Source organism: Clytia hemisphaerica, unplaced genomic scaffold, assembly GCF_902728285.1.
Source record: "Clytia hemisphaerica strain Z4C2 unplaced genomic scaffold, Clytia hemisphaerica genome assembly, whole genome shotgun sequence".
NCBI classification, from domain to species: Eukaryota; Metazoa; Cnidaria; class Hydrozoa; order Leptothecata; family Clytiidae; genus Clytia; species Clytia hemisphaerica.
In genome coordinates, this window is record NW_027104020.1 from 1190634 (window position 1) to 1477036 (window position 286403).

Here is a 286403-nt window from a genome sequence, read left to right on the forward strand (position 1 = left end):
TTCTGAAATGTCTGGCTTGGATTCACTCATTTTTAAGTTTTATCAAATGAAATCTATTGAAAAATTAAATGTATTTCAAAATGAAAGTAACCCAACACAAGCCTTTCCTCTCTGCAAAAGCACTCCGTAATGTTGATACTTTGGAGGCTGCTCCCCTTCGATTTTAGGAGGGAGACTCGAAATGTATGCAATATTAAATCTGAATCCGGGGGTCAAAATGGTCTTTCTAACAATAGAATATGTAAATATAATCATATTTTTAGCTCAAAATTACAAGATTGACATTAAAATGTAATTCATATTTACTGGCTGGTTCTCAAATGATTTTAAAAACTGAAAAGAAAATCTTAAGTAGTTCTACGGTATTCTACTTGACCCCCGGAATCATCTCAAATTTCAAGAAGCCATCTTGAAATAAATTAACGCGATAAAATTATGATACAACAAATGACGTCATAGAAAATTCTTCTGCCGTAAATAGAAGAAAATCATTGGGTCTCGTCATCATCATCGCCTTTTTTGACAGTGTGTACTTCTCATGCCGGAATATCCCTTTCATCAAATTGGACAAATAGCGGAAGTCAAATACACTGAGCTATGAAAGTCTAAATCCTCTTCTTATCTCAAAAGACTGAAATATGTTTTGATATCATTAGTCGAATCGAATAGAAGTCTTTGTGTGCGACAGCTTTTTTGTCAAATTTTCGTACATTTTTATCTCTCGACTTTGTCTAAAGTCAATTTGCGAGCTTATGGGGAGCTTACTTCACATTCAGCGCAAAGAAAATCATTGATGAGATTTCAGATAAGGCAATTTCCTTCACAGAGAAGGGCGTCAATTCTAATAAGATTTCGATTTTCGTAGAAAAAGGAATTCACCGCTAACTCTCTTCTAACCCGAAATCAACCTCGAAATCAACAGCGAGTAATAAAAACAAATAAAAAGGATATGAAAAAGTCAACATATCACGATATCTTGTCATAAAGTGACAGTCATCCATAAGACACGCCATAGAAAGCAAACGTGTCACTAAAATTTTCTGCTGTCGTGTTGAATATAGAGGATGACTCGATGGACTAACGACGGAATAAAATAATATACAATCATGGACGAAAATTGTGAGACAACCCTCCTTCCCCCCTTCCCCCAGTGGCAATGTTGAATAGGGCATTGGAAAAGTCGGTGGGAAGGTCGTTCGCACTAAACATTGCCACTGGGGGGGGGGAGGGGGACCATTCCATGGTTTTTCCAGTGTTTTTCTCAAACATTAAAGTCCATGATTGTAGAGGATGACGCGATGGACTAACGACGGAATAAAATCACCCTATGTAATACACCTAATATAACCTGCACGTCATTTTCCAATTAGAATTACACTAGAACACCAAAGTAACTAAAGTCGAATACCCGAGGTTTTATTTCGACCAGCCAAACGGGAATTTCACCGACCATCCTTGTCTCATCGAAAAATTTGGTAGTTCGGATGTATAATTCTTTATCAAAGATTTGGATAGACTATATGCTACAGTTTAAGACAAATCACTATCTAAGAAATAAGCCCTAAGCCGAAGAAAATTCGCAAACGGGCTTTTTGCTAGTCTGAATCGCAGACCTCTACAAAACCCCAGGTAGTATAAGGAGCACGAATCCGTTAGTGGATGCCAGCAGCCTAGCTTTTTTGCCGAAAAGAATTTACAGTCGATAGATTTTGTCAGTCTTCTTCGAAACTCTCCCGCCGATTTTTTTTCCGTATACACCGCCATAACGCCATACCACCATATTTTCCCGCCTTTACTATCACTGTTTAACGGACGATAACATATCGTCTAAGATTTGGATGTATGGCGCCAAATAAATGTTACCGACAATTTTTAAAGTTAAATATTTCAAACAAATCAAACATCCACTGTTTCTAAAACCAAACTATCAAATGATGCTGAAGCCGCGATTTGACTCAACCAGCTTGATATTGTCATACTAAACGACGGTTTACTACTGTCATTTATACTCGAAACTACTGCTCGTCAATTCATCACGTTTCTCTCAGTCACAAAGCATCAAATACTCCCTGCCAATCTTTTGTACGAAGTCCGTCTCATGTCATATAAAAAACCCTCCTACCTGCTATGCAAGTGATAGAAATTGGACATTTGACAAAGTTTTAAGAAATTAATTACTTATTTTTATATATTTTTTTTTGCTGACGTGTTATAAATCGATGACGTAGGAACCTAGTTTTCTTTTTGATGTCAGCTTAAAATAAACTCATGACTTCGTGATGACTGACTATTAAAAAGATATGTTTTTGATAAATATAAAACCTAAGAAAAAGATTAAAATTACTTCGATAAAAGTCATATATACAGGTACGAGCCGGGAAGTATCTTATCCATTTGGTGGACTAACTTTCTTGGGGTTTTTCTTGTTCCTTATGGTAATAAGAATATTTTAAGCTTCTGGGCCACCTGGATTTCTCACCTGGGTATCCATAATGGCGGATTTTTGGTCATGTGACGCCCGTAGGCAAAACCGAAAATTCTTCCAACCCAAATATAGGCATATCATATATCTATCGATCGGAAATTTGATACTGATTAATTTTGAGATACAAAGTTGGGTCTGAAAACTTTCCTATCTCGAGATATAAATCACTTTCGTTTTCTCAGGTTTGGCTGCAGTTGTAGGCGGGCTTTCATGGAGTGAGGCAATTCTTTTAGTCATATCTCAAGAAATATGCTTTTAAACATATCAAAACTTTATGTGTTCCTAGAAAAGGCATTAAAAATTGTTTGTGCAAATTTTCAATAAGTTTGCAGTAAAAATGTGTATTTTACAGACCAGAGTATAATTTCCTTACCGTCGAAAAAAGATTCTTCTTCTCTCAAAAAATTGGCCTTTTTGTCTGAATGATGAATGAGCGAAATGTTTCCCAATAGGGTTTAGAACCAATCACTTCTTCGTAATCTCACTCAGAGGGGTACTTAGCAACAAGTAAGGGCTAAATGTATCCGGTCAGCACTTTATAAGTATGATTTACGGTAAGACATGATCCCAAAAAACGGTGAAATTTCCAAATAATTAATGAAAAATTCTGTCTTTGCATCTCAACATTAAACGCGAACCTTCTGTTCTTTAGATTGACTAATGCAAAGAATTATGAATAATATAATGTAAATCGTTAAAGTGTGTATTTTACAGACCAGATTCAAGTGCTTCTAGGAGCTTTTCTTGTTCTAAAACGCTTTAGATTACTACAGAAATACCCGAACTTGAGAATTTACTGAGTTAATCCGTCAAAATTCGCCAATTCCTTTATCTTTATTGTTCATGCATGAAACGAGATTTAGAGGGCTTAGAATCTGCGTTGTCTGCAGGGCCAAAAAACGTCGGCATAATATGGCTTCGAGAGGCGATAATACTATGCCATTGTAGAAAGCCTAGTGATGGAGCCATATTTGTGAACCTATTCTGGTTACTGTTACAATTATAAGAGGCGTATAATGGTCCAATGCATCATTGTATATCCGCTTTAACTACATGAATGCAACACAACGCCTTCAGCTAGTTGAAGAAGTCAGACTGTAGGAATTTTAACTTAAAGCGCTTTAAGGAAGTTATTGCCATATAAAATAATGCTTTAAGCTACACGTCCAAAATGTCCCCGTTTTCTTACAAAAATCTAAGTATAATATTAAGAAATCTTGATTTTAAAATTCTTATTTGTTCGGACATGGCTTGCTGATGATGATCCCATTTTCCTTTCCCACTATGAGGTTTTAAAGTTTTAGAATCATCTGGTCTCTGTGGCTTTGTCAGAACATGAACAAACGACTGGACATCCTTCTCCTTCGTAAGCACTGCGAGCTTCGTTGCCGCCTCGTTAAAACATAAAATGAAACAATAGGTTTTGATGATCTACCTTGGGAATACCTTGCTAACAACGTCAAAACTTACACAAAGTCTCTGTTGTTCTACTCTTCTCCAGTCTTTTATCTATATCATAACAAAGATAACAGATGCGAAATCATCGTCATTTTTCAAAACTCCGATGAAATAATATCGAGTATATAGGATTGAGAGTATAGGATTCAAATTATGATATTCTTATGACACAGGCTCACAACTTTGGCATACTTTTGAGATGAGAGTTTTGCTAGACACTAGCACAGATTTGTAGCACAGTCACCGAACGGCCTGTAGAGTTTCTGTCCACCCTACGACCATCACATGGTATGGGTTGGTCCTAGCAAAGTAGTATTTACTTTTCATTAAGTGAAACACAGCACCGAGTTGGAGTTAGTCCTGATCTCCTAGACGACGGTCAATACTTGGTACACTACTGCGCCTTCACATGGGATAAATCATAACAGGACGTCTATCTTCCATTGTGTCTTTGAAGCGAGCTTCGTTGTCGCCTTGTATTTTAAAATTGGTATAAAAAATCCGTTGATATTCCGTTACAATGCTATTTCTTTGAATTACTTAGGTAAAATGATTGATAGATAGCTTGATAGTTTGAAAATCTATATATTAATGCTAAAACGTGTGTGTTTACAACGTTTTATAAAAAGTTTTCGAAAATCTGACAAAGCTCTACAAAGCCTCCTCTTCATGGCGTTGAACTTTTTTCTCCTTTCTTTCATAAAATCAAAATCTTATCATCAATCACCAGCTATCTTTCTTCCGTTGGGTTTTTTTTAGATGTATAGTGATTTGCTGGATTGGGACACGCAGCGTGCGACGCTACGCATACGGCTAGTTACTCTCAAGTCACAAAATAATTATTTTCAATTTTTTTTATACGCTGAAATGGAGAATTTCAACTGCGTGTATACTTTTGAATCACTTTTGTCATTCCAATAGCATACCATAGCGAATCTAAAAATAGACATTGATTTTTCTTGACCGAAATTCAATCCCGTCAACCTTTGCGTCAATTATGCTTGCACGTAAATTACACTCAATTACAAAGAAAAAGTAATAAATTTCACGACTTTTGAATTAAAACAAAAAAGGATTGTGGGATTGAATTTCGGTCAAATGAGAGGGACAAGCTGGAGTTTTTACAAGCTCTCATTTGATTTGGTTGGTCGTTAAGATGTAATAAAAGAATCTTATTACTTTTTCTAAAGAAAGCGTCATCTCTATCACTTTAAATGACCAATTAGTGAAGTATCTTGTAAAAACTCCAAGGCATCTCAAATGAGAGAAGTAATAATCGTGACGTTTGCATGACGAAGCGCTATTAGTTTTTTTATTGACTTGAAAAAAAAAGTATGCCATAATTTGAATCCTATACTCTCAATCCTATATAATCGATATTATTTCATCGGAGTTTTGAAAAATGACGATGATTTCGCATCTGTTATCTTTGTTATGATATAGATAAAAGACTGGAGAAGAGTAGAACAACAGAGACTTTGTGTAAGTTTTGACGTTGTTAGCAAGGTATTCCCAAGGTAGATCATCAAAATCTATTGTTTCATTTTATGTTTTAACGAGGCGGCAACGAAGCTCGCAGTGCTTACGAAGGAGAAGGATGTCCAGTCGTTTGTTCATGTTCTGACAAAGCCATAGAGACCAGATGATTCTAAAACTTTAAAACCTCATGATGGGAAAGGAAAATGGGATCATCATCAGCAAGCCATGTCCGAAACAAATAAGAATTTTAAAATCAAGATTTCTTAATATTATACTTAGATTTTTGTAAGAAAACGGGGACATTTTGGACATGTAGCTTAAAGCATTATTTTATATGGCAATAACTTCCTTAAAGCGCTTTAAGTTAAAATTCCTAAAGTCTGACTTCTTCAACTAGCTGAAGGCGTTGTGTTGCATTCATGTAATTAAAGCGGATATACAATGATGCATTGGACCATTATACGCCTCTTATAATTGTAACAGTAACCAGAATAGGTTCACAAATATGGCTCCATCACTAGGCTTTCTACAATGGCATAGTATTATCGCCTCTCGAAGCCATATTATGCCGACGTTTTTTGGCCCTGCAGACAACGCAAATTCTAAGCCCTCTAAATCTCGTTTCATGCATGAACAATAAAGATAAAGGAATTGGCGAATTTTGACGGATTAACTCAGTAAATTCTCAAGTTCGGGTATTTCTGTAGTAATCTAAAGCGTTTTAGAACAAGAAAAGCTCCTAGAAGCACTTGAATCTGGTCTGTAAAATACACACTTTAACGATTTACATTATATTATTCATAATTCTTTGCATTAGTCAATCTAAAGAACAGAAGGTTCGCGTTTAATGTTGAGATGCAAAGAGAGAATTTTTCATTAATTATTTGGAAATTTCACCGTTTTTCGGGATCATGTCTTACCGTAAATCATACTTATAAAGTGCTGACCGGATACATTTAGCCCTTACTTGTTGCTAAGTACCCCTCTGAGTGAGATTACGAAGAAGTGATTGGTTCTAAACCCTATTGGGAAACATTTCGCTCATTCATTTCAGACAAAAAGGCCAATTTTGAGAGAAGAAGAATCTTTTTTCGACGGTAAGGAAATTATACTCTGGTCTGTAAAATACACATTTTTACTGCAAACTTATTGAAAATTTGCACAAACAATTTTTAATGCCTTTTCTAGGAACACATAAAGTTTTGATATGTTTAAAAGCATATTTCTTGAGATATGACTAAAAGAATTGCCTCACTCCATGAAAGCCCGCCTACAACTGCAGCCAAACCTGAGAAAACGAAAGTGATTTATATCTCGAGATAGGAAAGTTTTCAGACCCAACTTTGTATCTCAAAATTAATCAGTATCAAATTTCCGATCGATTGATATATGATATGCCTATATTTGGGTTGGAAGAATTTTCGGTTTTGCCTACGGGCGTCACATGACCAAAAATCCGCCATTATGGATACCCAGGTGAGAAATCCAGGTGGCCCAGAAGCTTAAAATATTCTTATTACCATAAGGAACAAGAAAAACCCCAAGAAAGTTAGTCCACCAAATGGATAAGATACTTCCCGGCTCGTACCTGTATAATAGCAAGTCACATAATTAAAGAAAATTGACGTTTAATTATGCTGACGTAATGATAATTATAATTACTAGTTTCGCTAAACTAAAGTAAGAATTCCTTGCCAATTCCCCTCTGTTCAAGAAATTACCTTCTCCTTCCTAATCGGGATCCTCACATATCTAAATTACGGGCAGCCTTATCGAAAGTAGAGCAAAACTATTCATCAACATCATCATTAAAAAACTGCATTTGAAAATTATTAATACTCCTTTAAACTTCAAAGTAAACTTCAGTTACCATTGTAAACGAAGAAGAGATTTAAAGAAATATGAAAATAAATATAGTTACTAGTACTCAACACATCACACCACAGCCGACGACGAGTAAATTTACTTTGAATAAGATTCCAATCAAACACAAATCTAAAAGCGAGAGAGTCATTTAAACAGCTAGAAATATAACATAAATGATGTTGAAAAACAGCTTGGAGGCTTCCGCGAAAATCAGCAGGGGAGGAATGAGTTCAATCAATTTAATTCAAGAGCGTGTATCAATACTTTATAGAAAAATGTGCCACGAGAGAAAATTTCTTTTCCTCCTTACTTCCAGCTGATATTTTCTTCAGCTGTTTTTTTTCTATCAGGAAATAAAACCTACATGTAGCCTTTTCATAAAAATTTCCATTTAATAAAATCTTATTTTATACGCTTCCCATATTTTAGCATTAGTAAACGAATATCAATACTTGTTCAATTCAAACATAACCTTATATCGCGCATTCATATATTTCACGTAAAAAGTTTTGCGAGCAGAAAGCTTTGCGAGGTCGAAAAATCGCGAAATCTACGACATTATTGACAAAAGTATTCATATATTTCGCTTACAAATTCAATGCTTTCTATCTAATGAAAAAATGACAAGGAATCTTGCTTTATGAAACTGAGATCTTCCATTTAGAAAAGTTTCCACAAAATCCATAAATATTGTGAAAAAAGAATAATCTAAAAAAGTTACTAAGTTAAAATGAGTTTCTCAAAAAAATATGTTATCATATTGATGAAAGAAATATCGTAATTCAATTTCACGCGAAGGGAAGAAAAGTTATCAATTAAAATTCTTTGAGGACTAGTTTTTTTTAGTTTCTTATCCCCAATCATCGATTGGACTTCAAAGGGATTAAAAATCGATCAAAAATAGAGAGGAGGGATTGGGACACGTCTCTCGAACACGAAGGACGAATGACGCGACAACACGTTATCTATCCTCCCCTGTTTTCAAACAAAATACGGAAATTCGAGAAGCTTCATGCTTAGAGTCATCAAAACAAACAACAGAAAATTCTTTCTATCCTTAAATTCAGTTCTAACACAACTGCATAACCCTCGTGTAACAAGAATAAACTGAAAACAAGCGCCTGTATCAAATTTTCGTAAACGTTTCGCAAGAAGCTAAAAAAGGAATTGTCTTCAGGTCATTCATACTAAGTTCTAAAATTCCAATATTTTATCCATTCATAGTCAGTTAAATGAGAAAAGGAATCGTGGAATGTTTGATTTATATTCTCTACCTCTGCATAGTGCAAGAGTAGATGTCAAGAGAGCAAAGCTTCAAAATCTAACCAAATAAAGCAATGGAAATGCATACATGTAGCTTGTATGATAATTAGCGGAAATTGCACCTTGTTAACGAAAGTAATTTGATACAAATTATGCTTGTAATATTATTCTCTAAATAAGGTATATAATTTAACACAAGACACACACTTCATCCGGAAAGAGAAGGCGTGTTTGGCAAATACATGGAGCGAACAATCACAAGAGCAAACATCCTCAATATTTCAGCTTAGAAGAAATATTATAAAGCCGTGTCGCTGTTATGTCTAAAGTATAGAAATGTGGACAAATGCTGTGAAATATAAAAACGAGGTCAACACCAACATTCTTTCAAAAAGATTATCTGTGAGGTATTGAAAGTAAGGGAGCTGCTAGCGCTCAATTGCGACCTAGAAAAAACCGAGTCGACAGGACTGAGGAGGTTTAACAGAATGTATAAAAAAGAGGGTTGTAAACTTAGGAGGGTCAAGATCACAAATAAATCCTTAGACTATGTTATAGTCTAAGACGAATCACTATCAAAGAAAAAAGCCCAAAGCCGAAGAAAATTCGCAAACGGGTTTTTTTTTTGCCGAAAAGAGTTTATAGTCGGTAGAGTTGCTAGTTCTTCGAAACTCCCGCCGATTTTTTCCCGTATACCGCCATAACGCCATACCGCCATTTTTCCCGCCTTTACTATCCGTGTGACGGACGATAACATCGTCTAATAAATCCTATGCTCATAAATCTATCTAAAATATTAAGATTTCGAAGTAAATTTTTACAATAAAGATTTTAGGTATAATAAAATAATGCATTATTCCTATAAAATATAATTTACTTTCTGTTTAGGTCCAATAAAATCTCTATATGACAAAATAAATATTATCCTGCAAAAACATCACACCACCACAACCATGACACAGAGAACAAAACATACCAATAAACTCCAATCCAATTCAATAAATTACCCATAAACCTCTGCTGGTAAATCATTCAAGTTTTCCAGCTCATTGGGAACGTTAAATATCCAGAATTCCTTCTGGTTTTAAGAGTGCTTGGTTGAGAGTTATAGTTATCCAAAAGTAATACAAAAGAACTCATATGCTAGTCTGTCAAGCCTAATATTAGGTTTGCTTCATGGTAAATTCTTGGGTCATGTTAAGTTACGTATCCATCAACACATTAGGTAAATCTCTTGTCAAACTGTTCGCTCCATCACGAAACGGTAAATCAAGAGGTGAGTGAGTATACGAGTTCCTGCTCAATGATTCACTATTCAAATCAGTCCTTGTTAGACTAGCGCCGTGACTTCTGCCGACAGACCGTGATGATGTTTCAACACGCGACAGACTATAATAAGCGTTGGCAATGGTAGAAGCGATCGTTGAAGCTTTGGTCGATCGGAGAGATGCCGTCTTACGATTGTGAGAACGAATGGATGAATTCTCATCCTCTTGTAATATGCGGCCAACCTGTGATAAATATTGATAAAATGTGTGCAATCTTTATGGCTATCCTAATGAAAAGAATGATCAAAACTTGACATTCACAGGGACGCAGAAATGTCTCACGTCGAATATCCAAAAATATTAACAGGACTAGAAATTTTATTACATCCTGCAAGTATATCTTCTACAAATACAGCCAATATCCTCCTCCTCTGATTTTGAAGGTCTATCCGCCCCCAATCATTTCATTAAATCTTAATAATGAATTATTTTGGAAAATTTTATTTTGACCTAGCTTAGGTTTTCAAGTGCTAAAAGAAGGTAAATTGATTGACAACTCACCCTCGATAGAGTATTCTGTTTTGAGGAATAAGAACTGCTTCCAGAATCGACCAGATCCGGCCCTTGTCCGAAAACTTCTACAGCCATTTCATCCGGTAAACCAAATTGCCGGACAACACGTAATTGAATTTCTTCACTTAGGCCTTTACAATCTAGCAAAAGAAGAGAGGTAATTAAAATGTTGAAAACTCGATTGAACATGAAGAAATTAAATGAAAGATCCACCATGTCAATCTAAAGTCAACTTAACCCTTGCTTCTTCGATACTTTCTTGAAGCTGAATGGACTGTCATACATGGATAAGGTCGGGAATGTTTTGAAAGAGGATTACAATCTTACAGTTCGGCCACTACAATAAAGTGTAGATAGCTTTTATAGCCCAAGCTAAAAATATACCAAACTTCCATATATCACTTTGAAAAACAGTTAGCTCACCCTTATATGAATCGAGTGGGGAATCTCATTTGCTCAAATTAAAGAGGGATTCAAATAATAGAAAGTATTTTACCAGTGTTTCTTTTAGAAGGAAACTGAAATTTTGTTCGAATTATAGAAAGATTCGGATTATAGAAAGATTCGAAGAATAGAGGTTCAAAATAGCTAGAGTCCATTATAATTTTTTCAATATTTGAAAGATAAGGTTTTAACATTTTTTGCTTATTTCAAAGGCTTTGTTTTTAAACAAGAGTGATATCGTTTGCTTACTCATCAATTTTAAGGTAAAAACAACATCTTTAAAGACATTCAGGGTACAGCAAATTATACTCAATAGATGGAATTACCTGGTACAAGCGACATAACATGAAGCGCTTCTGGAGATCTCTTCAACTCCTTCTCCAGCAACACCATATCTCTAATCAACGTTTCATCAAGTTGACAATGTGATACATATGACCCCCGTCTTTCGAATGTGCCTTCTTCTGTGGAATCTCTCGGTACCAGTCTCTTTCTCCTGTAAGAGTGGTCACGTGGTAACATATCTGGAAGGTTATTGGATAGGTCAAGGGCGTTGTCCACGTCAACATGGTCAGTCAATAACCTCTCGTGTAAAATCATCTGTAGTAAATAAAAAGAGAAAATAAAATCATACTAGACATTTTCATTAGTGAGTTGGTGCGGAAGTTTTTTTGATGCCAGTACACAGGTGAGGTAAAAAGAACAGAAACAAGTGATACTTTTATGGAGCTACCTGGTTATGCATTTAACACATATATAATTGATATCTACATAAGCGTGACCATTAAACAATCATTCAGAACACAAATAGTGACGATCTATTAAAATTAGTCGTTTGCTTCTTATAAAAAAACACGTTTAGAAACCAAAATTTCATGCTCTTGAAATATTCTTTCATATTCAAGACTTCGAGAGCAAAAAAACATCTCCAAAAAATTGAGTAATTTTAAGAACATTGAACATTGTATGCTTATTAATAGTGATTCTTATAGATAAATATGCGTTTTTGAGCTGAAAAATTCTTTTATTACAAAAATCTGCTTGAGCCATCTTTTACCTACTTTCATGCAAAAAGTCAGAAAATAACAAGTCCAAAAAACCCTTTTTTTACCCTTTTTTGGCCCAAATTTGCCCAAAAATTTTTTTTTTTGAAAATCGGGCTCCGTCGCATTCGAGGGTTTATAGTTATGCATCTTTGTTCAAAAAATCGTAAAGAATGAAAGAGCCAATCTCGAGAAAAGCTAATACCTAAGTAATTGATAATGTGCTTATAAAAAAATATCGAATTTGGCCAGTTTTTCTATAACAACACGCCAAGCAACCAAAATTTCATGTCGAAGCACACATATTCTTTAAAAGTAAGCCCTCCTGAGCAAAAAAAACATCTATCTCATAAAAAAATTGAGTAATTGGACTATTAAGAGTAATTTTTTTGCAAAAATCTGCTTAAGCCATCTTTTACCTACGATGGTACCCTACTTTCATGCAAAAAATCAGAAAACAATTAACGACCTAATTTTTCACAAAGTCCAAAAAACCCGTTTTTTAGCCGTTTTTTGGCCCAAATTTGCCCAAACAATTTTTTTTTGAAAATCGGGCTCAGTCACATTCGAGGGTTTATAGTTATGCATCTTTATGCAAAAAATCAGAAAAAACTAACGAGCCAATCATGAGGAAAGCTAATGACAAACGAACGAACGAACGAACGGACAAAGGTTAATTTATAGGACCTCCACCGGGGTAGGTCCAAAAAATGTACGCTTATTTTAGAGAGTAATCCTCAAAGAGGTTCAAAACAACTCAGTAAAGCAAAAAAACATGTTAAAAAGAATTCGTGCTACTTATAAACTACGAGAGTTTTGTTTTAAATGTTTTATTTTTTCCCGACACACAAAACTGAATACACTCCTCTCTCCGTTTCGTTAATGATTACAGTAATGTCTGAAAAACAATATTCATGCGCACAATAAAACGCTGAGATTATGAATCGCAAGAAAAGTGTATTCAAAAGAGCGTGTTTTTAACTGCTGACTGTACCTTCTTCATCCGAAGACTTTGTTTGAAGAAAATAAAAACAACCAAATTTAGTAGAAATTTTTGAACAAAAATACTATTATACGGACCAATAACTATGTGCTATATACCAGTGTTTTTAATACGACAAACCTTAATTTCGGTGACATAATTATTAAACAGTCGTGGACTTTGATACTCTGGATGATTGGCAGCTGGCTAACCAATACATAAAACTTGTGGCAGAGTTTTCTCCTGTTAAGATATCAAGTGGAAGGTGTCTATCGATTAAGCCTCTTTGAAACGCCATACTAAGCACTGAGGAGCTGTAAGGGAGAATATGTTTCAGTCGGACGCACTGAAGTAAAGGACTGATAATCTCTCGAAGTTGTCCGTTACTGCATTCACGACGTTTCGGACTTCGCCTCGGTAAAGAACTGCCGGGGCTACCATTACCTAAGAGAAGAAGTTGTAAAGTTAAAAGTGCAACAAATTTAGAAAGTAAGAAAATAGGTGAACATCAGCGAAAGTCGAATCGTTCATACAAAGTCTTTGCACCTTATATAATCTAAACATGTCACTTACCAGATTTTCCATAAGCTTTAGCGATTTGCCATTCTCCCCATTTGATGATTGAATGTAAAACGAATTCTTCATTTGCCTAAGAGATGAGAACGTTACATTATCAGCCAGAAATGTTTAATTCAGGTATTTTCTGACTCTTATTAGTATCAACACACTAAAATATCAAGAACTTGGCGTACTTACCACTCTTTAAAGCCAAAGAAGTTTAAAGATGTATAAATTCAGGTTAGAATCGCCATTAAAAATATCCTGAGTTTGCTAGAACATTATAGTTGTTAAAACGACTCATCAAAACAAAACAGCGTGCTACTAAAATTTATCATGAGTACATTTTCAGAGCTATCTCTAAAAAACCCACGATGTTAAAAATTTCTTAGATCAAGAAACATTCTAGTACCTGCAAATAGTCACTTTTGATGGCAGCTAACAAAAAACGTTTTGGTACGTTACACAAGAAAGTTGATATTTTGCAAAGGTGGATGAATTCTTCACGGAAGTATTGCATGGCTTGCCGAAGGATGAAGGGCGAACCATGTGGTTGTGAGCTCCATTCCAAGATGCCAAGTAATGAGGACGAATTGATGTTCTCAAGGATAATCAACTCGCATCCTGAGATGAAAAAGAGGAATTCAGTAGACGCAGAGAAGAGGTTGTGCGTCGAATGTTAGCTTCGGGAATGCAGTACAACATTCGTTTTTAATTCAGGAGGTCAACGACGAAATATAATTCGTTGGGCGAATAACTAAGAATTTTGGCGGGAATTCAATTTTGGCAATCTGGGGCATTCTCAAGAAAGCATAGGCGTAGCGGGATACCCTGCAAAATTTATGAGGGAGTGCAGATGTTTATGGCATATTCATTATCTTTTGATAAAACAGAGACAATAATTACAGTGTCGTAAAAACCGCTCTCGTCCATAAATTTTTCAGGGTATCTCGCTACGCCTATGAGAAAGTTTGACAAAAACAACGGCTGAAACAGAGCACAGAGCACAAAGTTCAGTTCGTTCGTCATTGATTAGAGAAAAATGTCTTTCATACCTCTACTCAAAACACCAATTTCAAGAAACTGTCCGATTTCATATAATTCCATAGCTAGTTCCGCAGTTGTCAATAACCGGTCTGCTTCACCTGTTCCATCTTCCGCTATCCTCCATTTGACTACGGAAGTCAAGTCCACTTCATTTGTGTAAATACAAGTTAAAACAACTCGTGCAAAACACCGCGGTAGGATTTTCTCGTTTATTGTTATACGACAGTCTTCTTTCATGTTTCGACGTTCTCCCGAGTTTCCGCTTGATGAGTGATCGAAAAAATACGGACCGGGCACATAATAATGCGGAATGACATCTGACCTCTAGTTTAGTATCAAGAGATGATTGACCAGCGAAGGCTGATACGAAACTTGGAGCGTTGTGCGTTTTCCGTGGTTCCTGTAAATATACTAATACGACGTCTGTATGATTTTCCGAATCTAGCAACGTCTTCAAATCATGCGTTAACTCATTCAGCGTCCCGAACTTATCAGCAAGCTCACTTAAAACACCGTCCAGCTGATAATCGTAAATCTGCCCCGTGTAAATGTACCTTAATAAAGAGCTAAAGGTCTGTTCATCTAAAACCAATCCTGGTATTTCAAATTTGATGACGTCATTATCCTGTTTAAAAGCTGATAGATATTTTGCGAAAAATTTGCAGCGACAGGAAACGATGCCTTTGTGTAAAGAGTATAAATGTCCGTTATAATCAATCACGAGGTCTGTGCATACATTATTATCTAGAACACTCAGAATATCACTTTCCAGGCTACTTATTTCTGGTTGTGCTGCGTCACTTAGAATGGACAATTTCTTGATAGCCTCCAGACCTTCGTATTGTCTTAACAAATCTTGTATTTCTTTAACAGGCCATTTTTGTAAAAGTTCTCGCATGTGCTTCCGATAATCTGAATGTTTCCCAGTTTTTAAAGATTTAGCCAATTTTCGACGAATTGTTCCGAATCGGATGAACCTTTTGTGTCGATTATGTATTTCCATTTTCTAATTCTTTATCCTTTTTTGGGAGAGGAAGTGTTTTGGAAGATAATCGAGAGTATTTATGAGAGGACGCAAGGTCTGTGGAATGCGCATGTCCCATGATCTATGAACGAAAAATAAAAAAATAAATTATGTGAAAAATCAAATGAGTGAATCAAGACATACTAAGATATTGAAGCTTTATCGTGGCTTGGACCACGAGATTTACGTTTGGCTGCTAAGATACTTATATAGGAATAAAGTCTCGCAGAAGAAACTTTCACGAGTTCGCGATTTTTCGGTCAAATCGCGAATATTAAGGTCGCGAAAAATGCCGAAGGTCGCCATTCACGAAAGTTAGTTCTATCAAGAAATCACATTTTATCAAGGTTTTATGCATTATTATTGAAGCAATATATAATTAATCGAAGCTGGACATCATTTCAGAATAGAGCCGTGGATATACGGCGTGTATTCTAAGGCTTCACTTTTTCTTGCCTTAGAAAGGTTAAAGATTCGCTTCTAGCTCTTCGGGCTTATACATTGTGTCAACTGGTAAGAAGCTAAATTGATAGGAAATAAAAATGTGAGATGCACAAAGTATTATTTATTTTCATATATTTACTGTTTCTCATTAATGTAGTGTTTTCATATATTTAGATATAAGATTTATATTTACGACAAATGATTTCTTTAATGAAAAAAAAGCTCAACTTCTGATAAGGTTTGATGAAGACATTTGAGATTGGACGGTCATTTGTTTCATTCGTTGTTGATTGAAGTAATCCCGTGTGTTATTGTGTGGCTTGAACATTATGATAAAGCATTTCTTACCATACAGAAAAACTACATAAACGATACAGTTAAAAACAACCAGCAAACAATGCAAAAATTCTCGATCAGTTTTTTTACGAAAAATTCCAATTGGAAAACTGACTGCAAGGGTCATCGTAGTCAACATGGTAGCATAAACAAGAGACATTGCATCATTCATAGGTCCTGGTAAATGTCGTCCACGAAACGCTTGAACCAAACAAATCAATTGGAAAATAATTAGAAATCCAATAATGAGATTCATATACATGTAAGTGTTGCTGAAGTTGTGTCGTATCAAGTTGATTTTGTCCAATTCGAACGATATGTGAGGCTCCTCCATATCAATGAGAACATATAAGCCACCATTACTGAACAATATAAACATTATGATTGTGAAGACTTGTACAGCAACCGTCTTTTTGGCTTCACCTCCTGTCAACTTCACGGTAGAACTGAAAGCGTCGATCAGTTTTTGTGATTTCGTATACACAAACCCCATGTTCAGGGTATAAAAGAAAGTTAAATTGACACATTTTGCTAAAGAGATGGAAACGAGGAGTTCATCTTGAATGTAGAGAAGGTTGTTCACCAACATGGTAATGGCGATAGTCACCAGGTGGGAATATGAGAAATGAACATCCGATACTTTGACAGTGGGGGTGTCACGATATTTCACAAAAATCAACAAAGTGGAAAATGTTACAAAGACACCAAACACTGTTAAGGAAATAATGATCATTTTTTCTGCTGCGTTTAATTTGGAGTATCGATTTGTGTATGGATCGATACATTCTGTTCTCAAGCCATTATCAATGCTCTTGATCCCATAACATGTTTTGCAATGGCCATCACCATACCCAACTTTGATATGGTCTTCTGGACATAGTTGACACTTCCAATCATGTTTTGTGTCAAAGATTTTCTCTCGTTGGAAAATTTCACCATAGCTTTTGTAATAACCTGGTGTACAATTCAGTTTTGGACATCCTAATGATGCATGATTAAAGTCTCCTAAAAGCTTTTCAGATGTTGTATAAGCTGAGGTTATCGACCATTTTGAATTCATATTAACATCGTTTAATAACTCATTTAAAGGAATAGTGTAGTCAGGGTTTCGCATAAATCTATTTAACCAAAACCCAAACAGTTGCTCTAATTTGGATAAATTTTGAAGTGACATTTCGCCTTTAAAGAGTTCAAATACATCATCCAGAAATTGGATTAATATTTCACTGTACCCGATTGAAAGTAAAACATCCAAGGAAACTTTTGCAACTTGTGTTGAATACATAAAAGTGAATTCTTTACGTTGTAGATTCTCCATACTAAACCAATAGCCTGGATTCTGAAGATTGTATGTTCTTGAGCTACGACGAAGATCATGGGCTAAGATGAAAGTGTTATTGTATTTGCCACCGAAATTGTCCAAGAAATGAATAACATCTTGTTGGTGTGTTTGATATGAGCCAAACAGGATTAAAGCTGATTCTCTTCGCCGCCAAGAATCCAAGTGAGGAAAAATATCTTCTGCAAAAGACACATTATTGACATCAACGGATTTTCTTTGCAGACAATACTCCTTGGTAGCAGCAAATAAATTATAACTGTTGATAAAATATTCTTCAGATGGTGTCGGGTGATCTTCATAAAAAGAGAGCATTGTTAGATTTTTCCAATTTAGTTTTCGAGTGACATGAAGTAAGTATTTAGAGTAATCATCAACTGTTTCAAACCTGTATTTATCATCGCAGCTGGTTGGTAGACACATCTTTGGATACCACGTAAAGCTTAGCAATCTACTGACTAGGTTCAACATAAAGTCATTTTGCATGTACGAAGACAAAATTACAATGTCTGGTTGAGAACAGTTTCTTCCTGCCTCACATGGCACGTGATATCTCTCGCTTAAGAGAATTTCGATTAATGTTTCAACTAAATGATCCGTGTTGTTGCACTCGATATGATAAGAATGACGTTCGAAATCAGAATGCTTGAATATTTTAGTTTTCTTCACCACGTCCTCGATGGCTTGTTTAATCATGGTATCTGTCGCCAAAGGTAGATTGTCAATATCTGTAGATGTAGAACAATTGGAATATATACCAATTGAACGAAAAGATAATTGCTGCTTCTCCGAGAAGACGAAGCTAGCCAGCATTACGAGGTAGATTAAAATGGTAATTTCCATGTGGAGTTTTTTTGTTTTTGATTGCTCACGAAAGCAATAATTTATCTTCTTTATTTATGTTCTGTTCGCCTCAAATCCATTACCTCATCCCTTTGATCCTTTGCGTAAGCATAAATTGGATACTTCCAAATTGGGCTTTACACTATAGTCAGTTTCCTCTTACATTAGAATTTTACCTTTTGCTAACTTTCTTCCAAGAATTTTGGGAAGTAGAAATAGTTTATTCAATTCACCTGTCTTTTATCTAATAGGCAAACTGGGGTTTCATTGATTCTTTTTCGGAAAATCCTATATTAATTTATAATAAAACAAATCTATTAATTTCAATATTTCGATTTTTGTTTTTATTGCTTTGTGAATAATCAAAAATACTAATTCAATAATAAATAAAAAGTTTTTATGTTGAAGATTCAATTAAAAAAATGATGTGTAATTATATATAATTGTTTTTTGTAAGCTGAATTTTCTTATAACAAAAAAATAATAACCTTTCTATATCTATAAATTCAGTGGATTGCTAAAGTTTCAAAAATGAAGAAAAAATTCCGTGACCAACTGTTTGATATGTTTCCTAGTCAAGTTGAGGGTGCTTATTCCGAATTTAAATGTTACCAAGCTTGAAAACCTGCAGTTTTTGAGTAATTTGCGATTTTTGGGTTTTCAGGCAAAATTGTAAGCCCTAAAAATTTATCATTGTTAACCTCACAATTAGGATGTTTTTGTGAAATAACCTCAAACTTTACACCCTACTTGAAATATTAAACTCATTTTTCTAGCCTACCTTGTTGTCCAATCATTAAATAGTAAAACCCAATCATTTATTTTTGCTTTAACCTCACATTCAATACCAATTTTGGTCCATCTTTAATGACCACTAGGTTAACCTCAGTGCAAGTTAACCTCATATTCTTAACCCTACTTTGATCAAGATTATCTCTTTAAATTCAACACTTAATCTCTATAATGTATATATCATTGTGAACCTGAATAAATTTTGAGTCAGCATATGTTAAGTAGCAAATAAAAATAAGTTAACCTCATTTTTTTATCCCTTGTTGAAGTCGAAAAAATTCTTTTGAAAGAGTTAGGCGATTTTTGGGGGTTTTGACTTGAGATTGTCCAAAAAAGGTTGCTGGGCATATTAAAATTAAAGAACATTTAAACTGGTATAAATGTAACAAAAGTGCCATTGTTAAGGTTTTGTGTCATTATCATTGGAGTAATATATAATTAATCAAAACTGGTCAAAATTTCAGAATAGGGCCGCGAGTAAACAGCGGCGTATATTCTAAGACTTCACTTTTTCTTGCCTTAGAAAGGTTAAACATTTGCTGCTAGCCCTTCGGGTTTATACTTTATTGTTTCAACAGGTACGAATCTAAATTGATAGGAAATAAAAATGTGACATGCACAAAGTATTATTTATTTTAATATAATTTACATATAAGATTTATATTTACGACAAATTATTTCGTAAATGAAAAAAAAAAACTCAACCTATAATAAGGTTTGATGAAGACATTTGAGATTGGATGGTCATTTGTTTCATTCGTTGTTGATTAAAGTAATTCCGTGTGTTATTGTGTGGCTTGAACATTATGATAAAGCATTTCTTACCATAAAGAAAAACTACATAAACGATACAGTTGAAAACAACCAGCAAACAATGCAAAAATTCTCGATCAGTTTTTTCACGAAAAATTCCAATTGGAAAACTGACTGCAAGGGTCATCGTAGTCAACATGGTAGCATAAACAAGAGACATTGCATCATTCATAGGTCCTGGTAAATGACGTCCACGAAAAGCTTGAACCAAACAAATCAATTGGAAAATAATTAGAAATCCAATAATGAGATTCATATACATGTAAGTGTTGCTGAAGTTGTGTCGTATCATGTTGATTTTGTCCAATTCAAACGATATGTGAGGTTCCTCCATGTCAATGAGAACATATAAGCCACCATTACTGAACAATATAAACATTATGATTGTGAAGACTTGTACTGCAACCGTCTTTTTGGCTTCACCTCCTGTCAACTTCACGGTAGAACTGAAAGCGTCGATCAGTTTTTGTGATTTTGTATACACAAACCCCATGTTCAGGGTATAAAAGAATGTTAAATTGACACATTTTGCTAAAGAGATGGAAACGAGGAGCTCATCTTGAATGTAGAGAAGATTGTTCACCAACATGGTAATGGCGATAGTCACCAAGTGGGAATATGAGAAATGAACATCCGATACTTTGACAGTGGGGGTGTCACGATATTTTACAAAAATTAATAAAGTGGAGAATGTTACAAAGACACCAAACGCTGTTAACAGGATAATGATCATTTTTTCTGCTGCGTTTAATTTGGAGTATCGATTTGTGTATGGATCGATACATTCTGTTCTCAAGCCATTATCGATGCTCTTGATCCCATGACATGGTCTGCAACGCCCATCACCATAGCCAACTTTGATATGGTCTTCTGGACATAGTTGACACTTCCAACCATGTTTTGTGTCATAAATTTTCTCTCGTTGGAAAATTTCACCATAGCTTTTGTAATAACCTGGTGTACAATTCAGTTTTGGACATCCTAATGATGCATGATTAAAGTCTCCTAAAAGCTTTTCAGATGTTGTATAAGCTGAGGTTATTGACCATTTTGAATTAATATTAACATCGTCTAATAACTCATTTAAAGGAATAGTGTAGTCAGGGTTTCGCATAAATCTATTTAACCAAAACCCAAACAGTTGCTCTAATTTGGATAAATTTTGAAGTGACATTTCGCCTTTAAAGAGTTCAAATATATCATCCAGAAATTGGATTAATATTTCACTATACCCAATTGAAAGTAAAACATCCAAGGAAACTTTTGCAACTTGTGTTGAATACATAAAAGTGAATTCTTTACGCTGTAAATTCTCCATACTAAACCAATAGCCTGGATTCTGAAGATTGTATGTTCTTGAGCTACGACGAAGATCATGGGCTAAGATGAAAGTGTTATTGTATTTGCCACCGAAATTGTCCAAGAAATGAATAACATCTTGTTGGTGTGTTTGATATGAACCAAACAGGATTAAAGCTGATTCTCTTCGCCGCCAAGAATCCAAATGAGGAAAAATATCTTCTGCAAAAGACACATTATTGACATCAACGGATTTTCTTTGCAGACAATACTCCTTGGTAGCAGCAAATAAATTATAACTGTTGATAAAATATTCTTCAGATGGTGTCGGGTGATCTTCATAAAAAGAGAGCATTGTTAGATTCTTCCAATTTAGTTTTCGAGTGACATGAAGTAAGTATTTAGAGTAATCATCAACTGTTTCAAACCTGTATTTATCATCACAGCTGGTTGGTAGACACATCTTTGGATACCACGTTAAACTTAACAATCTACTGACTAAGTTCACCATAAAGTCATTTTGCATGTACGAAAACAAAGTTACAATGTCTGGTTGTGAACAGTTTCTTCCTTCCTCACATGGCACATGATATCTCTCACTTAAGAGAATTTCGATTAAAGTTTCAACTAAATGATCCGTGTTGTTGCACTCGATATAGTAAGAATGATATTCGAAATCAGAATGCTTGAATATTTTAGTTTTCTTCACCACGGCCTCGATGGTTTGTTTAATCATGGTATCTGTCGCCAAAGGTAGATTGTCAATATCTGTAGATGTGGAACAATTGGAATATATACCAATTGAACGAAAAGATAATTGCTGCTTCTCCGAGAAGACGAAGCTAGCCAGCATTATGAGGTAGATTAAAATGGTCATTTCCATGTGGATTTTTTTTTTTGATTGCTCACGAAAGCAATAATTTATCTTCTTTATTTATGTTCTGTTCGCCTCAAATCCATTAGCTCATCCCTTCGATCCTTTGCGTAAGCATAAATTGGATACTTTCAAAGTGAACTTTACACTATAGTCAGTTTCCTCTTACATTAGAATTTTACCTTTTTCTAACTTTCTTCCAAGATTTTTGGGAAGTAGAAATAGTTTATTCAATTCACCTGTCTTTTATTTAATAGGCAAACAGGACTGAACAGAGGTTTCATTGATTCTGTTTTGGAAAATCCTATATTAATTTAGAATAAAACAAATCTATGGATTTCAATATTTCCATTTGTTGTTATTGCTTTGTGAATATTCAAATATAGTAATTTAATAATAAATAAAAAGTTTATATTTTGAAAAGATTCAATCGTGAATGTTATTAAAATTATGTCTTTTGTAAGCTGGATTCTCTTACAACAACAAAATAAAACCTTTCTATATCCATAAGTTGAGTATTCTTTCTTTTTCTAAGCAACGGAAATCCCCCACAACCTACGATGAGAGGAAGAACAATGTTGCAATCACCCATATCAGATCGTTTGAACCTTTTGGCCCCTCTTTTGAAAAACACTCTAAAGTTTGCTGGTGATTTTCTCTTATTAAATATTAAAATAATCAATAAACTACATTTTCAGTCTACACAATTGAAAATTAAAATCAGCTCTTTTCTTTTATTTCATGGCTGTTTATTTTCATATATTCGATTTTTTGTAATCTGTACAATGGTTTGAATGACATTTATTACTTATGATTCACTTTTCAACAAATCTTGGTACACCTCCTACAAAGACCCAAAGAAAAGTTAGCATCCTCTCATTGAAAAAGGGCAGGCTGCAAACTATGGAGATACTCATGGAAGTTACGAAAAAGATGAGGTTTCTTAAAAAATCTGTTATAAGTACTCGCAAATGACTCTGTCCTTAAACGATTTTTGTTTACAAACACCCAGCTGTCTCACAGCCCCGGTGGAACTCTTTTCCTCACTGGGGATAAAAAATCCTATTGAAATCCAAGTAGGGAAGTTTCATTCGATAAAAAATTCGATGTGATAAATTATGCAAAAAAAAAATTTGATAAACAATTCGATAAACTATTCAATAAACAAAACCGTTATAAAGATAAGTATAAAATCAAGACCAGTGTTATAAAGGAGATAATGGAAAAATCTGACGCTTGATATTTGGTCCGGACATACCCAGGGTTTCTGACATTTCGGACCTGTTTCCAAGCAAACTTGAGCTACTTTGAGGCTTTCTTTAGGCAATGGCTGAACTATCTAAGGCCAAATAAGAAACATCCAAAAATGGAAAAGTGGTAAATCAAAAAATAAACCCTAAGAAACTGATCTATTATCAGGTCATTCTGCTGCTAAGATTATGTAATGTATTTGGAGTCATTACACAATGTTTTCACTGCTAATTTATAGAGTTGAAATGGTATCATAGTTAGTAAAAGGTCCATATAACTTTTCTATTTTTTTTTTGCAAATGTTCAAGAAATGAAAATAAAGTTAATGATAATTGAATATATAATAATAAATATATATAAGATAAAGTTATATGATAATACTAACCACTGATGTTCCATGGTTTTATTGTGAAGCTATACTTACTCTGCATTCTCTTCCTTTGAGAAAATGATTGACAGATTAAAAGCAGCTGAGTCCTGAGGAGACACAAAGATTGCGCGCAGGACACATATAGCCTATATAGAGTGCCTGGGCTAGCGTAGACGCAGGTGCATCCCTAGGGGTTAAGAGTTTGTTCTACAATCAGTGCCATAACATATTGCCAATTTTGGGTATTTAAAATGTTTTTCAGAATTTAACAGTCTGGCGATGAATTGCAGTTTCAGTACTCGCACTTCGCTTCATTGAATTTTTCGATTTGGGAGGGGTTAAGTGGCTTCCAGACTATATTCTCAGCCTTATTGGAACATTTTTGAGCTTTTAGATCCTAAGATCCTAAGATCCTAAGTCCTCAGTTAAAACTCAGAGTTAAAACTCTACTTCCCAACTGTACTTCAAAGCACTTAAAAATCACTTGCGGTTTTAGTTTTGAGGGAATTTCCCTTTTATGTCAAATATTTCGGCGCTGATTCTCCGAGAAACTAAAAAATGCCAAATGCTGCTCTGCGGAGGGTCTAAAATTACGAGAAATGCCAAAAAATTGAGAAATAACCCTTTTTGGACCTTTTTTGAAGCATTTTCACTGAGTCAAAATCATTTTTTTGAGAAATATTTCATTTTTTGAAATTTTCTTATTTACGTAATTATTTAAGTGAAAGTGAAATTGCGCAATCTGATTGGATGAAAAAAAGACCGTGGGAACTGAAAATAATTCTTATTCTAAAAACAAGATAGCGTCGAGAAAAGCACCCCTTTTGCTTTGGATGAAAGGTTGTAAATTCTGGTCGATTTTAAGGTTTTATCTTATTTTATCTCATTTACTTTAATTAGTAGGATTCAATGTTTGGGGAAGGTAAGTCTATAAAAGTTATTTGTTTTTCGGTGGAAAAAAGTGTTTAAAAAAGCATTTTTTGTGCTTTATTTTTATAATAAGGTTTATTTTTCTTCGCAATTGTTTGTCTTCAATCTTAAATAGATGATCTTCTCTCTTTTCTCTTTACTTTCCTTTCTATTACAGACCCTCACGTGCGTTTGGTGAACGAAAACACGAACGCAAACTACCCATGTCTAAACTTTTCAATATATCTCCAGAACTAACAGATTTTTTGAAATTTGAGAGTTCCTGAATAGTTTTACTATGTTCTATGAAAAATCATAAGCATCAGTCAAATACTCGTTCATTTATTTAAGATTGAAGACAAAAATTTGCGAAGAAAAATAAACCTTGAGCACAAAAAATGCTTTTTTAAACACTTTTTTCCACCGAAAAACAAATAACTTTTACAGACTTAACCTCCCCAAACATTGAAGAAGCCTCTACTAATTAAAGTAAATGAGATAAGATAAGATAAAACCTTAAAATCAACCAGAATTTACAACCTTTCGTCCAAAGCAAAAGACATGCTTTTCTCGCCGCCATTTTGTTTTCGAATGAGAATTCTAGAGAATTCCATTCGTTTCCAGCTCCCGCGGTCTTTTTTTATCCAATCAGATCGCGTGATTTCACTTTCGCTTTCTCTAGTCTAATAAGACTGCGGGATTTGAGTCATGTGACATCTCTATTAAAAAACCCGCGCGAAATACAGGGGGTCACAAATAGAAATACAGGGGGTCACACTACTGGCTACAGGAACTGAAAGCAAGCAATTAAGGCCAATATTTTTGGTTTTTCTGAAGGACAAAAGGTATAGGAAACTTTACTGAAAGAAGGATAAGGCTGGGACAATCTATTTAAAAGTTATGGACATAAAAAAGGCACTTTTTTGGGTGATAATTAAGATTTTACTTAGAAACTTTAATTCTCCATGATGGCCACCCCTACTGAAAATTTCATTTGAAAATAATCTCTTCATGGAATAAAAAGATATAGTCAAAGGCTTTTTTGTCCACAGGTAGCCATTTTTTATTTTCTTCGAAAAAAACCGGGTTCTTTGTGTGCTTCCGTGCAAAGTTGAATCTTTCGGATTCTACTCCCTCTTTTCTAGAACTTTTTTTACACAGTACGGGAAATAGGTCAAGGCAGATAACTACCAAAAGAAATTCTCCAGAGGTTTATTTTTGTATGACTATTCTGGGTTCAAAGACGTTCGGTCGCCAACTAGACCGGTCGCCAACCAACTGGCGGGCAGAGGGGACTCTAGTTCTAGAGTAGAGCAGACCCACTCGAAATAAAAATGTGAGTCAAAATAAAAAGGTATAACGGGTATACCTTTATTTGATGGTAGATAAACCTTGATTTGTTGTTATTAACGTAAACTCATTCGATTGAATGTTATCTTCATAAGTACCTATTATTCATGTAGATAGATCCTTGCCACTTCACTTATGCTGCTTGCTGCTGGTTTTCTTCAAAAGTTCATTGATTGTTTCTTGATTTTGTACCCAGAAAAAATTGTAAACAAATTTCAAACCTGTTAGGGTAGCAAATTTTCGTTACCTTAATAAGCGTTTTGTTTTATATGAGAAAGGGTTGAAGTAATGTTTTCGTGCTGTGTAAAATTCAAGATAAGATCTAACTGGGCGGAACGGTAATAAACGGAAACGGGAACCTGGATCCGCAGAAACGGCGGGGACCACAAATGCGGGGACACGGGAGGTCAGTGGTCGTAAGACTAAAAATTAGCGGGTTCACTTATAACCTAGGGGGTTTAAAAGTTCATTGCGCTGACTCTTCCGATGCTTTTTTGAAGAAGAATGTATTTTTGAAAATTACTAGATCTTTAACTAAGTTGTTAAAGTGAATAAATTACAATTTTAGATAATACCTTTTTTGTTTTTGAAATCATTGTGAGCTAGGTTTATATTTTAAACCCCCTGAAAATTTGAATTTCGGCGCATGCGCTTTGATTGGAGGAGAGCACGACATCAAAATTTTCCACTACACGTGCAGGCAAATCTTGGAAACGATGGCTGTAGAGTCAAATACTAGATCTTCTTTCTCATTTGATGGCAATTATTTTGCACTTTTATCCATTGATAATCGTCTACGAATTTGGGATGTTGCATCTGGAAAATTACTTCGTGAATATTCATCAACAGATGATGTAGAATCTACTTGTACCTGTCTGTGTTGGACACGAAACCTCGACCCAAAATCTAAGGTATAAAATTTACTGCTGCAAGCCTAGGCTGGCCATTGTTTACTAGTCCAGGAGCTGGAGCTCAACTACTTTTTGCCTTTACTAATTCTGATGGGGCATTCAGGCTATCGCAGCGCCATCATTCAAATCAGAAAGCGAAGATAGTATTAGACAGGCAGCTGAGGTCACAAAAAAATTGGACGGGGTGCGAACAATCCCAAACCACTTTTAATTGAAAATATACTTTGTTTGTTTTTTTCGATACCAACTTTTTTTCTTAAAAAAAAAAGAGAAATGTTCCAGGTCTTCAAAACTTGAGGGGGGTCCGTGTTTTTGCAAGAATTTAAGGGGGTCCGTGTTTTCGCAAGAATTTAAGGGGGTCCGTGTTTTCGCAAGAATTTGAGGGTTTGTGTTTTGTAAAGGCAGGGATCCCACTCCTCCTAGAATTCCTAAAATTCCTAAAATAAGTCAAAACTCCTAAAATCCTCCTAAAATTCAACAAATTCTCCTAAATTCCTAAAATCTGAAAAATTTATCAAGCACGGTAGCTGATTGTATTTGTATAATCAGACAAGAAACTAAGATTTTTTCCTCAGTGAAGTCAAAACAAACTGCGAGCAAGCTACCTGACCTTGAAACAACATGTTTAAAATGTATATTTGCACTGAAATATTTGAAACAAAAGCCTATGTTTATTGATGGAGTGCAGACTTTATTCAACTAAGAGGGCTCAAATGTTTTAAGAGCAAGGTTTGGTGGTTTGCGCCCTCATCTTTGATTTTTTTTACTTGAGCATAAGCTTTATTACAATACAATGCCTTTCCCTCTTAATCTACTATTCTTTTGCTTCGTTTAAGCAAAAATGAAAAGAAATTATGAACACTGACAACATTTTTCTAACTTCTCATTACAAAATGTTCTAAATAATCTGTCTTGCCGTTCTCTTTCATCTTCTATCATCGTCTATTTTTCATCTATTCAATTTTTTGAAGATCTCAAGATCAGTTATTTGCAGTTCCGTAGGAAGCAATTTCATATTGGGGGGCTGAAGTTTAGTGAAACTGCAAGGGCCAACCATGGTTTGGCCCGAGGGGAAAATTTTGAAAATTTGAGCTCTAGATTGCTTGAAAATGCACTCAGAACAAAATGCTTTCGAGAACAAATTAAAAATTAAAAAATAAAAACTTGGCATTTTGCAAAATAACCATTTTTGAACAAATTAGCGCTCAATAGTTGAGGCACAACTATTATGACTAGTTTTATTTTGTTTGTGTATTAGGACACATTGGTCTCCAAACCTGTCGTCTATTTTTTATCTTTTCAATTTTTGGAAGATCTAAAGATGAGTTTTTGGTAACTAGCCTTCTGTTGAAATATCTTTTGTTACTTTGAATAAAATCAGTCTATGTTGCTCAGATTACATTTCAAATTTGTCCCCAGTTTTTCTAATTCAAGATGCCTTTTGTTAATATTTTTTTGATCTTCTAAGTTAGCAGTAAGTATGACTGGTGATTTAGCCATAATGAGAGAATTTCTTTTAGAACGAATAATAGTTTACCAATACATATGGTAATTTTATTTCTGTTACATTATTTCAGTCTTCCTGTGGGTGATTTTTTTTTTCGATAGAACATTTTTCTGATTGCTGACTTCAGGTCGATTTTAGAAATTTATTTCTTAAATTTTCCTTAAATCCTCCTAAAAAGTTGAAAATTCTCCTAAAATTTGACCAAAATCCTCCTAAAATTTGTCCTAAAATTAAGATATTCAGGCGTGGAAGCCCTGTAAAGGTCTAGGGTCCGGGCCGGGTCCTGGTTGTACAGTACGTTGGGACAATTGGGCAATTTTTGTATGGAAATACAGAATTAGCAAAAAATATTAGATTCCCAGACACTTTATCGAAAACCTTAAAAATTTTAACGGATTTTTCAATGACAGCAATATGACGACATTGGGTACCACTTAACCCCCTCCCCCCTCAGTATAGACCTAACTCTTCATACAAAAATTACAGGAAACGCATGTTTTGGACTTTGTACCCTATGCTGCACGCAAGCACTTAGGCCAAAGTCAAAAATCAGTTTTTTGAAGTTTACAAAAAAACGCCACATAGAAGATCTTTCAAATTCAGACCTTTTCAAATTCAGTATGTGAATAGAGCAGTTAAAAATACAACTTTTCTATTTTTCCTTTTTTTTGCAAAAGCTCTAGGAATGAAAATAAAGGGATAATGATAATTGGATAATATTCATTGATGTTCCGCGGCACTATCATAAAGATAGAATCGCTTTGCGTACTCTTTGCTTGAGAAAATGATTGACAGATTGAAGTTTTTCACCTGCGCGAGAACTTGCGGGCATTCTTGGCTCAATCCTCAGACTGCGCTAAAAATGGTAGACTGAGCTGTGATATATCATTTCGATGGAAGTTGTTTGAATGTTTACAAGGGTCTTGACAGAAAATCATTTGTTTTATTGTCAATGATGACAGTGCGGTTATTAATTTTGTTAGATCTGACAAATTGATGTTTGTAAGTGCACTTTATAGTTTTGATTCCCATTGAAGAATCATATTCTGGTTTTCATGTTATTATATGCTTTTTTAGAACTTTAGAGCTAGCTTGCCCCTGGAGAAAGCAATGTTTTATCTTTTAAGGGACTTTTTCTCCATATAGTCAAGTTCATTTGCCTGCTTAATGCTATTAAACATCACATTCAGACATTATCAAATTTAATCAAATCTACTCTCGACAATTTGGTTTTCATAAGGCTCACTCTCCTGAGCATTCACTCATTAATATTGCCGAACGTATCCAAAACTATCTTGGCAATGGTGGGTTTGCCTGTGGTGTATTTGTCGATCTACAAAAGGCTTTCGACACAGTTGATCACGAAATTTTACTTGAAAAACTTGATCACCACGGAGTCAGAGGCATTGTTAACGACTGGTTCCGATCTTACCTCACTAACCGCTCCCAGTATGTTTCTCTTGCAGGCTCAAATTCCCTTTTAAAATCTATTAATCATGGAGTTCCTCAGGGTTCAGTCTTGGGTCCTCTGTTGTTCTTGCTGGTTCTTGTTGTATATAAACAATCTTCACCGCTGTATAAGAACCTCTGAAACATCTCTTTGCTGATGATACTAATTTACTAAATTTTTCAAAAACTGTAATGGAGTCTTTGGGGGAGGGTTAATGCTGATCTCAGAGTTTTAGTCAGCTGGCTTAATACCAACAAAATTTCTATGAATGCTAGCAAAACTGAGTTTGTTATTTTTCGTTCCCCTTGGAGACAGATGGACTGTATTCCAAGAATTAAGCTTTGCGGGAAAATTCTATCACCAAGTAAGAGTGTGAAGTATTTGGGTGTTTACCTTGACAATCATCTAAACTGGAAGGTTCATACTTCTTTCGTTGCTGCTACATTGAAAAGGGCAAATGGGGCAATATCCAAACTTCGTCACTATGTTTCAATTCACATCCTTCTAAACATTTATCATGCAATTTTTGCTTCTCATGTTTGCTATGCTAGTCAACTCTGGGGACTGTGTGACAATACTGTCACACATAGAATTCTTACTCTTCAAAACACTGCACGAAGACTCGTGACCTTTAGTGAGCCAAGAACTTCTGCCACTCCCCTGTTTAATGAGCTTAAATTACTCAAATTCTATGATCAGGTGAAAGTAATGAATTTCTTATTTATTCAAAAATACCTCCAGGATAATCTTCCATCTGATGTTCTATCAACACTTAATTTTGATTAAATTGATCACAAAACTGGCACCAGGGGCAAAGCTATTAAACTACCAAAACTTTCAACGGTCAAAACCACAAATTTTGGACTTAACTCTTTCTCTTGTCTTTCGTCAAAACAATGGAATGAGTTACTAATAAATCATCCTGACACTGATTTTACAATCTTGATACTGATGAACTAAAATCTTAAGCTACAAAATTCTATTTAGACAAATACAAAGCTGAAGACGAATAATCTTTGTGTGTGTGCGTGTATTGTGTGTGCGTGAACTTAGTGTGTTTCCCCAGGGTGGGAGGGGGTGGGTAGTGTAACAGGAAGAACTTTATAAATAAAACTACTCAAAGAAATTGTCATAAAATAAAAGTAAAAATATTTCTTATATTCATTATTTTGTGTCACTGTTAATATGTGTCCTGCCAAGCGATTTCCATAACACCTGATTTAAACCGGTTATCGAAAAACCGATCTTTGCACCAGTGCCGATCGTTCGTGCAACTGGTTCAAACCGACTGCTACCGGTTTGGAAGAGAAGAACACCGGTTTTGCAATAGATTTCAGCTGCCAGCAGTTCCAAAATAATATACTGCGCATGCCTTTATTAAAAAAAAAGTAAACAAAGCCCCTCCATACAAATCTATCTTTCGTAAATAAATTTTTTATGCAAGTTTAACAGGATGGGAGTGTTTATTTTTGACACCATTCATGTATTAGTGCAGTTCGATTAGTTATAATTTTTCATTATGTCAGATTATGTTACTCAGGCTTCAGCATATGAGGCCTGCGATTCATCGCACTAGTAAAATATGTAAAATCAATTCAGGCGTGCGATGCATCGCACGTGCAGAAAAAACTTCTTTAAAAAAGAAAGTTTCTTTCTCAATCTTTCCACGCTTTTCTCTCTGGCATCATAAAAGAAGAAACTCCCTTATTTGCTTGCCTTTTTGCTGAAGAGAAAATCTCTTCGTTAATTGTTGCTGAGTAATTTTTCTTTCTCTCTGGTTATTACGTCATAACAAATGCTCGGTTCATATCTTAGTAAAAGATGAAGAAAAAGAAGCACATGCGAAAAAATTCCTTTTACATTTTACAAGTCTAGACATTTATCTTCTCTTTTGAATTTCAAAGAGAGAGGAATGTAGTTGTTTAATAAAGCGTGTTGATAAACAACTTTTGCATATTTAATTAATATTGTTCAATGTGCACTCACTCTCCCCTGTATCACTATCGATCTTTTTAAAGACACCCCATTCTCACAGACCCGGTGGGATTTTTTCGGCCAGTGGGGGTAAAAATAACGGACTAAAACTCAACGGGGATTAATAATCCCATACTCTTTATTGCTGGGGATTTCAATTCTTTTGTTTTCAAGTCAGAAGATTCAGTGGGGATGGGCCAAAATAAGTTTTTTAACCAAAATTAAAAAAAATCTTTGATTTGCTGAAATTTAAAAAAATTCCTGTTTGACCAAAATTAGTTCTCGCCAAAATTTAAAAATCTTAGATTCGTCCGTTCGTCAAAATTAGTGCTCACCAAAAAAGGTTCCCTTAAGGTATTATTTTAGGCGGAACTGCTTTTGAAGAAGCTTTTTCATCTTAAATTTAACGATTGTAAATTGTAAAAAATCTTGTTCAAAATTTTATAATCTTCAAGATAGACCATCAGACCCACCTCCCTAAATTTAGGATTGGGTGACAGCAACCAAACACCGGCTGTTTCTCAGGATTTAAGTCAGTAATTTGAAACAAATTACAGTTTTTGCTAGTGATTAAATCTTAAATTTATTTTGTCGGCTCCGTAAACCAGGTTGACACGGTTCCAAAACCGGTAGAGATCGCTTTTCAAACTGGTTTGTACCGGTTTGTATGTAAAAATCAACAAGCTCGAGATACTCAATTTTAGAAACTTTGACATCGATTTCTCACCCGTTTTAAACCGGTTTAAGTCGGGAAAAACCAATCTCAACCGGTGTTGCGAGTCAAAACCGGTGTGTTTTTGCTGTATGGAAATCGCTTGGTAGGACACATATTATGATAATCGTTTATTCATTTTTTCTTTAGTTCTGTAATAATTTTTCAGTTTCTTCTAGGTTCCCCATTGTATTAGAGAAATCTATTATTTTTTTGTAAGGGGTTATCCTGCTGTGTTGCAGCGAAAATATATTCAATTAAAAAAAAATACATTCAATTATCAAGGAGAGTAGCGTGGGAAATGTGGTATGTTAGCAATATCACTAAAATTTGACATTTTATAATTCAGCAGAATAAATCTTAAAGTTTTTCTGAGATCTGTCCAGGGCATTGGTTAATAACTTGGTTGCATATCTTCAAGAAAAAACATTTGACTGCTTGGTCATTTCAAATTCTTGGAAATTGTGTAAAGGCCTAAATCAAAAACTTGTGTATAAGTAAAAAAGAGCAAATCTCAATGACAAAGTGGTCTTTTTCAATGAAATTTTCACTCAGCCTATCAGAAAAACTTCCACTCAAAAGACAAAGACAGGGGTATCTCTCAGACAGGAACTTTATACACGAAATGCATTCAATTTTGGGGATACATGCAGCCTACCACAGCCTAATCTCAAATAACTTTTACGTAAGAAAAAGATTGAGACCATTCAAGTGTTATCAAATGTTTGAAAAACAATTATTGAATGATGTAACTTTAACTTATTTCACAAAAGGTCGAAAAAAAGAGGGGGGTCGAACTTAAACCTGGGAAAAAGAGGGGGTTGGAGAATTTTCATTTTTAAGAGAGGGTTGAGCTAAAAGAGGCGGTGCCATTTTAAGGGGGGGGGCTTGATACCCCTCTGCCCACTATGTGCACCTAATCCAAACTGAGTGATATGCTTTATATCAAATTTCAATTGTCAATATACCTTATTACATGAAAATAAATATGGAAGTATTTAACACAAATTGAAAATAGACGATATCGACTTTACCGAATTCTCCCCGAATGATTACCCATGATGCATTGCGAAAAAAAATTCACGGACGATAACCCAAACCCTAACAATGCATCATGGGTAATCATTCGGGGAGAATTCAGAAAGCCGATATCGTCTATTGTCATTGAAAAAGCAAATAAAATTTGTGTTAAATACTTCCATATTTATTTTCATGTAATAAGGTATTTCAATATCAATGGAGGGTCTGCTTCAAAAATTTAATGTCGTCAAGCTTTTATTAAACCAGTATTTGTGTAATTTGGACTTTTTTGTGTTGCCATGCTAAATTCCAAGGCAAAAAAACCTGATTTATAGGGGGTCTTCAAAATCAAAAATGACCTATATTACATCAATTTCTAGAGTTATGGGCTTATGGCTGCTTTTGTTGTGAAAAATGCCTTTAATCTCGCAAAAACTATGAATTTTTTGAGTTTTCCTTAGGGAAATTAGTTTTTGGCTAATCTTTTCATGCACTTCTTTAAAAGAAATTTGGAAAGTAATATTGCTTCAGTAAGAACTAAATAGTATGAACATACCCAAGTTTGAAAGAAAAAAAATGTCAGAAGTTGAAAAGTTCAGAAAACCAATCTTTTCTAAGGAGGAAACACAAGTTGTCTGTTCCCTTATTAAAAACAGGAGAGCAGAAAACATCTGTGCTCAAATATTTCATTTTCTAACATCTATAAAATATTTTGCTTTTAAGGATGGTCGTAAAAGGAAGAAAGAAAAAGGGAAAAGAGAACAACTTTCCAGCTTACTGATTGGATACAGGAATGGTGGCTTGGTTGCCTACAATAGCAATTCTGACCAACTTGAGCAAAACTATGTAAGTATTTCTGTTCAGCACTTTTATCTTGAAAGTCTCCTGGGGTTTAAGGTCATACACAAATAGTAAAAGAAGTGAAAGACCTTTTGCTGCTGGCCAGAGAAGTTAAATGAAAAACAAGAAAACTGTTTTTCTGATAGCCTTATTGTCTTGATAGAAAATTCCTTTAATAATTTGAGTCAAGCCTAAGAAGTTATATACTGTATGTCCCAATTTAACACAAATCTGAAATCCAGTGGAATTTCTTTTTTTAATTTGAACAAGTTCAAAATAATTGAAACTTTTTTTTCATTTAGAGAGATGGGCATTCTAAAAAGGTCAATTGTATTGACTATAACTATTCAAATAATAATTTCTACAGTTGCTCTGATGACAAGCATATAGTAGAATGGAATATACATACCAAAGAACTGATAAGGTAATGTGATTTTTCACAATTCTAACTCTTTCAGGCCTTGATATTTATTTATTAAATTGATCTTTTTAAAAAAGAACTCAGCCAAGTTGAACCAATTGCAATTGGTTATAGTAATATCGCAAAGTTAAGTGTATGGTTCTGCGTGGTTATGAAAAATTTTGTTTTGCTTGCATGATTCTGGATTTGACTAGGACAATCTGAAGAGTGTTTAAAAATAAACTTTTATCTGTTGGACATTATTGAAAGTAGCCATCATAAGTAGGGCTGCTTTACCTACAAAATTTTTGGACCTACCCCGGTGGAGGTCCTATAAATTAACCTGTGTTTGTTCGTTCGTTCGTCTGATACCAACTTTTCTCAGTATTGAATCATAGGAATCTTTTGATTTTTGGTACAAAGGTGCAAAATGTGACGGAGCCCAATTTTTGGGCAAATTTGGGCCAAAAAACGGCTAAAAAACGGGGTTTTTGGACTTTGGATCATTAATTTTTTTTGATTTTTTGCATGAAAGTAGGGTATCATAGGTAAAAGATGGCTCAGGCAGAATTTTGCAAAAACATTTTGTTGGCTCAAAAAACGAATGTTTATCTATAAGAATCAATATTAATAAGCATACATCAATGTTCTTAGTCAAATTACTTAATTTTTTATGAGATAGATGTTTCTTTTTGCTTACATTAAGAATATGCATGTGTGTTTAAGACAGGAAATTTTAATTGCTTGGCGTTTTCTTGTAGAAAAGCTGTTATTATTATATTATATATATATTATTATATAAATTATCAATTACTTAGGTATTAGCTTTTCTCGAGATTGGTTTTTTCATTCTTTATGATATTTTGCACAAAGATGCATAACTATAAACCTTCGAATGTGAAGGAGTCTGATTTTCAAATAAAAATGTTATTGGGCAATGTTTCAAATGTTTTTGGACTTCGTGAAATATTGGATCGTTTTTTTCTGATTTTTAGCATGAAAGTAGGTAAAAGATGGCTCGAGCAGATTTTTGTAAAAAAAAAAAATTCGGCTTAAAAACACATCTTTATCTATAAGAATCACTATTAATAAGTATACATCAATGTTCTTAGTTGAATTACTCAATTTTTTGATGAGATAGATGTTTTTTTTTTGCTCACAAAGTCTTGAATATGAAAGAATATTTCAAGAGCATGAAATTTTGGTTTCTAAACGTTTTTTTATTAGAAACAGACGACTAATTTAAATAGATCATCACTATATGTGTTCTAAATGATTGTTTAATGGTCACGTCACGTAGATATCAATTATAAATGTGTTAAATGCATGACCAGGTAGGTCCATAAAAGTATCACTTGTTTTTCATTGAATTATTTTGCTTCATATTCCTTTAGTAAGTGGAAAGCAGGAAAGAGTGCAATCAACAGAGTTGCAGTTACTCCTAGTGGAAAGAATCTATTGTCAGCTGGGATGGTAATAAAGTTATGGGATCTAGAGACAAAGAAAGAAATTATGGTAAATATTTCCTTATGTATTTACAGGGGGGTCAGGGTCCAGGATACCAACCCAGGGCCCAAAAACCTGACTTTTCGAGATTTGAAAGTAGGAGACACCACCACCACCCCCTAAATTGGTATCAATACCAACTTGAAAACCCTAATTTTCTAAAAAAAAAGGGGACCCACCCACCTAAATTGGTGTCGATACAAACTTGAAAATCTCAATTTTTCTGTAAAAGAGGTTAATTAGGTTTTCTTGGGTACCTAATAAGCGTCCCCCCCCTTGACTTAAGACTCAGTGAGTCGCTTAATTTTTGCCTGGGATCGTAACCTAGGCCGAAGCTATGAATCTTCTTTCCATTTTAGAAATTCGATGGACATGCTTCACCTGTATCCATATTACAGTTCTCTGGATATCGCTCTCCAAACAAGACATCTGATGATGATGATGATGATGGATGCTACTTCTTATCAGGCTCTCTTGAAGATAGACAAATAAGCTCTTGGTATTAAGATTTGTTTTCCAACTTTGTGTTATACAAGACCAAAAATTTGTCACTTCATTTTCCTTGCATGAATACCTTGTCTTTTTCAATTTCCGAAAACAAATTGTTTTCTTGTTATTGCTAAAAAAATTGCATTCAAACCATGGAAAAAAACTTAACCCGTTGTGATGTTTATGTTTGACTATTTTATTTTCTCATAATACAGCCTCTTGGGGCATCAAATCAGACACTGACAAGGCTGGGAAAAATTTTTAATGAAGCTTTAAAAGGGGTAGGATTTGAAAGGTGTAAACATCTCAAAATCTTGACGCAGAAACCCATTCTATAATACCACTAATCAAAATTACTCCTGAAAGTAATATTTTATTACCTTTGATTATTGTAAGGGTCAACCAAGACCTTTTTAAACTATTTTCAAATATCTGTTTATAGGCAAATTAATCATTCACAACCTGATAAATCAACAGTGGCTTCCTTTGTCACCAATGAAATTCCTTTGTATCTCAGTGTTGCTCTGGAAAAGGATTCAAAGGTAATGTGGTTCCCTTAGCTGTCTCTTCTGATCTGATTCAAATCTGTATCATTTTTGGTGTGTAAGAGCTTCTCCACACAAAACCAAAGATTATTTAAGTTGCAATCAATCACACCAAGATTCAAACTGACAACTTGTGGGAAGATTGTCACACATTAAGTTTTGAATTTTGTATTGGTATAGCTTTCATGACTGAGACCCCTCTCTGAAAAATTATTACAAAGGCAGGATCCTTTATTAATACTGTTCTACAAAACAACACCTAATAAATTTGTAAGAAGATCTTTCCTAATAAAGATTGCTTTTTGTTTCAGCCTGTCAAAATGGTTGTTGGTTGCCAAAATGGAACAGTTCATTTCTATGAATTCCAAATGAATGGGTAATTATCATTAACTTCCTCTGTTATTTTTGAACCAATAGCTCTTTTAGGTATACCTCAAAGAATAAATAACACTCACTTTGTTATTTCAGAAAAGTTCAAAGACCATTAGAACCAAGCAAATCATTGTCACTTTCTCTTAAAGACGGAAATGTAAGTTGACATTTTGATTAAATTGTCTAAATATTTTTAGTCTGTTAAAAGTGTTTTCCTATGATATAGAAAGGTTGAAAACATTTTATGCTTTGGGAAATTTTTGTTAGTGCAGTGAAGAAAATTGTTCTTTGTTGTGGCAAATGGTAAATGATCTCCTTTTCAAAAAGTTTGAACAAATTATTGAAAATCTGATTTCATACCTTTTTTTCATTCATAGAAAAATATACCAGCAAATCTATATGGAGGTTATGTAGAAAATCTTCAGGGAGATTTGACCACTAAGATAGCTAATGGCTCTTCTGTTCAAATGGACTTCAACTCCTTTGTAAGTTAGGTTTATCAATGTTTTCCTCGTCCTATTCTAATATTAATATCAAGAAATGATGTTGTAATGCTGTTATTGAGTTCTACTGGATCAGAGTATATATCATCTTTTAATATTAGTCTCCATTCTGACGTCATGGTGTATTTTGAACTTTATAATTTTAGAATTTCACTGAAGCAGGAAAGGAGGAGAGCATAACAAAAGACTTATCATCAAACTTGTTTATGAAAGAGCATTCCAAAATATCAAAGAAACCTGTAGAATTAGCTCAAATACGAGGAAAACAACATGTAATTGGAAGTACATTCACGGCACCTGCAAAAATACCTAAACTAGACATCAATGATAATTTGCAAGATCTTCAAAAAACAGATGTAAGTCAGACCATTTTACCAGGTTTGTCCCTGTTGTTCCCTAAGTCTCACCTACTGTCTTCACAAGAAGAAAAGGTGCAATGTTTCAATTAGGAGAGAACTATTCCATGTGATTGAGGTCTTAAATTTGGAAAAACATTTAAATGAGCAATAATTTCTCTACTGAAACAGCATCTGCTTATGGTGTGTTTAACCCAAAATTTTGAGATGGTTCTGTGAGCTGGTACTAAATGGGTTAACACTTTCCAGATACAATACAGGGATCGAATTAGCGTATCGCATTTCGCAATTCGCGATGCGTTTTTGGATTACTTGCAAGCTAAAAATTGAAAATTGATCCATTTTAGGATGCAAAATCATGCTTATCAAAAAATTGCGATGCACTTTCTATCCCTTATTTCGATGCCTGCAATACCATAATTGAGGAAGGCATTGCTATTATTTCTTTCTTTTTTTCTTCCAGATGTCAATGGTTGAAAGGCTGAAGAATTTAAAAGATAACGAATTCGGGTAATTCTTTTTTATATTTGGCAAAATCTTGATGTCTTTAAGTTGAAATTCTCCTTCAGACAAGACCAAGAGGTTACTAGGTCAGTTTGGATTTAGGTGCATTAGTTTTGACCTCTGAAATCAAATTCATGGCTAGTCGTACTGACTGACCAACTATAGATAATTGGCTCATAAAACAAAAATAGATCAATTTTAAATATTTTATGGTGTTCCATCTTAATTGAGCTGGTGAATTTTCATGAATTATACCTTATCTTCACAGTCAAATGACAAATGCTGGTTCAATTTCCGTGCTACTCACACAAGGACTTCACACAAAAGATACTAAACTATTAGATGAAGTCATATCAAAACAATACCATGTCAATGTTATTAAAAATACTTTGAAGAGAATGTCTGCTTCTGATGCTGTAAAACTACTGATCCTTGTAAGTTGCTCGCTCATGTTTTTATTGTTTGTTTTTTGTTGCTGTTTTTCTTTTAGTATATCAGGCAAACTGAATTCCCCTCAGTTGTAGAGCTTTCTGCCTGCAATTAATTATGCAACCTGTCTCTCATTGCATGCAACCATATGTTTAAAATTGCAGCAACCATATGTTTAAAATTTTGCAGAAGGATTTCCATCTATGCTTACTACAGCTTATATTCAACTCTTTTTATTCTAGATTGTTGATCAGATTCATCACCAACCTAAGCTTATGGTGTAAGTTTATTCGTGTTTTGTTTTGTTTTGTTGACTTCTTTGATAGACAACTAAGAAAAATTGCAAGATCAGCAACTGTAGTGCAAAGGTAGATTACCTTATTACACAAATATCACTAGGCAAGTATTCAACGGCCTTGAAATTTGCACGATCTGAAATTAACACAAATTTTGCTTTTTCAAGGAAACAGCGGCTGGTTTTAATTAAGGGTTTTTTAAATGACTAGTGATATTTGTCATGGTATGCAACACGTATGCCAGATCATGGCAACATTGTCAGGAATAGTGTGTGGTATCTCTCTGCTTTAATGACCGACAATTAATGAGAAGGTTAGCTATTGCAATCCATTGAGAAAAAGTGGCACTCTGCCATACATTCATTTCTAATATTCAGAACCTGAGTGAAATCTTTTTTACTGTTTTAGATTCAACAACATGATGGCTTGGACAAAGAATATATTAGCAATTCATCTCTCGTCCATTTTGTTGGTAAGAAAGGTCTTGAAAATGTATTTATTTATTTATATGAAACGCATGTCTATGATGAGTTGTGCAGGGGTATTGAATTTGCATGCATGTATGCAAAAATGGTGAACAAGACTGACTAAACTTCAAGTGGAAGGTTGGTTGGTCCCTGTTTGCATTAAAATTGCACAATCTGAGCAGCATGACATCCTCATAAGCTGTTTTCTAGTTTGGTTATTGTCACACACTCTTCATAACATAGCTATCTTTTTACAATTTAGATGTCTGATGTTGGTGATGCGACTGGCAAACTATTTAATCTCTTGAAAGCTCAACAGGAAACATATCCTGCTCTCTTCAGCTTTCAGGGAAAAGTCGACCTGTTGATTTCTCAGGTAAGTTTTTTTTAGTCCAAAATTTCAGCTGAATGTCTTTGGCAATTTTGTTGTTATATGAAGTCTGTATTTATGATGAGTGAGAACTAACTGATGTTCCTAAATTCTCTGAAATAGGACATATAAAACAAATAAACATTAAATTTCCAAAGTGACTGCCAGATGATGACTTATGATAGGAATTGCCGTCTGAACGACAATTGAAGCTAATTTTTTTTATCTGATGGCGTTTTGTTATTTTCTTTTTGATTATATATAAAGTACATTTTGCTAGTTCCTTTGTTGTTTTTATCCACAGTAATCAAATGATGACTCTTGATGGGAATTGCCGTTTGAACGATAATTGAAGCCAAATCTTAAGTCTGATGATTACTCTCTGATTTTTGTGTCTGTATTCTGGTTGTTTTGACTATGACTTGATGATGATTTCCATATAATTGATAGGAAGAGTCTGATTTTAATTGATGTTTCCTTTATATTCTGAGAGTGCAAGTCAAACTACCATTTATTAAAAATTGACCATCAGGTTCAAATTTCTAGAAATACTTGATATTATCTTGATGATGCTTGATGACTCAGAAGTGGTCCTGGAAACTTCAAGATAAGCTGATCATCCTGAAACCCTTCGTCAGTCCACTATGAATTACTATCTTGCTTTATTAGGTTTCAAAAACTCCAGATGAAACCAAGACTGAGAAGGCTCAAGAAGAAGACCTCCTCAACCCATGTGTCGTTTTTCATGATGGTAAGTGTTTCTCCTACTTTAGTATTGTGAATACTGTAATTCATAATTAATTCAAATCATTAAGTACTTATCGATGATGAGTGAGAATTTTTGATAGGAAGAGTCTGATTACTGATGCTCCTAAATTCTCTGAGATAACAAATATCGCAAATACATTTTGGACTTTTCTCAAAAGAATTGATTGCCAGATGATGACTTTTGATAGGAATTGCCGTCTGAACGACAATTGAAGCTAATTTTATGATCTGATGGCAACTTGACAAAAAAATAGTATACATTTACTAAAATACTGAAAAGGGATGGTGGTATGCCAAAAATTCTCGAAATTCCCTTTTGTATGTCTAGGATCTTCGACCCTGCTCTCAGATGAGTTAAAAATCTGAATGTCCAATACCAAATGACGACGTAAGATAGGAATTCTGTGATTTCCTTGAAATTTAAACATTCAAGAAGTCAGGTTCAATATCAAATGATGACTTTTGATAGGAATTGCCGTCCGAACGATAATTGAAGCCAAATATTCAGTCTGATGATATTACGAGCTTTCCAGAATCGTTATTTCTGCCTTCATTTGTTAATTTAACTCTTTTAAATCCACACCGAATCCAATTTTATTGCCTCAACCATTTCAATTCTTTTGTAATAATTCAAATCATTACAAAATTAAATTTTGGAGCCAGATCGATGCAAGTCTTTTCGCATTCATAGACTCTGTAATGTTTATGCGTGTAGTAAAACCTTGCGACACAAATTATTGAGTTTGAAAACTTGGCTTGCTAGTTGTATTTGGCCATTCCATTTCATATCCATACATGGGGTGGACCAGGGGGGGTACATGTTCAGTGTAGTGACCCATGGCCGGTGGGGTGGTGGTTTTTCGAAGTTATTTCCATTTAGTACATGGTAGAAAAAAGGGTGGTCTCCTAAAAAAAATCCCAGAAAAAATTACTACCATGTACTAAATTGGGTGGTACCAAAGTAAACTTTAATTTTAAAGGATAGTATGATGTAGTATATTCAGCTAGATTTGATCAAACCAAATCGAAAAACTGCCAGTTCTATTATCGTACTGCACTGCACTGCGTGCCTTAACTAAAATCTTTCTTTCTTTCTTTTTGTTATGTTTAGAAATTTCAATTTCGAATGTTTGAAATATTCGAATTTCGAATATTTACATAAATCAGTGCTGATTTCGCCGTGACGTTTAATGTTATTGAAGGACTTACTTATTCAAAATGTAAAATGCAGTCATTAACTCAAGAAATGATTTTCAATAGGTTTACTGTATTACTTTCAAATAAACGCCCCCTCAAATAAACGCCCCTCCTAAAAGAAAAATTATTTAATAAACGCCCCCTTGGAATGAACGCCCTCTCTCGCGGAGGGGCGTTTATTAGAAACTTGTTACTTTCAATACAGATTTTAGTCATTTCTTGTAACCAGAGCAGTTTTTCGATGCAATCCCGGGGGGTACTAGGTTTGCGAGGTGACGGGTATGTCCGAGCCGAAAATCGAAAATTGACCCTTTGAGAGACAAAATTTTGGTGATTTTGGGACCCTTTGAGAGACTTTTTCCTAAATTTTGGTCCATTTTTTCCAAATTTTGGTTTGATTTTCACCAAATTTTGGTCAAAATTTTTGGAAATCATGACCCTTTGAGAGAGAAATTTTTGATTTTTGTGATTTTGGGACCCTTTCAGAGACTAACTTTTGAATTTGTACCCCTTTGAGAGACTTTTGAGGAATGAGAAAAGGTACCCTTATGGCTCGCACATACCCGGCACCCATTTTGCCTAAGTACCCCCCCCCCCCCCCCCGGGGATGCAATTTTAATCCTTGAACCAAAGAAGTTTTGCACTAAAATCCTGATAAAGAACTAAAACAAAGAAAGGGCATAATTGCTCCAAATATTAGACTTGAGTCTAAAATAATTAAAAAAACGCCCCCTTCTTTTAAACGCCCCCCTCCCTCGAAAAAAACGCCCCTCTTAAAATAGAAAAAATTAAATATTAAATAAACGCCCCGGGCGTTTATTCGAATTAATACGGTAAGTAGGTTCAAGGAGCCAGCGAAAGCTTTTCTATCCCAAAATTTTAGAAAAAAAATCATGGTTAGTATCAATGACTGTGTTTGTTATTGCTTTCATACTTTTTCAAAAGAACCAGAAAGAATGGTTATTTGTATCAAAAATAAAGACAAAGTAAATGGTACAGGTGTGGTTAGTTTCCTGCAGCGTATTAAAAGGGTGTTGTAAAGATTCAAAATAGGTGATGGTAGACGCTACAGGGTATTAAAAGGGTGGTATGAGGATTGAAATGGGTGGTGCTAGCTTCTACAGGTTATTAAAAGGGTGGTATAGGGATTTATATGGGCGGTGATATCTACTACAAGGTACTAAAGGGTGGTATAAGGATTCGAATTGGTGGTAATAGCTACTACATGGTAGTAAAAGGGGTGGTCCCCTAAAAAAAATCCCAGAAAAAACTAGTACCATGTACTAAAAAAGGGTGGTGGTCCCAAATTTTTTAAAAATTACTGAAAATCAGGTTATTACCCCATGGGTTACTACACTGAACATGTACCCCCCCCCCCCCTGGGTGGACGAACATTCCCATGGAGTAATCCGAGAAGAATTTCCAGAGGGTCTAAAGGAGTGTTTTTCTTCATTTTTCTAAGGGGTAAAAAGTTATTCTAAAATTCGAGGGGGTTCAAGTTTGATTTTTTGCAAATTGTGTTATTTTCAGGGGGTGTTTTGACTTGAAAAGGTCTTCCACCCCTTGTGTTAATTTTTAATGGAACAGCCCATTCAGCGAAGCGTTGTTGTGAAACATGCAAGATCAAATCAAATCTCTGAGTTTCGTAGAAGAGGTCTGGAATTAAGGGGCTATAAACTTTCCTTTTCTTGGTACTCTAACAAATTATCGATGATGAGTGAGAATTTTTGATAGGAAGAGTCTGATTACTGATGCTCCTAAATTCTCTGAGATAACAAATATCGCAAATACATTTTGGACTTTTCTCAAAAAAAATAATTGCCAGATGATGACTTTTGATAGGAATTGCCGTCTAAACGACAATTGAAGCTAATTTTATGATCTGATGACAACTTGACTAGACACTATAGTGAGTCTCATTGGGAATGTGTTGCACTCTCAATGGACCAAGTTTGTATTTAGAATGTACCAATATATCTTCTGGCTGTATTTGCTTCTGCCCTTTAAATTTCTAACAATTATATTATCTAACGATAATTTTAATAACAAATTAGCAATGATGAGAGAATTTTTTATAGGTAGAGTCTGGTTAGTAATGCTCCTAAATTCTCTGAGATGACAAATATCGAAATACCTATTGGACTTTTCTCAAAAAATTTAATTGCCAGATGATGACTTTAGATAGGAATTGCCGTCTGAACGATAATTGAAGCTAATTTTATGATCTGATGGCAACTTGACTAGACACTATAGTGAAAGTCTCATTGGAAATGTCTTGCACTCTCAAGGAAATATACGGATATATCAGACTACGCATAAACTTCTGCCCTTAAAATTTCTTCTCTTTTGCTATTGATTAAATCTTAGTAATAGTTATTTTAGGGGTCAGAAAAACGCAAGTCCTTTCGCACTCATAAACCTTTTAAATGTTCATGCGTGTAGTAAACCCTTGCCACATTTCTTTCTGTGTAAGCTATAAGTTGTTACGCTTTGAGTGCTCTGTGCATGCATCTTACAAAGCAGCATTGGGAATCCTTATACGATGGAGGGGGGGAGCATTGTCGACTAAAGGGACGAGAAAACTTGTTTGAGTGACAGAGGTTAGAGTTTCACTTTTATATCCCCGACTTTTTTTTTTGTTTTCTGCGTTAGATTCGGATGATGAGGATATCCTGGACCGCGTGCGTAGGGATGACGAAGATGTGAGCGAATCATCTCCCGAACAACAAGAAGTAGACGAAGGGGACAAGATGGGAAGTGATGGAGAAGAAGAGAGCGACGCAGTGTCTTCCTCTGATGACGAAGAAGAGATGGAAGTTGCCGGCAAAGGTGACGAGAAAGATGATAGTTCAGATAGTGGAACCTTCTGATGACCATTGGTGTAATGTAGCGAGGGGGAGAGAAAAATGAAAATTTACATCGTGTTAAGTTTACCCAGCTTGGAATTGCTTTAGTTTAAGAACAACCTAACTAATTCAGGATGTGAAGATCTTCTCTCTTAGGCTGACATAATAGGAAATAAGGCTTAGATAGTACAATTTGCCTCCAAATTCAGTTTATCGTCAAAGAAAATTGATTAGGTCTTTGAGTTTTCACTCGTCCTTTTCACTGGTGTAAACTGCACTTTTTCTGAAAATTTTATATTTTTAAGAGATATTTTTATACCCTTTTCACGTACCCGATCTTTTTAACCCTACGTCGTGTTTAGGTAAAGTTTTTTTTGAAATTTTTATTATAACCTTAAAATTTGAATTTATTATTTACTTATATTATGAATATTTCGTCCATGATTTTGAAATTAAACATTTGCTCTAAGTTCAGTTGATTCTATGGAAATCGTGATCTTTGTCTGCTGGCACCCTTGAATCGCGTAGCTCAAAAACCAGGTCGACGAAATGTAATCGTTTTAAAATCCATACATTTTCTGATGCTGAAATTACATCCTGTTTAATTCTAGAATCCGCCTGCAGTGCCTAATTTCGAGGAAACTTCCCTTCTATCTACAGATTTCTGATAGTTCCACCCCCTTTTCTTTAAAAGTATTAATCAAGGAAATCAAAGAAAATCCTTTTTATTTTACAGTGCTAGGATTTTTAGGTACGGAGATTCTCGAAAGTATAATACTCTTTAAATTCGTTCGTCCTTACTGTCTTTGAGTTGGTCAGAACGACCGAGTGAATACTTTTTAGAGTGGATTAATATTGACAGACAAAATTTCGAAAGTGCCATTATATTTTTATTGGATTTATTGAAAGATTAATATGGATCTTATCAGAGTTTCGACATCTTGATTTCTTGAATTGGATTCTTTTTAAATTTGGAAATGATTATGGGCTGCTATAATTTTTTTTACATTACGTTAAATTTTGTGTAGAGATTTTTTATTATACTTAGGCTGACTTTTTAAAGTTTTTTTTTTAATTAGCTTGTCAACCAAAGTGGTAAAGATAACATGTATACATCATGGAATATCAATTTCTTAAATTCGTTGGTATTTCCTTTCGTTCTGATTCTAGAAAATGGTCCATGACTAGTATACTTTACCTTCGTACCAACCCTTGTTCCATACACCTGGCAGCCGTAGTTTTTGAAATTTGAAACTTTGTTGAATTTACAGTAGCAAATATTTAGGAATTTATTCTTCATATTATGGGATCGGAGCCGTTTATTATCCAACTGGAATGAAAAACTCAAACAACTTCGAACCATAATTAGAGAAGTGACCGAAAGGCTGATCATATTTCGAAACGTATACTTCTATGAGTTGCTGGTGAAAATTTGTTGATATTGGTGATGTATGAGAGTTTCTTTACCGACATTTCGTAGCGAAACTTGATCCCTTTTTAGTGGACTTATTTGGAATATCTCTGGTTTGTTTTCACTCGGCTTACGTAATGCCTTATCGGGGGAAAATATTCGTCACTTTTCCCCGATAAGGTACACCAGACGGCGTTTTTCTTGTCTGCAAACAGACCCGATATTTACGGCAATTTGGAAACTTGAGCCGTAAGTACTACGCGAGTTAGACTCGAGTAGTTCTTTTCTTACGCATCCCAAAAATTATTTTGTGATCGAGAGTAGTCTGAATTGAGTTACAACATTGCACTGTTGGAATGTTGCTACACCAATCGCACTCAAGTAGCCAGTCATGGACCATTCTGAAGGGTGAATACGTTCTCAGTACTCAATGTACTTCGTCGAACATTTATGTACCCTCCCTTTCAAATCCATCTAGTACAGATTACTGTAGCCTTCCAGTTAGAAGGTGGGAGCGACTTTTGTCTCAGACCTTCCCAGCAGCCCTAGGCTCCTTAGATGTACGTTCGATCACATATGAAACATAGAATGACCTTATATGCAATCAAGACAGTTTTGTGTGATTATTCACTTGTGGTTCAAGGGGAAATTCCCTATCGACCATAACAAAATTATTTAGTGTTGAATACTGGCCTCTACTTGTTGTTAGCTTTGTGCATTAAAAAGTCTGGGCTGGGGCGTGGTAGTAACTACCAGATTGAACAAAAACATTACACCCTGTCTCTTCCGAGCTTCTATAACTCGAATACAATCTCTGTCTTGTTCAACGTAAATTTATTATAAGAAAATCTCATATAATATTTTCTGCAATTCGAACTTCTGTAACCCGAAATTTTCTATATGAATAGACCTTGTACTTAAAGGGGGCCTTTAAACAATTACCATGGTGATTGAAAATAATTTCAAAATGAGGCAAGTGATGGTTCGTAATGTAATTTATGAAAAAGTCTATGCTACCAGTTTTTGTACGTCGACATACGATTCAATATTCAATAAAGTACTTATCTTTCCAAATGATCTATCTATCTAATAAGTACCAAAGTTAGCTTAAAAAATAATGATATTGAGGCAAGTGAAAGGCCTGTCTCGAGGCCTGTTATGTGCATTGATTTACCAACCACATTTCATAGGTCTTACATCGAAAATAAGTTTGTGGACTCGCAGCTCGCTTCAACAAAAAGAACACCGAATAGTTTGGAATATAGGTAAACAGATTCTATCAGTGCACACATTATGTTTTCTTAAAAAGGCTAAAACGTAGCGGGGTAGTTTCGGATATTGACCGGCAGGCATATATTTAGTTTCACTTCAGTCTCCTACAATCTCTTCCCACGCTACTTGTATAGATATCAATTGAATCGAGCAAAATTGGAAAATTAGATGGCTCTCATAATCTGTTCAAAAATGCGTGATATGCAGATTCACAGTTAGAGAAACGTGTTTTGAAAGAGAGATCTCACTATGTTTACAAAGGCGTTCCCAGCTCAATCAAAGGGACTTCTCACCGTTTTAAAATTTTGCAATATTAATTAATAACAGACATTTTCTGATTACATTTTCAGTCAAAATTTATATCACATTTCAAATCAGTTAGAAGTGTACGACAGCCATAAAAGGATTGAGATTTAATGTGTTAGGACCTTTCCACTGTCCGTAAGAGAATCGACAATCGTTGGAACTTTCATAGAAACACAACACAACCATGAAGACCACAATCTATTTGGCAATTTTAGCTTTCTTGGCAACTGTCTATTTCACAGAAGTTTCTTCAATGTCAACTGGTGGTGGTGGTATGTGGGAAACAAAGAAAAGAAGCCTATCAGCAAAAAAGGTACAAGTTTCTCTGTTTTTTTTTTTCTCTTTATAATCCTTATAATTTGTGCGATTTTCAAAAGATTTATATTATAAAAATTTATGATTCGTCGTTGAAAAATTTCTAAATGTTTGACCCGTAAGACGTGCCCAACTGTTGCTGAAAATGAAATCGTTTATTTTTCTATTTTTTCTTCTATCATAGGATGTCGCATCACTTATACCCGACATCTGCAACATTTGCTCCAAAGCTCAACAAATGTGCTCTCAACAATACAAAAGAGCCGCCTCCGCCAATCAGAAACGAGCTGCAAAATCACACTATCACAACAAACGAACTTACGCCAAAAGACATTTTCGAGAACAACACGCACAAGAGGATGCCGAAATGAATTAACTTGATGTCTGTCTAACTTAATATATAACCTAAAAACTTTCCATCGAGATATTAGATATGTTTATAAGTTCTAAAAGATAAAAGCGTCACCAAAAAAAATGCAAAAACACTGAATAACATTGCTGGATTTTTATGGTACCTTTTTTAACCTAATTTATTTCCTAAAGTCTTTTATGAATATCATATTATCGGAATGCATATTAAATTTATGATATTATTGTCGGAGTATAAATGAATTACATGATACCAACCAAACTTATTTAAAAACTAATTCATTTTCCTGAAGAAGAAACTCAGGCTGTTAAATTTATCATCAAGACGAAGCCCTCCTTTTGAGATGAAAACCCGTGGGGGGGGGCACTCGATTTCTAAACGACGGCATACGCCGCCAAAAAATGGCTTTTAAAACCGGACCCTTACACAGTACACCTCTTGAGCAGTGAAAAGGTACCCTTACAGTGCATTTTACCGAACGTTTCTGACGCTTATAAAGTAGTTTGATTTCATATCTTATTTTACTGAAGCCACCTTAAAACGAGCCAGAGATGTCAACACAATGTGCAAAACAAATCAAAATGTGTGCGAGTCAAAACTATAAAGATAAATCAGATTTTTACTGTCAGACTTTCAATTCAGTAGTCCCAAACACACCCTTGCAGTGTATCCAGTTAAAAGAAGACCCTTGTAGTGCACTTTATCAAAAGTACACCCTTACAGTGCATTTTGAAGGTCTCGAAAAACCTACCCTTAAGGTCGGCACATGCCGTGGATCGAACCATACGAGTGCCCCTCCCCAGTTGTACGCTTGGTATTTGGCTGGTCCTTTTGGCGAGAATCACTGAGCAGATCACAGACAGAAGACGCCTAATATACCCCCAATAGAAACAAGAGACCTTAGCCATTCAGTGGTGGAATAAACCAATATCTAGTTCCTTTTTTTTCTCCCTTTAGAAAACAATAGGGCAATGACAATCAATTTTGCAGCAAACTGAACTTCTCTATGAATTTGATGAAAGTACAGCCGATTTGTAACATTACTAAACAGTGTATAATTTTAAATAAGGATCAAAGTGACGCAGTAATCCTCTTAACTCGTCAATGCTACAATCGGTGACGAAATACTTGGCACAAAAGGAAAATCCACCGGGAAGTTTTGAAACCACAATCGATTTGTAAGTGCTCTAAAATAGGTTCGAAGGGTAGAGTTTTAACTCTGAGTTTTAACGCTAGACTTAAGACTTCAAAAGTTCAAAAATGGTCCAGTAGGGCTTGAAATATAGCCTAGAACCCAATAACTCTCTCCCAGATCGAAATAATCGTTGAAATCAGGTTGAAGGCCTGAAATTGACATTCTCACTCGAACTTCAATTTTCGAAAAATGGTAAATTAGCCAAAAGTGCTAATATGTTATGGCACTGATTGTAGTGTAAATGTAGCTAAGTGACTCCTTTACATCAAAATGATTCAAGGCCATTATAACGATACTTGATCCAAAGTTTTCAACACCTTTTGGTGAACATCAGCTCTTTTGTGACAGGGATGTCAATGTTTCTTCAATTAAAAGTTAATTTTTCAACAATTGAAACGCTTTTATTATCACCCCTATCTCGTTACATTGTAAAATTAGTTGTTCACTGTCAATGTCTGCCTCTGACCACTTGCATCACTTTTAATTTTACTGATGTTGATACAACCAATCGTTGAGCGCAATTTAGAATTTAGAATTTAGAATGGAAAGAAGCGAACTAAGGGACTGGGTTCGAGTTTGGGTCACAGTTGGATAAAGTTGGTGTGAGAATTAAATCGTAGAAATTAATTGAATTTTGATGGACCCGTTTTTATTGTCAACCACAAAATTTTATCCAGGCATTCATATTTCACTCTAGGAAATAATTGGACTATCTTGATTGCTGACATGGCAAATTTTTTTTCTTATATTATCCTCGAAGGAGCTAACAGCCCTAAAAACCTTCTCCCCTACCCTCAGAGAAACAAATTAAGAGGTGGGGCTACCTAAATTATTTTGACAAACAAAGGTAGGTAAAAATGGGCAACTCTCTGGTTGTTTGTCTAATTGGATGGGCGTGGCAAAATATAATGATTTATGCAAAGATTATTAATATATATTTGTAGGTAATCATTTACCATCATTCAATTAGACTTAAGTTTCAAATTATAGCAAAATTTAGTCAGAGTTCAGTTTTGATGAATTAGAATTTTGAAATCTTTTCACAAAGCTAAATTGGCCAATTAATTTGAAAAATGATCCTTAACCCTGACATATATAAGGGGAAACCTATTTTGATGATACAACACTCACTCGCAATCTTTAAAGCTCCGTGCATCTAAAGACGTCATAATGAAGACTTGGAAAACCTACTTCATGGTTTTATTTCTCGCTTTGATTGGTGGAGCATTTAGCATGAGCACAGGGGGAAATGGAATTTGGGAAGGTAGTAAAAAGAAACCCAACTTGAAACAGGTCAGTATTTTTCTTTGCGGTAAAGAATTACCGAGGTTAAGCATACCAGGATAATCACGACGACGCGGACGAAAAATAGCTAGTAAAAATACGAAATTTGATTGGTTGAAACTCACTAGCCTGTTAACTTTTCGTTCGTCGTCGTGATTTTACCGATTTACTTAACTTCACTACTATCAAAGTAAACTCATCGATTGCCACCCATGCAAAGTGATTGACAGGCGTTGCCGGGCGTTGCTCTTTCGTTTTGTGTCTGTAGTTTTTGTGGCCCTGTATAATTGCAATACGTCCATGATGTATATAATGGACAAAAAAATGTTACGAAAACGACAACATGTTTCCCCTCTCTGGTTCAAATCTTCATTATTTGATTCGTTTTGTGTCTACCATTTTCACATTTGACGAACAACACATAAAGGTGACCATTTTTCCGATTTCTTTTGCAGGACACGATCTCGTTGCTACCAGAAATTTGCAACATTTGTAGCAAAGCAAAGTCAGTATGTCCATCAAACCCATCAACGTCCTCCTCCTCATCCTCAAGCACGTGGTCAAGCATCAACCACGCCCCTGGAAGCATCGTTCGATTTCAAAGAAGGAAATAAACAAAACAGGAATTATGGAAAAAAATTGATTAGCTCTCTGTAAGCATTCCTTCATAACATTTCATCGTTTATTTTAAAATTTGTACCTTAAAAATCATTTAGAACTATTATTTACAGTGTTTTGTGGTTAATCAAAATATACATAAAACAAATTTTTAGTCCATCTATCTATCTATCAAGACTACTTTTACTAATGAAAAAGTTTTCTATGTTGTGCAAATTTATCTCAAAAACCATTGCCACTATTTCGTACTATTCAAAAACTGGTCTTTAAGCACTCTTCTCAAAAGTTTGCCGGCAGCCGATTTCGGTAATTGTTCGATAAATTCAACACCTCCTCTAAGTTTCTTATGATCTGAAAGTTTGTCGGCCACGTAATCTTCGACGTCTTTTGTCGTAAGGGTTGAATCAGGTCGCTTAACGATGTACGCGCGTGGCAGTTCGCCGGTGCGGTCACACGGTACGCCGATGACACAAGCATCCGTTATTTGAGCATGACCGAGGAGAAGGTCTTCAAGTTCAGCTGGTGCCACCTGGAAAAATAAAATTCAACTTAGGAAACGATGTTTTCTAATAACAAACAAAACTCAATGTTTTTAAAATTATTTCTTTGCTAAAAGTCGGAAGAGCAGTCGCACTAAGAAAGTCATGAGTTCGGATCTCAGCTCTAGTTTAGACGGCCCAATTTTCCCCGCGTGCCTATTCTAATTCATGATATGCACCACTACAATGTCTTCTGACAATACATCACGGACCAAACAGCTGATTGGTTGTAAGTAACGTACGGGTAACGTAAAATCAGTCAATACGTCATTCTCAACCAATCAGTTGTTGAAGAATTGCAATGTCGACAGAAAGTTGGCTGTCTAAAGTCAATGCATTGCCCTCTTTTGACGTCAATACAATGACTTCTTTCAATCTATTCCAGGGAAAGATTTTAACTTTGTGCCCACTTTTTGCCTACTCTAACAGTTTGAACAGGCAGGGCAGAAAGTCGACCGTCTAAACTAGAGCTCACTTCAGTCTTCAGTTTAGTAGTTTACTATCAAACTAAGGTCAATGCGCGTATACATGTGTTGGCACACTATTGATGAAATATTCTTACTTGCAATCCTTTATACTTGATGAGTTCTTTCAATCGATCGATGATGAAAAAGTTAAGATCATCATCATAGTATCCAAGATCACCTGAATGAACCCATCCTTCTTCATCGATCGTGTTTCTCGTCGCCTCTTCATTGTTGTAATAACCTGTAGGTAACCGAAATTATTCGACTCATTTCTAATTATTGATTTCGATTCGTACTCTCGACTTCTTAATAAGGTTAATCTGTTTAAGGAGGCCTAAAGTCCCATCGCTTTTTAAGGGGGTAGTCATATGAGAAATTTGAAATGTCATTTTTTAAACTTTTTGTTATATCTTGTGAAGTAAAAAATATTTTTCAATGAAACTTTCCACAATTGTAGCACAACTATAAAGGATATGAAAAAGTAAAAAAAAATTCTAAAAATAGTAAAGACGGGGGTAATATCGTCCAGGGGGTAAAAGCTATAAAAATATTGTGTCAACCTTTTAAGAAAAGCTAAGAAAGCTATTCAAAAATTTTTTTTTGGTGAAGGTTAGTATTATGAAAGTCTCCAGAATGAGTGGAAAAATTTTTCAAAATTTCAAGCCAGGGGGTCTGGAACCTAAAATTTGTACTTTTTCAGTTTAAAAGTCAAAAATTGATTTTTTTGAAAAACTGCTTCATTCATCCTGAGGCTTACCATAATGGAAAACTACCCTGAAAATTTCAAGTCAATAGCTTTTCTCAATCCTGAGAAAAAGGCTGACAAGGTGCGGGAAAACCCCCTAAAACGTGTTTTGAGAAAACGGCGCAGAAAGTTAAAAATAGAGGTTTTTCTCAATTTTTCTGCGATACATAGACCGTTTTACAAAATTTTTGCTGTGGTTGACCAAAATGGATTGACACATTACTTTTAATGTTGAAAAGGTACTGGAAATACTAAAATAGTCCAAGTTTTTTGAAAAAAATGGCCTTCCACGTGCTCCGGGAATCTCCAAGTATTTTGCGTCAACTCTGCGTACAACGCGTAAACATGGCTTTAAGTCAATAAAAGTGCATTTTCTCGTCAAAAAACATATTGCCAACAAAATATATCATCCTTGTGCTCCCTCAAATCTGTTTATATCATTTACAGTTGAATTTCAGTGTTGATCTTAGGGAAACGTGTCTTCAGGTTGAACGTCAATCATGCATAGTTTTACTCAATTTTCCAGGATCACTTCCTGGCGCCATGAGTGCCACGATTCATCAAAGACTAGATTTCCACTGGATTTAAGACTCATAATGGATACATCATTGAATGTGTTTAGTTCCTTGTTTCAAACTTTATTCATACCATGGTTCATAGTCTATAGTCCATCACTTTGAAAAGTTTTTTCGGTGTACAAGTTTTACTGCTCGAAAACATCAGTTCGCAGAATCAAATGGTTGCTTTCACTCAATTATAGGCTTCCAAAGCTTTCCCAGATGTGAGAAATGAAATGAAACATTCAATAATATCATAATTCAATCCAAAACAATACATAAGCTCAGTTTCCATGTCAAAAACACAGCTGACTGCCTCCAAAATGTGAATGTTTTTGAAAATACCACTTCTTCGGTTACCATCTTTAATTACGTCATATTTAGAAATCCCGGGGGAAAAAGGCGGTATTGACTTAGACGCCCAAAAAGGGCGTAAAAAGAGCTTTCATTTGGTATGTCATGATGCTATGTTTAGAGCAGCCATACGGAAATGAGGCCCTAGCAACGGATGTGATTTACCGTTGCTAAGGAGAAAATTGTATACCAGGGCTCATAAGAAACCCTATATATCGGCAGATATTTATGCTACGGCCTTGAAATTTTCAGGGTATGTTCAGGGAGGATAAAGGATACTAAAAAGCCTTAAATCCCGAAATTGATAAATTTTTCACCAATTTTCAAAATCTCATATGACTACCCCCTTAAGATACAATGTCTTATGTTACCATGTGGAAACCGCTTTTAAGGGAATTGGTCTTGACAACATTGGCATGGTTTCCACATTGCAAAAACGAGTGCTCACTTGAAATTAACGGATTTTAGGACAATTGAGAATCGAGAATGCTTCACAATGTTGACAAGGAAGGAATAGATACTGGTTTCTTGATTTGTGGGGATCGCTCCTGCTTGTAAAGAGGACATGCTGCATTTCATCAGATTCTGATCAGATTGTGACACTGTTCCATTTCTGACTTTTTTTCAAACTAAATAGCTTGTAAAGATAAAGAAACTTCTTCCATGTTAGTTACCTGTCATGAGTTGATTTCCTCCAGTACAAACTTCGCCTTGCTCGTTCGGTCCCAATGCTTCCCCGTTATCCAATGAAATCACCTGTAAAAATTGATTTTCTCTTTCAGTTTCATCTTGATTTGTTCAGAGGGTTTAAAACACCCCTGTCTCATTATTTTGGCAGAGTTCGAAAAATTACAGCGGTGAATTGAAATATAGTTAAGATCTCACCAATAAAGAAGTTTTACTTATCCAGATACCCCATGTAAGCAAGAAAGTGAGTTTATCGGCGATACAAAAAGTTTCTGCAATCTGATTGGTTAAAAAGAGTACAATCATGGTGTTTTTCTAGAATGTATCTTGTATTTTACATGTACAAAATATGAATTGACGTAAAGATGTTCTTTGCTATAAAAGTGCCCTGCACTTTTTTCCAACACAAAAAGTGCATTTTTTGGGTCACCGATAAACCAGTTATGAGACATTTGTTCGTACAATATGTAATAGTTATCGATTCTCATATTGTACTTGCAACTGTCCGATAACTATGTATTACGTATTGTTATTGTCCGATATATGGAAAAGTTAAACATACCTTGCACATAACATCAGGTAAAACAGTTCCACAGGATCCTGCTTTTTGAAGTTGTGGATAAATACATTGGGAATGTGTAATGTTCGTTTCTGTCATACCATATCCTATACAAGAGGAGTTGGAACAGGATGACAAATGCCATCTTTAACGTACCAAAATATCCCTATACAGTGGAGTCTCCTTAACTCGAACCTCTATAACTCGAACAAGTTTTTATGATCCCTTCAGTTAACAATGCCTTGTAAACCTTACTCCATAACTTGAAATTTCATTAACACGAAAAAATTTGTGTTCGAGTTATAGAGACTCCATTGTACTTTAAAATGAAACTGAAAGTTCTTCATGAACATTATATTCCAAACCACGAACAAACCTTGCTGTAGAATAACATTTGGGAATTTCGTGTTGAATTGATTGATGGCGATTTCATCGATAGGAGCGGCTCCAACGGTGATAGAACGGAGAGATGATAAATCATACTGGTCCACTAAAGGATGGTTTAACAGAAACACTGCCACTGGTGGTACAATGGATATACGCTCGATCTATGAGAGAAAAAGAATTCTTATCTATTTGTCAGTTTTAATTTGAAAGTAATTTCCAGTCTAGTTCAAAATTGACTACCAATCATGGTTTAAATATATTGAGAATTCTGGTTATTTCAACGTTTTTCAAGATTTAAAGTTCCGGCGAGAAAGTCGATTTTGGGCTATTTCTTTAATTTAATCGAATATTTCAATTTGGGAAGGGTTGGCAGATTTCCAGGCTATATTCTGAGCCTTATTGGACTATTTTTGAACTTTCGGATTCTCAGATCCTAAGGCCCTAAGTATTAAGTCTAGCGTTAAATCTCAGAGTTAAAACCCTAACCTTCGAACCTACTTTAGAGCACTTACAATAAAGCAAGAAAGGCGAAAAATGTAGCCTAGAATTTTCAATTTTTGTGTGAAAAGGTTTTACATATTCAAGTACTAACCTTTTTCTCTTGAATGAGCGATAGGAATTGAACTGGATCAAAACCTGGTACCACGTGAAGTTGACTTCGATTGTAAAGATGTAACATCATAATATAATTCAAACCATAGATGTGATATATGGGTAGAAAACATAATGTCTTCTTGGGGAGCATTCCTTCCAAAGCACCTTAAATATAATATACACAAAACTATCATTATCTTTTTTAAGACAGCTTTTTCTTTATTTTTGCTAAGTAGAATGTTAAAAAGTCCTGATATTCAAAGCGGCAAGGCAGAACCCAGAATATACTTTTTTCGCTGCAACAAGAAAAAAAGAGAACTAAGTTCGAATGATATAAAGTTTCTGAAATCATTTTTAATTGATGCTCTCACAAATACGGAGGTTTTAATGTCATTCGCCTTGGTAAACTTAGGGCTAATCAGATGAGATATTCATTTGAGATATTTTGCGGTCGCAGTAGATTTCTTCGACATCCGGAGGTGCTGCTTAGAAGGATTGATGGAATCTACAGGCAAAATATCTCAAATCATCTGACTATGCCTTTTAAACCAATCTCCAAGAAGTGTGATGTCTATCAGGTACCCAGTTGTCATTAATGATCACAAATCAGACTCATTTCTTACCAGTAAGCTGGATGATATTGGAAGAGAAAGCATGATGGCTGATCATAACACCCTTTGGTAGACCTGTTGTTCCACTCGAATATAACAGAAATGCCGTCTCCTTATTGAGATCCAACTTTGAAAGATCTTTATTGAAATTCTCATCACCGTTATTCAAGATATCCGATAAATTGAAAACTCCACTGTCATTGCAGGCTACGTCATCCACGCAAATTAAGAGATCTGTGTTTGTCCCATCGATACATCGTCTGGCTTGTTCTAGTTGTGCTGAGCTTGTGACCAACGCACGAGGCGTAGAGCTGTTCAACAAATTCTTAAGCTCAAAGTTTGTATAGGCTGAATTTACTGTGTTTAAAGTCAATCCACTGGCAAGGGCACCCATCGTTGCGAAGGAGTACTCCAAACAATTTGGCGTATGTATGGCTAGTCGGTCACCCATTTGATAACCTTTTTGCTCAAAGAAAGAGGATAACCGCTTTCCATTTGCAATGAGATCAAGATAACTTGTTGATTTGCCAGTGTTTTCATCAATCTATGGTTAGAAAGTGGCGTTGAATGAAAGGTAATGGAAAAGTAATTTTTATTAAACGAGGTAAAGAAATGCAGCCAAAAAAGGGGCAAAATGTTTGACTAGAATAGCTGACTTCAAATGTAGCCAAGAGAATTTTCTAGTAAATTCAAACCAGTATATTTTTTGCGTATTTGAATCTTTGAGAAGCAAATTTCAAATAGCATACTGGTACAGGGGTGTAAGCTGAATTTGAAGCCTTCCAGATTGACTCGAAATGAAAGGGTCTCGAGCGTTCTCGAAAACATGATGACAGAGACTTTCAAAAACTCTGTTCATATTGAATAGTTTCTTACCATGGCAACCTCATCTCCAAACTCCTGAAACTTTTTACTAAAAAACGTAAACAAATCCTCCACCGGATGATCTAACTGAATGGTCGATTTGACGATATTATCTTCCGTCAGATAAGCGTAATCGGTATGTTGTGGAGATAATGAAGAATGACATCTCGAAAGTAGTGGAGCATACTTTTGTAAACGCCTGATCGTTCTTAGTGAGATTATGGATGACATCTTGATATTCAGGTGATTGGCGAGTCCCTATTGAAGAAACTGTTTGATGGATTATATTAAACGTGGATTGCCGGCTCCGAAAAATGTCTTTCGAAAAGTCTTAGAATTACAAAATACATGTTTTTCATTAGAAACCAGCCAAAAAGAATATATATATGCTAGAACTTTTGGGGAAACATGGTAAGAACTGACCACCCTTAGATTTGTAGAGCTTAGCCAAATTTGCTTAAAATTATCTGAAACTTTCGCAATTGCATAACACTAAGTATTTTACATTCCGACTTTAAATTGAGCATATTTTGTTCGACTTGAGCACCAATTTTCATAACCCAAGGTAATTTTTTATATCTAAATAAATTAATTTGAAGAACGCCAATAAGCACATTCAGTTTCAGGCTCTCAGTAAAAGTTAAATGTTTAATGAAAAAAAAGAAGCACAAAGACTTTCTGAAAGGTTAAGCATAAGGGAGTCATCAGAAAGTATCTATTAAGGGGATTCTAGGAGGGGGGGGGGTCAAAAATTTTCATGTCATTTAAAGTGGCCTATATTAGGAGGGGGTGCCAAATTTATATTGACTGCTTAGGGGGGTATGAAGTTTTTTGGGGATATCAAGGGGGTAAACGAATTCTTTCTAGAATTTTTGAAAATATCCTCCATCCCACCCTAGTAGATACTTTCTGACCACTCCCTAAATAAGGGGTATAATATAAGTATGATTCCCGTTCAACTCAATGAAATCTACATGATGAACACAACTTACCTAAAACACAAACTGTTTCTTGTTCAACTCTCAACTCAAGCCCCGTTGAGCTTGCAAAAACATGAGATTTGTCTCTCCCTTTATAAAACGTTTCCACTTTAAAACTACGAGTTCAAAACCGCAATAAATACATTTTGTAACACGAGAACGTTAAATACTTTTGTGATCGAACTTTTTGTTTGCTTATGTTAAACAAATCAGTACTAGTACGTTCAGAAATTCATCACTTTTAACAAACTTATTGAAAAAAACATCTTTTTTCTGATCTGAGAAACATCATCGCTCTTGGGACCTTCCAGTTCCTGGCTTATTACACAGCTAATACTTAAGAATGTATTCGTAATGTATTAAGCAAGCAAAAGATAACCAATTACGTTGGTCATTACGTGAATTTGCAAAATCATTAAAAAAAAATCTCTAAAAGTGGGGATGAGCTGGAGTTTTTATAAGATACTTCACTAATTGGTCATTTAAAATAATAGAGATGACGCGTTCTTTAGAAAAAGTAATAAAATCCTTTGTCTCAAGATTCAACCATCAACCGAATCATCGAAAACCTTCTAAAAACTCCAGGTTGACCCTAAAAGTGAGCTTTTTTGTAAACGTCAAAATGAATAAAATTCAAATATTGAATATGAAAATATTTTGTGATCGAGAGTAGTCTGAATTGAGTTACAACATTGCACCAATGGAATGTTGCTACACCAATCGCACTCAAGTAGCCAGTCATGGACCATTCTGAAGGGAGGATACGTTCTCAGTACTCATTGTACTTCGTCGAACATTTATGTACCCTACCTTACAAATCCATCTACAGATTACTGTAGCCTTCCAGTTAGAAGGTGGTAGCGACCACTGTCTCAGACCTTCCCAGCAGCCCTAGGCTCCTTAGGTGTACGTTCGATCACATATGTAAAATGGTGTAAGCTTACATGCAATCAAGACAGTTTTGTATGATTATTCACTTGTGGTTCAAGGGGAAATTCCCTATCGACCATAACAAAATTAACTGTTTTCTGATCTGAAAACATCTTTTCGAAGATAGTATACAGTATGAAGTACAGTGTCAGTTAGAAAGTGATAGAGTATATCGTTAGAAAGATGGTTTAGAGTAGGAAATAATAGAAAATACAAGTAATAGCAACATGACTACCCAAATCAACGTAAAAGTGTTGATGATTATTTCTAAGCCAGTTTTATTTCGCCTTTCCACACAAACCGGTTTTTGACGAATTTCCATAAAGCTTTGTATGAGGCGCGATAAGGTTTACACATCACTGCATAAGCAATAGGGATTGCTATGGAACTTGTCAAACTCAGGTTGTATGAAAGCCATAAAATATTGTAATAGTTCTTGATGAAATATTCCAACCCACTAACCAATACAATGTTGATTGAAATCTGGAAAAGAGAAAGATATAGAAATATGTTAGAGTACCAAACATTTAATTAATTGCATTTAATTACATCCCTGTCACAGCTCAGTGACGGTCATAAATGGGGTTTTCAGTTTCAGTTCGGAAACTGGAAGTTTATCCCTATTTAGAATATGGAAAATTACTACAAAAACGAATCATACAATTTACTTACAGCTAGCGGTAACCAAGAGATATAAAACAAACACACGACCACGCCCATAATTTTCGCAAAACGTTGGCTTTCTGTCCGAAAATCTTTCAATGAAGCATTGGACGTCCGATTTCTGTTTCGTTTGCTGAGATGACGAAGTATATTAAACGAGCTGAAACGTTTTTTGGCTTTTTGACTGATTGTGTAATCGGATATGGCCCGAGTGAAGGAAGGTTGGTCTGGCTTGTCTCGATGAGGTAAAGGACTACTATGGGTTTTGGCTAACTTTGGTTTATCTGCTGCTTGGGTTATCGAGTCATTTCCACGGCTATCGCAGCTCTCGCTTTCAGCAGTATTGAGCCATGAGACTCGATTATTTTTCTTTTTAATGTTCTCTTTGAAAGGTGGTTTTGAGTAATCACTTTTAGATACTGGTCGATCGTGTGTAGTTTCACTTGTAAATGTTCTTCCCTTTGTTGGAGTTTCTCCCTCCTTTATATCAAGACTTGTTTCTTCCATAGAAACTCGCCTTTTCGTATCTGGGAAATTTTCAGTAAAATCTTTCACCAGTTTTGATTCCTCGTTATTTGGGGTGACTATAAAATCCAAACTACTGGTAGATGGACTTTGTCCCTCAAAAGCAAAATTATCTAGTCCTGATACTCGTTTTTCACTGATAGATTCAAGTATTGTTGAGCTCATTGTTATCTCATTGGCGATACCTTTCTTCCGTGTTGGGAGAGGAGAAACGTAGCTTAAAGATTGTGACTTTTTCATTGTCTTCTGACGACTAACAAGGCCTGATGTTGCTCTAAAGATACCTACATAGCACAACAAAACAATCGCGAATTGAGCATAAGCCATGGCGAGAACAATGTAAGCGATATCTGAAGTCCAGTCTGCGGTGCAAAAGCTCTGCATGTGCATACTAATGCGACCAAAACCTAAAAACGGTAGCGTGGATATGATTCCAGAAGAGAGCCACAAAATAATACAGATAATTTTCCCATGTTTGAGGTTGATTTTGACTCGATATACCAATGGTTTGTATAAAGCAAGAAAACGATCTATTGTAATAGCTGTAGTTATGGTAACATCAAGCAAACGTAACATCGTTCCAAAGAACACTTGGGTATAGCACAGTGACATCAAGCCTGTGAAATTCTCATTCCCAGTCGCACGAACATAAGCTAGGATCAAGATAACAGTCGCCATGGTTAAGATAGACGAGATGGCTAGGCTCAACATAAAGATATCAGGGATACCACGCTTTCCTTTCTTTCGCATAAGATATGATACGATGGTCATTGAGTTGATGAAGATTAAGAGTAAAGCACCTAAGCTATACAGGATAGCTTTCTGTTGGTCACCGTCGTGATTCAAAACCAACGCTGAAGTGTTTGACATCATATGCTTTGCTGAAAATCCAAAAAGTGTTAAATAATAAAAAAGTGAACTGAATATGAAACACTATTCGACGCTTTCATGTGTAAACCAGGACATTTTAGTTGCACTCATTTTCTTCAGCCTGGTTTCTATCAAAAACACTGAAAATTTTTTATGTAATTTCTTATTATGTGAGATTAGCTTGACAAGTTAAGCCTCATTTTGTTACCTTTGCTATATAAATCACTTTTGAACTATTTCAAACTTTTTTTTCCCAATAGATCTATAACCGATGTGTCTGAAATTTGACAAAACTTGTTATAAATATTTCTGATAGTAACTCAATTGATCACAAAAACAAGTTTTGAAGGTAAAAGGCTAAAGGTTTCCAGATACGAAATTACGACAATACTGTAATATCCCCTTCTCACAAACCCGGTGGAACCCCACTCCACTAATCGTCCCTAATGGAGAATCATACAATTTTTGTCCCCGCTGAAAATGATCAAATAAACAAATCCTCACTGCAAAATATGCTTTTTTTCTATCTTCACTCAATTTTCTGGCTTGAAAATAATGGAGCTCAAACCCCCAGCCTTAAAAAACAAAACATCATTCCGCATCGAGCTCAGTCCGTTATTCTTACACTGGCTAAAATCCTACCGGTACTGTGAGAGGGGGTGTATTATATATCTGTGTTGGAGGACCCCACCCAAATCATGAACAACCCTAGAGGGTGTGAAAGCTTCCTGTATAATGTCAATTAATGTCAACATAAGAAAATACAATAACAGCTTATCAGCGTAATTCTCATTGACAGATCTTTTGACTAAATTGTCGTCAAATTTTTCCAGAAACCAAAATCAGCTGTCAACAGCTGTCAATAGTACAAAGTATAGTCTGAAAATATTCATTTTTTATTCTTCCCACCAGAAATGAAAAAAATCGTAAAAATAGCTATTTTTCGTAAAAGCATTCGCTTACATCATTCAGGCAAGATTTTTGCACCTGATAACAATTTTAAACCTCAACCTTTCAAACTGAAATGAAAACTATGGATTTTCCCTAGACAGTAGTATTTTGATACTCGATCAACCCCGCTAGCCATAACATTCTTACAAACGAATTACTTATCAGGGATGTTTGTACTGAAATACATCTCAACGAAAGCTACATAACCTTCAAAATAGTCAAATAATAACACTTTGACTCATCATGCAAGAAACGATTCTTCCGTACTTTAAAAAGCCAGAAAACACATTAGTCAAAAGCCATCTTTGTCAAAAAACATGTTATGTTTGCACATTTAGGCTTGATGGCTTAAGTTACACAAGCAAACATTTAGACATTTCTAGCCTTTGATCTGAATGCTTAAAGGTATTAGCACCTTCGCTTATTTCGTTCTGTTTTCAGTGTATGTAAGGGAATCGCAACACCATAAGAAAAAGATCATAAACTTTTATGAGATACTTTAATCGTAGAAATTTTAGCGATTTCAAAAGAATTCGCGTGGATAAATTTTAGCGAATATTTGTATTAAATTATTGGCTGAATTCGTTTTCTATCATTTCTTTGGACTGAAACCCTTCTTATTGATAAAAACTTATCAAGGCAATATAACCAGAAATTTTGCGTGGATAAATTTTAGCGATCTGTCGATTCGGCGTGTTTTAGCGAGATTTATTTTGGCGAAAATAGGGTAAACCTCGCTAAAACGCTAAAATTAGTCTCGCTAAAATTTCTACGATTAAAGTATTCACCTTCACGAGAAAAAAGACAGATTGTAGCACTGAAAATACAAAACAGCACTAGCTGTCCCTGTCTTAGTGATCTGTTAGTTGATAAATCCCTAGCCAAGGAAGGTACAAAAGGCACCTTATGTTATGGGATGAAGAATATCTTGTTTTAAATGGCTTCAATTCTATTGAGTGCAGTTTTCCCAGTCAGGAGGAGAAAATTTAGAAGCATTTTTTAAAACTAGGGACAATAAGGCTTATAAGGTTATTCATGAAACTTAGGGTAACATGTTTTTTTCGAAGTTGTCTTTAAAAAACCTAGAAATATATTTTCCATAACTTGAAGACTCCCAACACAATAAATACACAACCGGTTTATCATTCGTAAGCCCTTTACCTTCCATTTTGCCTATCATAGTCTAAGACGAGCAAATGGTCGCTTCAAGATCTAGTCAAGCTTGGTTCATGATAAAAATTTCAAAATTCAACAACTTTTTGTTAGAGTGAATTCTATTGAATCTTAATTTACAAACGTTTTGATTAATAAATTAGTTACAATATTTTGATAACAATTTTCCAAAAAGCCACAGCGTAATGTAGTAAGTATGTTTAAACATTATCTCTACTTATTTACAAATATTTACAAATCCCAAAGCGCACAAAGTTTTTGTTGTATAGTATTAGTCTGAATTGCAGAACCACAGGTAAAATAGGAAGATGGGATCATTCTAAAGTTCTGTATGTCGAAAAGACCGGCAGCCGACCGCTAATTCACCGTTTCCTTGGTCGTCGACATCATGCTTGTTTCGCCTGCCAATCGACTGTTTTGTTTCCATAGCGACATCAAATCTTTTCGGAAGGATTTGCTTGACCAGCAATAGAGCAAAAAGTTGATTCCGTTATTTGTGTACCAAAGTTTATGACAAATGTGGTGTCCAAGGTTGTAATTGGCTTGTGTTTGTGGCGAAGACTGACTGATGTCGAAGCGAGCGTAATACAAGCGGAATATTAGAAGCGGACATGTTGTTATGATGAACATCGTAGAGACGAGAAGCAAAACTCGAGTTAATGCTCTCTCAGTCTTCCGCTTCTTCTTACAGGCTTCGTTTGATTCGTTCTGGTCAGCGTTTAAATCACCTGGTTTCACCTTCGATCTTTGTTTGATTTTGACGATGATCAAGATGTTACAAAGCAGGATCATGATGAAGGGTACAAAACTCGAAATGGTTACTTCGAAAACTTGATACTTTGCTACCCAGGGTGCTTTGTTTTTCAGCCCGAAAGCACAGATAGCTATCCCCGATTCCGGGTTCAAGAAGAAATCGGTTGTCCACAGGTAATGAAAGTTTTTGATGAAAGCTACGGCACCGATGATAGCGATACACATCAGACCTTTAGAGACGGTCAAAAATTGAAGGCCTTTCATTGGATAACGTATGGCGATGAAACGATCGATGGAAAAGCAGACGATGATCCAGTGAGAATAATTACCAAGGAAATTGACGACGAAGAACATTCCTTTGCAATGTGCTTCAGTTAACACACGAGGTTCGAAATTAAAGAGGATCCAATATTGAAGAAGACCAACCAACAACATTAATGAATCCAAGATGGAGAGGGCTAAGATTAGATAGGTCGACGAACGATTGCGATGTTTCTTGTCTTTGTAAACTAAGAAACTCAGGATGTTTCCGATTGTCCCAAAGAACACCAAACATGGTGGATAATACAAATTGATTTGAGCACCCACCTTAAACTCTGACAATTGGCTTGCGTTGCTTGACATGATTCTTTAAGTGGAAAAATGAATTTCTGAAAACATTTATTTATCAAGTATGTCTGAAATGAAAAATAGAAGAATTAATTAAATAGTTTCGTTGAAAAGAGTTATATTTAGACAGCTGATTACAAAATAGGGCTTCCTCTTCACGCTAAAGTCAAATGGAAAATGAATTTGATATCGTCGTCAGGATCGAATAAAAATGGTGTATATTCCTTCTCGCACCAACAATAAAAACAAAGGATGGGCTAGGAAAAGAAAAATCACTATGGCAAATTAAGGACAGTTCCAAAGTTATCTATGGCGCGCCAAAAGGCTTTTTAATACTAACTTTTTTTTATAATATCAACTTTTTTTTATAATAACAACTTTTTTATATAATACCAACTTTTTTTTTATAGTACCAACTTTTGTTTTAGTTCGAAGTTTTTTCATAACACCAATTTTTGTCTCGCTTACTATGCGTGTATAATCGATCAAGTGTAGAAAGAGTCTTATCGCGATTACACCTAGCCTGGAGGCCACTTAAGGTTTTTTGATAGACTGGATGACGCGATTCTCTAATTCATGATATGCACCACTGGAGAGTTGGTATTATAAAAAAAATTTAGTATCATAAAAGAAAGTTGGTATTATAAAAAAAAGTTAGTATTAAAAAGCCTTTTGGCGCGCCATAGTTATCAACCAATAAATGATTCATGTCAAATTTAATATTAAAAGTAGTCTTTTGAAAGCCGTTCCGGATGGAAATATGGCAAAATAATTTTCTTCATTTTTTGAAAATTTTTTAATATAGGCCTCAAAGATTTGTAAAATACATAATTGATGATTGTCGTCCATACGGGCGGCATGAAAGATAAAGTTCTGAAACAATAAATCAAAGTCTCTTTCTTTTAATTTGAACAAGGTCTGATATCATCGAGCATTCTCGGCAGATAAGAAGAAAATAGACTTGTAAATTACATTACATAATATATTATTTTGAGAGTAACTTTCCGAAAATACTTTGTTTGACTAAAAGGGCGAATGTGAATTAAAAATTGTAATAAATGCGTTGACTGCGTATTGCATCTTTCATTGAAAACCTAAAATGTACAAAAATCTTAATGTGAGAGGTATATAAAACTCTAAAATTAGGAATACATACAAATTTTGTATATAAAACTATTTACAGTAAAAATTTGAAAGTTCATCATAAAAACTGATTACTTTCGGTTCACTTATTATCTATTCGTTGAAATCATTTTGAAAAATAGATTTTGGTGATTATCCTAAAACTTACTATTATTTGAAGTAATGGAGTTGTCTTTCAAACATTTTGGAAGAATTGAAATACTAATTTAAGCCCATCTGAAGGAATAATCAATCAGCTTTCAAATTCGTTAATTCATTTCATCATTTTTCATCTGATTGTTTAAGCTTGGTGAGCCGTCCAAAGCCCCGTCCCTTTTAATCAAATTTGATAGCTAGTTCCAGTCCCTTGAACTTATGAGTGATGGATTCATCAACTTTCGTTGTAGACGGTCATCCATTTGCGAAACCAGATCTTCTTCATCTCCATATGGTGAACTTCCGGTAGACTCTTCTTCAAACGGCTGTAATCTAGCCAACTTAAAAAGACCTGAATAAAAAGTTAGAAAAAGTCCTCATTACATTATATCCACAAGGGTTGGGTTATCCAGAAGATTTATAAGAAATATGAAAGGAAGAACCACCGCCCTGAAGTCTTTTCTATCCTTCCCAACCCTTTTCGAAAATTGACTAAAGGGAAGGGGCAGTAGGCAGCCAATGTAGGAAACTGTGTAAATGTGGAAACCTATTCTTAGCAAGGAGAATCGTGTTCTTTAGGTGATTTCTCTGCAGGTCGGGTCCAAACGAAGACTTCGTACTTAGTACGAGATGGTGCTTTTTATATATACGAAATATAACCATCGATTCTTATTAAAAGCATCTAAAGAATCTAAAGATTGAATGTGCGAAAAAATATTGGGAGAGAGATGGCGTAATCTCAGGGTCTCTAAAGTTTATGAAACTTAGTTTGTGTACGGTGCTTCTTTGACTGAAGTTTGTTTATGTTTTATTTTAGTATAAAAAATACGATATTATATAGGCCAAAAAATTTTAAAATGAACCAATATTTGCGTGGAAGAGACTCTGAATAAGTTCGTTTATTTTATCTATCGCGCAAAATTTGAACTTCTCTTTGATGAATCATTTTAATTTTGCTTTTAGGTCGAAAGCCAATAAAAAGAAATCCAAAAAACTAGAAATCAAGATGAAGTTTAGTGCTCAACCTTAATACGATATGATGAAATAAAAACTTTCATAATCAACAAATTTGCCGGGTGCTCCACGAAAAAGTTTAACACTTTGAATTCAATTTTCTCGAGTTCTAATGAGTTGTAACAAAACAAATCGAAATTTTGGCGAATTTCATTATCCGATTCAGTCAAGTTGGCCAAAAGTTATGATCAAAAGGAATAAAAAACACTTTTTTTACACACGGTCAAGTTTTTTAAAGAAAATCGCCAGTTCAAACTTTAAAGGCTTATATCTCCGGATCTAGAAGGAGTTAGAAGCTCGTTTATAGTCCGTTGGATAGCTTAGAGTCCCCTCTTTCTTTAAGGCGCCTTCGGCACCATCCAATTTAGGAAGGGCGGGGTGGGCGGCAGCTAAGGGGGAGGGGTAGGTAGGGAGAATTAAAGCAGCGGACCTGCCTGAATTATAGAAAGGCGCCCAGTGGTAAAACTTCAAATTAATTTGCTTGACCATGAAGCCCAATTCAATTCCTATGAGTTAGACCAAAAATGACGATTTCTAACTCAAACTGGACATTACAGGAGGGTTTCGCCCTCCTACATAGGCCATGTCTGATATATACGACATTAGCACTTAAAGGATTAAAGTGCTCAAAATACCAAAAATCGAACGATTATCTTTTTATCAAGAAAATGATAATTGATGGGAACTTTTAAATGAATATAAGGTATTTTTGCAACAAATCGCATGAAATTTGAATCAAACATCTCAGGAGAAATATGAAAATCATTTTAGAATTCTCAGATCTTTAATAGTCAGAAAGACTAGTATTTTACCATGAAACACGTGTTTGACGATTTTTGATACGTCGCTTTTATAACGTTTTGAAGACTTTCTGGCAGTAAATATTTTATTCTTTTGTTCATAAGTTAATCTTCCCTTTTTCCGACGCGAAAGAATTCATTTCTCAGTTATTTGTAGAAAATTGAATCCAAATTTTGAGAATTGTCGTGTGATACACCCGGTATATTGGTAAACCAAAACGATAAGATTTTTTTTCAATTAGAGACATTTTGAGAGCGGAAAAGAGAAAAAGTTGGATTTTCTCAACTTTTTATTTTCCGCCGAGAAAGCTTCAAATTCCGCCTTACTATAAATCGAGCATGCGCAGATGAACCAATGTAGACGGAAAACACTTTGCGAGTAGAATTTCCGCCGAATGGAAAACGGCCTTTATAGTATATAATATTGTATAATTCTGTATATTACCTCGGATATAAGCTTCCTTCGATCTTGTTTCAGAAGATTTTCAACGACATTTCTTCGGATAAGTTCTTTTCTCCATTTGAGCCACATTTTGCTGAACAAGTTCTGTCGGTACTAAAAACATGTACCAGAAATGAAAGTCAAAGGCGTGGTCATCGTTTTTAAAGAAAGAGGGTTAAATTTCTGAACGAAGCTTTCATATGGGTTCGCTAGGCTAAAACTAGATTAGAAATATAGCATCATTTTCTTACCATTGAGTCTGCCAGTCGTAACATCGCGATTCTTTCTAACCATTTTTCGAAATATTTACGAGACAATTTCTCTTTACGCCGTTTTTCGAACAACGATCGGTCCTTCTTCTGTTTCCAATGAAGAAATAATCGATGTCTAAAAAAAAAGAGGAAGAAAAATGACGTCATCAGTACTGTATGGAAGAAATGTTGAACTTTGAGTGTTCAGTGATCCTTATTCTTATTGATACGATTCATGTACCTTCGCACAGTGCAATTCCTTGCCATGGCTAGAAAATGGCCACATTGTTTGTGTTAAATTTTTGTCTGTTATGGAGTATGTGATATGAGTGATGATCTTACTTTATGTGGTAATTGTGAAATTCTTGAGCAGCAATCAAATGCCTCTGAAATGGAAATGAAAAACAGCTACATTTGGTTGTCCTAAGCATAGGCGGTTTTAGAACAAGTTGAACTTATCAGAAGAAGAGATTTGTAATTGTAATTTTATTGTCTTTTAACGAACGTTGCACGCCTTCGCATGTTACGACGTACTTACTCTATTGTCTTAAATGCGCCATTGCTAAGGCGAGAGTGTTTTTTGCTTCAAATACCAAGCTGTTCGAAAACAAACCGGGTCAGTGGACAAAAATTTGTCGTGACAAAAATCATGCAATGCAGAAAAATGAAGAGGGCATAAAACCACATATTACAAAATGTAAAGGAGATTTTACTTTGCTTTTATCAGACTTCCAAATCTTATTTCACGGTAAAAAAATGCTATGAATAAGACCTTTTCGAGAATAAAATAAGTCACGAATAATTTAAGATGTAGCTAATAGCTGAGGAGAGGTGGATGTGATATAATGATAGGGAACATTTTTATCCGGTAAAGATACGTCACAAAGCTATATCAATGATAAAATCTGGACCAGGAAATTGCATGTTTTTTCTTCAGGTTGAAATTTCAAGGGCTCCTTTTTATTTTCAATGTAGTTGTTGTCGATAGTAAATTAATTCTACAACTTGTCCGACACTGATGTAGAAATACTCTTGCAGCAGGAGGCCTGAACCCCAGCTCTTATTTTTAGAGATTTTCGAAAATATATGTGGAATAATTCAGCAAATAGACTGGGGATGCGGCATAGCAAAGACTGATTATTCCTCTCCGTCAGGAAATTGGCCTGTTTCTTCAGAGCTTCAGCGCGGGCGGCCGCCAATCCGCCATCGGAATATCAGCAGATAATATTTTACCTTTTCAATTTCTTTACGTGCTTTCTCTTCAGTGTGAAAATCTTTCCAAACCTTCAAATATCTGTTGTTTTTTTAGAAAAGGAAAATGGATTTGCAATTTCAATATTAATTGAGAAAGAAAACAAGTTATAATATAACAATATTTCTGAATGAGCCAACCGCAGTCAGTCATAAAACTCAATACGTCAAGTTTGCCGTTTTATAATTTCAATCGGCAATATACTAGATTCGATTCCAAATAAATGTGCAGCAACTTCAAGTTTTTTTGACGAAAACAAAAGAAATCTAAATGCCGCGGTGGTTCATCTGCAAGAATGAAAAGAATTTAAGAAAATACAGCTGGAGAAATGTAATTTAAGATTTACCTTTTCGTGAGCTGTGCATTGTAAAAATCTTGCCAAGTTTTCTTCAAGTCAAGTTCGTTTCTCCATAGTATGAGCATTCGTTTCATTTGGTTTTGGCGATAATATCTTCTGAATTGATTGACTATAGAAGAAAAATACACTCACACTCATATTCGTATTTATATGATTGGGCGATTCGTAAAAAGCATGACAATCAGTAGTACCCAGATCTCTACAACAATGTAGTTTGTATGAGAAGAACATATTCTTCATACAGCATGTCGGCATCCCAAACAGCGCAAGTCATGCTTTTAAATTGACGTTCCCACAAAAAATAAATTTATTTTTTCAAAAGGTCATATTACCACAATTTTCTTTGTACAAGCTAAATAGTATCGATCAAACGAGCCACTTTACACTGATTCAGAACATTTGAGACTACGATGCTGAAGATAACTAAGGCAGTCTTATTGGTCACCTTTTGTTTGGAGTCGCCATTTATCAGCAAATTTCTTGGTGTTCCAAAACACAATTTTCTAAAAATGCAAAAAAAACAAACAGTATTGACAGGAGACATCTGTTTATTGCAGCGTATCTTGGAGGTGATTCCTCTACTACTTTTTTCATGGTTTATGGATAAAGAAATCCTATTATTTCGATTGATAGTGTGAAGGTTTCGATCACAGACTTGCACCACAATTTACTGTGTTCGAATCTCTAGCATTTCCAGGCGGGGTGTTAGGGAAATATGGTGATAGACCTTCTACCTTCACTCAGAAATATTATTCCGTGTGATTTTCTCAAAGGCATCGAGTTTGGTATCTTACTGGCCGCGTGTCTTCACAGTAATGTTTTACCTTTTGAATTTTTTGCAACGTCAGCAGTTTGGTCTTCTTCTCCTTCCACAAATTAAAAGCCGATCGAAGCTAGAAAATCAAGGGAATGATTATGAAAAACTATTTTGGGGTGGTTTTTCGATAACTTTTGAATTTCATGAAAGTCGCTTGTAAGCCCAGTTTCTTTTGCTACAAATACGAGACAACTTGAATATTACGGCCTACCTATCTCCCCTACCTCGAACGATGGATGAAGCTTCATTTTGGATCAGTACTTAAATAATAACCTTACTAATTTTTGAGAGTAGTTCGTTCCATGTTCTTGTAGAGTTTTTTCTCTTTGTTGTTTTTCGTTCTTATACTTCGACCAGTGTTTCAATATACTGAAATGAAGAAATATTTTACTTTTCAAAAAAAAGATGGCGGTCAAATTATAAACAATGTTTAGATATAATTTCTTATGACAAATATGACATACACAGCAATCAAACCCTACTCTTCTATGGTATGGCTACAATCAGTAACATATTGGCAATTTCACCATTTTTCGAATATTGAAGTTCGAGAATGTCAATTTCGGGCCTTCAACTTGGTTTCATCGAATACTTCGATCTGGGAGGGATTTATTGGCTTCTAGGCTAAAGATCAAGCCCTACTGGACCATTTTTGAACTTCTGGATCCTCAGATCCCAAAGTCTTAAATCTAGCAATAAAATTCAGAGTTAAAACTCTACCCTTCCAACCTAATTTAGAGCGCTTCCAAATTGTTTGTGGTTATAAAATTTCGTGGGAAATTTTTCTTTTGTGTTAAGTATTTTGGCACTGATTGTAGAATCAGATCGGTGTATAGACATCTGAAAAAGTTAGACTGGAAAGCCGGGTCGTTTTCGGGTCGTTTTTTAGTGTTTTTACCGGCCGATATCTTTGAAAAAAAATTGCTCTCTCTGTACGGCCGTTTGTTTTGATTGAGTTTAAAGGGACGACGGCCCAAGTAGCCAGTCAAACTCTTTCATATGTCTATGATCGGTGCAATCCACCAAAAGATACCAAACCTGTTATTAAAGGAAAACGATTGTAAACGATTTACTTGGAAAGTAGAGTCTTGTGATAATGATGTTTTGCTGTGATGGTGAGTTGAGTTTGGTGTTTCCATAAGATGAATGTTTCATTGAGAACAATCTCATTCTTCGTTTGAATAAACACCTCCATAGTGTTTTTGTTTTGTTGACAAGCTAAATAGTGATTTTTAAACCACGTTCGCACGCTACGGTTCCGTTTCGCTCCGAAAAGAAACAAAGCCATTTTATTGGTTAGAAGTGACGTAATACTTAAATCTACCCAATATAGTTGCTTTATTTTACTTCATATTGCTTCATATTTGGTTTCGGAGTGAAACGGAACCGTAGCGTGTGAACGTGGTTTTAGTTACACTTACCCAGTTTATGTCCGACGGGGTAGTATTTACATATACATAACCAAAACTTAAAATCACCCTGACTGTACCTTGTATTCGATTCTTCCATTTTCTTGAGGAGCTCTTCACCAACGATTTCTCCTGACAGAAAATAATGAATTTATTTACACTTCATCTTGTAGGTCTTGCAAATTTACTGATTATGGATTTTGGTTTTGCGCGATATGTAAGCCTGATAAAAAACTCCTCTACAACAGGGCATGAAACCTCACTATGGAATGATTGAAAGATTTATTGCCAGTGGTCAAAGCAGAGATTCTCCTGTTAGACGGAAATGTGGTTTAACAACACTCCAACCTTGGCCAGATTCTTCAAACTCGGCTGGTTTTTATACATAACTTGAGACGAAATTCGCTTTTTTAGACTTCTGTGAAACGGAAATCCGTCTGAGACGGAAGAACTTTGAACACTGTATTGTTTATGAAGATCAACTCGCATTGACTAAGTTCATACCATACCCTGTTTCTGATGACGTAATGGTTTCTCCACAGCGTGAAAGACTTGCCAAGTGATTGATGCTCGTAAAATCGAACACCTTTTTGTTGTAAGCAGCACTTCCTCCACGTCACAAAAGTGTTGGTTAAAAGTTCCCTTTGTAAACAATGATATTTGTGTTGATATTTGACTGATGCTATCGCGCATGCCCGCCACCACGTGAATTTCTTCTTCAGCTGAAATCGTGGATTGTATAATTAGTTATTTTGGTTATCATAAATCAAGTATCAACTAAAATTATCGTCATAAATCTCGACCCTATTCAGGCCCATCAAGTAGTGACTTAGTGCCTAGGCTCTTTCAACCAAGAAACTTCATGATAGTGATGGCTATCTAGAGCGTCTTTCTTTAATCAAATACCTTATCTAGCCCCAGTTATTTGAATTTGTTTTCCTCACTTTGAAAGTACTGAAATAATCGTTAGTAAAATAACTGAATTAAAAAAAGTAGAATTATTTTAGGTTAATACCGTATTTTGTTCTTTCTGTGCGACCATCTGTTGTAAATTTGTAGTTTGTTCTTTTTTCCTTGTGGTGAAGATATACCAGCTCTCGAGGATCCTAGTGAAGGTAATTTTGATAGTTGAATCTTTCAATAAAACGGTAGAACAATTTCAAGGAAATCTTAGCGTATTCATCCTTTTTAAATGTCGTCAATATATGATACCTTTTGCTTTTGCTGACAGGAATTCCACTTTATTTTACCTTGTCATTTTCTACAATCGCAAAGAAGAGGGAGGGCGATTGAAGATGTTATATTAATTAGAGTATAATACAGGAAATACTTAAAGACTAGCAGGTGATACATAGGATAGGCATTGATCCTTTCAATATATTTCAATAAAATCAAGTACTAACTTCTGACAAGTTGATGTTTTATAGTGTAATTGGGCGGCTTTCACTTGACACCAATGAACCGCCCATTCAATGAAGGCGTCTTTGACGAGTTGCGTATTTCGCCTGTTGATAGTGCACATGATCTTTTCGCTGTTGTTTCGTTTCGCTGGAAATACGAGAGGAATATATTTAACAGCGCCTCATCTATGGTTGATATTAATGCAGACAGACAACAGTCCAAAAGGGTTCAGTTCTGGGAACAGAGAGATTTGTCAAATAAATTTTACACGGCAGAATGGATTGGGGGAGTAGTAACCATTGAGTTTAAAGCCCGAAGATCTAGAGTTAAATCTCTAATCTTTCTCAGGCAAGAAAAAGTGAAGCCTTAAAAATGCGCCGCATTTTTGACGACAGATTGAATCTAGCAATTCCTTTGTTTACGATTGATATTTTTTTCGAAATTTAGCAGTAAATTTTAGTTTCAATCTGTCATTTGTGTACAAGTGATACTTTTATGGACCTACCTGGTTGTGCATTTAAAACATATATAATTGATATCTACGTGACGTGACCATTAACCAAAATTCCATGCTCTTGAAATATTCTTTCATATTCAAGACTTCGTGAGCAAACAAACACTTATCTCATAAAAAAAATGAGTAATTTGGCTAAGAACATTAATGTATGCTTATTAATAGTGATTCTTATAGATAAAGATGCGTTTTTTGAGCTGAAAAATTATTTTTTTACAAAAATCTGCTTGAGCCATCTTTTACCTACTTTCATGCAAAAAATCAGAAAAATACAATGATCCAATATTTCAAAGTCCAAAAAACACTTCTTTTGGCCGTTTTTTAGCTGAAATTTACCCCAAAAACTTTTTTTCAAAAATCGAGCTCCGTCACATTCGAGGGTTTATAGTTATGCATCTTTGTGCAAAAAATCATAAACAATGAATCTCGAGAAAAGCTAATACATAAGTAATTGATAATGTGCTTATAAAAAAATATCAAATTTGGCCAGTTTTTCTATAAAAACACGCCAAGCAACCAAAACTTTCATGTCCAAACACACATATTCTTCATAAGTAAGCCCTCATGAGCAAAAAACATCTATCTCATAAAAGAATTGAGTAATTTGACTAAGAACATTGATGTATGCTTATTAATAGTGATTTTTATAGATAAACATGCGTCTTTTGAGCCAACAAATTTTTGTTGCAAAATCCTGCTTGAGCCATCTTTAACCTATGATGGTATCCTACTTTCATGCAAAAAAATTAGAAAAAAAATAATGATCGAATTTTTCACGAAGTCCAAAAACCCCGTTTATTAGCCGTTTTTTGGCCCAAATTTGCCCAAAAACATTTTTTTTTCGAAAGTCGGGCTCCGTCACATTCGAGGGTTTATAGTTATGCATCTTTGTGAAAAAAATCATAAAGAATGAGAGAGCCAATCTCGAGAAAAGCTAATACCTAAGTAATTGATAATGTGCTTATAAAAAAATATCGAATTTGGCCAGTTTTTCCAAAAAAACACGCTAAGCAACCAAAATTTCCTGTCTAAACACACATATTCTTCAAAAGTAAGCCCTCATGAGCAAAAAAACATCTATCTCATAAAAGAATTGAGTAATTTGACTAAGAACATTGATGTATGTTTATTAATAGTGATTCACGTTTGGTCCAAGTAAATAGATATCAACATTATAACAAACAAACCTCTGATCCAAACCAACCAGTTTTGAAAGACCATTTTCTTGAGATCAATTTCTTTGGAAGTTTGTGCATCTACCACTTGCTTCAAGCAATACATTTTGCGTCTCCATAATTCGAATAGCTACGGAAAATAAAGATGATTAACTTTTCTTATTTCTGATTCTCAAGAGAAGTGGTACGGTTTGTTGAGGGGGAAATTGTGCTTTACTTTAATGTAAAAACACTACCCCTACCTCACAACCCCTGTGGAACTTCTTCTCACAGTGGGGACGCAAAATTGTAGGTTGTTTTCTCCACAGGGGACTAAATATTGACCAGATTTTCCAGGTGGGCAAGGGTCCAACTAGCCTGTTAGACGAAAACCGCTTTTTTATCGCGATTTAACGTCTGTTAATAAAATGGTGGAAAGTAAATTGACATATGATTGAAAATAAAGTGAAATTTGATTGTATTCGATTCGAAAGTTTGCCGGGAATGGAAATGAAAAACTTTCTTCACAGCTGTCTTCACCAGTGACATAGACAAGTCTTGACAATTCTGGACAATTGCCAAAACTTGACACTATTTTTATGATATTATTCTAGAATTTTTTTTACATTTTAATGTGAAGAGTTTGGTCCTGTATAATCAGAGTTAAAACTACTAATTAATTTTGAGATCTCGAGCAGATTGTAGATTTAAATTTCTCAACTTTGGAAACTAGATAGTAAGCCAGTAAAATGTGGAGGTTTTGCTTCGAATTGTGAGAGGAATCTACCTAAATTTTATTAGTTTTATCTAACTTTCCTATAAATTTATATTTTTAAGATGTTATAGTCATTGACATAGTTTTATTACAACTTTAGAACTTTGCTAAATTTTATGGTAAATACATTATTGATATATTTCTATTATTTGTACCTCTTAATCCTGAAATTGCACGAGATCGACTCATTTCCATCAAATGATAGTCTTGGAATCCTCATTATTTTTTATTTTACATCCCTGTTTCAAAAACTGGCTATGGCTAGTGTTGAGAGTTTTCTTTTATTTGATTTTGGTTGCTTTTCTCTACAACTTACGAGGAAGAAAACCTTTTGAAGAAGTGGGATTATCTCATTACCTTTCTAAATTAAGAGGCTGTTGACAATACCATTAATTGGAGCTGCTTGAAGACCTTTGGAAACTTTTTTGCTTCTATAGTTCTTTCGTTATGATAGGGGGGTATCAAAATAATTTCAAAAAAAAACATTTTCAGCTCACCAAACTCCATCCCGATCCCGAGGATTTTTTTGTTTTGATTTTAATGCACGGAACTAAAAAATTGAGACTAGATTGAACATCAACGCACATCCTCTCCTACCTATTCGATTGTCCGTTCCAGTCTTTATTTTCGAGTTCCGTGTTTTCCCGCCCTTATGCACTCCGCACGGGATCGACGTCACCCTCCACCACAGTGCGATAACTTTCGACAAACGCTTCAAAGTGTAACTGACCATAAAACAAAGAAAAAATTTGGTTTGTGGGAAGGTACTGGCTAGGGTCCAACCGGGTCTTGGACACGGGGTGTATAAAACAATGATCTCGTGATCAATATTTTTAAGATAGCCAAGAAACATATTTGACTCCTTGATGAAGAATTTTATACCTTCGCTAAAAGATGTTGTGTTTGGAATTGTTTGATTTTCTTGCGACGTGTTTCTCTGACCAAATTGTGACACCACCAAATATTCAGAGTTCTAAAACAAAGGACGAACGAATGTATGTATAATGCTGTTTAATACACTTTATGCGCTTTGAATGGATGTTAGTCCATATGGGTATTATAGTTTAACCCTATTAGTATTAGGGGGGGGCTTTCTGTTCGGGGTTGAAACTATTGTTTATAGCTCCTGAAATAATAGAGCTTTTGGCATGAAATTTTCTGTAAATTCCTAACTTTTATTTAGCTTCAAAATAATAAAAAAATTGACACCTAAAAATTTTCACACCTTTAGCATGTTGACATTTCTGACAGTAACGTGTCACAAAAATTGACACTTTTCTAATACAAATTTATTTTTTATGTCAAATATATCGTTTAAACCGTAATTTATTGAATATTTAGGATTTTAAGCATTTTAGACTCGAACACAATAGCTATTCAAAAGAACAAAGGAAATTTTCGGTTTTCGCTCACTTTGGGCATGATGGGTGACGTAATATTTTTTTTTAAAGTTACCTTATGTGACAACGAACTTGTGTACCAAATTTCATCCAAAAAGACCAACTAGATCAAAAGTTAAGGGATGGTACAGGAAAAGCCCCCCTGGTTTTGAACCGCCCCTAAAAGCCTAGTATGAATAGGGTTAATTATCAAGAAACATTCGGAATAACCCAAAGGTTTGGTCCGTGAGATCGTTCACCTCGGGATTGCAAGGATTTAAGGCAGAAAAAACTAGCAGTCTTCATAATAAAAAACAAGCAACACTTAGTTAGGAAGATGGCAAAGAGTTATGCTGAAAGAAATTAACATGATGTCATATACCTTATCGATCGTTTTTACGGCGACGTTATTTTTTCGTCGATGACGTAAAAAGGACCAGCGTAAGGGATAGGAATTAAATTACGACCAGGCTAATAATGGAAAAATTGAGCTTTGGCGTTATACGTAATAAGGGCGTTATACGTAATAAGGGCCGGCGTAAAAGGGACAGATAAGTATGTGAAAAGCGAACCTGTTCAGAAGCGTGTCTTTGTAATGCTGATCGGCGATTTCTTGTTTTTGTATTGTTAGTTTCCATTCAGCGAAGAAGGATGTTTTGACGACGACATCCCATCGTTGCCGGTGGTTACGAACTTTCTCTTCACCTTCTCCTGTTCTCAATGAAGAAGTCATCCACAGTTTGGCAAAATTACTCACTGATTGCTTCTGTGTATGCTAGAAATGTGATCAGATTGAAAAGTTCTCAATGAAAAACCACATATTAGAGGTACAAATATCTATAATTTTTTTATTAAGAAAAGTTTCATAAGAACAGCCGAGCCCACATCAAAAAATTACTGATTCTTATAGAAAAAGTCAATCTTGTTCCAGAAAGGTCAAATAATTTAAGGCGACAGCTGCATTTGAACATTTTAGTTTCCAATTTTACTTTAATTATTCGTGATTTTGGATACTGGAAGATTTCTTTGAAAAAGGTGAAGGTTTTAGCTACGCGAATTTTACAATTAAACGCCAAACCTTATCTTTCCAACATCTGAGGTGCTTCGACAAACATTGTGAACGATATTTGTTCAAGGCAAGCTGACTATTTTCCTTTTTCCATCGTTGCAAGGATGTGTAGTTTTGCCATTGTTTGAAAGAACGTCCGACTGCCAACTTCCACTTAAATTAAAAAGATTTATCAAGAAAGTGTAACAAGGATTTCTGAAGAAACCCCATTTAAAGTGTACCAAAACCTTTCGTTATCCGCAGGTCAAGATTTTGAACACCATACCACAAATTCCGATCGAAGACATGACACACTCTTGTATTGTATAAAATGGTGGTAAAATGAAACCAATTCGAACAGAGAAACAGAAACAAACGAATACACCAGAAACATACCGATAAATCAGTAGAAGCGTTTCTCCCGTACAATTCACGATTCCATTTCAAAAACATCGTATGTAGCAAGTATTCTTGTTTTCTTTCTAGCAAAGAATCCTGTGTCTGACGGAGAAATTTCTTACGCGCGGTGTATTTGAACCAAGCGTAGAACACAGTACTGACATCGAGGTTGCGCCAATATTGCAGCGTTCCGACCAATAGCATTTCTTTATCGTTTTTGTTTTCTGTCATGATGGTTGATGCCATGGAAGCGTTGTCCTGCGCAATAAATTCATCATACACATAATACACAAGAGCAAGCTAACAAATTAGGTAAACTATGATAGAGAGCAAAAGAAGCAAGGATTAGACTATGTAAAGTCAGCTGATAATTTAGCGAGACTTAATGAACCAACGGTCGAAATCGGTCCATCCGAGGTCGAAAAACAGAGGGTACTCGAGATACACCATTAAAATTGAAAGAAATATTCTCTCAGTGAAAAAGAACAAGTCAAGCTTACGTCATCCGTATTAATGGAATAAATGCCTGACGTCATCAGTTCTTCATTAGACCTCCTTCTTACGAAAGGGAACGTTCGATTCAATATCTCAGGTTGCTTTGGTCTTAAGTGGTTCGAGTTGAATGAGAATGCCGAACTACCACCAAAACTACTGTTGAAAGACTGAAAAGAAAACGCACGACAATCATTATTGAAAAGTGTACAATACCGTTCGCTTTAATTGTGCAATAGTTTTTTCTAGGCGGTACCACATGCCACCTACTGCCTGGAGTAACCGTGTAAGTCAGGAATAAGTCTAATCAAGTTAACATTGTTTCCACATGATAAAGTTGTTACACTCAAAATTGAATGGCTTTAATGCTTCTGTTAAAGTCTGTCTCGATACAATATGCAGAGGAGACAAAAAAATGAATATTGAATGTTATCACTGGGAAAACAATTTCAAAAGATATTCATTTAGTCAAAAAATGCAGCTTAAAACTACTTGTCTGGTTGAATAAACAAAGGCTCCTTTTCTATCAGAAGTTACAGCCGTTTTGTGTCCGCTGCAGATTATATTGAGATACACTTAAATAGCCGAGCTTTTTGTTTCTAATGAAAAAGAAATATAACGCCACATTTTTATCACTTATTCTTATCACTTTTATCATATATTTGTCTGTGAACGAACAGAGTTACTCTTGGTATAGATATATACACTTTAAACGCATCGTATAGAAGCCATAATTACACGAACAGAATTCGCAAAAAGTAAATACTTACAGATTTTCGTGAAGAATCGCATGTTTCACAAGTCACCATAACTCCTGCCCGCGCGGTCGAACATACGGAAGGTTGGAATTCCGCTACGTGCGATAACCGGCGTGACTTGGCCGTCTCTTTAGACAATTGATATCGGCGTTTCCAATGATCGGTCCATGAAGGTGGGTTTGATCCGAAATATTTCGAATCCGATGCACTCAAATCGGGGAAATCGGAACACGTGGTATTGTTCATGTCTAAGTTGAGAGAATGTTGAATTTCGGATTTTTCTTCCGAGCTTTCAAGAGTCATTTCGTACTCAGAATCGTAAGTGAAACTTTGCAAATTCAAGGGGTCTTCCGAGCAAATAGTGTCTTCCGGGCTTACAGACTGCCCGGTGAAAGGAGTGCCCAGTTTCTCTTCTTCTTGTATGGTTCGTGCAAAATTTTGATCCCTATAAGCTTTTCTCAGCGCACTTGCGTCCATACTCTTGTTAAATTCAGGTTGTTTTTTGATTCCAGGAATCTTCGAAACCGAATCGGGATAACTTGTCGGGAAAACGGGCATACTTCCTCGACGTGGATCGAAGTTTTTGATACTGAAACTCTTATTGATGGTTGAGTCGAAATGAAGGTTGAAACCGTTTATTTGACTTTGTACTTCTGTTTGAGTGTCTTTTAACCAAGCTTCGAATGTTTTCCTTAATAATTCCATCTTCTTGCCGTGTAAATGGTTTCTGAAAGAATCAACAAAAATTCAAGTGTTTTATTCCTTAAAAAAGATAACATAATATTCGAACATTTCAAGAACATTTTACTGTATGCGAAATTTTTGAAAATACCATGAGCCAAATGTCACTACCCCGTTTTATTTTCAGTTCCTTTTGTTGTGATTATAGCTCAGGAACAAGAAAGAACTTTAAAGGGTAGACCACACACATTTAATTTTACTATAATAAAAAGTGACTCTTAACAAAAACTGTTATCACCTTAGAAGTTGTTTCACTTGCAGCTGTCGGACCCAGACCGCTAGCGTGACATAACATCGTCTTTCGTTCAAGAAAGCATCCGCTTTTCTCTCCAGTTCGCTTCGTTTACATTGACTAGCCTCTGATTGATGTTTCCATTTGTAGAAATAGACTCGTTCCAAAAGTTTCATGTTAGCCTACAATCACAATAACATTTAAGTCGTTGAAATTAAGAATTCAGTAAGTAAGTAAGTAGTAAGTAAGTAATGAATTTATTTGTCTTAATAAGCGAGACGAGCGACCACACTCATAGACATAAAGCTAAACTAAGGAGGTGGCCGCACGCTACTGTTACAAGAAAAAATAGTTTCTAAGATCTTACTAGGATACATTGAAAATAAATTTTTTATAAAATAGCAATAAAGAAATGAAAAATTCAGAACGAAACTCGAAAATCGTAAAAATTAAGTATATGAAGAGACGAAATATAATCTTGTTAAATCTTTGAGACGATCCAATGTTAGTGTAGAGATGTCGTCATAGGCTAGGTATTTTTGTATTTCGTTCCAAATCGAAATAGATTGGTATAAAATTGAGTAATTACCATAAGTCACTGTAGTTACTTCAGGAATTTTAAAAGACCAGACTTACAACGAATTACATTATGACGGTCAGTATCATTTAGACGCCTATATTCAAGACTTTGCAGAAGAGGAAGAGGTAGCTTGTGATTTAAAAGTTTAAACAGTAAAATGATATTTAAGTATTTGACAAAGTCAAAAAAGGAAAGAAGTTTAAAGTCCAAAAGCAAGGGAAACGAATGTGCACGAAAATCAGAGAAGGACATAATTCTAAGAGCTTGCTTCTGGAGAATAAGAGCTCGTTTAGCATGAGTAGTTTGACGTTGGCCCCAAATTTGGGCTGCATAAGAAAGATGACAGTGGAAGAGAGAAAAGTATAATGATGTTAAGGTTTTTTTGTTGACATAATGTCGAAGTTTACTCAGAGCCCCATTGGCTCTTTTTAATTTGTTACATACAAAGTCAACGTGATGTTTCCAGTTCAGATGCTCGTCAATATACACGCCAAGATATTTTACAACTTTGCTTGGCCTAAGCCGATGACCATTGATTTTAATTTTTAAATCGTAGTTGATTTTCTTTCTGACTGGACGGAAGATCATAAGCTCAGTCTTGCTGGTGTTCAGAGATATTTTGTTTGCCTTCAGCCAATTCATCAAGAGTTTTAGATCAATATTGGCTTGCTTTGAAATTGGTTTTAGAGATTCGTTTGAAAAAAATAACATAGTGTCGTCAGCAAAAAGATTGACCAATGCATATCGAAGTGCAATGTGGAGATCATTCACATAAAGAAGAAAAAGTAAAGGGCCAAGGACAGAGCCTTGCGGGACACCATGTTCCATGGGTTTTGATCTTGAGTTCTTACCAGATACTGACACGAATTGTGATCTACCAGAAAGAAAAGAACGAAACCAGTCAAGAGCTTTGCCACGAATGCCATAAAAATCGAGTTTTGACAGTAGAATTGAGTGATCGACGGTATCAAAGGCCTTTTGCAAATCGATAAAGATAGAACATCCATACTCACCATCATCAAGAGCTTTAGAAATTTTATTTATGCAGTAAAGAAGGGCTGTCTCAGTTGAATGATTGGAACGAAAACCAAATTGTAAAGGATATATAGAGTTAGAATGATCAAGAAAGTTTATTAGCCGCTTGTGCATAAGTTTTTGGAAAATTTTGTCGATGTTTGAAAGAAGAGAGATGGGCCTGTAGTTTTCAGCATCAAATGGAGAGCCCTTATTTTTGAAGACGGGGATGACTTTTGCTTCTTTGAGTTGACTAGGAAAGATACCAGTAAAGAAAGAAAGATTTATGATATCTGCAAAGATTGAAGAAAGACTTTTCAGATTTGAGGAGATAATTCGAAAAGGAATGCTGTTTGGACCTGAAGCTTTATGTTCACTGAGAGATGAAATAACTTTGGAGATTTCATTTTTGGAAGTTGGAGAAAACGAAAGTGATTGACGTTTCGATTGTCATTCTTCAGCCATTCTGAGAAATGATGACGCGTGTAAGGAATTTTAGAGCGTATCTTACCTGCAATAGTAGAGAAAAAGTCGTTAAAAACTGCAGAAACTTCTTCAGGATTAGAAGATAAAGAGTCATTGATATTCAAGGAAATGCCAGTGGAAGAAGAAGAAGAAGATATAATCTCTCTGACGCCTTGCCATAGTTTGCGAAGATTACCAGAATTTTGAAAAAAGTAACGAGAATAGTAAAGTTTTTTACTTGCACGAATAAGAGACACAATTCGATTTCGATAAAATTTATACCTACCACGGAGAAATTTTTTAAGATCAGGTGAAGAATCAGGTACTCTCAGATAGTCGTTGTTAAGGTTATCTCTGATTTCCATGGAGTAACGAATGCCTTTGGTGATCCAAGGTTTTAGTAAGAGATCAGCCTGACGTCTGGTCAATTGTTTCAGGGGAACATGCTTGTCATACAAAGAATTAAATCGAGTTATAAAAGAGTTAAAAGACGAATCAACATTTCCCCTTTCAATATCAAGAAGACCTTTCCAATCCACGTTCTCGAATTCTTCTTTGAAACCTACTTCATCAAAGTTTGACCAATCTCGACGAAAAGGAAGTTCAGGTTTATAGTGAGAGCTACAATCGGTGTTTAGAATCAAGAATTGTGGAAGGTGATCGGATATCGAGACAGTGAGGTTTCCAGAAATTGAAGAGCAGTTTAGAGGAGAGATAAAAATATTATCAATGAGAGTACTTGAAGTATCAGTGATCCGCGTTGGAAGAGTAATAGATGGAAGAATTTGATAGGCACCAAGGACGTCAAGAAATTTGGAGTGAGAGATGTCAGAATCACAAGTCAAAAGATCAATGTTGAAGTCACCCAACAGGACGAGATTTTTGTTTTCTTGACAAGACTTTCGCAACAAAGGAGTTAAGATTTTTTCGTTAAAAAGGTCAATGTCGAAAACAGGGTGTTTATAAATACATCCAACAATGAAATTTTTACGGTTTTTCAAGACAATTTCAGCAAAGGTGGATTCAAGGTTGCCAGAACTAGAATATACAAGCTTTGAAAGATCTTCACGAGGCTTGCTATTGAAAGATTTAGAAATAAAAAGGGCAGTTCCCCCAACTGTTGTGACTGCCGGGGTATCGAATGACTTAAAACCAGGGATGGAGAGCTCAGTATTTTCGATCGTAGAATGAAGCCTTGTCTCAGTGATACCAAGAATGCTAAAGTGATGGTTGAGACGAGAAAGTAACGTAGTAAGATTATCGTGGTGTTTTTCTAAAGAGCAAATGTTCAGATGGAAGCAAGAAAAATTTTGTTTTTTGAGAGAAAGAGAAGAAAATTCTTGAGTACTAAAATATTTGCAATCAAAATGATTAACATGGTCATCATATGTAAATTCATCTCGTTGTTCATCGATTTGAGAATCAAAATTAGAAAAAGTATCTGAAATAGAATTTAAGTGTTTAAAATAGGTTTTCAAGTGACTTATGTCTTTACCAATGGGTAAATTTTCATCAGAATCAAGGTTAGGTAAAGCATCATACCTGCAAAGTTTACAAAGCCAGATGTTCCTTACAAATTTTGATTCGACACCAAGACACTTAGCATGAGATCGCCTTTCGCAGTTAGGACAAAAATGAAAAGTTTTAGCTGTTATTTTTTTCGAGCAAACAGAGCATTCATCGTTTGCCATTGTAAGAATTTTTGTCACTGAATGTAACAAAAGTGTTTCTCGAGCCAAACACAAAATAGAATAAAAAGAGCATAAAGCAATAATCGGTTATAAGATCTACATAAAAGAAAAATCAATTGTAATTGTATTCAAAGAGATCACTGTAGTCAGGAAAAGACTCAATTAAATCATCAAGATGTGTCACTTTAAACACTTCACCATTATCACCATTAAGTCTCACGTTAATTATACCATTCAATACCCAAAATGAACCAATCGCTTTTTCATTATAAAGGCATTTAACTTTTCCCCAGAGAAATCTGTAATAGCTGCAGAGATTGTTATTTATATAGATTTTTTCAGTTAAATTGGCTTTTTCAAAAACATCACGTCTCTTAAATTCTTTCCCTTTTTTGATAAGATTTTCAGCAAGTTTTCTGTTGACAAATCTAACTATAGTACGTTTTGGACCATGCTGATTTCGACTTTGATATAAACGGTGACACGCCTCGATTTCCTTCGGACAGATTTCAATGTTTACAGCTTTCCCAATCTCGATAACTTTTGATTCTAGATCACATTGTTTTACCGAATCTGGTATACCAACAATTTCAACATTATTCCTTCGTATATACTGCTGCATTTCATTTTTTTCTCTTTCTAGCTTTATAATGTCGTTTAAATCAGCCTTGGAATTCGCAACTCGATCTAATTTAGTCTGCAAACACTCGATGACTTCAGATTTTGTTGAAAGTTCTTGTTTGAGATTATCTACTTCTGTTTTGAGTGACAGGTTTTCGTTTTGTAGTTGAGATCAAAATATCATCTTTCATTTCTTGCATTTTCTTATTAATGTCATACCTTATAACTTTCATCTCGTAAAAAATCATTTCTAGTGTGATTTCTTTCATAGGATCTTCATCAAAACGTATCATTGAAGAAGCAGGAGGTTGAGAAATTGAGTCATGGAATATATCCCCATCAGTAGCATCTTTATGTGTTTGTTCTTGTGTTGATTGTGTTGATTGAGTAGTGTATTCAGGAATATCAGCAAGTATTTCCTCCATATCAGCTTGTTGATGCTGTTTTCTTGTTGTTACAGGCATTTTGGCTCGAGAAACAACGCCTACTTTTTACGCGCCAAAAATCTTGAAGACACGTCTTACCTCAGCGAATGCCGAATGAAAATGTTTTTCAATCTAGCTTTAGTGTAAAAACCACGCGAGTGGATTTCATGGGAGAGCTTTCTGTTATCACTTACTGCCGTTAGTAAGACGATGACCTAACGTAACACAGGGTTAGGTAGGCAAGCTGTCGACATATTATCGGATTTGTAGAAGCCTGTGATTCAGACTGAGGGTTAGGGTTTATAGGATCTTGTTGGTTCCTATATGACTTACTATACTACTGGGATGTTGTAGAAACCAAATCTATTTGCCAAAGTGCCCCTCCCCCGAATTATATAGTAAGATACATGATCTATCCATCAAAGAACAAATGTGCAAGACTGTCCAAATGAAATTTCTCGACCTTAGTGGAACACACTTAAAGTCTTGTGGTTTGTGGAACATTACTACTTGAGGCTTTGGCATATGATAAAAGATTGCCCAATGATATGTATACTGTAGTCGAAAACAAAGTAAGAAAACGCACGAAGTTTGAAGCCACTTATTTCCCTCCTAAGTAACGGGCCACGTAGTGTTCACACAAATGCTTCATTAAAGTATCATTTGTCAACAGATTTTTAAAACAATAACCAACAGAATATTGTAAGTGGTCAAAAAGAAATAATACCTGATCAGCCTTGGCTATCTCCCTGTCGAGTTTCCCTTGTTGAGTGGTATCTAACCATAATCGAGCGTAATTTTCCACACGCTGTTTTCGTTTGGACACTTTATGGAAAACAAAATCTAGAAGAGAAAAACTGTTGAATTGCTTTTTCAAAATAGATAAATTAACGTATATTTCTTATTTTTAGTTGCCTGAAGATTGTCACAAACGTGGTATGAAACTGCCAGTAGCAAAATAAAAAAGTGTCTTTTCTTTTTGACTGACATCAAAATGCTATAATTCAAGTGATACATTCTTTGAATTTGGTGTGTTGGTATGTTTAGGGTGATCTCCGGAAATAACATATAAAAACTTACCATTCCAGCGGGAGAGACATTTCTTTATGATCGTTTGTGTTTTTTCTTCTTTCACTCTCCTTTCCTCCACAAACCTCTCTGTCTTCATTCTCCATCCAGTGAACATTTTTCGGACAGTTTCAAGATCACGTGATCTCGAAAATCGGACACCTTTTGTCTTAAAGGACGTCCAGTTGTGCCATGCTTCAAAACAACTGTGAAAAACAATAAAATGCATGAGACTATTTATTATTTTAGCCAAAGTTGGAAAATAGATTTTCCTTTAACAAACTCTTTGGTATAACCAAAGGCTAGAGGCGAATTTCCTGATTAGGATTTTGAGCTTCTTGTTTCTTACAGAAGTTGACTGGCCCACGTGGTTTTCAAACAAACGCTATATTAAAAGTAACATTTACCTCCAGTTTATGTATGACAGCAATGAAAGTAATAGGTTCAACCGGTCATCCGAAAAGCGACGCAAATCTCAAGTCTTCAATTTCTCTTACCAGGAAATAGTTGAAGACCAACCTCTACCCTTTGGCTATATCTACATCCTCATTAGTTCAAACTAATCAAGTATTAAGTTATAAACAAGTGACTTTTGTCATTGTGAGACACCTACCATCTAAGCTGTTTCTGTTGGATGGACAGTGCAAGTGGTTTGACAAGAAGATCTTGTTGCGTCACGATTCTCCAATGAAAAAAAGTCACAAGCAATTTTCGCTGAGTCAGCTTTTTTTGAGCGTCCTCAACTTTTTGGTGATTTTCCAACTCAACTTGATACTGTTGTTGCCATTGGGTCAAATAACCTGCAAAAAAAACATCAAGAAGTTGTTTGAACAAGTAATGTCGACCGAGACAGGATAGATGTAATTGTGGTTGGGACAGTGAAATGTCAAATGACATATTAATCCGATAATAACATTTAAGTCGTTGAAATTAAGAATTCATGGGAGAGCTTTCTGTTATTACTTACTTCCGTTAGTAAGACGATGACCTAACGTAACACAGGGTTAGGTAGGCAAGCTGCCGACATATTATCGGATTTGTAGAAGCCTGTGATTCAGACTGAGGGCTAGGGTTTATAGGATTTTGATGGTTCCTATTTGACTTACTATACTACCGAGATTTTGTAGAAGCCAAATCTAGTTGCCAAAATACCCCTCCCCCGAATTAAATAGTAAGATACATTATCTATCCATCAAAGAACAAATGTGCAAGACTGTCCAAATGAAATTTCTCGACCTTATAGTGGAACACACTTAAAGTCTCGTGGTTTGTGACAGGATAGATGTGATTGTGGCTGGGTCAGTGAAATGTCAAATGACATATTAATCCGAGGTACGTTCGACGCAGTAAAGAAAGTATAAGTAGTATGTAAGTAGAAAATGGAGGTAGTAAAGTATGATTCCGAGAATTAGAAGTTAGAGCACTTACTTTTGATACTCAAAAACTTTCTCCTGTCTTGAAATGGTAGAGTAAGTGCTAGTAAATGTTTCTTCTTGATTTTCAATCTCCATCTTTTGTAATATTTCCTGAAAACAATTAAACAACGATGAATATAAAGCAGCTTGTTATTCCTTCTAAAGTTATGATTGAAGGAAAACCTATGGATTGGAACAAAAAAACTCCATTATACCTTGCCAAGTATTTCTTTTGCCAATCTTTATGACGTAATGCGAACTGCTTGATATTATGACCGCCTCTCCATGTTGTAAATGTAATTCTGAGCGTATTTCTCTCGCATAGTTTCTTAATAATAGTAAACTGTTCCCTGAAATGGAGAAGGAATTCATTTCCAAAATGACCGTAGTATGTAAACAAAACTTTTAAAAGGTAACTATAAACTTATCCACCTTGTACATCATAAAGGGATGGGTTTGAGTTAACTAGGTTCGAAATACGCCACATTACATCTGAATCCATGAGCAGATAAATTTTAGATTTTATATAATTGACTGGGTTGAATGCCGGGTTGAAATGTCATGTTCATACAGTTTTTAGCACAATGGTTGATAGATGTGATTGGATGTGAAATAACCTGTGTGTTTTCTGTGTCGACGCAAATTTTCGCCAATCTGCAAAATATTGTCTCAAGAACACAACATTCAGTCTTTCAATGAAGGTTGCCCTAGTTTGAAGTTTCTCTCCACATTTGCTCTTCCAAAGGTTGAAAAGATGTCTTTGTAATGTCTAAAGACAAGCAATACAAATGGTGAACGAACAACACTAAAGAATTTCTGAATGTACAGTTAACCATCTTTAATTCTATTTTCAAGGAGTTGGATATTATATTCATCGAACAAGGGAGCGTATCGAATAGTAGAGAAACTCTCACAGTGTTTATGAGTTTCTTGTTGACGGCGACTTTCAATATTTTCGAATAAGTGAGCGTATCGAATAGTAGAACGTCGAACTAGAGAGCGTTAACTGTATTCAGATCGAATGCCACTTTCCCGGTTCTTTTTGCAAAAGTGATTGATTCCCATTCGAGAAAGTGAAAGTGAAAGTGAAAGTCAAACCTTTCTTCGATGAGCTCTTGCTAAGCGTCGTTGTATTTTTCGTTTGAAATATTGAAGTTGCCATAATTTAAAGATACGTCTGAAAAGTAATCGAACAAAAAATTCTATTAATCGAAAATTTAGTAAAAGAAGGTTGTTATTACATGTTTCCATAAATGTCGAGGTCTGTTGCATTGTGGGTAGTGAAATTATGAAGCTATTGTCTACTCTTGTATATTCCATGTCGAAATGTTGACGTGTTATCTAGACCATCTGGTATCTGACACTGTTGAACGTGCCAACTGTACAAATTTGAAAAATGGCCGATCTGATTGAAAATGAAGTGAGGAGCAATAAGAAGAAGTGTGACAAATTTCATCCAAATCAAACCATTTTTGAGTCTTCAGGCTGCCACAAAACTTTTCAGTCAGACAGAGACATATTCTCAGGTTTTACACCACTTACTACAATATGTCCATTCAACAGAAACAGTATTACCTTTTTTGGTGCAGTCGGTGCAAATTTTCAGCTTTTGCAATACTTGAAAATTCTTTCCACCGTTGGAAGGATATTTTGAGAAGATTTAGAGTATAATATTCTTTAGCCAGCTGCAGCTTTCTCTGTCGTGTGACTCTGTATGGAATTGTAGAAGGAATAGATATTCAATAAAGACCAATCGTGACCGATCTTGGTCACGATCGTCAAATTTTCCCAGATCAACCGGGTGCTGCAAATCCTTCTAGCAATTTAGTTGGCAGATAAAGTCAAAATACATAGATTTAGCGTTTAAACCATAGAATAACTTTGCAATTTTATATGTCATAGGGTATGAGATTGGTCTGATAAATATATTACGGATAACGGATTTAAAAGGATCTCGGCAAAAGTTTGTTCATAACGGCTAAATCAATAACTTAGTACCAACCTTTGTAAAAGATGTATTTTTCTCCATTTCGAAAATGTGCTTTTCAATAAGTCGTACCTAAAATGTTTCAAAAGGGTTTTACATGAATCATTTATACTCTACTGAGTTTTTTCAAAAATTGACCTAATCTTTTTTTGGACTGATAATATTTTGATATGATATTGTAGATAAGATTGACACGTATTATGAATCCTTTCCTCTCTCCAGGTCAACAATGTTCAAACTTGGAGATGGTCAGACAATCGAAATCAATACAAACCTCGCTTTTTCTTTAAAGGAACAAACTTCTTTTTGTCTAATGCGCCATTTTGTGAAGAAGTTCGATAAAATTTGGTCTTCTCTGTGAACTCTATGAGTCAGAAACATGAGAATATATCTAGAGCAGATTCAAATTCGATGTCAAATTGAACAATCCAACCCCTGAGTGTAACATAAAACTGAAAGAAAACCTAATTGACTGAGTTGTACGAGACATAAATAAAAGTGTCCGAATCACGATTTTCAAAAATGCCGTCAATACAAAGCTGTTCAGCAATTCTTTTTACATTTCCAAGGCTTGCTAAAAAAATGTTAGAATTTTAAACTAATTTCCTTGAGAGTGGTTTCCACTGTAGACGAAAAAGATCAGCTATCAGCTGAGGTTAGGGTGTGCATACATTGCGACATCCTTCATGCGTTTCTTGACTCGTTGTTGAATACAAAACAATCTCCACTTGTGGAAATGGTCACTCAACAAGTTGATCCTGAAAATAAACCATAAAGAAAGTAATTATAAATTCGTACTCAGGTCTCGCAAATGGAAAAACAATCAAACGAATAAAAAACAACCTCCATAGAGACACATCCAGAGAGGAAGTTTGCAAAATTCGACCATATTCAGTCATTTTTGAAGTATCCAGTCTATCCCAAAGTGGGATGCGATAGTCTAGTAGTCTAAGGCGTCAGCGGCACAATCCAAGAGTATTTTGATCTTGCGCACCGTCGCCGAACGCTTTACCTTTACACTACGGCCGCTTTGTTCAAAAAGCCGGGCCGTGGACCCCATGAAAACAATCGAAAGACTCCATTTAACTGACAAATAAGTGAAGACTCACTGATAATGAACGAGTGCAATGTTGAGTTTCTGTTCTTCATTTTCTTCTTCTTTTACACGGAAATAATTATCCGACAAAACATGTTCATCAGGTACAATCATCTCAAATGCACTCAGTGATGTGTGATTAACGTCACTAGAATTTGAAATCGAAGATTGTACATAACTAGCTTTAATTTTGAACTTGGGCTTTGGTGAAATACCTTTTTCTATATCAATGAAACATGTTGAGTGTTTCTTAAAGCTAAAAATAAACCATGACCATGGCAAGAAGTTAAACATGGCATCAAACCACAGCTCTTATTTGCTATCCTTCTCACACTAACTAACTTCGGAATTGATAACAAGGGTCATTTATAGGCGAAAATAAAAAAAATGTGATGTTTCCGAAAACCGGCCGGGTGAAAAAAACAAATTTTCTGACCCGGCCGCAGACTATGGGTTCATCTATATGGTTTATCATAAAGAAAATCAAGTTGACCGTTAAAGCTATCAAACGTCGTTTGGTTAGATGTTCCCGCTTGTAAATCAAAATTTGTTCGTTAGTTGATGCATTTGTATTCAGGGCTTACTTCATACTGTTTGTAAATAAAAGTTATCTTTAAAGTTCTATTTCAATGATCTTAAGTTATCAAAAAATTTTCCGGCCGGTCGCATGAGAGCTTTTTTCCTTCATCCGCATTCCGGAAACACTACAATTTTTATTTTCGCCTTATAAATAAATTGATAAAATAGTGTTATTGAAAAGTTTGAAAATCTCACATCGAAAGTTGTATAATTCAAAGGTAGAAAGATTAGCAGGCAATTTTCACGACTGGCCTCTTTGTGCAAAATTTTCTGTGAATTTAGAACGATGTCATGCGGGAAAAGTGAGCATAGGAGTTAAATAAGCGTAGAGAGAAAACTTGTCGGTGGGCACTTGGGCAGGGTTGAAAACGAAAGAATGAAAAGGAGTGATTCTTACTGGAAGTTTGATTGTGATAGTTCTTTCATTCTTACCATGTCATTCATTTTCTGAAAAAACAATAAACATCGATAACCCTATGTCGTCGTCAACAAGTCAAGTCACATCGCATTTATAACCCGTCTACCAAAAGCAAACAAAAACAAACCGTGAAGTACAGTACTGCGCAATCTTTGGGACATTGAGAAACAGGAGGATTTCAGATAACGCGGTTCTCGGATCTCTGAGATCTGACCCTAGCTGGGTTTTGCTGAAATTGCTATTACCCTTTTGAAAGATCAGCTCTTTATCTGCGCATTTTGGTAATCTAATGCACGAGAAACGAGGAACAAATTTCATGGATTCCGGCAAATGGTGCTAAACGGATTTTTCTAATCTAAGATTGTTATACAGGATAATCTAGAGCCCCAAAACGAGAATTTTTACTTTGCTGGAAGGAATTGAAAATAAATTTAGCGCTTATTTCTAATCAGAGGTGAAAAATGTAGTGCCGAAAATAAAGATTCAAACCTTTCTATGCCATCATGTCTCCAAAATCAGCCTTTCTGATATAAACATATCTATATATCGTCTTTTTTTGACAACCGTGATTTAAGCAACCATGGGGTGAGCATTGAATAGATCTAAAGGTAGAAATAAATAAGACTGGCATAAATCCATTGGAATTGACCGTGGTCGTCATGTTTTTTTATCAAAAAGCGAGGCCTGTTTCAAACTTTGCCAACCAAACATAAACAATGAAGGAATATCACATGCAAAGAAGGTTTGATTAAAGTCTCTCGAAAAACATTTTTTTTCGTCTAGCCTTTCAACGTTTCACTTTACTTTTTCGAGCCTCTAAGTTATTGTAAAATATCAATATTTACGGAAAAACTTTTGAAGAAGGGGATAAACTTAGACCTTACCATCTTTAAAAATGTATGTACCAACAACATATTCTTTTGTCAAATATGAAATTTTCATACTAAACATTCATGTTTCAAAAAACTTGGATAAAGACAGGATTTCTTTATTTTAAATTTTCCGTCTAGAAAGAACCTGTCGAAGGGAGAAAACACGAGCGATGATGGTGAAAGCTAGTTTTTAGGCTTTACATTAATTCATTAGAACCCAGTTTATAAAAACATTTAGGCTGAAATTTAGGAAAAAATAAGAACATCCAGGAATGTCGCATAAAAAGAGCCAATCTGAGTGCCAGATTTCCCCCAAAAAAACAAGAAACTTTCGTAATTGCAGAAGACAAACCTGTGTACCAGACCCGGTTGGACCCCTTTCACAATGGAAAATTTTGCTAATAGTTCCTCCCCGGTGGGAAGGATGCCCTACAATTTCACCCACTTGAAAATGTTTTCATCCCAATTTGAAATTCGATGGAAAAAATTGCACTCCAAAACCATCGAAACTGGATCTTCTGACCTGGGAAGAATAGAATTTCTATCACCCACTGGGATTTCAATAGAAATTTTTATCCCGACTGTGGGAAGAAGTTCCACCGGTACACGTGAGACAGGGGTGTCAGAAGGGTCAAAATAAATTGTACAAATTGGGTATAAGCTTAAAAGAAACTCCATTTCCGCGTTAAAAATAAGATAGGAATAAGAACAATTTAACGCTCCAAGCACCAAAACCAAAAACATAAGAGCAGCTGAGCTTAATAAGAATTTCCTAGTTCTTATGAAAAAAGCACATTCTTCAAAACAAGTGGAAAAATTAGAAACGACCCAAAATTCATACAATTAAAACCAATCATCAAATATTATCTCTCGATTTAACGATTTAACAGATCCGAAAAACAGAAGAAGAACTTTATACTATGTAGTACTACACAACAACAATTTCATGTTACAAATGTTGTTTGCTTTCACGTGTAAGAAACACGAATAAACCGTAAATATTTGCTCATAAACGAACATCCAATGAAATATGATAAGGGATAATCACTAATTCTTGTAAGGAGATTTTAAAAGCTTTTTTTTCTCTAAAAGTTGTAAGAAATCAATACCCACATACCTACGGTACTTATTTATAAAGGCTCTCGTCCTCTCCACCATTCACATAGTCAAAATGTTTGATTACCCAACTACGGAAATATTTAGCCTGTGCAAAAACATGAGAAAGAACTTGTTAGAAAGTTGTATGTTTATTTTATAACATATGATAGAAAGAGTTTGTTTTCTTTTACGATGGTTAGAGTGTTAAAACACTTGTCGTGAGAAGATTTTTGTGTATTTTTCAACCCTCAAGTTTGAGTGGTGCTTTGACACATAAAGGAAAATAAACGCAAGTTTTTAACCTCAGTTCTAAGCTTTAAAATGTTCTGTTCGCATTTCTACTATTTTGTGAGTATTTTTGTGCAATTTCCTAAGAAATTAGGTGTTTTAGAGTCCATGAAGCCTTGAAATATTCTAAGTTGTCCTTAATATTTTGGTCATCGAAACCTTATGTTATTATAAAATGTATTCTTATAAAAAACGTGTATGTATTTACAGTAGGAGGATTATGGAAGGCGGTATGAAAACTAAATACAGTATTTACATTCAATATGAGGCATCGTATTACCTTTATTTGCTTATATTATAATTCATGATTTTTTTTGAAGAAACGGAAACACCTGACAATGGCAAATTTTGAGTAATTTTTGTATAGTTTAGATTTGTCATTACGGGTAAAAAACCGGGCTGTTTCCGTATGAAACATTATGTAATAATGTCACCATTGGCTTAAAAATTTGTACTGATATTCGTAAAAGAAGGGAAAGAGGGTACTTTATGTGTAATTTCGCGAAAGTGTAATTAGGGACTGAAACACTGGGATAAGGAATTAATCATTTATCACACGGTTTTATTTTAGAGAAATGGCTTAATTTAATAACACGCCAGGGTTAAATTGAACAAACACTGTGAACCTTATCACCTATAAAGAATATTCTCCATTTTTAAAACCTCTGACAACATCATGTCACTGGATCAAGATCATACGTGGAATGTCCAGTTATATAAATTTCGAAAAACAACAACAATATTCTAAAAGCCGTACCAAAAAGGGTGCAGAATGTTTCATAGTTATATACCGTTGGAAAGGTAATTCGATGTTGAACTTTATGTGTTTTACTTTCATACATTTTCCAAAAATTAAAATAAGAAACATATTTCATACCTTCAACTCAACTCTCTTCTCTTTGACGAAGTAATGTGTTCTGATTTCTCCTTACACTAATCCACACAAAACAATGTTGAAAGATTAGATGTTGTCGTTGTATTGTATTGATTACAAATTGATGACCTATGAAATGAAATTGTAGAAGTTGTCAAACGAAATAACGAGGAAAATGAGAGAAAGATTTTGTAAGCTATCACAACTCATTCGGATTCCTAAGGGAAAAGGTACGCAAAAATACGGATGAAAAAAAGAAAGAAAAACAACATTTATCTAAAGTCCACTTACCACAACCCCTACAGGAATTAACAACATAAAAAGACCTAAAACAATAAGGAAAACGCTCAGTATTGTAATCGCTAAACCAAGAAATAAATCGAAGACCATTCATAGGTCAAGTAAATAAAAATGGACACTCCTGAACACCTATTAAACATTACAAACATGTAAAAAGTTTCTTGTTAGAATAGGTAGTAAACATTGGATGAAAAGTTCATACTTTGTTTTAGCAGGAAAACGCTACAACTAATCAAACTAATTGTAGCAAGGGAATATCCAACTAATTTATAATTCTTTCTCTCTCCTTTAATAATTTGTCAAGTTTGACAAAATATCCCATTGAAATAAGTGTATTAATACAATTAATAGCAAGCATTTATGTAAGTTATTCAGTTTAGGTAATAAACATGCCATTGGAGTAAAAGTGCCCTACTATCTTCTGTTCATATGTTAGCACTATTCTGTAAAAGTAATGAAATGACTGAAATATTGTTTATGTTTTCCTGACCATAATGTTTTACACAATGCTGCGTTAGCGGCGGTGTAACCATCTTAGCAGGATTTCAACAGGAGTTTGAGCCTTAATCTTTGTATAATCAATACTAAATGCTGGTATGTAAAGTGTAAGCCAAAAAATCTCATTCAAGGAGTAGAAAAATAAAAGCAACACTTTTTAGAAGTCCTAACTTGCAATGCTGAATAAAAGGTATTAAAATATATGTGAAGAAATCAAGAATTTCTGTCCAACTATATTCACTCAGGAGATTTGGGTGGCAGAGCAGCGTATGCATTTCGTCCATTGGGACTCATACTGCGTGTTGCACCCTAGCAGATAGATTTAGCCAGCATCTCTGCACAAAATCACTGTGGTTTAAAATGAGAGAAATAGTGGACAGAAGCAAACAGCTATTATAAATACATGAGGTTTATTATGACAAATGAAATTGAAAATGAAGATGGCAGGCCTTACCATATGATGGGGGTGTGGTAATTCTACAATTCTGCAGCGTCAGCGTTTTATTATTTCTTCATTTGTGTTGTTAGTTTATTATTCTTATTCTTGCTAAACGAAGAAAGACAATTATTGTGAACAATGCATTTGAATGATCAAAGTGGCAGAAGGAAGACCTGATGAGATATCAAGGATAAATAACGAGGCGTGTCTAGGAAAGGGGGTTTGACAGGTTAATTTATCTAACGTATACTTCCTTGAGACTCGAGACATGAGGTAAAACGTAACCATTTAATATAAATCGTTTTTGATTTTTTGTTTACAAGTTATTTACATTGAAAGCTCTATAAAGATAAGTTGTGAGTAAGTAATAAAGCTAAGCTAAAAATATTAGACTACATTTTCATACCTCTAGTAAGAGTTAGTTCATGTATTGTTTCCAACTCACCCAAATAGAGACTTAGACGCATGCGTAATTTGCAGTTCTTTTAAACCACATGCAGTTAATTCCCGTGATAAACAGAGATGGAAGAATCTGTAGGGGTGGTAAAGTCACTTTCGGTCAGCGTTGTGGGCGGCGAAACGTGAAATTTGTCGTTCTTTTTGTCGCTTTCTAATAGTTATTTGTCGTTCTTTTTAGATGGTCTGGAAACGTTAGATGAACAGTCTCGTAAGTAACAAATCAAATTTAAATAAAATACTTTTAAAAAAAAGTCACGTCACGCCACATCTATATTTACGAACACACATAATGGTCTGCTTATTTTTATAATGGCTGAAAAAGTTTTTTAAGCTCGATTTTCTTTGTCGACACGTCAGGATAGGGTCATGCTTGCGAGTTTCTTTGTATATGGTTTTACTTCTTAAACGTTATTTTGAATCGGGATATTATTTTAAGGAAAACTCTAGAGCTGAAGATTTCTGAAAAATATTTTCTAAAATAGATACGTATAAATTCAGAGATTCTGCAAACAGAGTTTAAGCTGCGATAGGGGAACCCCTTGAGATTTAGTCTACTTTTTCTTAGACTTCTTTCCATTTAAAGCAGTTGCAATACTTGCTCTCTTTCTTTTGCTGTCATTCGTTGTTGATGGTTGTTGACCAGCATTCAGCCTGTATCTGGAAGATAGAAAGACCAAACCATGATCATTTTTGCCGTGTATGACTCGTATGCATGAGGTTGCTTTTACAATAAAAGTCAATTTTCTCAGTAAAGCATCACTACATCACTTTATCTGAACTTATAAAAAACGCTTAAAGGTTTTCGAAACTAGTAAAGATATCTTTTCTTTTCTAAAAGAGCCAATAATTCTTCCTTACTGTTCCACATCCAGTTGTTGCTTGAGGATGCCCGTCAGCAACAGTTCATTGGAACATATCACATTCTTGGCAAATTTCCCATGGTCCTTTGCATCTTCATCACATGAGATGACAATGACGTCATCAGCAAGCTTCGTTGACTTTGTAATGTACTATAATGAATAAAAACAGATTTCTGCTAAATTTGACTATTTCTATTCTTTATAGAAAAGAGTAAAAAAGATTCAACAATTGAAACCCTTAAAACTCAAAACCCTTGAAATATTATTAAGTGCAAGTTTGGGAACACAGCAAAAAGTGCTATTGATGAAAGCGGAGGAGACTTATTAGAAAGGGTTCGAAGGAAAGCGTTAGGATTTGCCTTTTAACTAGAAGAAAAGAAATGAAATGAAAAAATGAAAAACCTGTCCACCGCAACATTCGACCATTTCTAAAAAAATCGGAAAATGATGTCATTTAGTGTAAACAAAATGAGCATTGTCAAACATTGAAAAAATGGGAACTAGCCTAGGCGTTTCTTCATTAGGCAATAACTTTTGAGCATCGTCATGGTTCGCACCCCCCCCCCCCGCCTGAGCGGGGGGGGGGGGAGCTACACCTAAAATTTGCCATATAAGAGGTGGGAGCTGGTTGTTTTTCCCAACATGCGGCGGGGGAGCTCTATCTTGGGGGCTCTATCAACCTGCATTAGTTTATGTAACTCTGGGGGCTAAATTCCTAAATATTTTTCTTTACTGTTGGTTTTTAATTTCTCTAAACCTTTATGTTTTCATGCAAAGTGTGATCTGATCCTTAAAATGCAAAAATGAAGACATTCTATTGCATTATCTAAAAAGTGAACACATGTAAATAGAGCACCTTGTTCTCAGGACCTAAATTTGACGGGGGGACCTGGGACATAGAACCCTAGTCGGAGCCATGGTCGTGTTTATAATCTAAAAAAAAGTGTTAAACTATCATACCCTTCATATGTTTAGGTTCCGGTTTCACCGATTTGGTGATGTGTATCTTTTTGTTTTCCAACAATGGTTGACTCCGTGACTTCACAAGAGATCTAAGGATAAGAACACAGCGACATAATGTATCAACATTTGGAAAATGCCTAAATCAAAATGACCATATTAAACTATGCACGTTTTACAATACTTACGGTATTGAGAAAAAAAATGCAATCACGTTTAGTAGCTGATGATAGTCATATAGCCGTGAAACTTTGAGTACTGCAAAAAAATGCAAATGTTAATTTTTCTTGACGGCTATGTAAGGCTTCTTTATACAATCGAGTACAGTTGAAACGTTTACAAAACGATGTTATAAAATCTAAATCATATTAGAGTAATAGTTTGCTCTTGAAAAACTTGACCTTCTAATGGCAAATTTGAACAATTCAAACAGCACATAGAACTTACTCTTGTAAAGAGCGGTTCATAGAGGCCCATGTGCTCGCATGGTGGCCTGCGAACTTGTATAGCATTATTAATTATTATTATTACTTACTCTTGTAAAGAGAAACCGTATTGTTTTTCTGCTGCTTCGTCTTTCAATATGTGCTCCTGACAATCTAGAAGGGAACAATATTCATTTGCAGGTAAGCATTAGAGGTAACCACAGTACCCTTTCCCAATCGTTGGTAAATCAATTCTTCCCCAGCCCCACACTTTAAAAGCATTTAACGAGTCTTTAGCAGCCTGAATTATATCTTGACCATCCCTTTCACGGTTAATAAATCCCATCAGATCGTCTCCATTTTTCACTTATAGACACTAAACCTCCTACTCCAATATTTTGACGCAAATATTTCTTCTCGATGCAGTCCGAATAAACTAAACGTACCGACAAAAGAGTTGCTACTTTTGGAAGCTTTCAACCATTCTGGTGTCAGTATAGGAATTCCTTTCGCCAACGCACACATGAACTTCACTGTTCGACGAACCTGGTAGAAAAGAAAAATCGTATAAAAGAAGATGTCTTGAAATGATCAAAAGCAACTACAGTATAGATAAAATTCGAATCAATCCAAAGCAGAAAAATATCGACGATTCCTTCGAAAGAGCTTCAGGTTAAAACAACGTCCACAGCCTCTATAATTTGATATTTATTGGTGCTAATCGGGTTAGGGGGAATTTCAACTATTCGATACACTCCAGTATTCGATGAAAATCCTAATCCCCTTAAAGACCAAATTAGGGAGTGTCAACTTGAAATTCGCATCGTTCGGGAGAGAAGTATACCTTATCTGTAACAAGATGCGAGGCTTTGTCGACGTGCTCCACTGTGGAACCTCCAAGACTGGAAACAATCTAAAAAAGATGAGCACATAGTAATGATCAGGAAAGATGCAAGTGGAAAGCTTTTGCTGATTATACAAGGGATTTCACAATTGCAAAGTAATAGTCTGAATAATAGTTTTCTTCCAGTCATAATAATTCAGAGTAGATTTGAATGACAAAACAAGGTAACGATGTATACCTCATTACCCAAATTTTAAAATAGTTTAAAACGCTTATTTTTGCTGATTCAGCACTTTTTTTCGATTTCAAAATCGTTATATCTCGCCAACGGCTGATCTAAATATATTAAACCATATACTTTTCTGAAAGCCCATAATCAGGGTTACATGATGAGCTTGTCGATGTTCCAATTTATTGCTCTCAGTAAAAAAGCTGACGTCATCAAAATCGTCATTTTTTGGACTTTAGAGGCCATATCTCGGGACCACGTGGTCCAAATTTCAAAAGTGACCCCATTTTCTTTATCTACTCTTCGAGAGGAATCTCCCTGTCTAGTTATTTTTGACATTTGAAAACAATTCAAAATCAGTTATCAAGGGTCCCTCCTTGATTAATTGTAGAAAAAAGTACCCTACCGCCATTATGGATTTGAGGGGGTCCCCATCTTCCTGAGGGTGGGGCTTTTTTTTGGTGATTCCTGACATGTTTCTGGACATTTGTGCAAAATTTCATCTGTACACCATTTTTGTCCCGGTTTTGGCGGTTTATGACCTAATTCTACCTGACTAAAAGTTCGAACGCAAAAACAAACCTTATTTTTTGTAAAATAAACTCATTTTTTAGGCAAAATAAAAGAACTAATCTGAACTAATTAAGTTAGTTCTCCAAAATTTTGCTGCCTCGCCAAAATAAGTTGTTTACCGTGAATTTAAAATTTTTTCATCTGAATATTTCTAATTTTGTTCGAACTTTGTTTGAGACCTAGGTTTACTTAACATTATTATAGGATATTCTCAGCAGAAAATAATTCTGCAGACAATAAAAGCAACAAAAGACCATGACAAAGTCACATCATACTTCAGTCCGGGGGAGAGCACTCATATGGTCCGACCTACGGCATGTGCCGCGGTAGGTTTTTCGAGACCCTGGAAATGCACTGTGGGTGTACTTTTGATAAAATGCAGTACAAGGGTTTTCTTTTGTTTTTACACTGTAAGGGTGTGTTTGGGACTGCTGAGTTGCAAGTCTGACAGTAAAAATCTGATATATCTTTATAGCTTTGACTCGCACCCATTTTGATTTGTTTTGAACATTGTGTTGACATCTCAGGCTCATTTTCAGGTTGCTTTAACAAAATAAGATATGAAAACAAATTGCACTGTAAGGGTCACAAACGTTCGATAAAATGCAATGTAAGGGTACCTTTTCAATACTCAAGAGCTGCACTGTAAGGGTCCGATTATGAAAGCCAAATTTTTGGCGGCACATGCCGTCGTTTAGAAATCGAGTGCCCCCCCGGACTTCAGTCAAGCATATACCGAAACACACAACAAACGAATCTAACCTTTTCGACTGAATTATCACTGATGCCGGTGAAAACCACTTTGGGTTTGCTTGCAGAAAGTGTTGAGCGCCGAATGGAGGAGCTGCTTGCGGTACTCAGTTGACTTGTGTTCAATTCGTCTTGTGATGTCTCTCCCCCTGTGTCTTCTTTTGCAGGTGGGGGAGATGATTTCTCTTTTGGAGGTGGTGATTTCTCTTTTGGAGGGCGTGGTTTCTCTTTCTTTTGTTTTCCTAACACGAAGTTTAAAATAAATTAAGATTTATGCCATTACATTTGACACGTTCTACTATTTGGTACACTCCATTATTCTATAACATTGAAAGTCATCGTCAACGAGAAGCACGACGCTCTACTATTCGACACGCTCCCGTATTCGATAAACATTTCATTCCCCTTAAAAAATTCGAATGGGAGAGTGTCAACTGTACTTACTGATTGGTGAAATTGCTATCTTCTTTCCTACATTTCACAAAAAGATAGCAGAGAGGGAAAGTTTCGTCAATCATTTTTATTCATACTCACCTTTAGAAACGGAAGATGGTGTTGGAGCTGCAGTAATTTCTTCCGTTGTCTCCTGAGTACTAGCCTTACTTTTCCTTCCTCGCTTGGCTTTCGTTCCTCCTGTGGCTGCACTATCAAGGGACTTTGTGTCATCTTCTTTACTTGGTTCAATTGACGTTCTCCCGTACCATACCTTCTGTTTACGTGAGCGTTTCCCCGTAACCGGTAACGGCGTTTGAATATCAGGCGTACTTGAGTTTTGGGGCGGCTTTTCTGGTACCTCGGGTTGAGCAATCGAAACTTTCGCTTTTCGTCCACGCTTTGGTTTAGAGTGTTCTTCTACACTAGGAGAATTGTCGGCAGGTAGTTCAATGCCTTGCTTCGTTACTACTTCTTTCACGTTTTTCTGTGAATTAGAACCCCGTTTTCTGGATGGTTTAGTTTCTGTAACAGTCACCACAGGCTCGACATCATTAATTTGCTCAGTGTTATTCTCAATATCACAATTCTCTTTCCGACCCTTTTGTGTCGTCTTATCATTAGTACCCGCGTTAGATGTCTTTATCTGTATCGAACTCTCTACATCATTAGCTTTCTTACCACCCCTTTTCGCTTTTATATCAGGCTCATCATTAATGGGAGCAAGTTCTACAACAGCTTCCTGTGATCCTTTTTTAGGCCGACCCCTTTTAGTCTTCTTGGGTTCTTCTTTCCTTTCCGGTGAGTTTTCAGCCACCGGCTCCTCCGTGACGCTTTGAGAACCTTTATTCGTACGTCTCCTACCAGTTTTAGAAGCCTTTACAGGCTCATCAGCGATATTAGTTTTTGTTTCAGAAGGTACTTCTTCGATTTCTTTCGCTTGTTCTTCCTGTAAAACTTGCTCTTGTGAACTTTTCTTTGCTCTACGTCGTTTAGAATTGGTTGCATTGTTCTCAGGTGAATTATTTGTAGTTTTTGTTTCATTAGTTGTAGCAGATTGTTTATTTTTACCCCTCCCTTTTACTGTCTTTTTCGTCGTCTCGTCAGAGTTCGCTTTAAGGTCGCCCTCTTCTTTATTTACACCAGCATTGAGAAGTTCAGGAATAGTTTTCTGTGCTGGATTAGCCTTTCCAGTTTTCCGTCGACCTCGACCCCTTTTTGGAGGAACAAACTCTTCGCTATTTACAAGACCGGCATTTCCGTCCAATTCTAAATCATTTGTCTCTGGATTTTCAGTATTAGAAGGCTCGTTGGTGTGAGGTGAATTTTCTTCAGAAAGTTCAATAATACTTTGCGTAGTCGTCTTTCGTTTATTCGTCGTCACACGCCTTGACGTCGTTTTCTTGGGTTTAGTGTCATTACTGTCGGGTGAATCTTTCTTACGTGGTCGTCCTTTACGTTTTGGTCGAGTGTCCTCACTATCTTCTTTAGATTTAGTCGATGCTTGACTTTCTGACTTCTGAGAGCCTGCTGTCGATGTAGAGTTTTGACTTTCTTGCTTTTGTGGCTTGGTGTTCATCGACTCCGGTTCTACATGTTGCTCTTGTTCGTTGGGTTGTTTTGCATCTAGAGAAAATTAGAAGGGCAGATCATTTGTTGAAACCCTAGCAAATAGGCGTCGGAGCACTGGGCACTGGGTAGTAAAAAGCTCAAACAAAACAACTTCTCAAAAGGGTTTCCCAAAGGAATAAGTGTGCCAGTCCGACGAAGGTTCGAAGTCTATATGCTTACAAGCTGATCTAAATAAAGCGTTGCCTCCTTTTTGCAAAAAGGTCCAAAAACTTTGAAATATAAACAAGAACTTGAATTTCCACATGTTTCGAAACCCTAACAAATAGTCCAGCATGTTCGGTGAACTGTGCTATGTGTAGTCAATCGATTATATAGGAGCTAAATTATTGGAACAGTAGTGAAAAACTCATCCAAGGCATGAAAAGTGAAATCCTTGAAAAGTTATAAAGTATGCCAGGTTTCAGCCAAGTTCGACAATATGCGAGGTCTACACTTGCAGGCTGAACCAAAGAAAGAATTAAAGGTTTTGTTTTTAAATGAGAGTGATATCGTTTGCCTACTCATCAATTGTAATTCACAAGCTTTTTCACATTGGATTGACACGGATGTTGAGCAAGACTGGTCAGAAAGAGGAAAAGAAAAACATTTTTTTGCTTATATCAGCATAATATAACAATAGCAAGACACTGTCCTGATATAAAATATGTGTCTGATATGAAACAGAATCACTTATGTCAAAATAAAACCTTTAACCTCTTTTTTGCGGAAAACTTTTTTTTTGAAATGAGAAAAAGCACTTTCATTATTGAATTATAGTAATAACTTTCTTTGTTGAAATATCTGTCACGAGAGGAAAACATATTTTGAAAAAAGTGTCAGAATATCATTCCACTTGCGTAGAGCCCAGTGGTCGGAAATAACCCAACTATAACAGATAAAAGTTAACATATTATGAAATCAAATGGGTAAAAGTAAGCGCCCTTTACCGCCAATGAGTTGTTTTTGCTGTTCTGCTTCATCTTCGTCAACTTCAGACAAGGTAGCATCGCTGTCATCATCTTTTTGTTCCATCGCTTCATTTGTCGGTAGGTCGTCGCCAACGTATGCTTGTGTCGCATCGCCGTATGCCTGATGGAAATGGATAAAAAGTTGTGAAAAAAACGAGTCAGAAAATACAGCGTTTAGCGAAAATGCGTAACGCAATAAATTCATCATTGATTGTTGATAAGGGGTGAGGGAAGGGTTGTAGGGAAAAAATAAATAGAAAGTTCTGGTCACAAAAATCAGTTTTATTGACAAAGGAATCATGCTTGATGGTGAGCATTGTTATCAATAATGTTTTTTTGTCAAAAACATAGAAATACAAGGAAAAAAATCTAATGAAAATCTGCAGAAAACGGCGATTTCCGGCATTTTCAACCGGAAAAAAAAAATTCTCAAAAATCGAACTCAGCCATGTTTTGAGCATTGCGAATACGCATCTTTCTGCAAAAAAATCAGAAAAAACTAAAAATGAAAATTCGAGAAAATGTAAAAAACCAGTTTTTCCGGCATATTTCCGGCATTTTCGGCCGGAAAAAATGTTTTTCGAAAATCGGGCTCCGTTACATTTTAGGTATTGTCATATTGCATCAGTGTGCAAAATTTCATAAAAAAATATAAAGTACAGCTCGAGAAATTCAAGAAATACTGTCTTTCCTCCGAAAATAGATTGTTCCGGCGATCTTTAAATAGTTCCGGCTTCAAAAATCAATTTTATTGAAAATTGAAACATGCTTGATGGTGGGCATTGCTATTAATAATGTTTTTTCTCAAAAATCGGACTTGGCCATGTTTTGGGCATTGTTGATACGCATCTTTGAGCAAAAAATCAGAAAAAACTAATGATGAAATCTCGAGAAAATGCCAAAAAAACGGTTTTTCCGGCATATTTCCGTCATTTTCAGCCGGGAATGATTTTTTTTCGAAAATCGGGCTCCGTCACATTTTAGGCATTACCATTTTGTATCATTGTGCCAAAAATCAGAAAAAACTAATGAGCCAATCTCGAGAAAAGCTGGTAACAGACGGACGGACGAACGGACGGACGCAGTTAGGTCCAAAAATTGTACGTACTCTCTGTGAAGGACCGTTACTTATATACGGTTTCATGGATGAAAGTTTTTTGTACAGATTTCCGACATCCAAAAAAAATAGTGTGAATAGTTGACTGAGATTGGAAAAATAAAGATTTCTTAGACATTTCAAGTCACTCGCTAGTTAGTTTGTGCTTTAATTTGTACCTTTTTTCTGTTTTTTTTTATACAGTCTTTTGCTAATGAATCAATGATCTTCAAATACTTTTTAAGAGTTTTTTTTCACTGTTTTATCAGTGTCTTTGTATTCTTCACTATGTACAGACCTCAGAACTTTCGCCTCTCAAGCGTCATTAGCATGTCTTAAACCATTTTATTAAAGTAGGAAGCAAATATAGGAGATAAAGAGCATTACTTCTCCGATGTAGGCTTGCGTGGCTTCACCATCGTATCCGTAAGCCTGTGTCGCCTCTCCGTAAGCTTGAGTTGAAGCACCAGCGTATGCCTGCGTGTTTTCAGCCGCATAAGCTTGCGTACTTTCAGCCGCATAAGCTTGGGTACTTTCAGTAGCATAAGCCTGAGTAGCTTCTCCAGCGTAGGCTTGCGTCGATGCACCCGCGTACGTCTGCGTAGCCTCTCCAGCATATGCTTGGGTGCTTTCGGTTGCGTATGCTTGAGTTGATGCCCCTGCGTAAGCTTGGGTAGACTCTCCTGCGTAAGCTTGGGTGTTTTCGACGCCGTACGCCTGCGTTTCCTCGTCGTCAGATTCGTGAATGATTTTCTTTGTTTTCCGATTTCGTATGATTACTAGAATTGAAAAGCAATAGTATCTATTTCATTGCCAAAGTTGTTGGTTCAGATCAGCTCTTTACGCACACAAAAAAAACACTTGTCAATTGATATGAAAAGTTAACTTCTAATAAAGAGTGTAGCCTCAAGTTTACCAACGTTAAGGATAGAGCAAACCTCCTGGTCTGACATTCCGATGGCGGAATGGCTGCCACCCACGCGCCCACGCTAAAGCTCTAAAGGAGCGGAACAATTTCGGAAAATCTCCGAAAACGAGGGCCCAGGTTCAAGCCTCCCAATGCAATACCCTTGACGCGATTTAGCGAAATTTCGTAATCTAAACCGTCCAGATATTGTAGGTTTTTCCCGACGTTCAGAGCTTTAGCATATGGGAAGAAATTTTTTGCATGGGATGACACATAGCAAACCCTCCCTACCTTCATCGTCGCTGGATGAAGAGGCGGTCATTTGAGTTCCAGCATCTACTGCATCATAAACATCTTTTGGCTCAATGGTTGAAGCACCTGGTAGACTACCTCTCAAACCTAAAAGGAATGGCTGAGTAAATGTATTTCAATCAAATTTCAGAATTTAATAAACTATGCTGGTTAGTATCGAAAAGATGCTTTGAAAGCTCTTTTTAATTGGCGGTGCTAGAGCTAACAACTGTTCCCAAAAGTGAAAAGACGAAAACCTTGAAAAATACCGGCTAATACGTGTAAAATAAAAACTGGAATCGACGGTCTACATAAAATTCTTTATGGAGATGTCCAGTTTGGTCCAGCCCTTATTTTGGTTCACAGTTCGATTTTATACCTTGTGCAGGCGGCATTGAAGGAACAACGAATCCATCTTTGTCTTTGGCAGGATCTTTTTGAGGACTTGGCATGTTATAAGCTTGTGTTGGTTCCAAGTCATCCTCCCCTTCGCTGTCTGACACAACCTTTGAAAAAAGAAATAAGATTCGGCACCAAATGCAAACATGTAAAATAGCTGAGCAATGTCTTCAGTCCACGGTGTTGGGCCAGTTTTGTTAAAAAACCAAGATGAACACTTCAACCAAACAAGCGTCAAACTAAGATGTATAAATCTTACTAAAATGTAAATGTTCTCAAATACGGTGTCAAGTAATTGAACGACTTGCCCAAAAAAGTAATCTGAATGTGTTCGAAAGTTGGACCTCTCGTAGAGATACCTAAGGATTTCGCAAACACGTGATTGGGCAGCCTTCTTTATTCCAATACTACATTAATTTCACAAGCCAAAGATCTAGGCTAGGGGAACGATCTGGCAGAATGTTTACCATCAGAGTTAAAAAAAGTTCATAAAAAAGGGTGAAAGAGTGAGAAAATTTACCATTTTAGGCATGGTAGATTCAGTCTTTTGGTGCGATCCTCCCTGCGATGAAAGTGCATCAGATGAATTTATGGCACTAGCCGGTGTTCCAAAAGACTGGAAACCTTCAATGAGCCTTGATGGTGTCTTGTACTTGTAAGGTACCTCTTGCGAGTCCTGTGATTCGAAGTCTGACGCACCTGTTGGGGTCTCTTTGCTGACTGGTTCAACTAGTTGAAAAAAGAAACTTGAATTCCACACAATAAAAACGAAAATGAAAAAGTTGTTTCTTATCAACTGCTCTATAACTATTCTTCAAGTCCCATTATGTTGGTTTTCATGAGTACAGCTTTTCTTCGTTATAATATTTTGTTATAATAAAGCTGAAAGTACTTCCGGCTAAAAAAATTGAGGAGACCAAACGTTTCAGAGCCTCCTCAAAGCACCGGTTATATAATAATGTCGTACAAGTGTGCAGGCCTCTGTGCGAACACATGGTACTCTGAAATACCTTTATTATTTTGTTTTGCAAGTTTCTTTTTCTTTTCTTCGTCATCTTTTTGTTTTCCATCTTCGTCACCAGTCTCTTCATGATCACTTTCGTCCTTCCGACCATCGAAATCTGTTGTGTCGAATTGGTAAGTCCCCATAATGTCGTCGTCATAGTCGTTATCGTCTCCTGTGAAAAGAACAGAAAGTTGTTGACAATTTAAATTATTTGAATACTAGCTTTATATTGTTTTGATCGGTAAAATAAATAACAGAATCTAGATATAAATATTTTAAACGTTCAACTCAATTGATTGAAAAACACGAGAAATTGAGGCAGTAGTGCTGAGCCTACATCAAAGGAAGGAAGATGTTCATTTCAAATAATTATTAAAAATTAGTAATACATTAAAATACAGATAAAAAATGATTAAAAAGGATAGCCGTACCTTTTTGTTTGTCAACATCATCTTCCTCATCATCAGTTTCATCGTCATCTTGATATCCATTCGATTCGTTCTCTACACAAAGAAAAAGGGCACAACTCAAAACGTTTTGAACGTGGCAAACAGGACGATTCGGAAATCAATAATTTACTGCTGAAACTTTCACCTCACATTTGCTTTATAATTTTGTACCTTGCACGAAAGTCTTTATCGACAGCCTAAATTACCTAAAAACTAGATATCTTATGTTATTAAAAGGATTTAGCCATAGATTCAGTTTGCAAAAACACGGCAATAAAGTTCCAAGATATAAGGCGAAACTCACTTTTTTCGATGGGCAAGGTGTCAGCATATTCATTTGCAAGTAGTTTGGTGATGGTGCCTTCTTTAGAGCACTCCATGCTTGCACTGTCGTTGGATGATTTTTGTTGATTACTGTCGACGGGTAGTGTGTCTGCAAATCTAAAACATGAAATGTACAAAAATGAAATCTTAAAGTACTTAATAGTACTAGGTTATATTCAGGTCTCCGGAAATAAGAAAAAGATTTTGCGGCTTCAAGGCTTTCGGAACGGTGAAGTGATGAAAATATAGCTATGCCAAGCATTAGACCTCCCTTCGTATTTCTTGCATCAGCAATTACATAACAGCCGTTAGGGTTAAGCCCCCCTCTTGATGAAGCCGCGAAAAAGTCCTGTGTTACCTTGGATATTATAAGGGCGTGGTTTGTAGTTATTTACGAAGACACTTCTTCTTGAAAAGGATCTCGCAGTTAGTTGTCTAGTATCAAAGGAGGAAATCGGATACGAGTGGGTATTTAATCAGAAATTTACACATTCAGGTATTAGAATCGTTTCATTTAAAAGAGGGGTGCGAAGGACCGTAATCTTTGCATGTGTCCATCATCATTACCTCTCATCATCAGCAAGAGCAGCTGAAAGATCACATGACAATTGATCTTGAAGAGGAGGACGTCCATTTTGTACATTGCTTGGCCCTTCGTCATCGGAGGAGTCTTCAAGGAACAATTTGAATTTGTTGTCGACAGTTGGTGTCTCCTCTGAAACAAGGGAAAAGATTTAATGAAACAAATCTAACTTTTGAACAAACAGGAACAAAATGTAATGTGATGTGCTGTTTTTCTACTTTGCTTTGGGTAAACTTCACCTTCACCTGGTTTTGTAAAGCTGGTTGCTCTGTTTCAAAAAATTTAAGATAAGAATACAGATAAAAAAATTCACTCCATTTAAGAATTAGTGAATAAGGTGGTCCCTGTATGCCTTCTGGGCACGGCCACCATTGTTCTTATAGATCCAAAGAATCATCAAAAGCGGTAAACCCGTAAAAAGCGGTTTTAAACCCGTAAAAAGCGGTAAACCCGTATGGACAACTTGATGTTGGAATGATGATTATTTGTCTCGGGACGAGGTCCTAACCATACACGTTCTTAAATCCCTGGTTGATCGATTCTTGACAAATCTTCTCACTGATAAATCAATAAGTATGGTTGCAAACCATAAATGGAAAATTGGGACTATCAATGTTCGAACTGGCAGAGACGATATTAAACTTAACCACATTATTAACGAAATCAACAAAGCAAACCTCAGCATATGTGCAATTCAAGAACTGAGACGTTTATCCACAGGTTCAGCCACTATACCGAGTGTAATAAATGAAAAAACCACCAAATATGAAATATATTGGAAAGGTCACAAATCAAAAAGGATACATGGCGTAGGAATAGCCGTCAAAATTGACCCTGGTATCGACATTAAAGATATCAAATATATAAGTGCAAGAATTATCTCCATGGACGTTATCGTTTATGGATGTTCGCTGAAAATTGTTAATGCGTATGCCCCTACAGAAGGAGATAGTGAATCGATGAAAAACACTTTTTACCGTCAACTGAAAAATGAGATATCGAATTTAGCACCAAATCAAAAAATTGTTTGTGCCGGTGACTTCAACGCAACGACTTCTGCTTCTTGGTCCAACTCTTCTCTCCGTGAAAACTCGATAATCAACAATCTTGAAGTTAATAATAATGGTGAACGTTTTCATGAACTATTTGATACATGTCGCTTATCAGTCTTAAATACTTGGTTCCATCATAAACGATGTCGCCGCGTTACGTGGTACTCTGCAGATGGTGTTACCGAAAAAGTTTATGACTTCATACTTACTGACAGTTGGCTACGACAATACTGCTTGAACTGTAGAGTATACAGAAGCTTTGATTTCGATAGTGATCATAGATTAGTAATTGCAACCATGAACACTCCACTTACAAAAAAAGCCAGATACCGTAAAAGAACTGTCAAAAAGAAAGCTAAAAATCTTGATCTAGCTACTTTTAATAACGAAGAAAATCTTCAACTTAACTTTTTGCAATCTACAATAACCAACCTTAACTCCAAACCACTGGATGATGCAACAAACAGTACTACGCATCAGCATATCGTCGAATCCATAAATCAAGCAGCTGAGAATGAAATGACCAAAAATTAAAAGATTTGTTTGAGCATAAAAACTCTTTGATTGCTAAAAATGCAGACAAAGCAATACTTTCCAAAGCAAGGAAGAAAATCCGACTCAGAGCACGATATCTTAAGAATCAACACTTTAAAGCCGAAGCCGATAAAATCAACGATCTCGCAATTAATCGCAAATTACAAAAGCTGTTCCAACGTGCTAAAAAGCAATCTTCTACTCTTAAACCGATCTCCAGCGCATGCCCAACTGAGAACTTACTTAAACACTTTCAATCGCATTTTAATCCGTTAGACCCATCGAAATCATACACTCCTGAAGAATTAAACAACAACTTACCGCGATTTATCCCTGAATTACAACGTATATCCCAATCAATACAAATAAATGACGAACCACCGAATTTAGACGAAATCGATCTACAATTGAAGAAACTCAAATCAAACAAAGCCTCAAACGATGTCCAACCCGACTTATTAAATAAATTGTCGCACCCCATAATGCTCCAAGTTATTCATAGAATGTCCAATAGACTTTGGAATGATATTGATGTGCCCTCTGCATGGGGAAATTCCCGTCTACAAACCTTATGGAAAGGTAAAGGATCGAAGAAAGACCCTCAAAAATACCGTGGTTTGAGTATCGGCTCTACCGTGTGCAAATTGATGGTTAACATAGTTCTCGAAAGATTGCGTCCTTGGTACGAATCCCAAATCGCAGACGAGAAAAATGGATTTCGTAAGGATAGAGGTACGACAGATGGCATCTATACAATTAAGAGAATTCAACAAATTTCAAATCGAAAACAACAACCACTATACCTGATGTTCGTTGATCTTACAGCTGCTTTTGATCACATCCCTAGAAAGTGGTTATTTGATTCTATTCGACTAAGATTCACAGATGGAAGCTGTCCACGAATGTTCCCAATTCTTGAAAAACTCTATTCGAACACCTCATTAACCTTTGATGACGCAAATGTATCCTTCAATACTTCGTCAGGCGTTAGACAAGGAGGACCTGAAAGTCCTTTTTTATTTAACCTCTTTATCGATTATGTAATGCGTGTCTTTATGGAGAAAGCAACCGATATAGATTTCTTCGAACACAAGTATCGAATTAACCCCCGAAGTATCAAACGCAATCAGCGTTATCAATTGAGAAATCGTAACATTAAATTAAATGGAAATGCGATACTCCCATGGTGTGGTTATGCGGATGACATTGTGCTATTCTTAAAAAATCTCCGCAGTCTGGATTCAGCAGCAGATCTTTTAAATTCGACATTTAATAGATTCGGGTTGACCATAAAAACAAAGGTAAAACAGAAACAATGATCCTTAACCACAACTTTACTGATGATGAATACGCAAAATCCATTATCTCAATCGATAATACCACACTTAAAAATGTTCGTGAATTCAAGTATCTCGGAAGTATGATCAATTGTGAAGAACCTAATACAGGAAATACTGAAATCAACCACCGAATCATGCTAGCCACGTCCAAATTCTCAGAATTATCCAATCTTTTACAGAACTTTGGGATAAATCTCAAGACACGAATCAAATTCCTCAACAGCTATGTACGCAGCAGGCTCACTTATTCGTGCCAAAATTGGAACCTATCGCAAGCCCAACAAGATCGCATCGATACAACGTACAGAAAGTTTCTGCGCAGAATGGTACGTAATGGCCAGAAACATGTCGACGAGAAAAACAACGATTATCGTATGCTCATTAGCAATAATCGACTCCGTGCAATATGTCATGTGAAAGATGTTAGTGAGTTTATCAAATTGCAACAACGTAATTATATGGCCCATATCTTACGCATGGATATTGGAAGAAGCTCGAAAATGCTAACTTTTAACGATAATGCTTATAGCAAAAAAGGAAGGCAAATGAAATCTCTGCTTGAAAATGTTGCTAATGATTCCAACATGACTGTTGATGGTTTCTGCAACTATGCTCAAAAATGATTTTGTTAGCAATGATATTTTGTCAAGAATTTCTGCCCGAGGTTATCCTATCCAGATCGCTTCGGGCACTATTTTAACCTAGGAATAGGAAATAGTAAAAATTTATATATATATAAAATACATGTTGTTTTTTTATAAGCAAGTGTATGCCCCTTGGTCAGGCTCGTGTATGCTTTTCACGTCTCAAAGCATCCAGGCGGCATAGCTTATGCTTATTATATGCTTATGAATCATGGTTTGATTCACCCCGAGCCAAGTTTTTAGTGAAATTTCAGAAATTTTGTAAAAATTTGTACATATTTTGGGAGCAGTGGAATTTAGCTAGCCGTGGAATGTCTATTTTTTACTTGACCTCTACCAAACCTTTTTAAACAGATAAAAAATGACAAATTGAAAAATATTTCAGGTTGACATATATGCTTATGTTATGCTTAGGAATTCTGCAAATCTGAGCCTTCATATGCTTATAAGCGTTATGCTTGTAAAAAAAACATGTACCATCTACAAACAAAATATTAAACTTTATTCTGAAGGTTACAACGACTGATACGACAACACCTCAAACCAGATAGGTTACCTGAAGTCGCATGTGCTACAGTAAAAACAAACAGGGTGGTTTGGTTATAAAAACTTTATAACTTTTTTTAAACAAAAATGAAAAGATTTCGTTGCGAAAGAATTGTTTGACCCTTTCTCCATCCTCTACAACGCAATACCTTCATCCTTCTCTTCATTGGGTTGAGTGCTTTTTCCTTTCGGTGTTCCAATGGTCAACTCCAAATCACTCTCCGGTAACACTTCATGCCTTAGCTTGACACCTGAAGTAGTGAAGTAGAAGTAGTAGAAGTAGAAAAGATTTCTATCTGTTTCCAATGATTTATCCCGATTAAAGTGAAACGAACGGAAGAGCGTTGTGCGCTGAAAAATCTATCATTTAAAATCTCCTACCATTTTTGCTTAGACAACATTTTTAAACAAAAGAAAGAAAAAATTTACCACTTTCCCACGCTCGTGTGCTTTAAGACCTTATACTTGTTTAAGTCACACAAAACGTTGAGCGTTTTAAGTCTCAATCGAACAAAGTTGATTACCTGGTGTTTGTCCAATCACAGTGAGTCTTTTGTTTCTCGCTTCTTCGGAGTTTTCTTGTTCTCCTCCCTCGTTCTCTGACTCTTCTTCGTCTGTGTCTTTGGCGTACGCCTCTGTGATGGAGAAAAAATGTGATGTATGAACAGCTATACTTTGAAATGACTGCTTGGGCAGAGCACAAATCCCTGGGCAGTTTTAAAGATACTCAAAAACTAGCACCTTAAAAATAGCCAGAGTAATAGAAATTTTAGCAAGGCTAAAAATCATTCAAAAGCAAAAACAGAATCGGTGAACATTAATACAATAATGACCGGTTTGTAAAGGCTGTACTGAGAAATATTGCCCGAGGTCAAGTAACGACGAGCTTGCGAGCCGTGTAGCCCGTGTAGCCCACTTCGAAAAAGTAACCGGTTAACAATAAAAAATAATGTCTTTTTAGACCATACCATCTTGATTTTCCGAAGCATATTTTTGTGTAGGCAACACGATATCCGACGAGTTCAATTCATCACTTTTCGCCAAAACATTGTTGTTCACTTGACCTGCTGTATTCGTGGTGAAGATGGAAGGACTGTTCTCATCATCATCATCGTCTGCGTCATCACTGGCTTCCACTCTCCCCGGCTCTCTCTCGTGATTGTTTTGTTGTGGTGGTGGTGGTTGTTCTTCATTTTCTTCTGCTTCTAACTCGGTTTCTGAAGCAGTGATGGAGCCTGTGGCATCACTGTCATCTTGCCGCTGAAACAATGAAGGATGCTATGGTTAACCAATTCAGAGTTATTGCCATCTACATATTCTATTTTCTGGCGGCTTCACTAGAGCAATAGATTGTTTTATTTAGTTAAAAACGTTAGAATTGTAATTGTATTGTAATTGTATAGTTTTGCACTGGTAAAGATGATACTGATGATACAAAGGTTCGTCTTTAAATAAAATACAAATTGAAATTATTATGAAATTCGAAGAGCAATATCTTTGACATGTTAGATTTATACCTGTTCTTGTTCGAGATGAATGAACTTTGCGTGGAGATTTCCGAACGTCACTTGATCATTGTGTTTGAGCTCATATCGCACGTATGGTTTCAATGCAATCTAAAGACAAAATGTGCAACTCTAAGTTTTAGAGTCGAAATAAAAATACAAGGCACCAATCAAGCACATACCCATACACTCAAAAATATGGCCATTTATTCAAAGTTGAAACCATTTCTCTTTATTCTAGTTGTCGATTACCTTATGCGCGTTTCTGTTGATAAAATATCTAGCTGCGGTTTTCTTCTTCAACGTAGGCTTGGCCCACGTAATCCTGTCGTTCATTTAACAGATACAGACTTTGCTGACGACATAGCACTTATCAGCTCTACCCTAGAGGATGCACAAAATCTTCTAATTGCTCTTGAATCTGCTGCAAACTGTACAGACCTATACCTCAATGAGTCCAAAACCGAATATTTGACTCTTAATGTTAACGAATTATCAGACAATATTAAAACAATATCTGGTACAAACCTACGAAAGGTAGAAGACTACAAATATCTTGGATCTTAAATCTCTTCTTCTGAAAAAGACTTTAAAATTCGCAAATGTTTAGCTTGGAGTGCATGCAATAAGCTGCATAGTATTTGGTCATCTTCCTTCATCGACTCTAGTCTCAAAGTTAAAATTTTCAAGTCAACTATTGAGCCAATTCTTATGTATGGTTCAGAAACCTGGTCCCTTACCAAAAAGTTTGAAAAGCAACTAGACGGTACCTATACCAGACTTCTGAGAAGGGTTAAAAATCTCTCTTGGCGTGACCATCCAACAAAACGCACCATATACGGTTCCTTGAAACCAATCCCTCTCCTCCTTAAAGTCAAGCGCGTTCAATTTGCTGGTCATTGTTTCCGTGCCTCATCTGAGGTTATTTCCTCCATATTGCTTTGGAAACCTAAACGTGTGGCTCAGAGATCGAGAAAACTTACCTTTCCAGATGTGGTGAGCAGGGATACAGGCCTTGATCTTAGCGACCTGGGCACTGCTATGCGCAACCGCGACTCCTGGCGCCAGCGAGTGGAATCCATTGTCTCGACTGCGGTCGAGCAATGATGATGATGATGAAAGTTGAAAATCATATGAAAACGGCCAAGTTTTAGACGAAATTTCAAAAATCGTCAATTTTCACCTATTTTGTGGGTTAGGAGTTTCGCTTGTCATGTCAGTTTCATGCCATAAATTTTTTACCGGCTACCTCTCAAAAAAGTTTAAAAATCCCATCTACATTCGAGACATTGACACGCGGTTGCGTCCCATGAAAGATGCTAAAGATCCTACGAGTTGGCCTTCTTCTATAAAGATACTATAAAAAAATTTTATAAACTTCTTACACTAAAGTATAAAATGTCATACAAACCTTTTCTTTTCTTGTTTTATTACGGCTATCAAAATCATAAATAATGATGGAGCCATCAAGGGATGTTTCTATACACGCGTGCTTCTTCGAAAGCGACTGAAAGTAAATGAGAAAGGACTGGATATAAGGATACGAAGGAAATCCACCGTTCATAATCAAAGCCTTTCTAAATTCCAAATAGCTCAGAATCAAGCAGTAAAATCTACGTATCTTGAAATTCAATTGGATGTAATAACTGTTAAGCAACAAACAGTTGAAGGAAACTTATTCACGAAGAAAATAAAATTGCCAAGCTTCATAGCAGTGAATTGAAAAGATTTATCAAATAAAACAAAAAATGGTTGTGTACCTTGACTGTAACTCTTACTTCGGATTTTTCATCGCGACCAACGATGTTGTGTCCTATGATGGAATGAGAATGAAGCATTCATTCTTTAGTAAATAATATTGAAATTATTTGATATAGAAAAAAAAAACAGAAACACAATAAGCTAAAATAATCCTCCAATTCATACTCCAAAAAAAATGACAAGAGTGAAAAAACTTGAAAACTAAGAGAGTGATCACACCTTGATAAATTTCAAATTCGGTAGAGGGCATTTCTTTATGATGTTCCGTAATGAGCTTGCCCACCTAAAGTTGGGAGAGAAAAAGTGTCGAGTCTTGAATGATCAAATATTTTGAGCAATAAAAAACTGGGAGTAACTAATGATACTCATAGAAGGATACATCGTAGAGAGATATTTCAAAACTGAGTAAGAATAATTTGAAAAACTCGACGTGCTACGCCTGTAATTTCGACAACAGTCGAAAGAAAAATATAATAGTCCTTCTATATGAACAAAATAATCATTTTTTGACGCTCAGGTAACCTGCTTCCTTTCATTTTCCTCTTCTTCTTCCGTGCCGTTCAAATCGAGCGCTTGAGTAGCGTCTATTTCCATGGCGGTGTGTGGTTTTTCTCTCTATGTAGAAAACGTCAGTTGTTGTGTTCGTTGAGGTAGCAATGAAGTTTGTTGTCGTCTTTTTGAAATCATTGATCCAAACATTTTGCCATTTTTATATGTGTTATTATTCTTCTATTAAATTTATTCTAATGTCTGAAAATAAATAAAAATCAGTTAAAATACGATGCAAAATTATTTAGCACAGTAAATTCAAAAGAGCGAAGATTCCAAGAACTAAATTTCAACAACTTTTAAAATATGGACTGAAAAATGCTCAGATTGCTGAGCTTTTTTATTCTTGAAATTTGAGTAATTAATCTACACAAAAATAAGCCACGAGTTAAAATTTGTTAACAATAGTTAGATTGGTACATATCAGGGACTTACTAAGACAGAAGGCACGAATGGTTCAAAAATAATCTAAAATTTATTCATTCCTATTAACAATCAATTTGTATACATAGCTAGTGAATATAAAATTTTCTTATGACACGACATTTCATTATTTAACAAGTGATACTTTTATGGACCTACCTGGTTATGCATTTAACACATATTATAATTGATATCTACATAAGCGTGACCATTAAACAATCATTCAGAACACAAATAGTGACGATCTATTAAAATTAGTCGTTTGTTTCTTATAAAAAAACACGTTTAGAAACCAAAATTTCATGCTCTTGAAATATTTTTTTCATATTTAAGAGCAATTGCACCTAAGAAAATCCCTGAATCATCTAAAGTGGGATCATTGATGTCTTGGATTTTTTTCTTTTTTAGATATGTTGTGGGGGTTCATGGGTGGAACAAAATTCCAAAATTTGAGCCTCAGAGCTCATACTGTTCCCGAGATATCGCATTTTGAAGTTTCAAAAATTTTGTCTATAATACAGACCGGTAATTTACAGACCAGAATTCCAAATTGCTACAACTCCTTATTGGTAAGTCTAAATGACATGAAATTTTGCACAGATACACAAGACCATAAACATTTTCTAAATACAAAAACAAAAATTAAAATTTTTTTTCCAAAATGGCGGATATTTGAAGCCGAAGTTTTGAACTGCTTGAAAATACCGGTTGGATTTGATTCTCAGTTATTCCCGGCCCGAGATTCCAAATTGAATTTCTTTTTCAGATCCTGAAAGATCAATCCTTTAACTACCAAATATCAAAAATCTGTCGTGGAGAATTCATTTTTGGCTCAATAAATCAATTTTAAAGATGACCTATATTTTCCGAAAATTCCCTAGCAACGCCCTAGCAACAAGGCTTTAACAGGCTACACCATGTACCAGAAGGCTCAAAAATTGGTTTTAATGATTGACAGTCCATTTCTGGACAGTTGTGATCATAGACTGATCAAATCATTAGAGGATATTCCTCTATATGCAAAAGAAATTCATAATTTTCACTGCCTGCGATGATATTATATTAAATGGCATTTTTTTAAGAGTCTTCAGGGTGTGGTACCTCATCCTCTTGGATTTTGATGAAATTTTGACCAAATGATCTATCATACAAGAAAATAAGACCCTGAAAATTTCACCTTGATCTCTCACTTAGTTTCGAAGATACAGCGTCTCAAAGATAGGCTACTAAGCGAAAATTGACCCCTAAATTTCATGAACTGTGGTGAGGAGCAGATTTTGAAAGCCAATGAATTTTTATTCAAGTACATTAGAAAGCGGATTTATATACAGTGGATTTCAAGAACTTTTTGTAGGTTATCAGAAGAAATCAAATTGAGTCTCCAAAATTTTCCCCGAAAATCTTTAGCACCTCCTGTAGAGGGCTTCAGACTGCGTAATCTGGATTTGGAAGCACTTTTAGCTGGCTGCTGATAGTCCTTGCGACTTTTTAAAGCAAACTTTTGACCTGGAGTGATTTACTGGTGGGTTTTGGCCACAAAAACAACATTTTCAGGATTTCCCTATTTGCGTAACTGTCAAAAATGGCCGAAAAAATTGCTATTTTGGCAGATCTGGAGCAAAATTCAAGATGGCATATCTTTTTGCGGCAACAACAATTTTTTTTGAAACTTTCAGCAAGGCTTCCTTTAGTATGTCTAGTTTATAGCCTCAAAAAATCTAAGTGGGTTTTTGAAGTCTCTTAAAGATATGATCGATTGAAAATTTGCTTAACTTCGTTGTTTTTTCCCTCTTAAAATGCTAAATCAGGCCCACTTAAGGGCTCTAAAGGTTAATTTTTGTCAAAATATTGGTTGGTCTTCTCTAGCCAACTAATCATTGGCATTAAGGGAACAACTGTAAAAGATTTCAGGTCATTTCCATCAACAGATGGCATTTTATGACTGTTTCTTTATTTTTAAGTATAGAATATGTAAAAAAATGCGAGACTGACATCTGGCCTTTCCTACCATTCCAGGGCCTATATTTTCAGGAAAAGCCTCAATCTTTCACAGTTTGGTGAATATTACTCTTAAATATAAGCAGGTTACTTCAACTAAATGGGTTTAACAGTACTTAATTCCTATTCAAAAACTTTTTAGAATCATTCACAAATCCTACTTTTACAATAATTTGACCTTTACCGCAAAATTTCTAAGTCCAAGTGTCGTGATTAACTTTTAGACTGTCCTGGACTGTCCAATATCTCTATAGTTGTGTACACTAACAGCCTTACTTGTTGATTCTTAAATAACTAAGCAACATTACTAGGGTGATATTTATGAGAAACTGCAAAGAATGATGTTTAAATCTTCTGGACAAGAAATATTGGACAGTCTAAAGCTAATAACGACACTTGGACTTAGAAATTTTGAGGAGTCACCAGAGTTCATGAAATTTAGGGGTCAATTTTCGCTTAGTAGCCTATCTTTGAGACGCTGTATCTTCAAAACTAAGTGAGATATCAAGGTGAAATTTTCAGGGTCTTATTTTCTTGTGTGATAGATCATTTGGTCAAAATTACATCAAAATCCAAGAGGATGAGGTACCACACCCTGAAGACTCTTAAAAAAATAGCTCTTGATATCATCGCAGGCAGTGAAAATTATGAATAATCTTTTGCATATACAGAGGAATATCCTCTAATGATTTGATCAGTCTAGGATCACAAATGTCCAGAAATGGACTGTCAATCATTAAAACCAATTTTTGAGCCTTCTGGTACATGGTGTAGCCTGTTAAAGCCTTGTTGCTAGGGCGTTGCTAGGGAATTTTCGGAAAATATAGGTCATCTTTAAAATTGATTTATTGAGCCAAAAATGAATTCTCCACGACAGATTTTTGATATTTGGTAGTTAAAGGATTGATCTTTCAGGATCTGAAAAAGAAATTCAATTTGGAATCTCGGGCCGGGAAAAACTGAGAATCAAATCCAACCGGTATTTTCAAGCAGTTCAAAACTTTGGCTTCAAATATCCGCCATTTTGAAATAAGATTTTTTGTTTTGTTTTTGTTTTTAGAAAATGTTTATGGTCTTGTGTATCTGTGCAAAATTTCATGTCATTTGGACTTACCAATAAGGAGTTATAGCAATTTGGAATTCTGGTCTGTAAATTACCGGTCTGTATTTTAGACAAAATTTTTGAAACTTCAAAATGCGATATCTCGGGAACGGCTTGAGCTCTGAGGCTCAAATTTTGGAATTTTGTTCCACCCATGAACCCCCACAACATATCTAAAAAAGAAAAAAATCCAAGACATCAATGATCCCACTTACAGATTTTCTTAGGTGCAATTGCTCTTAAGACTTCGAGAGCAAAAAAACATCTCTCTTTTTCCAAGAATCGAGCTCCGTCACATTCGAGGGTTTATAGTTATGCACCTTTGTGCAAAAAAATCATAAAGAATAAAAGAGCCAATCTCGAGAAAAGCTAATACCTAAGTAATTGATAGTGTGCTTATAAAAAAATATCGAATTTGTCCAGCTTTTCTATAAAAACAAGCCAAGCAACCAAAATTTCATGTCTAAACAGATATATTCTTTAAAAGTAAGCAAAAAAAACATCTATCTCATAAAATAAATAGAGTAATTTTACTAAGAACATTGATGTATGCTTATTAATAGTGATTCTTATAGATAAACATGCGTTTTTTGAGCCAACTACAATTTTTTTGCAAAAATCTGCTTGAAACGTATTTTACCTATGATGGTACCTTACTTTCCTGCAAAAAATCAGAAAAAATTAATGATCCAATTTTTCAAAACTGAAAATCCCTTAACCCTTTGAGTGCCAGGGTCCTTTTTTCTAAGTTTTTTTTAAAAAATCGCTAGTTCAAACTTTAAGGGCTTATATCTCCTGATCTAGAAGGAATTAGAAGCTCGTATATAGCTCGTTGGATAGCTTAGAGTCTCTTCTTTCTTTTGGGCGCCTTCGGCGCCGCCCGATTTAGGAAGGGCGTGGTGGGCGGCGGCCAATGGGGGGGGTAGGTAAGGGAATTAAAGCAGTCAGGCCCGCTGCGCGGACCTGACTGAACTGATGAAAAGGTCCCAGTGGTAAAATTTCAAATCAATTCACTAGAAGACAGAATAAAGTAAAACAGGGCCAAATTTGGAGGTTCTTGGATCACTCGTTGACCAAAAATAGTCAAAAAACGGTCAGAATCTCAAAAAAGTGAATTTTTGTCAATTTTTTGCATTTTTTTGACTTTTTTGCTTAAAATTTCGCTGGAAAGACTCACTTTTGAATTTTTTTTTGCTTGACCATAAAGGACAATCTAATTCCTACGAGTTCGACCAAAAATAACGATTTCTAACTCAAACTGGGCATTACAGGAGGGCTTCGCCCTCCTATATAGCCCATGTCGTATATATACGACATCGGCACTTAAAGGGTTAAATTCCAGCCAAAAAAAGCCAAAATCAGGAAAAAACATTTTTCGTAGGCTCAAGTAATGCTTGCCATATGCTTAATTTTTCCCCATATCTGAGCCTAGATATGCTTATAAGTGCAATGCTTATAAAAAAACATAGTTGTTAGTAATTAGTCAAAATTACCTTCTGGGTTAATTACTTAAGTGTGAAAGTTCGTTACCATATTACTTCAAATAAACACCCCTAAGTCCAAAAACCCATTTTTTAGCCGTTTTTTGGCCCAAATTTGCCCAAATTTTTTTTTTGAAAATCGGGCTCCGTCACATTCGAGGGTTTATAGTTATGCATCTTTGTTCAAAAAATCGTAAAGAATGAAAGAGCCAATCTCGAGAAAAGCTAATAACAAACGAACGAACGAACGAACGAACGAACGAACGAACGAACGAACGAACGAAACGAAACGAACGAACGAACGAACGAACGAACGAACGAACGAACGAACGAACGAACGAACGAACGAACGAACGAACGAACGAACGAACGAACGAACGAACGAACGAACGAACGAACGAACGAACGAACGAACGAACGAACGAACGAACGAACGAACGAACAGACGAGCCGATAAAGGTTAATTTATAGGACCTCCACCGGGGTAGGTCCAAAAAATAATATAAACAGAGTATGGTCTTATAGTCAGATCACATCAATTTTAACCTTTTACTTGAGAATTTCTTTGCAATTCATTTTTGCTGAAAACTTGAAGAACAAATATTATTTAGATTCAAAAAAACTGAAAATGAAAAGTCCAAAAAAAAACAAACAAAAAAACAGAACAATGCAAAAAAGAGATATTCCAGCTAAAAACAGGAGTAAAAATAATTTGAAAAACAGAAATTTTGAGGGAGATAAATTACAAGAAAATTGGTATTTTTCTTTCAATAGGTCTTCTACACATGGGACATTTATCCAATTGTTCCAAACAATTTTTGCAAGCACACACATGACCACATGGAATCAAAACAATGTTCTTAGGTTTGACCAAACAGATCACACATTTATCATCTCCAATATTTGTGTTATTTTCAAGTTCCAGTCGCCTATACTCAAGCTCTTCTTGATAACTCTTGTAATAATCATACAGCCATTTTCCACACAATACACCACCAATTCCTAAAAAAACACCTGCTACTACTTTCACAATAAATCCGACAGATTCCTCCGATCTGACCAAACTTTCGATGGAATCTGACGTCAAATAATATCTCAATCCTTGGTCTGAAGGTTCTATTCGGATATGACCGTCATGCAGCACAACTTGTCCAATAGCGGTTAATTGAGCATCAGGCAAAAGCATCTTTTCAATAGACTGTACCCCAACAACATGTTTGTTACTGAACAGAAAGTCGACCACTTTGTCTGCAGCGGTTGCTTTTGATGGTCTATACTTATCATAAACTGTTGTTAAATTAAGCTCATCAGCTTCTAAAGGTTTTTGTACTGAAACACGTATTTTGGAGCCTGAGCGGCACAAACTGAAAGGAACAAACGACCACTGGTTGGAAATTGATCTTTTATCTTTATTCCTAGAAAATAAAGCAATAAAATATAATTTCAAAATGAACATTATTCAAAATCATTCCATTACAGATAAAAGAATCCTAAGAAATTTTACATACACAAAGGAGCATTATTTTTAATATTATTGTGGTCAATAAGAATAAGAGAGGTTTGAATGTGAAGAAACCTTATAACATAGTACACTGCAGTCTACTATAAAGTCCATACCATTTATTTGAAGATTCATGGAGTTCTTCTGTGTGTTCGACAACATAATTATGCGAAATCAATCCTTTCATAGAAGTTCTTCTCAAACCATACAGATGTTTATCATCAGCTTGAGCATTCCCAGTGATGGCAGCATAAGAAATAAAATTGTTGCTCCTTGACACATCGTCGTATAGTTTCTGGTCAGGCACATATCTGGGCATACTCTAGAAATGAGGTAATCATAAAAATGGGTGTACGATTTAAGATAAGGCCTTTATTTACAGTACCAAAAAATTCGTAACAATAAATATTCTGAGAAAATTCTAATTTTGACGACTTTGATTCAAAATGAAAACATTGAAATGGTGGCATTTCAGGAAAAAAGATTCTCACAGTACCTGCAGTTGATTCACGAGATTAGCCTTCTCGTGATAGTTCCAGTAGAAGAAACTACCAACAGTGAAGGATGCTGCAGCCCAATACAGCAACCCATAATCAACTTCCACTGAACTCATGTTCAAATGTTGTTACAGTTGCTGGGTTATTATTGTTTACTTTTTATTCATTACATTTTATACATTTATAACTAAATGTACCTGTAAAAAAAATAGATTACATCAAGAAAAGTGTCAAATTATAGCAAAGAAGGTATTTGTTCACACTTTTAAAAAGAAAGACAATAAGTTAAAGTTGTCGTTTGTAAAGATAATTGAAATCTAAAAATCCGTTTTAAATTATTTACAATGTCAAAAATTAAATAAGTTAAGTACTTCAATATGTTTAAGTTGCTACGTCTTCAGCTTGTTTCAAAACCTGTAAAAAAAACATGTTGAAAATCTTCTAAGCTGATCCTGCAGGATCGTGTACAAATTTTTTTGCCAAATTTAAGACCAAAGGCAAACCCTTGTATCAAATTTAATCTTTATAAAACTCGAAATCATAATAAGAATCAAATTTTCAGCCTATTGTTATCCTTATGCCTTTTTAAAGTCGAATGTATGTATGTATGTAATAGTTTATTTCATGTTGACGAAAAGGTAGCAACAAAGGCTAATAAAAGTCAACGCTACTTTTTACAATTAAAAAAACAACTAATGTTTTGTTGGCAGTTCATCGTCGCTATTACTGAGGCTATTTATTGATAGCTTTTGATTGGCAAAGTTTTTGTTTGTTTTTATCAAGCGAAGGTTATCTGTTCTGGGACTTCCTCTCACACGAAGAGCAACCGTCTTTAATTATCGGATTTAAGGAATATTTTTCACTTTTAAGGCAATTCTAATTCGAAAATTCCCATTTTTATCCAACAATTTGCGAAAGTTTATGCTTGCGAAAAACATTTTTCCTCAAATTTGCGAAAGTCAATTTTTCGACTTTGCAAAAAGTAGTCTGTATAAAAAACCGCCGCCTGGAAGCCTTGTTTCTTTCCATAGTTTCTTACTTGAACTTGCATTAAGAAGTTAGTTCGTTTTGCTCACTTTTTGATCACGTGATTAAATTATAAACCAATCCCAAGAGGAGTACTTGGTAACGTGATCAAAAACTGAGCATATCGATTTTTATCTTTTGATAATAACCAAGGAAAAAGCTAACAAAAAGTTAAAACAATAAGCTTCCAGACCAGGTTTATTTATACGGGCTATGATTGAACCTCTCAGTCTCATGCATGATAAATGTATTGGAAAGAATTGAACAAAATTCCAGCTTACTTTCATTGTTCCTCTTTGTTGTCTCTTCTGTTTCTTCTTCTCATTCAACTCATATCGTTTGGCGCGTTCTTCAAGAGCTTTTTTGAAGTACGCTTCCTCTTCACCCTCTGTGATAAGAAATGTAATGTAATTATGTTCTTGAAGTGCTTTGTTTTGTGAAAATCTGAAACCATGGAGTAGATGTCCACAGGAACTAAACTATTTCTAAGGGAAACTTAGGGGGGAATTATTTGTTATGGTTCAAAAGTAGGACTATTGTCAGCAGTTCCGAACCTTTCAAATCTTCGATTTTGAATTGCCATCCATCTTGTTTGTTTTTGGCTGTTTCTTCAACTTCCTTTCGACTCTCAGCACTCTTGAAACGAACATATCCCTAAAAATAAAATTTACATGAAAGTAATAACCTTCAAAGGCAAGGTATAACTAAATTGAATGGGGTACTTGATATTTTTTGGGGGGGATATGATTGAGAACCTGATAAAATTAGCAAAAATTTTACAATATCATACAGAAACATAAGATATAGAGGGAAAGGGAAACTGAAATACAATACATTCAACACACCTTGAGAGCACCATTTATATAATCCACATAAGCAATTTCTCCATAAGGTGATAACGTGGTCTGGAATCAAGCAAAAGTAATAGTAAGATTATTATAGTTGAAGAAGGGAATTATATTGAAGAGGGAAGGTACAATTTCTTGTGAGAAGAATGTTGAATTGTCTTGGCGGGATAAAAGAATTCAATATTTTGAGGATAAAGTACAAAAATAGATACTTTTATAACGTCTCTTGTTAGAGATTCCATTGATGTGGCTACTTTGATTACACTGCCAGGCTCAAGCTCATAAGATGAGTTCTTTGTTTTCTTCTCACTTGGCTCAGCATTGGCTTTTTGTTCTTTTGAGTTCTCCTTAATCTCAACCAATGGTTCGTCTTTATGTTTACGCTTTTGTCCAATTTTATTATCATTATTAGTTGCTATAATTTGTCCTTGTGCAGTGTTTTGTTGGCTCTTCTTCTCTCTATTTTCAGTCTTTGAACTTTGGCCTGATGAGAATTTTTCTTTCAACTCCTTTCGTCTCACCAGTTCACTTTTAAGGATTTTTGTAGTTCGTTTTAGCTTCTGAAATTCTTTTCTTTGCAAATGTTTGTATTGTCGTTTAAAAGAAAGCCACTCTGCTCTAAAAGAAAAACATAAACGCAATATTCATTTTCTAGCTATGCTAGATGAAGAGTTACCAATTAAACCGGTGTATGTATGAAGGGACTGTAAACATGCTAAAACAGGCTAAAATTATATAAAGCATCGCATCAAAATAATCTACTCTAAAACACTTGAAATACTAAAGGATCAACCAGAAGAAAAACAGAGTTTTGTTTAAACTATTGGTGAATGAATATAAAACAAAATATATACTTTGAGATGACGTAAAGGGGTGGAACAACCACTTCTTTTACTTCTTTGTCTTTCTTGGTATGTTTTCTATTTTTCTTCTTTTTCTGTGACGAATCTGCATCTGTATTATTTGTAACTTCAACATTTTCATTATCTGTATTTGCTTCAGTAGGTTCCGTGCTACTTTCAGTTGTAGCCTCTTTATCTGTTTCAAATTTATTATTTTCAATTTGACCTTTAAGGTCTGACAAAGACCTATCTTCTAGTGAAGATTTTCGCTTCTTCTTGGTTTTAGCAGGTGAAACGGCTTCATTTGAACATTCACTGACCGTTCTCCGTCTTCTCAGGGTTGCTTCTGGTAGAACCTTTTTTGCATCGCTTTCTGACTCACAAAAGCTTGTAGATCTTTTTCGTTTACGATGACCTTTCATTGGCGAGGAAGATTCTTCTTGTTTTGGGCTCTTCTTCTCAACTGAATTTAAAACCTATTTTTTAGAACATGAAAAAAGCAATTTTTATCCACTTATCATCATAGAAAAATAAATAAAATAGAGCATAAACTCGAAAACAAAAGTAAAACATACCAAATGTAAAAGATCACAATTAAAGATTTTCACTAGGGGAAATATATGATTTACCTTGCAAGCTCTTTCAGCTTCTTCTGCTGTAGCAAACTCAATAAAAGCAAAACCTTTGATTTTGTTGTCATGTTTGTATCTTGGTAAGCTGGAAAACATTTAAGTTTTTAAGTTTCATTAACCTTATAGGCCATTTCACAGTTGCAAAGCGTAATTGGTAATCAGGACCACTGCACACTAATAATGATGATTTACTATTGGTCCAAAGTTTGGAAAATTTTTGAAGATTATTGCATCTTGGTAACAGAAAGCCATTATGGAGGCGCAATTAGTCCTGATTACCCGTGATCCATTTTGACTGTGAAATGACCTATTGAAAAGACAGGTACATTTAATATTCAAATTGTTAGGGCAACTATTCAAGTTTGTAAAACACATTGTTTACGGAAAGATCTTCCGAAAACTCTTCAGTAAAATTCAAAACTTTGATCAATTACACTCCGATTCGAAATGTCCAGTAGAATGATGTCAAATTTCAGCCCCATGTTATTTAGGGTAGGGCCTCTTTTAACCTAATTCTACTGATAGAAACAATATTGAGTAAGAAACAGTAACTTAACTTACCTGATGTATTGAATTTTTCCACAAATTGAAAACACTTTTTTGAGCCAGTCATGATCTACAAACGCATAAAGCCGCTCCTAAAATCATTTTGAAACAAGTGATACTTTTATGGACCTACCTGGTTATGCATTTAACACATATATAATTGATATCTACGTGAGCATGAACGTTAAACAATCATTCAGAACACAAATAGTGACGATTTATTAAAATTAGTCGTTTGTTTCTTATAAAAAAACGTTTAGAAACCAAAATTTCATGCTCTTTCATATTCTTTCATATTCAAGACTTCGTGAGCATAAAAAGACATCTATCTCATCAAAAAATTGAGTAATTTGGTTATGAACATTGATGTATGCTTATTAATAGTGATTCGTATAGATAAATATGCGTTTTTTGAGCTGAAAAGTTTTTTTACAAAAATCTGCTTGACCCATCTTTTACCTACTTTCATGCAAATCTGAAAAAAACAATGATCCAATATTTCACAAAGTCCAAAAAACCCTTTTGCCCAAAAATTTTTTTTTCGAAAATCGAGCTCTGTTACATTTTGGCCACCACCGTTTTGCACCTTTGTATCAAAAATCAAATGATTCCTATGATTCAATCTCGAGAAAAGCTGGTAACGAACGGACGGACGAACGGACAGAGGTGAATTTATAGGACCTCCACCCCACAGGGGTAGGTCCAAAAATAATATACCAAATGGATAGCAAAGGTATTTGAGTAGAAAATAGTTAATTAAAAGTTTTAGTTTTAAATCAAAAAGCTAAAAATTGATTCCTGTGTTAAAAAGTTCTTGACTAAAAATCATGCTTACAACATAGATGATTCTAGAGTCAGCTTCTTCAGAGTTTAGCTCTGGTATTGTGGTGCATCTCTTCACTTTTGTCTTCTCTTCATTCAACTTGTTAAAAAAGAAGAAAACAATAAAAGGAGGGCTGTAAAATTATCAAAAAGGAGGAAAGTTTTGTGATGTTTATGATAAATTTGCATTTCCAAAACCACTTCCTCTGAAGGCATTAAACAACTTTTTAATGATTCCATTAACTTTATTCATGCTTTAGAATGAAGTGTATATACTTATTTAATGAAGATGTGAAATTAAAAAACTTCAAACCTCCAAAACTTTTGAATTTTCTATAGCTTTAGTCAATGTCTGTTTATCAACTTCTAAGCTCTTTACTTTGTTGCAATTGAGTAAAGTTTTGAAGTCAACATCTGAAAATTGGAGGAAATACATCATTATAGAGTATAGTAGAAAAATTATTGAAAAAGGATACTATATGCATAACTATGCAGAAGTTAAACCTTAAAAAAAAACAATTATATCTAGCCTATCACATCACAGTGAAGTTTAGAAACTTAAAACTTCAACTAGAGTTGAAATTCACCAAAAACTCATTCTTACACCCGTCTTCTGATTGGTCAATTTCTTTTCTGAAAAATCTATCACGTCGTAGATTTGCATCACTGAAATAAAACTCCACCTAAAATAAAAGCTAAGTGTTAAATTCAAAAATACATATTGCTTTGATCCATTTTAATCTCAATAAAAATACATTAATATTACAAAGTACCACAAAGTTTGAGTGAAAAAATGGAGAGATAATTAAGATAATTACCGTTTCTTTTATGTCATTCAAAACTTGCTTCATTCTTCTCCTAGGTTTTGGGTGGTGCTCTTCAACTTCCATATTTAAAAATTCACCTTCTATGTATCTTTTGTTGTTGAAATTCAAAGTTGTAACATGGTTTCAGCAAGACTTTCTTTGTAGCCTATAACAATGTCTCCAAAATGATTTCAAGAGACAGATTCTCTCTAAAATATATACTAGATTTAGTTTAGTTAACTTTAGTCATTCAAAGCCTAGTTCAGACTGATCAAAATTTGTAATAAGACGATGATCAATTTCTCTCTTATTTTAACTGTTTTTATAAAAATTTCAAGGTATTATTCTGCTAGCATTTGATAAAATAAAAGGAAGGTGAAAATCACTGATCAGGGGTGTCAAGATAAGATGAGGGGCGTCAATATTTAAGACTAACTTATGGTAGAAGTTTTAACAAAAGAAGTACATCAATAATTTCAAATAAAAGAATGTTTTAAAAACATGATAGGTTGATTGCCTCAGGTTTCAAACCATCAGTCTATGCTTAAACTCCTATATCAAGATTACGGGATTTGGAGTGCGAGCCGATTTTACTTTCATTTTCAGTGGTTTCATTTTCGATTTCGAGCCAACATCTTAGCAACGAGGTGCTCGCCCATACTTTACAGGGGTTTGTGCAAAAAAAACAAACATAGAAAGTTTTCCAAATCCCCTTTTTTGGTTGAACCAATAAAAAAATTAAACTTTCACATGTTTCACTTTTTTGCACCAATTCTTCAAAATGAAAATATTTAAGATTTAAAGTTAACGTAGTCGTCTAAGAAAACAGCTAATTTTTTTTAGAATCTTCCTTACAATCTAGTTATTCTATTTATAAAAAGTAATGAGAGAAAGCGTTAACTGATAAGAAAGAAAAAGGAAAGAAAGAATTGAGAAAAAATTAATTCCCGCTTTGATGTTATTATCAAAACAAAAGGATCAGTCATGCCGAAATTCCTTTCCACACGTCAGCAATCTACTTTTTATAAATAGAAAAACTAGATTGTAAGGAAGATTCTAAAAAAAATAGCTGTTTTCTTAGACCACTACGTTAGTTCTTCTTTTATTTAATGATTTTCTACGGCACTTTATTGACAATCTAACTGTTGCATAAAATTCCTGCTTTCTTCAGTAAATTGAAGATGACAAAAAATCTAAGCCTTAGGATCACAGATTGAAACAAATATATGAAGGGTGGGATTTTACAGGCACTGAGAGGCCACGGGTGCCAAAAAGAAGGACCGTGTGAAATGTGGCAATCTCATTGGTGGAAATTTGATAAACAGCTGCGAAGGAGTGCTGGGAAGCAATCAGTAGAAGAGATCACTTTTGTTTTTGTTGCAGATTTCTACATATCTACTTTCCCTCAAAACTTTTGATGATACAGCACCGTTAGCATTAATTTTTTTTTATTTTTCCATTCTGCAATGGCTTTTTTATGCGTACATGTATGTTCAAAAAAACTTTGATCTAAGATGGCCAATATAACTTGGTCCAGGGATATATAAAGGTCTGCCTTTTATCAGGTCAGTGTTTTTCTAAAAGCCACATCTCTTACCTTATTGGTATATATTTTCGCGTGTTACAAATTTTCGCGGGTACTTAATTTCGCGAGTTTTTTGGTCAATTTTCGCGAAATTTAATACTGTTTAAATTTTTCAAAATTACAAAATCGCGAAATTAAATACACGCGAAAAAAATTTTCTTAGTATTTTGTTAGTATTTTTACATCAAAAACGTTGTGTTTCAAGCAAAATCAGTCTTTTTCTTGCTTTATATTCCTACTTTCTGAAAATACCTAGTTTAGTGAATCGCGAAATTTAATACACGCGAAAATTTTCCAGAAGTCGGCAATCGCGAAATTTAATACACTCGAAACACGTTTTTTCGAAAAAAAATTTGTAACACGCGAAAATATATACCAATAAGGTAACTTAAAACTTTCAATTTTTCTATCAAATTGTGCTGTTGGGAACATGCAACTTTTTTTGTATCGCCAACCTGCGTCAACTGCTCTAACTTTGGACTATCTGACAAAACATGGGACAGCCATTCGGCCACCATTTCACGGAACCTCCAAAGTCATTTTAATCAACATACCGTGAATCATAGATAGCAAATAATGTGAGTACGCTACTCTCATCAGGCAGGCTTTCACACCGCAAAAGGAACAAATTTTTGCAACGAGAAACGTGTAAATGCAATCGCACGCATTCGAGAAAGCGTTCAAACACAGAAAAAAGTTCGTTCTTCCGTGAAAAATTGTAAGATCTGTTATTGACACACGGTAACTTTTACATGTCAATCAATTGTGCTGGAAAAAAGTCTCTAGAGAGAAACAACACAAAAATATGAGCAGCGTTTAAAAATGCTTTAAAAATACATTTGGAAAGAAAGTTTGACCCTCAAAATGGGGTTATTTGTTAAGTTTCGACCACTTGGTGCCGAGAAATGGCATTTTAAATCAACGTTTTGGGCTTTTTCTGATGACGTACCAGCATTTTTCTGGGAGTTTTTCATTGTCGCATTTATGGGGAAGAATGACATTTACAGAAGATGCTTTATTCCATATGAGGATTCCCATTTCCGAAAAATCATGATTCCCCATGGTTACAAAATGGCTCTGGGTGTTCCTAGTTTTTTTGCTATTTTCTTTTATTCTATGTGATGTAAAGACACCTCACAAATCTAACAGATCTAAGTAATTCCATTAACTGACTGTTGTGTTAACTCAACTCCTATAAAAGAGTATGTAATGTTTCAGCAATTGGCAATCTACAATTTGTATGAAAAATGGCTGCTTGCATATTAAATGATATCAATGGTGAAAGATCTATAACCCTATTCTGTGGTGTTTTGGTGGCGCAAGCAGTTAGGCATTGGGTTTGTAAACCAGACGGTACTAATCGAACGTTCGATTGTGATCGAAGTAATCAATAATGATCGATAATAATCAAAGGTGGTCAGTGATCACCTATCGATTTTATCCGAGATCGAATACTCATAACTCAATTCCAGATTATGGCATTTTCTTCGAGCATTTTCGATTTGTTCAATCATTTCGCTTACTTTTCGATGACCTTGGATCATATTGAATACCTTCGATTGTATTGAGTACTTTCCAGCCTTCGATTTTATCAAATATGTTTCCGCCAGTATGCTAGCCAGTAGCAGCGCGTCAAAATAATCTGAAACCAAGTTTACTTTGGCTAATTAAAACAGGCGATTCACGCGCGAAAACCACTTTTGTTTTCTCTGACCAATCAGAATAGGACCCTGCCACACGTGCGTTTGCGTAGGGTAAAATGGCGAAATGCAAAAATGGATTTTGGCAAATTTTTTTGATAAAATGACCCTACCTACAAGATTTGACTATATCATTTTATTCCATGAAGAGATTACTTTCAAATAAAAAATATATTGACAATGAATGGGTAAGCTTTCGAGAAATCCAAACATAAATTGCATAGCTTTTACCAAAAAATAGCACTTTTAGGATCAGAAACAGTCAAAAACAGCTTTTTCCAATTTTCTTGGAGTTACAGGAATTAATTCCTTGTTTGTTTTGATCTGAAATTTTCAGTAGGGGTGGCCAACATGGTTCCCTTGTTCATATCAGGGGGGCCAGAGACAGGGGTAAGAGAATTAAAGTTTCTAAGTAAAATCCCGGGGGGGGCACTGGGTTTGCGGACTGACGGTATGTGCGGGCCAAAAATTGGCTTTTAAAATTGCACCCTTACAGTGCAGCAAAAATCAGTGAAAATCATACCCTTAGAGTGCATTTTCCCCCAAATTTTCGATCCCTTTCGTGCAAAAAAGGTCTAAATTCTAGCATTTTTGGTCAAAATATCTAGATTTTTCAAGAATTAATTCTGAAATTTCTACCCTTACAGTGCATCTCTAGTTTTTCCGACCCTTACAGTGCATTTTAAACATATTGAAAAAGGTACCCTTAGGACCCGCACATACCCGTCGGTCCTTTTGCCCAGCTGCCCCCCGGGTAAAATCTTAAATTATCACCCAAAAAAGTGTCTTTTTTTGTCCATATCTTTTAAATAGATAGTCCCAGCCTTATCCCTCCTTCAATAAAGCTTCCTATACCTTTTGTCCTTCAGAAAAACCAAAAATATTGGCCTTAATTGCTAGCTTTCAGTTCCTGTAGCCAGTAGTGTGACCCCCTGTATTTCTATTTTATTCTGCGCGGGTTTTTTAATAGAGATGTCACATGACTCAAATCGCGCGATCTGATTGGACTAGAGAAAGCAAAAGTGAAATTGCGCAATCTGATTGGATTTATAAAACGCGGGAAAGATAGTACTTTAGTTTGTCACGTGGTAGCCTTTTCGATAATCTACGGGCCTTCTTTAAATCAAGAAAAAAGAAGAAATTTCGATTTTTCGGCACTTTCCTGAAATTTTTATCAGGACTACCATATATCGTTGGAAAGCTAAGGGTTTCAGCTTTACATTGGTAAAATTTGTTTTTAGCTATCATTTCCAGCTCATTAGCGATAGGCTAAAGTTTAACAGTCATCGGGCTGATTTTCAGACCGCGCCAGCAAAACTCCTCACACCCCGCCACGTGGAAGACTAGATTTCATCCGCCATTTTTGGCGCGATTTTGGTGCTTCCGAAAATTATTTCTTGCTGGCGTGGTGTAAGGAGGCGATTCTTTGAAAAGGTGATTTTTTTGGGTTTGAAAATGGAATAACTTTGGGAATACTTAACCAATTCTAATAAATGACCCCTCATTTTTCCCACAAAGGTAAGGACTTTCAAATAAAATTAGTTTGGTTTTCAAAATTTGAGGGGAAAATTTTGGCCTGACCACCCTACCACTGGCATGGCACAAGTTCTCCGGTGCTGCTGGAAAATTTCATAGTCATTGATCATAGAAAACATTGGAATCACTTCAGAAAGTCAGAAAAAAATCAGAAAAAAAGATAGAAAAGTAGATAATGTGAAAATAAGAGACCATGCATCCTGGAGAATGATATCGTTTGCCAACCAAAGTGATAAGTGCAAGTGGATGAAATTGAACAAATCGTGGTCGACATTGGCGCCATTTTGATTTTTTTTATTGACCTATAGCCGAGCTCGTATATCTTTAGAAATCACACGTTGCGCTCTAAAAACTGCTTTTAAAAGTAGCGCGTATGCAGATTTTCTGAAGTACTACAGTCTACATTTAGGGGCAATCTCCATTAACCCGACTTCGACCTCGCCCCTGACCCTTGAAAAAGGCCGACCCTCGACCCTTGGAAAAAAGCCGACTCTCGACCCTTGGAAAAAAGCCGACCCTGGGTAAAAAAACAGTTTTTTTGGCAGTGTTTTTTTTAAATATAAAAGTTGAGCAGACAAGCAGGGGGTGGGATGGGATACACACGCTTTTTTATAAGAATAATGAATATGTCAACCTCGTCGCCCCCCCCCCCCCGCCTGGCGGGTCGTATTATCTGCTTTTTGATGTTTTACTGTGAGTGGAAGATAATATAATATCTCTCGTGCATCAACGTAAAGCCCGGTCTCCACTTGCGCGCGCTGCGATCGCAGCTTTGGCTTCAATCATTTTTGCTTGGAGAAAAGATTACGTCATAAAAACTCAGCGCGCGCTTGGAAAAAAAGTTGAATGTATTTCAACTTTTTTTTCAAGCGCGCGATCGTTACGTCATATCGCACCAATGGAGTTGCTTCATTTTTCTTTTGACCAATAGCGTGGAAGCTTTGCTCGAAGAAGAGCGATTGAAGCGCGCGCAAGTGGAGACCGGCCTTAAAACGCAACCTCGATCCCTGCGTATTATCAGCTTTTTGATTCTAACTGATAGCGCTAGATAATACCCTGGCATTGGCTGGTTTTCGAACGCGAAAGATTACGTAAATCAAAAACAAAACGTCAGATTTCATTCGTTCTTCTTTTTTGAAGTTGTTGCATTGCAGTGTAACTTTGTAACGTCAGAATATTTTATGACGTACTGTTTAGAGAAGTTCCCCCTCTGAGAGGGGGGACTCGCATCAGCCAACACCAGGGTATTCTCTGGCGTCAATCAGTAACGTAAATAAAGCCTGAGATACACGGGAACGAGGTTGCGTAAAACGTAAATATTAAGTCTGGGATATATGGATACGTAACCTGAAATCAGATTGTGGCTGTTTCCTGCTCACCAAATTGTAAATTTATTTTTTATAGATTCGAACTATTTTATTGTCGGACTAGAAAGTGTCGGACTAGTGACATGCACCCGTTTTTTCAACCAATCAGAAATACTTTCTAATAAAAGTACTTAACAATGAAAAACCATCGTCAGACAGATGGATTTTGCACGGAAAGTTTGTTGCTAAAGATATTTTATGAAATTCCTTTGACATGATTGCAATAACAATCGAACAATTACTTTATGATGAGTTTTATCACACCTTTATACAATCAAATCATTAAAAAAGAGAAAATTTTCTTTCTCGTGAATGATGTTTAGATTTTGCTTTTAGCAGCTGTAGTATAATGTATTCCGTTCCTTGTTCAACATCTTGCTATAGCCATTATAAGATTTGGGTACTTCGGTGAAAGTTTAGGCGAGTTTAGGCTATTTTTTACTCATTTTTTCTTCGTCATTTTCAACTTCAACCTTCTAAGAGTTGTTTAAAATATGTGTTACACCTTGAAATAACTTACGTAATTTACAATTTAACTATTTCGAAGGACCCTTTTTTCAAGGTATTTGGCTTATAAATTGATCAAACTTATATTTTATTTTAAAAATCTTCATTCAAGATAAAGTCAAATATAAAATCTTGCAAAAAAGTCCCTTATAAAAAGTAATAAACTTTGCAACAACTAATTATTTAAATTAATTTGAAAAAAAATATTCTCGACCGCTGACCGGGGTTCGCGGATTCGCTCCGACAGACATGTGTTAAAAAGAAAAAGAGAAAAAGCCGTTGTACTCAGGCCAGCTACGCTATACAAGTGTCCTTGCTCACAAGAACGTTTCTTTCATTTTGAATAGGTGGTATCTTGGGAGTTCTACGTACGTTTAGGAACTGTTCGAGGATAGACCAGTATTTCTTACTTCCGATGTTTGGGTCGTTAAGTGAGTTACCAAGATGAGAGTAGTAACTAACCTTGGCAGTTTTAATGGCTAACCTACATCTCTCAGTCATATCAAGGACACTTGTATAGCGAAGCTATAGCTATAGCTACGCTATACAAGTGTCCTTGGTCATATCATCGAGAGCAAGACCATCCAAGGGATTATTACGCTTCTTAAAAAGCGGCGATATATTTTAGCTTTGTCGAGAAGCATTTGCTTTATCTCAGGAGTCATCCACAACGCATCCTTATCTCTGATAGTGATGGTTTTGTTAGGTACAAAATTAGAAAATATATTAAGAATATACTCAGAGAGAAGGGAGACGCGTGCATCTACGTTAAGTCCAAGAACAGCATTGTCCCAGTCAATCGCATTTAATGCAAGCATGATGCCCCTTTGATTAGCTCGAGAAAAAGCCATATTTTACGTTCGTAAGCTGGAGGGAAATTGATTTTGAAATTTAATTTTACAAAAGGTATATGATGGTGACAGTGGGAATTTAGTGAAGGTAAAACCCCAGATTCTAAAATTTGGGCCCGAGAAGATGAGAAAATGAGATCAATGCAAGATGGAGCACAGCCAGGGCGGAAGTGAGTAGCCTCGTCAATCAACTGATGTAACCCATACTGCAGTTTTATGTCGCTATTGTCCTCTCCTTGAGAATTAGTGACATCGCCAGACCACCAATTTTAGTTTTTTGCATTGTAATCGCCAAGAAAAATAACTAAACGTGGGAGAAACATCGTAAATTTTCCTGATAGTTTCCTCCAAATTTTGCTTGAATGCAGAAAATTCTTCTGCATTTTGACTAGGAGTTCGATAGAGAAGACAAAGAATGAGATGTTTTGAACCAGATTTGACTTCGCAAACAAGACATTCGTCAAGAGAAGACAGCTCGGGCCTTCTATCAACCGAAAGGTGATCTCTGGAATAGAGACAAACCCCACCCTGTTTTAAGTCGGATGGATGATCACATCTGAGTAGGTTGTAGTTGTCAATTTTCAGCCTCAGGTCATCGTCCTCTATGGATGAATCAAGAAATGACTCACCGATGCAGAAAATATCAAACTTGTGAGCGGACAGAAATGCAGTAATTTGAAAAATTATCAACCCAAACACTGTTCAGATTCCAATGACAAACTGACAAAGTATTTTCCTTCTAAGATGGGAGCGATAAGTAGTAATATTAGGAAACCCCAAAGAGCTTAATAATGTAAAGCGGAAACTTATTAGATAAGATTCCACTGTAACTTTCTATCGGAAAAAAAGACCAGTAATCCGCCAGGTATGTAGTTAGTTCTTTCTTAAGCTTTTTTACATGTACGTAAAATTTTACTTAAGACCTTGAAGGGTGGGGAATTTCCCTAAGCTTACGTAGTGTTTTAAGGCCTTATGTAGAGTTTGCTTACGCTCAAAAAGTTTTGAACGGAAGGAAAAGTCACGTAAGACCCTCTTAATCAACAAAAACTCCACATAATGTCGGGGAAATTCCCAAAAGACAGCCTTACGAACGATTTTCACGTACCTTTAGAAAAAAGAACTTTCCAATTTCAAGCCGGTTTGTTATCCCCAGGAAAAATTATCCAAAAAATCCTGTAGGAGTCAGAAGAATTATATCAGTGCGCGGGTGGTTGGAATGTTATGCAAATCTGGGATAGAGCTTATGAATTGACTGATATTAGTATCTGATATTATGATGGCTTATTGGCAGCGGCTAACGCTAATTTTCTAAAGAAGTGGGCAAATTTATCATCTTCCGACCAAACGCTCTAATCTAAAGCTCTGATCGGAAGATAGGAACATTTTTGACACCTGTCAAGTTTACTGGATCTCGCTCAAAAACCAAAAGAGGTATAAACTTGATTTTTTCTGTAAAAGGTCACTATTGAGTATACCTATTGTCCACACTATGTTTGGCTCACATACCATTCGATCCAAGTTGGCCAGAACACTAAAATTGGGCTTTTCGACAGATTCACTTATGTCAACCCAAACATAGACCTGTTGTCCACACTATGTTTGGGTCACGTGCCGTTCGATCCAAGTCGGCCAGAACACTAAAATTGGGCTTTTCGACGGATTCGCCTTTGTCAAACAAGGGTGGTGTCCGCGCAGTTTCTCAAGAACCAAAATAGATATGAACTTGATTTTTTCTGTAAAAGGTCACTATTGAGTATATCTATTGTCCACACTATGTTTGGGTCACGTGCCGTTCGATCCAAGTCAGCCAGAACACTAAAATTGGGCTTTTCGACAGATTCACCTATGTCAAACAAGGGTGGTTTCCGCGCAGTTTCTCAAGAACCAAAATAGATATGAACTTGATTTTTTCTGTAAAAGGTCACTATTGAATTTATCTTTTGTCCACACTATGTTTGGGTCACGTGCCGTTCGATCCAAGTCGGCCAGAACACTAAAATCAGGCTTTTCGACAGATTCGCCTGTGTCAAGCAAAAGTGGTTTCCGCGCAGTTTCTCAAGAACCAAAATAGATATGAACTTGATTTTTTCTGTAAAAGGTCCCTATTGAGTATATCTATTGTCCACACTATGTTTGGGTCACGTGCCATTCGATCCAAGTCGGCCAGAACACTAAAATTGGGCTTTTCGACAGATTCGCCTCTGTCAAGCAAAAGTGGTTTCCGCGCAGTTTCTCAAGAACCAAAAGAGGTATGAACTTGATATTTTCTGTAAATGTCACTATTGAGTATATCTATTGTCCACACTATGTTTTGTTCACGTGCCATTCGATCCAAGTCGGCCAGAACACTAAAATCGGGCTTTTCGACAGATTCGCCTATGTCAAGCAAAAGTGGTTTCCGCGCAGTTTCTCAAGAACCAAAAGAGGTATGAACTTGATTTTTTCTGTAAAATGTCACTATTGAGTATATCTATTGTCCACACTATGTTTTGGTCACGCGCCATTCGATCCAAGTCGGCCAGAACACTAAAATCGGGCTTTTCGACAGATTCGCCGATGTCAAGCAAAAGTGGTTTCCGCGCAGTTTCTCAAGAACCAAAATAGATATGAACTTGATTTTTTCTGTAAAAGGTCCCTATTGAGTATACCTATTGTCCACACTATGTGTGGGTCACGTGCCGTTCGATCCAAGTCATCGGCCAGAACACTAAAATTGGGCTTTTCGACAGATTCGCCTATGTCAAACAAGGGTGGTTTCCGCGCGGTTTCTCAAGAACCAAAATAGATATGAACTTGATTTTTTCTGTAAAAGGTCACTATTGAGTATATCTTTTGTCCACACTATGTTTGGGTCACGTGCCATTCGGTCTAGGTTGGCTATGTCGAATCTGTCGAACGTGAATATGACGCTAGATTCATTTTGGTGAAAACAACGAGTGAAATGACGTAGAAAGGGAAAGGCGTGTTTACAAAATATCGACAATATAATATACTGAGAAATTTAAGTCTTATGAATGAACCACGAGACATGATAGGAAAGAAAATTCAATCAAACGAAATAAGAGAATGGCAAACATACAAAAGAGCTAAGATACTACACTATTTCCCCTTTCTCGTGTCCAATGTGTTATCTCAACACTTTCAACAAATTCTTGGAAGTCGTTGCAATAAATAGATATTCATTTGCTTCTTGTGGTTGGCGATACAAATTACTAAGGAGATATGAAAAGCTTTTCAAAAGAAAGCGCCTGCTGTGTAAACCTTAAAGAATTAAATAGACGCGATTATACCAGATAAAATAGAGGACTCTTTTCGAGAGAAGTTTACTTTATGAAAACCATAATCTGAAAAGATACCAAGTCCTACAAGTGTACACTTGATGAGACAACAGCGTGGTGTATTCCATAAAAAGATTACATGATAAAGTGACAGTGAAGCTGACAGGAGGAGAACAAAAAGAGGTCAATACGATCAAGAGGTTAGTATGTTTCATGCCATTGCTCCTGTCAAAAAAAAGCATTTCATCGTAATTGCATGTATTGCTGAACTTAGGAGCATAGTTGTGGTCGTAAGATGTGTTATGGAGTAACATGGTTTTAACCTAGTGCTTATTTTTTTGGATTTTAATGTTTTAATGTAACATGGAGTATATTTCCTTACATTTTTGACAACTTTTTGTTTTGCAGCAGTGTATGAGTCATTCACCTTCTTCTCATTGACTAAATAATTTTCCTTTAGCGTCACAATGGAAAGTTTGAAAAACCACAAACGTTCGAATTACGGAAGGATGAACGACAGCAGGTAGGTTATCTCTAATACTCCTTATCCTTGAAATATTTAAGACTTTAATGTAGGATTTTTCAATCAACACCCCTGTACAAGTCGAAAGCGGTCTGGTGTATGAATAAACATCTAATCAGTGAAAATCTGGGTGATTAAAGATTTCATCCTGGGAGGATGAGACAGATTTTGGAAACTGTATGTGAGCTAAAATGGTGGAGTCTGAATAATATCTATTAATTACAGCAATTCCTTGCTATCGATGGAAATGTCTGATACAGCTTCATTGAACCCGATCGAATCTACAAATCCTCCACAAGACGATGATGTCATAATTCAACAGCCACAGTAAGTGGACCTTCCCTATATCTTTTTCTGCGAGAGTTAATTGATTATAGGTGGCATTTTGTTTTCAAAAATAAACTACATCTGTCCGTCTCTGCAGGTATGTGAATTTCTCTCAAAGACTATCGATCATCAAATCATCTCTTCATTTGCGTATGTTGCTACATGCATAAAGAGCAATATTTTACATGAATAGCTCAGTAATATAGGACTTTTAGTAGAACGTTTGATTTGATTGGTCCACAGAATTTAAGAAGTGAATGGAGCATTCGACGGAGTGGGAACCCCAGTTTATGGTACTGAAGTTTGTCTCAATATAATTTGCAGCGGGGACAAAAAAGTTCTAAGATTGAAAAGTTTCTGATATAAAAATGAAGATCATAGCATTATTCTACAAGAAGTTGAGTTTCTACTTCTTCATCTCTCATCTTCATTTTTCCATTTTTTTGAATTTTTTATTTTTAATAATTTTTTAATAATATTCCATTCCGGATCAAATTTTTAACGAGCACAAAACTGTTATCTAATTCGAATTCTACCAAAATTCTATCAAACCTTTTTTGTCTCCGCTGCAAATTATATTGAGACAAACTTCAAAGTCTAGCACAAATCGATCATTGCTCCTCATTCCCCTCTTGACCCCCCCCCCTCATACTAAAAGGTCTGAATCATTTCACTTTCATCATACAGGGCTTCGAGCAACTTAGAAGTTGTCCATGTCGCACCTTTGCCAGTACAACCCTATCATATAGCTCTACCTCCAGAAATTGCTCTGCATAGTCAAGCGAACAACTGTACATGTTTTGGATGCTTTTCTTGCTGTTTTAATATGTGTATTCGATGGGATTGTATCTCAGAAATGACGTTATTTCAAGCCATTCATAGATACGAAGAAGAATTCTTGCTGCCTGTACAGGTGAATTTTATAATTGCAAAGGATTCGTTTTTATTGGGAGGGAGAAGTTATTATTTTAGGGAAAGTCTGGAAAGAGACATTCGGAAAGGGTCAGGGTAGGGGCAGTTGTTTGAAAGTGTGGTATTCTAAATAGTAATTAATAGGTTTTGAGAAAGTATAGTTGTGTATGAAGCAAAATCTTTTTGAACAGGGTCGAAGCAGGTTTTTTAAGGAAGGATATTTAACATCAAATTGGCACATATTCTTGACATTTTGAGACAGAAAAGCCTCTTTATATATTATACTTCACTGAGACGGAGGAACTTTTGAAGGGAATATGGTTCGGAAGATAAGATGGACATTAGATACACCATACATATTTCTAGAGCTATCTTCGAATGCTGAAAGGAAATCAATTCATGGTATCGATTTTGGAGACACTTTACATGGAATTTCCTGACTTCTTTTTCACGTACTTACCGACCGGAAGTTTAAGAGAAGGTTTTGGAAAGATGTTGCCATCAACGAGTATCTTAGCAACGGATCATGATATCATGCTTGTCCCTGATGGTGTCACTCTAGGTGAGCGACTTTTAGAATGATTTTACAAATGCTTGACTACTGGCATCCTCTAACAATTCATGCGTCTTTAAATAATAATTTTGCAAAGCTTTGGAAATCAGGCACCGAATACTAAACACCTAAACAAAGTTATTTGGCTTTTAGAATGTTGACTCAGATTCGGATTATATATTCGGCTGGTCAGAAGACAATAATAGAGCGACTGCGTTAATTTATGATTGTAACATGAACTACTGCTTCTTGACTACTAAAACTCTCTATCTTCAGGTATTCCTGGAGTTGATGATAATGGAGGAAGTCTGAATGTCTTCTCGATTCTGGAATCACCAGAAGCTCACGTCGCTGGATATCTCTGGTTGAAGTTGGAAGACAAATATCTCACACAATGGGATCAATTTTGTATGAGGCGACATATCGGTAGAGAAGGTTGCAGTATTTTATCTTCAAGTATTTGGAGAGAAAAGATTCGTCAAGTTTTACAAAAATCTATGGATGTCAAGAAGTGGGTGCAGAAAATGGAGAATCTCTCTTCTGAACATGGGTCAACCGACAATGTGCAAATTTCTGTGGAAAACAATGGGCCAGCGTTGACCATCGAAGTTTCAGCAACCAATGATGGAGATTTTGGTTGTTGCAATAGACGGTCTGGCAAACGAAAGTATTTCTATGCTGATTTTACACTTGGTCTTCAGTGTAAATCATGGCCTGAAAAAGCAAAAGGTAAGTCTGGGTGTGCTTCAATGCCACGACTGTCTTGTCGATTCCAGTAAAATCAGTTAGATAACACTAAGAATACGCCTTGTCAAGCCTTGCCAACAGTATAAATTCCTTCTCCGTATGAAAATCCAACACTTGTTTATTCTGTAGACTACAGAAACATAACAACAGAATAAGGTAACGATTTCTCCTAACAAATTTAGGTTTCTTCACATCACCACATCGAGAGAATTGGCCACCAAAAGAAGCTGTGGAGGAGATAAAAAAATTGGGATGTCACGTTGTACCAAAATCGTCATCTAATCGACTGATCAAACTGTCTTTAGGTAAGTAATACAAAAAGTCTTATACTAAGAGGTATCGTTCTGTGGATTAGATTTCATTAAATTCACCTCATGGAATTTTTTAGCTTTAGCATTTCAAATTCGTTGGAAACGTCTGGGACAGAATGTTAATGAAGCCATTTGACAACTATTTCAGGGTCTGGTTAAAACCGACATACAACTTTTAAACATAGATAATATGTTTAAAAGTAAATTATTATTTGACTTTTCTACTTTTTTAGGACAATCAGAATGCACGAAGTTCGGTCGAAGTCCTGGACTTGAATGGCGTTACTCATTCTCTCAAGCTGAAATCATTTTAGCCAAGCATATTCCACAACCAGTAAAATCAGCATACTTGGCTTTCAAAGCTCTTGTTAAAAGGCATATGAATAAGAGAGAAGGGAAGATTTGTTCGTTCGCTTTGAAATGTATCATGTTTAGACTGGTGGAAAGAAAACCGAAAACATATTGGGAGATGGAAACGATTTGTGTGGAAAATACTTTCCTGTAGGTTAATATAGTCTCTAAAGAAAGAAACTGTTACAGTTGCAAGCTTTGGTAATTCGAAAACTGCCCTGACGAGATAGTCAAATCTGTCTTGTACATTGCATCAAAGTTAACTATTGTATTCAAATCTTATTCGTTTAAACTAACGTCGTTTTCTATACCGACCCTCCCCCTGTTACAGTACCCCCAATAGGACTACTTACTCTCGGTGGAAACTTTTATCGAAATCCTCTAATGGGCAATTTTGTGCAATTTTTGAGCTCAATGTCTAATGGTGATAAGACCATAGGGCACTTTCTCAGGAGGGTAAATATTTTTTTCCACAAGGGACGGTTTTAGGCCAGTTTTTGCAGTCAGGTGGAAAGCTCTACGGGCTCTGTGTCACAGGGGTGTTTAAATTTAAAAGCTTCACTACTAAATTCTATTATGATGGCAGATAACCCTTTAGTAAGTGGTGGCAAATCACTGTAGCAATTCTTTTATTGTTTCACAGAGATATGCTGTCAGCATTGGCTGGTCACCTGGAGACAGAATCATGCCCTAATTACTGGATCCCTGAAATCGATTTATTCGAAGAGTTGACAGAAAAGAATCTCCGATCAAAACGAGCATTATTCAGCATGATTCTTAAAGATCCAAAGAAGTATGTAGCAGACGAGTGGCTGGAATATTCGAGGTACATCCGCCAGAAATGTTGTTATTGTGGTAACATCCAGTATGCAATCGTGGCGTTCTATGACATCATAGCACCTGAGGAGGACACGGGTTGTTGTGTATGTTGCCGTGTCAAATATTCATACAAAGATGGCGGATGTTGCTCTTCGCATGACAATTATGGCAAAGATCCCCTCTCTCTTGATGTTTATTAGAAACTTTTAAATGACGACAAAGAAGAAAACAGTAGTATCGTAAGAATAGCCTTGAGCTAAGCCCGTAAGAGTCAATCGTGTAGGGTTGTAGAAAAGGAGAAACAATTAATATATGCAATAGAGATGAAATTTCCCTGATGAAAACGAATAATACTCTGGAAGATATATGAAAATTATTTCAAAAAAAATATCAAAATTAACATTTTGTAAATATTCTGGAAAGTTTTTTAAGAGTACTTGATAGATCTTTTTTTGAGATATTCTTCAAGCAAGATTTACGGCGAAATCAATAATTCCACTTTAGAATCGCAAGAATAATTGGGTAAAAACAGCACCGATAAATCAAAATCAAACGAGTGTGTTGTTTTGTTCATTAAGGGTGCTTTCCCATTAGCAAGGAATACACCAATTAACTGTGGTTGTGTACTAATTAAAAACTTAAATGCAATGGTGCGTGTTAGTGCAATAAATTTGAGCTTCTCCGTAGTGTAAGCAGCTTCACAATCGTAATTGACAGTAATGATTAAGCGCAGGTTTGATCCCTATGGTCCGTTACGACTGCGAAAATGTCCTATCTACCCAACTGTCGAAAAGTGTCTCTTTATCTTAACGAGTACCGTTTTGTAGTTCGTTTGGAACTTTCCTTTAATTACAAATACAAAACAAAAGGTTGAAAGTGCTTTTTGATGAAATATTGTCGAAATAACTACCGCTTACGATTTTTCTTACATTTTGAGAATAAAGATGTTTATCCAAAATTCATTTATATTTATTGATAGTTATCTTCATGGTTTATCTGTTGATTAAAAAACGTATTTACCAAATTGTAAAAAATAATAAAAAATCTGACCTTTTCGTAAAAACGATTTTCTTCTTATGTAATGTTTTTTATCTGTTCAAAAAATCCAAAGCGGATTCGCTTCCCGATATACTGATCAATGTCTATCAATATATATTTCAGGGGTACTACTCAACCAAAATAAATAAAGTTTCGTCAACGGATTATCACCGTAATAACAGTAGCAGATAACGCGTATAAGGTACATGAAGAGCTTTTCGTATTAAAAAACCTTCCTCCTCCCTATCTACGTAAGGTTACATTTCGCCACACTGGGATACGATAACGGAAAGCTTCGGTCGGTTGTTGGCACCCGTCGGTACATTCTAAAAGACAAAAATAATTTAAAGCCAGATTGACATTATGTTTTCCGAGGTCTGAATCGCTGCATCAAAAACGCTGAGCTTGCATAAAGATTGCAGTTATGCAACCAATCATCAAAACAAAAGATAGCACGTGACGTAACTTAATTGTTCGATCCAACACTGCAAGGATTGCTATTATTGCACACGATGCCACATGAGCAACTTTGGTATTAAGTTAATTTCCAAGCAAACAAAACACAAATGGTGAGAAGTGGTACCTCAATTTTTCTCATCACCAACATACCATCGATCACTTTACCTTCAAAAGAAAAAAAAGACAATTTCAATTTTCTGGGAGATCAAAAATTATAGATTGAAATGGAGTTTTATTTAATAAACTGATTTCTCAATTTTGTGCCTAGCTTTGTAATCGATCTTGCTGGTGTGCTCTACATAGGGCCATGGAAGTCACTGCTCTCAAAGTTACTTAAAGAAAAAAAAACTGTCGCGAAATTTTGAAAGATTTTTCGTAATTTATTCTCACGAAAATATGTTCATTTTGGCAGAGCTTTTAGGTAGAGGGATGTAACAAAAAGTCAGGCTTTATTTAGCCCAGCCAATATTTAGTAAAAATGTTTAAAAAAACACTGAAGAATCTAATAATATTTTTCTCGCTAATAAAACCTAGCTTTGTGAAAGCTATTTTTCGCGAAATGCAAAATTTCGCAACTGCCAGGGGGGAGCACGCAGTTACTACAAGTCTTTTCAGCACCTATTGCAGTTACTACCGGGCAGTAACTGTTTTTGGAAAATAATTTTATGCACCACCCCTGTTTGCATTTACTACACCAGGGTAGTAACTGTTTTCCGGGAAAAATTTCAGGTATCAACCCCATTTTCGGGTGGAAATATCAAAGACACCACTCCTATGCAACTTTGTGAAGAAATATTTCTGTTTACTTTCACTTTCATTTAACAATGAAAATACACCTATACATTATAGGCCTGGTAACTGCGGGTAAACAAAATTCTCGAATTTCTGCTGTGAAAAGTAACCGATACATAAGGAAAACTCCCAAGTTGACTGTACTTATCTTTAACAGTTTTAAGAGGCCTTGTCGAAATATTTTGCAAAAATAAACTAAATACTTTATCATCTCTTCTATAAAATATGAATTAATCTGAATTAATCATAAACTACACAATGAAACCTAATGAAACTGAATGAAACATCTATTTTAACTTCATAAAAAAACAAATAGAAATTTTGAACCAACTTAACTTGCACCCATTAGTTCTGAATTGCCAACTGAAATGTGCAAATATAGACGGTTATCAAAATTAATTAAAATTTCCCAAATGAACGAATGAAAGTGGTTATTTGGCAGACGACATATACAGGCTTGCTAGCAGTCCTTGTGGCTTTTAGTCCTTGTGATTTTTAGACTTCCAAAAACTTCAAATGACTGAAAATGGGTGAACCTTCAGACACACAGGTAGGTGGGTGGTGGGTGTATCAGAGAGCTCTGAAAAGTTGTTTATAATTGATTAAACCATCTCAAATACGATTTAATATCTTCTCGAAAAAGTTGACGAGCAAAACTCATTAAACCTTCAATCTTCAATCTCAGACATAAAAAAAAACGCCTGAAGACTTTCCTTCAATGTCGAGTGGATTTGGCTTCTGGAATTATCCCCCAAACTCTCCAAATTCAATAAAAACAACATGGGCTTTCAGAGCTTATTTTGAAATTTTTCGCAGCTAGTTAAAAATAAGGCACCACCCAAAACAGCAGTTACTACACTGTGTAGTAACTACTTTCAAACAAATCTTTTGAAAACAGTACCACCACGGTAGTAAGTGTCATACTGTCTTGTAGCATGGAGGTATAAAGAAACAGGAGAAGTATGCTATTGTAACTATGCTCGCCCTACGATTAAAAAAATTACGAGGTATGCATGCTCATAATCTCATATATCGTGCATTTTTAATGAGCTCTTTTGTTGATAGGTGAAATCTTATTGGCTAACTTAAGTGTTGGAAATAAGATGAGACGAGATTCATTGTTTCTGACATTAGTGTAAGAAAATATTTGTATTAAAAAAAGGCCTGTAAACTTTGCAATCCTTCATCAAAGGACAAAATTTTTCGATCAACATTTTCTTCAAGGTGAACTCTATTGCTTAATACTTTCCTCCAACAACCTCCAGCGACTTTTTGTCTACAAATTGGGTCTGAAATTGTGTGTGCTTATACATAACTTTTTATTTTCTGGCTGGAGAAAATATCTTTTCAAAACAATATTTAATGGATGACAAAATTGAACGCAAACTTATTTCGTGGAGCTAAATTTTATTTTATTCTCGTATATTAGAAGGCTAGAAATCTTCGATGCTGATAGTAAGAATGTTCAGAGCAAACTTGAGTTCTACTAAAAAGTCGTATTTCTTCGGGCGAGCCTAGAATTTCTTTTGATTTATTACATAAAAGAAATCAAAAGACTTTAACGACCAATTACCGACAAATTCATCTCCTGTCTTTCTTTATACCTCTATGCTTGTAGTAACGGCGTGCCCCCTCCCTGCATTCGCGAAAGTTTCTTTCCACGAAAACTTCTTTTTTATTTACTTTCTTTAATTTTGCAAAAGGGAACCTACCAAAAACAACGTGCTTGCCATCAAGGAAATCACATTTTGCGCATGTTATAAAGAACTGAAAAAAAGGTAAATCAATTCTTACAAGCAAGTTCCGTTTAAAGGGATGGATAAATAAGTCATTAGAAAAGTCATTTAAAACACAATTACTGTATTTTTCTTTTATGCGCATACCTTAGCTCTGATAACGGCTCAAATATAATTTAAAGCGTATGCTAAGCCTGACTATAAAAAGCGATATCGTTGATAAGCAAAAGACAAGAACTTTTCTGAATTATTCATTAAATAAATAACACAATAGAGACATTTACCTGACAGCCATTCGTATCAACTCCACTATTGGCCTGAAAAACAAATTGTAGGTTCATTACTTGAGTGATCAAAACCGAAAGATTCTTTTACGATTGTGAACAAAATCACTGTCAGATTTTCTCCCACTTAACAACACGTTAGCAACTTCTACTGACTTTAAACATCACATTCAAAGATCGGTCTGTTCAGGATATAGATTTTGTGGACTGATAAAAGCATTTAAACCCTTGAGAGATCAGTCCTTCCATAGTTCAGACCCCCCCCCCTTTTTAAGGGGGATGACACCTTCCGAAAAAATAAAGAAGGGGTCAGAAATTTTCATGAAAAAGGGGGGATAGCAACGAAGGGGGATAGGCTTACATATATATTGTAGATTATTTTCAAACACTGCTATGAAATTTGGTCTTTATAAAAGGAAGTTTTCTGTTAGAGTAGTCTGAGTCAAAAAGAAGAAAGAAGTTTATCATTTCGCTTTCTCTCTTTAAAGATATTTTACATATATTTGTTAGCCAATTATGTCCAAAATCCTTGGGGGATAGGCATTTTTAAAGGTTGGGGGGATGCCAAGAAGGGCGGTCAGACCCCTTCCGCACTATGCTCATTGGAAAGTGCAGCTTGGTTCAACATTCCATTCAACAGATGATTTAAGTACGTATGCATTGTACAGAAGAAAGGGGATTAAAACAGTTGTAATGAATATCTTAAGGATCTTTCCTCAATCACATACCATAGAAAGTAAACCAGGTCCTTCATGCTTCTTCTCGAAATTTTCATCAGGAAAATCAATTCCACCATAAATACTACATACACCAGTACCATCTCCCTATGAAATCAAATCAGATTATGAGAGGATTTTTAAGAGGATCAAAACTCAAGCATTAATGCTAATTCTCCAGTAAATGATATGTAAATGTTGGCAAACGATATCATATTCCAGGATGCAGGGTCCTTTATTTCCCCCTATTTTCTACTTTTCTATCTTTTAACCTGATTTTCTGACTTTCTCAGCGTTTCTAACTGTTTTCTAAGTAATCTTCAGTAATTTGCCCGTACCGGTGAAATGGGTCTCCTGCCCGAGCTGGAACCACCAAATGTAAGCAACCTTGGTTTACAAACTCAATGCCTAACCGGTTACGCCATAGAGACACGTGAAATTTACAGACCTTAATCAAAATAGCTCCCAACCCTACCAGTGCCCCTAAAAGGGGATCCTAGGTTAAATCACAGGGTACGATCTCCGAACAATAACCGAATAATAACCCAACCCACGCCTGGTGGATGATAAAGTTTATCAACTGATTTAAACAGACAGAAAGTATGATCAAATGATAAGAAAGAGGTTCGTTATGCAGAGGGGGTAGTATTAATTTAAAAATCTAAGACATATCAGACTTAAAGAATTTGAGGGAGATGTCTGGGATTTTAGTTCTGACCCTTCTCATTCATGAAATATTGAAAGAATTTACCTTGATAAAATCTCCACCTTGTATCATGAAATCTTTAATTATTCTGAGGTAAAGAAAAAAATGGTGGATAAGAAGTAAAAGTCACAATCGCCAAAGCATTCTTCATCTTTTGGTCTGGCTAAAAATATTTAACAATTTTGAGTTTGAACTAAAACAGTAATAATTTATTAATGACTCATTACCAAGAGTGATCTCTATCATTTTATCTATCATCTTTTATCAACCATCTAATTAATTGAAAAAGGGTCAAATATATTAATAGCTAACAACCACCATTGCATTGTCTATTAGGAACAAAAGGGATGGAAGCGTGCAAACTAACCTGTGAAATGTAGCTCCTTTATACCCAATTGGGATTTTGTCTTTCCTGAAAAAAATGTTTTGAAGTTACCGTAAGAATAAAGAAGATATGTAGTTTTAAGGTTTCTGCATAGAGTGAAAATTTCTCATTATAATGAAATTTTCTTAGGCATTTTTGATCCAAAAAGTTATGTAACAATTGTTGACGAATTGTCAGCTGAAGTCCCTAACTTTTCTTTACAAGTTCACTTCAGAGAGATGATGACAGTTTAGGAGATGCATATTTAAAAAAGGAATCTGGCTTACGTGTATTCACCAGTGCAAAACTGCCGAAAGTTTTCAGCTGTTTTTGGCACAACATCTGCAAAAAGTTCAATTTTTAATCGACCAACATCCTTAAAAATAGAAATAAACATGATTTCACACCACCTTAATTTAAAAATTGGAAGTTGGTTATCAAATGAGGCAAAACGTCTGTGTCAAGGCTACAAAATGAAGCCTCGTTGAAATCAAGTAGATGTCCATGAAACCATCTGAATCAGAACTTTAAGAATGCCTCAGTTAACCCATATTAGTGCCACTCCAAGATTGTTGATTTTGCTACAACACAGTATGCAAAATAAGGGTCTGAAAGTTCTTAAAATCTATTATGCCAGAAAGCATACATCTTTATACAGCAATTCAAAATTTAAATTTTTATGAAAAGGTTTGTTTTACAAAAAGTACAGTTTTAAAATGTTTAACTGAATTTTACCTGAAAATCCAAAAGGGGGATACTTAGGCAAAATGGCTGCAGGGTATCTGCGAGCCATAAGGGTGCCTTTTTCACACCCTGGAGTGGAAAGTCCAAAAACCATAAATAGAAAATTGAGTTTCTGTAAGGGTTCCAAAATTACAAAAATCAAAAATCAACTCAAAAGGTCATCATGAATTCTGGAAATTCAGTCTCATCATGAATTCTCGAAATTCAGTCTCTGTAAGGGTCGATTTTCAAACTTTTTCTTGGACATACCGTCCATCGGAAACATAGTATAATATAGCATAATTCAAGATGTAGTGTTTTTTCAAAGTTTTAAACATGGAAGTTTTTTAAGGTCAGAACTTTTGGCAGAAGTACTCCCCCCCCCCCCATTTGGGGTTCTGATTCAAACTACAGTCAAAAATAAAAAAAAAGCAAAACCGTGAATCGAGAAATTTTTCCAAAAATTGGGAAATATTTTGCCACATCATAAAACTGAGGAAATTTCAAAAATCAAAATGAATAATAATAATAATAATGACTAATATTTTAAATGGCTGGCCATAGAATAATGAATCAGCTTTTAGGCAGCTGAGCCATTGTCTCCCCCAGGGGCCACTTGTATATAATAACAGAGCAACAATTGGAACGATTAACTGATTAAGATAATTGTATGAGACAATAACACAAAAAATGTCTGACTTTTGGTTTTAATAAGGTATGTTAAGGTAACCTAAGGTTAAGACGCCTTCTGTTCTTTTGTTAATAACTTCGGATAAATCAAGATTATTCTTTTTTGACATGATTTAGAGAAGGTTTTTTAGACCAATATTCTGGGAATACATTAAAAAAATAATAAAGTCGATAACTCAAAGCTATGGGTGATTTTAAGTCTTTTGAAGTTATGGCAAAATCTGATTTTTTTCTACAGTGACTTGAAATTTTGAGAGAGACAATTGCCTGTTTGATCAGGTTTGATTAGTAATTGCAGAGACATTGATTTTCAAAAGGTGCAAAAAGAAATTATAATGTTCATCTTTGTCTTATGCAAATAGCCAATTATAAGTTCAAATCTGTTCTAAAGTTTTTAAAACCCTAATATCTCGGGAACTAAGTAAGATTTTAATTTCGTTTTTAGACAAAAAGAAAGTTTGGAGCAATCTTTTCTTGATTGGCCAAAATGATTATTTTTGAAAAAAAATTAATTTTAACCATACCATGGAGGTAATAAAAATATAATGGAGTAACAATTTTTCTGTAATAGCCAGAGAAGTCATAAAACTCTTTAGAAATTTCTTTCAAATCGGTCTCCTTTGATTACCAATCCTTGATAGCAAAATAAGTCAAGATATAGATTATAAGAACTAAAGGAAAGTTATTCTGTCCAACGAAACCTCGTATTTTTAGGTAAAATGCAAATTTTTTTCGAGTAATAATTTCTTTATAGTTTTAAAAGAAGTTTTTATTTGATCAGGGAACTTTCGTAAGGTAAACTTCTTCAAATTTTGCGAATTCTTTGTTGTTTGTGGAAGGTTCTTTGCTATAAATATCTTTAGATCTAAAATAGCAGCTGTCACAAAATTTTGATAGAATATAGTTGAAAGATTGGCATTAGTAAATCCCGGGGGGGGGGTTATACCCTTGTCGACCGACGGGGGTGCTCCGCTGAGGTTCGAAAAATGGACCCTATGTGGGACTCGAAATCTGCGAAAAAAGTGACCCTGAATGGGACTAAAATTCCAAAATTTTCTCAAAATTTCTACTTTTTGCCCAAATTTTCCAAAAATAGGCACCCTACGAGGGACTGATTTTTCTATTTTGGTGTTTTTGCGACCCTACCTGGGACTCGTGGAGGTCAAGAAAGGTACCTTGACCAGCGGAGCATCCCCGTAACCCATCTTGCCCTAGTACCCCCCCCCGGGTAGTAAATATGTAAAAATTGACAAAATTTGCCGAGGATTCCCTGAGCAGTGAACATTTCAAATTCGATGTTCTGTGCTTATTCTTGCAAGGTTTTCTTATGTTTTATAAACAAAACTGTCATCACACAATGAACAAATTAAAAATGTAGCGCGATTTTATTCATATTCTCTTCCACTCAAGTATTCCCATGAGCGAAAGCAAAATTAATGGCTTTTTCCCAAAGCAACAAAGCAATAGTTTGCTATCAACGATACAATTCAATAGAATAGTAGGAGTGGTATCTCCATCTATATTTTTATTACCTCCATGGACATACATAAACTGTACCTTAAAGAAAAGTTGATAATGTTTAATAAAGACATGATTGTTCTCAATCTGTTAGAAGCAATGGCCTATTCCATTTTTTAATTTAACCCACGCAGACAGTTAGTCAAACTAGGAAATCTGTCATCTAAATGGAATAAGGACGAGAGTTCCCTCAATCATTGTTCCCCAAGACAATTAATTTTAAAACTTAAAAGTTTGAAACAAATTAAAACATGCAGCAGCCAAAATCAACCAACCAAAATTTATCATTTTAATTCACAAGATAGTGCTTTGATTCTTTAATTAAGCCTTGATCACACACTAAAGTAAAAATAATTCTGCACATGTAGTAAATGGGTCAGTGTTTGCAGTCCGGCAAAATTTCCGGGAAATAGCCTTTCCGGCGGTACGCGGATCTAGGTGGGAACCAGGCAGTTGGGCTTGATAAGATCAATAATCGGAATGTATCAATGAAGGATCCATAAATTACTTATCGATTCCGCAATAAATTACTTATTGATTCCTCGATAAATTACTTAGGCGAAGGGAAGTTAGGTATCCTTTCTTTCACATTGGGCGCGAGAGTGGCAATGATACACTTTGCAAGACGTTGCGTACGCGGAGACGACTTCACGCCATTCAGAGCCATTGGTAAGTCATGTATTGATGTTTTTCATATTTGGACTAAAAAAAAATAGAAATAATGAAAATTTTTAAAATAATGAAAATTTTTAGGCGGTAGCTCAAACACGCGCGGACTGGTAACGGTAAACTAATACCTGACTTCCCTTCGCCTTATCAATTCTTCGATAGATTATTTATCGATTCCAATAAGGGATCGATAGAAGATTGAGCTCTAAAAAATCTTGAGTATTGATCCTTCCATGATCCCTTATCGATCTTTTTTTCAATCAATCTTCCATTGATTCATATCGAGCCTTTATCCATTACTTATCCGATCTATTATCGTGATTGGGTAACTTGCATCAGTGGAGGCTAACATGCATACCGTAACTTGGTCTAATGTCAACACCCCTCCTCTAATTCCGACACCCTTTTTATCAGCTGAAATTTATAAAAAGGTCAGTCACGGAAATCCTTGCATTTGCACCGGGTGTGCATTTGCAACGGTTTCAACGATTTTTTCCGACCCTGTGCAAATGAGCTAGAACGTGTAAGGCAAAATGCGTGAAAATTAACAAATCACAACTTTAAAATGAAAATGGCATAAAACGAAGAAGAATGGCATTTTCATTTTCTCTTTAGAAGATTCTTTTGCCTTTTTAGAAAATTTTTGCCTACGGGTTAAAATTTTGATCTGTGCATTTTTTATAATCAAGTGTAACATTTTTCCACTCTGTGTAAATGCAACGGGTCACAGTGATCGAGTGTATTTGCACGGGTTTTTTTCGTCACTTTTGTTTTCGACCCGTTGCATTTGCCGCCTGTTTATCATTTGGAATGCACCCGTGTTTGGACCATTCTATCGTGGGCGCAAAATAGAGCGGAAACTAAGTAGCACCCTCAGTGCAAGATTGCTGTCTCATCTTTATTCGCCAGCGCGAAAATGCGAGCTATCTTTATTCGCCCGCGCGAAAACGCGAGCTAATCATTTTTTTCTCGCGCGCTCAGGGGAAAAGGAAAGTGATCGATATTCTTTGAAGGAAAAACGTTGTTGAGAATCGATCCTGTGAAGATAAAAAAATTTCTGCTATGCGTTTTTTTCGGAACGCTCAAAAACTCTAATTTCGATCTTCCTTAAGGTAAAGAGGTTGTGAGTTTTGGGTTAGCGAAGCAAAAATCGCTAAAAAACTGGTAAAATCGTAATCCTCAAAAATCGAAGTTCCAGCCTCACTGACTTATCTTTCAACCTTTAGTAGTTTTTCAGATATTCCATCTTGAAATTCCATTTTTTTGAAGATTTCTGTACAAAAACCTCCTACAATCTTGTAACATTCCCAGACGATCTCAATCGAACGGAATCGACGATCGAACGAATCAAACCAAATCAAACGCAATCGACCGATTGAAATTTGATTGTCGAACGCAATCGAATCTCAATCGAACGTCAAAATTCTGGGTAATATTCGATTGGTTCGATTGTTGTTTGACTAGTTTGATCGTCGATTCCGTTCGATTGAGATCGTCTGGACATTCCACGGCACTGAAATCGAAAGTGTTTTACAAAGAAATATGCGCCGGAAAATTTTTGGATTTACTTCTTTGATTCAAATTTTCCCAAAGACAACGCAGGAACCCTCCTGATTGCACGATTTAAAAAGGAAGCTCGATCTACCATCTTTCAAGCTCAAAAAACCATTTGTTATGGGACCGATTTGCTCCATTGTAATCTTAACAAAAGTAACCATGGTTTTTCAAAAACCGGGTGCCATGATCTTGTTCACAACAATCAGGGCTACCCCAGCTCTGAAAATCAAAGATTGCGAATGAACGAAGAACGATAAAGACTTCTGTTTTTTTGCAATGTAAATAAATTTTCTTCTACTAAGAAGAAAAACATGCAGATATGTTACTTTATCATTTATTTAAATTCCGAATTTTATTTTTATACATTTTTCCTTGCCGCGTCTTTTGTCCCGCGGGAAGATACACGACTTCCGACCACCCTATCAAATCCAAATGAAAGACCTGGCTGGTCATTAAAATACAAAATTAAATCAAAACAAAAATGGTAGAGTAGAGCTGCAAGCGGAGCTGCGTAGTTGTATTTTAATGACCAGCCAGGTCTTTTATTTGAGGGCTATGCATGTTAGCCTCCACTACTGATGCAAGTTACCCAATCTCACGGTATCGATTACCATAATTTGATTGGATCGATGTAAGATCGATAACCAGACGATCTCAATCGAACGGAATCGACGATCGAACCAGTCGAACCAAATCGAACGCAATCGACCGATTGAAATTCGATAGACCTTTTTGCCTTTCCATCCGCCATATTGAATTGTATGCAAAAATTATGGTGGCCGAATTGCCGTGATGAAATTCCCTTAGAAAGTATGCAAAACATATGCAAAAAGAAAGTATTAATATAAAACTTACATGCATAATTGGCATTATATTAAAGTGTAATCTTGTAGAAGAAAGATTAAATTTGCTTCTCTTGAAAACTAAAAATAATTATATTCGCTCATCTCTTAGAACAAGCACTTCAAAAATCAATAACATTAGACATAAATTCAAACTGAAAAATCATCAGCGAAGGTAAAAAATAATCCTTATTCGGCTGACGGTAAATTATTCTCCTGGGAATAGAGCCGCCAAATGATCCAATCAAAACATTGATAATGTGTGACGTCATAATTACTGCTTTTCAGTTTGCGTGTTTTGAAAGTTTGATGTGTGTACTCCGTCTTCGTGGAATTTCTTAATGGCATGAAAACAGAATATGCTATGTCTTTAAGAACAAATTTCTAAAAGGCTTTTGTTGTTCTGTGAATATTTCTTTTTGGATTGAGAAATTCCATCTTTTATCATGTTTATTGTTCTAATGATTATAATATTTATTTATAAGATGCTTTGTTGTCTTTTTAATCTTTGTGTAAACTTGCATATGTTTCGCATACTTTCCAACTAAATCCAACCACGGCTTTTTCGTTCCTCTATTTTTGCATACAATTCAAGATGGCGGATGGAAAGGCGAAAAGGTCTATTGTCGAACGCAATCGAATCTCAATCGAACGTCAAAATTCTGGGTAATATTCGATTGGTTCGATTGTTGTTTGACTGGTTCGATCGTCGATTCCGTTCGATTGAGATCGTCTGGCTTTATTCTTGCAGCTTCCCAACATCCAAGCTCTCGAACATCACAAGCCGAATGAAATTACTTTCGATTTCCTGTAGAAATTAAGCGATGAACAATCTGGGGGTCAATGAATCCACGATCGAACGCAATTGAACGCAATCGAACATCAATCGAACGCAATCGAATATCAATCGAATCTGAAAATTGCGGTAATATTCGATTGAGATTCAATTGCTTACGACAATCGAATTTCAATCGGTCGATTGCGTTTGATTTGGTTCGACTGGTTCGATCGTCGATTCCGTTCGATTGAGATCGTCTGGGCGATAAGTAATTGATAAATTATCATGATCAAAAAAATCTTGAGTATCAATCCCCACTTCGATCTCTTATCGGAATCAATATGTAATTTATCATTCTTTTATCGATTCTTCATTACATTGATCCTATCGAGCCCGAGACACTGCCTGGCTTCATCAATAAAAAATTTAAATAACAACATCATAAAACAGATCCTTGATGGTGTGATAGATATTGTGGTTGATGGATATCAAATAATCAAGTATATTCTGAATCAAAAATTGGGTAGCAGAATAGTGAGCTAAAAAGTTTACCTGACCACCAATAGAAATATCAAAGAAAACAACTGGATTTGATGGATTCGTTGCTCCCGTCGCCATCTTTCTTTTTCCCGCGAGTGATTCTATTTGAGCAGAGTGGATAAATTCTCTGTGAAATATAGAGAAAGTTAATAATATTTTTCACTTTATGGTAAAATTTAGGAAGAATTGCATTCAAAATTCAAAAGAATTCTTTGAAATTTGTTTTATAACTTTTCCAGTCAAATATTCTTCAAAATAGATGTAGTGAATTCAATGAAATAAACATCTTCAATGATCTTTGTGGTTCTAGTTTATGACTTTTAGAAAGTTGCGGGCGTTTTCGCGCCAAATTTTTCACTGAACAGCTGATGATCAGTTGACATTTTTCGGCTAGATTTTTTGGTAAGTAAGTTCTTTATTCAGCTAGAATTATAGATACTAGCGCTTGTCCATGCGTTCTATTTGACTTTTATTTTTCTACTGGTTAAAGAAATCTTTGTTGTATGTATACAGTTCCTTGTACTTAGTTTTGAAGCCATCAACAGCATCTTTCCTCCAATCTTTTATAAAGCCATTAGCATTACTGTCAACTGCTCTAACTTGGGAGGATTGGTCAAAACATGGGACTGTTGCATATCTGGTCTGTATTTTCACTTACTGTAAAATCGAAAGAGAAATCGTGCATTTTTTAATACGCCGTTCCTTTAACTCAAATCTAATGACTTTGGAGGTTCAGTGAAATGGTGGCCGAATTGCCGTCCCATGTTTTGTCCCAAGTTAGGGGTCATGTCACGTCAAATTGACGCTAAGGGGTGGGTGGGTTAGAGTCTTTGACGCTAAGAAATTTCACCAGAAATATCGATTTTTAATAGGTTTATTCCGTGACAAATGTTACTTTCCATATTTCTTTTCCTCCTTTTACGTAATAGTTATCGGACAGTTGCGAGTACAATATGAGAAATATTTTACGAGTTCCGAGATTTTTCTGTACAATATTTTCTGAGCCTTTAGGCAAGGAAAATATACGGAAAATTCGGAACGAGTGAAATATTTCCATATTGTACGAGCAGATATCTGATAACTATAATCTGATAATCAAGAAACTGTGAAAATCAATTACAAAACCTACGTCACAACCACAGAGTGCTGACTTTTAGTTTTAATGACTTGTTCTCACTTGTTTGGTTTCCGTAATAAAAAGAAAGTCGTTATTGTGAAATTTGAACATGCTTTAAATGGAGGTATTTCCACTAACTGTCAGTGCCTGGCACAACGGGCAGCTGTAAAATCCCACCCTTCATATATTTGTTTCAATAAGTGATCCTAAGGCTTAGGTTTTTTCTCATCTTCAATTTACTGAAGAAAGAATTTGATGGTGAGAGTTAGATTGTCAACAAAGTCAACAAAATCATTACCGTAAACGGCCATAACTTGCAACGAAAAACAGCGTTTTTTGACTAAACGATGCTATATCTTTTAACCTAGAAAAGTTATAGCAACGAAACTTTCACAAAATAAGCTTCTATCTTATTCCTTTTTAGATTACCATACATTGATCCAAACAGAAACTTCAATCGAAAACGTCGTTAATCCAAAGATGACCAAAAAATTTTCTTCAAAGTCCACAACTTGCAACGGTGCTAATTTCATAACAACAACATACTGAACACGCGCCAACTCTATCACATGAAAAAAATTTGATTTCAACAAATTTTAATAGCATAATTAAAAAATGGCACAACGATGGAGTGCGTTGTTGTAGACAAAAGACGGATCAATTTGTGAATTACGATTACTTCTCACACATGCAAATTCATAATTGGTTTGGCTTTTTTATGACGATAAGGGAACATTTGCAAAAACATCGATAGAAAGACGGGGGGCATTACTAAGCGGAGAAGCTCAGTGTAACGAAGATCTGGGATTTCGTACCTTCGACGAGTTGAATGATTCTTCTACACCCCCATCTCAATTAAAGCAAAATAAAGTCTACTTTAATTGAATTAATTTTCGCGAATTTATATTTTCGCTTTTTAGCAAATGTTTCCCTTTCATTCACGAAAATAAAATCTTGCTAAATTGCCAGAGAAAACTGAGTTGCGAAATTCAATACTCGCAAAACTTTTGTTTTGCAATCGCCGATTAGTGAATATAAATTCAAAAAATGATCCTTTTGCCTCGCAAAATTACAGCTTACGAAAATTAATCCAATTAAAGTATGCTGAGATGAAAACGAAATAAAATATTGAATTAAAAATTGGGATTACGACGGCAGGTTACGGTAACAAATCAAGGACCATCATCCGTACCTTATTGTGATTTACCATCTTATGGGACTCAAAATTTGGAAATAGCGTATAGATGGATTTCCATGAAAATTTTTGAGTGAAAAATGTTGCCGAATTCGCCAAATTTGTAAGCCAATAATCTTCCCTTAACAAAATGGAAAGTTTTATCGAAATATAGTACTAGATGTTTTTGACTGGAGAGATTCAATCATATATAGTATATACTTTCATAGGGTTAGAACACTAAAAACGTAAAATTTTTCTGCTCGGGAAGAATCTTTAGCGAATATTATTGGGCATCACTATTTGCGTGTTTCCACAAAAAAACAACCACCTTGCTCTTTCAAATTTTAAGTTTGACACATTTTTTTCGTGGTGGTGATAAAACACAAAATGAAGACATTCGAGGAAGATTATAGGCTCGGGAAAGCTTATACGTTTAAATAACGGTTTAATATATTATTTGTTTTAAATCTTTCGTCTTCTACCGTTGGAATCCCCGATCCTCGTCATAGTATGCCAAATTCATTCATCGTTTTGCTATTGAACTTTACTTGCGGGGTGAGAGAGGAGAGAGAGTGTTTTCGATCTTATGTATTATATAATTACAGAATCTAATTTTTGCATTGAATCGTTGAATAGATACAAAAAAGTTCGTCCCCGTTGATTTCATCCCCATTCGAAATCCATCCAATGTAAAAAATTGCACTCCAAAACCATCTTCATTGTGTATTTTAAAGCTTGGAACAATAGAATTCCTATCCCCATAGAGATTTTGATAGAAATTATTGACCCCGTTGTGGGAAAAAATTCCACCGGGGCTTTGAGACAGGTGTTTCGGCATGACATGATTTACCGTATTTATATATATAGGAGATTTGTAAAAATTCGAGAAGAAAACGGATATTTACTTGCATTTCTTATACTCTTACAAAATTGGCTCTGATATTTACTCATCATTCCTGAAGGGTTGCTTTTTTTTTATCCGTCCTGTCTTTTGGTCATTCTTTTTCCGTAAATCCAACGAATTGTAGAACTTATTTCAATTGAATTTTTCTTATAAAAGAAACGCACTTGAACAATCCTTGACCCCCTGATCGTAAAATTGATGATTACAGTTTAACGACGAATGATTTTATTGATTTCTTTTGAGGCACTTTTATGACACCAGTCTTATTATTAACATGATTAGTTTTCGTATGGGACATTAGGAAGCAGAACTTCAGCTGAGATCCTTCAGTTACAATGGTTGATTGATTTAACATGTAAGCATTGGTAATTATCCAATTTATGCATCGAAACGTCTCTTCGTTGTGAAATGTAATCTAGCAACTTCAATCGAAGAATACGGAAGAACGAAAAACTGTACGAGCTGCGGATTTCGACCCAGCAAGGCCTCGTCTTTCTTCTTTCGAACTTTCTAGAAATCGCATCGTAAGAGAACGTCAATCGCCCAAGCGTGGGGGTTTATTGGAGTGACCTAATTATTTTCACTTTTTCATCTTCATCTTCGCAACAAATTATTCAATCGGGCTTGTTTTGCTTGATTAACGTGTAGTTTACCATTTCGAACATTCCCTGAAAAAATGAAAGAAAACGAAGCAATCAACGTGGAGAAAACGTAAATAAACAAAGCTGTTGCAAGTTAAGTCCGTGTTGCAAGTTATGGCCGTTTACGGTACATTGAATAAAAGAAGAACTTTAAATCTTAAATATTTTCATTTTGAAGAATTGTTGCAAAAATGTGAAACATGGAAAAGTTTCATTTTTTATTGGTTCAATCGAAATAGGTGATTTGGAAAACTTTCTATGTTAGGTTTTTTGCACAAACCCGTTGCTAAGATCGAAATTGAAACTACTGAAAATGCAAGTAAAATCAGCCCGCACTCCAAGTCCCGTAATCTTGATGTAGGAGTTTAAGCATAGACTGTCAGTGGTTAGGTTTCATTTTCGATTTCAAGCCAACATCTTAGCAACAGGGTGCTCGCCCATAATTACAGGGGTTTGTGCAAAATAACAAACATAGAAAGTTTTTTCAAAATTCCCCATTTTGATTAAAGCAATAAAAAAATTAAACTTTTCCATGTCCAGGCATCGGTTAATGAATTGTACGCTGCCAGAGGCCAAATCCATTGAACACAATTGATCACAATCAAATAATTGGTTGCCATTCAATTGTCCGAAACAACCTTTTCACCTGTTGACTTGAAGCATCAAAAATCTCAAACTCATCAAAATGAAAATTCAATACCACCAGACAAAAGCTCTCAAAGATTGACTTTTCTGATTACCTTCAAATTTACAGATGGGTACACTCTTTTTTTATAAGCATGCTTAGGCTCAAAATTGCCAAAAAGTAAGCATAATGCTAAGCATAGCTTGAGGCTGAGGAAACTCATCAAATTGCAAAAATAGGGTCAGCGAGACAGTGAGGTAGACAAATGAATGAATGAATCTTTTGCTCTATTTGCATAATAATGCATTTGTGTTTATTTATCTTTTTATTTTTCCCTCCTCTCCCAATATCCAAATTTTAAATTTACAAACCCAAAGAAGCCAGGGGGATTTGATGGCTTACAGGAACTTGTCGCTGAATTGTTTGAAAAGTGGACCCTGTCAGATATGAATTTTTGGTAAATTTGAGACCTGGGTGGTCAGAATGAACCATTTTCACCCTGAATAGGGCCAAAAATGACTAAAAGTAGACCAAAAATTGAAAATATTTCTAATTTTCACCCTGAAAATTGTCCAAATAACAAAAAGTTGACCCTGTCAGATACACATCTTGAAAATTAGTAAATTTGGGACATTGTAAGATATTTTTAGAGCCTAAATAAGGGACCCTAACCTGGCATGTCCCGTACCCAACTAAGTACATAAGCTAACATCAATAGTTGTTTCATTTATATGATAAACCCATCAAGAATACAATAAATTAAACATTGGTATTATTCAATTAATCAAAGTAGCCCTCACCAGCTATGATCAAGAATTAAAAGTTAAAAGCTAACCTTGACCATTTTGTACTTTTTATTTATAGAAAATAATCTCTAAAATATGGATGAGAGTGAAGAAAGGAAAATTAAAAGGGCTGCTGCTAATGTCAACGAGAGAAGGCGGATGCAAAATATCAATTGTGGATTTGAAGCTTTGAGAGTAATTTTGAATGTGGAAAACTCGTCCAAACTTAGTAAAGTAAGTCAGTGTTTTGTCTATGATTGTTGTCTATGTACGTGTATATCTTCTTTCATCAAATTTACTTTTTAGACAGGCAGCTGAGGTCACAAAAAAATTGGACGGGGTGCGAACAATCCCAAACCACTTTTAATTGAAAATATACAACCTAAATATCTAGAAACCATCAACCGGAGTTGTTGAAATTACTTACCGGACGTGTCCGGTAATATTTTAGTACCTGATGACGTCATGCGTGCCCATAGGCTAACTGAAAAAAATTTGAGAACCAACATAGACATATTATATACCGATCGAAGCGTTTTTTAACGTAGATTTAGGAAATGGTCAGTAACCATATCTGAAAATTTTGCTATAAAAAGTTAGAACGCTTTTCTTTTATGTCCGTAACGTCAATTTTACCTGTCCGAGACGAAAAAAAAATCAAAAATTCAAACTTATCAAAATTGAAATCTAAGACCTCCATTCAAAAGCTCTCAAAAATCGATATAGAAGACTTTTAAGTGGATATATATGATTTCTCAACTTAACTCGAGAAAATCGATCCTAAAGAAAGTGTAAATATGACGTCATCAAAACTTTGGAAGCTTGTAACTTTTTATTATCAAATTTTCAGACATAGTTACTGACCTTTTTCTTAATCTTCGTCAAAAAACGCGTCGATTGGTATATAATATGTCTATGTTTTTTTTCATAAAAATTTTCATTTTGCTTGTGACGTCATCAAATACGAAAATATTTTCGGACGCGTCCGGTAATTATTTTCAAACTGTCCGGTTGATGATTTTGTGTTCAGAAAGGTCGTATCTATTGAAAACAACTGTTTAAAGTTTGTTCGCAAACTTTGTAGCTACTGCACTTTTTTATGTGACCTCAGCTGCCTGACTATTTTTCCAGAGTTGATATTGTAAATAATGTTCAATGTTTATATTTTTTTCTAGAGTGCAATCTTACGTCATGCTGTTGAAATGTTGAGGAACTTGATGTCTGAAAATCAACAATTACGTGATCAAAATCAGTTCATGCGCAATCTTTATTGTAATAACAACTACAATTCTCAAACAATGCCTCCCTTTCTTCAAACACCAACTTCAACTCGTAATCACAAGAAATCAGAATCATCAGAAGAAAGCCCTCGTAAAAGGTTGAGACTTAATAAAACAGACATCACTGAAAATACTGATCAAAACCAAACTACACCAACAGTTCGTTTTAAATTACCAGAAACATCCGAATCACCGGCCAAATCACCTAAGTCACCTCGCAAATATTCTGCCAACATCAACAAGTTATTAGCTTCTCCAAAACGCATTACCAGGTCTTCTGTCATTCAACAAAACCTTGCTTACACATCACCGACACAACCCATTTCTCCACACAAGTTACAACAAACACCAATCAGTAGTATTCTTGAATCACCAAGTCGACGATCCTTGCGTTTGATGGAGAAAGACCAACAACAACTTTATCCCAGTCCCTCACAACCATTAGAAACCCCTCCTGCCATCAGATTTACCGACAGTTTCTCTCACCAACCATTCTTCTATCCAAGTTCTTCAGCTAAATCGAAATTAGATTTTGAAGATTATCGCAACTTGATCTTAACTCCTGAATCAATGAAGATGATGCCACCAAGGAGCGCTAAGAGAAGTTTGGATGCTATAATTCATGCTATTGATCAGATAGAAAAGTCATGAACGAAAATTAATTGATTGTTTAAAAGACATGTCCAGATGGATTTAAACCTGCGATTTCAACCACTTTATGTGAAAAGAGAAGGTGGAAATAGAAGTTTGCATCTACCTTAAAGGAAGGCCAAAAAAGTTTTTTCAGAGGGAATTTGATTTGGCGGATGGACGAAAAAACTAAATTTGGCGAGAATTTAATTTGGCGGTCGCTTAAAAATTTAACCTTAAGATGGCGTCAAAACAGCGAAAAAATAGCAAAAACACCTTAAAAGAGATCATATTTTCAAAATGTTTAATTTGGCGGATGGCGGAAAAAAGGAATTTTGGCGGGAACTTAATTTTGCGGATTTCAGTCAAATCCGCCAAATCCGCCAAATTTTCTTTCCGCCAAAATTTCTTCCTTTAAGGTAGGTAAATTATTACATTTGCTCTCACAGACAGAGTCTCTCAAACATTAGTGTTAAGACAGGTTAAGAACCAATTAATCTGGGGATGGTAGCTGGTTTTATAATGCTATATAAAAACTCAAGTTCAGTATTTATTTTGTATGATATGATAAGGTTGTAACGACCGTTATTTTTACAAATCTGAAATCGAGGTTGAAGGGGAAATTCGCTAATTTATTTTGATTTTGAAAATCAGTTATTGTAAAGAGCCTTTTATTTTCCAAAATAATTTTATAATCCCTGTCGTTGAGGAAAAAAGTCCAATCTCAAAATTAGTTTCTGAGACTTTTTTCGCTTTCCTAACTTCAAACTGCTTCAAATTGTAAGATTGGCCCTTTTTTTGTAGTGGAGAAGGATCCTGTCTACAAGAGAGAAAAGGATCAATCTCTAAATGTTAACTTAGCAAAGTCAAAAAAAGTTTCTCTCAGACACTTAATTTGAGATTGGACCTTTTGCCTCGACAGCAGCGTAATGCTAATGGAGATAAGTCTCGACGAAAATTAAAGAGTGCAGAATATTCTGTTTGAATTATAATTTTCCAGCGTTTTAAACAACACTGAACATTTTGTTTCCAATCCAACTTTGTACAAATATTATGCAATATAGTTTCTAGTTTTATTACATTAATTAATCTTTTATCAACATTTTTTTTTGTAAAATTATCCATATTCTTTTAGAAATCAAAAATTGCTTTTAAAGATTTTAATCAAATTTAATCAAAACTTAAGACTCTCTTCGCACATCTCATAAGATAAACTACTACTCTTTTCGGCCATTTGTCAAAAGAACACAAAATGTTCGACCATTTGTACTGAATGTAAATACTTCTTTCGAATTTGGGTTTTTTTTTAATACCTTAATTTGAAACTGATTTGACAAGTATGGCAATTTTTTAGTTGACTGTGAAATAATCTTTGGGATTGGTAGGGTAACTATTTTGCTTGCAAGTGAGCAAGTTGCAGTTTCGACAAATATAGGGGTTATTGTTGGAAAAAACAAAAACTTTAGTTTTAGTGAGAGTAGCATTTTTTTAATTTCGGTGAATTAAGGACCGGAGAAGTAAGCCAGGAAATAAAAAGCACAAAATGTTCTCGTTTTATAAGTTTCTTTCAAACACTATTTAAGCTTATTCAAACATTACAAGCGGATCAGTGGAAACTATTGTTTTTTTTTACGACATAACCAGTGTTGTATCTCGAATTAGTAATTTTCCTTTGTAGGTAAAAATTATTTGCAGTACATTCTATTGATTTGGATAACATCAGTTTTGCTGAACCCGTTGCCACGACCAATGACATTTTGCATGTTTGGATCTCTGGTTACCATGGTGATTTGACCATATCGCATAGCGAATGCTCCTTTGTCGTAATGCATGATGGAGTAGTAATCATAACCAGTGCCTAAAGGGAACGAATATTGTTGGATGATTATAATGAGGACTGGTTAATGTGGGGTAGTCTGATGAAAAATGAGCAGTAACAAATTACATTCAAACTATTCAGTAGCCTTTAATATTTGGCTAAGAAGGTGATTTTAATATTTGGCTAAGAAGGTGATTTTAATATTTGGCTAAGAAGGTGATGGTGGCGATGTTGTGAGTAGATTGTTTGTTGGCGTAAATTTTCTGGGATTTATGAATCGTTAAGTGGGTTGCATGAGACTCATTGTTATATGGTTGGTTCCTCTCTGGCTCTGGGCTGATAGATTAGGTTTTAATTTTGTCTCACTATGATGCCATTGGCTTAGTAGTAAAACCCCTGTAAAACTTTATGACAAGTGAGGGTTCAACCTTTTGAGTCGATGTTGTGTGCAGGTTGTTTGTTGAAGTTGTACTGCATGGACCGTTCGATGTTGTTCCAGTTGATACTAATAAAGTTGTCACGGTCTGGTCGGTTCTGCTCGTGATGAAGTCCTAAGGGCGAAAAAGTCAAAAACTGTCAAGGAAGAATTTTGTGAGGTTGAGAGGATTCCTAAGGGTAAATTCAAAGGCTGTCAAGGGAGAATTTTGAGAGGTTGAGAGGATTCCTAAGGGTAAATTCAAAGGCTGTCAAGGGAGAATTTTGAGAGGTTGAGAGGATTCCTAAGGGTAAATTCAAAGGCTGTCAAGGGAGAATTTTGAGAGGTTGAGAGGATTCCTAAGGGTAAATTCAAAGGCTGTCAAGGGAGAATTTTGAGAGGTTGAGAGGATTCCTAAGGGTAAATTCAAAGGCTGTCAAGGGAGAATTTTGAGAGGTTGAGAAAGCTCACTGGATTGATGTATAAAACGTTTGAACACTCGTTTAAATTCTCTCTCCGTAAAACGAATGTTGTTGGTTGAGTGATGTTCCAATTTGATGAAACCTATGACTCTTTGATCAACTTTGAGTCTACTCTAGAAAAAATGGTTTTGAGCTCTGAAGAGATGAGAGACATGACGTTGCCTGCCCTTTATTGAGCGTGTTAAATGAATTTTCAAAGCATGCAATTCTCAAGAAAAAGAAACTCCTCACTTACCAATGGAGTGACCGATTTCATGGATGGCAGTTCCTTTAGATTCGCATCCGTAGCCAATGGAAACATCGTTTTGACGTCCATAACGGTATCCTACTGGTGAAAAGCATCTAAAGGAAGAACAGATTTTGCAGCGCTTATTATGCAGATTCATAGTTTTTGCCTAAGATTGAGATTTTAAAGTATGGAGAACGAAAAAGGACGATTAAAGATATAATCGTCAGCCGTGCAAAATTACTCGAATCTGATTGGTTTAGAGGAGTGCGATTAATCGTTAATTGCACTATTACCACTTTTTGCACTCTTCGGCGGGGGGACCCTTTTGTCCCCTTATTCTTTTCTCTCCCAAGTCCTGTGTCAGAGACTTTTTTTACTATATAATAAAAAACAAAGACATTTTTTTCTTTAATATAAAAAAGAACAAAGAAATTCGCTTTGTGTACATAAGTTGCATTGCAATTCGAATGTCAAAAATTTCCCCTTTTTCTAAAAAAACTATGATTTACTAATGATTATTTACTGACGATTACTCGTAACAAAGGAGAAAATACCGTAATTTGCACTCGTCCTTCGGACTCGTGCAAATTACTATTTTCTCCTTTGTTACTCGTGATTAATCGTTAATTGCACTCCTAACCATACGATTACTAGTACTTATTCGTTTTTGTGATATCGAGAGGAGGCGCACCTCTATGCTGACAAAGCAGAATTAACAAAAGAATCTCTCAAAATTTGTGCTCGCGCAGTACCAAAAGGGAGGGAAGTAGTTTGTCTTTTTGTTTTAAAATGTTGTGTAAGCCAATGGTAGAAGATACGTTAAAAAATGTTTTGAAGATATTAGCAGTTGTGAGCTTAGTACATTTCTATTTGATTTAGGCTACTTCCACAAAGTTACTGTACTACAACTTACCCGTCGCCTTTGAAAAAGAGGATATATGATGGTTCGTTGGTCCGTTTTTGGAATCGAAGACAGGTGTATTTGTGAAAGTCATTAATAGCAGCGTAAATTGCATTCACACCTGCTTGACTCAAACTTCTGTGTAAGATGAATGGGACTCTCGCTCCTGGCCACCTTCCACCACGAATACTGGCAAACGTGTTCTTGTTGGTAGCGTTCAAACCACGCTCGTCCTCATCGGGATCGAGAAGGATGTCTCCTTGGTACAAAGCTGAGTCTGAAAGAGATGGGATTATCGGTTTGTGTTATTTTACATTATTTCTTCTGTGAACTTTGATAATGTTGTTAAGTATGCGTTCTGATTCAGACAATCGTTATAAGGAAAAACTACTTTTAACAGAATTCTTTAAAACCTTATCTAGGAAATAAGACTTTAAATATCACATGTAGACGAACTAGACTGCTAGTATCCTATCTGAAAGGTTTTGTTATGATTAAACTATATCAGGGATGCGGGCAACTTAAAGTAAATCAAGCAAAAAAGTTCTGGTGATGAAGGATCTGAAGTGTTTGAATGTGTGATGCCTTACTTTCCATCTCTTTGACCCAGGCTGTTGCCATGCCAATGAACATTAACACGATGAAAGTCTTCATGATTCTAATTGTTGTGTTTCTTCGTGGAAGTTGTTCCCTTGTGTTGGTTTTCTTCTTCAGTGATGGATAGTTGAATGTGCTTGCCGTTCATTTTTGTGATCTATTTTATAGGTGGCAAAGTTTTTTGCAGAAGTACACACGATTTACAGACTTTCCGGGGGAGAGCACTCATTCTACAGTTACTTCAACCATTTGAGTAGACAAACCCCTGAATAGTAGGATTTGACTTGACATTTCGATTCATTTTAGCAGACGGTAAACAGAACTTCGATATTTGAAGAACGTTCTTGAAACTTTTAAAGAAAAAGATCCTAGAAATGTTAAAGCTGTTCACACAGGCCACACTTTTTGGCGTAAATAAAATTCAAATATTTACCAGACAAGTTAATTTGATCCATAATGTGTTTTAGCACATGCATTCCTTCTTCTGGGGATATTAAAATTACAAAATAATTTGGAGGTAGTTTTGATCAGGAATCTTGAGGTCAAATCTCAAATCCCTATAGCGGGAATAAAAATTTCTATTAAAGTCTCAATGGGGATAAAAATTCTATTGTTCCAAGATTAAAAAATCCAGTGGGGATGGTTTTGGAGTGCAATTTTTAAACATTGAATTTCGAATGGGGGTGAAATCAAAGTCAATTTTCCAGTGGGGCCGAAATTCTAGGGTATTTTTCTCATCGGGACAAACTTTTTGCCAAATTTTCCAGTGGGATTGGGGTCTAGCGGGTCTGTGACACAGGGGTGTAATAAAAAGGAATACTGAAATCGCCATTTCCGCCCAATCTTTAAATTCTGAAAAGTTAAAACACCCAAAAATATATATTGAGATATTTCCACAATGAAAAGACTGCGAATTTTGAATCATTAAAGATAAAAAAATCTCTTAAGGTTTCTGTCTCATATAATCTGCAGCGAAGACCAAAAAGACTGTAAAAGAATTCGTTATAAATGGCTGTGCTTGTTGAAAAGATAATCAGGAGTGAATGTTATCAAGTAGAAAAATTCAAAACAGCTTGAAACATAAAGATGAAACATAAAGATGAAAAATATGAACTTCTCGTAAAATTTTCAAATCAATACTACAATAGAATCTTCAATCTTTACACTAAAAAAATATGAAGAAGCATTCAGTCAAAAAAGACAGCTTTAAACTTTTATCTAGCTGACTATAAAAAGGGTTCTTTATTGTTGCTCTACCTTATCGGGGAAAAAATTTCAAGGTTTTAAAAATTTCGTCACCTAGAGGCATTTTCGTCACTTTTCCCCGGCCAAAATTTCAAATTCGTCACTTTTCCCCGACCAAATTTACAATTTATTAATCACTTCCGCCCGACTAAATTGTCCAAATGAAATGGTTTCCTTCATTAGTTCGAAAATAGATCTTGTCATTGGACGTTTAAAGCAGTAATTTTGGTTAACAAAGGCGTAAAAAAATTGGATTTGAATTTAGGTTGAGGGAAAAATCGAGTAAAAGTTTTGGTCGGGGATAAAAAGATCGGGTAAAATTTTTGGTCGGGTGACAGAATGTCGGGGATAAATTTCGTCATGGAAAAATTTCGTCACCCCTCAAAATTTTCGTTACTTTCCCCCGACATTTTTTTCCCCGATAAGGTATTCATTTTTCCCTGGTTTCCGCTTTTTAAATCTAATTCTATAAAAACTTACAGCTTGGAGACAGACTTTAGAACATCATTTTGAAAATGAACCAAAATTTTCAGGAGCCTTAGCTAGGCAATGCTTCATTTCTTCACTCATTTCGTCATTTTTTCGATCGACACAAATGGTTATCATCTCTGAAGAAGGTTGGTCTTTTAGGCCTGGATAGCGCCTAAATCTAGGATAACATTGTAGGGGATTTCAAAAGATTAAGAGTTTTTTTAGTTTCCTGTTTTTCAAAATTTTTTCAGAATCCATGTTTGGCTGAATAAGATTTAGGCACCGCAAAATAATTTTCTTGTGTTAATAATAGCCTATATACGTTTTTTATCAGAACAAACTATACACATTTTCTTTATGAACAACCGAACTGCTAAAAAATTAAGCAACTTGGCCTTGGTAACCTAGCCCTGAAACTGAGCATGTACCGGGAAAGCAAGCAAAAATACACTAAAAAAGAAGTATTTTCGGCATTATTTGGCATGCCAAAATTTTTGAAGTTGCATAAAAAATTATGTATGGTATGGCTCATAAGGCTTCGATGAACAAAAAGTGCAAACATAGTCATAAAATGTTTATCATCACAGTAGAGTTGGAATATTTTCAGGGTCCAAACACAAAATGTTAAATAAACCCAAAAGGCTTCAAAAATTTTGGATGTTCTTATATAGAAACACGTGTGTTTCATTCGCTATTTCAGAATCCAAAAAAAGATTGAAATCGAATCTCTTAGCTGCTTGAAATCGAAAAAAATACTTTAAAGAGTATATTTATTTTCTTGGACTCCCGGCCGATTTTGGTTTTAAAGAGAGTTGAATTAAAATTTTAGTCAAAGCGAGTTGTTAGAACCAAATAATCATTGCAAGAGAGGCATGGACGAATCATTTTACGGAACTCAAGAAATAAAGTTTTTGTCAAAATTATGTTGAAGTTGCTCTTGGGTGTGAAACAAATCGATTGGAGTTGGAGGAATTACTTCAGAGAAAATTAAAGTAAATATGGCAAAAGAAACGTTTACCCTTTTCTTTTTGGTAACTGAAAGTATTTCAAAAAGTAATAAAGGGTCAACGTCCAGGTCAAATTATGATTTATTTTTTTACATTCTTAAATAATCTTGGCACTAAAACTCTACAAAAATATATTAAAAAATTGGACCAACATTATGATGACTTCAGATTATTATACACTTTGATGCTTGGAACGACCATTCTAGCGGCGGATCGAAACGAAATTTTCTGTTTTTCTTTGACTTCACTTTTTCTTAGTTTGATATCCTCCTTGTATGCTGCTTTTATAATGTCTTTCACTGCTGTTCGCTTTTTACGTTGGTAAGCAGCGTGTGTTAAACCAATGACCAAAAGTGCGAAAAGAAATGCACCGATAACGATTGCGACATATGCACCAGTACTGAATGCTCGGTCTGAAATTGGAAAACAGAAAATACGCAGTTTATTACGACGAATACCCTTTATGAATATACCTATACTTCTAAAGTATAAATTTACTAGGTGCTACAATCATGTTCGTAATATTTGGGAAGAAAGGGAAATTCCTACGAAATCGTATAACCACAAACGGTTTTGGAAGCGCTCTAAATTAGGCTGGAAGGATAGAGTTTTAACTCTTAGTTTTATTAATGCTAGACTTAAGACTTGGATCTGAGGATCCAAAAGTTCAAGAATGGTCAAATAGGGCTCAGAATATAGCCTGGAAGCCTATAAACCCCTCCCCAATTGAAATACTCGAATGAATTTATCAATTAGCCCAAAAGCTACTTTCTCGCCCGAACTCCAAATTTCGAAAAACGAGGAAATAAGCTAAATTCTCAATAGATTTTGACCATGATTGTAGGGCACTGCAAATTTTCTATAAAGGATACATATATAATTTAATTTGTTTATTTTCGAACACAAAACAAGACGTACCTCGCACACGTTCACAAATATACGGCAAAACAGTACCACATCCTAAATCGTGCCATGTAACATCACCACCAAATTTCTTGATTTGAACACAATCCTCACCAGGGCAACTCAATTGTCGGTCCCGTATAAATATATCGTTAGGCTCTCCCCAGTCCCAGTTTGAATAAGAAAAAGAAGAGTCCGAACCTTCCCATTCGTAATCACCTGAATGAAGAAAAGTGTTTTTGATTTTTGATTCGAACGCCAAGAAGAGGACGCCAATTACAAAAATCAAAATTCTCTCAAGGGATTAGAAATACTGTTTACATTATTTGGAATATGTCGAGTTACGACAATTCTATTGCATTTGCTTTTTTATATCCAGAGTGTTTTAAACGATGCTTTTCTTTTCACAGATCACTGTGTCGATGTCGTTATCGTAGAGCAAAAATAAGTGAAAATTTCAAAAGTCATCGTAGCGCAAATCACAAAATAGAATTCACTCTTATTAGTGGGGGGAGGCAACCTTTATGATATTTCGTGGGACACAACCGCATCTGGTTTGTTCGAAAGAAGATAGGATTTGAGAGAGGGCCCGTGGATTAGGCCTGGGAAAATTCTTTGTGATCGAAAAACTGACGTGCTAGGCAAAACCCCCAAAATGGGCAAAAATTGGCTATTTTTAAAAGTTGAAACGCAAACGATTGATACCATCAAATAGAACATGAAATTCTGAGTAAAAAAGTATAATACGACAAGTCTTGTACTCAAACATATAAAGAAAGATTTACGTCAAATATAGTCTAAAACGTAACAGATTCCACAGGATTTTGAACTAAAAATGTTTTTGTGTGTTTGAGTATAATGACTTGTTTTATACATTTTCGTTTAATTCGACTTTGAGAAATTGTCAATTTGGAGCTGCTCTTGATTTAACAAAGAGCTGGTATGTGAACTTTAAAGGTTTAAGCGTGTTATCATACCTGCTTCTCGAATATCATTCAGTCCGATCCAAGTTGGCTCTTTAATCAAAGTCCGCACCAAATCGTTGATACTACCAGACGTGATGGCGGCAATGTGGGCGGTAGGGTGGATCTTCCGACACCTGCTCACTGCTTCACTCCACACTAAGTGATCATTGAACAATTTGAAACAACTATTCCCTCGACATGTCCATTCTGAAACATCCGATTCTGAAAAAGAAAATTTATCATGTTAGAGACATTTCAGCTTTTTGGCTACCCTGTTCCGGAGTGTATCTAACATACAACGTAGCGTAGTCGGAATTTCCGTAGATACTGTCTCTTTACAGACAATCTTTTGGTGTTCTCTAACGGATTCGTACTCCTAAATATACTTGCTGAGGTTTTAGTCTGCGATCAAGACTAAGAAAATCCTACACGTGAAAAGAAAGAAAACGTAAAATGTAAAAGCAGCAAATTTATAGAACAGAAAAATGAAGCGACTGCTTATGTAAAAATGTTCGTCATCTTTCGTGACTTCATCAGCATGCTTCATTTTTCTGTTCTTTAAAAGAAAGAATAGGGTCAAGTAAAGAGTGTGTAGTTCGACAAAGGAACGCCTTATGATTTCTCAAGTCCAATAATTATATTGGCTTCGCTTTTGAACAATGGGAATCAAAAGTGAAGATAAGTTCATACCATTATAAGAAGTGCTGACTTGGCAAACGAATGGATAAAATGAATCACAGATGACGTCATTCCAATAACCGTTACTTTTCTTCATAGTGACGCAATTCTCAATGTTGCAATTCCCATTGTAATTACTTGGTTCGTTTTTTCCCCATGTGAAATACGTTTGACTGGATGATTGTTTGAAATTCCAAACGTATTGCGATTCCGATTCCCGGTCATTTAATCCGATCCAAGCACCGGTTGCTGTTTCAAGCATGCTACTGATGAATCTTGGGATAAAATAAAAGGGGGTATGGGGTATTATAACAATGGCAAGTAGGACAGAAAATATTTTACCTAAGACCTTTTCACTAGTAGTCTTGAAACCTTTTAAATGTTTTCAATCATTCAGCTAGGAAGTCGAATCTCGATCTTTAAAATTCACGATGATACCATTTAGCCCATAACTTACTTAAAAGAACTGGATTACCAGCTGTGTGTTTGTGCTTTCAGACTTACCTATTCTCAACTTCATTTTCAATGGTCGTCAATTCTGCACCAATAGCTTGGCAATTCTCTGAGGCACGATTCCACGTTTCACCCTTGGCAAAGTATTGAGCACACATGGAGGATGTACCAATCACATACGTCCAACCAGAAGGACATTTGGCTGGAAGATAGAAATCCAAGATATTACAATTTGGTAGTAAGTTACATCAAGTGAAAGATAAAATACAAGTTTGTTATAAGAACGTCAGAAATTTTTGAGGCCTTCGCTTGTTCCTAACTTTTGGGTTTTGATTATTGAGCTATTCTTAATTTTAATGTTCTACAGTCCTCAAAACCTTAGAATGTTATTGTAATGTTCTGACTTTTTTGGCTTTGACGACGCATTTGCCTGTCAACTTATATAAAAATATCAAAATTTGTTGATAGATCTGTTCGAGGTTATTTCAACTTCCACTTGTTCCTGATCAGCCAATCTACCCCTTCTAGATTCCCCCAAATATATCAGTATCAGAAATCGTGACATAATTCTCCAATGTTCTTGAAATCTGACACTTCTTTCCTTGCTCATTAATGAAGTGCTATTTATCCGTGGTTTAATCTTCATTACGAATAAAGAAATTCAAGACGCTTTGTCTTAGAATGTTTTAATCAATTTTATTAATCGAACACTATACCTCTTTACATGGTCTCAAAAGTAAAAAAACAACTGTTATATCATTTTTCTCAGAGAGTATCACTATCAGTATTTGTCAACTCTTCTCCAGAAGTTTTCCACTATTGAAGTTAATTCTCAGTTTCTCAGCAACATCGACCGGTAATATGGACCTTACCTTCACATAAAGTAGTACACGATAAAGATGACGATCTTGCCAGTTCCTTCTCGTGCTTTCCACATCCTACATAACACCAATGAAAAAAATAATAACATAGAAGGCCAGATTTTAGCAAGTCATGTTTCGGGCCACCATCAAGCAAGCAAGGGCCCCTATATCAGGCTCGCATTATGCTTAGCATTCTATTGTTCTTAAACAATAGAGCCATTGTTTAGGTACCAAAAACTTACCCTGCATATGCTTATAAACGTTATGCTTCTAAAAGAAAAAAACATGTATGGTACCTGTCACATGAAGCCATAGATCAGTACTCTCCGTAGCTTTACCGAAAGTATTTTCTACCGTCGCTTGGTAGTAAGCAAAATCCGATGGTTCCAACGATCTAATTTGTAAGCTGAAAAGAATCAATAATAGTGACGTTTAATCAATCTAAATCGCAACTTTGATCTTGAAGTTGGAAGGTAACCATTGCTGGTGATTTTCTAAATCAAAATCTTTCCCAGTTGTTTCAATAAATGAACAGATTAGCTTGATGGCAATGGTAAAATTGATATTTTCTCACTTACTTTCCATCAGCCAACACTTTGATGCGTTCTGATTGGATCAGAGAATGAGTGTCTTTTTTCCAAGTGATTCGTTCCGTTCCATTGGTTGGAAAGTTGATAACGGGTTGCAATGTGACACATTCACCGATCTTCTTGTTGATCTGGTCTACTTTATATGCATATTTACCTTTGACGGATTGGATGATAAAATATTTATGCGTTTCAGGTATTTAGTGATCAATCTATTGCTATAGAATCATACAATTGAGTTTTCAAGAATTTATGAAAAAGTCTTGATAATTATCTGTCCGAAAAAAAAGTCACCTTAAGAAGGGACATTTCACATATGTAGTTGAACACTCAAGATTTAAAATCCTTTCACGAAAGATCTAAAAACCCATCACAGAAATAAAAAAACCGCACATAGTTATAAAGACGATCCTACCTGGTCCTTGGTAAATGATGGTGTATCCCGCTTCCACTGACAACAAAAACTTCTCAACAAAAAGAAAAATTACTAAAAAATTAGCCATTATTGTATAATAAAATCATTGCCGAAAAAATTTGGACTCATTCATAGTTTAGGACAATTTTTTGTTTACGTGTTCAGAATTCGTTTTCACCGTTTAGCGCATTAAAAAATATTTATGTGCGTGTATACATACACATGGTTTAAAGTTTCATGGAAGTTGTAAGAATCAAAAGTACACAGAAAATGTAATTTGAGTTTTACAACTAAGAGATACAGGAATTTGTTTGTTACTACTGAAATGTTTACTTTCACAACACATCAAAATTTTCATTTCATTTTCCCTGTGCTATATTTGAGCAAGGCTTTTCTTTTACAGCATTATTTGAGAACTATTTGATAAATTGTAGTTAATAAAATTTAGCAAAATTTTAGGGTTACTTATTAACAGACTTAACAAACAGTCGAGCTTGCAAATCTAAGTATTAAACTAAATAAAATCATATCATATTGTGTAAGGTGTATGGTGATATTGAGCTGGTACCGTGATTAAAACTGTACATCCTGTGCCCGGGGAGAGGGTGGCTTGGGCAAAGTGCAAAGCGCGTGCCGGGTGTCTGCGAGCCATAAGGGTCCCTTTTTAAACCCTCAAAAGTCTTTCAAAGGGGTAAAAAAACGATAAATTTGTAATTGAGTCTCTGAAAGGGTCCAAAAATTACGAAGCGTATCAAAATTCGAACTATCTCAAGGGGTCCTAAAGGGGGGACTCTAAGGGTCTATTTTCGCTCGGAAATACCCGTCACCTTGTAAACCTAGCCTAGTACCCCCTGGGCCACTATGCACTGAACCTACTACCGTAGAAATTCTTCTTCGTGTGAGATAGAGTAAATGCCAATGGGGATGGAAAATTTATCATCATAAATTTTAATGGTTGTGAGTTATTTTCGGCTTAAATTTAGTAACAAAATATCTTTCATACTTGAAAAAAAAACTGGAAATCAGAATTTGTTGAGGTTTTACTTGCGTCCTTAGAAGAGAACATCTTTGCCAAAAATGTTGTCATTAAACAGTGGTCACTGGCAACGAAACAATGCACAGACAATATATTCATACTTTGCCTTATTTATAGAAATTCTTTTAATTACGTGTACAATTAACGTACCTAGGTAAGTCGAGTCAACAATCGTTTTTCAATGATGCGTGAAAAGGAGAGTTGATCAAAATGTTGTTTGGAAACCTAAGGTCAACGACATTTTGGAACACCGAATATCAACGTTGTGATACATTTAATTTTCTAGCAAGGCAAATGACTTTTAAACCGATTTTCAATTTTTGACTGAAATTAATAACTTTTCAGTACTCTAGAAAATAGTTTTTTATTACATCCCTACGCCACAGACCCATTGGGGAGCCCTACCTACCGGAAAATTTCACCAAAATCTCACCAAAATTTCAAGCCCATCAAAAAAGTTATTTTGTGTTCATGCCTTTACTCTTAGGTTCTAAATAAACGCCCCCCCCCGCTTGTTAATTTTTCTAAATTTTTAACCATTCCGGACCTTATTAGGACCCCCCCCCCCCGTTTATTAATTTTCAAGAATTTTTACCTTATTTTGGGGTTTTCATAATTAAAATTTCCAACCCCCGGCAATAAGGTCCCCCTGTTTATCGAAATTTTGAAAATTTTCCAAACACCCCTCCCACCGTTTATTTGGAACCTAAGAGTATGAAATTCAATGAATAAATATTGTACTCCGAAACCATCCCCACTGATTTTTTGACCTGAGAGTAATTTATAGAATCCCATTGGGATTTCGATAGAAATTTGGAGATAACCCCAATAAAGGAAAAAACTACCACCGGGGCTGTAAGACGGGGGTGTTTTATTTCAGAAGAGTTGTCAAAAACGAGAGGTAACAAAATTCCAGCCCCCAAAAGGTCTTTGAATCATTATTTCAGCAATTATTTCGAGCTTTTACCTATTCTCGTGCACCAAATATCATCTACCGATTTCAGCAATGCAATCTAGCATTTCACTTTCTAGAAAAAATAATAATGCATTGTAGAAAAAGGTGTATCAGAAAAAATAAGGATTTTTATACACGCAAAATAGTCTGCGGACGCTAGACAAATAACTTTTAATCAACCGATTTTAAGAACCATAACTTTTGGCCGAAAATGATATGGTACTTTTCAAAATAGTTTTAATTTCAAAAGGATTGAAACAAGCGAAAGAGGTAAGGCAAATTCTAGCCCAAAAAGGTCTTTTTATTAATTAGTTTAAATCATTGCTTCAACAACTTTTTCGAGTTTTTCCTGTTCTCGTCACAGGAAAAAACGAAAGCGATGTCAAAGCACCGTCTCCAAGAGATTGATAAATAGCATTGCACAGTAATTACTTCTGTCTTCTGCAAATCCAATGCCAGCCAATTTAATGTCTTCTTTGCATGATCAACGATGACCGTCGCCAATTAAGAAAGAGTAAACGAAAAATTAAAAACCGATCAGAAGGTGGAGCAATGATCTTTCACAAATAACCGGCAGGGAGCGATGTTTTTAAATATTATTGCACAATATAGGAAGTTCTTGTCTGTGTTAAGCTCATTAAAATGATATTGGCTTCGGTGGTATCCAGATAAAAATGCGCTGTTTTTTACTTGATGCACGTCTTTTACAACTCAATAGTGGAGGATTTGGAACATATGTACTGGACGACTTCAACTCCAATGAAATATTTTTAGGATTAATAAATAGTGGGCATTGTCTATTCAACTTCCCAATTAGGAGATTGGATTAGGATCGAATAATTCCGCCTTCCAATGAACTTGGATAGTTTCTTCAAAGGCGGGAAAAGTGATTGACCACGGAAGTGAGCGTCAGTTTCCTTTCTTCAAAGTCGGCAAGATTCAGATTCTGTTAGCGTGAATTCAAATTACCCTCCTATACTCTCAATTTAGAAGCCGGTGTTAATAGAAATATGATGCAAGTCTTATACAACTGAATACTCGACGACTTGGAACTTATTTATGTATTGGGTGACTTCAATAAATCAAATGAATTTTTTAGGATAAATAGTGGGGGTCTGGAATTCGCGAGTTATTTTTTCCGTGTTGTTTTGCATTTGACGTCATAATTCCAGTCACCACAAAAATTATAACTTGAGTTTTGTTTGAGCTTTTAACTTTTCGAGTTATTTGGTGTTTTTTAACTCGGTTTTTTTACGTGCCTTTAACTTTTCGAGTTATTATGCCCCTAAATAGTGGGCACTGTCTATTCAACTTCCCAATTAGGAGTTTGGATTACCATCAAATAATCTCGCCTTCCAAAGAACTTAGATATTGCATTCCAAGTTTCCTTTCTTCATAGGCGGGAAATTTGATTTTCCACGGAAGTGAACGTCAGTTTCCTTTCTTCAAAGTCGGCAAGATTCAGATTCCGTTAGCGTGAATTCAAATTACCCTCCTATACTCTCAATTTAGAAGCCGGTGTTAATAAAACGCTCTTACGCTGAGTACAGTGCGATCTAATATGAAAGACAGATCATATTAGATGAGATGAAATTGATCTGTCTACTTGAGATAAGGATCTTGACAATGACGTATTAATGTTGCCCTCCGGCTAGTCAAGTCGTTTAACTTGATAAAGCAAAGGCTAATTTAAATGTGTAAATTGAATCACGAATTAGTATAACACTGCTACAAATTATTCCATCGATTTTCTAGTGACATACATATTGGAGGACCTTAGAAGATGAGTGCTGCCTTCCCCACAAGGACCTAAGATTATTCAATATCGGAAACAGACAGAATATTGCTAAGCGATGAACCAATTCGCAGACCTATATATGGGCCAAAGCTAAGAATATATAGACAAATTGTTTTTTTGTCAACAAGTTCTATAAAAACATTAAAATGACATTTTTTGCTTTCAAAATTATTGAAAGTCTTAAAACTATTGACGTCAAAAAACAACGAGAGAACTCTTGCCAGCATATGGATTTAGTTGAGTGAATACCAGGCATTTAATGATGGTCAAATGAGAAATGTCAAGAATTTCATCTGCCTAGAAAGGGATTGCCAAGGGATGATTTGACTACGTTTCAAAAGAAAGATTCAATTAATAAGAAAATTGGAAAAACAGATGGACTTGGAGTGGACTCAAAAATGCAGCTTGTATTTAACTTAACTTTTTTGAGGTCAAGAAATTCAAATCATTTTGCTAGTTGGGTAATTAAAGTAATGAGACGCAGTATGTGTGGTGGGCCTATCCCTTAAAAAAGATTCCATGAGGTATGATAACGTGAGGGCATCGACCATCGAAAACCCATATGGCATACAATACAACGTTGTTTTAACGTTCATCAATAGCATTACATGATTGTTAGGGATGCCATATTAACATTGTTATGACCAGCTGGGAAATATTAATCCATGTCGAGACAACATGGCGGGAAGAAGTTTAACTTCAAGGATATTGCAAACGAACGTAAGAGGAAATCGAACAGAGTCTCTTCCATTTAAGCGTACTGCATCCTTTAAATGTCGCTCCTGGGAAGCCAATCGTAAATCAACTTCAACCAAAAACCAATAAAAACACAACAAAGCTATTAAGACTGCCGTCATTTGAACATTTTCACAAAATTAGTGGCTAACTTTGTGCTTTTTTTTATGTTCAGGCGCCTTTGTGATGAATGTGTGTAGATTGCAGACACGAGTAGACGGAGCAATAAGGAGTCCTCTTGCTTTAACTCTGCAGACAGATCGAATGGTATTTAATGAGATTTATTAGGTAATCACCTTCCTTTTCCCACTAAAATTAGAGAAACTCTGCATGGAATTTAACAAATAACAAATCTGATTGGCTTCAATTGAAGGTGACGCCATTTCATCGGCTCCAACGAGATAGTACCTCAATAACATCCTGCCTGTTTTGCTCTAAAGGGGCACAAATGTGTCTTATAGGGTTGCACAACAAAACAACTCCACAAGCAAACCACAGACACTAATCTTGCATAAGAACTAATCTCTGACTCGTCGGAGGCGCTCACCCCATAAGATAGATTATCAAAAACAACAAATTGGGATATCGATAACAAACACTAATAACTATCTATCATTCTTATCTCGTTAAAGACAACTTAACATCGCCTTTATGATGAGATTACAAGAAATGCAAGACAAGTCTCGAATCATTTAATGGTATTACACTAACACGTTTTGTCAGTCAAGACGCCCAGAAGATGATCAGAACTATTCTCGCTCGTGTTCACCTATTACGAAAGGGTTTCCTCAGTTGTCGTTGAGAAAGTGATAGCTATTAAAGACTTTTGAATCTAGGGCCATTATGAAATAACGCTTCCCGCTACATAGAAAGATTCAATATTTATGAGCTGTCTAGGAATGTATACTCCAAATAAAGGAGAATCCTTCAAAGTTTGGATGTAAGGGCTGTATGGGGTGTATAGTTTTGGGGGTGTTATTAGTCGCTATGGTAGGGAGTATGGTTTCTTTTCTTTGTATTGGAATTCATTTTACTAATCCGTCAATTTGTAAAAACTAGCTCAGGTTCTGAAGGGAGAAGGGTGAAAAGATAATAAAAATGACAAAAAAAAAACAGTAAAAGAAGGGAATTCATAACTTTTTTCGGAGATCTTTAAAAAAGAAAATTCAGTTTGACAAACGTCTTGACAGCAGTCTAATCACCTTCTTTTGATTATTCTATATTTAAATTTCAATAACCAGGTTATTATGCATCCCAACTTAATATAATTTCCGTAAAAAATTAAGGTATCATTTCATCATGGTTTTAGGTAATTGCATTCAGTCTACAAAAGCTTTGTTTGAAAGTTTTTTATTGATCGTACACTGTGAAGTATAATCCCTCCAATTCTGACACACCCTTTTCTTTCTAGAAACAAAAACGGTTGCATGCACACTGTACCGTACCGTATCTTTCCGAAAACTCCCTCAAAATTCAAATTCAAATTCAACTGTCCTGGGGAGGGGGTACTAGGGTTGTGCGGGCGGGAACTCCGAAAACCTTAGAGAGATTAGATAATAAAATTTTCGGGACCCTTACAGAGAATTTAGCTATAACTGTACCATTATTATGTTAACATAAGGTTTTTCTCTCTGCATCGTAAATTAAGGTCGTCCGCACATACAGGCGGGTATTTAGACAAAAATGTGTTGTGTATGCGCGGAAGGTCTAACTGATTGGTCAAATTTGTAAATTTTGATGTACTTTGAGTCAAATTGACCAATCAACACTCAGAAAAAACTATTTAACATGTTGAACGAACTTTTGGAAAGATAACCATAAGTAGGAAAGACGTTGACCTGTCGTTGGGAAATAAAGTGCTTTAAAACAAATAGTTTAATCAAGATTGAGAAATCGAAATGTGCGGTGGCAGTAGTAATTTCCTTGCAATCATCAAAGTAATCAACACACACTTCCAAACACACAGAACCAATATCATGAAATCTTCAAACCTTGTAAAAGTGATCATAAATATCTTATCAGTGCCCTACTGTTTACGAGGTCCTACCATAAGAAGGACGAAATAAATACACCTGATATACCCAATTAAATCTCCTGGGTAAATACTGGATAGTTCAGCTTAACAAGGCCATGGGTTGCGAACATTGATGTCAGTTCATGTTACAAGAAAAGAATCTTCAAGAGCCTTACCTCCTTACTTAATTCGGACAATGAAAGAGTGAACTGTTTATTTAAAGTTGGAGGTAATTTTGATAATCCAATCATAATTATATTTGAAGTGAAAGTGTAACGAATCTCTGACATAATTTAATTGCAGATCAAAAATGGAAGAGAAGTCGTGTTTGATTGTTTCCGTATTTCGTCGCCGTAATTATCGACTTCATTCCTTTTTTGTGGACAGTTGAAGAAATGAGTAGATTGCGTCTCCATAGAGTTTCCGAAACGTCCCAAGTACGCCTCCCCCTTTCATTCAAATAAGACAACGTACCAACAAACTAACCTCTGAAAAACACAGCACTGACAAATCCAAAACTGAATTTGAAGTTATTATTTTTGGAGTTAGTTCTATGGTACAAGACCCGATTTACCTAAAAAAGAGCTCTATTGTTAATAAGAACAATAGAATGCTAAGCAAAATGCAACCCTAGACACTTGCTTATATGAAAAACATATATTCGTGAATTTTTTAGCTCAATAGCTACAAAAAAAGTTAAGATCACTCAAGGCTGTTCAAAAGCCATTTCTAGGACGAACAACACAAATATTACAAGATGAAGTTTAGTTTTTTCTTTTCAAGATATTCTTAGTATTGTTTATACAATAACAGAAACAAAAAACGGCATAGAAATTTTAATTTTACATAATTTACAATATTATCATCTACATTATAAATACTTTGTTCAATATAATTTCTCTATCTACAATAATTTTACAATATATTTTATACGAAAAATATGTCTCATAGCATAATATTTTGTCTGTCGGAAAAATGGGTGAGCCAATGTTAGTTATTTTGGATGAACAGCATATAATGACAAGGCCCGGTCAAATGCCTCGGTATCAGATGATTTTTCATTGTATTTCCATCACAAGTCAAATCAATAATTCCAAAAGGGCGGTTAGTATTTCATCACATTATTTAGAAGAATTGTTCAGAGCTTTGTCACCTTCCAACAACAGTTTTAACAACCATTAAATGTTATTTGGACGACGTAATTGTTTATACAATAGTATATGGATGACGTTCTATAATATAATGACATTTTGTGCCGGTTGGTCTGTGGATAACTCCAGTCTCACGTGAGAAGATTGTTGACTGATTGTTCAATCAGGAGAACATGGTGGAAGCTTCAAACTGGCTTCGGATGTCCTTCACAACCTGTTTCCAGTCAACTTTCACTTTCTTGCACGAACATGAAACAACTTTCTCGTAAAATTTGATTCGTTTCGCCTTGACACCATTTCCAAGATCACATTGCATTTCCACAGCTCTCTTTTGTAAGTTCGGTATACAAGCTGCTGAATAATGTAAATTTTGTCCGGGAATAAATACACTGCTGCACTGTCCGTAACAAAGACCACGGTTAACGTTGATTGGTTCACATTTCGGAGATTTCAAAAGAAACATATTCTTCTTCATTTCACATCGGGTTGATTTCCACTGGGTATACGGCACCAAAACTGTGGCCTCTTCGGCTTTGAGGGCGGGTCTTGGACCCCGGAAGAGACTCCTGTTTGGTATTCCACGGAAAAAGTCATTCCTGAAAAGTTGGTGTCGTTTGGTTTTCGGCCAACTATGAACTGTGATCGCACACAAAGTTAGAACGAGGATACGAGACATTGTAAATTCCATAATAGTTATCGAATGTTGTTGATATAACTATGCTGATAAAAATGTTACTTTTCCGTATACCAAAGTAAAATTTGTAAAAAAGTATCTTCGAGCTTGATAGTGAGAGCCGCCAACTGCTTTACTGTATAAATGTCAATTGATACATGTGTAGAGAAGCAAGCATCCTTAAGTAGGCTTTTGATTAATTGCGTTAATTAAGGAGGCACCATGATTGCGAGACGAAAGAGGAGAAGGAACACTCAACACAAAGAAAGAAATGCACAACAACAAACCATCGTGCTCTTCAAAAATACCGTTATACATTACGTATGATTATAATGAAACCATTATGTTCTTATGGCAGTCTTACTATTATATTAGAACATAAAAGGAGATCCAACATTGAACTAAATTTTTGACATTCGGTTCATCAGGTAAATTCAAGGTAAAAGAATGTTTTGCTAAAAGTTGTCACGTAAAAATACTAATAAAAAAATAAGAAAATACTTCTTTGTTACCTAATATTTATCTTCAAAAAGGGCGGGTTTGTTAAAAAGTGTTCTTATAAAACTTCTACCGGAGAGATATTTGAAAATCAACCAAAACCATGCAAATTGTCTTTCCATACAAGCAAATCTATTGTTTGAAGTAATTGGCCAGCCCATTGTATTTAAAGGGAGACAATGAGTAATTATCTGTTAAATGTATCAACAAAAATTAAACTTGATGTCGTCTATGGTCGGATTGAACTACCGGTGGATTAAATTCTGTGTTGCGTCAATTCAGAATCATTAAATCAATGTTCTTGCAATCAACCCTTTATTGGATTCAACAAAGTCTTAAATATTTGATTTGTTAAAGGGGCCGCGAATTAGGTCACCCCGAAAAACACACGTAATGGTCAAATACATACATAGACATGGATTAAAGCGGAACTGTTTTTCTCTAATCTGCCGACAGTCGTTTGGGCTAGCAGGAAATTAACGTGACGACATTAGTCTTGTAGCATCACTAGATCCTTGTCTGACGTCCCAATTAGATTGACACACGTGTACAAAATAGTCGGCTTATAGGGGCTGGTATCTGTCAAAAGTATATCTAATATTCGAAATTAACATTAACTAAGATGTTAAATTGTAAATTGAATGCCTCAATAATAAAGTTACCAACGAACAAAGAATATCTAAATGAAAATAGGTTGACGCTGTAGAAGACATAGAAATTCATCTCGTCTAGACATAAAAATAGTGACAAGTCCGGGCTTTTCTTTTTCCCAATTAGTTCAAGAATAGCTGGCTAATGGCGCTAGATATATCAAGTGAATGCTAAACAAGTTAGATGCCTGAAGTTTTGGCTAAGAATAGTGCGACAGATCTGAAAATAGAAACATTCAAATGATGTAGGGGCGGCGCAAGACAACAGGGCGAGACAGCGACCTCACTCAAAAACAAGTCATTTTAACATCTTTTTTCACTGAGCAGCTCCAATAACCTGGTTTAATGTGGCATTTTTGTACAGACAGGTGGACTTTGTGGATATGATGAGAAACTGACAACTACAAAATAAAACACAGACTGAGTAATTTGGAGATTCGATAATTACTGTATAAAATATTGATTATCAGAAAATCACCAATTTGTGCTTCCGTTTGCGTTGCTTTATTAAATATACGTCCAGTCTGGAGTTCTGTCGGTAGCAAATTTTTGTGGGAATAATCAGTAGGTTTCGGTGTTCAAGGTTCATAGAATGATATGCCAATACCAAATCAATGAAAGGTACAGTAGCTGGGACATCTCGAGATAATATTATTTGCATTGTCAAATATGGGCAAGGACCTAAAGTTTTGTTGCTATGCAACCGTGCAAACAAACAATTTTGAAAACTGACTGATATCTCAGACTGCGAAGAATTACATAAAGCCGAGCAAAATATAAGTTAATTCTGTTGCACAATTCATGTGGGAAGAACAGAGAAGTGACTATTACAGTTTTGGTGTCATAGAACGGCAAATTATTAAGCGGGATTGCTAGAGGATATAGGGAAGTGAAGAAAGAGTCTTAAACTCACAAGAATCGTCTTACTTCCATCTGCTTATGTAAGTCTGTCTCAATATGACACAGAACAAATAAGGTTGTTATAATATTCCACTTCTAAATATCTTTTCGCAAAACCAATACCGCGCTTTCTAGCTAATTCGAGTTTTATCAAAATATTCCGTTGCAAATCATTTCAGACAGACTTTAGAAACCAAGAAATGCCACGAACTTGAACGAACTTCAACAGAACTTTCACATTTAGCCCAAAAACAGTAGCTTATATCACCAAGACTACCAATTATCATAACTTTGCTATCCTATCCTTGTCACGTCTCTCAGAAAACCACAATAAATCCAGCCCACCAATACTCAGACTTATGTCAAGCGTTGGGAGTGGATAACAACAGAATTCATGCCTGGTAATTGCATCCTCCGCCTTCCCTGAGAGTCAAGAAAAAACACAAAATGAGTCAATGAACTTTAAAAAGGATATAAGCGACAGTGATATATTCAGCTCAAGATTGGTCGATAGGGTCCTCCACAATAAGTGGAAACCTTTTGAGAATGAGAAGATCCAAGGGTCGCCTAAAACAATAAGTAAGGTTCCTTCTTGTGAGGGTTACGGTTAAATGACTATTTTGCATACGGCGAGTTTTATCTCGACGTCATTTGCGAAATATGGTCTGTATAATTAGAATAATTTATGCTTAGTAGTTTCTCATTGGTTATCTGCTTTACCATATATGAAAATATCTAAGCCAATCAGAATGTGAGAGAAATTTCAATAAGCTTGCTAAAGCTATGTTGAAACGTCGAGAAAAAAGATTTTTAAGAACTCTTAAACTCCATTGTAACAAATCTATTCGAATGATTTATTGTCATGAATCAAATTTCCCCGCCTTTCTCATACATATCACCCGTGACACAAAACATACCAAGATAGTGGAAATATTGGACATAGGAAATGAAAATTTGATCAGCCGAAGTTTTTAAAGAAAAAAGTGGTCATCATTTTCAAGCAGGAAATTGTCAGAAAAATACAAGGCTTTCAAAACGTGAGTGTTCAGTGTTTTTATGAGCTTTCAGACTTTAAAAACGCGCCTAGCCTTGATTAGACATCTTAAAATTGTTCACACTTTGGCTTTTAATGCGCGTATGAGCTCAGATTAAGTTCTACGTAATCCCCCTGATTTTACTTTTATCATTCTTTCAAGTCATTTTATTTCGCCATTTATTTTTTATATAAATTCGCATCAATGTTTTGAAAATATTTCAGTTAAGTGAAAATCGTTGAAAGTACGTAAGTTTTGTGTACTTGTGGTTTAATATTTTGCTGTTAAAAGATGGTAAGCTTGCATTTTTTTCAAGAATCTAAAAATTTCAAACACTTAAACTTTTTGAAAGTGTTTTTTTTCGAAAAATGTGTTTTTATTTATCTAGGTCTTGGAATTTTTTGCTTTTTTGTCAATTTATTTTTCCTACTTTTGTTAGATATTCTTTAAATAACTTTTGGTGCTACCGTGACACGAAGACATCGCATCAACGCCACCAACAACCGTGCCTTTCAACAGCCGAGCGATGTAAGCTTTCGACCAAGTAAAACAGTTATTACCACGAAAGGAAAAATTAGATTTTCTCGGACCCGTTAAAATAAGACGCTTGTAAAACTCTGGAATTTCATTTCTCCCGAGTGGGAAGTCATTGAACGGATTTTTAAAACAGAGTCAGTATAGTAAAGGAGGGAATTGAACAAAACATTAAAGCATTCTATAGGATGAATGATGAGAATATCAAGTCCAACCATCTGTTATCATGGCTCTCGGCAGGCTATCAAAACATGACAAAAATATAGTTTAAAAACTTTAGTAGGTCTAAAAAGAAGTAGAGAAAAGGGGTCGAGAAAGGTAGATTTTCCTCTAGTAGAGTGAGGACACAGTGTACATGCTTGTGGTAGCTTTAGGGTAGTTTAGAGAGAGTGATGTTTAATTACCTGTGGGCATCTTTGCGCTCTCTCGCATTGTCATCAGGAGATGATGGCGATTTGGAAAGTAGTTCAGATTCCAATGAAAGTTATTTCTTCCCAACAAAATTCCGAAGAGGAGTCTTTCGAAGTTTTAAAGAACACATGATACCAGAGGTACAGGATAGTCTGAGAGATCACAGATTTTAACAAAACCGAAGGTAGCATAGAAGCTATAAGAGCACGAAACCGTTAAGGAATGCCAGGATAGTGGAAGTTGAAGAAAAGCTGGTTTGAAAGTCATGTACATGATTTATGGTGGTCAAAGAAAACGACACACCTCTTTGATCAATATCTTGGCCGAACTAACGGCTTTCTTCAAGATCAAAACAAAGGCTTTTTATTGGCCAAATATGTAGATGTGCTGTAGATGCTAGAGAAAATAGTCGAACGAAGATGTCGAGTGTAGTTTTGGTTAAGGAAAGAATAGATTTTCGAAATAAGAAGGTTTCTTGAGGGAACATGTTTCTACAATCCTCAACCTTTTTCGGAATGGTAATGAGGCTGTAATATTGGAAAAGAGCTTTCTATATACCATTTTTTTTTAGACTGAATCATTCACAGACGAACAAGTCGATGGTAAGAACACCTTTACATCTATCTAATATTAGCCTCGACAAAAGTGGGAAAGAATGTAATTTTCGAGAAGTTAGACTTTCTTCTCTTTTTCCATTTTTACCCTCAACCTCTTCATCCTTACAATTCTTACAGTTGTGCCTTAACCTCTGTTTATCACAATCATAAAGCAATGTAAGACTAAAAAATGTGAGAACCAAGACATTTTCCAATTAATCTATATCATTGATTAAAGGAACAGTAGACAAAAGCTCCTCGATCATTGCCTTCTAATCACCAGTAAGATCAAAATCCAAAGAAAACCATCATAGGTCGTATCTAAAACCACACGGACTATGTTTAAAGTCAGGATTTGAAGGCTTTCATACTTTGAGCTATAGGAGGAAAGTGAATGAAACTTTTCGATGGAGGATGAGTAGAAACATAAATTTCACCTTCAATTGACAGATTTCCGCGAAGCCTTTTCACTATTCGATAAAGACGGAGATGGCACCATCACGACTGGAGAATTAGGGATCGTTATGCGGAGCCTGGGCCAATCACCCACAGAAGCAGAACTACAAGACATGATTAATGAAGTCGATATTGATGGTAGGTTGATTCTAAGCATCATCACGTAAAGCTTTGGTTTGAACCATTTTGGGACCATTTTTCAAATTGAAAAGGATTTGTTATACAGTCTCATTCATGAATAAATTCATGATGTAATCTGAAAGCAACCAGTTGATGGTTGAATATCAATTAGACGTTTTAGGGCCTGGTGAAATACAGTGAAAAAGACATTCTCACAAAAAGAAGAAAGCAGAATTTTTTGAAGTGAATTTCAAAATCGAAAATTTCACTAACACCTCCTATCACAATCCTTTATAGGGAATGGGACGATCGATTTTTTGGAGTTTCTGGGAATGATGGCACGGAAGATGCGTTCAACAGATGCAGAAGAAGAAATTAAAGAAGCGTTCCGTGTCTTCGATAAAGATGGTGAGTTGGATGGAAGCTTGTAGAAAGTTTCCTTATGACTCGGTTGACTGATTGATCGTCTCCATAGACCCTTTTTCAGAGACATACTAGGTTTTTCACAAAGTCTATTTTAATTGACTCTGTTGTATTTTCAAGGTTTTCCAGGGACAATACACTAGACATAAAACCGACACAGACTTTCGTCTGGATCGCCAAAACTTCTTCTCCTCGTACGAAATATTTATTTGTTATTCCTAACAGGTAATGGTTACATCAGTTCAGTGGAATTACGTCATATTATGACGACATTGGGTGAGAAATTGACCAATGAGGAAGTAGAAGAGATGATCAAGGAAGCAGATATGGATGGTGATGGCACCATCAATTATGAAGGTGAGATTTCATAATTGTTCCTAATCTGGAAAAACGTTCATACAATATCGTTTAAAGTCGTTCCGAAACAAAATAATCTATTGTGTTGGTTCATCTTTTGGAGTGACATCATTTCTAACCAACACCTATTCGTCTCGGAGATAAATAGAGCGCAAAGACAGAGATGGTTAATAGAAAGTAAGTAAGTCTGCGACCGCACTTACTTCGATAGCTATTCACCCGAAGGTAGGGGAAGGCGCCACCCTTTCTCCCTGGATTGCTCCACTTACCCTTGATCCTTCACTTAGTAGCCGAGCATCAAGCAGAGAGGCATCAAGTACCATTTTGGAAATCTTTGGTATGACCCGGCTGGGGGTGAACCCACAACCATGCTTTACTACTCAGACTACTGCACTACGGTCACAAGAGATAGATATGGAATTGATGAACAAGTTATATCGGCAAGGCCTGTTAATCTCTAAGACGACCAAAGAAAGAAATGTCTACATTTATTACATTGAATATGCAAGATGTTAGAAGTACCAAACAATATCCAAGTATTGATAAAAAGGGTTCTTACTAGACAGATTTTAATAATTCCGATATCACGTTTTAACACTCCGAGTATCTTTCTTTTTTTACTGGGAGAAGTATCTTGGGGGCGGCTCCCCTTAAAATCATAAGGTTGACAAATGCTATGAACTTAAAATTTTGAAAAGTGGCAGATATGGACAATTGAAGGTGATTCTGTTAATCTCTATGTGTTCATTCTCTTTAAGAATTCGTCAAGATGATAATGCAAAAATGAGAAGAGTCTGGATGAGAATGATTCTTGGAGAGCATAATATTATTTTTATACTTGTACATAAGAGAATTGGTATCGCTCTACCGTTTCCATGGAAACAAATGTTGTTTAACTGAGGGGTATCAATATTGATAATTTGGCTGCTTGAATGCTGCTGAAAGAAAAAGAAGAACGTTCGAAATGAGTGAAAATCGAAACTAACTGAAAAAAGACATTTATAGGAAAAACTCAAATTCACTGTGATATTTGACATGAGTCAATTATTCTAAACAGAATATATTGGTTTTGAATTTTGTAACATTATTATCGAAAACTTTTTGAATTATGCTTAAAATATTTTTAACTTATTTAGTGAAGATTAGTAAAAGATAAAAACCCATTCAAGATTTATTTATTACATTTTGATACAGTACAAGGGACAAAAATAGAAGCAACTTTCGGGTATTAAGTCTGCATAAGAAACCAAAAAGTATGTTTTCAGGTTCAAAATATTTTACACAATTTTCTTTTTACGAAAACTTTTTCTAAAAATCAAAAAAAATCTGTATACATAAACCTTAGATTCCTCCAATAAAAAACAAAGCCTTTTTTCAAAAAAAATAAATATTTTTTCCATTAGGCGATACCAATTTATAATATATTGTTCTACAAGCTAGACTGACGGACTGATTTTTTTTATCTGCTCGTAGAACAATAAAACAAATTTGTGCAGCCTTATCATATAATCTAGATACCTTAGACAAAATAATTCTAATTTCGTTTTTAATCTATTCAAAAACGAAACATAAACATCGAGAAAAATTCGATACTGTTAAAAAAAGCTTTGCGTTGTGACCCAAACATGGTCAAAAGTTTCCAAAGGAGAGTAGGAAGAAGAGACAGTATCGTTGAGATACTAGGCTGTACAAGAGGAGGCGTTTGAAAAGGGGATAAGATCAGTAATAGATCATCTGTTCCAGACTAGAAGGAATAAGAACGTCCTTGTCACTGAAAGATATAAGAATACCCTTGTCACCGGGATGCTTTCAAATGTCGACCCCGTTCAACAACTCAAGAACTTTTTACATATTCACATATTGAATGTTTTTGTTCATTGTTCAAATGTGGTGATGTATATCTTCCATTTAGCTCTGATAGTCATCCTTCACAACTTCTGTACGTTAAGTCGATACACAATTACTGAAGTTTTAAATCATCTATGTTATTTCTTGGTAATGTGCCTCATGTTCGTGGCACAGAACAAGGCGTGCATTGCTGACTTTTTAAGCAGTTCACTATCACTGGAGCAGGTTTTACGTCCAAAATGATTGGGAATATATACCTTCCAACTCGAAATCGACCTCTGCTGTCAATAAAATCTGGATCAAGACGTCCACGAAAATGCACCTCAGTTCAACGCATTGCGGTTCAACAAAACCCACAACCAAAACAGTTTTGTGTACAAACAAAGTGTACCGCAATATGGTATCACCTACTTAATCCGAATCCAGTCTCATTTTCATTTGGTCCCCTGAAAAAATACAGGGATCCCCAATTATTTTATGTTTCAACAAGCCAAAAACGTTGACGAAAAGAGTGTTTCTGGAAAAGCAGATAAAAACAAAAAGGAGTCTACCACTATTATCACCGTAACACAGATGAAATACGAAAAATATCTTAAAATTAATTATGTAACTTATGAATAGGTTTAATTTTATAGACACACTTTAGAGGCTAAACAATCATAACTTTTGATATCACAAATCAAAAAGCTAAGGAGGGTGAAATAAAATAGATAATGACATACCTAGGTTGCCGAATGATAGAATGAGTGGTTTTATTTTCATTGATATCTCCAATACTTCGATGTGTCGATTCCAGCAAAGGAGAAGAAGGAGTTGATCTGTTAGGATTGCGTATGATCGAAATTTTCCTGAGTATAGAAATAAAACAAACCATCAATTACTTCAATTTTTTAATCAGACATTACGTTGTTTCATCCACCCTACGTTTGGGTGGGTTCTTCAAATTCTCTGATAACCACGAACGGGTTAACCCTTTTCAGTGTCATTCTACCTTGCAAAAATTTGATCCCAGGGTTCATGATATCGGTTATTAAGGGGGGGGGGTTGGTTCTGAGAAATTTAAATAATAGGGGGACTTGCCTTTAGAGGTGAGTTTGAACCACCCAGGAAATTATCAGTGGAAAATGCATTACTCTGTGGCCTTTTAGAATCGAGTGCTGTCGTTCTTTACGTAGTCAGTTTGTACAGTCACAGAAAGCACTCTTGTATCTGAAGATATCCAGGAAAAATACTTACGGGTCACTATTGCTGTTGATCTCTGGCTCAAGAGGTTCTTTTGGCAAAGTTTCATCATAATTTTCCCCTAGAATCCTATTCCTGTAACATGGAAAGTCAATTCAATTTTAAAACTTAATCTGTCAAGATTCTAGTGCTAGGAAATTAAATATGGCACCTATTAAGGTTTAAGTTCCAATTATCAATAAGAATTTAGGGCCCTCCTGAAATCTAGGTAGTACCCCTACACATCCGAGATAGATATACCCTTCACTAAATTGAGCAGGTAGACCGACCTTTCTGTACTTGTTTCAATTTTGGTTTAGAAATAAATGGTTTGCTCTACATTCTTTTAAAATATATTTTATAAATAAAGTCAGAGGAAGGTGGTGGCTTTAAACTTTCCCATATTTGCTGATAAAGAGAGTGGCACTGTAGAAAATTTGTTTAAGATTTGCTCCGCCCCCAGGATCCAATCATCCCAAGCTATTTAAAGGGAAGTTGTAGGTGCGAGGGGGGCTGGAGCTATGCAAAACTGGAAGCTCATTTTATAAATTTTTGGGAACAATACTTGGATCTTTTAATAAAACGATGGCTTAATGTTGCTTACCTAGCAGCCTGGTATTCTGCTTCTTTCATTTTTAATGCTTGCTTTAACTCAGCTTCAGTCTTTTGTTTGGGAGCATTCTTTTTTATATTGAGATGAGCTGCCCGTTTCAGAATTTTGATCTAAATAAAAGAGAAAACAAACAGTGATGATAACCTCTGATGTCATTTTTTTTCACTCAAACAAACCAACAGAAATATTTCACTAAACGTTCTTTAGCTAAAAAATTCTTTTTCTAAATTTCTAAAAAATCGTTTTCTTGCTTTTTAATTTCCCTTAAGGAAGCTGTTTGGCTGACAACTATCGTCCAACTGATAAGGCAATACTATTTCAATATTCTTAGCGCAAACCTAATCTCAACAAACTTGCCACTGTTATAATAACATTATTAAATTATTTTAAGGAAATTTTTTAATTAAAAAAAGAAAAGGAAAAAGAAAAGTTTTAATTCCTTTCAACCTTAACTTGTTGTTTTATTGATTATCGTGTTGAATGTAAGATCTTGAATTCTACAGAGATACCCCATCAAGAAACAGAACTCCAGTCAAACCAGGGTAAGAGGTAAAACAGACAATCAACAAACGAACCTGTGGTGTGTAATCTGTGCGACCAGAATTTTCTGGTTTCAAGATGGTCATTGATTCTGACGACCTAGAGTGAAATATGAAAAGTATTCTAAAGTAACTCATTAAAAAAAGAATCAGACTGGGACATAAAGAAATGTAAATGTTGGTTTGCTGTCACCCGAGCAACCCAATAAACCCGAGCAACCCTACCACAAAACCTGCTGACCAAAAAAGGTTTAAAATTTTTATTGCCTTTTTAAAGAATACAAATTTTTTCTTCAAAAATCCAAATCAAAAGCTGTATCTGTATCTTGTTTGATTTGGAAGATGGTTTTGGTACCATTGGAAAGCTATTTCCTATTTATACTCTTTCTAAAAACACTCGGTTTATGGCCCTTTAAATCACTATGGCCTCAAGTCTGAGACTCAGTATTTTGGCTTGTTTTCTCGTGACCTAAGGGTTAAAACTACTAATTCTGTTGGTAGTCAAAATTGTATTTTCGATCAACCAACCCATCTCCAAAATCTAGCGTTGGTTGGTAGCAAACTATCATTACTTTAAGTTCAGCCTCACAGTGATATAGAATAACTTAGTTGTAGCAAGAATCAAAAATCTCCCTATAAATTAAATCCATTAATTAGACCAGTGTAAAAAAGAAAAAAGTGTGTCTCAATTGCTTGAGTGTTTATTCAATTATTTGACTTGCTGTTTTCATGTAAAAAAAGCTATTTTGGTTTGCCAGAAATGTAAGATGGATAAATGTTATTACGTCATATTAATTATCTCTTCTTGATCTGGAGTGCTCAAACTTTTTTCATGTTCTTCCATACGCCGCTCAAAGTCCTAAAAATACAAATTAAAATGTCATGATGTAGGATGAGATGGCTCATGATGTTGGCTTATGATTACCCTGTATAACATAATTGGTTGAAAAGAAAAGAGAACCAAATCCAGCTAAAAACTTTAAGGTAAAAATAGTTCCTTACTGTCAGGTTGGGACTGTCCTTAATTACCAGTTAGGGAATGGGCTTGAAATTCAGAACTATAGCTAAAGTATATTGTTATATACTTTAAGGACAAAACCTATCTGTAAGAAGATTCGGATACAACCTTTTAATTAGAGTGTTGTTAAATACAACTGCCTCACAATATCCAAAAACTGTTCAAACATACAAGTAATGCTCAAATTATGTCATAAGGAGCTCAGACTCATTCTACTCACATTCTGTACGTTTGTAAAATTTTTGTCTGCCAAAAAGTTGTTCAGTTTTCAATTTGCAATTGATTGATATAATAATATATGTGTGTTTGACCCGGGGGGGGCACTCAAGGTAAATGACCTACCAGACGTTCGGCCCTTAAGGGTAGGTTTTTCATAGTTCAGCTAGTGCACTGTAAGGGTAGGAAATTACAAAACTGCACTGAACTGCACTGTAAGGGTAGGAAATTGTGATAAAAGGCCAATTTTTTGGTAAAATTGGTACAAAATTGGTCAATTTTGGAGGAAAAATTCCGCATTTTCTTGGAAAATTGCAAAAATTGCGAGAAATTTTGAAAAAAGTGCACTGTAAGGGTATGATTTTTCATGGAAATTCACTGCACTCAACGATGTAAAAATAATAGATAACCAACTTGCCTTGATTCTCAAAAAACATCCGTGTTAAGGTTGTAAAAAAATTAATGACATTTTGCATCGTAAAAAGTGCAATTAAATAAAAACTTGCTTCATTTGCAACCTTCTATTGGACAGAATCGATCACTTGATGTATATTTTTCCAAAATTTGGGTTAGAAAAAGTGTATTTTCCTATAGGCTGTATTTAATAGTTTGAAGCGGTCATTTATAGCTTTACGTACATCACCATTCATCCAGAGTCGAAACAACAATCAACCCTGGATGAATGGTGATGTACATAAAGCTATAAATGACTGCTTCAAACTATTAAATAAAGAAAGACAAACCCCACGAAATTCCAAAGAATGGAAGGACTACAAAAGAGCCAAAAACAAATGCACCAACTTGATAAGAACCACTAAAGTAAATTACTGGAGAGAGAAATTTGTGACATACGAGTCCTCAAAATCATTCTGGTCGCTTGTAAAAAAATTCAAAGGGAAATCAAATAGCCGACACATTGGTCCCTTAAAAAATGAAAATGATACCATTGTTACTGATGACACTGATAAAGCAAAAACAATGAATAAATTTTTTGCTAATATTGGAAAACAACTTGCAACACCTCCACAGACTGACGAACATGGATCTTTGAACTCGTACATTTATCGAGTGACCCCTACTATATCTACAATCTAATTCTCAAAAGAACTTCTTCAAAAATCGTTCAAAGCTGCTGTAAAAATTGGTAAAGCCGGGGGTCCTGATAACATCACCGCTAAGGACCTATCTTTGAACCCGGAAGCCTCAGTTGAGGGTTTACAGTACGTTGTCAAATGTAGTTTATCGCCTGGTACTTTTCCAACTCAATGGAAAACTTCTAAAGTATCTGCAGTCTTCAAGAAAGGCTCTAAATCGGATTGTTCAAATTACAGGCCGATATCATTACTCTCAATCCCAAGTAAAATTGTTGAACATCTTGTCTGCTCACAATTAACTGACCATCTCAGAGAGCATTGTCTCGAATCCGAACACCAGTGGGGCTTTAGACCAAATCGATCGACCGATGACATCCTACTCTATATGACCGAGAAGTGGAGAAAAGCCATCGACTCCCGTCAATCAGTTGGTACCCTGTTCATAGATTTTCGAAAAGCATTTGATAGCGTATCCCACCCAATTCTACTAAAAAAGCTAAGCGCTTCAGGGGTATCAGGTGACTTATTAACCTATCTTGAGAGTTATTTGTCGAATCGTAAGCAATTCACTGTTATCAATGGAGTCAACTCAGATTGTACTGATGTGGAATTCGGAGTACCGCAAGGGTCACTTATCGGCCCACCGTGCTTTTCAGTTAATGTTAACGAGATGAGTGAAAGCATTGATTGTGATCTAGATCAGTTAGCTGACGACTCAACAGTGTACACATCAGATCCACATAGCGATGTTGTCATCAAAAACCTTCAAAGAAGTGCACATCAACTTGAATCATTTGCCAAGAAAAATTCGTTAACCATCCACCCTGACAAATGCAAAGTTATGCTTATGTCGAAAAATCGCTTTGTTGGTCCTCTTCAAAATATAACTATTTGTCATAAAAATGTTGGGATAATAAACTCAACAAAATGTCTTGGAGTTACAATCGATGACGAATTGAAATGGGATGTTCATGCTCAAAAAATTACTAAAAGTTTTGGTGTTAAAGTCAAGAAGCTATACCAAATGAGAGGGATGCCAAAGTCTACCCTTTCAATCATCTATTTTCAAGGAATATTACCATCCGCCCTGTATGTTATTTTGATTTGGGGAAATTGTTCCGATGCCTTACTATCAAGCATTGAAAAAGTTCATATAAGAGCTGCCCGCTTCATTCAGCGGATAAAGAAATCAGTCCCAGATATCTATGTTCTGTCACAGGCCAAATGGAAGGAAATAATTTATTATTATAAGAAAAGCATTGCGTGTAAAGTGTAAAAAATATACAACGGTCTCAGCTCACCACTTTTATCTGAACTTATCAGCAAATCAAATACACGTGGAAATAGAAAATCTTCAAAAATTGACCAGGCAAAATTTACCTTTGTTGATTATAAACGATCATTTATGTACAGAGCAGCTATTGTTTGGAATAACATTCCCAGCTCAATACGGGAAATAAAAACTTACAAAGCTTTTACAAAAGCCTCGAATAAATCTGATTGTTTGGATAAAATTTATTTTAATATGACGGGTCGTGCACTATTATATAAAGATTATGTTTATTACTAAATTACATTTACTGAATATATATTTTTTCTTCGCAAATTTTTAGCTTATTATTACCTAGAGTTTATTCATGTACTTTTATATATGTATATTTCTCCTAAATTCTCCTAAGTCTTAATCCTAATCAACTTCTTGTTCCTATACGAAACAACTCCTTGATTCAACCAACTTTTAGCTTGATTCACAAGATTTTACTTTTTCGTTTTTTAGCCAGTAGGTCCACATCAGTTTTTTACTGCCAATATGTACAGAATTGTGTATAATTGTATATAGTTTTGTATATAGAACCTGACCTGCTTTACCAAATAAATTAATAATAATAATAATAATAAGGCAGCCTCACAGAAGGAATTTTTTAATTAGATATAGTTGTTCTATAAACATCCATCTGTTTATTTTGTATCATGCAACCTTCATGCACTTTTCATTCAGATATCGCAGTTCAAATCACACATATATTTTTCAGATAACAGCATTTTATGAGCGTTTATTTATCCAGATGAAGATTAAGTGGTATCAGGCCGATCCGTAGTCAATTTGTCTAAAGATTGGTACCTTTATCTTTTGAAAAAAATTCTGAAATTTGCAGTAAATAACAATTCAAATTTTCTATCAATTCAGTGGATGTCAAAAATGTGTCAAAATCTAGCTAAAAGCATAACACGCACTGCACACAGAGCTTTTTAATAGAGTGCTCATTTCAATAGGAAAACAATGGTTGTTCTCTTGGGAGAAGTGCCTTCTAGAGGTAGTTGGTTATCTATTATTTTTACATCGTTGCTGCACTGTAAGGGTCCGATTTTGGAAGCCAAATTTTGGGCTGAACGTATGGTCGTTTTCAGATCGAGTGTGGATGTTTGGCCAAATCCAACTTAACAGACTTCGCAAACAAGTGCCTAGGAGATCTCTTCTTACCGTCAACTGCTCTAACTTGGGACTATCTGACAAAACACAGGACGGCAATTCAGCCACCATTTCACTGAACCTCCAAAGTCATTTGATTTGAGTCAATGAACGGCATATTAAAAAATACACGATTTCTCTTTCACACCAAGTAGGCTTTTAAATCGAAATATGAAAAAAATTCGTAGTGGAACACACTCGAGTGTCTGTGCACTCTAAGAGGAGGAACAAAGAAGTAAGATTGATAAACTTGGTGGAGTTATCAAAACAAATTTATTGTCTAAGAGATTTAACAGTAAGTGAAAATACAGACCAGATATCATCGACCATGTTTTCCATTCAATGTGATGCCTGCTTAGCTATCACAGGTTGCGATATAACTTTAGTTTCTAGCAGAGGGAGGGACTATACTAATGTTAGTAGTATTTTATAGTATTGGGGTATGGGTAACTCTCCCGGGGGGGGGCAGTCAGGCAAATTGACCCACGGGTATGTGCGGCGGTTAAAGGTATGTTTTTCAAAATATCAGAAATGCACTGTAAGGGTGGACTTTTGATAAATGCACTGTAACGGTGGAAATTTCAGCAAATCTGGGAAAAATTGCAAATTTTTGCTCGAAAATGTTGATTTTTTTGGCTCTAAAAGAGTTTGAAAAATTTGAAAAAATGCACTGTAAGGGTATGATTTTCACCGATTTTTTTCTGCACTGTAAGGGTGCGATTCTAAAAGCCAATTTTTTCGCTGCACATACTGTCAGTTGGTAAACCCACTGCCCCCCCCCCCGGGTAACCCTTTGACAGTAAAAATTTTGAAATTTCCGAAGGGAAAAATGTTTCCCGATATCCTAGTTTTTGGAAAGAAGTTTCCCTGATTTTTAGATTTTCGGAAAAGGTTTCCCAATTTCTGACTTCAGAAAATCAGAAAACCGGGCTAAGATTTCAGATTTCATTTGGAAATTTTTATCTCACGCAAAATGGACATCTCAAGTTAGCAGGTGTGAATATATGAAGGGTGAGATTTTATACATTCGCACTTCTGAGAGGCCAAAAAAGAAGGGTCTTGTGAATTGTGGCAATTTCGTTGGTGGAGATTTGATAAACAGCTGTGAAGGAGGAGGAGCGCCAGGAAGCAATCAGTAGAATGAATAAGAGACCACTCTTTCATTTTGTTGCAGATTTCGATATAAACTGTCCGCAGGGGCTATTTGTCAATGTTTTGTATCAACTTGTCAGAATTGTATTGTTGCAAATGGAAAGGTAAAAGAGATAAGAATAGCCTAATTTCTAACCCTGATATAGGAGTTTAAGTCTAGCTAGACTGACTGTGTGTATTCCAGGGGATGTCAATCGAACGGAATCGAAGCTCGATTGGTAATTTTTTCGGCCAAATTAATCGAATTAAATCGAATGACCGATATTTGATTAGCTGAATTGATCGAACGTCAATCGAAGACTGATTAAACTCAAAAAAATGTAAATTCGATTAACTTTCGTTCGATTCAATCGACTTCGATTTTTGTTCGATTGACTTCGACTTCTGTTCGATTTACTTCGATTTGTATTTTTTTCCTCCTTTTGAATGGGGGCCCCTTAGACGTTCCTCTTTTGATTGTCTTTAGACCACATGTACATCAATTTTCTAAAGTTATTGGTCTGTTCGATTGACTTCGATTTCAGTTCGTTTTATTTCGATTTGTATTGTATTTGTTCGTCGACATAAGGGTCCTTTTAGACGAAGGGAGGGGGTATTAAAACGTATTTGCTTTGATTAGCGAGTTCATTGTCGAGCTCATGTATGTTGTAAGTCGAGATATCACACTAGTGCTACGGCGAGTGACGTCGCGACGACCCAGGAAAATAAGATAGACTTGTCGAAAAAACTTTGCCATTTTTGCATCAAAGAGTACCTAAATCAACATTAAACGAGCATCTTTGAACGAGTGCCCTCTGCCTCGCTCTGCCGATAAAAAGAATTTACATAAACTTGCTATAGCTTGTACGAGAACAAGCCGTGTGTACTTTCTCTTATTATCTACAACTCTATCTTAGAGACATTCATCAAAAAACTCAACATGCTTTGCTCACAGCTGTACCGAGCTCGATCCCATACAAACCATATTTTGGCTCTGAACAGAAATTTCCGCTTGAAAAATCAAAACATTGATACATGGTCGAATATTTACTAAACTTTGCCAAATTAAAACGCGGGAAAATATCGTATGATGTATGATCACGGCTCCCGTTCACTTCGATCATGATTCTGATCACATGATATAGCTTTATGTTTTGACTTTTTTCAGCCAATGAAATCGTTTGTTTATGTCGCAATAAAGACCTTTCTAGATTACCGCGTAAAAAAACAGGGGGGTCAACATGAACTTTAAAGCCTGCTGCGGGAAAGGGAAATGGTTTAGAAGAACCAAATATATACAAAAAGGTTTTAATATTATCCAAATATTCTGAAAACAAGTGACATTTACATGATTAATCTTTATAAAGTTTGATTTGACGGTTTAGTGTAAACAAAGTTAACCCCCGTGGTGGTTTTATAAACTATATTTTTGGATTTGTGAGAAGACAAATGTTATTGTAAAAAAAAGTCATTTGGAAGTGTAATCATACCCTTTTCAGGGAACTGGACCCACATTTTTAAAGTCAGAATTCATTGCCGCAGCGTGGTTTGAAACCTCGCTGGTGGCTGTTGTAGGTCTGGTGGAAAATGGATTTATTTCTGAATGTAATGTAAACATTACTACAGCTAGAATATTTTCTTTATTTTGACAGACAAATGGTTCAAGGTTTGTTTACTTCTTATTTTACTGCAGTTCTAGTTTTTAGTTCTAGTTCACGTTTAATATTTGCATAAAACAAAAAAATGCCTAATCTCGCAAATTCTACGTAAAAGTACAAAAATGATAAAAGGTTTAATAGCTAAGATAAAGATATAAAAAATCAGAATAAATAGGTAATTTATACAATTTTAAATTAGATTTATTAGATTAAAATTCATAAAAATTTAAAAAAGTTCAAAAAATAGTACAGTAATAAAAAGTGTGTTAAAAATAGTACACTAATAGGGGACGCACAATTAGTAGGGTCACATAAGAAAGGTGTTCAAAAGCTGAAGGAGAGCACACACTAGAATCGAGGTGAACAAGAGCCAACTGGTCGCTAGAGGATAATGTAGCAAAAAAAATAAAATAAAGAAACACATAAGTATGGGCATAGACTCGGTGGAAAAAAGGGCACAGATTTAAGTGTACACTAAAATATTAAGCTATCAATAGAATTTTTGAATTCATTTTCAGTTTTCAAATTTGCAGTTCTAATTGGCAATTTGTTCCATATTTTGATGGTAGATGGAAAGAATGAGTTTGAATAGCATTTAATCCTGCCCTGAATGGGCTGATATTTCACATTTGTACAACGCTGTCTAGCTGGGTGGATGCTGCTGTCTACGAATTTGTTTCCTGACAAAATATCAAATAACATTTTCAATTTCGATTTGGATCTCCTTGTTTCTAGTGTTTCGAGTTTAAGTGATTTCCTTAGATCGTTTGGGCTGACTTCTGAACTCCATTCCCTACAGATCCAGCGGATAGATTTTCTCTGAATCATTTCGATTTTCTGGGTAAGGGATTGGTTATCAGTAGGATCCCATAGAGTGTTGGCATATTCCACCGTTGGTCTGATAAAAGTTTTATAACACTTCAGATGCGTTTCTTGGTCTGCCATTGATAGGTTCCTCTGAAAGAATATTCGGGTGTTATTTGCTTTGGAAGTGGCAAGATCGATGTGATTCTTCCAAGAGAGATTATTTGAGATTACAACACCTAGATATTTAGCTTTGTTAACAGTTTTGAGCTGTTGACCATGGATTTCATAGGTTTTATCATGAATTTTTTGTTTGTTGGTGACTCTGAGGTTAAAGCATTTGTCTGGGTGAAACTCCATGGACCATTTGTTTTCCCATTTTACCAATTCGTTTAGGTCTTTTTGAAGCTTTTCGCAGTCTTCCTGTGTGTAAATTGAGCGGTAAAGATATGCATCATCGGCAAACAGCGCAATTTTCGATTTTACTTCAAGTGGCATGTCATTTATATAGATTAAGAATAGCAGTGGCCAGAGGACAGTTCCTTGGGGGACACCTGAAATGACGTTTGAGTTTTTAGAGGATTTCCCACAAACAACAACACATTGGGTGCGATGAGATAAAAAGTCTGTAACCCAAGTTAGGACGTTGCTATGTACTCCATAATGTTTAAGTTTAATAATTAGTTTACGATGGCATACCTTATCGAAGGCTTTACTGAAATCAAGTAACATACTGTCAACTTGTTCTTTGTTGTTGATAGCTCTAGCAAGGGTATCAATGGTTTGAAACAATTGGATCTCACACGATCTTTTCTTGCGAAAGCCATGTTGAGTATCTGTAAGACAGCTGTTCTCCTCGAGGTGGTTGATGATGTGGCTATGAACGATGTGTTCTAGAACTTTGCAGGTGACAGACGTCAAGCTAATCGGTTGATAATTTTCCGCTTTGGACCTATTTTTGTTTCCTCCTTTGAAGATTGGACTGACTACAGCATGCTTCCAATCAGTGGGTATTTTCCCTTGCTTTAATGATGCATTGAATAATAGGGTGAGACTGTCAGCAACTTGGTCAGCTTATTCCTTTAGTATACGGGCTCTGATTCTGTCAGGACCACTAACTTTAAAGGGATTCAGTTCTTTAAGTAGTTTTACGACTCCGTTTTTGGTAACAATGATGTCATTGATCTTTTTTCCTTAACGGTGTTGGGGTTGTACCATCATCTTCTGTGAAGACACTTGTGAATTGGTTATTTAGAATCTCTGCTAGTTCCTCCTCTTTGGTATGGATTTTGTTGTTTTCACCCAAGAGAGGTGATAAACCACAAATGTCTGTTCTTTTGGATTTCACAAATGAGAAGAATTTCTTGCTACTTTTCTTATCATTGCAAATGTTTTCTTTGATGTAGGTGTTGTATACGTTTTGGCAGGTCTTTCTTGCAAATTTTGCTGCCTCCTGGTATCTTTTTCAGTCTTGATCAAGTTTAGTTATTTTGTATACTCTGTATCTTCTTGACTTTTTTTCGAGCTGCCTTTTTGCATACTACGTTAAACCAGGGTTGATTGAAACGCTGAGATGTGGTCTTTGTTGGTACATGTTTGTCCTGCGCATTCGAGATAATTTGCTTGAACGTTTCCCAACATTTATTATCGATGTCTGTTTCTGTAGTGTTTGTTGTGCAGAAGTTTTGTATACCTTCACTCATATCCTTTTGAAGGCCTTCTATATTTGCTCGATGCCAAACATAGATCTTGCGTTGGATAGGTTTCGATTTTTGGGGATGGCAGAAAACATCAGCAATAACGGCTGTCTCATGGTCACCAAATCCTTCATACGGCTCACATTTGTTAGTAAGACCAGGTCGGTTCGATAGAATTAGGTCAAGTATGGCTTTTTTCCGAGTTGTGAAGTCAACAAGCTGATTAAGGTTTAGAACATCGAAGGCTTCAAGGAAATTATTGTTTAATTGTTTTGAGTATTGGCTTCTGAGTCTATGTCTGGAAGGTTGAAGTCTCCACAAATCCAGTGCGGGTTCAGTTTATGCTTTTTCACAATGTTGGAAATAACTTTAATGAACTGAGTGTTGTAAGAAGCATCACTTGATGGGAGTCTGTAGCAAGCTGTGAGAATTAATGGTTTCTCATAGGATTCTGTTTTAATTGATACGATTTCAAATTTTTGCTGCGGAAGTTCTTGAACTAGGAGGTTATCTTTGTGAATGAAGATTACTCCTGCTTTTCCATCTATGCGATCCTTTCTAATGGCGAGGTAATGCTTTGGAAGGAATTGAGAGTTGCTAATGTTACAAGACAAGTGAGTTTCAGAGCCAATGAGAACGTCTATGTTGTTTTTATGTAAATAGTTTCCAAGCAGAAGTTTTTTGTTCCAGATACTTTGGAAATTGCACACAACGACACGTAGATGGTTGATTTTCTTTTTCTCGGGTGTGATATTGTTGGTAGAGGTTGAGCTGCAGGACGAGATTGAGGTATCGAATAGACTATATGAGATGTCTGCTAAAGCACAACCTGGACAAAGCCATCTTAAACTCTCCTCTTGGATGTGGCATTGATAGATTTGATCATACATGTTGGTACATTTAAGGTGAAACCACTGGTTACAAAGGTCACAAGCTATAGAAGCACCAGAAGAAACTGCCTTTTGACATTCACCACAGGTATATTTCAACTTCTTTGATGGGCCAGGGTTGAGCTTGACAGTACCATAATGATTAATAGCATCTGCTGTAATATGGCACTTGTTTTCGTCTTGCATGGGTGGTATCGATTTTCCTGATAAGTAATAGCAAAGGAAATCAGCGAGATTTCATTTTTAGAGAGGACTTTGCAGCAAAGCAATGAGTTTGCTCGGTTCAAAGATATCTGACATTCGGTTAGTTGCCAGGATAACATAGCAATGAGCAGCAGTCGCGAGAGAATCATTTTTGTAAAAGATTAGTTGAGAAGGTAAATACAATAGAATAAGATAGAATAAGAGGTACCTGCTCAGCTGCACATGGATCCAATCACATGCACAGCTGGTCCTTGGTTATTTGCCGAGACCTCAGTAGTATTCTGTTTTTTTCGTTTGTATTGGACACTTGGCCAGATTTCCTCGTTCAGTCTGTCAGTTCCAAACATGCGTCTTGTAGTAGTGTATTTTATAATTTTTAGTTTCTTTTTCTTTTTAGTTCGCTTAGACTCAAATTTGGAGTAATTGTTGTTTCTTTTTATTAGTCTGCTTGTTTATTTGCATTTCTCTGTCTTATTCTGCTGTAGTAGTTGATTGAAAACTCCTGATTTTTTTTTTGTCAGTTTTCGCTCGGAAGCCATATTGAATTTTTTTCCAACTTCTGTACTCTGCAATTTCGTGACCTCTACGGAATTGACGATTTTGCCTGAGGGGAACAGCTGTGTGCTCTGTGGGAAAAACACCAAAACACCGTATAGGCAAAGTCAACATAATGCCGTACGTCAAAATATATCAAATTTGCTTTCACCCACCGTTACTTGCCTTACTCGCCATTTCCCTTGCCGCTGTTATGATCTTTTACAAGAGGATTGAGACAGATAGAATAGAGACTGTAATAAGCTATTCAGCTTTAGGACGCCATCTTGAATAATAAAGACTAGATAATAATATAGCTATGTAAAGGGAAGTAGATATATACACTAAGATGGTTATGCAGTGAGGATGTTATCGCGATTCTCAGATTTACGGAAAACACCAGCTTTTTGCTGATTTTTGCCTCGATTGCCCAAAACCCGTAACCTTTTTAGCTTGAGGGAAGAAAAAAATTAGAGTTTTATGGTTTGCAAAAAAACGCCTAGTCAAAATTGTTTCATCTTTGCAGGATCAATTCCCAATCTCAAGATACATCATTTTTGTCTAGGGTTTTTTTTCGCAAGTTCTTCCTTCGAAGAATATCAATCACTTTTGTTTTCCCCTGAAGACCACGAGAAAAAAAATATTAGGGCACGTGCTCTCTAGGCGGGTGGCCTAGACTCACTTTTGTTTTGTATAATTTTATAATGACGTATAAGGTAGCGTAATTCATGCAAAAATAATAATAATCTTTTTGTTTTTATTTTCAGGTATACCGCCAAACATTGACGTCATCGTGTATGGATTTAGCATGAACAATAGGACCGACAGACTCGACAAAAGGAACAAACAATAAGACGACCCGAGAATCTTACGATGAGGGCGTTTTGTCTCCGCCTGATATCACACCCACAGAAAACGCTGTTTAAAAAGCGGGGGTAAAAATAGCAAGTAATAGCTTTTGTGAGTGTTTATTTTGCGAAATATATAACCATTTTCTAATATGGTCAACAAATTAGCATTTTTAGAATTTTGGTAATGAAATATTAAATATATAATGAAGAAAAAACAAACCATTTCAATTTTCTTATAGGTTTCAGACCCCAGAAAAATTATGTATTACCTATTACGTAACTTCACATTTCCCGACTCGCTAACTCCCAGAGGAATTCCGATTGTAAACCTGATTGGTTAACTTTGGGACATCTTCATAATGGCAGATAATTTAGAAGTGTTTCCACTAGGAAAGGTCGTGTGAATTTTTTGATGTCAGTATTAATTTTGTTGGTTGATGGCTTGTTGAATCTGGCAAGAAAAAAGTAAAGCTATACCTGATAGCTTTTTCTAACCAAGGATCTGAGGGATTCGAGCAACACTGTTATGTGCGGGTAGAAACAGGACCAGCTAGGAAACTGGCTCTTAGAGCTTAGGAGAGTTAGATAGATAGACATTTTAGTCATCTTGTTAGATGTTTTGTTTCGAGAATTCTTGCAATATAATTTATTGCCTAACTTGGAGAGGGAATGTTTGTAAACATAGAATTTTTTTTCATAGTAGTTATTTGGGGGGTCGGATTTAGGCAGGGCTGTCAGATTTAGGACCACTCACGGTACTCTGTGATCATGCACAAACCGATTGAAGTGAAATCGAAGTCAATCGAAGTAAAATCAATTCAATCGAAGAAGAATCGAATTTCAATGGAATTGAAGATTGAGCCAAAAAATGTAAATTCGATTTCAGGTCTCTAACTACACTAGAAAAAGAGATATGCTAAATTAAAGAAGCATGACTGGGAAATATATTTTTTTTCTTTTTTGACACATTTTTCGAATTTTTCCAAGCTATTTTCCTAACCTTTTTTTTGACATTTTTAGTCAAATTTTTGACACTAAAATTTGAATAACTTTACAACCACTTATCCTCTGGAGGCCTATGACCGCTCATTTTCTTTCTTTTTCAAAGCTTTACAAGATAGGATAGGTTTTGAAAAAAAAATCAAAATTTGAAAAATCTTCTGGAGTTCTTCACAATCAATAATATGAGACACCATTGTGGACATCAAAAAATTGTCCAAAAATTTGTTTTGTTAATAAGTTTCTGAATTTTAATTGTCATGGGTCCAAAATTTAACAAAAGTTAGATATTAATACGTTCTTTAAATATTTTTTTTCAAAAAATTAAAAACTTCATTTTTGACAAAGATATGATAAAAAATTAACATTGTTAACATTTTATCAATTCAATGAAAGTCTAAAAAGTCTGAAATCCCCCAAAATGAAAAATAATTTATTGCTATGTTTAATTTAGCCATATATTAAATATTTACAAAATTTATCAGAGCGTTAACAAAATATTGATAAATTTGTAACACTGGTACACTCAGGAAATTACGAAAATGGTTTGCTGCTGTTGGAACCTAGTAAATTAGATTTTAGACAATTTCTTGAGAAAGTGGATTTATCAGATAGAAATAACGATTGTTGCATGTATTTTGGACACAAAAATGATAAATTTTTAACAATTTTGGCCAAAATTGAACTTAATCTTAGCAAGGAAAAAATATAAGATATCAAGTTTTAAGTCAATTTGGGGCAATTTTTAGGTTTCAATTCAAATCAGGGTTCCAAAACTTTAAATTAGTGAAACTAAATTGCAGAAATGTATTTTATAAGATATGCAGATGCAACGTTTCAGGATAATAGAATATGAAAATTTGTAATTTGTAAGTACTCTAGATTTGGAGAAAACGCTGTTATAGTGTTTCACGTTAGTTCTGTTTAGTATTTTGTTAATATTTTATCAGTATTTTTGTTAATATTGGTGTTTGATTTATTCTAGGGTGTTTTAAATTAGGTTGTAGATCAGCTTCTTGAGCATTTTGAAAGTCTTAATTAAGTATCCTTTAGTGGCAAAGACTAATAAAACTATATAACAGAAAGTATATTGTTAAAATATTATCTTCTCTTCTATTGTCTGTTAACATTTTATCATTTGAATTCTATCTTTTTCTGATTTCGCTACATTGATACTCAAACAATTGGTCATTTTTTAACCATTTATGTCAATTTTGATAATATTTTAACACACTATTTAAACTTAATTAGTATAATATTTACAAGTACATACTAGTTTTGGTTAAGTTTTTATCTATTTTTGTTCAAGTTATTTGAAATTGTAGTTCTGCGTATCGTTTAAAGAGATATGTATCAAAACAAAGAGTTAAAAATAAAAGACCCAAATTTTGGCAGTTTCCAACAAATTTATGATAAAAATTACCAAGTTTTGAACTTCAATCTGTTAAAAAATTATCATTTCATTGTTTTTGAGCCTGAAACCTGTCAAATTTGATAAAAAATTATCATATTTTTGGTCTGTCCAAAGGATTTTCAATTTCAAGGTCAAATTAAAGTTTTAGACTATTTTTTATCATTTCCAAAAAATAGACCTTGTTAATTTTTTATCATTTATTTGTCATCACTTTAGGTGTTAATAAGTTGTCTTGATTTGATCATTGTGACACAGGATCCCAACAGTGTTAAAGATTTATCAATTTTTGAAGATAACATATCCACTGATATTTGTCAATATTCACTATGTTCAAATAATTGATAAAAGTTTAACACATGGTATCAATGTCCACAAGTAGGCCAAAACTGGTCTCATATTATTGATCGTGTCCAGCTATGCCCAGACAATCTCAATCGAACGGAATCGACGATCGAACCAGTCGAACCAAATCAAACGCAATCAAACAACTGAAATTCGATTGTCGAACGCAATCGAATCTCAATCGAATGTCAAAATTCTGGTTAATATTCGATTGGTTCGATTGTTGTTCGACTGGTTCGATCGTCGATTCCGTTCGATTGAGATCATCTGGCTTTATATTCTTGCAGCTTCCCAACATCCATGCTCTCAAACATCACAAGCCGAATGAAATTACTTTCGATTTCCCATAGAAATTATGCGACGAACAATCCGGGGTCAATGAATCGACGATCGAACATCAATCGAACGCAATCGAATATCAATTGAATCTGAAAATTGCGGTAATATTCGATTGAGATTCGATTGCGTTCGACAATCGAATTTCAATTGGTCGATTGCGTTCGATTTGGTTTGACTGGTTCGATCGTCGATTCTGTTCGATTGAGATCGTCTGGCCTGGGCGGCTGGCTGGGTATGCGGATCGAATGCAAACAGAGTAAAGGAACATGAGAGTTCTGGAGCGCTTGCAAGCCTGGCATGGCCAAAAATTATAATTATTAAGAAAATAATTCAATTGTTAATAAAAAACGAATAAAAGAATTGATCTATTGCTCATTTACCTCAGATTCTTCGGCATCTTCCCATGATTCTAAAACATCGTCGTCCTCCTCGTCCGCCATCTTGCCTTCCTTTTATCTGCTGAATCAGGAAAATGATCCAAAGGGCATAACTCAATCTTATGGAGGTAATATGATCGTAAGAAGGTATGAAAAAGATTTAGTTTTATCGCCTTAGTGTCAAATAATTGAAATTTGATTTTAACAAAGGCAAGCGAGATATATCCGTGGTCATTGCTCGATATGCAAAAGATATTTAATCATTGACATTGATATTTGTTTCAGTGTGACCACGCCAAGAAAAACAAACTTCCCGCTCCTGATTTCCAAGATTTGTGGCGAGTGAATAATCGTATCATCAAGTATTTTTCATCAATCAAGGATTTTTCCATCAATCAACAAACATTGTATACCAGGTTTTTTTAAAGTTTATAGGCGTTTTAAGCTTTTTCCCATGGCTGATGATGGGTAATTTTAAGTTTTCTCTAAAAGGGGCACCACTCTCCAAAACTCTCGGACTAGGAGGGAGGCACTGGTAGAGACCCGTCTATCTATCACTTCACGGCGGAAATCTCGAAACACTCGAATCCTTGTTCAGCATCACTTTGTAAGATAGGGAAATTTTAGCCAGTGCCTCCTGGCTAGGAGGCCCACAAAGGCATTCACCAACAAAAGAATTCAAACTAGAAGGGGTACAAGAAAAAGGTGATGGGTTATATTAATTAATTTCTGTTTGATTGACTTGGGTGGGCTGGGAAAACTTTAGAAACATGGGTTTGCACTTTACTTTCATTCAAATAACCAACCAGATGGTGAAATTCTCGGAAGACAGATAATTTTTTAGCGTAATACCAGCAGTGGAACCTCTAATTACTAATTAGCGGACACCACCGGGAATCAGATTAGTCTACAAAAAGTGCGCTTGCGCGGCGAATAGTATATCTCGCAAATTAATATATGCATAAAACTGACAAAATCCTTTCTGTTTTATGCTTAAAAGTGACGTTACCGTCGATCCTGACTTGACAATGCATAATTATAACGAGCGGCCAAGAAAGTTTGTTTGACGCAAAAATTGCACGATATATAATACAAACGGCAGGTACAAAATGCATAAAACATAATGCATATTGCATAATGCATAATAGTATTGTGTAATTTACAGAACGATTTTATATTCTCTGAAACTCTCCTTTGCATGCAGAGGCTAAAACTGCGAAAACCTCTTTAGAAGAGTTCCTTGTAAACATTCCAATCAGAGGGATTTCCCCAGACATAATATTTACTTTTCGAATCCAAACAGATCCGAACGAAAGAGAAAATATTCGAATCATAACAACAAAAAGGGTTTTCCGTCAGCATAAATAATAAGAAGATCGAGAAGATGCAACAGATCAGATAAAAAAACAACATAAACATTCGAATGTAAAAAGATTTGAAATCTATTTTCTTTGATCTAGCTTCCCCGGATGAAGCTCTTTAATTTATATTGGCTGGATATTGGCTCATCTAACAAAAAAGTATTCACATGGTTAATGCTTTGTAAGAGAGAAAACCCGTTGAAATTTATAAGCAATTATTCGAAAAGATCTTTGAGAAAACCCTTAAAGATCTTGCTATAAAATTTACGTTTTCGAGTTAGAAAAGTAACATACGGAGGAGATATTTTCGTGTTTTTTCTACATTATACTACGTTCTGTAAAATACAACTATGAAAATCAAAATGGCGACAAGCATTTTCAGTGGATCATGGATTTTCTTCATCATCCAAAATTCAAATTTACAGCTTTCTACCCTTTATTTTCTGGTAGAAATTGGTATATTTATTTTGTTGAAAGTATTATCTTTAAAATTCTCCTTATTATAGGCTCTAAAATTGACATTTTTCAAATATTATGCATTATGCAATATGCATTATGTTTTATGCATTTTGGACCTGCCGATAATACAAATGAAGCGCTAGAGAAAACGCCCACTGAAAATTGAAACTAGGAATTTATTGAATATTTCACTAATAGACCTTTTCGCCTTTCCATCCACCATATTGAATTGTATGCAAAAATTATGGTGGCCGAATTGCCGTGGTGAAATTCCCTTAGAAAGTATGCAAGACATATGCAAAAAGAAAGTATTAATATAAAACTTACATGCATAATTGGCATTATATTAAAGTGTAATCTTGTAGAAGATCTCTTAGAACAGGCACTTCAAAAATCCATAATATTATATATAAACTCAAACTGAAAAATCACCAACAAAGGTAAAAAATGATCCTTATTCGGCTGACAGTAAATTATTCTCCTGGGAATAGAGCCGCCAAATGATCAAATCAAAACATTGATAATGTGTGACTTCATAATTACTGCTTTCAGTTTGCGTGTTTTGAAAGTTTGATGTGTGTACTCCGTCTTCGTGGAATTTCTTAATGGCATGAAAACAGAATATGCTATGTCTTTAAGAACAAATTTCTAAAAGGCTTTTGTTGTTCTGTAAATATTTCTTTTTGGATTAAGAAACTCCATCTTTTATTGTTCTAATGATTATAATATTTCTTTATAAGGTGCTTTGTTGTCTTTTTAATCTTTGTGTAAAGTTGCATATGTTTTGCATACTTTCTAACTAAATCCAACCACGGCTTTTTCGTTCCTGTATTTTTGCATATTATTATTATTATTATTTACGAATATTTAAACAGGATAATTCTACAGTCATAACATATATACATATTTACACTGTTATCTCAGAAGTCCTGCATAAAACAGAAACTACATGAAAATCTAAAAAAATATATAAAAATATATAAATATAATATACTAAAATCTAAAAATCTATGGGGGTAAAAAAGTTCAAAAATCAGAAAAAGGAAAAACCAGGTCCTAAATCTAGTCCTAGAGATTGGATAAAATTGCAGAGAGTGGATAAGATTAGGTGTATCGAGTACACAATACTCAAGTGTGTTAATTTAAAACTGAGTGGCTTAAGTAGAGATAAGGTATGGAATAAGGTAAGACTAAGATGTTGAGGGCTAGAATGTAAGTCTAAAGGCTAAAATCACTGAAACATGCTAAATTTATGAGGAATAAAATACTAAAAAAATTCATCTAAAGAATCCTTTAAAACTATCAATATCTTTGTTTGATCTAAGATCTTTTGGTAATAAATTAAAAATTTTTGCACCTTGGTAAAAGGCTGATTTTCTTGCAATTTCAAGTTTGATTCTTGGCCTGTCTTGGCATAGTAATTTTTGTGCCGTTGTCTCTAGTTCTAGCAGTGGTATTTTTGAATTTAAAATAATCTCCAAAATGATCTTCAAATTCTTTGCCGTGCAAGCATTTGTGAACAAATACACACATTCGCTTTTTACTGATGGACTCTGACCGAGCAATCATTTCATTATCATTACCAATAATAAATTGCGCACAACTTTCCAATGAATCAATTTTAGATTTCAAGTAAGGTGGAATCGATCCATACAAAGTCAATGGACAATACGTAAGAATGGGTGCAATCATGGATTGGTAAATCAGTTTAGTTTAGCAGTTTTGGAATTCATATGATCTCTCATTTTCCGGAGCAGGTGGATTCTCGATGATGCTTTTTTAATTGTGGCATTTAAATGATCTGTCATATTAAGGGAGCTGGTCAAATTGATCCCAAGATATTTATAAGACTTGGTCATGTTGACGGTATAGTGATTGTGCTGAATGGTGATGTCTGAGTTTGCAAGACGTCTGATACGTTGGTCTGTACCGAAGAGCATTATTTCAGTTTTACCTTTTTTCAGATTCATAATCAGTTCATTTGAATAAAGGTAATTAGATAACGAATGAAAATCTTTCTGTAGAGTGTTTTGGATCGACTCGATGTTGTTGTCAGAAAAATAAATTACTGTATCATCGGCGTACATCAACATTTTGCAGACTGAAAGACTTTGAACTGAGTCATTGAAATGTAGCAAAAACAAAAGTGGCCCTAATATGGAGCCTTGTGGGACACCACAATATATGAAGGTTGGTGATGATATGGTGCCTTTGTAGGATACGTTTTGAGTACAAGCAAATAAGTAGGATGCTATCCAATTTTGGGAAGTTTTGCAAAGTCCATATGCTGGTAACTTGTTGATAATTGATGCGTGGCTGATCGTATCAAACGCTTTACTAAGATCGACAAAAATGGCACCTGTCATTTTTCCATTGTTCATAGCTTGTCTAATTTGGTCTGTGAGTAGGGTAACTGCATGCTCGGTTGACTTTTTTTTACGATATCCGAATCGACATACAATTCAAGATGGCGGATGGAAAGGCGAAAAGGTCTATGAAGTATCAAACTTTTTGCTTTTTGCAATTATTATAAATTCATCATAGTTTTAAATACTATTTTTTGAAAGTCAAAGGACAATTAAGGTAAATTTAAGATGATTGGGTGGATGTTGGTCGGACAGGCGTTTTGCATGTTCCGAGATCGGAAATTACTAGACAAGAGTAAAAAACGGGGGCGTCTTAGTATGTCAGTGTAGACCTAACTCTTCATACAAAAATTACGGGAAACACATATTTGGACTTTGTATACCCTATGCTGCACGCCAGCACTTAAGCTGAAGTCCTGGAAAAGCGGGATAAAAATCAGTTTTTTGCAGTTTGCCACATAGAAGATCTTTCAAATTCAGTATGTGAATAGAGTGCAGTATAAAAAATACAACTTTTCTATTTTTCCCTTTTTTTGCAAAAGTTCTAGAAATGAAAATAAAAGGATAATGATAATTGAATACTATCCATCCACTGATGATCCGAGGCGCCATCGTAAAGCTAGAATCGCTTCGCGTAATCTTCACTTGAGAAAATGATCAACAGATTAAATTTTTCACCCGCGCAGGAGTTTGCAGGCGTTCTGTGAGTGGTCTGCGAGCGTTCTCGGCTCAATCCTCGGACTATGTTAAAAATGGTAGACTCAGCTGTGACAGATCATTTCGATTGAAGTTGTTGGAATGTTTACAAGACTCTTGACAGAAAATCTTTTGTTTTATTAAGTCAATGATGACAGTGCGGTTATTAATTTTGTTAGATATGATATATTGATGTTTGTAAGTGCACTTTATAGTTTTGATTCCCATTGAAGAATCATATTCTGGTTTTCATGCTATTAGATGCTGTTTTAGAGCTTTAGAGCTACACTGTATGTAATATTATCTCTTTTTTTATTTTTTTTATTTTTTGCGAATGCAAAATGAATATTTGATTTTTGAATTAACCAGACGATCTCAATCGAACGGAATCGACGATCGAACCAGTCGAACCAAATCAAACGCAAGCGAGCGATTGAAATTCGATTGTCGAACGCAATCGAATCTCAATCGAACGTCAAAATTCTGGATAATATTCTATTGGTTCGATTGTTGTTCGATTGGTTCGATCGTTGATTCCGTTCGATTGAGATCGTCTGGCTTTATTCTTGCAGCTTCCCACCATCCAAGCTCTCAAACATCACAAGCCGAATGAAATTACTTTCAATTTCCCGTAGAAATTATGCGATGAACAATCTGGGGGTCAATGAATCGACGATCAAACGCAATCGAACATCAATCGAACATCAACCGAACGCAATCGAATATCAATCGAATCTGAAAATTGCGGTAATATTCGATTGCGTTCGACAATCGAATTTCAATCGGTCGATTGCGTTCGATTTGGTTCGACTGGTTCGATCCTCGATTCCGTTCGATTGAGATCGTCTGGAATTAAGGAAATAATGTGATATTTTCAACTTCAGTTGAGCTAGAATCTGAGAATGTCTGTCTGTCTGTCTGTCTGTGTCTGTGTCTGTGTCTGTGTGTGTGTGTGTCTGTCACCAAAACTTTGGGGCAGGCTGGAGACTTCGAAAATGGTCCGATTGGGCTGAAATTTTGCACACTTGATCCTTGGGCAAATCCCTGGGGGTGTTTTTTTCATTTTTTCAAAATTTTAATTTTTGGGGCCTGGGGACGAGTTTTTCGCCAAAACGAGGCTAAAACCCAAAATGCTATAATTTTTCTTAAGCCATTAAGTTTACAATTGGGCCTACAAATGATTTCAAAGATACTGAAGTTGAGCCAGTGCGGTTAGCACATTCGACAGTATTATATTTGATTGTTAATGCCAAAAGATATTTTCTTTACTTTACAAATATTCTGCTGTGTTGCTTTGCCACTCACCCCCGGATTTTTTTAGTAGGCACTTCGGTCACGTGGATAAGGTAATAAGAATGAATAAGAAATTAAGTTCATCAGTTTGTCAATGAAAATTAAGGCTTCGTGTGGTGTGGTTTCCTCTGGGTCAATTTCTTGAACCTCATCTTCACTTTCCAGGTCAGATTTTGGGTTTTCTTCATTTCCAGATTCTGTATTCAAATACTCGCCAACACATTTACTCACGGAGCTTACTTTTCAATCAACCTTATCGAAATTTATATCAACTGGGTAAAGGAAAAACTGAATCTTTGTATACAAAATTTGAAAAAAAATAAATAAATAAATTCTTGAAATAAATGGTTTATTATAGGAGTATATTTCGCAGGTCTATTGACCTCTATGAAACAATCTAATTCAAATTTACAGTTCATCAATAACGGTCTTTTTACATATTTTCTTAAAGTAGAGCTTAGCCCGAGGGCTACCTCTCACTTTCCATACACAGCATTCATCCTTCTCATTTTTCGTTTTCTCTTTAGCTTTTTCATGCCATTCTTTATGGTTTCACGTTCTTTCTTGGAGAAGTCATCTGTTACACTGAAATTATCTTCGTTTAGTTTATGGACTGAGGCCATAATTCTTTTCTTGTCTTCTTCATTGGCCAACGTTACTTTTAATGGCCGCCATCTTTTCGTCTTGAACATATCATCCTTTCGAGCACCGATTCGTTCTGCAGTGACAACATTTATCTTTAATCCCATACGATTCCCTACAACTTCCTCCACGTAATCTTTGTCACCGGCCCGCTGTTCCTCTTTGTTCTCATCTTTATTTTCACCTAAATGATGGACAATGATGTTACATCTAGTTAAGTTCTTCCAGCGATCTTCTTCTCTTTCTTCTTTTTCATTTTTGATAAACTTCTTGATGATAACCTCCTGTTTCTTCACCTCTTCCTTTGTGATATCTGCATATGTTGCCCGTTTTGGTTCTCTAGCGACGTCTTCTTTGTTCATAGCTATAAGTTCCTCCATTTTCTTCTCTAGATTATGCAATCTAGTGTTGAAAACAGATTCAAATATTTGCTGACCTCCATCTTGACATTCTGCTTCCGTTATTGTTTGCGTTATTTGGTTGCTTCTGACTCTTTGCTTTACTTGTTTTGATTTTTTCCAAAAGTATTGGTGTGACTGTAACACATTTTTTACATTCGAAGCGTCGGCTTTTGTATTGCAGACAAAGCTGAATTTGGTATGCGGGAAGCTCCGAACAAGCATAATGAACGAATCTCTGGCATTTCCTACATTGTAACATGTCATTATCCTTTATTATTTCATTCGTGAAGCATTTATTGGCGGTACAGGATCCATATTTTTCAACATTTTCAGTGGATTTTTCATCGATTGTTGCCATTCTTTTTCATTCGTTCGTTTAAAATCACTTATTACTTGTATCTTAATGTCTGAAACTGTTTTCCTCAGTGTCCGCTAAATGGAGGTGTTGGCTAATTGGAGGTTCTATGCTAATATAAGATAATGGGCGGTTTCAATTATTAGTCCGTTACCCTCTGAGAAAATAGTGCAAATTTTATGGATTTTCTGATACGGATGACCAAATAATTGGGAAAATTCAGCATTTTTCAGAACCCAGAATTTCTGTTTACTTATCTTGCATATTTTAGTGGTATTTATCCAATGAAAAGGATGTTGACAAAATATGCACAGCATTGATTATGATATCATTAAATATGCCAATATCGATTATTCAACGTCATTTCATTAAGTAATGTTTTCACCACTGGAGTCAAAATGGTATCGCGCAAAAGGTGTATTCACATGGACACTTTTGAAGACCTGTCAGCAAAAACAAAAGTTGGGTTTGGCTGAAATTGGACCTTAATATGATTTTTTTGTTACAAACTATATGTAATTCTGTTTTGCTACATTAAAATCTTATCTATATTTCTCATAATACTTATTGGACCGAAGCATTTGTATGATTGGACCTGAGTTTGTGAAACTATGCAACTTGCCAAACTGAGTATGTTGTAAGATCATGGTTCTGGGAACAAAAAAGTGTCCATGAAAAATAAATATGTTTTATTATATTGTTATATTATAGATGGACAAAGTAGTGGTTTCAGTGTGTAAAGAAACTAGTAAAGAACTTGAAAATTTGATCAATAATGCTTATTTAGAAGGTGAAAGGGGTATTTTTCCTTGGGATAATAAAGAAAATACTAGACTAAAGTCAAATTCGGAGTCAATTCAAAAATATATTTCACGTGGTGAAATACTTGTTGCTCATGTTTATGGCCAGTTAGCTGGTTCTGTCAGATTGGATACAAAAGATCAACCTGGGATGGTTGGACAACTGGCAGTCAGCTCTGAGTATCGTAAGTGTGGAGTAGGTGCAAAACTTCAAGAATATTGCCAAGAATATGCCAAGCTGAATTTTGGGATGAAAAAACTGACGATTGAATTCATAAACCCAACAGAGTTTGAACACGAGTTTAAAACTTTTTTGCATGCCTGGTATCAAAGATTGGGATTTGTTGTTGTAAAGGAAACAGCAGTTGAAGATCATCCTGTTTATTCTAACCTAGGAAAAATTTTGCTGACACCTTGTAAGTTTGTTGAACTGGAAAAAGAAATATGAGAAACTTATTGAGAAAGTTTTTTCTCCAGATTCACTTGGTCTAAATCTGATAAATGAATTCATAGATTAGGGGGATTCATACAGTTATTATATGGCACTTCCATTTCCAATTCTCTTCTCTTTGTCAAAAGTGCTCAATAAAGTTTAGAGCTTTTTACATTTGGCAATTGATATTGCGATGGTAGGGTGGTATAGCAACTATTTTTAAATACTTATTTATTTTGAATCTCTGTTATAGAGGAAACTTGTCTTTTTCAGAAAAACAACTGTATAATCTAATATGAATAAAGATCATTGATGTCCATGATTTCTTATTCTGTCCTTTTAAAAGATATGATTAACTATGGGTATTATCTGCAGAATTTCACTTTAATTCTCCTTTTTCAATAAATAAGAAAAAGATATGATGGATAACAAAAATATAGAAGTCAGTCGTGTGATGTTACCGGATGATTCCAATCTTGCTGGTAATGTTCACGGTGGAAGTATTTTGAAATTGATCGAAGAAGCTGGCGAAATTATCGCAACAAGGCATTGCAATAAAAACAGACCAGGTTACTATACATTTCCTCTTTGTTATGTTTATAAACGCAATGACTTCATAATAAATGTTTGTTTTGGCTTCAGTTGTAATATATAACTTAATACTTTTTAACTCATATGAAAAGGCCAGTTAAAGTAATTCGTCAAATTTCATGGTTTTATTTCTTAATCTGTATTTGGCTCTTTCATCCCAGGTTTAGAGTTAATCTACTTTTCTTCTACTCTGAGCTAAAATTAATCATCTGATTTTTTTTATTTTCTTCAGGACCTGAATGTTACGCAGCACTTGCAAGAGTAGAACGAACAGATTTCTTAGAACCAATGTTTGTTGGCGAGATAGCGCAAATTCATGCTGAAGTCACTTATGCTTCTGGTCACTCTCTTGAAGTTCAATGTACTGTTTACGCTGAGAATGTTGTGAAAGGCAATAGAAGATTAACTAATAGGTAACCAAGACTCAAAATCACAAGTTGGCTTGTTCATTTTCGCATTTTCCTGTTTTTTTGTCTACTGTACATACTTTCAATAAAGGGAGGGCCATCCTTCACCTATCCCTAATATTTACCTTACCACCTATCCCTAATATTTATCTTTATGTCATATTAGTGGACATTTGACAATTTTTGAAGATGTTTGTTGTCTACCAAGCTCATAACTTGGTTTCAACGCTAAGCAATAGATTATACAACATTCTTTTTAATATAGAGCATCACTCTGGTACGTTCCATTGGCAATCGCTCCACCTCACGCAGTGACTCTCGTGCCGCCTTTGTCTTACAAGAGTGCTCAGGAAGAAGAGAAAGGAAAGAAACGTTATGAAGCTCAAAAGACATCAAGAAATCAAGCATCTGATTCTCTAAATGTAAGAAATTAATTTCTAGTGTTGTATGGTAATTATGAAATCTCAAATTGTTTGATCAACGAGCCACCATTTTACCTTTCCTCTTTACGATGAAATGAAAATTAAGAAACTGTTAGATCAATATTATTAACAACATTGATGACATAGTCAGCAATTAAAGGGATAAATCACATGTTTTGTAATATTTGGCATGTGGGATCCTACTAATCCTGAGCAAAATCTCAAAATATTTTTGCCTAACTATTTTCCAAAGTCAAGATATTTAAGTTACAAGCTTTTGGCTTTTAGGATTAAAACAATAGAATTTCAACGTAAGAACCGTGTAAGAACCCATTTTCAAAAATTTGATATCTCGATTTTGGGGGGAAATTGTTACATAAATATACTTTGAGGTTTTACTAAGGATCACAGAATGTTTCTGTAATCTAAATATCTCAAACCATCTGATTATCCCTTTTACTCTCAGCATTTAAATTGGATATGATAACCAACCATTTATAGCTGGAAAAATTGTTACACAAAAATACTTTGAGGTTTTACTAAGGATCACAGAATGTTTCTGTAATCTAAATATCTCAAACCATCTGATTATCCCTTTAAATTTCTATACTTGTTTATTATCTACAGGGCAAGGTCAAAGAATATTTCTTTTAACTGTCACTTTAGATCGACGATGAAGCATCAGCTCCAGGAATGATCAATGTGTTGACACCAGCTGGTCGTAGTTTATGTGCACCTTATTCGGTAAATTACTCACATTCATCGCTCATTGTTATGCTACATCCTTCAGAATGCAATTCGTCTGGCTTTGCTTCTGGAGGTGCTACAATGAAAATGATGGATAATGTTGCAGGCATTGTTGCTACTAGACATTGTAAATCCATGACTGTCACAGCTTCCGTTGGTAAGTCATGTGTTTTCTCTGCACCAATTAATGGCCTGATCAATTCATCATTCATCAACCAATGTATTCACAATAGACAACTCCCATCTGAAAAAAGGGAAACGAAAAGAGTAATAACATTAAGGGTTTGATTTTCTCATCTGCATTATTTATGAAAAAATTATTTTCGTCGACATAAATTCAACGACTCTTCATTCCCTTGGTGACATAGGTGTCAGAAAATTAAGGCCAAATATGTTTTATGGGTAAACGTAAACCTCGTGATCCAAGCCACGATAAACTTCCAATATGAAGTGAAGTATTGACTGATTTTACGTCACTTACAACCAATCAGCTATTAGGCCCGTGATGTAATGTCAGAAGACATTGCAATGCTGTATATCGTGAACAGACATGCGTGTTTTCTTGATTCCCTGGTGGCTTCTCAATTTGTGATATTCCACTTGAAACTTTCATTGCAGAGGCGGTGAACTTCCACCACGTGGTGAAGATGGGGCACGTCATGACCATCACAGGTCGTCCTGTGTTCAGCAGCAATCGTACACTAGATATCGAAGTTTTCGTCGATTGTGAAGATCTGGTCGAAGGTTAGTCTTTTTACAATCTTTTTGTCACGTTGCTTTCCATATTCATTGAAATAAATCTATCGATCTATTCAGTATTCAAACTAGTTTTGACCTATTTTTACATCTTTAAAATAACTTTTATATACTAAGAGAAAATGAAAAAGTAAAACAGTTTTCCGGTTTACTTTATTAAATTAATATATATTTAGAAAACACCCTATTCTTTTAAATGCTCCCCTCGAAAAACGCCTTTCTCAAAATCCAAAAATTTAATAGATACAATAGGCAAATTTTTCTAATGATAATTAATTATGTTTCAAAGTACATTATCTCAACATATTATGAATAGATTCTTTTTACAATGTTTGATTTATTTAATAACCAGGAAAAAGTTTCCGCGCGTGTTCGGCTACGTTCACATTCGTTGCTTTGGATAAAGACAGACGTCCTCAAATGATCCCAGAGTTGAAGGTGGAGACAGATATCGAAAAATTGCGCGCAGAACTCGGAAGAAAACGTTATTTAGCGAAGAAAGAACAACGTAAAAGAAAAGCCGACGTAGCGAAGTTAGATAAGCCGCCTTCTACTGAGAGACAAATGTCCATCAATTGAACATTAAATGAACAGTATTTGGACAACTCACTCTGATTTGACCATATTGGTTTATATGCACAATTGGTAGAAAATAACATGTTGATTGATGATTAGTAGAGGGACAACACACACTTAATCTACATTCCTATTTTTAGACCACTTTGCTTTCTTAATCCTTGACTGTTTCTACAGTCTATCGCCATTCCATTTGCGTATTTTACGCCACAATCTCATTTCAAAGGAATAACGAGCTTCTTTAAATTCAGCATATTGTTTATAGCATACATCCAAACTGAGATACATGTTAATTTCTTCATTACAAAATTTCTAACACCCAATTTTTGGCAAAAATAATTGTTCTTGTGCATTGTCTATCTTGATCCATTCTTTGATTTGAAGAACAAAATTAGTGATGAGTCGAACTTAATTGATTATCCGTCTATTGAATAAAGCAAGCATTGCGTCGAACAAGTAGAACAAATTCGAATCATCCATATTTAGTCAAAAACAAGATTTTTAAGATTTACACATCTTTTACCCCCTGAATGTCATTTCCGGTATCATTGTATTTAAATTTTTTGCCAATTTTTATATATTTAACATGTATGTAACCTCATTCCTCAGACTCTTTTTGTTATTTTTTATATATTTATCTAATTTTTTTTTTGTCTAATAATTTTCATTAGAAGTTAACAATGCTAACATGGCTGAATTTCAATTTTAATAATATTAGTTTTTACTTTTTAGATTCTTTTTTTTTTTTTTCCACTCACAATGCAGGAATGGCGGCTTTTTTAATCTTATTTGTTTTTCTTTTCTTTTTTTTTCATGTAAAAAAATATTATTAGGTATTAAAAATTAGATTATTGAAAGTTGTAAGATAAGTTTTTAAAATTTTGCTGAAATATATTTAGGCCTTGCTGTAATTCCCTTGATGTATTCATTTATCCTGGGTATTTAAGCTCGCGAATTAATAAAACCATAAAACTAAGGCGTTAGGGTTTATTTCAACCTCGTTTTAGGATTTATTTACGTTACTGATCAAAGAGCCGATAATATGAAGGAACAAAGTTATATTTAATCATTAGCGGGAAATCTTGCGTAAATCAAGTTTCAAAAGCAATATGTTTTCGCTGAACTGAATTCTACAAAAGAAGGCCCAAACCGTGACTACAAACGCAGGCAGTGATTCCTTTTCAACTTTCAGAAGTAAAGTATTAGAACATCACCAAGCTCCATAAAAAGAAAATAAGATTGAAATGAATACATTTTCTTTCAAAAGAATTTCACTCGTTGATATCCAAGTGTGTACGATGTGTAGGGACAATTACCAAAACTTCTATTACCGTCATTTTACTTGAAAGGATTTCAAATCTTTTTGGCGTTTTTCTGTTACGCATAGACATAAGCGAGGTTAAGCAAGTGTTTATTTAGACCATTCAATGCGATATCGGAGGCCTGTACATAAGATTTCACTTGCATGCATGGTTTGCTTTGGCAAGTTATGTACAGCTACAGGCCTATGGTATCGCACTTTACGGTCAAAATAAACCCGTGCTTAACCGCGCTATAGATAATAAGATACTAAAGGTTTCAAAGTTGTGATCTATGCTAATGGGTTTGGCGCATTCATCCAAAATTCTAAGAAAAAAAAAACCCAAGCCAAAGCCAAAGAAGGATTCACAAACGGGCTTTTTTTTTTTGTCGAAAGCGAATAGAATTTACATCATCCAGCAACCTCTCGTCCCTTAAAACGCCATGATGGTTCCTGGTCCACTAATGTCACGCCCTATTTGACGCCCAAAAATCCTAAGGGTTACAATTCCAGGACTGAAAATAATTAAATTAATGTATCAAAATACTCTTTTGACAGCTTAAAAATACGAATTATTTGTCATTAAAATTGTTTTAAAATTATTTATCGAATTATCTAAAGCAGAGTGTAAATTATTTAATAAGTGATTGTCATTTCTATATCATTAATTCTTGGTCTGCAATTTATACTTTCGATTTGACTAAGTGTTATTGTTCAAAATCACAACCCATGTGCGAGCGGAACGACACGCTTCTCGGCTTTTGACTTTCAAAAAGAACATATTTTTGAGACATTGCATTTTACTTGAATAATGGGACGAAAAAGGAGAAGAAATGGAAAGGATCATATGGCGAAAAAAAGGGCTAATCCAGCTTGGCAAGATATTGTTAAGGAAAATGAGAAATTTGAGACATACTACAAGGTATACATCTTTTAAATCCACCTATTTCCTGCCAGGATCTTTCTCTGACTATTTGAGTGCCACAAAACCTTTAAAAGAGGGCCCTAGACAAATATAAGTTTTGGTAGGACACTATGATGCTTTTATAAAGATTTTAATCAGGGGGTGGTCAGTACAGTGTACACAACGGCGGAATGTATCCTGGGGTTTGGTGGACGTTTGAGTAAAAAAAAATTGTCATGTACTACACCAACCCTGTTCCCTGCATATTATCAACTTTTTTATGCTTACTGATAGACAGTGTAGCTGGAACCTCGATATTCCAGGATTAGAAAAAGCTATACCTGTTATCTTTTTTCTTTTTTCTTTAAAAAAGAAAAAAGATAACAGGTATAGCTTTTTCTGGGTGCATGTCACTAGTCCGACACTTTCTAGTCCGACAGTAAAATAGTTCGAATCTATAAAATAAATTTACAATTTGGAAGTCTTTTTTTCCGACGTCACTTTTGTCCGAAAACGGAAGATTTTAGAGTGTCGAATGTTGAATAAGGGTTTTTCACTGAGATAATATTTTAATAAAATTTCATTTTGGCAGCATTTTGACATAATTAGAAATAAAGGACCGATCAGGGTTGTAAATCACTAAAGAAGGGTCGTAAAACAGCCAAATCCAATTTCTTCACTCTTAAAAGCCTAATCCTAACCAGACGATGTCAATCGAACGAATCGAACGCCGAATCAATTGAACGCAATCGAACGCAATCGAATGATTGAAATTCGATTGCCGAACGCAATCGAATGCCAATCGAATATAACCGCGATTTTCTCGATTGATTCGATTGCGTTCGATTAGTGCCTGGATTCGATTGATTCGACTGATTCAATTGCGTTCGATTGACTAATGTATTCGATTGATTCGATTGATTCAACTACATTCGGTTGGCTTATGCATTCGACTGGTTCGACTAATTGATTCTGTTGATTAACATTGATTCTCGTTCAACATTTGAATAGTTAAACAAGATGATATGAATCATTTTAGCCTGGATTCTAGAAAATGCAGATCATGCAGGCCCACATGTTTACTGCAAGTTGTGTGTCAAAGCCCGTTCGTTGCGTTGATTTATTATTTATCTATCGTATCGCGATACTTAACCTCCCTAATAAGAGGCGCTCGAAATTGAAAGGAATTGAGGTAAATTGGAATCTAATTTAATCGACCACCCGTCGAATGCAGTCGAACGTAATCGAACATCAATCGAACGTAATCGAATATCAATCGAACGTAATCGAATATCAATCGAATCAATCGAATTTTACCCAGAATTTTACGTTCGATTGATATTCGATTGCGTTCGGCAATCGAATCGCAATCATTCGATTGCGTTCGATTGATTCGATTGGAATTTTCGTTCGATTCCGTTCGATTGACATCGTCTGGTCCTAAGGGATCTTCGACAAAAAACTTTCAAATTTTTTATCGGCATTGGGCCGATAAGGGGGTGGGGGGGTCCAACTACATACTGATAAAAAAACAATTGTATTGTGACGAAAATCCTTTCAGCCAATTTCTTTCTGATTTTGTCCACAAACTCCACTGAAAGCATATGATTTCACTTGCTTTCACCTTTGCGCGCAAATTCGCAACTTTAAAAGTACAGTTTTGAAAAAGCTTTGACTAGACGGTTCCCGTCGTCGCAAACGCCGGTTAACGGTTTTGCTTGCACATCAAAAGCCTTTAAAATACTATAATGTGGGTTAATGCCTGACATCGTTTTGGCTTAAAATGCCAAATACAATAATAAAAATTATACTTCTAAACTTTCTACAATAATCAAAAATTTGTGTCTGTAAGCCTCGATGATATGTCTTTTTAAGATAACAGAAGTTTGTGTTCAATGAAATGCCATAGTGACCCTGTCAAAATTATGGAGGGTACCCGTCGTTGCAGATGCCCAAAGGTGTCTGAGATGGTGAGAGGGTTGCTTCTAGGAAAAAAAAAGCCTTAGTTGTGAAGGAGAGGCTCGCGCTTTGCGGTTGAGCACTGAAGGTTTTCCCGTTTGTTGGCTTCACATGAGGACAGCTTAAGACCGGCGCATATGCAATGCAACCAACATTGAAACCTTTTTAGTTAATGTTAGACGAAGTTTAACAACAACAATGTTGGATTTTGTTGCGTGTGTTGATAGAAAATAATTCGAAATCGTGCAACAAAAATGACACACCTTTTTATTTGAAACTTTGTGACGTCGCAGTACTTTTTTATGAAATTGACGTCAGAACTTTTTTCGTTTACAAATAGCAGTGTAGAGTCTTCTCTAATCCGAGTTTTCTACGCTTGTCAAACTTAGCGCGAGACTTTTTGTATCGAAGGTGAATAGGTTTTCCAGCCGCGGCGTTCAAATTTTAGAAACCTTAACATATGTTACTGGGCTAGCGTTACAGACATTTTTCATAAACTCATTTAGTATAGAAGATAAAAAACTCTTTTTTCAATGGCCAGCGCGCTGCCTTTTCCTTCGAAATGTTGCGACTTCATCCCGTCATTTTCACTTTCGTTTTGATTAACAATATCAATGCGGGTATGAACAAACTCAATGTTGGTGCACAAATAGACAAAAATTCAATGATGACGGGTGGGAAGGCGATGGGGGACAAGATTGGAGGAAATTGTGTTTTCGAAGATGTAAAATTGGATTTAAAAAATTTGGCCGATAAGAGCAAGGGGGGAGGGGGTCAATGCCGATAAAAAATACGAAAGTTTTTTGTCAAAGACCCCTAACAAGCTTCCCAAAATTTAAGAAAAGTCAGGTTTAGAGGCCTAACCTCAAAATCGGGACTTTGGGTTATTAAATAAAAGATGTGCCTCCTCTTCCGCGATTCATATTTCATTTTTTATGTTTTTTTTTGACTCGTTGTCGGACAAAATTGTTGTCGGAATACTGACGCATTCGTCAAATCTAACGTCGGACATTTTTACTGTCAGACTAGAAAGTGTCGGACTACTGACGACCTCCCCTTTTTCTAATCCTTTAAAAAGAATCAACAAGCCATCAACATCGATAAATTACACACATTTCCTCATAAACTTTTAAGATTATCTGCCATTATGACTTTCTTGAAGCGGTTCCGAAATTAACCAATCGGGTTAGGTATCGGAATTCCTATGGGAGTTCTTTTCCGAGATTTGTAAAATAGCTTAGTCAGCAAAAAAACTTTTCCCGGAGGTTTGAGGAATAAACAGAACTGTTATCATTTGTGTTTTATGTAACCATATATTTAAATTTGCGCTCAAAAACACTTAAATAAATAAGTTAATAATATTCAATATACTATTCGGATCTCTCAGAAAACAAACATTTACAAAACAACATAGTTTATCATTTAGAATACCCCTATGTTTGGACCATTCTATCGTGGGTGCAAAATAGTGCAGAAACTAAGTAGCACCCTCAGTGCAAGATTGTCGCCTCATCTTTATTCGTCCAGACAAAAAAGGGAGCTAATCATTATCAATATTCTTTGAAGGAAAAACGTCAGAAACAAACCCAAAGACCAAAAGATGTATTTTGTTGTTGAGATTCGATCCTGTGAAGATGAAAAAATTTCTGCTATGCGTTTTTTTTGGAACATTGAAAAACTCAAATTTCTATCTTCCTTAAGGTAAAGAGGTTGCGAGGTGGGACTTGGAAAGTCAACTATCAGGTGGGAGTTTCTCAAGTGCTGGGACCTGAAATTTTAGGTGTGACCTTGACCCCCCCTGCACACTATGACTACTTTTGTTTTTTACATAAATCCTTTTTGTCCATCTCGTAAACAAGCTTGAAGTCCTTCTTTCAGTTTGTTTTCACTTTATTTGAAAGCACTTCTTCTTAGAATAATAAGTCGTTAAAGCGACCGCTATTCGGACCCAGTCCACGAACGAGGAACCAGTGTGCAAACAATATTTTGAACGAAAAAACTAGAGTTCTGCTCGCAGGTAATAATTTAACTCTCTTCCGAGATGATACAGGGGTATTTGAACTTTTCAAAACCACACACTTTTTCACTAAAAAAACGTCTTTTTTATAAGAACTTTAGCGTTTTACTAACCTGTTTAATTTTGTAAATATTTTCTCGCCGTCCATTTTTTGTTTCTTTTTCAAGTTTTGCTTATCGAAAAGCAAAATATGAAAGCCAATTATGAGGGGCAAATTTTCAATTTTTTTTGCCACTCGCCCCGAACCATGGTCAGCCCTCAGGTATCACTAAACACCAGCAATTCACTAAAAAAACGACCACAAGAAAAAAACTTATTTCAACTAGTGAGTTTAGTAAATTGAATTGTCTTGTATACCATTGTTGGTGCTGAGCATTTTCATTGAGAAACGGGCAGTATTTTTCCCTCATATACGGACACATTTTTTTAAACTTTAACATGTAATCAAGGTCAAACAAATGGAAGCGGTGTTTGGGAATTGAGTAATAAGTCTGAATAAATTTCCATTTCAAATTGATTGTCTTCAGAACTTGATTCAATTTAGTGACACACAGCCTTTTTTCTTTGGGTTCTCAATTTTTAAATTTTATTTGACAATTTTCGAAGGTTTTGCAATTAAGCGCCTTCGGATTGAAAACCCCCATCTCATCCTCAGGGTAGAAAATTAGGGGCCATTGACATGATCACTCCCCCCCCCCTGATAAAAGCGCCAAGTGTGTTTGGTCATGAAAATAACTGCCATCCCACATCTTGATTTCTGATATAGACCGGTGTGTGACTTCATGCTCTGTCTTAGATATTTTTCAGGATTGTTCTCTATGTGGTAAATATGCCTCACGGCGATTTTGGTGACGTGAAAACGCTGTACAAGCTACAGTTTAAGAGCTTCAGTTCTGAGACACAAATTGAGAAAAATTAACTTACTACTTTTTTGCTTTCATGCAATTGTTTTTTGTTTTTTTTGAAAATTACTTCATTTTTTATTTTTAGCAACAAGCAATTGTATCTAATGAGCAATGGGAAGAATTCTTCAGTTTTGCAGAAAAGATCTACCATCTACCTTTCGTATTACACAAAATCGTGGACATGCTAAAGATTTACTGAAAAGTCTGAAAGATGGATACATCTCCAAACTTGCACCAACAGAGATTGAAGAAAAAAAAGAGGATGATGATGAAGAAAATGAACAGCTGCTGCTTGAACCTATCCCATGGTTTCCTGAGGAATTTGCATGGAATAGTAATCTTTCCAGACGCTTTATAAGAAGATCAGAGGCTCTTCAAAAACTTCATCGTTTTCTTGTTGATGATACAGAATGTGGTGCAATAACAAGACAAGAAGCTGTTAGCATGATCCCACCAATGCTTCTTGATGTTAAATCACATCATCTTGTTTTGGATATGTGTGCCGCACCTGGTTCTAAAACAGGGCAAATCATTGAAATGTTCCATTCCACTTGTGAGAAAGGTTCTGTTCCAACTGGTGCTGTTCTCGCGAATGATGCAGATCACAAACGATGCTACATGTTGACTCATCAAGCCAAACGTTTAAATACACCTTGCGTCATCATCACTAATCATGATGCTTCTATCTATCCAAAGCTTCACACAACAGATGAAAGTGGAAATAGAACCCAACTTGAATTTGATCGTGTGCTTTGTGATGTGCCCTGCTCTGGTGATGGAACCATTAGAAAGAATCCGCTCCTTTGGCATAGATGGACACCTCATTTAGGAAATGCCCTTCACCGTCTTCAAATGAGAATCCTCATTAGAGGCTTGGAGCTTTTGAAGGTTGGTGGACGTCTTGTTTATTCAACATGTTCTTTCAATCCAATAGAGAATGAAGCTGTTATTGCTGGTGTTCTCAAGGAAACTAACCATTCTGTTGAGTTAGTTGATTGCTCTAATGATTTGCCCTTACTTAAAAGGATTCCTGGCAAAAAAGAATGGCGTGTTTTCAATCGCAATGGAAAAGAAATTGAAGAATTTACTGAAGAATTAGCTCAATCTACCAACAGTATCAAAGCAACAATGTTCCCCCCTTCAAAGGAAGTTGCTGATGATATCAATTTGGAAAGGTGTATGCGAATCTACCCACACTTGCAAATACCGGTGGTTTCTTTATTGCTGTTTTGGAAAAGAAAAATGATCTTCCCTGGCAAAAGAGCAAACGCGTTTGGAAAAGCCTACCTTGGGATGAATGTAATACCAAAGAGTCAAAACTTGATGAATCAGAGGCTAAATCAACTGAACAGGTTGCCGAAAATACAGAGGAAACAATAACTGTTGAAGCCAGCGAGGATGAGAATCGTGGGGAAGAAACTGCCAGTGATGACGAGCCAGCATCAAAACAACCTTGCATTGATGAGGAATCTCTCAATAAACCTGATGAATCTCTCAATAAGGATGGTGAATCTCAACCGACTAAAGTAAAAAGAGGGGCAATCAAAGAAGATCCTTATATCTTTCTTGATGACTCTGACAAAGATCTCTCTGATATTCGAAAATTTTATGGACTTTCCCCTGAATTACCTTCCAAACAATTTCTTGTGAGGAGCACTGGTGCAATTAAAAAGAGACATATTTATCTTGTGTCGGAAAAAGTTCATCAAGTAATGAGTGAAAATAAACACTTAAAAATTATCAACACTGGTGTAAAAATAGTCACCCGTTCACCATTTAGAGCAGGTCAAGCAGAACATGGTGTAGAGTTTAGACTTGTTCAGGATGGTCTTCAACTTGTTGAAAAGTTTTTGAAAAATAGAATTGTACCTATTCGATCTGGTGATCTTGTTAATCTGATTTCAAATTTTGAAGCCAAAACAGCAGGATTTGATCTGGAAACACAAGCTACCATGGAGAAGATTGATATGGGTTGTGTGGTTTGGCATTTGGATACTTCAAAGACAAAGGAAGGTGAGATATCGTTGTCAAGCGACCTTTTCCTGTGTGGTCACATGGGGAGAAATGCTGTCCAAGTCATGTTGAATAAGGAGGACCGAAGGCACTACCTTAGACTGCTTGGTGTTCCAATACCAGAGGAATTGGGAAGGGTTGTCAAGGGTCCAAGTTGGGGAGACCAGCCAGCCAAAGAAAATCAACAGGGCGAAAACACTGATGAAAAACCAAAGGATGTGCTTGAAGAACAAAAAGCTCCAGCTGAAGTGGCTCTATGATTACCATTGTAATTTTATTACCTGCCTAATTTTTAAAATTTAACAATTTTACTAGTTTTTAAAAGATTCTTTTAATCAAAGGACCAGTTATTATAATTTGATCTTTCAATAATTTGTGTGTATTTGATTAGACCATGAAAGGATTTGTTTTGTTTTTGTTCTTTGCTTTAGCAACCTTAAACTAGACTGTATGACAAGAGAATCCTGTTAATCTATCAAAGTTTTTTCATTTAACTTTTGCATAATTCGCCAAAGGAAATGCTGTGTCTGATAAAAAAATCTTTATGCTTGATTTTTCAAAATACATTGTAGTATATCTAATTTATTTAAACTTAATAAAAAGTTAATGTCTCCCTTGTTTTTCTTTACTTTCTTTCAGAGAAACAAAGTTCACCTTTAAACGATATTCGTTTTTTTAGTAAAAGAAACAATGTGCAGAATAATGAACAAAAATGAAAATGATTTTTTAAATAATATTCTGTTCTCTTTCAGAACTTTATAGGTATATTCATTTTATTTATTCATTTATCTTAGAAATAAAGCTATAAACAAAAACAAAAAAACAAATCAAGATGTTGGTATTATTCGAAACTCCTGCTGGATATGCTGTATTCAAGGTATTTATTTTTGTTTATACTTTTTATATATTTTCTTCAAACTTTGTTTATAATGGTCAAAGATAAAGGCTTGCCTAATTCACACTGATTTCTGATTACTTTAACTCTGGATTATGAAAGTTTAATGGAGACTACCATTTTAGCATTTTTAGATACTTATACATATTTTATTTTTACTTTTAGCTTTTAAATGAGAAGAAACTGGCTGAGGTTGATAACCTCTATAAAGATTTTGAAACTGGAGATAAAGCCAGCCAAGTGTAAGTTTAAAGTTGTACTGTCGTGAAACACAGTAAATTTTAAAGCTCTTTGTAACCTGAATTATTACATCATAAGAGTCTTAATGTCAATAGAATTTGTCATGTTGGAAGATCGAAAGTAGGAAAAGGTAAAACTGGTTATTGAAACTTTTAATTTGTTTTTTCAGGGTCAAATTGAAACATTTCAAAAAATTTGAAGATACAACTGAAGCTCTCGCAGGTAATTTTTAAATGGTTGATATGCAATTTGTCATTCTCAGGGCTTTTTTCAAAGACCAATTCAATTTTCAGTTGAAAAAAATATCCAGGTTTGCTATTGTTATTGTGTCTTTGTAACAACTTGATATTAATTTAGTTAATCTATTTCTTTGTAGCTGCCACTGCATCGGTAGAGGGAAAAATGTCAAAGTCACTGAAAAAATTGATGAAAAAGGTGGCTTCTAAAGAGGTCACTGAAGAAATGGCAGTTGCTGATGCTAAAATCGGAAACATTATCAAAGTAAGAATTCTATAGATTTTACTATATTTCTATATTTTTTACTTGTTCCTTGGCAGTTCTTTTGCATGTTAATAACTTGATTTGACTAGTATTATTGAATTCTTATCTTTTGCATGTTTTAGGAAAAATTCGACATCAGCTGTGTTTGCTCTTCTGCTATTCATGAATTGATGCGTGGGATCAGATCTCAAATGAACAGCTTAATCACAGGTAATGTTGTCTTCATTGAATAATGTAAAAAGCTTTTGATTTATATGATTAATTGTTAATTTTTGTTAGATTTATCGAAAAGTCTAAAAATGACTTACAACAATAACTTGTATATTTTAGGTTTGAGTGAAAAAGAAACGACAGCCATGTCCCTTGGTCTTGCTCACAGTTTGTCACGATACAAGTTGAAATTCTCTCCCGATAAAGTTGACACTATGATCGTCCAGGCTATATCACTTCTTGATGACTTGGATAAAGAACTCAATAACTATGTCATGAGATGTCGTGAATGGTATGGCTGGCATTTCCCTGAAATGGGAAAGATTGTCACTGATAACCTGGCTTATGCTAAAACTGTCAAACTTATTGGTAAGCATTCTTCGTCGTTTTTTAATCCAAAGCAAAAACTTCAAAAACTTTATATTTAAAGATTTTATCTGCCTTTATCTCAAATTTAATTGATTTGTTCAGATTTGTTTAGATTTCTTCTGTGCTTGATGTTAATGATTTTTTTTTAATTCAGGTTTCAAAACAAACACAGCAGACAGTGATCTCTCAAGTATCCTCCCTGAAGAAGTTGAGGAAGAAGTTAAAGCCGCTGCAGAGATCTCCATGGGTACAGACATTTCTGAGGAAGATATCGAGAATGTCACTTACCTCTGCGAACAAATCATCCAGATTGCTGAATACAGAATGTCTCTGTATGATTATCTGAAGAACAGAATGCAAGCTATCGCTCCTAACTTGACGGTTATGGTTGGTGAATTAGTTGGGGCTCGTTTGATTGCTCATGCAGGTAAATATTAAGCAGATATAAAAATCAGATATCGAAAATTATTCAGTCGAGCTGAATCACTAAAACGAGACGGAATAATTTCGATATCCGATTTTTCACGTTGAATATATGGTTTATTGTTCACCCATTAGCAGGAAAGCATTTAAATTTTCCCTATTGTGTATTGCATTCAGTCTTTCTGTACTGTTCTGTATGATATTTTCGAACGTTTTACTATCTTATTTAAGGATGTCAATTTCATTGTTTTTCTCTTTTTAATTACAAAACGTTCGAATTTGCTTTCTCTTTTGTTAAAAAGAACTTTCTTTTTATCTGTTTTTATATATGTGACACATTTAAATTATTTGATCAAAAACCTGTTTTCTTTATGCTCGCTGCTACAGAAGAGATATTTTGCTGTCGGATATCTAAAAATATTTGATAGTGCGTTTTGCTTAGCGGCGGACAATAAACCTAATTGTAGTATGTGTTCGAAAGTGAAATCGATAATAAGTATAATCATCTTAAAAACCTACTTTTTGAAGCACGTGTCTAATTGAATTCATCCTAATAATTTATTTTAATTCAATACTATACTGTTTGATAGGATCACTTCTGAATCTTGCAAAACAACCCGCCTCCACAGTCCAAATCCTTGGTGCTGAGAAAGCTCTATTCAGGTAAGTTGTTATGGTTCCCCACCAGTCCCCACAGAAAGTTCTGTTAATTTCAAACCTCGCTACAAAGTTTTGTGATGGTATTGGGAACTCGGGGTTGAATAAATCAAGTAATCTTTATTCTTTTATAGAGCTTTGAAGACGAAGCATGACACACCAAAATATGGTTTGATTTACCACGCTTCCTTGGTTGGACAAACAAGCGCCAAAACGAAAGGAAAGGTAGGTTGTTATTCTTTCGCTAAATTTCCTTGTTACGTTTCAACGGAAATTTTAAAATGCTTATGTTTTGGTTCAATTTTAATGATTGGACTAGAAAAATTGTCGAAAAAATGTTTCGATTTTTTTTACTTTCGCATCTAGATATCTCGTATGTTGGCAGCGAAGACCGCATTAGCAATTCGTTACGACGCCCTTGGTGAAGAAATTGACACAGAAATGGGAATTCAAAATCGCGCAAAACTCGAAACAAGAATTAGATTCCTTGAGGAGGGTGGTGTAAGTGGTTTCATTGTTTTGACCCTATTAAAGCTTTCCCAGATGTTAAAATTCCCTTTTAATTTACAAAACAATATATTAGTGGCTTTTTGACCTACTTAACTTAACGTAACGTTCCTTCTTGCTCCATTTTTATTGTGAAAAATCTTCCCAGGAAACTTTTTGAAATATTTTTCCCCAACAAGATATAGTAATTGCAACTGATTGCAAGATTTATCCCACTCTTGAAAATCGCATTAAAACGAGATAAAAGTAAGGCTCTTTCCGATAATGAAACTCTTAAGCTATCTGAGTTTTGTCTGAAACCTTTCTTGGCTTTACCTCGAGTTTCAGTCTGCGATTGGGCTTGTGTCTAGAAATTCACGGGATTTGGGTTTAGACTTAAGACTTAGGATTAATAGAAGACGGAGATTCCGGAAAACGTTTGAGAGTGTCTGGTCTGGGAATCGGCTTTAGTCTCGAAACTATCAGGAAACCAGATAATTGGTCATAAAAACTTTGAACATCCTTATACTTGTAAAAAAATTATTGAAACCATCCTTATCATCCCTTTAATTTCCGTTCAAAATATTGTTTTCTAGATGACAAAGATCAGTGGTACTGGCAATGGAAAAGTTCACAACGCCAAGAAACACAGCATCAAAAGGTATAGAAGTCACAACTAGCATCATTGATGTTTTGTTTCTCTTGTGATTCACTTCTTATTGACTCGTCAGTTTATTGTGATTCACAAAGTTCTTTCTGAGATGCTAGTAGTCTTTGAGAAGACAAAATGATAAAAAAGGTAACTAAAAGAAATTTATCTTGTGCATTAATTTTGTTGTCAAATTATTGCGATTGTAACATCTTAAGAAAGTAGCTTTTAGATTGATTCTTTTACGTTATTTATACTATGATGAACCTTCTAGATTTTTGCAAACTTTTTATCACCCCTTCAATTTTTTAACATTTTGCCCACTTCAAGCAAAACATGTTCACAATTAACCAGCTAAATTTTAGCTAGACTTTTTTCCGGTAACCTTTGATTGTGATAAAGAACTGGAAAAGCATTGTTCTAAATTTCCTGATATTTGAATCTTGTCTATTCTTAGCGAGGACAACATTCCAGTTTACGACAACGGAATGGATTCAACACTCGGCAAGAAGCGCAAAGTGAAAGAGGAATCGGACAGCGATGCAGAAGATACGAAACCCGTCATCAAAAAGAAGAAGGTCAAGAAAGAACCAGTTGACTCTGATGAAGAGATGGAGGAAAAACCTAAGAAGAAAAAGAAAGTCAAGAAGGAGGAGCCCGAAGAAGAGGAAGAAGAAACTGGTAAACTTTCTTCTCTCTTGTCAATGACACGTGACATTTGCTCACACAGTTTCTATGAAGCCTTATACGAACGTTTTCCCTCCTAAAAAACTGATTTTCTTTCGATTACTGCTTGCGGTTGTTTTATTTCCAAAAATTTGAAGGTTTTATCGCAATCGGGAATTCTCATTTATAATTGAAACCAATCTATATTCACTTCTTAATAGATCTTATCGGAGGATTGTTTCGGGGGTATTACAATAGAAATCTCTTAGGAATTCCTCGAGGGAATTCTATTGTAATACCCCTGAAACAATTGCATCGCTGTTTCAGAAAAATCAAAAACTCCGTTTGTATCGTTTCCATGTTCGTTCTAGTCAGATTCTAATATCAAGTTTCTCTTTTCATAGAACCAGTAGAGAAAAAGAAAAAGAAGAAGAAGAAGGCTGCCGAACCTGAACCCGAAGAAGAAGAAGAGGTTTGTTGTTCATTACACCGTATTTTTGACCGTAGCCGCCAATTGTCGTGCGGGCTTTTTTTGCCCGTGTTACCACCCTAAAACCGTCCCAGTCTTTTTTTCGCACCTTAAGACAATAGAAAAAGGTGTGTATTGTCATCGTCAATCTCTTTTTTCATCCCATATTAAGAACTTTACCTTCGACAAGAGAGCAGCTTAGATTGCTCTGCATAAATGCATGCTACTATAAATAACCGTTATATTATGTAGTAGAATGCATAGACCTGACAAAAGCTGTTATTAAGCATAACTTAAGTTCTTTTATCGCTTCGTGAAAACCATGTTATGTAAAGACGAGGTGAAGAGAGCTGTATCAAGGCGACATTCAAAGAACCGTAAACTAATAAATTCATTGTCTTCTTTTAGGAGGTCGTCGAGAAGAAAGATAAGAAGAAAAAGAAAAAAAAGAAGAAGACCGAAGAATCCGATTCTGAATGAATTCAAATCGAAACTTCCCCAAAAATGAAACTCAAAAAGTCATAAAGCTATATTTACACTAAACATTTTTTATCTCGACATATATTGGAATTTTTTATTTTTTAAAAGTTTTATCGCTCAGGGTATATTTGGCTTACTAATGGTTGTGTCGATTTTGTATATTTTTTGTCGTCTCATTTACGTCGCGTTATTTTGAAAATAAAGACGTCTTTAATCTTTTGTAAATTAATTTGTCCTTTCATTGTATCAAATGAGGTCTATCCATGTTTCAATACTTCTAAAACGTTGTTTATTGTTTCAACATTTCAAGCTTCTTTGAATCTGCGCCAAAGAAACAAGAGAATTATTACTTTCGCTTGAACGCTTCACGAACATCACTATAAAGTAGTAAAGATTCTTTTCTTTTTGGACATACCTCGGAGGTCCATTTAAATCAATCTTAGTCCCACCTTAGTTCATTCGTTTGTTACCAGGTTTTCTCGGAATCGGCCCATTTGCTTTTTCTTATTTTTTTGCATAATAATGCAAAACGACAGTACTCAAAAAGTGATTTAAAAAAGTGCTATAATTTTGCATAAACTAGCAAGTAGCTGTCGCTATGAATGCCCCGCGAACGCATTCATAATCGAGAATGAACGTTTGAAGGCCGCATTCCACTAGATCATTTTATTGGAGCGCCATCCAATAAGCGCACAGCAAGAAATTTCTATTAGTATGGTCGTGTTACAAAAATACAGGCTGTTTGTAGGAAAAAAATAAGATCTAGCTGAAACTTTCTCCAGACCTTCTCTATAGGATGCTTATACCTCAGGAAAAATTCCCCTAAAATCCCACTGGTGGAACATCCCTTTTTTGCGACATTTCTATTTTCCCCAGGCAAAATCCCTATGGCGAAATTTTTTGACAATTTCAAACTTATTTCCAGACAATATCATGTATACCATTCGAAAGCTCTCGAAAAACTATATAGAAGACTTTTAAACGGTTATAGCTGATTTCCTTACCTAACTTGAGATATTTCATGCGCAAGTTCCACTTTTCGCCACACTTTGGTCAAAATTGACCATAAATAGCATCTTCTGCGTGAATTATCTTGAGTTAGGTAATGAAATCGGATATACCCGTTTAAAAGTCTTCTATATAGTTTTTCGAGAGCTTTCGAATGGTATACATGAAATTGTCTGGAAATAAGTTTGAAATTTTCATATATGTATACCAACACATTAATTTTACTTTACAACAGTCATTATGATTAAAAACAATTTTCATGGCGTTAAAGTTATTGAGCATTGTTTTTGGTAAAAGTTATTCATAAAAGACACAGAGAGAAACGTTGATAAACATTGCAAATGGTACGACCCGATACTTTTTTTTTGAGACACCCTGTATACCATAACCAAGATAACAGAGACAAAATCATCGCCAGCTTGTCAAAACTCTGACTAATTTCTAAAGTATCGAATAATTTTAGAGAGTGTCACATTCAAATTTTGATTTTCTAATGACACTTTTGCTCAACTTTGGCAAGCTACCTTAAAGGAAGAAATTTTGGCGGGAATTTAATTTGGCGGATGGCCAAAAAAGTTTTTTCAGAGGGAATTTAATTTGGCGGATGGACGAAAAAACTAAATTTGGCGGGAATTTAATTTGGCGGTCGCTTAAAAATTTAACCTTAAGATGGCGTCAAAACAGCGAAAAAATTGCAAAAACACCATAAAAGAGATCATATTTTCAAAATGTTTAATTTGGCGGGAATTTAATTTGGCGGATGGCGGAAAAAAGAAATTTTGGCGGGAACTTAATTTGGCGGATTTCAGTCAAATCCGCCAAATCCGCCAAATTTTCTTTCCGCCAAAATTTCTTCCTTTAAGGTATTTTTTTCAAGTCATCAAAAAAATTATTGGAGTGACAAAAGTGATTCAAAAGTATACACACAGTTGAAATTCTGCATTTCAGAGGTGAAAGTGTTGATAAAATATATTGCAAACTTGTGAAAAAAATTTGAGAATATTTTTTTTTGTAAATTGGGACTAATGTTCAAGCTCTATTAACCCTTTTACCTAAACAATTCAAAGAAATAAAATTATGACGGAATATTGTCGGATTTTTCATATCAATTTTGAAAAACAGGCGGCAACGAAGCTCGCTTCAAAGAGACAATAAAAGATAGATGTCCAGTCGAATTTTGTGATAGTAAAAATGATGCGTAGAGTTTCGTCATCCAGAATATTACAGTTCATATATGACAACAACTTTAAAACATAAATATACTAGCCATAGCTTTCACTAACTGCCACCCGCTACAAATGCTTGTAACGACTGAATGCTGATTAAAGCTTTTTAATGCTTTATAGTGAAAGTTTCGAAAATTATTAGGAACAAGAATCGCAAAATTGCGTCTAAATATTTCCTTAAAAATGAAAGTCATTATCGAAATATACTAGCAAGTAGCTGTCGCTAAGAATGCCCCGCAGAGCTTCCTATCGAAATATCCCTAAGTAAGCAAAATTACGCATGTGTAGATTTTAAATTCGTTTTATCGATAAAATTTAAGTTGGAGGAAGAAAGCTTGGTTTCAACTTTACTTTTGAGATGACATGGGATAGATGGTCGCTCACATCTCAAAAAGAGAAGTTATCGCTCACATTTAATCACAGTGAAAACGCAAAAAATTCTGAAATTGATTTGATTCTTGTAAAGTAAACACTTATAGTAAAAAATAAATATGCTCATCTTTTTTGCCATCCTTTGTTTACTTTGTAAGAACTAATTACTGAAAGGCATATTGCCTTCAATCAAGAGTTATTGATTTTATTCTTATAAAGCACATGCCTATAATAAAAATAAATATGCTCATCTTTTTCGCAATCCTTTGTTTACTTTGTAAGAACTAATTACCGAAAGGTATATTGCCTTTAATCAAGAGTTATTGATTTGATTCTTATAAAGTAGATGCTTATGATAAAAATAAATATGCTTATCTTTTTCGCCATCCTTTGTTTACTTTGTAAGAACTAATTACTGAAAGGCATATTACCTTCAATCAAGAGTTATTGATTTTATTCTTATAAAGCACATGCCTATAATAAAAATAATTATGCTCATCTTTTTCGCCATCCTTTGTTTACTTTGTAAGAACTAATTACCGAAAGGTATATTGCCTTTAATTAAGAGTTATTGATTTGATTCTTATAAAGTAGATGCTTATGATAAAAATAAATATGCTCATCTTTTTCGCCATCCTTTGTTTACTTTCTAATAACTAATTACCGAAAGATATATTGCCTTCAATCAAGAGTTATTGATTTAATTCTTATAAAGTAGATATTTATAATAAAAATAAATATGCTCTTCTTTTTCGCCATCCTTTGTTTACTTTGTAAGAACTAATTACTGAAAGGCATATTGCCTTCAATCAAGAGTTATTGATTTTATTCTTATAAAGCACATGCCTATAATAAAAATGAATATGCTCATCTTTTTCGCCATCCTTTGTTTACTTTGTAAGAACTAACTACCGAAAGGTATATTGCCTTTAATCTAGAGTTATTGATTTGATTCTTATAAAGTAGATGCTTATGATAAAAATAAATATGCTCATCTTTTTCGCCATCCTTTGTTTACTTTGTAATAACTAATTACCGAAAGATATATTGCCTTCAATTAAGAGTTATTGATTCGATTCTTATAAAGTAGATGCTTATAATAAAAATAAATATGCTCTTCTTTTTCGCCATCCTTTGTTTACTTTGTAAGAACTAATTACCGAAAGGTATATTGCCTTTAATCAAGAGTTATTGATTTGATTCTTATAAAGTAGATGCTTATGATAAAAATAAATATGCTCATCTTTTTCGCCATCCTTTGTTTACTTTCTAATAACTAATTACCGAAAGATGTATTGCCTTCAATCAAGAGTTATTGATTTGATTCTTATAAAGTAGATGCTTATAATAAAAATAAATATGCTAATCTTTTTATCCATCCTTTGTTTACTTTCTAATAACTAACTGAAAGATATATTGCCTTCAATCAAGAGTTATTGATTTAATTCTTATAAAGTAGATGTTTATAATAAAAATAAATATGCTCTTCTTTTTCGCCATCCTTTGTTTACTTTGTAATAACTAATTACCGAAAGATATATTGCCTTCAATTAAGAGTTATTGATTCGATTCTTATAAAGTAGATGCTTATAATAAAAATAAATATGCTCTTCTTTTTCGCCATCCTTTGTTTACTTTGTAAGAACTAATTACCGAAAGGTATATTGCCTTTAATCAAGAGTTATTGATTTGATTCTTATAAAGTAGATGCTTATGATAAAAATAAATATGCTCATCTTTTTCGCCATCCTTTGTTTACTTTGTAATAACTAATTACCGAAAGATATATTGCCTTCAATTAAGAGTTATTGATTCGATTCTTATAAAGTAGATGCTTATAATAAAAATAAATATGCTCTTCTTTTTCGCCATCCTTTGTTTACTTTGTAAGAACTAATTACCGAAAGGTATATTGCCTTTAATCAAGAGTTATTGATTTGATTCTTATAAAGTAGATGCTTATGATAAAAATAAATATGCTCATCTTTTCGCCATCCTTTGTTTACTTTCTAATAACTAATTACCGAAAGATATATTGCCTTCAATCAAGAGTTATTGATTTGATTCTTATAAAGTAGATGCTTATAATAAAAATAAATATGCTCATCTTTTTCGCCATCCTTTGTTTACTTTGTAAGAACTAATTACCGAAAGGTATATTGCCTTTAATCAAGAGTTATTGATTTGATTCTTATAAAGTAGATGCTTATGATAAAAATAAATATGCTCATCTTTTTCGCCATCCTTTGTTTACTTTGTAATAACTAATTACCGAAAGATATATTGCCTTCAATTAAGAGTTATTGATTCGATTCTTATAAAGTAGATGCTTATAATAAGAATAAATATGCTCTTCTTTTTCGCTATCCTTTGTTTACTTTGTAAGAACTAATTACCGAAAGGCATATTGCCTTCAATCAAGAGTTATTGATTTGATTCTTATAAAGTAGATGCCTATAATTGTTCATCGAAAATGTGCATAGAATTATCTGCGTTTGAAAACTTAATCCACAAATTAACGCACAACAGAAAAAAACAAAAAAGCGAAAGCTACTTGCTAGTTTGGTAAGCTATAAACGTTGCCGGATAATTACGGAACACTAATTAACCGGAAGACCGATTACAAAACAAACGCAAAAATCGAGATTCCTGTCCAATATCCTTGCGTGAAGCTATGTAGGCCACCCTACGCTCGCAAGCTCGCTACGGGCGGCAATGACTGATATATGCATATAAAAATCTTCTTAAAAAATCTTAAAATCAACCGTTTACTCCTATTGTGCTTAATTTCAATACGGTTACTTTGTAACGACCCAGAAATGTACTCTTAGGGTCCAAATAAACGCCCCCGCTCGTAAACCCCCCGGACCTTATTAGGACCCCCCGTTTATTAATCTCTAAGAATATTTCCAGCTGTTAAAGAGAAGGCCCCTTATTTTGCTCTAAATAGCCTGATTTTTTATCTGATATTCCGATGGCGGATTGGCGGCCGCCCACGCTAAAGCTCTAAAGGGAGCGGGCCAATTTCCCATCGGAGAGGAATGATAGTCGGCCTTTGATGTGCCGCATCCTCAGTCGGGTTCAACAGCCCTTGCGCGTAAAGTCATAAATATTTTGGTTGGACCCGACAATCCCCGAAAACGAGGGCTGGGTTACCAGACCTCCCGCTGCAAAATTCTTGACGCGGTTTCGCAAAATTCCGTAATGTAAACCTTCCAGATAACCTGATTTTAGGCTATATTAACCGTATTTTGGGTTTTCAGAAGAACAATATCCAACCCCCCGGCAATTAGGGCCCCCTCCCCGTTTATTTGGAACGTAAGAGTACGAGAATGCCCTGTAATAATCAAGCACAAAGGAAGTTAGCAAAATAAATAAAAATTTTACATTGTAAAAAAAATTTGAATCCTACAGTTCATCTCGATCAAACCCTCAAAATATGGAACGTGAGAAAATCTGAGAACACTTTTTTAAGCAATCATGGCTCGAGGGTCCTGAAGTCAGCCAAATGAATTTCACCATCTCGTAAAAAAGAAACTTTTTTAGAAAAAATCTAACTAATGAAGAAGCTAACTATCGCCCTTGGCCTAATAATCTTTATTATGGTATACTATAGGGGGTCGTTATGGGAAATTTCTCAGAGATTGACCTAGCAATTTAAGCCCTGAGCCATAAATCTGGGTTGCTAATAAAAATTTGTAATAATTTGTGAAACCTAAAATCTTAAAAAACTAAAACACCAAAGGTAGTTCTTAATATCATCTTTCGTTCAGTCTTCTAAAAAGTCCGCTCAAGCTGCGGCGTCGAAGCGGAATGTGAGCGATGGGGTTGATGTTGAGGCGTGGCTAGGGTGGGGGCGGATCCTCCATACATATAACCTCCGCCACCACCACCAGGCGTCAGTTGTGGTTGCGATAATTTCAATGATTGATGTAGCTGATCGATTCCCTCTTCTTCATCTATTTCGTTCAGTTCTTGGTAAGCCCGCGTGTAAATTTCGAGCGCTTTCGCGTAAAACATCATCTCGCTCAACATAAATTCACCAAACACTTTCTTCAAATCTCGAGTTTTCTGTCTTTCGAAATCGGAAATTTGATCTTTCAAAGTGTTGGCGGACCGGTTCGCTTCTTCGGCAGCTTTTTTGAATTTCGTTTCAGCTTTTGCGAGTTCAAATTGTTGTGTGCTTTTGGATTTGACATTTTCAAAGGATTTGTGTTCCCTGACTTCCTTTGTGTGGGCTGTGTTGTGTTGTTTGACATCCACACGCGCTTGTTTACATCGCGTTTCATACACAGCGAATCCTTGAACAACACGATTCTCTAAACGTGTTACAAGCGCGTTTCGGTGATCTTGAACCGCGGCAAAACATTCAGCAAACGCGCCTAATCCTTGTTGCAATGCAGGGACTTCTGTGCCCGCGTATTGGCGTAATGATTTAGAGAATTGATCGCCAGCATCGCGGAGTTTCGCAGATCGAACAGTGTAGAGGTTGATGTCTTGTACCATCTGCGGAAAATGGTTTTCGATCTTTTCGATGTTCTCCGTTACAAATTTATTCTTCTGCTCTCCTGAACGAATCGATGTCTTCAAATCCCCTGTAAAGATAAAGAAGATTTGTGATAGAAAGCAGATTTCTTTCAGCGTTAGACCCAAGTAAACGTCAAAAATCTTTCCCTGCTGGCAAAAAAACTTGAAGTTATTCTTATCTAAATCAAAATACCCATCTATTCCTTCTTTCTATCTCGTAGAGAGAGAGAGAAGGAGAGGACGAAGAAGCAGATAACAAATTTAAACATTTTGCAGAGAAGGTGAAGAGGTAGACGTGTACACATGATATAATCTTCATCTTTGTTTTCATCGTCACGACGTAGAAGATCATCAACAGTTTTTTCGACAGTTTTATCATCCTTAATCAGTTCATTTCGGTTGGGTAAATCATTGTTATTATTCCTCTCCCCCTCTTCTTCAGCGTCACGTTCATGATTTTCGAGTTCAGACACTTCTTTATAATAATCTTCATCGATCTCTGGAGAGGAGATCATCTCTCTCGCTTTTCCAACATATTCCTTCTCAACCTCTTCCATCGCAAGTCAAATCCACAAAAGATCTCACTCAATCAACCAAGCTTCATAAAATGTTTCAATGGGCTTTTCCAGAAAAAATTCCTTCATGGGGGGTGGAGGATATATTATTTTTTCTGTGATCTACCCCTGGACATTTCGATTTTTCACCCCCTGGACACGTGTTTTACCCCTGGACAAGCATCAAGTTGACTCCCTGGACACAAATATTTACCCCTGGACATCGCAGATTTACCCCATGGGCATGGCAGTTTTTCAGGGTTTTTTCCAATACCCCTGGACAATATATCCTCCACCCCCCATGAATGGTTTTTTTCTGGAAGAGCCCAATAGCGATAATATTACATTAAGAAAAGCCTCTTCTTTCACTTTTTCACATTCACGAAAAAGTGTAAAAACGCATGAAACGCTGCAGTTCATATAATGAATTATTTAGCCTATACTCTAATGTAGCTACAAAAGAAAACTCTAAATTTGCATGCCCAGGCTAATAAATTATTCAACTTTATATGGCTGTTGAGAAATATAAGATGGAATCCATTACTACTGTGTCAGGCTAGTATCAACTTGAATCATAGTATTCTGATTTCTCCTTACTTCTTTGTCGACAAATTAAATTCGAATTCTCGAGAGTGAATTTCTAATTAATCGAATTAAGATGACACAATAATAGCTGGCAAAGACATAAAAACATGGTGGTCTATTATAAAATGAACGTTCCTCCATGCTGGGTCAACAAGAAGTAACACCATTCTTTAAAACACTGAAACTTCAACACCTATAATCCTAATATAGCAAACATTATCAAGGGGCAAGGCGGAGGACACTATTGATAACTGGTTTTTCAAATTGCCGAACTGATTAAACCATCTGATTGCTCTCGACGAGAAGATGGGGTCACGTTTGAAATCAAGCATTTTTGATGGCGTCAGCTTTTTTTCATTAATCGAAACACCGACCAGCACATCATGAACCCCCTGATCATAGGCTTTTATATGGTTTATTGTGATTAGACCAACAGTTGACGCAGTATGTAAAGGATTTTTAAAATCAGAAAAATAGCTGCCTAAGGAAAATTTGTGTTTCAAGCGATTTTCAAGAGCTCGCCATCAGCTAGTCTTTAGACTTTTCTGTCCATTTTCCTACACACATTTTGGACTTTGCATCATCGAAAATCTTAAAATATCTTATAACAGCTTATAAACATCTATCGGGTCGTAAATTTAAGGGAAAACAAAAATCTGTTCATAATTTCTTCCTGTTAAAAATCAGACACACCGAGTGACTTCACTCATAGAGTACTATCTTCATAATAAAAAGCCTAAGGAAAAATTACACACTTCACTACAGTAAAATAATTAGTGACAATTAAAAGGGCAGCCGATGTAAAACCCCTAATGGAAATGACATCAGCTTTAAAATAATAAACAAAGCAATTAGCAGAAAAAATTAAGACATACAGATAAGTAAGTAAAACGTCATATTTTCAACACTCCCACTTGACGTTTTACGTATAAAAAATTAAATCTAAATAAATTTCAAATCCGTTAGTCATTAAAGTCATTAAACCTTTTTAACATTAAGTCCATCTCTAAGTTTTTCAAATTGAGGTCTTGGGAGTCCTTTTGTTAAAAGGTCAGCAATCATTTCATCAGTAGGGCAATACTCCAAGTCAATTACTTTCTTTGCGACAGCATCGCGCACGTGATGAAACTTAATGTCAATGTGTTTGGTTCGAGAGTGGTGAGTTGGGTTCTTTGCCAACTCAATAGCTCCTTGATTGTCTTCAAACATTTTTGTTGGATCAGTTTGCTCGAAATCCATACCTTTGAATAAAGTTCGTAGCCAAATAACCTCCTGCGTTGCTTGAGATAAGGCTACATATTCAGCTTCTGTTGTCGAGAGTGCAACGATCGATTGACGCTTGGATTTCCACGATACTGTAGAATTTCCGACTTTGAATACGTAACCAGAGGTGGATTTTCGTGTATCAATATCTCCAGCCCAATCAGCATCTGCAAAACCGTGAAGCAGAATATCTCCTGACTCAGATCCTTCGTAGATCAAGCCATAATCAAGTGTTCCTTTCAAATAACGCAGAACTCTCTTTACGCCAATCCAATGTTGTTTGCCAGGTTTTGACATATGTTGGCTCAAAACTCCCACTGCTGCAGATATGTCTGGGCGGGTACCGATTGATGCATAGGTCAAACATCCGATCGCTGATTGGTAATCCTTTAACTTTACAATCTCCTCATCGTTGGCAACTTTTCGAACTTCATACTTGGTTCCAGAGGTGTGGCGACTGGTTTGCATTCATTCATATTAAAACGATTAAGCACAGATGAAAGAAATGCATTTTGATCAATAGTCAATCTGCGATTTTTACGATCTCTCTTGACTTGCATGCCAAGGATGAAATGTACCTCACCTTTGTCCTCCATTTCGAAACGTTCCCCGAGTTTCTGTTTCTGTTCTCGAAGAATCTGGATGTTGTTGCAGGCGATAAGTAGATCATCGACGTATACAGCAACGATAAGGGTAAAGGATTTGTCTCCTTCCGTGATTTGTTTGTGGTAGATACAAGGGTCAGCGTCGTTTCTAGTGAATCCTGATTCTTTAAGGAATTCGTCCATCTTTTCGTTCCAGCATCGGGCAGATTGTTTTAAACCGTAAATGCTTTTTTGCAACTTGCATGCCATATTCGGATTGTCCCTGTTAATGAATCCTTCAGGTTGTTTCATGAAGATGTCTTCCTCAAGATCTCCATTTAAGAACGCTGTCTTGACGTCCATTTGATGCAGTTCTAAGTCGAGTTCGTTTGCAATTGCAAGTACGGAGCGAATTGAATTGTATTTTGCGACAGGTGCGAATACGTCGTTGTAATCTATTCCGGATTTTTGCGAATATCCTTGTGCTACAAGACGAGCTTTGCATCTTTGAATTTTGCCATCAGCTCCTCTCTTATGTTTGAAAACCCACTTACTTCCTACTAGGTTTTTGTCAGGTGGCATTTCAACCAATTTCCAAGTTTCGTTTTCGATCAATGAATCGTACTCATTTTGGATAGCGTCCTTCCAAAGTTCAGCATTCGGGCTGGACAATGCCTCCTCAATGGTGGTTGGTTCCTCTTCGTCAACTATGGCGATCGATGCAGCATCCATCAGATTCCACCATTCACCAGTCAGGACGTTTAGTCTCTCAGGCGGTCTCCTTGTGCGTACAGGTCTAGCATCTGGGCGATTTTCCGGGTTGTCTTCAGGTTCGTCTGGTTCGGTCGATTCAGGAAAGAATTCAAAGTTTGAATTAGTACCGTCAAACTTTTCGATATCGAAATCCTTTTCCACAAAGGTTACGTCTCGGCTTCGGAACATTTTTCTGGTTTGTGGGTCGTAAAACTTGAATCCATTTTCGTTTGATGGGTAACCGACAAATATACATGAAATCGATTTCTTGTCGAACTTTCCTTTGCGTTTGGTATCTGGAACGTGTACGTAGGACTTACATCCGAAAACTTTCAAATTACTCACATCCGGTTTCTTTCGGTGCCATATTTCATAAGGTGTGGTCTCCTTCAGAAATGCTGTTGGACTACGATTTCGGACGTAGCAAGCAGTCGAAATAGCCTCAGCCCAAAATTTAATCGGTTTCTGAGCGTGATGCAACATCGACCGTGCAGTTTCTAAAAGAGTTCGATTCATACGTTCGGCAACTCCGTTCTGTTGAGGAGAATACGGTATAGTCGGTTCACGCGAGATTCCACGGTCGGTGCAAAAACTTGTGAATTCGGTCGACGTATATTCACCACCATTATCAGAACGTAAACGTTGGATAGTTTGGTTCTCTACGTTCAGCCGTTTAACTTTCAGTCCCGTTCGATTCTCGACAAGATTTACAAATTCGGTAAATTTAGCCAACACTTCTGATTTATGCTTCATCATATAAACGGTCGTATATCTGGAGTAATCGTCGATAAACGTAACGAAATACCTGGAACCTCCCACTGAAGGTACATCCATTGGACCACAAACGTCACTGTGGATCAATTCAAGTAATCCCTTTGTGGTGTTCATCGATTTCTTCGGGAACGGTTGTCGATGTTGCTTCCCCATCGCGCAACCTTCACAGTTTCGATTGACTGTCTCCTCCAAGTCGAAATTAAGGCCGTTGACCATTTCCTTCTTGTTCAGTAATTTTAAGTTGTCATAGCCGAGATGACCATATCGTTGGTGCCATAAATCGATTTCGTCCATTGCGTTTCCAATATAGCAAGTCTGATCAGAATTTATCGTGTTCAGTTTATAAAGTTTACCGTGTTTCTTTCCGACGCTATAACGTTTTCCTTCGATGGATATTCCGCAAGAGTCTCCCTGGAAATCAACGATATATCCTTTTTCGGTAACAGCCGGTAGGGAAAAAAGCTTGTTTTAGATTTTCGGTACAAAAAGAACATCTTTTAAAACAATTTTAACTTTCTCAGTCGTATCCTTAACTGTCAATTGTACATCGCCTTTTCCATAAGAGTATAAAATACTCTCATCAGCAAGTCTCACTGTGTGTTATAGGTTCTTTAAAAGCAACATAATTTTCGATACTTTCTTTTTGGGGCGTCATATGTTGGGTAGCGCCAGAGTCTATCCACCAATTTTCGTCTTCGATTCGATTCGATGATTTTAAAGCGAGTTCGGAATTTGCTTGTACATCAGATACGGCTTCATCTTTTGCGAGTTTGGCTTGACCTTCTTTCCTTTTAAGATCATTTTTCTTCTTGTAACATTCTCGCGCAAAGTGTCCAGTCTTTTTGCAATAGTGACATTTCAAAGTCTTTTTGTCTAGCTTTGAGATCAGAGCTTCAGGTGATGTTGGGCTTTTCTCCGACTTCTTCTCGCTTTCGTGGATTAAACGGTCGCGAACGTAATCCCATGTCAAGTTATCATCCGCGATTGTCTCTAAAGCGGTAATTAGATAATTGTAGTCGTCCGGTAAACTGCTGATCAAAAGGATCACAAGATCTTTCTCGGCAATTGCATCGTCGATGGCTTCCAAATGCTCCCCTAACGTTTTGATTTGGTTAATGTGTTCGGTCATGTCTTGTCCTTTCTTCATCCGTGCGGAGTATAATTTCCGGCGGTAATAAATCTTTTTCGAAAGAGTCTTTTGCTGAAAATGTTTCTCAAGATTTTCCCATGCAGCTGTGGCGGTTGCGGCGGATCGAACATAAATTTGCAAGTTCGTTGCAATCCCGAGACAAATCGCAGCCAGAGCTTGGTTTTCTCGTTTTTTAAACTTTCGTTTGTCAGCCTCAGTCGCATCTCCATTCAAAGTTTCTGTACCGTTGACTATATCCCACAAGTCTTTTCCGATTAGATACATTTTCATATTAAACTTCCATGAATGGTAGTTCTCAGCGGTCAATTTTTCAACCTTAAATGAAAAATCTTCAGACGCCATGTTTGTAAAACCAGATTACAAAAATATTCCAGTACTCTATAAAAGCTGTATCGTGTCTGGGCCCATAACCTGTTAAAAATCAGACACACCGAGTGACTTCACTCATAGAGTACTATCTTCATAATAAAAAGCCTAAGGAAAAATTACACACTTCACTACAGTAAAATAATTAGTGACAATTAAAAGGGCAGCCGATGTAAAACCCCTAATGGGAATGACATCAGCTTTAAAATAATAAACAAAGCAATTAGCAGAAAAAGTTAAGACATACATATTTTCAACACTTCCCCTATTACCACTAGGCTCAATAATTTGATGTTAACTAGCCTACGCTTTGGGGGCCCAAAACCTGCATTTTAACAACCAGGGTATACTGTAAAAATTTTACCAAACAAATTCATGCCCAAAACCCTCTAAATCACATTTCTAAACTATGGTCAAAATTTTGTATTCATATTTTAAAGAGATCTCCATAAATCGCCAAAATTGCAAACGTACGTTTTGGGGGCCATTAGAAAAGAGATTTAAGATAGATCTTTAAGAGATTGAAAAATAGTGTTGAAAATTTTGAAAAAGAACTTTCGGGAAATAAACTAGCAGGGGGGGTCAGTGTACCAGAAGGTGGCATGTATCCTGGGGTGGGTGGGTGTTTGAGAAAAAAATTTGTCATGTACTACCTGTGTACTATAATTGGGGTGTTGGGTCCAAAATCGAATTTGATTTTTACTACCTGTGTACCAAAATAGGGGTGTTGGGTCCAAAATCGATGTTAAAAGTGTGGAAACAAAAAAGTTCAGAAATTATCTGCTAAAATAGAAATGTAAAGTTGTTCTATTATAAATTGATCAAGCCAGTTTTGTCCAAGATCATTTTTCCAAACTTCTTGGAATGAATTGAAATCCTACTAGATCCCACTGAAATGAAGGTTTATCGAGTCAATGTAAACATTCGAACATTCGAATTCAAACATTCAACATTGGTGCCAACTCTCACGCATTGGGTGTGAGACTCATGCATTTCCACATGGTCTCGCGTAATTTTGAAAAGTTTGATTTCTCACGCATTTTGCATTTTTGAGAGAAATTTTCCTGTTTTTCCGATTTTTGGAAAAAAGTTTTCCCAATTTCCCGATTTCCTGATTTTCCGAAAAAAAGTTTTCCCGATTTCCCGACTTTTGGAAAAATGTTTACCCGATTTTCCGATTTTCCGAAAAAAGTTTCTTTATTTTCCGGATTTTTCTAGGTAGTGCCCGGTAGTAAATGAGGGGTATGGGGTGGTTTTTTTTTTTTCAGGTACTACCCGGTAGTAAATATGTATGGGGTGGTTTTGGGATTTTTCCATGTAGTATGGTGTACTTCAGGGGTGGGTGGGTGTCAAGTTTTGAAAAATACCTTGTAGTACACATACATGCCACCTTCTAGTACACCGACCCCCCCTGAAAGTAGAGGTATTAAAGTTTTGCATGCAGAAATTTTTTTTTGTAAAACCTCTTTTCTCCTAGATTTGAGAGAAATTTTAGATTTGATCGACGTTTTGGGGGCCACATACTGTAAGGGCTTTCTTTTTGTTCAATGCTACCCTACTTTTTCAAAGTTGCCGTCCTAGATGCTAAAGGTCCCTTTTATCTTTAGCGAGGCAGCGGTCATAAATATCATTATATTACACCTATAGAAGAAATAATCGCTCTATCTCATTCCCTAGTGTATTGGGCTCTTCCAGAAAAAACTTGAATATGAGGGGTGGAGGATATAACATTATTTGGAAATTTAACCCCCAGGCAATGTGACTTTTTACCCCCGGACAGCAGATCTAACCCCCCCCGGACAAGCATCAGTTGACTCCCCAGATATTCATAATTACCCCTAAACAGGGCAGTTTTGCCCCATACAAGGCTAATTTTGTAGATTTTTCACTAACCCCCGGACAATATATCCAATATATCCTCCACCCCCCCCCCATGTACTAAAGCCCATTCATACAAGAAAATATATATTCTGATTTCATCCATTTTCAAGAAATCTGTAAATCTCTACGTTTTACTATTCTTTCTCAGCGGTTTCAGATTTTGCATAACATTTCCCAATGATTTTATGTTCTCGTTCATAAGTAAACCCCCGGACAATCCTCCGTAAAGCAGAAAGGAGAACATGGGAATATGAACATACATTGAACTGAAGGAGGAACGCGTAGGAACGTTTTTATGTAAAAAAATACAATATTATATAACGAAACGGCCATCCCTTTGCTAAATAACAATACTCGCTTTAAATGTGTTAACTTTTAATTTCCATGCCATTTCATCAACTGAAACTTCAATTTTAACAAATTATATATCGTTGAAAAGATAATTGAGTGAGAAGAAACATTTTAATTCAGAAAATGATGAAAAATTAAGAAAAACAAATTCATCCTTTGGTACTACTAACTTGGTACAGAGGTACTTCGAAGCCTCCCGATAGTTTTAATTTATTATGAGAAGTACTTACACACTTTACACACTTACACACTAACGCACTATAAAGCGATAAGGACTTACATTATCGGCCATTTACTTGCGTTATTTTCTGGCTTGCGATGGATTAACGGCTATTTCACAAAACGGGGCTCCTTTGTGCAGAAGGTTATAGTACACGGTCGTACATAGTACGGTCCTAATTTGCGTAAGATTTAACGGTGTGACGGTTGAAGGGCCGGCGTTAATTGGGGTGCAAAGATTACCAGAAGACCACCGAAAAAAAAACAAGAAACCTTCAGAAGTTTATCAGTTTGACTAAGTTACGTAACTTCCATTATCATGGAACATTCGATTTGCGTAAGGAATCGCCTCTTCAAAATTTCATAATGGCGGATTTTTGCAAAGGTACGTAAATTTGGTAAAACCTGAAAAATCAGAGATTTAGGTTATATAAAGAGGAGAACAAAAGGAAAAAGTCATTGGTAAATAGCACTAATTGGGGATTTAGAGAGAACTATAAGCCGCTAGCTATATATAGTTTCATCATCGACAAACACTCCATAACTATTATACCCTCCTACCACCAAAGTGGGAATTATCTAGTCTCGAACTTTAAAACCACTTAACAAACCATTTCGGACAAGGCTTGCAAAATGAACGTGAGAATGCGACAGACAGCATCGATCGTTTTTATTGCATTGTAACTTTTCGAACGAAAGCAACCGTTGAGCTTTTAATCCGCTAATAACATAACAACTTACTCAACATCTTCAAAAGAATAGAGATTCTGGGCCTACTACTGCAGTAGTGTCGCACTACTATGAAAAACTCATCTCCCGTACTTAATTTTTCTAACATTCTTATATGCGATTGACGGAAAACTTCAAAATAAAAAAGCAAAACGGGACCTTTGAAAGGTTTATTTTGGGTGGGGGGGGGGGGTGAATAGTTTTTTCCAAATTATAATTTTCAAAGTTATTTCGTAAATCTCAACTCGGAATTATTCTAAACTTATAACAGATGTGACGAAATGCCGACCTGAAATGAAACCTCAATTTATCAGATTTGACGACGGCATCATTCAGTAATTCATTAAATTAATTATGACGACACACTCCAAATAACTCGGAAAAAACGCAAAAATTCCAGGCCCCGCTTAAGCTCTAAAGGAGCAGGCCTTTTTTACCATAGACGAGGGTCGGCCGAATTTGCCGACAACAGTTGAACTTCTCTTATTGCGTGGAATGAAGATACTATATTATACAAGTAAAGTAAGAACGTTGAATTTACACCAGAATCAAACAGTGTTACGGTTAAATATGTGGAAAAGTTGATTTTACCAATCTGATATAACTTTACTTGGATCGCCCCAAACTTCAAACATGGTCAGGCCTGATTTGGTAATGCAAACTTTCTAGATGTTTAAATATCTACTCGATCTTCAGTTCGTCAAAATATTTCCTCGTTTTTATTGTTTTTTAAAGTTCCCCATCTTTTCCTCGACGTCCCAAAGGATTGCCCCCTTTACTTTCCACAACACCACGTTAATGCATACACGTGACCATAATGCTATAATTTTTTAGCGAAAAGCTTTTGCTCAATTTTGAAATAAAACTTTGCTGTTTTTTCTTTAATTTAACTTTTGAAATGGCAAAATTTCAAAGATTAATGCTATAAAATACAACAAAACAGAAATTTTTAATGTAGAGTGGGGTACCCAGTTGGTGTGAGTTTATAAAGATCCCCGTTTATTTATATCGGCAGTATATTTTGCTGAGATTTCTTTTCGCATTCAAATAGTCACTACCGAAGGGAGTACAAAACACTTATTTGATTTAGTTTTTTATTAATAACGGTTCGAAAATCGCTTTATAAAAGCTGAAACCTATCCGATATCTGTGGTAAAATTCAACATTCTCTATTTATATTTGCGAGATAGAGAGTTGAAAAAAGGCAATGTCATTTTTCGCAATTTTGTCTTTTTTGCAAATTTCTCTCCAGCACCAGTTAATTTTGACCCCACATTGATTTAACGTTAGAATTGCTTACACTACAATGACTTTTAATGCTATTTTTAGGTAGCACGTCAACTGGGTAAGTGCTATTCTTTCTCGGTACCCGGTCTTCGATATCTTCTAAAAGATGAAAGTTTTTGCAATGAAACTTTTTTTAATTGCTAGAGGAAGAATCCTTCTCCGCGTGAACTAATTTCTGGCGAGGAAAGATCTTATTTTCTTGACATAAAAGGCTGTTACAATAAAACGTAGAAATAATAGAACTTTTGCGAAAATTTGCATTTCTTCAAGTACTGTTACAAAGTTGTGCACCCTAACTGCTATAGTGGATTCTTATTCCTAACTTTTTCTCTATAAGCCACTAAAAGATACCCCTTTAAAACTCTGATCCTCTTTTTCTCTGAAACGCTATAGATTTTGTCCAATTAGTACCCAAAGTCGAAATTTACGCCAACTGGGTTATCACACCAACTGGGTACCGCACTCTATATATGCTTATTAAAAGAATTTAGTCGAGAAAATGTATAGTCTAAACGAGAATATACATATTGCGGTTGGGATATACCACGACATTTAGAGTAAAAGCCGAGAATGTAAGACAATATGAAACAACGTTTCTTCATCAATTTGAAGAACATTTGGGCATAAATCAAAATGAGGGATTTTTTTCTGCGCTGATAGCAACACCTGATTCTAGACTTGAAAATTAAAAGAGAAAATGGAGTTGTTAGAAATTTGGCGGAAATTGGTATCCTGTTGTTTGCACAACTCAATGTGGGTCTTTTTGCAAAAGTCAGCATTTTTGATAGGCCGGGATAAGGAAACTGTCTCCGAAGATCTCAGCAAGAAAAAAACGGCGGTTAACATGAATCTGTTAGAAGCTTGAAATACTTACAAAAGACGTGCTTACAAAACCTGTATCAAAATATTAAAAATAGAAACTAGTTCTTTTTTTGACGCGTGAGCATCTACTTTGAATTCTCCTAGTAGGGGTCAGAATACATGTGAAATAAGTCCCGTTCGATTTTTCTGATAAAAGCACTTTCTCAACGGATTTGAGATATTTGACCTTAGTAGAACCCAAAAAAATAGGGTGGCAATTTTTTAAATGTCGTTTTGGGTATTTTACAGACCAGAATGGAAACGCCCTAAAAATCACTTATTTGGCAATATCTACTCGAAATATTAGTATTTTTCACTGAGATTTTGACTGGACATAGGCATCAGTAACAGGTAACTTTCCCATCCATCAAAAAAATTATTTCTTTAAAAGCGTGTATTTTACAGACCAAAGTCTATTTTGAGGTTTCTAGTCAGTAAAATGTCTCAGATTAATTTTTTTTCTTCGAATTTCTAGTTACAGCTCCCTCTTACTAATGTCTAAATACTGGGGTAATTTCAAGTAGGTCGGGCAATTAGTTTCCGAGTAATCATGATTTTTATAATTTACAGACCAGAATTTTGAAGTTTTGACCAAAACATTAGGTCACTAGGCAAATGTTACATCACAAGGAGAAAATTCAAAATTTACTTTTCTTATTATTTTGAATCTTGTTTATTATTTCGAATTTCTTATCTTCAGTAATATTTTCAGAATCTCAATTCTCTCTTTTTTTTAATTAAACAATAAAAAGTTGAATATGCAAATGAACAACGAAACGGACTTTGAAAAATGTATAATCTGGCAAGAAACAGACAAACGGAAAAGCTTTGAAAGAAGCGTTAAAAGAGAGAAATGATTGTAAAGACGTTAGTATTGTGGGGCTATACCAACGATTATCCGACTATTCCGCTGAACATTTACAAAAGAAATCAGCTAAATATCATGGAAGATGCTATAAATCGTGTACACATATTAAAACTATCACACAAGTACGAAAACGTTACGATGAAAGCTTGCAAGGCAAAGTTTCTGCACCGAAAGCTGTTGTTGGACGACCTGAGAAACGAGCTTCGGATGCTGTTGATCAAAGTGTTTGCAAGCAATTGAGATCTTCATCCTGAACGATTATTAATATAAGGATTTATATGTAATATGTCAGAAGTATCGCCCAGAATCGCTACACACAGTTGAATTTTTGGAAATGGGCAATCGAATGTTTGAGGTTTCACGTAATCTAACTGACAAAACACTGTTCATCCGACTTAATTCAATTTCGGCTGCCGATGATGGGGTAGCTAATGATGTTCGTTACCATCGATACTGCTGGGTAGATAGTCAGAAACAGATGGAAAGAAAGTAACATCAAACAAGGTAGAAATCTGGCAAAAAGAATTATCCATCTCGTTGATTCGGAGATTCGTACATCCACAGTATTAAACATGAGTGACATAAACGATGCATACAATGACTTCCTTGATGCTCAGTCAACAGAAAAAGATCACAAAAAAGTTAATCTTAAAACGTTGCTAAATAAGAACATTACCGACATCGAGTTCACGAAACCAGAACAAAAGAATCAGTCGGAAAAAGTTTCAATGTTGTCAACAAAATATGATGCTGCCGATACTATTTTCTGTGCAACTAGTCACGATATGAATGTTTTGTTCAAAGCTTCCAAAATTGTTCGATCAGAATTGTTAAATCATTCGAAATGGAAATTTAGTGGAAGTTTGAATAATTTCGATATATCCTCACCTTTGAAATTTTTTGTGAAGTGGGCAATCGCTGGCCCAAGAGAGAATATTGCGTCCAAGCGAAAGATCGAGGAGATTAAAACCACAACAAATTCGACTATTCAAATGTTGATCGGTGCTGTCAAAACAAACGACCAAGTTCGTACAAGAAAATCAGACGATACAACGAGAACTACCAACGATTTAGGTTTTTATAATACCAAAGAGACCCCTAATATGGTTGGCCTGGGGATGTATGTTTACCAGAAAACCTGAAGCAAAGAGGTTATTGACACTCTTGCTAAAGTTAACAGTTCGATAAATTACAAAAAGTGTGCGAGCTTACAAAATCAACTTGCAAATCATGTATGTAAAGTGATGGATGAGAACTAAGGCTGTTACATGCCACCAAAAGTTAAATGTTGAGAGTGGCGAGCGTCCTTATTTTGTAATTGACAACAGCAATTTCGAGAACGATACACCTGATGGAAAAGGAGAGTTCCATGGTACAGGGATGATCGCGTGCCAAAAATTTACCGAAAACTCGCAATCACCATTAAATTTCGAGAGAGTTAAGTTAAGTAGACCTGAAAACAAAATTCAAGGAAGACCACTTTTCCAAGGTCTATCAATGCAATCCACCAAAACCGCTAAACCTTACCTTCAAGTCCGATCTGAAAATTGATCTCGAGCCTCTGAAAGAGTTCCAGAACGAAAACCTCAACCTGGGTATTAAGAAAGTACCGCGATACCAGCACCGCCCTTGATATACCTACTTGGTCTGCTTACAACTCGTTGACAACGGACGCTTTACCAAAAACTACGTGCTGCAGTTTGCCATTGCTGAAAGGGTCTCCTACAGATTGGAGTAATCTTTACACATCATCGCTAAAACGAGTCCAGCAAATCAAAGACACTGTCAATCCAACAAAGAAAACCATTGTATCTGTAGATCTGCAACTGTACAATAAGTGTTTATTATTGAAAGCAAACGAGGACATTGCTAAGAATTTAATTTTTCGAATGGGAGAACTACATTCTGTGTTTGCCATGTTGAAAGTAATCGGGAAATACATTGAGAGTAGTGGACTTGATCAAATCTTTGTTGAAGCAGACGTGTATGGTCAGTGACAAAAGGACAAATAATCGATGGTAAGCACATGAAGCGTGCAGTTGAAGCTCACACCATGCTGTATCTTGCAATGTGCCCTTCTTATTTTGAAAATGCTATCAGTACCGACAAAAATCTCGCCAAACCTTTGCAACAAATTGTAAAATTGGAAGGCGTTGGCAAGCAAATCCACAACAAAGCTTTATCGATCATTGCTAATCATGGAGTTACCAAAGCACTCGAGAAAGTCGATTCTTCTTTAACCATGCAGGCCCTCTTTTATCGCAATTACATGAGAATGGTGGAAAACCTTCTCCTCTTTATTCGAGCCTCCAGAGAAGGTCAGTGGTCAGCTTTATTTTTTGCTCACGACCAGCTCAACTATGCGAGATTGACGCCGGTTTACCTGAAAGAAATGCTCACTCTAAAAAGCGAAGATCGTGACACTTGGAATTTCTTTGAAGCCGGCAATTTCTCCGTAAACAAACCGCCCTGGATCGATTCGTTTTGACTGCTCCACAGATGTCTCAAATCATCGAGGAATTCTTTGAAAACAATTGTATCGGATTGTAGCACTGCCCGATGCATCTGTCGAAAGAACAAACTCATTTGCACGGACATGTGTACAGTAAGTGCTCTGACGACTTTGAGAACGATGGTTGCGATGATGATGACGACGAGGACTTAGTGATAGGAAATGAAAGTGACGAGGACGTTAGCGATGACGAAGAATAAATATGTTTCTCATCAATCTTTCTCTTGAAATTTCATAATTAGATATTGTTGTACATACTTTAATGTCAGAAAATTTCGCGAATTTCACGAATGACCCCTCAATTAACGAAATTAAATGGTCACTAAAAATCTTTTCGCTGATTCGCAAAAATTAATTCCCACGAGACACAGTTTTCAGGTTTTCTTAGTCATTATTTGCTTATTAGGGACAAGCCTTACGTTTTAGCATAGAAGTTTGTATTCATTGATTCTTGTTTGCAAGGGGCTTTTATAGATAAATTTGTTTATTTTGATTCAGAAAAGCTTTATTTTTGACATGAATTACGTGATTGTAGAGTGTTAATATATTCTGGTCTGTAAATTACCACGGTGGACTATCATAAATATTAAATATTTTTTTCCCTCAAAGATAGAAATGCGATATGGCAAAAAAAAAGAAAAATCCCAGCCAACCATTTTAGGAACAATTTCGATATTAGACGGGGAAAAAAGATAGATTTTTGGGCCTTTAAAAATTCCCTCGGGACTTGGGGGAGTAGATACTTTGGAGAGTGTTGGCACAGTTCAACTCGGGACTTCGGGACCTCGGGACCTGGGGTTGTAGATACTTTGGAGAGTGTTGGCACAGTTCAACTCGGGACTTCGGGACCTGGGGTTGTAGATACTTTGGAGAGTGTTGGCACAGTTCAACTCGGGACTTCGGGACCTCGGGACCTGGGGTTGTAGATACTTTGGAGAGTGTTGCTACAGTTCAGCTCGGGACTTCGGGACCTCGGGACCTCGGGACCTAGGGTTGTAGTTCTTTTGGAAATAATATTGATATAGTTCAACTCGGGACCTCGGGACCTAGGGGTGTGGGGTTATTTGGGTGAAGAGAACATAGCTCAACTCGGGACCTCGGGACCTGGGCTGTTTAATCTTTTTGGAGAGAATATTGATATAGTTCAACTCGGGACTTCGGAACTTGGGGTTAGAGAATATTTTGGAGGTATAACATATCGGGTGTGCTTGTTCCGTAAAATACACACAAAGAAAATCGCATCCCAGCTTGTAAAAACTCCAGCTCATCCGAAAAATTCTGGTCTGTAAATTACAAAATTCACGATTACTCGGGAACTAATTGCCCGACCGACTTGAAATTACCCCAGTATTTAGACATTAGTAAGAGGGAGCTATAACTAGAAAGTCGAAGAAAAAAAATTTATCTGGGACATTTTACTGACCAGAAACCTCAAAATAGACTTTGGTCTGTAAAATACACGTTTTTAAAGAAATAATTTTTTTGATGGATGAGAAAGTTACCTGTTACTGATGCCTATTTCCAGTCAAAATTTCAGTGAAAAATATCAATATTTCGAGTAGATATTGCCAAATAAGTGATTTTTAGAGCGTTTCCATTCTGGTCTGTAAAATACCCAAAACGACATTTAAAAAATTGCCACCCTATTTTTTTGGGTTCTTCTAAGGTCAAATATCTCAAATCCGTTAAGAAAGTGCTTTTATCAGAAAAATCGAACGGAGATGTATTCTGCCCCCTACTATCCTGTTTTTCTTTCGTTTTTAAACCTTCTCTCTTCGTTACATAACTTAACATGGTTGCCATGGTAGAGAGTTAGCAAACACAATAGGACATTTCACTATAAAAGAAGTCATCTTTCGTGAAAAATCATGTCTCTCAACTTACAATCTAGATGATTGAAGATGTACAACGAATGAATGAAGAAAAATAACAAATTTCAAAGATAAACCAATCAGCTTGCTTTGAAGCCAGACATCTCAACACGATTGAGGTTTGGTTTTGACCATTGAAGTCCAACCAACAAGAAGAAGAAGGAAGCTTTAAGAAAACCTCAGACGAGAAACTTCTTCCCTAGCAAAACGAGATAATAGGGATACTGTTTTGAATAACAATCAATTAAAAGACCGACCGCAAGTCTGGAAAACAAACCGGGAAATTTTCCATCGCTTCAAGCAACATCAGAATAAAAAGAATAAAAAGTTAATCAGAGGGGACGGACTTAAACAAGGGAAGAGCCAGACTAACCAATAGAAATGATTATTGAGAACGGAACAAGTTTCAACATCAGTCAAATCAACTCCATCCACGAAGATGAGCGACGTAGTGAATCTATCTTCTTCATAGTTTCATATCTCATGTCTTCCTATTATGGCAACATCTTTGTCATCGTGGCGCTGTGGAAGACCAAAGGATGCTTCACACCAGTCAGTATCATGATACTGAACATCAGTATCGCCAACCTGGCAATCACCACCTTCCCAGCTCTTACCAATTTAATGGAGCTTTTCTGGAGCCGTTGGTTACTAGGGGAGACAATCTGTTACATCACAACATTCGTACAGTATTATTTCCAAACCGTCTCAAATTTTTGTATAATGGCCATCGCAATACAACGCTACCGAGCCATCGCAAGTCCAATTCAAGAAATGATTTCCAGTAAAAGACACACCAAATTCTTACTCGGGATGGCGTGGTCATTCGCAGCTGTGATCGCTATCGTAGCAACCAATATCCACAGCCCTCAACAAATCATCGGAGATCGTGAAACATGCTTCAACGCCTGGATCAATTATCCAGGAAAATCGGAATTCGCAATCGGATCAATCATTGTGTCATTGGTGCTGTACATAAACCCGATGTTTTGTATCACCATTTTGTACCTGAAGCTTATCATCCTTCTCCGAAGACGCTCGTTTCCCGGGGACAACAAGAACGAAGCGCAAATCAAGAAACGCAACAAGGAGAACGCAAGAATCGCCTTGATGTTCGTCGTCACAGTCGGTTTGTTTCAACTTTGTTGGCTGCCAACAGTGCTGCTACAAATTACGGTGGCTACTTTCTTTCAAGGACGCATTACACAGGCTATTTACGAAGCGGAGACCATCATCTCGGCAATCGCTTTCCTTTACAGTGCAATCACGCCATGGGTTTTCACGACTTCTATCTCAAACTTGCGACACGAGTTCCTTCGACACGCCGAAAAGGTTTTCCCTTGCATCACAGTGGGTCACATTCAAAGGGATCGTGAAAGCACAATCGAGCAAGCTGTGACAGATGTTTGATGGAACTGTGCAAATAAAAGTCCAACAGTCAGCAGATGGGGAAAATTTATCACTTTCACCTTTCGACCTATAGGAAGGTAGGATATAAAGACATTGGACAAAAAATGAGAGAAGAGTACTGAACAAACCAAGGGGAAAAAGTAGTTCAGAAACCTAACCAGCATTGATACAGAAGAATGTGAAAGAAAACGAAGGGATTATGTCAACCACAAACGACTCAATTAATAAGCAAGAGAAAATCAACAGACAAAGAACTTGCAGATAACAAATACTCCAGACATGCTTACCGAAATTCTGCAACACATACGCGGATAATAGCATTTATGAAGTACTTAACGGCTTTTTCATTTGATTATATGGTAGTTCTAAGGTATTCTAATAATTGTATTATAAACATAACATCAGAAAAATATATCATAATTTGACTTATAAAACTTTTGAAAAGTATTCTTTTTATGATAACGAAAAGAGGCGCAATCCTTATGCTGACAAAGCAGAAGAGTTTTCTCAAAATTTATTTCCAAACTACGTGGGAGGGGGTTGTCTGTAAACAGATTTATACGGAAATTTCAAAATTCATTCCCGTAGAGGCCACGCTGCGTTATACATGAGATACACTCTAGTACAGAGTAGGGAGGGAAGTAGTTCCTCCTTTTGTTTAAAAAAATGATGTGTATGCAAATGTTAGGAGCGACGTTAAATGATGTTCTTATTAGATATCCGTCTTGTCGAAGTTCGTCAAAGGTTTGAAAGCTGTCTTCATCCATCATCAATTAAGAGATTCCCTAATAAGTCTGAATAAACTTTATCAATGAGCATTATGAAGTTACGGGAAAAGTCAATATCTCATCATGAATTTTCTTTTCTTGCTAAAATATTAGTATGCTAATAAAGTATTAATACTTACTATTTTGAGTCTCTTCCTGTCCAACCTATACTATCATTTACACGAATTTCACGGTTTCGTCATATAGATAGATACATAATGAGCTCTTCGAATGCATTCGGGATAGGTTCCCGAAAGAGTTGGCGTCACGGCGCTGAGACACACTCCGACTTGATAGACGCGAGCTGTCAAGCCATATATATACCATGACACTCAAACGACACTGGGAGAGCGATGCTCACGCGAGGCCGCGGCACGTCACGATACCTGTCTCATTTACTTACATTCTTGCATCAGAGTGAATGGTACCAAATTCTCCTCACATAGCATGGTTTGACTCGGGCGAAGGTACATTTACTTGCTAAGTGAATCGCAGTGACACAGTAGGCATCGAACTCGGGCCTCCAAGGCGGGAGTCAAGGATGGTAACTACTACACGCTATTTTTTTATCATGGATGTTCTTAGCTTATTGGGGAAAATCATCCTGAAATATTCTTATGGTATTCTTAGTCTAGAATCCAAACTAAGCCTAAACGTAGCATGCAATCCCTCAAACAATTTGGCTTTTTGTGAAAGTTACTGGGGAATAATTGGCAATTTACAGGTAAATGCTCTAAAATTGACATTCTTAGGTTTCGTTGCCAAATCCGAAGATGGTGGTATTCTTAGCACATATTCTTATTTTTTTGGCTAATTTCATCATAAATATTTTTATAAAGTATATTCTTATAAAAGAAAAATCATGTTTACCACTATGCCTGAAATTGCGCCAAATTTGCTGAGCTAAAATGATGCTATGAAAAGTTATTTTCGTTTATAATTTAACAAATATCTTTTCGAAAATGACTATAAAAATCTAATGACTACTAGATGCTCTATAGTAGGGGGGAAAGCTTCGAGTGGTGTGACAGTGTTTAGAACCAAACCAAATCTATTCAATTAGAAAATTCAAAAGCTTTTAAACTCTAGAGGGGAGCAGGACGCAGAAAGGGCACAAGGAAGGTTTTTTTTTTACCAAATGATTGACAGGAGGAAAGGCTACATACGTTTCGAAAGTTTGTTATTGATGAGAATAAGGTTGAAGTTACAGTTTGCAGCGGAAAAATGAGTAGCCAGTAGCAATGAACAGTAAGAGTATTAACTGCATTTTCGTCTGCTCCCACTTTAGTTCTGTTTAGTTCCCAAATTACGAGTTCTAGCTCGTCAGGCTGAGAAGTTTAGTCATTTAAAATACATACAAATGAAATAAGAAGAGAACCTGATAAAAATGTTCTCAACAATTCCAAATCTAAAATTTCTCTGTAAAAAGTTTAGTCGTTTCGAGTGTTAATTCTTATTTCAAAAATAATATACGAAGACGGCTTGTTAAATGCTGACATCATAGAAGCCTCAGAAACTAATACACTCTTCTCGAGATGCATAAATTTATTGTTGTCCTCGTTTTCAAACAGATTTCATTGCTATGAAATTATACATTTAACCAATTTAAATTCCCAAAAGGCAAACATTAACTCTAAAACAAAAGTACTTAAAATTCAAAATGTCTCATGAGGTGTAAACAACACAATTATCATTGTGAATATGTAATTTTATAGCAATGAAATCTGTTTGAAAACGAGGACAACAATAAATTTATGCATCTCGAGAAGAGTGTATTCAGTTCAACCTCTTAGGTAAAGGGCGGGTCTTACCCTGTAAGAATCATAATATCGAGAAGGGACTGGAAAGTAGGTTGAGCATGTTATTTCGAAACATTATGTAATGTGAGAAGAGGATCATTTCCTAGATGGTAGACCTTTTTTAATGTCTAAGTTTTATAACTCAAAAGGCGATCAGAAAATTTGTAATAATGCATCAAGGCTATTAGCTAATGCATTAGCACTAATCCAAAAGCTTTCAGGGAAACGACTATTTTGGGATCTTATTGTTGACAGTGTTAACGTTAAGAGGTGTTCGGTAATCCATCTGAATCCACTTATGTAGGATGATATGTGTAATCAGAGAGAAAAGAAAAGCTTTTAAGAGTAACTACGTTGAAACTAACACACGACCTTTTTTCAACGTCTATCTAACGTTACATCATGGACGATGTGGACTGGATGCTAAATTGGGCTCTTCCAGAAAACTTTTGTACATGAGGGGTGAATGATAAATTTGATATTTCATCCGAGGGGTAGTGAAGAATCTGCAAAATTTGCCTTGTTTTAGGGGCAAAATTGCTCTGATTAGAGGTGATTTTGAATGTCCGGGGGTCAACTGATGCTTGGCTGGGGGGTGAGATCCGTTTTCCGGGGGTCATAATTCACAATGTCCGGGGGTATATTTCTAAAAAATGAAAAAACCCCCTATATTCAAATTTATTGACGTTTTATTTTGCCAGCAGAACGATCAAGAATATTAAATCCCTTACCTGTTGAATAACTTCTTTGCTGCAATCCCATTGGCTGTGGTGATTGTTGTTGTGCGAGGAAGCTCGGGTTCAGACCTCCAATATTGTTTGGTTGTGGTGGTAAGGATTGAGTTGACTGGTAAGTAGGTTGGTTATACACGGAACCGCCTGCGCCGCCGCCACCACGAAGGTTTGGTGAATAAAGTGGTTGGTTCCCAGTCCCATACATCCTTCTTTTTTCTTATTTTATTGTTTCTTATTTTTGCTGAAAAAGACAATTTGTGTTATTAGTTCACTACCGAAAGCAAAACGAACAAATTCGCCTTGGAAAGCTTACTTAAAAATAGTCCCTTTCTTTCTCTTAAAATCTGTTTTTGTTTTGCAAGATGTCTAAAGGTCTATTTCTAAATACAAGCACCCGAAGGAAAACAAAAATATATAAGTGATTGCTTTTCTCAAACCCCGTTCATGTTAATAAAAACAGACCTTCGAAACATTTTTATAGTAAAAAGGACATTCATTCAGAATTTATTTTACAGAAATCCTAATGTTGAAACAACTTTGACTTTTAAAAGATGAAACGTGGAAGAATTCACGGTCTTTTTAAAGTTCTTCTAAAAGAGTGCATTCTTTAAAGAACATTTCTATTTTCTCATTTTCAGTATTCAACCATTTCTCATCAAACAAAATAATTTCATCCTCGTCAACGCGAATAGCATTTCCGTCGCGAATTTTCGTCAAATATTTCTTTCTGCGATCATTCAATAATTTCGCCAATTCCTTCAATTCGTTCTTATTCATCATTTTTTCATTTTTAGCGATTGCCATTTCTTTAGACACATGTTTTCTTAGAAGTTGATCACATTGATGGTAATAATTCTCGAGATTTTTCTGCCGGTTTAATCGACGTTCCTCTATTTCTTCTTCCGTGAGAACAGGTGGCACAATTTCCAAAGAGCAACGGTTAACAAAATCGAATACTTTCAAAGAAAACCAATCACTGTTGTTTGTATGAAGGTCAAAACAATCAAAAGAAGTCGTATTTTTCTCCCAATGGTTCAATCCTGGGTCCGGTGATTCGAATAACCGGCTCATTTTCCGTATTGTTTCTTCCGGGACAGACGATTTCCGATTTTTATTCCGTTTGAAAAGTAAATCTAAATCTTCTGGAGCTTTAATGAAAATTTGACAAAAACTGCATGCCATTTTACGAGCCAGTTGGTAATAAGCATACCGCATGCTACTGTAAAAGAAGTTATCATCAATGAACAAAACATGCTCATCACAACCCGTGCTACCATTTTGAAAACATGTACACAGTTCCTTAAAAACGTTACGTTCATAATCACCCGTTTTGATTTGAATTATGCAATTTTCTACATTCTGAAAGACTTTATGACGATGTGATTTCCATAAACCTTCAAAATTTTCATCTTCGAAGATTAATTTCTCTGACATCAAGTCATCGTATGTGAATAAATATTTATTGAGGGAAGTGTGACCAGGATGGTTCATCAGTTGTCCACAGAATGTTGTTTTACCAACAGCTGGCAAACCAAAGACCAAACAAATTGTGATTTTCATGTTTTTATCTAGTAAAACCTACAAAATAAAAAAAAGAGATTTGAAAACTTTAAAAAATCAGGTTTTGAAACTGAACAGGTCTCACGGACCTGGTTATAAAAAGACGTAGAAATTTTAAACCTTTGAACACTCGGAACTATCAAAAATGACCGATCAAGTCGGTTTTAGACAGGTTAAAAATAAGTAGGTATGATTGTTTCCAATATATTTTGGGCTTTTTAAAAAATATACAAGATATTATCTAATCTAATGGATACAAAAATATAAATTCGAAATATTAATTGAAAACTATTTTCCTGGCTTTAATTTTCAAGGCAGCTAACCTGCGTTTTAAACGTTTTCTTTCACTTTGTTCATCAGCGCCATCAAGAACTGTCGTTACTATACCTTTTCTATTCGCCCGCCCTACGCGACCTGCGACATGAACATAGTCTTCAGGTAAGGTAGGGATGTAGGTAAGAAAAGCACGATTTATGAAAGGGAAATCCATCCCTCGGACAGTTTCTTCTGTACAAACCACTATTTGTATTTCACCCTCTTTGAATGCTTCTAAAAACTTCTCAAACTCATTCGACGATGGTAAAAGTACCTTTTTGTAGAGCGCAACAGCTGCGAAGCCCATTTCTTGGAAAATATCTGCAACATTTTGTACTGAAAGCTCTCTAGGGATGAATACTAAAGTGGAGCGTTCGTTCGATTGGCGGAACAATTGCGTAATCATTTTGATCTTGTTACCCATAATACCATGCGGGCTTGTTGTTGCCTCGGAAACCACAAACAAATGCTGAATATTATTCGGCACCTTTCCGTGTTTGTATTCATCCGGACTACATTTGATAACGGAACTTCGTTTGGTAAAGCCACGATCTTGCAATTCTTGTATCAGTTTGTATGAAACAGTGGCTGAGGTTGCGATCATTTGTGCTCGTTTGTTGTAGAAAGTCAGCATAGCTAGAAGTTTATCAGCAGGCTTCGTTTTAGCCATCCCTATCTTATCCAGGGATTTGATGGGTAGTAGCTTATCGACCTCATCTAACACGATCCGACGAACATTACGAAAATATCCACTTTTAGTTTCGAAAATCTCTAACAATCTTTTGGGAGTTCCGATTACAACATTGCTTTCCCGCAAAGCGGTATCGATCTTTCGTTCCTGGAGCTCATCAATACCGGATACATATCGGACAGCTAAACGTCTGTCCGGTAGGTATTTCAGAATTTCGTTATAAACCTGTGAAGCTAATTCGCGCGTGGGAACAACAATAACATTAGAGCAGCTTCGATTTCCAAGATTTTGCAAGATTGGTAACAGATAGGTTAAAGTTTTTCCGCTACCGGTTTCTGATTCAATGATTGCCGATCGCCGAGCGAAAAGAATTGGTAATGACTTCTGTTGAACAAATAAAGGCTCGTGAATTTCATTCTGACGAAGAAGTTGTTCACTTGTTTGGTTTACACCTAGCTGTGAGAATAACGAGAGGTTGGAAGTTTTTTGTTGCTTTTGTATGGTGCTCGTCAACCCTTTATAAACACTGAAATCGATCGTCTCTTGGATTATGTCTGGATTCGAAGTATACAAGTAAGGGGGTTCTTGCTGTCTCTTAAGCATGGTCAGAAACTTCTTGTATTGTCCACCGGCCTCTGTTGTCGCATAACGATGTGATAATTTGAGACTTTGACACAGCTTAAACGTTGACATCTTTATTTATTTTTAAAATCTCGCTGAAAAAATAAAAGTAAACTATAGAGAAAATGCCAGAAGAGCATCGTAAAGTACGAAAGAAAAAAGTCAAAATTAACAATCAACCTGTTGATTTATGTGGCAGTTAAGAAACATTCGGATGATTAGCCTGTTAATTAGTCATAAGGAAACCAAGCAAAAGTAAAAAAAAAACTCAATAAGAATATGTACAGAATTATCTTACTATCATACTAGATAAAAAATTAACATAACTAAAGATCTCTGCCGTATCGTTTTTCTTATCATAAAAATACAATCTTCTTTGTGAAATACATTCAAACTGAAAAACATCTTTTGAGTTATAAAAATCATCCATTGTAATAATGCCTACCTAGATTAAAAATTTTTTGGATCTCTGCAAAAGCTACTCCAAATTATCGGAAATCCTCGATCTCAGTATTATCGACTTTAGAACGGTTTCAAAAATAAATTATCAAGGAAAAAATCAAGTCTGGTCGACCTTTGAGATATATAGAAAATTAAAAACAATCAAACGACCGATCAATCAATCAAATCAGAGAAATACCCAAGAACCTTATCTTAGCACTTAATGCAGGAATCTTTCGGTACACCAAAGTGTGGATTATGTGATCTACGTAAGCGCCCGTCAGAAGAATTTGCTGTGATTCTTTACTTTTGGAATCGTTGCATTCTTAGGGTAGCTGAATAAAAGCTTCTTGTACTTGCCAACATACTCATCATCCTCTCATCTCTTGTTTTCCTCTTAATTGAAACTATTCTGCTTTACGCTAATCCAAACATGGACATCATAGAGTTTGCATATGCCATTGGACGTACTGAAGGATGAGGCTTAAATGTAACAGAGGGTACATAATCATTAAAGAGGATTGGATAGATAAATTAAATATTCGTTCATATTAGTTTTATGAACAATAACACATTTTTAGAGTTTCTTATTTTTCAAGTAACTAGGTAGACTTTTTTAAACTCGATTGCGAGATAGTGAAAATGACTTCTTTTAACAATATGATTAATGTTAACATACCACAGCAGAGAAAGATGTGAAATTCGGTTTGAGATCTTCGTATAGTGTGATGAATGCACCTTTGTTACCCATCTGGTCACTGGAATGGAATGAAGAGAGTTTTTTCATTTCCGCTGATTATTTGAAGTGGGTATTTTTTATGGAACAAAAGCAGAGCCACTGTATCCCTCATTAAATTTTGATAGAATTAGAAAATCTGACGTAATTTCAAATATAATTGTTACGCAACTTTCGTAAAAATAATTGTAACATTAGAAATTAGTCAATCTATTAAACCTCCAAAGGGTTTAGGAGTGGTGACTGATTGTTCTAAGGCGTCAACGTCACAAACTAGCTCCTTCACCCTATATAGATAATTGTGAACGTTGCAGGGCCATCATATATTCTTCATTGCTTAATTCCGAAGGAGTCATTCACAGAATTCCCCAGGGAATCTCCTTTCTGTGCACTTTTTCTTTCTTTTGGCGCTATAATTAGTTTTATGGTGTGAGATGCTGCTCTGGGCAATTCGATCTGTCGATCTTTATATTACCAGTAATTGGGTGCAGAGAAAACGGTGATACACTTTCCATTATGTGCTACTTCATATCCCTCGTCTTTGACTTCGTGACTTCGGATGATATATTCTACAAACCGATAGATGATAGAACAGTTACATGTCATCCTATATCACAGGATTCTTGCTTTTAGTACATGATATTTTTCTACGTCATTTCAGTAATCATTTTTTTTTTATGGTTGATCACTCTTTTTCGAATTGAGATTATGAGTTTTACAAAAGCAAAAAAGAATGGAAAAGAAACCACGTAAATTGAATGATGACAGAAAATCAATTTTTTTCAACGTCTTTCTCGAAGGAAAATCTGCACAGATTAGTGCATTTTTCCCCTTTAAATTTATAAAATAGCATAACAGATGCACGAATCCTATGAAATAGGCTAATAATGCATTAGGGAATTTAATAAAGGCTTTCTTTTATTTATTCTCAAGAGTAATTAGATGGGATAGTCGAGTAAGTTTCAGAGTAGATTATTACAACTTATGGTCAACAAAAAAAGACAAACCAAGATTATTTCTATTTAGAAAGTTTTGCGTGATATCAGGTCCAAATGATACTCCAGTTCCTCGTTTGCTTGCTGCTCTCCCATTCTAAAAGAAACAATACAACATGAAGGCCAATTATGAAAATGCATTTTTTGGAGAATTATTGTCTGTTCAGAGAAAATTTCCCAGCAAAGGAAAAAGAAGGTCGCATCTAAACCTACTGATATCATTTCTGCAATGTGTTTGAATACTAATGCATTGTTTAGGGCTTGATTGGTTCATCTAAATAGTCACCTACCTGAGGCTGAGGGTCAGACCAAAGTAATTCACACATAATTCCTTTAAAAAAAGTATCGAATGAAAACATTTAATCCAACATCCTTTACAATTGTTCAATTTTTCAGCCAAACTACAAAAACATGCAATTGCTGAACTTAATACATTATTACATTATTAAGATTTGCAATTTTACAAAGCCGCTGTATGTCCACTTTGAATGCAATTTTATCGAGTTTGGCTTCAAGGAAAATTGGTCATGTTTGGGATCGTGGGTGTGCCACTTTTTGAATTAGGTCCTCAATCAAAGTTACTGGCAGCCAAAGAATTGCTTATAGATGAATTTTTTTAGCTTAACTTCAGTAGTGAAAGGACATAAAATACCTTTTTAATTCTTTAAAGATTTTAAAAGCTAAAAATAAATACCTGAATCAGGGGGTTGTCTATTCCGGTCAACTTTGCGAATATCTTCTATAGTGACGTCATCTTTACTGAAAAGACCACCATGCATTGTCTGAAACGAAATGAAAAATAGAAGGAAATAAGTAAGTGAAAGGAAATAAGTGAAAAATAGAAGGAAAAAATATTACTATTTCATTTTCAAAAGAAAAGAAGAAGAATATATCAAGAATAAATAATATTATTCCTGAAGATATTCTTTCAAACTTAAAAACATGACATCATTGCCAGATACAAACAGCAATAATAGTATTAATATTAAAAGTCTTGTCAAAATATGTCGACTAATAATGAAGAAGTAACTTACAACAGCAAAAAGTTGTTTTCTATTACGAGACTTGGATAAACAGAATAGGAAAAAAAGAAGTGCATAACTTTCCTGTTATTCATACATATTAGAAATTCTTTTAAAGTTTTTACTTTTCCTACAGGTATATGTACCACAAAACCCACAGGTACCTCAAAACCAACAATTTCATTTCAGGAGTTCTAGAAAAATCTAAAATGTCTTTATAAGCATAACTTTTTAAGATTATGTTGGTATAATAGTTTCTTTATTATTTAAAACAAAATTGAGCATTATTGGTTGGGTAAAAGTTTTTTATCAAGAATTAACGCTAGAAATCTAACTTCAAAATTTTTGATTTTTTTCAAAAAATGGTCAGATAAGTCACTTGCTATTAAATAACCTATCAATCTTTCGTTTTCTATTACCTCTAGGCATAACACAAATGAAGGAAAAAAGTCCTAAGTGCTGTAAGCAATGTGTTTATTTTAATTGCTCTCAAAAAACTCACTTTTAAATTGTGGGTTTTGAGGTCCAAATGAGAAAAATTGCAAGTTTTAAAGAATTTTTTGATGTCAAACACAAAAATATGCATCTATTTCTCAAACATACTTCTGGAATACAATTTTGTGACACATTTTCAAGAAAAACTATGCAAAAATACAACAATAATGTTTAGCATAACTCAAAAGCTCAAAAGTATGGATATATTACATCATATTTACTAAAGCTAGACGGTTTAGTCTAGTCTCTTTGTTAAACATATTTCAATTGAACCATGATCTAGGATGTTCGTTTTTTTCCTCAAATTGGAATGACCTTTAATGGCCCATGATGTCATAAACTGGGAAAATGCTTATATCTGGAAGATGGTCTGGGGTGTCTTCAAGAACAGTGCCACTCCCAACTTTAGGCTTTAGACAGTGCAACTGAATTGAGTCAACAGCGCCATCTTCATCTTTTAAAAATCTCTTCAACAAACGACCAATATATGTCAGGACTTTCTAGCAATTCTTCAGTTTTTGGATGTCGCTTTCATCATCAGTTTCATCTTCGGACATTTCCCTTTCTTCAGAATTCAAATTCCTCACCTTCCTCATCTGATGACGAATCCTCCTCAAACAATTGTTTAGAGTTTGAATGCTGTTTGGCTGGTAATATTATCAGTGGTTTGATTCCATTAACTTACTTTAGCTTTGCTGCAAACTGAACGATAATGCAATAGTGCAATACTGGGCACTGCTTAATCCTAAAGCCAAAGATTTTTGTTGCAAACAGGTACATTGAGTTTTCCATTTGATGAATGTTTCTCTGATCTACTCTCTCTTCTTTGCTTCTTCTTTTTCAGTTTCCTTCTTCAGTTTCTCATCCCTGATTTCTTTGACCTTGGTTGCTACATCTTTAGCCCTCGTGTACCTGAGTCACCCTTGTAGTTGTGGTTGCTTTTTTTTCTCCGTGTGGCTTAGCCCTTTTTATTGTCAGAAGCCCAGGAATTTCCTCCAGTTGGATGCTTCTTTCTGCCATCTCCCTTATCAGGGACTGAGCCTGGCCAAATTTAGCCTTCCAATAATCACGAGAACCTTTTCTTTTGTCTGTAACAGAAGAATTTCTTTAGTTTATAATCAATAATTGAAATCATGATAATTGTTGTAAAGCTTACAAGAATTTTTTTGTTGATCAAATGACATAGAGGAAGCAAATTGTAAACTTCTGTAAATAAATCTGCCATTTTGGAAGTGTACCTAAAAAGTGGATAAAAAAACTAAAGAAAGAAAAAAATAATAGTAGACTAAAACAACTATTGCCAATACATCGTAAAAAACATAAGAACAACAGTTTACAAATCTTTATGGATATTCAAATCCTTGACTTTGTAAATTTGCTTATAAGGACACTTTCACAATGAAACTTACTTTGACACTACTTCTCCTTCAAAACCATACATTTTGTTCATCGTAGCACTTTCGTGATTCCCTAAAATGAATTGAAAAATAAATTCAACAACACATTTTTTCGTGAATGCCTCAAAAGTCAATGTGCTGACTAATAACAAGCTTATAGTGATTTCAATGATTTGGCAAATAAGTTTTATAACTTTTAAAGACTGTGTGAGCCATAGAAAAAACTGAACAAAGCCCAAAATACTGGAACTAATATTCAAGTAACAAACAGGGTGATTAAAAAAAAACCGCACCCCTAAACTTTTTGACGTAACTTTTTTTATATTGGTATTTTGTATAGGTACAAAATTTCCAGCGCTTCTTTGCTGTAAATTTATAACATTATTATTTATAACGTTATACCTCAAGTATTTCCTTAGGTATTGAAGTTTTGAAGGAGAAGTACTGTTTTTACAAGTGAACAAAGATATTTCATTCTGACGTCAAAAATTCTCCGTATTGTCGTCTTTTACTCGTCTACTAAACTTTTAAAAAGCAACATTATCATCAGAAAGTTGATCAGATCTATACCTCTTGACATGAAGAAATGGTTTGGATAGAGAAGTTTGAATCCGAATAAAGTGAGGATGACTTCTACAGAAAATGAACCACGATCAACAAAATCACCATTGAATAGCTAACCAGTACAAGGGTTAAGGGATATACGACTGATTGGTGTACTATTTACCATATAGCTTCATCCTCGCCAGTGAATAAACTTGTTTGCAAAAACTTTTTGCCTTTATTTGAGCCATTAAGCCATTACGCACATCATTTTGTTTTGATGATTAGTTTTAAAAACTGCAACAAGCTCAGTATTTTTCAAAGCGATTCCGACCTCCTCTTAAATATTGTTAATCTGGCTTTACTATTTGTCCAAAAAATCAATGAAAAGGAGGTATTTATGACTTTATTCAAGGAAACTTCACTGGTATTATATACCCTCGGAAGCCCCACCCAACAAACTTTTACTTGCACCACAAGATTCCCTACAAAAATTACCAAATGTGCAAAAGACAATGGAATATATGAGAAGGATACATATGGGTTTTCTTCTGACGGTAATCCATTGATTTCAAAAATATTCAGCAGATCATAGAATTGTCCATGGATGTCTCCGCATACTGTTAACTTCTTATCCTTTGAAGATTAAAATATTGAAAATAAGGATTCAAAACAATTCAATCAACAATAAATAAACCATTGAAAAAAAACAATAAATTATGAATTAAGAACTAATTAGAAAAAAGGTTTAATACCTTGGGTATTGTGACATCAATTAGCGAATCACATTTCTCGAATACTCTTTGATGTTTACTAAAATCTATGAAGACAAAAACACAGTAATTCAATATAAAATATTTATCATACCTTTAATTAATAATACGCTTAAATCCGAACTCTCCAATTCTCGCATAAAGTTTTTTCGCTAGCAATTTTTTAGCATGCAGCAACTCTTTTTTGCGCCTTTTCTATATTTGATCTTTCAATTGGTCAATTTTTCAACTTTTAATAGTGCTCCATATGGAGCGCTGATTACATTATGTTTTCTCACTTGTTGAACATTTGTTTTCTTACCTCTTATTTATCAATAGTTTTGGTCGTTACAAACAAGGCCTTCCCCCAAACCATAATCACAGCTTTGCTATTACCATTGTTTACAACCAAATTATTTCCCTAAGTTTACTAAAAAAGTACATAAATAATCATAAACTGCATACTTGATATGCACATTTCTTGTGAATTTTCTTTTGATTCTTCAAATATGGTAGTAATTTATCCATGAATTCTTTCGTCACTTTCCCATCTTCGTCAAGGGAAGGTCCTTCATAAGTAGATTCAATAGCTGAAGGGGACAAATAGAAGTATAAAGACAGGATATGAACAAATTGAGTTATGATTGACAAGTTATTCATTTAAGATGATTTGAATCTGTCAATCACTCCAACATATAACAAAAGTTTTGTGTGAGAGTATCAGTTTATTGCAGACAAAAATATGAGAATAACCAAAATTACTAAAAAAGGGCCAAATTGAAAAGTGGTCCACCAAAACACAAAATCAAAAATCTTACAAACAAAATAAGTAACTGTGATTTTGTTTTAAATAACCCTTAAATTTTCCAATTTCAACTTTTAAATCAACCGAGTCGCACTTTTAGACTCTGTAATCAGGTGATTATATCGAAACACAACAAAAGGTTTTGTCACGGAAGGACAAGTGTTAAAATATAATGGACCTTCTTTTGAAAAATAAAATGATTAATCAAAAATGAAATGTTGTTTTAAAACAAGTACATACCCTAGTTAGTTTAATAGGTTTATTCATTTTGAAATAAGTCGAACAACAGAAAAGTACTGCAAGCAGAAACTTTTATCAAATATCGAATTCCTTCCATGAAAATTTCAAGACAAAAAGTTTTTTCACCAGCTTTGTACAAATACACTATTCTTGATATTATTGCAAGTTCTAACTATTGGTACCCCCTAACAAAAAATTAAATTACATTCCAAAGCAACCTCCTTCATATTCACTTACAAGGTCTGATATTATTGTCCTTCCGTGACACTTTCACCTTGTCCTTCCGTGACACTTTCACCTTGTCCTTCCGTGACGGATTAAAAATATCTTGTTATTTTTAGAAATCTTGGACTTCAATGGGTCTAATCCATTGCAGGAGAGTATCCCACGAGGTTTAGGACTATTGGGAACCAGCTCAGCCCTGCATGATTAGAGCCTTTGGAAGTAGCTCACTCACTTGCAAATTTGCGTTTTTACGTTTTTTGCTTTAAAAAGCCTTAAAAACACTTATAAATAGAGCTTTTTAAGCGTTTTTAAGCTATTTAAGTGAAAATTTGTTGGTTATGCCCCCTTTGCTGGACTTCAATGGGTCTAATCCATTGCAGGAGAGTGTCCTACGAGGTTTAGGACCATTGGGAAACAGCTCAGCCCGGTATGGAGCTCAGAATAAGCTTAACTAAGGCTCCAGTACAGCGCTGCAAGCTTACAGCGTAAGCCCAGGCGGCTCTGGAGGCCTAAAAACCGGTTTTCTGGTAAAACTACTGTTCCCAGCTGGTTCTGAACCCTCTAAATCGCTTCAGCACCATGGAAATATGCTAATTAGAGCCTTTGGAAGTAGCTCACTCGCTTGGGTTGAACAATAAAAATACAGTTACAAGGTTTTGAAATGAACTGAATAGTAAAAATGGCTATGATTCCGTTGTTACTAAAAGTGGTAACGGTAGGTAACGATAGGTAACGACAAGTAACGACAAGTAACGGTAGGTAACGACAGGTAACGATGAAGTAACGGTCGGTAACGATGAAGTAACGCAAGTAACGAGGGGTAACGAAAAAGTAACGAAGTAACGATGGGGAAAAAGCTGAAAATGGTGGCCCTGAGGTGTCGAACTATCAAAATTTGTAAATTTCTGCGCCAGAACTAATGGTCCCGGTGATTTTGGGAGAACCTAACGACTCTGGTTAATCTATTCAAGAATTTGGGAAATCTGATGATTATACAGCAGAATCTGATCGTTCTGGTGAATATGACTGTGGAGATAATAAATCCAATTGTTTTTATTGTAAATTGGTGTTTGTGAATAAACTGAAAGATTTGACGGCTTTGGTGAATCAATGGTGTTGGTCAATGTAATGATGAAATAAATGGTGCTGGTCAATGTAATGATGGAATCAATGGTGCTGGTCAATGCAATGATGGAATCAATGGTGCTGGTCAATGTAATGATGGAATCAGTGGGGATGGTCAATGCAGTGATGGAATCAATGGTGCTGGTCAATGCAATGATGGAATCAATGGTGCTGGTCAATGCAATGCTGGAATCAATGGTTTTGGTCATCACACAGCTGGAATCAATGATGCTGGTCAATGCAATGATGGAGTCAATACTGCTGGTCAATGCAATGATGGAATCAATGGTGCTGGTCAATGCAACAATGGAATCAATGGTGCTGGTCAATGCAATGATAGAATTAATGGTGCTGGTCAACACAATGCTGGAATCAATGGTGCTGGTCAATGCAATGATGAAATCAATGGTGCTGGTCAATGCAATGATAGAATTAATGGTGCTGGTCAACACAATGATGGAATCAATGGTGCTGGTCAATGCAATGATGGAATCAATGGTGCTGGTCAATGCAATGATGGAATCAATGGTGCTGGTCAATGCAATGATGGAATCAATGCTGCTGGTCAATGAAATGATGGAATCAAAGGTGCTGGTCAATGCAATGATGGAATCAATGGTTCTGGTCAATGCAATAATGGAATCAATGGTGCTGGTCAATGTAATGATGGAATCAGTGGTGATGGTCAATGCAGTGATGGAATCAATGGTGTTGGTCAATGCAATGATGGAATCAATGGTGCTGGTCAATGCAATGCTGGAATCAATGGTTTTGGTCATCACACAGCTGGAATCAATGATGCTGGTCAATGCAATGATGGAGTCAATACTGCTGGTCAATGCAATGATGGAATCAATGGTGCTGGTCAATGCAATGATGGAATCAATGGTGCTGGTCAATGCAACAATGGAACCAATGGTGCTGGTCAATGCAATGATGAAATCAATGGTGCTGGTCAATGCAATGATGGAGTCAATACTGCTGGTCAATGCAATGATGGAATCAATGGTGCTGGTCAATGCAATGCTGGAATCAATGATGCTGGTCAATGCAAATATGGAATCAATGGTGCTGGTCAATGCAATGATGAAATCAATGGTGCTGGTCAATGCAATGATAGAATTAATGGTGCTGGTCAACACAATGCTGGAATCAATGGTGCTGGTCAATGCAAATATGGAATCAATGGTGCTGGTCAATGCAATGATGAAATCAATGGTGTTGGTCAACACAATGCTGGAATCAATGGTGCTGGTCAATACAATGATGGAATCAATGGTGCTGGTCAATGCAATGATGGAATCAATGGTGTTGGTCAACACAATGCTGGAATCAATGGTGCTGGTCAATGCAATGATGGAATCAATGGTGCTGGTCAACACAATGCTGGAATCAATGGTGCTGGTCAATGCAATGATGTCAATGGTGCTGGTAAATGCAATGATGGAATCAATGGTTCTGGTGAATTCAATGGTGGAATCGATGGTGCTGTACTGGTGGATACAATGCTGCACTCACCAATGGTACTGTTGTGCAGGTGAATGCAAGTTAGGGATTGTGCATTTTTTGTAAGCATCATCTTTATAAGAAATCCATCGATAATTTTCGATTCAAGGGGTATTGACTTTCGGCGATGGGTTCTTTCAAAGCAAGTTGGGGTTTGTGCAAATTGTGAGCATTTTTATTTTTCTTATAAGCATCATCTTTATAACAATACGATCAATAACTTTTGATTCAAGGGGTATTGACTTTCGACGATTGGTTCATTCAAAGCAACTTCGGGTTTGTGCAAAATGTGAGCATATTTATTTTTCTTATAAGCATCATCTTTATAAGAATACAATCAATAACTTTTGATTCAAGGGGTATTGACTTTCGGCGATTGTTTTATTCAAAGCAAGTTAGGGGTTGTGCAAAATGTGAGCATATTTATTTTTCTTATAAGAATCATCTTTATAAGAATACAATCCATAACTTTTAATTCAAGGGGTATTGACTTTCGGCGATTGGTTCATTCAAAGCAAGTTAGGGATTGTGCAAAATGTGAGCGTATTTATTTTTCTTATAAGCATCATCTTTATAAGAATACAATCCATAACTTTTAATTCAAGGGGTATTGACTTTCGGCGATTGGTTCATTCAAAGCAAGTTAGGGGTTGGGCAAAATGTGAGGATATTTTTTTTTTCTTATAAGCATCATCTTTATAAGAATGCAATCCATAACTTTTAATTCAAGGGGTATTGACTTTCGGCGATTGGTTCATTCAAAGCAAGTTAGGGATTTTGCAAAATGTGAGCGTATTTATTTTCCTTATAAGCATCATCTTTTTAAGATTACAATCCACCAACCGCATCTTATCCTCAATGTAATATTGTTTTGTTAAATTCATTTGCAGAATGGAATGCTAAAATTTTGCTGCAATGTCAATTGCACAAGAATCAATTAAGAAACGAGCAATCAGTGAATGGCAATCAAATTGTTAAGAGCTTAATCATAAGCTGATTAAATATTTCAATTCGGTAAAAAACGAAACCGAATAAAATTAAAATTAAAATACTATTCTTATGTGAAATCGTTGACTTTCTTTGAATGAACAAATCACCAAAATTCAAAACCTTCAAAGGTTATAATCTTATGAAGATGATGCTTATAAGAAAAATAAATATACTCACATTTTGCACAATCCCTAACTTGCTTTGAATGAACCAAATACCAAAATTCCAAACCTTCAAAGGTTATGGATTGTAATCTTATGAAGATGATGCTTATAAGGAAAATAAATACGCTCACATTGTGCACAACCCCTAACTTGCTTTGAATGAACCAATCACCGAAATTCGAAACCTTCAAAGGTTGTGGATTATATTCTTATAAAGATGATGCTTACAAGAAAAAAAGAATATCCTCACATTTTGCCCAACCCCTAACTTGCTTTGAATGAACCAATCGCCGAAAGTCAATACCCCTTAAATCAAAAGTTATTGATTGTATTCTTATAAAGATGATGCTTATAAGAAAAATAAATATGCTCACATTTTGCACAAACCCCAAGTTGCTTTGAATGAACCAATCGCCGAAAGTCAATACCCCTTGAATCAAAAGTTATTGATTGTATTCTTATAAAGATGATGCTTATAAGAAAAATAAATATGCTCACATTTTGCATAATCCCAAGTTGCTTTGAATGAACCAATCGCCGAAAGTCAATACCCCTTGAATTAAAAGTTATGGATTGTATTCTTATAAAGATGATGCTTATAAGAAAAATAAAAATGCTCACATTTTTCACAATCCCTAACTTGCTTTGGAAGAACCCATCGCCGAAAGTCAATACCCCTTGAATAAAGAATTTTCGATAGATTTCTTATAAAGATGATGCTTACAAAAAATGCACAATCCCTAACTTGCATTCACCTGCACAACAGTACCATTGGTGAGTGCAGCATTGCATCCACCAGTACACCACCATCGATTCCACCATTGAATTCACCGGAACCAATGATTCCACCAGAACAAATGATTCCATCATTGCATTGACCAGCACCATTGATTCCATCATTGCATTGACCAGCATCATTGATTCCATCATTGCATTGACCAGCACCATTGATTTCATCATTGTATTGACAAGCACCATTGATTCCATCATTGTATTGACCAACACCATTGATTCCATCATTGCATTGACCAGCACAATTGATTCCAGCATTGTATTGACCAGCAGCACTGATTCCATCATTGTATTGACCAGCACCATTGATTCAATCATTTTATTGACCAGCACCATTGATTCAATCATTTTATTGACCAGCACCATTGATTCCATCATTGCATTGACCAACACCATTGATTCCATCCCTGCACTGACCATCACCAATGATTCACCAAAGCCGTCAAATCTTTCAGTTTATTCACAAACACCAATTTACAATAAGAACAATTGGATTT

The 286403-nt window shown here is 35.5% G+C and overlaps 25 protein-coding genes and 1 non-coding gene across 32 annotated transcripts in view; 9 read left to right on the forward strand and 17 right to left on the reverse strand.

Annotated features, from left to right (window-relative positions):
- Positions 1–159, reverse strand: part of LOC136811489 (neurofilament heavy polypeptide-like) — a 7520-nt gene extending 7361 nt beyond the window's left edge. Inside the window, exon 1 of one of the 3 annotated variants that reach the window (XM_067068107.1) lies at positions 1–159. This exon is cut by the window's left edge and continues 73 nt beyond it. In XM_067068107.1, coding sequence (XP_066924208.1) covers positions 1–30 — 30 coding nt within the window. In that variant the 5' untranslated portion in view covers positions 31–159. The other 2 variants (XM_067068109.1, XM_067068108.1) reach the window with 2 other exon arrangements.
- A 9506-nt stretch (positions 160–9665) lies between these two features.
- LOC136811556 (BTB/POZ domain-containing protein 7-like) lies at positions 9666–26256 on the reverse strand. The gene is given in 9 exon segments (XM_067068178.1): positions 9666–10062; positions 10381–10532; positions 11163–11436; positions 13031–13305; positions 13435–13510; positions 13832–14043; positions 14475–14724; positions 14726–15572; positions 26209–26256. Coding segments are annotated over 8 exon segments (2292 nt in total). The 5' UTR covers positions 15470–15572; positions 26209–26256; the 3' UTR covers positions 9666–9753.
- Positions 26257–26784: 528 nt separating this feature from the next.
- On the forward strand, positions 26785–46701 carry LOC136811487 (WD repeat-containing protein 43-like). Its single transcript, XM_067068105.1, has 17 exons — positions 26785–27021; positions 34408–34530; positions 34827–34948; positions 36319–36439; positions 36790–36929; positions 37362–37461; positions 37776–37840; positions 37933–37993; positions 38214–38321; positions 38486–38695; positions 39159–39205; positions 39468–39633; positions 39871–39908; positions 40333–40396; positions 40654–40767; positions 41431–41512; positions 45379–46701. The coding sequence occupies exons 1-17, from the start codon at positions 26827–26829 to the stop codon at positions 45594–45596; spliced, it is 1974 nt and encodes a 657-aa protein (XP_066924206.1). The 5' UTR covers positions 26785–26826; the 3' UTR covers positions 45597–46701.
- On the forward strand, positions 40924–40993 carry LOC136811565 (small nucleolar RNA SNORD49). Its single transcript, XR_010847246.1, has one exon. It is a non-coding gene; the product is annotated as a small nucleolar RNA SNORD49 (small nucleolar RNA).
- Positions 46702–52389: 5688 nt separating the features above from the next.
- Positions 52390–59941, reverse strand: LOC136811494 (uncharacterized). 2 transcript variants are annotated; one of them, XM_067068115.1, is made up of 9 exons: positions 59700–59941; positions 58720–58965; positions 57856–58387; positions 57231–57397; positions 56628–56799; positions 56255–56358; positions 55680–55761; positions 53445–53590; positions 52390–52872 (listed from the first exon to the last, which is right to left on the reverse strand). In XM_067068115.1, the coding sequence occupies exons 2-9, from the start codon at positions 58936–58938 to the stop codon at positions 52582–52584; spliced, it is 1713 nt and encodes a 570-aa protein (XP_066924216.1). In that variant the 5' UTR covers positions 58939–58965; positions 59700–59941; the 3' UTR covers positions 52390–52581. The 2 variants fall into 2 exon arrangements, with proteins under 2 accessions (XP_066924216.1, XP_066924217.1); XM_067068116.1 differs by having other exon boundaries at positions 58720–58977; positions 59700–59805.
- A 916-nt stretch (positions 59942–60857) lies between these two features.
- On the reverse strand, positions 60858–62741 carry LOC136811498 (alpha-2B adrenergic receptor-like). Its single transcript, XM_067068120.1, has 2 exons — positions 61290–62741; positions 60858–61100 (listed from the first exon to the last, which is right to left on the reverse strand). The coding sequence occupies exons 1-2, from the start codon at positions 62676–62678 to the stop codon at positions 60885–60887; spliced, it is 1605 nt and encodes a 534-aa protein (XP_066924221.1). The 5' UTR covers positions 62679–62741; the 3' UTR covers positions 60858–60884.
- A 2415-nt stretch (positions 62742–65156) lies between these two features.
- Positions 65157–66176, reverse strand: LOC136811557 (neuromedin U receptor homolog nmur-2-like). Its single transcript, XM_067068179.1, has one exon. The coding sequence runs from the start codon at positions 66174–66176 to the stop codon at positions 65157–65159; it is 1020 nt and encodes a 339-aa protein (XP_066924280.1).
- A 1044-nt stretch (positions 66177–67220) lies between these two features.
- On the reverse strand, positions 67221–97258 carry LOC136811479 (uncharacterized). Of its 2 annotated transcripts, none has more exons than XM_067068095.1 (37): positions 94919–95053; positions 94524–94636; positions 94014–94063; positions 93051–93185; positions 92613–92699; positions 92216–92305; positions 91957–92013; positions 91530–91664; positions 91053–91131; positions 90572–90723; positions 90170–90304; positions 89968–90065; positions 89153–89339; positions 88552–88745; positions 88199–88314; positions 82682–82857; positions 81715–82429; positions 80953–81114; positions 80450–80710; positions 80084–80227; positions 79578–79780; positions 78509–78599; positions 76885–77002; positions 75186–75330; positions 74798–74888; positions 74292–74504; positions 73863–73914; positions 73447–73591; positions 72652–72742; positions 72381–72449; positions 72002–72059; positions 71545–71665; positions 71180–71240; positions 70289–70332; positions 69947–70082; positions 69699–69809; positions 67221–67791 (listed from the first exon to the last, which is right to left on the reverse strand). In XM_067068095.1, the coding sequence occupies exons 3-37, from the start codon at positions 94058–94060 to the stop codon at positions 67675–67677; spliced, it is 4836 nt and encodes a 1611-aa protein (XP_066924196.1). In that variant the 5' UTR covers positions 94061–94063; positions 94524–94636; positions 94919–95053; the 3' UTR covers positions 67221–67674. The 2 variants fall into 2 exon arrangements, with proteins under 2 accessions (XP_066924196.1, XP_066924197.1); XM_067068096.1 differs by lacking the exon at positions 94919–95053 and adding an exon at positions 97170–97258 and having other exon boundaries at positions 67222–67791.
- A 1432-nt stretch (positions 97259–98690) lies between these two features.
- Positions 98691–119703, reverse strand: LOC136811480 (mediator of DNA damage checkpoint protein 1-like). The gene is made up of 27 exons (XM_067068097.1): positions 119474–119703; positions 119171–119234; positions 118951–119003; positions 118602–118697; positions 117203–117301; positions 116654–116945; positions 116210–116320; positions 115835–115936; positions 111554–111701; positions 110967–111103; positions 110645–110716; positions 110218–110385; positions 109728–109936; positions 109188–109314; positions 108809–108916; positions 107998–108389; positions 106494–106635; positions 104038–105561; positions 103516–103745; positions 101952–102020; positions 101554–101653; positions 101218–101281; positions 100683–100774; positions 100125–100150; positions 99721–99872; positions 99065–99519; positions 98691–98811 (listed from the first exon to the last, which is right to left on the reverse strand). Exons 1-26 carry the CDS (start codon positions 119543–119545, stop codon positions 99414–99416), a joined length of 4755 nt encoding a protein of 1584 aa, XP_066924198.1. The 5' UTR covers positions 119546–119703; the 3' UTR covers positions 98691–98811; positions 99065–99413.
- Positions 111865–242265, forward strand: LOC136811497 (nucleolar protein 58-like). The gene is made up of 15 exons (XM_067068119.1): positions 111865–111906; positions 236790–236872; positions 237056–237132; positions 237300–237352; positions 237507–237631; positions 237754–237841; positions 237962–238210; positions 238365–238637; positions 239224–239296; positions 239425–239515; positions 239657–239791; positions 240373–240437; positions 240883–241106; positions 241496–241563; positions 241969–242265. Exons 2-15 carry the CDS (start codon positions 236828–236830, stop codon positions 242038–242040), a joined length of 1638 nt encoding a protein of 545 aa, XP_066924220.1. The 5' UTR covers positions 111865–111906; positions 236790–236827; the 3' UTR covers positions 242041–242265.
- On the reverse strand, positions 125176–126674 carry LOC136811512 (mitochondrial ubiquitin ligase activator of NFKB 1-like). Its single transcript, XM_067068134.1, has 3 exons — positions 126502–126674; positions 126122–126327; positions 125176–125919 (listed from the first exon to the last, which is right to left on the reverse strand). Exons 1-3 carry the CDS (start codon positions 126616–126618, stop codon positions 125247–125249), a joined length of 996 nt encoding a protein of 331 aa, XP_066924235.1. The 5' UTR covers positions 126619–126674; the 3' UTR covers positions 125176–125246.
- On the reverse strand, positions 126794–132235 carry LOC136811495 (la-related protein 7-like). Its single transcript, XM_067068117.1, has 12 exons — positions 132037–132235; positions 131823–131901; positions 131532–131632; positions 131232–131318; positions 130412–130488; positions 129848–129935; positions 129231–129694; positions 128589–128994; positions 128374–128433; positions 128083–128182; positions 127810–127916; positions 126794–126916 (listed from the first exon to the last, which is right to left on the reverse strand). Exons 1-12 carry the CDS (start codon positions 132106–132108, stop codon positions 126884–126886), a joined length of 1674 nt encoding a protein of 557 aa, XP_066924218.1. The 5' UTR covers positions 132109–132235; the 3' UTR covers positions 126794–126883.
- On the forward strand, positions 142896–147802 carry LOC136811493 (uncharacterized). Its single transcript, XM_067068114.1, has 9 exons — positions 142896–143048; positions 143309–143371; positions 143597–143698; positions 144386–144611; positions 144977–145172; positions 145440–145892; positions 146093–146215; positions 146455–146722; positions 147216–147802. The coding sequence occupies exons 2-9, from the start codon at positions 143316–143318 to the stop codon at positions 147589–147591; spliced, it is 1800 nt and encodes a 599-aa protein (XP_066924215.1). The 5' UTR covers positions 142896–143048; positions 143309–143315; the 3' UTR covers positions 147592–147802.
- On the reverse strand, positions 148354–160942 carry LOC136811522 (peptidyl-prolyl cis-trans isomerase H-like). The gene is made up of 9 exons (XM_067068144.1): positions 160816–160942; positions 153774–153862; positions 153490–153534; positions 153168–153210; positions 152429–152524; positions 151701–151733; positions 151393–151447; positions 149013–149053; positions 148354–148755 (listed from the first exon to the last, which is right to left on the reverse strand). The coding sequence occupies exons 1-9, from the start codon at positions 160879–160881 to the stop codon at positions 148687–148689; spliced, it is 537 nt and encodes a 178-aa protein (XP_066924245.1). The 5' UTR covers positions 160882–160942; the 3' UTR covers positions 148354–148686.
- Positions 161152–168248, forward strand: LOC136811515 (helix-loop-helix protein 11-like). Its single transcript, XM_067068138.1, has 3 exons — positions 161152–161205; positions 166132–166286; positions 167228–168248. Exons 2-3 carry the CDS (start codon positions 166149–166151, stop codon positions 167981–167983), a joined length of 894 nt encoding a protein of 297 aa, XP_066924239.1. The 5' UTR covers positions 161152–161205; positions 166132–166148; the 3' UTR covers positions 167984–168248.
- On the reverse strand, positions 169509–172539 carry LOC136811526 (hatching enzyme 1.2-like). The gene is made up of 5 exons (XM_067068150.1): positions 172399–172539; positions 171821–172085; positions 170914–171020; positions 170210–170332; positions 169509–169820 (listed from the first exon to the last, which is right to left on the reverse strand). The coding sequence occupies exons 1-5, from the start codon at positions 172460–172462 to the stop codon at positions 169648–169650; spliced, it is 732 nt and encodes a 243-aa protein (XP_066924251.1). The 5' UTR covers positions 172463–172539; the 3' UTR covers positions 169509–169647.
- LOC136811501 (C-type mannose receptor 2-like) lies at positions 175192–180229 on the reverse strand. Its single transcript, XM_067068122.1, has 9 exons — positions 179993–180229; positions 179569–179734; positions 179287–179396; positions 179000–179065; positions 178179–178329; positions 177687–177949; positions 177009–177218; positions 176047–176250; positions 175192–175541 (listed from the first exon to the last, which is right to left on the reverse strand). Exons 1-9 carry the CDS (start codon positions 180078–180080, stop codon positions 175282–175284), a joined length of 1518 nt encoding a protein of 505 aa, XP_066924223.1. The 5' UTR covers positions 180081–180229; the 3' UTR covers positions 175192–175281.
- Positions 191640–195204, forward strand: LOC136811524 (uncharacterized). Of its 2 annotated transcripts, none has more exons than XM_067068146.1 (6): positions 191640–191730; positions 192953–192983; positions 193428–193571; positions 193851–193961; positions 194202–194333; positions 195092–195204. In XM_067068146.1, the coding sequence occupies exons 1-6, from the start codon at positions 191728–191730 to the stop codon at positions 195118–195120; spliced, it is 450 nt and encodes a 149-aa protein (XP_066924247.1). In that variant the 5' UTR covers positions 191640–191727; the 3' UTR covers positions 195121–195204. The 2 variants fall into 2 exon arrangements, with proteins under 2 accessions (XP_066924247.1, XP_066924249.1); XM_067068148.1 differs by lacking the exon at positions 191640–191730 and adding an exon at positions 191888–191964.
- LOC136811519 (SUZ RNA-binding domain-containing-like) lies at positions 195553–214703 on the reverse strand. The gene is made up of 7 exons (XM_067068142.1): positions 214596–214703; positions 199340–199413; positions 198591–198654; positions 198007–198125; positions 197418–197498; positions 196904–197029; positions 195553–196627 (listed from the first exon to the last, which is right to left on the reverse strand). Exons 1-7 carry the CDS (start codon positions 214653–214655, stop codon positions 196585–196587), a joined length of 567 nt encoding a protein of 188 aa, XP_066924243.1. The 5' UTR covers positions 214656–214703; the 3' UTR covers positions 195553–196584.
- LOC136811509 (cytosolic acyl coenzyme A thioester hydrolase-like) lies at positions 223779–227808 on the forward strand. Its single transcript, XM_067068131.1, has 6 exons — positions 223779–223967; positions 224222–224402; positions 224662–224818; positions 225485–225722; positions 226184–226309; positions 226674–227808. Exons 1-6 carry the CDS (start codon positions 223817–223819, stop codon positions 226898–226900), a joined length of 1080 nt encoding a protein of 359 aa, XP_066924232.1. The 5' UTR covers positions 223779–223816; the 3' UTR covers positions 226901–227808.
- LOC136811484 (RNA cytosine-C(5)-methyltransferase NSUN2-like) lies at positions 228925–236356 on the forward strand. The gene is given in 4 exon segments (XM_067068100.1): positions 228925–229119; positions 234068–234104; positions 234107–235183; positions 235186–236356. Coding segments are annotated over 4 exon segments (2295 nt in total). The 5' UTR covers positions 228925–229008; the 3' UTR covers positions 236256–236356.
- A 6066-nt stretch (positions 242266–248331) lies between the features above and the next one.
- Positions 248332–270728, reverse strand: LOC136811511 (CBY1-interacting BAR domain-containing protein 1-like). 2 transcript variants are annotated; one of them, XM_067068133.1, is made up of 2 exons: positions 270489–270728; positions 248332–249241 (listed from the first exon to the last, which is right to left on the reverse strand). In XM_067068133.1, exons 1-2 carry the CDS (start codon positions 270694–270696, stop codon positions 248424–248426), a joined length of 1026 nt encoding a protein of 341 aa, XP_066924234.1. In that variant the 5' UTR covers positions 270697–270728; the 3' UTR covers positions 248332–248423. The 2 variants fall into 2 exon arrangements, with proteins under 2 accessions (XP_066924234.1, XP_066924233.1); XM_067068132.1 differs by lacking the exon at positions 270489–270728 and adding an exon at positions 249475–249805.
- LOC136811534 (putative neuropeptide Y receptor type 6) lies at positions 266108–267191 on the forward strand. The gene has a single exon (XM_067068157.1). It carries the CDS (start codon positions 266163–266165, stop codon positions 267189–267191), a length of 1029 nt encoding a protein of 342 aa, XP_066924258.1. The 5' UTR covers positions 266108–266162.
- Positions 270729–271020: 292 nt separating the features above from the next.
- The window catches only part of LOC136811513 (L-seryl-tRNA(Sec) kinase-like), a 402790-nt gene continuing 387407 nt past the window's right edge, over positions 271021–286403 (reverse strand). Inside the window, exon 2 of the mRNA XM_067068135.1 lies at positions 271021–272069. Within this exon, the coding sequence (XP_066924236.1) occupies positions 271071–272051 (981 nt within the window). The 5' untranslated portion in view covers positions 272052–272069 and the 3' untranslated portion in view covers positions 271021–271070. The remainder of the gene's footprint in view (positions 272070–286403) is intronic.
- On the reverse strand, positions 272242–273797 carry LOC136811503 (DEAD-box ATP-dependent RNA helicase CshB-like). The gene has a single exon (XM_067068125.1). It carries the CDS (start codon positions 273748–273750, stop codon positions 272329–272331), a length of 1422 nt encoding a protein of 473 aa, XP_066924226.1. The 5' UTR covers positions 273751–273797; the 3' UTR covers positions 272242–272328.
- On the reverse strand, positions 274450–280649 carry LOC136811502 (serine/threonine-protein phosphatase 5-like; the record flags this gene model as incomplete). Its single annotated transcript, XM_067068123.1, is given in 13 exon segments — positions 274450–274602; positions 274799–274877; positions 275331–275424; positions 275863–275947; positions 276141–276181; positions 276545–276632; positions 278524–278605; positions 278777–278837; positions 279335–279440; positions 279845–279943; positions 280063–280106; positions 280109–280127; positions 280525–280649. Coding segments are annotated over 13 exon segments (989 nt in total), but the record flags the coding sequence as incomplete, so codon positions are not given.

Bases quoted from the DNA above. Each gene is read 5' to 3' on its own strand.
- LOC136811487 (XM_067068105.1), top strand. From the start codon at position 26,827: ATGGCTGTAGAGTCAAATACTAGATCTTCTTTCTCATTTGATGGCAAT. The intron at 36,440-36,789 runs GTAAATATTTCC...TTTCCATTTTAG, and splicing joins AGACAAAGAAAGAAATTATG to AAATTCGATGGACATGCTTC. The intron at 38,322-38,485 runs GTAAGTTAGGTT...TTATAATTTTAG, and splicing joins AAATGGACTTCAACTCCTTT to AATTTCACTGAAGCAGGAAA.
- LOC136811494 (XM_067068115.1), bottom strand. From the start codon at position 58,938: ATGTCATCCATAATCTCACTAAGAACGATCAGGCGTTTACAAAAGTAT. The intron at 56,359-56,627 runs GTTTGTTCGTGG...CCTCTTGTATAG, and splicing joins AAATGTTATTCTACAGCAAG to GATATGGTATGACAGAAACG. The intron at 55,762-56,254 runs GTATGTTTAACT...CAATTTTTACAG, and splicing joins TACCTGATGTTATGTGCAAG to GTGATTTCATTGGATAACGG.
- LOC136811498 (XM_067068120.1), bottom strand. From the start codon at position 62,678: ATGATGTCAAACACTTCAGCGTTGGTTTTGAATCACGACGGTGACCAA. The intron at 61,101-61,289 runs GTAAGTAAATTG...TCTCTTTTCCAG, and splicing joins TCTCTTGGTTACCGCTAGCT to ATTTCAATCAACATTGTATT.
- LOC136811557 (XM_067068179.1), bottom strand. From the start codon at position 66,176: ATGTCAAGCAACGCAAGCCAATTGTCAGAGTTTAAGGTGGGTGCTCAA.
- LOC136811479 (XM_067068095.1), bottom strand. From the start codon at position 94,060: ATGAATGACATGGTAAGAATGAAAGAACTATCACAATCAAACTTCCA. The intron at 90,724-91,052 runs GTTTGACTTTCA...GCTTGTCTTTAG, and splicing joins CAAGAGCTCATCGAAGAAAG to ACATTACAAAGACATCTTTT. The intron at 69,810-69,946 runs GTAAGAAAATGA...ACATGTTTTTAG, and splicing joins TACGACTGGCAGACTCAATG to TACCGACAGAACTTGTTCAG.
- LOC136811480 (XM_067068097.1), bottom strand. From the start codon at position 119,545: ATGGAAATAGACGCTACTCAAGCGCTCGATTTGAACGGCACGGAAGAA. The intron at 109,315-109,727 runs GTAAATTTTCTC...CTTTTTTCAAAG, and splicing joins AATCTACCATGCCTAAAATG to GTTGTGTCAGACAGCGAAGG. The intron at 99,520-99,720 runs GTAAGGAAGAAT...TCTATCTTCCAG, and splicing joins CAACAACTGGATGTGGAACA to ATACAGGCTGAATGCTGGTC.
- LOC136811512 (XM_067068134.1), bottom strand. From the start codon at position 126,618: ATGAGTTCAGTGGAAGTTGATTATGGGTTGCTGTATTGGGCTGCAGCA. The intron at 126,328-126,501 runs GTACTGTGAGAA...CCTCATTTCTAG, and splicing joins ATCTCGTGAATCAACTGCAG to AGTATGCCCAGATATGTGCC. The intron at 125,920-126,121 runs GTATGGACTTTA...TTTATTTTCTAG, and splicing joins CATGAATCTTCAAATAAATG to GAATAAAGATAAAAGATCAA.
- LOC136811495 (XM_067068117.1), bottom strand. From the start codon at position 132,108: ATGGAAGTTGAAGAGCACCACCCAAAACCTAGGAGAAGAATGAAGCAA. The intron at 131,319-131,531 runs GTTTGAAGTTTT...TTTTTTAACAAG, and splicing joins AAAATTCAAAAGTTTTGGAG to TTGAATGAAGAGAAGACAAA. The intron at 128,183-128,373 runs GTGTGTTGAATG...TTTTATTTTTAG, and splicing joins ATATAAATGGTGCTCTCAAG to GGATATGTTCGTTTCAAGAG.
- LOC136811493 (XM_067068114.1), top strand. From the start codon at position 143,316: ATGGAAAGTTTGAAAAACCACAAACGTTCGAATTACGGAAGGATGAAC. The intron at 143,699-144,385 runs GTAAGTGGACCT...TTCATCATACAG, and splicing joins GTCATAATTCAACAGCCACA to GGCTTCGAGCAACTTAGAAG. The intron at 144,612-144,976 runs GTGAATTTTATA...ACATATTTCTAG, and splicing joins AATTCTTGCTGCCTGTACAG to AGCTATCTTCGAATGCTGAA.
- LOC136811522 (XM_067068144.1), bottom strand. From the start codon at position 160,881: ATGGCGACGGGAGCAACGAATCCATCAAATCCAGTTGTTTTCTTTGAT. The intron at 149,054-151,392 runs GTAGGTTCCCTT...TTTCTTTTGAAG, and splicing joins TGGCAAGCACGTTGTTTTTG to GTAAAGTGATCGATGGTATG. The intron at 148,756-149,012 runs GTACCACTTCTC...TTTGTCTTTTAG, and splicing joins TGGTGATGAGAAAAATTGAG to AATGTACCGACGGGTGCCAA.
- LOC136811515 (XM_067068138.1), top strand. From the start codon at position 166,149: ATGGATGAGAGTGAAGAAAGGAAAATTAAAAGGGCTGCTGCTAATGTC. The intron at 166,287-167,227 runs GTAAGTCAGTGT...ATTTTTTTCTAG, and splicing joins ACTCGTCCAAACTTAGTAAA to AGTGCAATCTTACGTCATGC.
- LOC136811526 (XM_067068150.1), bottom strand. From the start codon at position 172,462: ATGAAGACTTTCATCGTGTTAATGTTCATTGGCATGGCAACAGCCTGG. The intron at 171,021-171,820 runs GTAAGTTGTAGT...TTCTTCCTTTAG, and splicing joins CTCTTTTTCAAAGGCGACGG to ATGCTTTTCACCAGTAGGAT. The intron at 169,821-170,209 runs GTTGAACCCTCA...CGTTCCCTTTAG, and splicing joins ACACAACATCGACTCAAAAG to GCACTGGTTATGATTACTAC.
- LOC136811501 (XM_067068122.1), bottom strand. From the start codon at position 180,080: ATGGCTAATTTTTTAGTAATTTTTCTTTTTGTTGAGAAGTTTTTGTTG. The intron at 177,219-177,686 runs GTATGAACTTAT...TTTCTTTTTCAG, and splicing joins AGTCAGCACTTCTTATAATG to AATCGGATGTTTCAGAATGG. The intron at 176,251-177,008 runs GTATGATAACAC...TTCTTCATTCAG, and splicing joins GAATGATATTCGAGAAGCAG to GTGATTACGAATGGGAAGGT.
- LOC136811524 (XM_067068146.1), top strand. The intron at 192,984-193,427 runs GTAAGAACACCT...TTCAATTGACAG, and splicing joins CACAGACGAACAAGTCGATG to ATTTCCGCGAAGCCTTTTCA. The intron at 193,572-193,850 runs GTAGGTTGATTC...AATCCTTTATAG, and splicing joins TAATGAAGTCGATATTGATG to GGAATGGGACGATCGATTTT.
- LOC136811519 (XM_067068142.1), bottom strand. From the start codon at position 214,655: ATGGCGGACGAGGAGGACGACGATGTTTTAGAATCATGGGAAGATGCC. The intron at 197,499-198,006 runs GTAAGCAACATT...TCCATGTTACAG, and splicing joins GCAGAATACCAGGCTGCTAG to GAATAGGATTCTAGGGGAAA. The intron at 197,030-197,417 runs GTAAGTATTTTT...TTCTATACTCAG, and splicing joins ATCAACAGCAATAGTGACCC to GAAAATTTCGATCATACGCA.
- LOC136811509 (XM_067068131.1), top strand. From the start codon at position 223,817: ATGATGGATAACAAAAATATAGAAGTCAGTCGTGTGATGTTACCGGAT. The intron at 223,968-224,221 runs GTTACTATACAT...TATTTTCTTCAG, and splicing joins TTGCAATAAAAACAGACCAG to GACCTGAATGTTACGCAGCA. The intron at 224,403-224,661 runs GTAACCAAGACT...TTTTTAATATAG, and splicing joins AATAGAAGATTAACTAATAG to AGCATCACTCTGGTACGTTC.
- LOC136811497 (XM_067068119.1), top strand. From the start codon at position 236,828: ATGTTGGTATTATTCGAAACTCCTGCTGGATATGCTGTATTCAAG. The intron at 237,842-237,961 runs GTAATGTTGTCT...TGTATATTTTAG, and splicing joins AATGAACAGCTTAATCACAG to GTTTGAGTGAAAAAGAAACG. The intron at 239,792-240,372 runs GTAAGTGGTTTC...ATTGTTTTCTAG, and splicing joins GATTCCTTGAGGAGGGTGGT to ATGACAAAGATCAGTGGTAC.
- LOC136811511 (XM_067068132.1), bottom strand. From the start codon at position 249,730: ATGGAAGAGGTTGAGAAGGAATATGTTGGAAAAGCGAGAGAGATGATC. The intron at 249,242-249,474 runs GTACACGTCTAC...TTATCTTTACAG, and splicing joins AGATGAAGATTATATCATGT to GGGATTTGAAGACATCGATT.
- LOC136811534 (XM_067068157.1), top strand. From the start codon at position 266,163: ATGATTATTGAGAACGGAACAAGTTTCAACATCAGTCAAATCAACTCC.
- LOC136811503 (XM_067068125.1), bottom strand. From the start codon at position 273,750: ATGTCAACGTTTAAGCTGTGTCAAAGTCTCAAATTATCACATCGTTAT.